This window comes from Pelodiscus sinensis, chromosome 5 (genome assembly GCF_049634645.1).
Source record: "Pelodiscus sinensis isolate JC-2024 chromosome 5, ASM4963464v1, whole genome shotgun sequence".
Classification (NCBI taxonomy): domain Eukaryota; kingdom Metazoa; phylum Chordata; order Testudines; family Trionychidae; genus Pelodiscus; species Pelodiscus sinensis.
Genome location: NC_134715.1, coordinates 108,203,169 through 108,447,744, shown reverse-complemented (window position 1 = coordinate 108,447,744; position 244,576 = coordinate 108,203,169). Strand labels below are relative to the sequence as shown.

Here is a 244,576-nt window from a genome sequence, read left to right as displayed (position 1 = left end):
TAAGCAAAGAAATAACATGGTCATGCCCTTTGCCCCACCTTTCAGCTTCCTTTGGTTGCATGTTATATCCTTTATCTGTTTTAGATTGTATGCTCCTTGAGTTAAGGACAGCATCTTCCTCTGTCTCTGCATTGCACTGGTACAATGGCCTGACAGGGCTTCTGTGCACCACTTGAGTATAAATAATACCCTTGCTGATCCATTTTATTAGTATGGGAGCAGTATACTATGCTGTTACCAGCTTTCCTGAGTCCCACCTCAGAGCTCCTGTTTGGTCCAGTTTGCTGTCAGGCAACCCATCACTCTTTAAGCTCCCTTTGTCAATTTCACAGAAAGGACCAGGCTGCTGGGTGGAAGTGACCTAAGGAAGCTGTGGGAGGCAAGGCTCCATGGTGTCTGTAGGGGAGAAGTTAACTATTTTTAGACAGACACTTATAACATGGAACATGAGATCAGAAGGCAGCATTTACTGCTTGAACTCTTCCTTGTGGCTGACCAGAGGCACTGAGACACTTCAGCAATGGTAGCGAGTGCTGTCCTACTTCCTGCACAGGGGCGCTACTTTAAGTGGATTCCATCATACCTGGAGTTTTCAGTTTGGTTAAATGCCTCTCAGCATCACCCTATCCAAATTGTTCCAGTGTGTCTGATTCCTCCCGCAATGCAAATGCCAGGGGATGTCTGTGACAACTAGAGCTTCTTTAGAGTGTCAGGTCCAAAGTGGTGACCGATTGGCCAAAGAAAACAGGTCAATTAGTGTCCATACTGACTGCAGCAGTAGGTATGAACTAGAGCTGCTCAGAAACCTTTGGAGGGAAGGAAGTCTGTGTCATTGGAAATTGCTGATTCACTGATCCCAAAATGTTTCGCATAAACATCTTTGGTTCAATGCATTTTCATCAAATCACAGGAGGCAGGGTTCTGTTAGGAACCTATGTGGTTTTCTGGGGAGCTACAAAAAGTCTCCAGCTCAGTTAGATTTCTTACCATGGGGCTGGAAACCCCCCAAAAATGCCTTGAGCTGGGGATCTCAGGGTCTTCAGGCTTCAGGCTGTGGAAGTTCTAGGTTGGGTTCCAGAGTTTGTGTCTCTAAGGAAAACCATGGTGCAGATTGCACCAGGCTGGGGAACCGAGGGATTTCTGACTCCTGGGCTATCTGTCTGCTTGACTTCTGAAGCCTGGCCTTCCAGCTACCCCTAGAATGAGCGAGACAGGTGGCCTGGGAATCTAGAAAGCCAGTCCTGGTCTACATTAGGGCTTTATATCAAAATAACCCCCCTTAGGTCAAATTAATAGGCTGAGCATCTATCCTACCAAGCCCATTATTTCGTAATAATGGGCTGCTTATTTAGAAATCTGTACTTCTGCTTTTCTCGAGGAATAACCCTATTTTTTAAAAATAGTTATTTTGAAATGGCAGTAGCACGGACACTCCAGTGCTGCTATTTTGAAATAACTACTCCCCAGAGTAACTTGAACTAATTACTCCCCCATGGTTCCTGGGGCTCTAAGTCGAGGTAGCATATCCACATTAATGGAGCCTGCCTCACACTAATTTCAAGGCTTCCTAGTAATGAAGACACACTATTTTATTTTGTTAAATCGGGAGTTATTGAGTCAATTTAAGTAATTTCAAAATAGTTTCCTAGTGTAGACATGCCCCCAAAGGCCTTCAGCCTGGGGCAGTCCACATGGTGCAGCTCCCCAAGATCACAGACATTGACAGCCACTTGATGAAACTCATATGAAACTTCTTCATTTTAATGGAGATAAGAGAGAACAAAATCTGCAAATGGATAAGGGGCAATTAAGTAATTAGATCCAAACTAGTGCTAGGAGAAGTGGTGCAGCTTCTGGAAACACAGTCAGGGAGAGACAATTTGTATCTGGGGAAAACAAGATGAAATCTGAACAGGGCCGAATGCCTGCAGCAGAAAAAAGGCAACCAACCCACTATCAATAAGAAAGAAGACTGTAATGTCTAAAGAGAGAAAGCTTGAAAATAGCCCTCTGGGGTTTCTTAGATGGACAGAGGAACACTTAGGATTATGAACTGACATTGCTGAGAGGAAAACCTACTTTCTCTAAAGGACACTAGTTACAATTTCAAGCTTGTTTGTATTCTGTGTAGTACTGAATATATTTTCCATTCCCTTCCTTTTCTCGCTTTCTCAGTTCCTGAGCTCTATCTTCTAGACCTCTGCTGACCTAAAAGTTTTATATATGTTTTCTTACACCCTAGTTCCTCAACTAATCTTATTTATTGATGTATCATTTTTCAAAATAGGCTCCGTAAGTTTTTATAGCTCTGCACAGCAATCTTATATTATATATTAGGTACCTGGTGCAAGAGTTGTTAACTTTGGATGCTGTTGTCTGTTTGGCAAGTTGGATCCACTGCAATATTTTCTCTTCCGTTTTCCTGTAATATCCAACATGATTAAAGACTGTAGCTATCCATCCAAATTTTCAGTGCATGGCACAGACAGACAGTATAGAGGTAGCCTTTGTAGCACAGCACTTTCAGTACTGTTCCTATTTTTTTGTATGCTAGAAAAATCTGATTTATCATCTTCAGTGAAGGAAGAAAACTGATGGTAGTAAAATCATAAAAGGATTTATAGGATGTTTTGCACTATTAATAAAGCAAAGTCATTTTGACAAATGGCATAAGACATGCATTGTTCTATGCATTTTATAATCTATGAAGCCATATGGGCTGAAAAGAAAGACAGTTGTAGGGATTTCCGCAGGATAAGTGGCATTGACTTTGAAAATTGCAATATATTACATACCATTTATATACTGATTAAATTAATGAAATCATAACACATCCAGTTCTGAATTAATCTTCATAGATTTAGTTCTATATCAGCAAAAAGTCTGTAGGAATTTCTAGTGAAGCAAAAAAGACTTCACTGATATACAGATATATGAAATTGCAATGCAACTTTAACCATAATGTTCACAACACTGAACATTATGATATATATTGTTGTGATCTATATGCCCTGGAATCATCTCTGTGAATTACAAGAAAATTATTATCTAGAGAACATTATTGCACTTGCCAGTACAGAAATATGACCTTTCATAGATGAAAATTGAAAACAGTGAAAATTAAAATGTAAATGCATTTACCGAGATTGAAGAAAAATTGAGTTTCTGAACTCTTTACTGCTTTTTGCTTTCTCTTCTTCAAACCTCAATTTTGATATTATTTAAATTTCAAAGGCGCAACCCATCATAGTCTGAAATTTCCATTTAAACTTTTATGACTAACAGATTATCTATTTTTGCTGAAGTTCCAAGGGTTTGTTTTTAAACCATAAAATATGGTTAACAAAAAGTTTTCTCCATCAAACAAATTCTTCGTGTTTTCTAAAGATCAGTTCCCAGAAGTTCACATTAGGTAAGACATAGATTATTCTCATCTTTGTAGTGAAGAAACAGAAAAGAGGACAGAAACATAGATAAAGAAGACCCTTATTTTGCAGAGAATTCAGCAGTTCATAAAATAAAAAAAATAGTTTTATTTTAAAGTATTTTTTTTCACAACACCTTTACATAGCACCTACAGCAATAGGAAATAACTGCAGCCTCTAAAGGAGGCTGGAAAATAAATAATTAGCAATAGTATCATAGGGGAAACAGACTGCCATTTTTTAGATGATCAGAGAAACTTTCTATTGGTGTTTTTATAATAAGTTTATACTTTCTTGGACCCTTGAATGCACTTGATACATTTTAATCAATCTTCAAAACACTGAAGTGACATAGATGATGTGTTATTTCCATTTACCTTTTACAGTAAACTTCTGATAATACGGCACCTTTAGGACCCAGGGGGTGCCAGATTATCAGATATGCCGGACTATAGGAAGGGGGGGCTATGGGGGGTCTGGGATGGAGTGGGGAGGATGTGCCCCTCGGCGCTAGGGGACCAACCTGGCAGCGCCCCAGCTGCTCTGCCCCAGACTTCCCCAAGTCAGCCGCTGCTGAAACTGACCAGGGGCTGACTCTGGGAAGCCCGGGGCAGAGCAGCTGGCAGCTGAATTGTGGAAGCCGGGGGCAGAGCAGCTCCAATTGTCGGCTGCTCGGAGCACTTCCGGGTTCCAGATGGTGCCGGACCATCAGGAGTGCCGGACCATTGGATGCCGGACCACTGGAGTTTTACTGTAGTTGGTTTTCATGCTATGAAAGAGTCATATGAGAGAGAAGATGCTCCTTGAGTAGGGCATTGCTCTGAGTCAGGTGACAATATTTCAGTTTCCATTAGTTACTTCCCAATGTGACCTAGGTTAAATAATTCACAGAGTCCAAAAGCATCCACTGATGGTGAATGCCTCTTTTATATGTATGTGGCCAGTTTCAGACAATTTTTTGGCTTTAACCTCCTGCTCCTGGTTTTTTTTTTTTTTTTTTTTTTTAGTTTCAGCTCCAATAATAGGGGGATAATTATGCTTATCCTACATCCTGATGTAAGGATACATCACTGATATTGCTCAAAGACTTTTAGGCTATGTCTACACAGCAGCTTTATTTCGGGATAACTGACATTATTCCGAATGAATAAAAAGTGCATCTACACTGGAAGCCATTATTTTGAAATAATGGTGAGCTGAAGGACTGCTGACCCTGACTCTTGTAGCCCTCATTTTATGAGGAGTAAGGGAAGCCAAAGGAAGTGTTCTTCCTTCAGCTTCCTGCTGTGTAGACAGCGCCGAAAGCCGAGTTAATCTATTTTGACTTAAGCTATGCAATTGACGTAGCTCAGGGTGCTAGCTTGATTCGACTTTTGCCCTGCAGTATAGACATGCCCTTAGAGTCTAAAATGGGAGTGCATAAGTGAGGTACAAAATGTAAGGAATGCAGTGGTCAATGTTAAAAACAATTCTTGACCAATAGTTACTGCACTATAGTATCTCAGATGTGGAGATGGTTGAAAAATTTCCATCTTGAGAGGGGATTTTGACAGAAAATGAATTTTTAACTAAAGATGTCAAACTTTGAAAAAAAAGAAGAAAACCTAATTACTGAAAAATGAAAATTGTGTTTTTTAATGAAAACTCAGACAACTTCAATGAAAACATTTCATTTTAATTTTTTTGCAGATATTTCCCTGTGTGTCAATTATAAGTAACTTCAGTATCTCATATACTGCAGTGTAGGCAGCTGCTGACAGTGAAATATTTGTTTTTTAGCTGAGACCATTGCATTAATGCAAATGTGTGCTGTCCAGGGTGTTGGAACTGGGGGAAAGTCCGAGAGGGCCATGACAATCACTATACTGGCCATAAGGGGAGGGGAGAAGTAAGGGGTGGTGAGTGAACAGAGGATAGGGTCGGGGGGAAGGGGTGGGGAGGAGGCAGGACAAAGGATGGGACCACAGTTTGAGCATTGGTGTCCCCCCACATTTAGGAAGCTTCTGTCACTCTTGATCCTGACAAAATGCTTCGAATCATGATATAAGCTATTAAATGTCCAGTACATCTCTCATTCTCTAGAAATATTAACAGACATGTATTTATAAAATACATTTAGATCTTTCCTCTGACCTATGTATTTCTTACTCTGATTTCATCGTTTTCTATGCCACTTTGTTATATTGAATTTATGCTTAGTGTGCCTTTACCATACATTTGTGGAGAAATCACTGACAGGATTTTGAGAAATAAAATCTTGCAATACAAAGCCACTCAAATGTCATAATTCATAACTTGTCTCAGCTTCCTCTCAAAGATCTTTCTCACAAAAGTAACAAACTAAAATAACCATTGATCATAAATGATGGACTTGGAATCAACAAGAGTTGCTTACAAAGTACCTCATTTATTGCCTTGCTATAATTGAGTCAATTGATAATCGTGGCAGAGGAACAAATCATGCAGGTTTTAATGGGTTTGGTTTTCTTTCCAGTAGTACATCACCTCATTCAATGCCACAATCCATGACAAATGAAGAACAGAGGGTTTGGACCACAAACCTGCCAAAGATTAAATTGTGCATCTTCGTTTGACACAAATTACCCGCACCATATGTATTTCAGCTACAATCTCACTCCCCTTGTAAGGTGACTGGAGGATACCCAGAAAAATCAGATTAGGAAATAAAACATAGAACTGGACAAAACTCTTCAGGCAGTGAGTATTTCTTACAAAAAAGGAACAATACGAAAAGCAGTTTGCTGCCCCTTTAGGAGCTATATAAAATGAACTCCTCCAAATTGGGAAGCATTCAACAGGAGAACAGGAGCTAGGCTTACATCTGCCTATTCTGGAGTGGTAGGGCTACCGCTATTTCAGGGCTTTCAGCCAAGAAGCATCCTTCACTTTCCTTTGAGCAGGGGTCTCACACTCCCAGTCCATGGGCCATCCTCGGACAGAGCAATTGCACAATCTGGCCCAGGAGTCCCATCGGGCTGGGGGGGGCCCTGTCCATTACTGTTCCCCAAGCTCTTCACCATCCCACCATTGCTCCGCTTCTTCCCCCCATAGCACCTTGTCTCCAAGGACCCAGCTTCAGGGATTACTGGGGTGGAGGCTTGGTGAGGGATAGCAGCAGCAGTCGTCACTCCCTACAATTTTAACAGCCCTTTAACAGGTTGATGTAAGGGACTGGGCAGCGTGTACACGCACATTACAAATTGAACCTAATGTCAAATATGTCGACCTAAGTTCCCAGTGTAGACCAGCCCTTAGTAATGTCCAGACCCTATAGCACAGGTTGGCTGGCTGTGATGGGATGAGGTGAAAAATGGTGGTGGCCAGAGCAATAGCTGCAGTAGGTCTCTCATTTCTGATGAAGGAACTGCAAAAGGAACAGCCAAGTCTCTCTGTGAACAACTTGGGTCCATTAAAGTAAAACCCAGGATTGAGGGGAACCTGCTGACTGCAACTGCCATTGCTTTTCTCTCTCTTCACATGCCCTGTAATAACAACTGATGCTTGGCTGCATGAACATCCTCACCAATTATTGCTGAAAAATTCATGTCTCAATCGTTTAATGCTTTTGTGCAGGGCTTTCACTCAGGCTGTTCTCTGTTTCCTGGAATTGGGTCTTATGTGCATTTGGTGTGGGGCGATTCCCAATACTATTTAAAAAAAACACCCAAAACCTGTATTTTTCCATGAGGCTAAAAATGAATCAGAAATTCAACACACCATTGTTTATTACATTACATGCATCTCCAGAGTAGTACTGACAGCAACCTACACACTACCTCTGTTCTATGGGTTAATTCAAAGCCAGCCTCAGCCTGATGATGAAAGCCAACTGTTCATAAACTATCAAAGATTTGTTGTTTGAATGTCCTGCCTTGACTTTTGATACACGATGTTACCCATTGCTTGTAGGCGTCACAAGACCTTTGAAGCTGCAATTGCTAATCTCACTACCACAAGCACAACATCCATTGTGCCTTTCTAACAAATTTGTTTAAAGGGCCATTCACTTGTTGGCTGCCCCTAAATCTTTATTAAATGGCAGCCAACGGGAGCCTATGGTCTGAATATTATAAACAGGAGCCTCTCGCTAAGATAATAGATAAAATAAAACCAATTTTTGCTGCTGTATCTTTGGATGAATTGGGCACAATCTTATTGTTAGGATTTTTCTAGCTATGAAGTATTAAAATAAAAATATCTATCAGACTCAGCTCATTACATAAACTTCAATCTTTCTTAGGACAATGCTGCCTGAAATTGCTATATCATTCAGTTTTAAAATGATTTGCATATCGAATGCAAAAGAATGATTAACTAGGACCACCCCAGAGACATATGGTAAAGACAGCAACAGAAATGATGGATGTAATGGATGATTGCTTGCTGAACCAGAGTGAAAGACTTTGCTAGGAATAATTCATGTCTAGGTATAGTCTTAACTAAAAGACCTACTAAAAACAACATCTTGACAGGTTTAATATCTTATTTGATACATGTAATCTGTGACTGCTAAAGCAGGTGGTTATCTCAAAACTTGACTTAGAGTAGAGACTTCATTTCATAAAAGATCTCAGGAGATGCTTGAGCCTAATATAAAATCAGACATTCACAAAGCAGGGAGATCATGTTCTAAGTCACAGTCAGGCTGGGGGAGGTGGGGAGGTGGGACTCTATGGCGTGATATTGATCTCATGGTGATTTGGGGGAGGAATTTTAATTATGATTCCTGTATTAGCCAGCTTGGATTTTTATGAGTTGTTGTTGGCCTCCATGTTGGGAGACCTTCTTTGTCACTGTTGGTGCCCTTTTGGCAAAAAGAGCAGGAAGAGGGAAAGATCACTTGACCCTACTCTGTGTAGTAACAACTAGGTAATATAACAATATTCACCTGTCCCTGAGGGCTATCTGGAGTCCTAGGAGCAGTAGTTCAGTTGTGACCCCTTCTAGTAGCTGGGGAGCAGCCCTGTCAGAGTTATTGGCATACTAAGCTGCCAGATGCAGTAGCCAGTTTGTGTTTTTACCATTGTGAAGGTCATTGATCTCTAAGAAAAGAGTGTGTCTGGTATGAACAATCATTGTTGGAGCAACCCAGTAACCCACACTACGGCTGTGTCCAGACTCAGGGTTTTTTTCAAAAAAAGTAGCCTTTTTTCGAAAAAACTTCACCTGCGTCTAGACTACAGCTGCGTTCTTTCGAAATTAAATCGAAAGAACGCGGCTTTTCTTTCGACGGCGGTAAACCTCATTGCACGAGGAAAAACGCCTTTTTCGACGGAGATCCGTCAAAAATAGGTGAGTGTGGACGCGGGGAGGCCATTTTTTCGAAAATATGGCCTCCAGGAAGAAGCTCTGGTGGACAATCTGGGGCATGCCTTGCATGTCTCTGGTTCCTGTCTGCAGCCATTTCTTAAAGGGACAGGCACCCTCACAGCCACTTGTGGCAGCAAAGCAGCCAGAGCATACGGCTAGTGAAGTGCAGCATGTCCCAGCCCCAAGACCCTCCTGGCCCTTCTAGAGAGCCTTCTGGGGACCCAACCAGGGTCTCCAAACGCTGGGCACCACCATGGTCTGGGCCAGAGCTCAAGACCCTTCTCGAGCTCTGGGGAGAGGAGGAGGCCTTACAAGCCCTAAAAAGACGGCGGCGAAATGCGGTCATTTATGGCCGCATGGCAGAGGCCCTTGCCCAGAAAGGACACTACCCCCACACCCAGGACCAGGTGCGCTCCAAAGTTAAGGAGCTGCGCCAAGGGTATGTGAAGGCCAGGGAGGATAGCTCCCGTTCTGGGGCAACCCTCCACTCCTGCCCTTATTATACTGAGCTGGACCAGATCCTGGGTGGTGGTGAAGCACGCACACCACGGCATCTCGTGCAGTCAGGCTTGGCGGACCCTGTGGTGGACGCGCCAGAGCAGGACCCAGAGCAGTCTGGAGACGGGGACATGGTGCCAGAGGAGGACAGTGAGGAGACGGTGACCCTCACCCTGGAGCCAGACACACAGACACCAGAGGCCTCCCAGGTGTCATCTGACGCCGGAGATGAAGCAGCAGGTGAGTGCAGGAGGTTGTGTAACACCCGGGGGAGGGGGAGGTAGGTGGGTGCACAGTGGGTGATGCACAAGGGAAACCTGTAATGCTCAGGCTGATGCCCAGGTAACACACGGTGTTACCTTCAGAATGTCTGATTCCCCTGTCTCAAGGAGAGGGCATGCCCTTTTGGACAGCTGTTGCACACATGACTGATTGTGACAGAAATGTAGCTGTGTTACTCTGATCTGAGGAAGTGGGTCTGGCCCAAGAAAGCTCATCCCCTAATACACCATCCTGTTAGTATTTTAAGTGCTACATAGTCCAGTTTTTTAGGACTGGTTGTGTCTTCCTCTTTTCCTCCACAGCCGGACCAGCCGTGCAAGAGGGCTGCAGCACCCCAGCCCGACCTCCATCTCGGGGACATGGGAGCCGCAGACACAGGCGTGTGTATGCAGACATCCTGAGGCAGCATGTGGAGGCCGTGCAGGAGCTCAACACCATCCTGCGAGAGAGGGCGGAGGCAGAGGATTGGTGGCATGACCGGCTGATGGAGGAGCTGGTCCAGCAGCGCACGTCCCTGAGTGCCACTCTCAGGGAGGTCTGCGGCTTGCCTGCTCCTGTGACTAGTCCTGCTCCTCCAGCACCCCATGACCCTGCCCCACCAAACCCCCCTTCCACAGCAGCATCCCTTTCCCCCCTTAGACCTCCCTCTCCCCCAGCCCCCCCCTAGTTCCCCAGCCCCTCTCTCCCCCTGGCCCTCCTCTCCCCCAGGCCTCCCAGTTCCAAGAGCACCTACCCGCTGTTATCCAGCCAACCGACAGGTGCACCACCTGATCCTGTGGCCATGGTGGACCCCGAACACGAGGCCCAAGCAGGAGACTGAGATCAGGCAAGCACCGTGCAACCTGATCCCCTTCCACCCTCCAGGTTTCAAGTCCCCTTCCCCCCTCCAGGTTTCAAGCACCCCCATCACCCCAGTTAAATGACAAGGAAAGTGTTCAACAAAATGTTTATTGTACATAGTTTGGCATGAAAGTATATTTTCTACATCAAAAATGAACAAAAGCTTTTTTATGTTTGCAACAGTTATACTATTTTCCAGTGAGTGATAGTTAATAAAATAAAACAGAACTTATTATTTTGAGACAAACCCTGGTGTTTATTATTTCTCCAAACAGAGTCAGGAGATGGGTTGTGGAGGGAAGCTTCTATTGGGCCAGGGCCCAGTCCCCAGGCAGAAGCCCCTCAGTAGAGTCAGTGGCCTCCAATTGAGAATTGCTCCCATAGGGCCTCCCGTATGCAAACAGCAGACCGGTGAGCCTGGCGGATGGCAGCTGTCCGGGGCTGGGCAAAGTGCCTCTCCTGACCATCAGCACCTGTACCCCACCCTCGTAGGAAGGCCTCCCCTTTCCTCTCTACCAGGTTATGGAGAACGCAACACGCAGCCACCACCTCAGGGATGTTGCTCTCCCCCATGTCTAGGCATGTGAGCAAGCACTGGAATCTGCCTTTTAAATGTCCGAACGCACATTCCACCTGGTTGCGAGCCCGGTTAAGGTGAGCATTAAACTGGTCCTTGCTCTCATCCAGGTGGCTGGTGTAGGGCTTCAACAGCCACGGTATCAGGGGGTAGGCGGCATCAGCCACTATGCACACCGGCATGTACACATCCCCAACCGCAAAGTTGTGATGCGGGAAAAATGTTCCTGCCTGAAGCCTCCGGTAGAGGTACGAGTTCCTGAAGATGCGGGCATCACGTGCCCGCCCTGACCACCCAACACAAATGTCAGAAAACTGGCCACGATGGTTGACCAGGGCCTGGAGGACCATAGAAAAGTAGCCCTTTCTGTTAATGAATTGGGCTGCTCGATGGGATGGTGCACGGATTGGAATGTGTGTCCCATCGAGCGCTCCTCCACAATTCGGGAAGCCAAGGGCAGCAAAGCCGGTCATGACGCTGTCCAGATCTGGTAGACAGACGAGCCTGTTGAGCAGCTCCCAATTGATGGCCCTCACCACCTGTAGAACGAGACAGACAACAAAATGTTAGAAGGGGTGACTTATCTCTTAGGAGGAGAACCCACCACCCACATTCCCTCTCAAACACCCCGGGAATCCCCTCCTCAGAACTCCCCCCCCCCCAGCAGTTCAGGGTGAGTGAAGGAGCTCCCTCCCACTCACACTCCACTTTGCCCTTCCTGACAGTCTCCCTTCCCCCTACCCCAAACTGTGACTGTCCCCAGACATTGACTTACCTCCATCAGGATGTATCCAACAGTAGACCTGCCCACTCCAAATTGGTGTCCCATGGAGCGGTAGCTGTCGGGGGTTTCCAGCTTCCAGAGGGCAATGGCGACTCTCTTTTCCACGGGGATAGTGGGCCGCAGGTGTGTGTCTTGCCGTTGCAGAGCAGGGGTGAGCCAGGTACACAGCTCCTGGAAAGTGGTCTTTCGCATCCGGAAGTTGCGTAGCCACTCTTGGTCATCCCAGATCTCCATCACGAGCTGGTCCCACCAGTCAGAGCTGGTGTCAAGCCTCCAAAAATGACTGTCCACAAAGAAGTTTGGAGGCAAGGGCAGTGGGGCTGCATGACGGACGATCCCTTCGTACCTCTGGTCTGGGTCCAGATGGGGAAGTAGCCTCATGACTGTGTCATGCAGATGCAGCAACACTTGCAGTATGATGGCGTGGGGCCATCGCCTGCCCAGGGTCAGCTCTGGCTCCATGCCAAAAAAAAAAAAAATGGGTCTAAAACAGAAAAACCTCCACACAAAAAACCTGCTGGGGTGTCCCAGGAAGCTGAGCACTCCAAACCAGCACTGCAATGCCTTCCTTACCTCCTACAGGGACAGCAAAGGCAGCTGCAGAAGCAGAGCAACGGGTGTTCAGGGGCGTCCCTTTAACCACACGTCTCTGCAAAGGGCAGGCAGCAGCACCCGGAAGGAAATGCTGCCCCCATGCCCTGGCAGAAGCGGTTCCGGGTGGCTTTTAATTTCGAAAGAGAGTCCAGCAGTCAGGACGCTCTTTTTCGAAAAAGCGGATCGATTTTCTGATCCGCGTATTGTAGTCTAGACACGCTTTGTCGAAAGAGGCTTTTTCGAAAGTATCTTTCGAAAAAACCTCTTTCGAAAGAGGCTTGCAGTCTAGACATAGCCTAAATATGGCTGGTAGATTTGGGTCAGTTAGAGCAAATATTTGGAACCCCCCCATGGCCAGGTCTAAACTAGACCTGGAAGGTTGACTTAAGGTATGCAATATATAGTATGACTTGTATTATACATAGCTGGAGTTGCGTACCTTAAGCCGAGCTTGGTGGCTTCTCCACAGCAGGAAGCCAATGGGAGCTAACATTCCTGTCTGCTTCCCTAACTCCTCGTGACTATGAGGAGTACAGACATCGACTGGAGCTGCCCTCAGCATTTTATTTACAGGTCTTAACTAGGCTTGCTAAATTGAATGCCAGAAGTTTGATCTCTGGAGCAGTGAGTGAAGACATGTCCTGAGTCTTCAGAGCATAACCACACTTACCTGTTACTCTCTTGACCATCTGCATTCTCCACTCACAACATCGTGTCAAGAATAGAAGAACTGAAGAAAGAAGAAAGAAAATCATCTGCCTGATCCTGAATTCTGGGTCCCATATACAGCAGTCCTGTTCCTCATCTTGCATCTTTCCCCCGGTTCCTGTAGCATTCTCTCACCTTGTCTCGTGTCATTGAGATTACAGTAGAGTGATTCTTTTTCTGCTGTGTTGCCCTAGTGTTGCAAATATTTGGACTTCAGGCTTTATGCCAGTTTTGTTGTTGACAGATGGATCACTTTAAATTATACTTGTTAGCTGGGGTCGGTTAAGTTATCTGCATTGATTAAATAAACTTACCTGTTACACATTAATAGCCTGTCATGTCATCTGTTATTAACTAAACCCTGCTGATTACATACAGATGGGTAGAGAACCTGAGCCTGGGCCTTTCTGGTACACTCACCCTTTTCTGTCTTGGCCTGAATAATTTGGGTCTTAGCCCAACAGTGGTGTAAATCAGGAGTGACTCCACTGAGGTAAATGGAAATCCACTGGCCTAAAACTGATGTAAGAGAGATTGGAATGAGGGGAAAAGGCATTAAGGTGACCTGGCAGATAAAGCCCTGGGCTAAGATTTGGAATACCTGGGCTCTAATCCTGGATTGGCCACTGCCCTGCTGAGTGACCTCAGGTAAGTCATTTTTGTTTCAGTGTCCCCATATGTAAACTGGAGATGATGGTATTTACCTCCTTTGTGAAGGCTTTGACCGCTACTGATGAAGCATGCTACATAAGAGCTGGGTGTTATTAAGGTGAGTTTCATATAAATAAGAGCTTTACAGTTTCAAAATGTTGAGAACTTGATGTTGCCAGAAGATATAACAGGAGTTTTATTTCTCAACATATAACATGTATGACACACACTAGACTCATTGGCATTTTCACTATGTCTGACCGATGCATTTTTACATTGGTTCCAGTGAGGGGAAAACTTATAATAGTTCAAAAGCAAAAACTTAAGTCGGTGGGTTTATAAAATGTAAAGAAGAAAAGGTCAAAAGTTTAACTCTGCATAATTTGCTGCCAGTAATTTCCTCTTATCTGAGGAACGGCAAAGTTAAATGACATTTTACAATTCATTTGATTGGTTGGGGTTGGTCCTGCTTTTTAGCAGGGGTCTGGACTTGATGACCCCCCTGAGGTCTCTTCCAACCCTATGATTCTACTATTCTATGATTAGAAGTCTTGAATTAAATAGTAATGGCCTTTATGTCTTTGTACAAATAAACAGATTGATAATGACTAACATAAGTGAGCACTGTGGCTTATAGACAGGGAACTGGAATGGGAGTCAAGAGACTAGGGTTCAATTTTTTGGCTTTGTCAATGCCTTTGGGCAAGTCACTTCACATTGCTGTGTTCCTCTTTCTTTTTCTACTTTTCTTCTGTGTTGTCAGCTTAGATCGTAGGAGACCTCTGCCACCTCAAAGAGTTTACAATATGTTTGCACTGTGCCTAGAACAATAGGGCTCCAAACACAATTGGAGCCTGTGGTCATTAGATTAAGCCAAATACTACCACTAAGAATGAAAATAATAAAAGGGGACAAAGGGTTGAGTTTTTGTTCCTAACAGAAGATCTCCTCACTTAGGACCCCTTACCATGAGTATTGAGGGAGAAAGGAGATCTGCCCAAAAAGCTATAAAGGAAAAATAACTTCTCTTTTGATATAAGAGATTATCTCCCTAATTTTATTCCTTAAAATTTCTCTCTTCCTGTGACAATTAAGATAAACACAGAAGTTCTGATTCTTCCACTAGTGTAAATGAGAAGTTACTCCACTGAAGTCAATGGAGCGATACCTGTGTACATTCTGCGTAAAAGTAAGGACAATCAGCTCATGCTTTCTGAAGTGAAACAGACTTTGACAGCTGAGAAAAGGTGCCTAATACTTGCAGCTTTAATAACTTCTTGGCTAAGATGGAGTCTGCTCTGCTGGCAGCTCTGGTCAAGAAAAGGTACATGCAGGAATGCTGCAAAGAAAGGCACCTGTTCCATTCCTCCTTGGAGTGAAGACGCATACACACCAGAAGAGTACAATGAATACAGGAAAGGGAAACTTTTATTTACCAAGGGATGAGAGGAGAAAAATAGGAAGTATAGGCAGAGAGGTAAAACAGGGTTACATTCAGCATGAACAATGCATCTGGACTCAGAGCTCAGGAGTTATGGGCAAAGTTCCAGTCCAGTGGTGAGTCTTGGGTACTCCCGGTCATGTTCAGTGCCAATGAATTTTCCCCAACAAATCCCTGTGACTTCTACAGCTGCTCTTTGCAAACCTACACAGAGCAACAACCTCTCTGCTTAGCTAGCTCTGAGTAACCTCAGAAGGCCAGTCTGTGCACAGAGTGCTCCACAATATAGGAAGATTAAACGGATCAACAAGTGTGTACGTGAGCTGAACCTAGACTAGAAATAAAATGAAAAACGTGAGCTAGCCCAGCAATATCTAAGGAATGAAAAAAAGCACTTTCCCACTGATCTCACAGTGAAAGCCATGTGAGTTTACAGTTACAATTAAAAGGAAAAGTAAGTTGAAGGAAGTAAAATGTAAGAAATACAACTTGAACAAATGGAATGAGCTGTAAAATTAATGCCTTACTGTACTGTAACTTAAGGCAGACAGACCTCTGGGACTATCCTGTATTCAGTCTTCCCAAATTAGAAAGATGTGAAAATAATGCTTTGATTTTTCAGCAGTCCCACAGGATGGGTTAGAGAGCTGAAGTACATCAATAAATATTGAATTAGATTTACAGCTTCTGCACTATTATCTAATTATAGCATGCTTACAAATATATGGTAATTTATCAATAAAGAGAAACATATTGAACATGGTAGTCATAGGTCTCACAATAGAGGTATTTTTTTATTATGCATCTTGATATTCATCCTGGCTACTTTAATTTAAAATGAAGGTAATCTGGAATTCAGTAAGAGCCAGTTTGGATTAGTCCCCATCCAGAGTGTATGTGATTAGAGTAAAAAAATAATATATATGGTTAAAAAATCTTTAAAGAGTTTACATCATATTGGAAATTGCCTCTGCATGGTTTATTCTATCTAATCTAATTTACAATTCAATCCCCTCTGTCTTGCCTTTAAAGAATATTATTAAAGCTGCACAGTGAAGAAATAAAAAGTTACAAAAAGTTAGAATTAAGACTGGGAACCCTTTGTGTATATGCATTATTCTACAGTTTAGAACAGGGCTGGGCAAGATGTGGCATGGGGGGCAAGATTTGGCCCACCTAACACATTGATCTGTTCCATGGACTGCATCTGGCTGCTTTCTATTTATATCCTGCTGCCTGTGCCACTGAATTTTCAGGCAGTGACTCAGGCAGCAGGATGCTATTTAGATGACTCATGGCTCCCACACCTGGTCTAGAATCATATGACCACATATGTAGAGGGAAAATAGTGATCACATAATACAATATCAATATTTTTCCAAGTGAGAAAAATAAAGTTATTCTGGTATTAATTCTGGCATTTTAAAATAGAGTGCATTGCTTTACAATCTTATTGTAAGCAGAATCTGAAGAAAAGTGGAAAAAGACCCTTAGTGTGTCTGTGTAAATACAGTTTGGTCCTGTTATGTTTAGGTTTGCTAAATATTCAGCTGATGGAGTGGTGTTTTATTGATTGTAATCACAAATTGTGCTAATACTAAATGCAGGCATTGTGAAATATGATGAGCATTGCTTGCAATTTTAGAGGGAATACAGAAAAGACATACTGGCTGTGTCTAGCCTGGCAAGTTTTTCCGAAAAATCAGCTACTTTTCTGGAAAAACTTGCTAGCTGTCTACACTGGTCACTTGAATTTCCGGAAAAGCACTGACGATCTCATGTAAGATTGTCAGTGCTTTTCCGGAAATACTATGCTGCTCTCGTTGTGCAAAAGGGCCAGTGTAGACAGCACAGTACTGTTTTCCGCAAAAAAAGCCCTGATCATGAAAATGGCGATCGGGGCTTTTTTGCGGAAAAGCACGTCTAGATTGGCCACAGATGCTTTTCCGCAAAAAGTGCTTGTGCGGAAAAGCATCCTGCCAATCTAGACGTGCTTTTCCGAAAATGCTTTTAACGGAAAACTTTTCAGTTAAAAGCATTTTCGGAAAATCATGCCAGTGTAGACGTAGCCACTGTGTTTAACACAGTCAGTGTAAAGAACCTCAGGTGGACAAAGGCTTCATAACCAGAGCTCTCTCAGGTTAAGTGGGGAGGGCAGGAGTGTGAATCAGCAGGTTACATGCCCTCCAAGTGTGAGATGTGAGACTGGTTCAACCTGTTTCTTCCCCATGCTCTGGTTTCAATGATAAACCTAAAATAGGCTCTGTTGTGGGTTTGGCTCCCCATCAGGCTTATAGCCCATTCATCATTGGAGTCATCCGCCCGTGCACCTTCACCTATCCATGTTGCCCTTCTATTAGTTTCCCCCCACAATCGTGATTCGTGGCTCTGCAGAGAGCCCTCGGGCTATGAGTTCCGCTCGGCATACGCAACACTGAGGAGGGAAGGAGGGGGACTCAGGCCCGCCCCCCCTCTGGGTCCCAACCAGGACTCTAAAGGCAGCGACGCACCGGCATTGCCTGGTTGGTAGGAATTCCCCCGTAACTCACCAACCCTCAGGGTTTATATGGAGCCACTGTCTCCTGCCCCCATCCTGGGTCACTTCCTCCTCCTCACTTGCATCGTTCCGTGCTTCTAGTTTGTCAGGGCGTCCTCTGGGCCGCTGGCCGCCATCCCGGCTCCTTTGCCACCTCCCGGCTCTGTTTGGGCATGGCCCCTCTTCCGTGGGGCACGTCCCTCTGCCCCTTCACCGCTCTGGTGTCCGCCCCCTTCCACAGCTCTGGCTGGCGCCATTTGACTGGCCCGTCATTCCACGCCCCTAGTTTGTCAGGGCTTCCTCTGGGCCGCCGGCTGCCATCCCGGCTCCGTTCGGGTGTGGCCCCTCTTCCGCGGAGCGTGTCCCTCTGCCCCTTCACTGCTCCGGTGTTTGCCCCCTTCCACAGCTCTGGCCGGGCACCATTTGAATGGCCCGCCTATCACGGTCCTCCCTGTTCCTCGGGGCGCAGGCTGAGAATGTCACCAGGGGATATTCCCTCACTGGCTCTGTCTTGGTTCTGGGTTACCCCCATACAGGCTAGGCAGGAGCGCTGGGGGGGGGGGGGGGCGCACGCGCGCCCGTGTCCCTGGACCTCCATACTTTCTGCTGCCCCAGCCAGCCAGGGAGTGAGGGCAGCCGTGAGCTCCACGCCGCCAGAGGCCACCACCCCATCACAGGCTACATAAGGAGTCTTTTTTATTATTTTAAATTTACACCAGTGTATGCTGAAATTTCTTGTGGCTGGACGATGTCTTGGGCCAAGATCTAAAATCACTGGGTTTTTGCAGTTGGCTGGTGGGAGCAGCAGTGAGCAAGCAAGTGGCCAGCTGAGTGGCTGGCAGGAGCAGTAGAGAGGCAGCGGTGTGATAAGCCACTAGCAGAGCAGCGGTGGCAAGCAGTGAGCAGGCAGATGGCGAGTGACCAGATGAGTGAGTAAGATGCTTCTTTACCTCCCCCTCCCACTCAGGATGAGAAGTGAACTCAGTGCACGCACCTCTGAACACTAGCTACAAGTGTGGCGCACAGAAAGGTTGAGCATGTGAAGGGGACGTTTAGATTGCTGGACTTAAGAACTTGAGAGTGAAAAGACATTGCCCTACCTACTTGGGCTGGGACTTTTACTCGGGGTTTTGTTTATGAACCCTGTTTGTGGTGTTTTCCCAAATTAATGCCAATTTACTTTCCTTTTTATTACAAGTTTCTTTTCTACACCCCGATTCTGTGCTTGCAAGTGGGGAAGCATTGCCTCTCGGAGGTGTTCAGGGGTGGTGTGTGAATTTCCCAGGCTATTGGGACAGGGCTTGAGCCAGTTCTGTGTTGGATGGAAGGAGAGGGGACCCCTAGATATTGAACCTGGCTATGGCTCCTCCTGACAGAAGGGTTACATTAATATTCTTTTAAAGTTTGTTCTGTGAAGGTAAAAGTATTTGTTTCTCATGATTCTAATGGTAAAGAACACTATTATTAAGTCTGTGTGTTGGGGAGTGAATTAGCCAGGGATTCAGGAACATCAGCACTGACAACACTTCTCCTCAGTGTGCACCCTGACCAGCCAGAAAAAACTTCAACTTTACCTTTGATCCCATTGCCGCGGTGTGCTATGCCTCCAGCACTATTTTTTCACTTCCTGGTGGTGACTTCTGAGCTTGTGATTAGTGCAAATGATACATCCTCCACAAACAAAGCCCAAAGGTGGTGGCGTAGAAGGTAAATGAAGTGGTGTAGGAGATTAATTTATTTGGGATGCAGAATTTACAGTTGTAATGAGGATTTGTCTGCTGATTGTCATGCCACCCATCAATCATTTTTGGCTCTTAAAGCAATGAATAAAGTGGGAGAAAATAGACTAAAATTAACAGACTAACAGCTTGGTCATTGCCTATTTTCCTTCAATTAATTTTAGAGCATAGAAAGAAAGAAAGTTGAAAATGAATGCAAATATTTTATACTTTGGGTGACAAATATATAGGAACTAACCCACAAAATGTAAAGCTTCAGCTTCTCATTTATTGTATTGTTACATGGTTTCCAGATACAGCTTGGATGAGTAAAAGAATCAATCAACGTTTCAACTGAAGAAATGGTTTCTTTAAATGGGATGCCCTAAAACACAATTTTATCTTTATCTCCCTCTCTTTTGGACTCCTTGTTTGCCTTCACTGCCCAAAATCTTGGGATCACTCTTGGATGAATTTGTGGAACTACATGTGAATGAACAAGCTCGGAGGTTTTATGTGTCTTGGAATCTGATTAGAAGACTGTTGGGGAGTCCTGACTGGTTCACAGCTTCCACAGGTGTTGACTCAGTGGATGCTCTAGAACTGAAGCACCCGCGAGGAAAAATTAGCAGGTGCTCAGCACCTGCCAGCAGCCAAACTCCACTTTTTCCCCCCAGAGCCTCTCACCTGCCGACGACCCTGTTAACCAACTCCTCCCCCTCCCAATATCTCCCTCTCTGCTTTGTGGAATTCAGGATGTTCTGGGCAGGAAGGAGGGGAGCAGGGATGGGGCACACACAGAGGAGGAGCCAGGGCATAGGCAAGTGCTTGGGGGAAGGGATGGAATAGGGGCAGGGATGGAACAGGGGCAGCAAGAGGAAGGGCGGGGATTTGCGGGAAGGGCTGGAGTGGATAAACAGAGGGTTGAACATTCCCTGCCTAGAGGGGAAGTCAGCTTCTATATAAATTTAGCAAGTGTATACAGGCAGTCCCCGGGTTACGTACAAGATAGGGACTGTAGGTTTGTTCTTAAGTTGAATCTGTATGTAAGTCGGATCCGCGTAACTCGGGGACTGCCTGTATAGGAAATTGTCCCTGTGACTAGCTTCTCCCTGTTTTGGTCTGCTTTCCCCATGATACCTACTCCTACTGCTGATCTCCTGGTAACCTAACACTGCATGACTCGTGATACTGACCTTGGTCTGCCCTCTGGCTTGCATCCATATCTGACCTCCTGATATTGGACCAGGCCTGACTTCCAACCCCTGCTCAGACTAGTAGGTCAGACAACCCACGTCGCAGTGATGACAGCTTACTATCCCAGCTTACTAGGAAGCCTAACATTGGGCCTCCCCCTGTCTGGAGAGCTAATCTAGTGGTTCTCAAACATTTGTACTGGTGACCCCTTTCATATCGCAAGCCTCTAAGTGTGACCTCCCTTTTAAATTGAAAACATTTTTTATATATTTACCACCATTATAAATACTGGAGGCAAAGTGGGGTTTGGGGTAGAGGTTGACAGCTTGCAGGCCTCCCCATCTAGTAACCCTGTGACCCTCCTGGGGATCCCAACTCCCAGTTTGAGGGCCCCTGAGCTAATCAGTTACAGGAAAGAAGAGAGGAAAAAAGGGAGTTTTGCAACAATCCTATCCAGGTACATCGACCTTTTACCACTGACTCCCACCAAGCCAACGGGTGGATGTGGGCAGTCAATGGCTCACCCCCTGAAAAAAGGAGGGATGATACCAGCACCACTTCTATTGCAGTGAGTCAGAACACTCCATTTCTGCCTGCACCATACACACTCCAAAGAATCAGGGAAAAGAGCTCTTCTGCCCTTCTGTCTTGAATAGAGCAGACCTGGAGCCCCACCTAAGTGCTTCCCCCTTGCAGGTGCTGGTTCAGTGACACGTATCTGGGACACCTCTACAAAATCTCTCCTTATTGGTCCTCATCAACTCAGGTGCAGCTGACTCCTATGTCAATGCAAAGGCAGCATGAATCCTCCAGAATCCTCTGCCATCCAAAGCCAATCCTAACCTTGACAGAACCCCTTTGTTTTCTGGTCAAGTAACAAAGAAAATAGCTCCCCTGGAGACTGTGATTGAGGGGTACAGAGAAAGTTACAATTCAGTGTGATCCATTTGACACACTTTCCCCAGATTTTCAGTATATCCTGGCTGTATGGTCCATGGTTCACTCATTTGGTGACAAGCACAGAAATTCTCTTTCCCATTAAAATTTTGTAAATGGAATTGTTGGAGACTAGGGATCCCAGCATCTAAACCTCGAGAGGCTCATAGGTGAGTAGCTATCCAGTCAGAACTTTCCATTTGATGCTACATAAGATCACCCCTCAAAATATCAAGGCGATGCCAGTGTTTTTGAAAAGAAGAGCATGAAAACTCTGCCCCTGCACCTGGACTATGTCTGCCTAACAGAGTTGCAGCCAGGAACAAAAATACCCTTCAGATGAATTTATGCCACGTCAGGAACCAAGGTGACAGTGCTCCGAGAGTGCCCCTGGGAGAACCTGTCCTAAGGGTTTATCTGCATGTCAACCTCACCAGCTGGTGCACCAGTACTTTTGGTCAAGAAGAAAGATGGTAATCTCTGACTGTGCACGTGATTGTCATGCACTGAATCAGTACTAAATCAGATAACTATCAGGCATTTTCACCTGTTAAGGCTGATTCAAAAACTACACTAATCTCTGAAGAGCCATCCTTTGTTTTATGTACCACTTTTGAAACCGTACACAGAAAACCTTTCCCTCACAGGATTTAGCCAACTTCTCCACCATCACAGGTACTGGACTATGAGGAATATGTGGTTCACAAAATCCTGGACATTAAACATAAATATGACAAGTTCTGGTACCAGGTTCCCTGGGATGGTAATGGTTCTGTGGATCACATCTAGGAAACTACAGAACATTTCCCTGCCTCCACGCTAGTATAAATGTTCCATAGGAAACACCCTGAAAAGCCTCATCCCATGTCATCTTGAAGGTGCTTGTAGCAGTGCTACGGCCCACTCAGAATCAGGTGGGACTAATGCAAGCCAAGGGGAGCCTGCCCTGTTGACTGTGGCAGTGTGACCCATGGAGAAGTGTTCCTTTGGGTAGACTGGTCCCAGGCTATTTAGGATTTTATTGGTCATAACCAACTCTGTAAACTCTGCTTGCAGATCAATGAGAACCGTGGTTAACCTTTACCATGGGACTCATCATTGCAGATGTTCACTGTACAAGCAGAGGAAGAGAGAGCACCTTAACAGTGCATTCCAGTTACCACCTGCCAATCACAGCCCCTACCAATCATAGCCAATCACAGCACAAACTCCATCAAGGGGAGGAGGAGGGCAAAGGGGAAGTGGGGGGAAAGCCTCACTCTCAAACACAGGGGAAAATAAATAAACAAACAAAAAACAAAAAAGAACACACACCAACCCTGACTCACAAACACAAGCTCAGCACACAGCAAGAAAGCCCCAAACACAACACACACTTCCCTCAAGAGTCCTGTATCTGCTTCTCCTCTATCTGGAGAACTCCCTCTCTAAAGCCTCACCCAAACAGGAAAACAAACAAACAAAAAATACCACACCACCACACACCAACAAACACAAGCTCAGCACACAGTAAGAAAGCCCCAATAACAACACACACTTCCCTCAAGAGTCCTGTATCTGCTTCTCCTTTACCTGGAGAACTCCCTCTCTAAACTCCCTGTTAGCACTCACCTGTTAGTGCTGGGAAGCTATGTATCCTAAGAGAGAATGTACTTGCTCAGAATTATGCAGTCTTTTTCAAAATCCAACTCTACTAGCTTATTTGTCTCTCTCTGGTGTCCTGCTGAAGTGAATTCCACAGGAAGACTGCAAACTGTGAAGTTTCATTGTTTTTCTTCTGGGAAGCTTAGCTACCATTAATTTGGCCCTTATTATTAAATGACTGTTCCTGAATAATGGGACAACATAAAAAGGAGTAAGTGATTAGTTTTCACTACACCAATCACAAGTCTCATAGACTAAAGGCCCTACCAGTGATTTTCCTTTCAGGCCATGAATACACTGCAGAGAAGATTGAAGCTGCCACAGTCGATCTTCTGGGGTTCAAATTAGCAGGTCTAGTGAAGACACACTAATTCAAACTGAGAGAGTATTCCCATTGATGCTGGTAGCACTGCTCCTACAAGGAATAAGGGAAGTCGAAGGGAGAATGTAGTCCTGTTGACCTCCCACCGTGTGGACAGCACTAAAATTCGATTTGAGATACTTTGATTCAAGCTATGCAATTAATGTAGCTGAATTCAAACTTATCCCTGGTGAAGACCTAGCCTCAGATAGCAAATCTCCCATCAGATGCAGATACTGAAGGATTGAAGAGCTTTATCTTGTAGTGCTCTAAAAAGCAAGTGACATGTTATTTGGCTTTTAGAATTTTTTTTCTTTAGTGACATGGAATCATTAATGCATGACCTGATCGCAATTAGAATTTTTAAAAAGTTATCATATTTGTATCCTTTCATCCTTCCATATTGCATAAGCCAAAACTCTTCTGCTGAAAAAGTAGCTATGCACACAAAAGCTTCAATGCTAAACACAAGAATTTTTTGATCAATCCTAACATAATATACAGTTGACATAACTTAATGTTGTGAATGCATGGAGACATCTGGGTGGTATTTGCAGCATCCATATTAGATTAAAAGGGAGGAGACTGTGTAAAGTGACTATTGAGAATAATATGATGTAGAGTTGCTCATAAAATCAGACTTGTGCAATAGTTATGCATTACTGTAACTCTGCTGCTTGAGTAAGCAATGAAAAGCAGTTTATAGGATTTTTAAAAATAGGCTTTTGCTCATCTCTGACATGTAAAAGTGTAAAACAAAAACTATTGTGTTATCCCAAATCTTTCACAAGGGTAGAGCAATTTTAGAACAATTACTTATTGCTATAGTGGGGCAAAATTCAAGAGGACACAATATTTTAATACCTGATTATCTCTCCTAACTTGCTATTTATCTCAGTGGGAGGAATGAAGTAATAATTAGAGAATTAAGCCTTGCTCACTCAGTCATGAAGTGCACAAATTCACTTGCTGGTTCATAGTTATTTTCCAGCTGGAGGAGTTTAATTAATTTTCCTTTCTGCTGTGCCCACACCTTACCAACAAAAGCTACTTCAGTTTGGTCCCATTGATCTCAGCCATTTAACCCCTGTCTCCCTCCATATCATTTTGCAAGCAAGCAGCTTCCCCTACAGCCAATGCCAATGCTGCTCACATATAGCTAGCTAGTGGATTTGAATTAGTAAATGCTTGGTCAATTCTTGAGACTGCCACCCGCAGAGTACATTCACTCAACCTGGCAAAAGAGTGAGACACAGAGAGTGAACCCCAGTTCAAGTCCCCAGTGCTGTTGTCTGAGGCTGCTCTGAGTTTAACCACATGTAAATCTTCTTCATGCCCTTTTACTGCCATAATCTCTCATTGTCAGATCCATAGATCATGGTCATTGCACTTTAAAAAATCCAACAGCCTTTTCCCAACAGCTGAAGCAGTAATATATCATTATGGCTGTGTGATACTAATGTACATTAAAAATGTGCTTTCTCTTTTTCTCTCTGAGTCCAGATGTTTTCCACAGTCCCTATAGGCAAAGTACTGTTTGTGGGGAAAAAAAAGTCCCGGACAGTTTTCACAAGGCATTGTTAGCTTATGAATGGTTCCTTAAATATCTGCAAGACTGCAAAGATTAAATGTTTTATAGGAAACCCAGTGAAAATAGAATGTCAGCATCACCTTTCATCCAAATGAAAAGTCAAATGACATTTCCAGAAATATCGATTAGAACATTTTTGAGTGTCACAATAAAATGAAGATTTCAGTATCTACAATGCATTGCACAGGCTGTAGCAGGAGCTAGCAAGTACAGATAAGACTTTACTTCAGCTAGTTCAAAGTTGGTGATTGGAAAATCTTACCCGTTGTGCTTGAGGTTCATACTCAGTGGCTATGTCTAGAATGGCCAGTTTTTCCGGAAAATCAGCTGCTTTTCCGGAAAAACTTGCCAGCTGTTTACACTGGCCGCTTGAATTTCTGCAAAAGCACTAACTTCCTACTGTAAGAAATCAGTGCTTCTTGCGGAAATACTATTCTGCTCCCGTTCAGGCAAAAGTCCCTTTTGCGCAAAGCTTTTGTGCAAAAGGGCCAGTGTAGACAGTTCAGATTTGTTTTCCGCAAAAAAGCCCTGATTGCGAAAATGGCTATCGGGGCTTTTTTGTGAAAAAGCGCGTCTAGATTGGCACGGACGCTTTTCTGCAAAAAGTGTTTTTGCGGAAAAGCGTCCGTGCCAATCTGGACGCTCTGTTCCAAAAATGCTTTTAACGGAAAACTTTTCCGTTAAAAGCATTTCCGCAAAATCATGGCACTCTAGGCACAGCCAGTGAGTTCAGACAACTTCATGTCAGACCTTCTCTCTCCTTTTCCTTTCCCACTAGCCCCACTGGTGGGAGAACCCAGGCATCTGATTGCGAGTTTGTTGCCCTTTCTTGGTTTGAGATACTTCTCCTCTGGATCTGCCATGTATAGTAGATTACATTAACTTGGAAAGTAGAATGGTGGGGCACAGGACTTCCTCTAAAACTCCTCAATCCCACTTTATGGACTGTCCAGAAATGGTGCTCCAATAAGTGTATGAAAGCCACAATTCTCAAAAATACTTTCTCCTGGCCTTACCTCCCCTATGTAACATATCATTTCAGGCCTCAGAAAGCTGGACCTTTTCCTGCTAACACAGGGAAATTGTGATAATGTTACCGGAGTAGACTTCTGAACACTATCTACCAGAATCCTTGTTGTGACATGGAGTTATGTATTGAAAGAAATGGTAATGGCTCTTTATCATAACTTACTTTCTACAGTGTATTTCCTGCAAATAATGTCCCTTCCAAATGCTTTACAGGATTAAACAGAATTACTACATTTCAAAAATGGCTGAGGAAGGAAAAAATAAAGAGACATAGTTAATGGAGAAAATATGGGTAGGATGATGCCACTGATGCCAACCTAGATACAGTACATTGATTTTTGTCATCTGAGAATCTGGCCTTCCATGTTTTAACCTGAGATTTAAAAATGCTGAAACTGAGAAATGCAGCAATGACGTGTGTCAAATGGCAGAAATTGCAGGGCAGAAGCCTCTTACACCAAAATGGATCAGATTTTTCAAAACAGAGAGTTGGGAGAAAAGTGCTAGAAAAGCAAAACCAAACAGAAATAGTCAAACAGAGAAGGAAAGAGAGAGCCTGGAGGAAGTCCATAAAGTAAGATTATTTTTGAACAACTGTTAGTGAGCCTCTTGTCAATGAATATAAATTTATCTTCTGCTGAAGTAAAATATATATTGCAACTTTAAAGTAATAAATTGAAACAAGTACAATCAACAATACAAAGAAATATTGTGCACATTTCTGACTTGTTATAGGTCAATATGACCTCATTACTAATTAATAAAATGGTCTTAATTAAAGTCCTGATTTTCTGAGTCTCTACATAAATCAGTAGACAATCTTCTGGCCATTCTGCATTTTTCAGCTTTAAGATTATCTCCTCATTCAGCTCCCAGGCTCTCATTTGATCTTTCGCTGTCCTCTATGACCTTACTCTTCAGACTCAAATCATATTGACGCCTCTGATCACAGTCTGTGAAGGGAAGGGGGAGAAAAGGTTTATCCTTATTCTGTGCTTGTATAGATTCATGTCTTTTATTATCACAGAAAGAAATTAGGTTTGTAAAAATGTGTATTGCATTGATCTCCTCCTGGAATTCAGGGTTACATTTGGCCGGATTTGATATCACTTACATCAATGTAAATCAGCAATAGCTGCATGACAGCCATTGGAGATTCAGTAGTATTAAATTTTTGTCAGTAAGATGAGAATACAACCCATTGCCTTTCTAGCAGCAGGAACATTTCCCCATAGCTCAGTCGATATGTTGTTATGGACACGATCTGTAACACAAAAATAACCTTTCACATTCTTTTATGTATATCCAACAAAATTCAGGCTAGCAAACTATTAAGCCGTTTACGTAAATTTCAGGCAGACTCACTGTGTTCTTCCCAAAAGAAAGGATTTGGGATATGTGTAAAAAGGAACTGTGGAACTGGATATATGCCATTTTGTTATTTAATTTGTTAGCTTCAGTAACTAGGTTGATTTTATTAGAAGCATAAATTATCTATTTCTGACATGGAGGGTAGCTTTAAAAAATTCCAGATGAAAATAGTTTGATTTTCTGGAGTGTATGTTAGTGACCCAAGACCTTAGGAAAAATAGAATATAAACATTCCTACAGGGGAGTTGGCCATCTCAGGTGACTGACAATGAAAACAGACCATTCAGGTTCCCTGACAACATCTATAACAGAGCAGCCTCCTAAATTTTGTAGGTGTTTGAAATATGTACTGAACATGGCTCCACAGCTGAATTTTGCAGTAGGAATCTATAGGCTGGTTGATTCCTGTAGGGTTTGCTTTGTTAGGGTGCATCTGCATAGCATCCTAAACTTGAAATAAGATACTCAATTTGCGCTATTCAAATTGCATCTCTTATTTCAAATCTATTTCCAAATAGCTTATTTTGAAATGTTTGCACATCTACACAGCAGCAAATTTTGAAATAATGTGCTATTGCAAGCCATCCCTGATCCCTCGTGCAATGAGGTTTACTGGGATGGCAAAATAGCTCACCCATTATTTCAAAAAATATTTTGAAATAACAGGTGTCTTGTGTAGACGTGAGGTAGCTACATCTGTGTAGATGTACCCTTAGAATAACATAAAACAGAGCCTTCAGGGACTTCCTATGGATTTGCATGCATGCTGAGAGCCTACAAGGTACACCAACCCTGAAATATAAGTAATAATTAACATCTGTACCTTAAAGGTGCCCACATAGAATAAGGCAGTAGGGAGTGGGTAGGATAGAAGAAAAGGAATAATATCAACAGGATAACATGGTGCTCAATGAAGCAAGTGCACAGGAGGAGGGTGGTTTTGTTGTTGCTGTCTTAAATAAATCCAAAATCGTAGTTTCTATCTTAAATAATGTCTTAGTTCAACAGTTTCTTGTGGCAATTCCGTTGGGTTTTATGAAGGCTAGTGACCTTGCAGACCAACTCAGGAACAGTGTTTCATGAGTAAACAGGGTAGCCGGATGCCTCTGGTGGAGGGGGACAGAATGGGACACCCAGAGGGGCAGGGAGGGAGCATGAGGGAGTACCCCATTCAGCAATAACAATTTTGTAGGGGCATAAAGAGGTTGTGCATTTTTGAGTGATACCACAAGTCACCTATGTGTATAAAGTGTGGTGTGGAGAAAAGGCAGAAAGTTGTGCGACAAACTGAAAAATGGGGCACTGATGCTGGCATTCTTTTATAGGGGCTAAGTGGGGACAGGATATATTTTTAATCCTCTGTAACGGCTTTGAGTGGTTCCTCCCTGCCAGTGTCTGAGGGCAGCTACACTACCTGGATGATCAGCACGGGCTTAGCACAGTAAATCCACTAAGAGTCTAGGTCCCTAGCCCGTTAGGACAGAGTAATTGGCTGTCCTTAGCCCAGATCCCTGCCTGAGGCAGACAGACACCACAGTCAGGTTCAAGGCCTCCAGGCAGGGCAAAGCAATAGCAGTTGGTAGCCAAACCTCAGTGTGTTTGCCTGGTGGCTTCTTCTCAGAATATTCCTCCAGAGGCAGGAGATGGTATAGTTCAGTCCCTGGCATAAGAGCCAGTTGCAAGGCAGGTGTCCTACTTCTTCACTGGCTCTTTCTCAGCTGAGCTGGACCCCCATTTCTTATACTTCCTGTTCTGCTCCTCTGCTTCTGGTGCAAGGGGAAGACCCAGCGATGCCCTGCCCACCAGGGAGGGGACTGGGTCATGTCCATCAGAGGGAGGCCAATCTGTCTCACCACAGCCACTTGAGAAAACAGACTACTACTGTATATGCACCAAAGACACGGAGTCTCTAGAGAGCATCTGTACAGCATTATCTAAACCAGTGGACACCAAGTGATCGAAATTGACTGGTAGATCCAGGGGACTCTGCCAGCTGATTGCAATCTCCAGTAGTGAAGGGGGCTTGCCCCAGTTCAATGCCACTCCTGGAAGTGGCCAGCATGGCTCCACGGTTGTGAGGTCTTGGTGCACTTCTTCTATATGCAAGCACCAACCCTGCAACTCCTGTTGTCAGGGAATGGGAAACTGTGGTCAATGCAAGCAATGGGAGTGGTAACAGCATAGAGCACAGAGAGCGCATGGAGCCACATTTCCCCTCCTCCCCCGCTCCAGCCCTAGCGGGGCCACAGCTGCACACTGGCCTCATCCAAGAGTAGTGTGGCGCCTGGATAGGCCAAAAGCCTGCCTTAACCTCATGGTGCCCTGGACTCCAAATTCTGTGGGGCCAACCAGTAGTCCCACATTCCAGACTCTGTGGGGATGGGCAGCAGTTCTGGACCCAGAAGGGTTGGATAGTGGAGCTGGGAAGCAGCTTTGGAGTGTACAGGGATAGGGTGGCAGGGCCTGGCAGCTGCTCTGGCCAGTTTCAGAGACTTTGGGCTCTTCAGCGTTGTGTGGCAGGGCTTGGCATCTGCCTTGGACCCCAGAAACTGCAGGGCCAGGTGGTAGGGTGGGGCAGCAGTTCTGGATCCCAAATTCTGTTGGGCTGGGAGGCAGCTCCAGATCATGTGGAGCTTTGCGGAAGCCCTGGACCCCACAAAGCTGGTGGTGGGGCTGAGTGGTAGCAAGGGTACCATTTCGGGTGCATAGGGTGGCAGCAGCCGTGTGCTCGGGGATGCGGCTAGCTTTTCAGGTTGAATCTCTCTAGTCTGGCACCCTTGGGACCTGAGAGGTGACAAACCAGAGAAACTTGGTTCCTGGAAACTTGGCTACAGCCATGGTAAGTGGACATCTGGATGCTAAGGGAGTGAGGGGAAAGTGCTTCACCAGCCAGGTGTGAGAGGAATGCATGGAATGCAAGTACTTTCCTCTCGCTCCTTTAGCATCTGGAGAATGGGATGAAAAGCAAGCCACATCCTGGAATGTATGGCTGCTGCTCCCCCTATAAGCCCTTGAATGGTAGCCCTGGAACTCAGACTCTATGGACCTGGGTGGCACAACATCCATGCTCCAGCATGATTTTAGTAAGGTAGATGTCCACTTACCATGGGTGTAGCCAAGTTTCCAACAATCGGATAAAGTTTGTTTACAGCCATCAGTCCTGCCATTCAGTGTTCTATGCTGTTAGCTTTAATTTACCCCTAAATGCCTCCTAAGAGTCCAATAAGCAGAAGTTTTGGTAATAATGCTGCTAGACAATATTAATTTCCCATGGTTTGGCAAATTCTCTGGTTTGGCACCACTCAGGTCCCAAGAGTGCCAGATTAGACAGGATCATCATGAAGTGCCCAAAGACATCAATTATTAATTATAATAAAAAGCTTAATACAACTTTAAAGTCGCACAGAAAAAAGTCAATATGTGCAAAAGTTAAAGATAACAGCTACAATCCTTTGGTTGCTTTGAATCATAAAATCATAGAATACTAGGACTGGAAGGGACCTCGAGAGGTCATCGAGTCCAGTCCCCTGCCCTTGCATATGAAGATTTTTTTATTACAATTTTTGTTAAATTATTTATGCCATTAAATAATTATAAAGATTTTAAAAACTTATTCACAGTTTGTCCTCCTTAACGAATCCCAATTTATTATAGGAGAAATGTGTCTCATTTTAAAATATGCTCCTGGTTATATTCACCTTCTTTTTCCTCTCCCCATGTAACCTCACCTTCTTCTATAAATAATGCTACATGCTGCTTCCCCATGAATTCTTTACTTGATGTTTACAAGCAAATTAAATCAAACACCACCATGCTTTTTATGTGAACAGGTGACATAAAGCTTCTTTCTCCTATTATATCTATTCACAATAATCCTACGTAGTCATTTGCTATGTTTTTCCATGGCCAAAGAGCAACAATGTGCTTTCAGTCAGAGCTATCTTAATTCTCCATTAAGAAAAGAACAAAACAAAGAACACAAGTCAGATCTCCATGGAAGAGCACATAGCGTGCCTGAACTCTGTAACGTGCTGCCTCTCAGCACAAAACAGTAGATGCCTCTGTAGCAAAGAGGCTCCATCAATCTCTCCATTTAAAGACCCAGAACCCAGAAAAATGGAAAAATTGGCTAGAATTTGAGACAATGATATTTCCATAAAACATTTATATCAGCTAATAGATTTATAGGGCAAGGATCTTACTGGCTATTAAATTTGATGGGATTCATAATAATTTTATAGAATGCTGTTGAATTGATTCCTATTAAATTCTGTAAGTCTGTTCCTGAGCATAGACAAAAAAGGTAAACCATACCAGTCACACACTTCTCAGCATTGTTCCCTTAATTCTGCAGAATAAAACTATGATTTGAAAAATATTCATAAAGGGCCTGGTTCTGTAAAATATTTAAAAGTTATTTAGGCTCCTAAAGAAGCAGGTGGGTACCCAGAGAAAACACTGATTTCAGTGGGAAGTAGGTGCTTTTAAAAGTTCCTTGAGGTGTCTATCTGCATCTGAAGCAGGGGCAGGCAAAATATGGCCAATGGGCTGAATCTAGCTCACTAAACTGCAGAATCTGGCCCCACCCCAGGGCACTTTGCATGCTACCTCTACCCCCAGAAGAATCTCACAGCTTCCACTGGCTGGAAACTGGCCAATGGGAACTGCTAGGGCTGTGTTTGTGGTGCAGGCATCATGGTGTGTACAGATGCATGTGGCCTCCAAAGCGGGTCACTTTGAGTGGCTTGTAAGGGTACAGCAGGCAGGAAGCCTGCCTAAGGATTCTGCTGGGCTGCTGGCAGGCAGCTGTCTAGGTAAGTGCTGCCTAGCCAGAGACTGTACCTGACATCCCACCCCCTCCCACACCTAACTCCTTGCTACAGGTAAAAAAACAAATCCCTGCTTCTGCACCCATACCTCTCCTAGACCCTGGACCCCAATCCCCTGCTCCATCTCAGAACCCAAACCCCTGCAGCCCTGTCCCAGATCACAACCCTCTTTCAGCCCCTGCACCTGCTCCCAGGTCCTGCATCCCCTCCTGTATCCCAATCCTCTACCCCAACTCACAATCCAGACTCCTGCACCCCTACCCCAGGTCACAATCCCCTTCCAGACCCTGCATCCCCCGTGTACCTGTTTCCTACCCCAATCTCTCTTCTACATCCATCCTCCATCCCAGACCCCACACCTCTTCAATTAATATCATAGAAAAGCGTGGCCCTTGACCACTTACCAAATTCCTGGTATGACCCCCATAAAAATTATTATTGCCCACCTCTGATCTAGAGGCATCTAAATAGCTTTATAATCTGGACCTTCGTGCTTCCGTTAATTCCCATTGAATTTATAGGAGCCATGAGAGCTCCATAGCCCATAAGAAGCATTAAGTACATTGTTGAATCATATCCATTAATAGCTCCGACAATGTGTTGAAACAGATATAGTGTAAATGCACATATTGAAGGATAAAATAATACACTAGTGAAATACATACAGGGCCTGATATCTCATTTACACCAGTGTACCCTTTGTGCTACTCTAATGTTGATGTATAGGGACCTTAAAGAGGATATAAATGTTTTTTATTCCCATTTTATAGCATTTATACCCTACGAGAATGGTGTAAAGTTGACTCAGAGTAAATGAAAATAAGGTCCATTGTATTCTGCTTTGCTCAACAATAAGGACTATAATCTGTGTTCTGTGACAATAAATTCATCAGTTCCTGAATACTGCATACCCTCCCACTCTCTGTTTAATATGAGGAATGTCTCAGAACATTACAAAACTAGTGCACTGACACAATGCATAAGAAGGGTATGTTAAAGTATTGCCATTATCATAGAATGTGGGAGAAATGGACACAAATGTGAAAGGCTCAGCTGCACACACACACTTATCTTCCACCTGTAGCTGCTGGGAGACATGAAATCAGGTAATGACAAGAAACAGCTGTTGTTGAGCTTGTAATATAGCCCGTGAAGAGTCATTGGTTACAAAGACAGATCATCAGAACAAAAGCAGGAATATATATGGAGCATTTAAAGGGAAAAGACATTTCCTCCTCCCCTTCCCCAAGTTAGGGTGGGTTTTCTAGTTACTAAACGTAGGAAAATCAAGATAAACTGTGACAATGTCATCTGTAACTGAAGCTCACAAGTGGAAAATTACTAACATTAAATAAAAAATGTACAGACAAAGGCTTGTATATTGCTACTGACTACATTAAAAATATGCAATGCACACAGAAACCAAACTTCCAATCTTGTCATGCTTAATAAAATATTGAACTAAGGATAAGTGAAACTACCTGGCATATCTAAAAGATACTCTCAATGCCCTTTCAGTGTTTTATTTTAAGACCAAGTACAAAAGGTTTTCACCTTAGCGTAATTAACTTTTTATTATTAAGATTCAGAAAAATTGAATTGTGTAGGACACAGGTCATCATAATGAGAATTTAATGGATATGTATTACTATGCAAGTTAAGCTTTGAATCTGTGCTAAATGCATTACATTACCATTGACCTATGCAAATTTCTATCCCTGTGACTCTTATTCTTCACTGCTGCCGCATTAAGACCCCCTCATTCTCCTCATCTCCTTAAACAATGATTTCCTCATTTTCATATTAATTGCATCAGTTAACTGAGATAATGCTCCCACTGAAATGAGCAATAGGATGAATCATTGAAATGGTGCAGTTATTCTTTTTGCTTAACCAATTTCACAGGACCCACACAAAGAACTGCCTTAATTTGACTTTATATAATTGCTTATCATTAGGCCCAGCAGCCCCATGAAGTACCTTTATTTATTTAAGCCTCATCTCTGATTGATGGAAAATTAGTCACTTGCATATCTGAGGAACACAGATTGTTCTGCTACCAGGCAACTTGGTTGCAGAATACCCTGGAGAACTTCAAAACAAGCAAATGCTAATGCATTCTGAATATAAAATATAAGGAAACAAAGTGCAACAGCTAATGACACCCAGGAGTTCTTGTAGTGCAAGCATGATGTCACAAAATTGCCTTACCTGATCCCTGCTAAATTTCCTGCATTAAAGGGAAAAAAAAGGCAGATCTTGTTCTTGTAGAATATTTAGCTATCGCTATATACGACATGTTCTGAACACCGATGATGGCTGTCCATTACACAGCTTGAGCACTGAAGGTTATAACATTCCTCCTTTTAAACTAACTAAGTAATCTACAGGGTTTGGAATTCAGTTAATCCACTTCTTCTTTTTAATATTCTTATAGTATTTATTCAGGACAGCTCAAAGGAAATGTTCGTCGTCGTCTTCTTTGTAAGGAAAAAGAGGGAAGGGGAATTAACATTTCTAAGGCAAATTATGCTGTTATCATTATTATGCTGTTATCCAGAAAGGATCTGGAAAAGATGCCACCTCTAGCATAAAAGAGCTATAGCACATTATCCTATCATGGGATTTGGGCTGAAGGATTGCCTCTAGGTCTCCTCTAAGCACAATGTGTACTTTGTCTCCGTGGATAAGAGTACCTGTCACTGAACTAGATATCAACCGTCATTAAATCCATATAGTCATAATGTTGTTTCTCCCAGACATCAATACCATGATTCATTTTCCCCCTTATATTTGCTCCTCTTATAATTCCACCCTCCCACACATCATCTTTCTCCCTGTCATCCTCCTAAGTTTACCTTTTAGATGCCACTGGCCTATTGCATCTGTTTAACAACAGAGAATTTGAATGGTGTGCATCATAGTGCTACCTTGGCACATGAATCAAAAAAAAAAAAAATCCTGAAAAACTGCCTTCAGCAATACAGAATTATTATTGATTGTTTGTTTAACATGCAGCACTTGCATAATGAAACACCAACTGAAGACACTATTTGCCCAAAAGGGCTTGCAACCTAGGGCCCCGTTCCTGCAATGAAAGGTGAGATTTTTGATGGTGCTGAATGTTGACTTAATTCTATTCCCATTGAAAACTCTCTTTAACATCAATGGGAGGAAAGACAGCCTAAGACTGAGCACTTTTGAAAACCATAGTTAAGACACATGCAAATGAATCTTTGCCTCTGGGCAGGGAGCTGTTGACATCACAAGCATCCCACACCGGTTCTTAAACTGCCACTAAAAACCCACAACTGGTCCAGTCCAGCTTATTTGGGCTCTTGGGACTTGGGCTAAGAGGCTCTTTAATTATGGTCAGGCCTGTCAATGGGGGTGGGATGAGGCAAAGGCAGCCATTGCCTCCAGGCCTGGCATAGCTGTGATAGTGACCGAAGCCCCAGGTCCTTTAAATTGCCACAGGAGCACCGGGTAGGAATGCTAGGCCTCATTCTCTGAGCAGCGTAAAGGGCTGGGGAAAGGGGGATGTGCTCCAGGCAGTGAAGAGGGCCTGCTGCCCTCAGCTCCACCCCTTTTGCACTCAGATCCGCCCCTTTCAGGAGCACAGAGCCACCCCACCATGTTGCCTAGGGGCCCACGGAGGCTGTCAGCTCTGCTGATTTTAGTGTAGATGTTTGGGCTCAGGCTGGAGATTAGTTTTTAGGACCTAGCAAAATGGAGAGTCCATAAGCTCAGGCTGCAGCCTGAGACCAAACAAACATCTACACTGCTATTAAACAGCCCCTGAGCCCAAGCCCTGTGAGCTTCAATAAGCCAGTATGGACCAGCAGCAGGTGTTTTACTTCAGTGTACACATACCCTCAGGCTATGTCTACACTGGCCACAGTTTCTGGAAAAGGGATGCAAATCAGGTAAGTCAGGATAGGGAAATCCGCGGGGGATTTAAATATCCCCCGGGGATTTAAATAAACATGTCCGCCACTTTTTTTCCGGCTTGGGGAAAAGCCGGAAAAAAAGCGTCTAGACTGGCGCGATCCTCCGGAATAAAGCCCTTTTCCGGAGGATCTCTTATTCCTACCTTATTCCGGAGGAATAAGAGATCCTCCGGAAAAGGGCTTTATTCCGGAGGATCGCGCCAGTCTAGACGCTTTTTTTCCGGCTTTTCCCCAAGCCGGAAAAAAAGCGGCGGACATGTTTATTTAAATCCGCGGGGGATATTTAAATCCCCCGCGGATTTCCCTATCCTGACTTACCTGATTTGCATCCCTTTTCCGGAAACTGTGGCCAGTGTAGACGTAGCCTCAGAGTCCGCCTGTGATTAGCTCATGACTGGATTGAGGCCTAATTTTGCAAATTAACAACGAGAATGACAAAGCCTAACTTAAGTAGGCTCAGTATTCTGTTATATGCTGAAGTTCCTCAGCCACTTATCATATTAGGTCTAAAATAGTCAAAAAATTATACATTTGTAACAACACTTCCCCCTACAAACCTTTAACAGAAGCAATAATGACAGTGTTAAATCAAACTTCACTATGGTATAATGAAATCTGACTAACATACTGTAGGTATGATGCTATGTAATTTTATCAATTATTAGACTAACTGAAAATAATAGCATAGGCTACTTTTGACACTCTTTAACAAAACATCCTTAGCTGGGAAATAAAGACTGTGGTACGGTTGCCAGGAACTAGAAATATGACTTAATTTTAGAAATAATTACCAATTCCAACCTTAAAACTAGAACTGAGTGAAATTCAGAATTTCTATCCCATGGGAAATTCTGGTATTTCAACATTTGTTTTCTTTCCCAAAAGAATGAAATTTCAATTTTTTTAATAGACTAGAAATTCTGGAAATAAGTTGATTTGGATGTCTGAAGTTTCCTGATGGAAAATCTAAAAATTTTGGCCACTTTTCCCTGTGGAAAATGTTGATGTTGAAGAAACTAAATTTGCAGATGGAAAATTCCTGCCTGGCTTTATCCAAAACTATAGTTTGTGCGAAAAATTATGCAGTGTGTTTGTTGTCCCCTACTTCTCTTAGCAACCAGGGATGATCTGAGAACCATATTTTGATGACAGGTCTGTATTGAGTATGCTGAGTAAAGAAAGTTCCTTGTTAATGAAGAGCAGCTGAATAAGTAGACAACCAGTAAATTGGAAACAGACTCTGGCCTGCATCTTGGCGCCTGACTTGCAGCCAAAAAGACCAATATCCCTGAGGATAACATGAGTACTCACTGGAGCTGTAGAAGAGCTGGGAGCTGGAACAGACTGGATCAAAGAGAATGTAACTTGAGAGCCAGGCCAGGAGTTATGAGCCAAAGTGATGAAGAGGACTAGCAGAACTGGGTTATTATTCTACAAGACCAGCAAGTTTGCAGATGACACTAAGCTAGGGGGAGAGGTAGATATGCTGAAGGGCAGGGATAGGGCCTAGAGTGGCCTTGACAGATTGGAGGATCGGGCCAAAAGAAATGGGGAGATAAGGTTCTGCACTTGGGATGGAAGAATCCCAAGCATTGTTACAGGCTGGCTAAGTAGCAGTTCGGCAGAAAAGGACCTGGGGATTTCAGAGGATGAGAAGCTGAATATGAGTCAATAGTGTGCCCTTGAGGCCAAGAAGGCAAATGGCATATTAGGGTGCATTAGGAGGAGCATTTCCAGCAGATCTAGAGAAGTTATTATTCCCCTTTATTTGGCATTGGTGAGGCCACATCTAGATTATTGCATCCAGTTCTGGGCCCCCCACTACAGAAAGGATGTGGACTCATTGGCGAGAGTTCAGCGGAGGGCAACCAAAATGATTAGGGGGCTGAAGCACATGACCTATGAGGAGAGGCTGAAGGATTTGGGCTTATTTAGTCTGCAGAAGAGAAGAACAAGGGGTGATTTGATAGCAGCCTTCAACTTCCTGAAGGGAGGTTCCAAAGGGGATGGAGAGAGGCTGTTCTCAGTAGTGCTGGATGGCAGAACAAGGAGCAATGGTCTCAAGTTATAGTGGGGGAGCTCTAGTTGGATATTAGGAAAAACTATTTCACCAGGAGGGTGCTGGAGTACTGGAATGGGTTCCCTAGGGTGGTGGTGGAATCTTCATCCCTAGAGGTTTTTACGTCTTGGCTTGGCAAAGCCCTGGCTGGGATGATTTAGTTGGGGTTGGTCCTGCTTTCAGCAGGAGGCTGGACTCGATGACCTCCTGAGGTCTCTTCCAGCCCTAGGATTCTATGATTCTATGACTCTGTGATTCTAGGAGTTGCTGGGGCAAGATTCAGATATGTAAAGATAAGTAGTCTTGTGAAAGTGTATCATGATGATGCCATTGCTAGAGCATCATCTTAGAAGTTACAGAGGGAGAGGCAAAAGAAGGCTGAAGCTAAGACTGTGAGATAAATGCTGGGGATAAAGGTAATTGTGGTATGGCCCAGAACCAGGGAGAGCAAGTGTAATGAGGCCTGCAGGGCCCCAAGAGAGCCGGTGACTTGTATTCAGAGTCTAAGAAAAGCCATTTTTTCCAAAACGCTTAAAAGAGCAGGAACTAGCAAAGATGTGCCCTATATGTTGGCAGCCAGCTAAGGGAGGGGATTATGCAGTAGGGGCTGGGAAAGAGTCCAGGGTGAAGAGCTGAATTGATAGTTGCACTACTTTGTGCACCTTTTCCTCCCAGTCATTTCTAGTAAAAAAAAATTCTTCACTAGTGTAATATATCAGGTTTCTGGGGCATTGCTGAGAGGTCAATTGCTTAGAAACAGGACTACTTGCAGTCCAAGACTTGGGGTCCTCCTCCATCCATAAGGCACACCAAAACAGTCACAAATAGCACTTCTGTTTGTCACACTGGCTAACAAGAAATCATACAAGCACTCCAGCATCTCCTATGCCACAACCAGTATACACTTGCACAGGTGAGACATTATGAAAATCAATATTCTCACCAAATCCATTCAAGTTCGCCTGATGCCAAAGGTCCAGCCTCATTCTCAGGTCAATTTACACCTCAGATCTTACCCTAAAGATCATGTTGCCAATCCTTTAGGCTATATCTACACTATGGAGCTATTTTGGGATACTGGAAATATCCCAAAAGAGCTATTCCACATCTTTTGAGTGTACCCGTCATTTCAAAATATAACTGGCTCACTATTCCAACGTTCCTGTAAACCTTGTTTTATGAGGGTCAAGGGACATTTTATAATAGTGTTTATTTTGAAATTACCTCAAAATAAGCTTTGCAATTCGCGTAATGCAAATTGTGCAGCTTATTTCGAGCTAAAGGTGCAGTTAGACACACCCTTAGAGTCTAAAATCTAAAGGTTTATTAATAAAAGATAGAAAGAAAAGGTTGAGAGTAAAATTGTTAAAGGAAACAAATTACATACATCAATTACAAAGTTCTTGCTGCAGACTTGTAGCAGAGATGGAAAAGTCTGCTGTCTCTGGAATACATCCTCTGTTAGGATGGGTCATCAGTCCTTCAGGATTAAATTTATAGCAACAACGCTCTGTAAGTGATGAGCTGGAGTGTAGACAAAGATGGAGGAGCCCTTAAGGCCGCCAAAGGGTTCTTTATACCCTTGCCGATGAGGATGGAATTCCATTGTTTTCCATGTGTGAAACTATCTTCCAAAATTTAGTTTGTCACTTGAGCAAGTCACTGAGTCCTTTTTTAGGCAAGCAGTCAATTCACTTGACTAACCAACCTTTAATAATAGGTGGACAAAGCCTGTTGATATCTCCCAGAAGCAAATATTTGGAATACCACGACATAGCCAATAATTATAACTTCAAACACAGAAAGCATACATGCATATGAACAGTACAAACAGAATCAGCAAAGCATAAGCTTTCAATAGACACCTCACCTGGCCCACTTTGTACAATATTTGGGGGCAAACACACAATAGTGGGTGTAACAATGTTCTGCATGCTCACATCAAATATCCAGGAATTTCATAATTAGGTCTGAGTGTATGTGTGGATGATGCATGGGAGCCCACTATCTTTCAGGACCTATATTGATTGAGTTTTATTTGCAGAGCCTATTAGAAGATAGTGAGATGTTTATTTAAATTTTGGGGTTGTCCAGCTCGGGACAAGGTGGGTCTGAGTTTCAGAGTTGTCGAGTGCCTTCAGCTTCTTCTATCTTCAACTAGCTTTTAAGTTTAAGATGCACTGTTCTGTTTGCAAAGAAGTCTGATTTATCATCACATTCATCGCTATCCGGACTGGGGAATTCATCTCGATATTTAGTAGTCCATTACATGTAAAATAGGCAATGAAATACAGAATAAATATTTTTGTAGGAAAAACATTTCAGATACTCCCCTTTTAGTACAATATACAACAGTAACAATATTTTATTAAACTGTTTGTAGTGATGTCTGATGGACATATTTTCCCCATCAAATATGAGCATGCATCAATACACTGTGAATTGAAGTCAGAATCCTCTCAAATAACGGAGACACGATTTGAACTAAAAATACAAATGCTCACCTTCAATACATCAGAAATGTTGCCTATATTAAAGCAATCAAGATTCTCATTACTCTCTCTCTTTCTTTCTCTCTTCCAGGATCCTTAAAGAAAAGCACTTTCAGTTCAAGGACATCTTCATCTTCAGCTCTTGTTTACTTTTCTTATCACTAGTCTATTGCTCTCCTGAGGAACATTAAACATTTCAGTGGCATAACTTGCACATGAAATATACAGTTGGTTCACTACAGAGGCCTTCATTTTAGGGCTTATATTAGTGAGTCTCCTGTGAGTTGCTTATTATGCAATTTTGGTCCTTAGAACTTAGGGGAAAGTTATCATCCAGCAAATTGCCTCAGTCAGATATGCAGTACCAGTTATCTTCCTGCCTATCTCAGCAATGGACTCTATAGTAAGAAAGGACATTGTTCATTCAGTTTCAGTTTATCCTGCTCAATTATTTCTTATTCCACCAAGAAAGAATTAGTTTTTACTTAAGTGATCTTAGAAAATAGTAGTGGCATAGTGAACAAAAACATTTTTTGCAGGGAGAAAAGAAGAGTATATTGGCTCTTTTTTAGAAGTTTCTTCACTTTCATTCTGCCATTCCTCAGGTCACAAGTTTAAAATCCTCTACTTTCACTTTTTTAATCCACAGAATAAAATATTTGTAACCTTTCCATGAAAATAATTTGAAAACTGCCTCATTCCATATCAGAATTGAGAGCAATTCCCTTCAATAATCTCCATCTTCATCAGTAACTCACTTGCTTCTTGCATTTCCCCATCTTCCTTAGGTCCTTCTTTCTCCCATGTTTTTCTGTCTTCTCAAAGTTCCCACCAGAGAGACTGTGTGTGTGTGTGTTTGTGTTTGTGCGTGCACGCGTATGTGTGAGGTACAGGCAACCTAGATCCAGTTCCATTAAAACCATGGAAGATGGTGACCATCTTTAAAAGGAACAGTGTTACTTCCAGCAGCAAAGGCTAAAGGGAAAGTTTGCCCATCTTAACTGAAGGCAGATTGTACCTCCAGCCTCTTAAGAAGTAATAGGAGAAAGTAGGTATCTTGAATAAAAGCAAACTATGTAGCTCAGTGGTTCAGGAGCCAAATTAGCCATCAACACCAACGTAAAGAGCCACAGTTGTGTGATTTTACTGTTGCATTTACTATAGTATTATTAATATTTAATATTTTATATATATAACATTCTCATTGCAAATAAGGTAATAACCAAGTGCGAGTTGATAACTTAAATGGTTAACAACATTGTAAAAGCATCCCAATTGGTTAATAATTAGATCACACAGTGTTTCACATGCAGGAAAAAGCCACAAGAGACTCATTAAAGAGCCACTTGCAGCTCAAGAGCCTTAGTCTGAGTATCACTAATGTAGATAGTTTCAAGCATCAGGAGAGCATGAAAAGTTGTTGTTCAACAACCTTAAATCATAATACTAGCAATAGTGTGAGACTCGTGACAATCTTGTGAGACTTGTCATGGTGTGGCAAGAGTGGACATAAAAGGGAATGTTGTTGAGTTGGGCAAAACACTCAAGCATGTTATGATTGTTTCAAAGGTAGGTCACAAAAGCAAATGGCCCAGGCTGCTCATCAGCATGTGAAACCTGAGTTCTAGGCCAACTGCATTTCCCTTATGGCTAGTAAAATAGGGGGAGATACCTCCTCCTCATCAAAATAACGTCTAAGTGTCCTTCTAAAATAATTGTATCCACAACATCAACTGTACTGTACAGGCTTTAGCAAACTACTGAAGAGGAGGGAGGGATAGCTCAGTGGTCTGACCATTGGCCTGTTAAACCCAGGGTTGTGAAGTCAATCCTTGCAGAGGTCATTTAGGAATTTGGGGCAAAAATTTGTCAGAGATGGTACTTGGCCCTTCTGTGAAGGCAGGGGACTGGACTCAATGACCTTTCAAGCTTCCTTCCAGTTCTAGGAGATAGGCAATCTCCATTTATTATTAAAATACAAATGTTAATGGAGGAAAGTTACACAAGCACATACCTTACTGCTATACCAGGCACTGAAAGTGTTAATCACTGCAATGTTTCTTTCTTCACAAAATGTAGAGCTTTTGTCACAAAATGCCCATGGGCTGTATCTCATAAGTGTGACATTTGAAAGATTAAATCAGAATCAAACAGGACCTGGTGGTATTTAAAGTAGCTGATAGGATCAGTTGCTTTTATGATGAACATTATTTCAATTTTATTCATTTGTACTGGAGCCAAATACCATACATTTAAGTCCATTTAAATGTAATTTGGATTGGATCAGTTTCACCCAAATGCCCTATAGGGCAGATTGCTGCTGTAATATAATCAGCATATAGTGTAATAAAAAAATCAACCCTACCCAGCCTAACAGCATTTTGCATAGAACAGGAACCCACACTGTGTATGGTGTACAGAAGAACAGAAGACATGGCATGGCAAAGGGCAAATCATCTGCCTAGTGCTTGCCCTGATTAGCCAGATCAGACACTGATGGGGGTAGTTGTGGTTGGCAGAAAGAAATCAAAGAACTTACTTCAGACCAATGTCTTACATAGATTTTGTTGCTTGTTCTACATCTACTTACAGGAATCAATGGGCAGTTGAGGGAGAAATGAGAATGGACAGATCTCCCCAGTGGCAGATTTTCTGGCTCTGGTCTTTTTGGACCACATTCTACTGTGATCCTGTAGGATTTAATATGACAATTTGTATCATTGGTGCTAGCACGGTTATATAGTCACAACAAAGAGTGTATAAAGTATGTCATGTAAGGTGTGACTGGAAATGATATATTTTGCTAAGTATGATATTCTGTTTATATGCACATGTCATCTTTGTATCTGCAGTTACAAATGTTGGCCAGAGACTTCTATCTTGTATATGTGCGGCAGTTCTGGGTAATGCTCACCAGATAATATTTACAGACAATTTTATGTTGATGGCACATTCAGCACATTTCACTCTCACAGTGGGCCATAGAAGAAATTCATTCCACCCAAATATCTCTGCCTGATGATGCTTCAGACTACAAGGGGCCAATAGTGAGTCATCAAAGCATGTAAGGACATGTAATATGCTCATGTGACCCTACTTACCATTTTGGGTCAGTAATTTTCCAAGCATCTGGGCTATGAGTTTTGTCTGAGACAGTGAATTTTCAGGTCTGTGGCAGAGGATATAAAAAATGTCTGATTTATCTCCATTTTGCCTCTTTCCTTTCTGATTCTTTGAATTGTGGAGTTACAGTTTCCAAGGAGCATTTTGGAAGTTACCAGAGAGACTTTAGAAGCCTGTAATTTATTTCATTGCTGCTATGATCCTGATCTATGAACACTGAAAAATCACTTATATGTATCTGATTTATTAATCATTAATAACTATCTTCTTTATTTATCAAGAATACATTAATAAGCCTTTAGCTTTCGTTAGTAAAGGATTGGCATTAGCATGCTTATTGGGTAAGATCTAAGACATATGTTGACCTGGCTTCCCCCCACGTTGCACAGGGGCTCAGCAAGTTTGTCAGCCTATCTGCATATCACACCAGGATGTCCACCCACTCTTTCTGGAATCCTGTCCTCCTTTCCACAACAGCATGGCATTAGTTGCATGCTTTCTCATTAGCAAAGACAGTGCTTAGTGATGTGTGAGGCAAATAGCCACACTTCTCCAGGATCCAAAGTGCTCTGATCTCTCACCTGCATATGCTCCAGCCTATTTTTTTTTAAATGAAGATTTTTAATCATTTAAAAAAATTAGGATGATCACTTTTGAAAAATGTGGGCTGAACAGTTTAAAAACAGCTCATATTTAAAAATTCTGCATATATTTTTACTGCTCATTATTATTTCTCCTCTGTCATAAATGTGCATGGTGTTAGTAAGATGTAGTTTAAAATAGGTTTAGTGTTTTTAAATTACTGTAATGTGATTAATTTAAAGTGAAAAATAAATCCCTGGAGGAGCTAGGAGCTAAGTATTCTGAAAGCATCACTTAGAGCTAAAACTGGCCCCATTCTTCTCTGTTTTACTGGAAATCATGACACTTCTGTGTTACATTTCATGTGGTTGGGGATAACTCTAGAGACAGACTAGAACAGCTGTGACTCAGGTTTGATTTAGACCCAATGGTATAGCCAACACCATTCCTGAGTTGGGGTTGGGTTCATGGCCCATAGCATACAAGTTTCCTCTTATTCTTCCACTAGCAGCTAAAACAACCAACCATTCTTCTCCAGTTAATTATTTGCCTACTTCTAGGAACAGGAGAGAAATTTCTAAAAAGGCAACCTCATGTGAAAACCTCAGGGCTTCAACTATACAAATCTATATGCTGTACCACAGGACCATTAACATTGCAAGAAATCCTATAGGAGAACACAGGGTAAAACTATCTCTATCTATGTACTGAGTCTGCATGACCATCCAGTGACCCAGAAGAGGAAGTCCTCCATAAGAACCCTTGGTGGGCGGTGCCTGAGACACCCAGCCTCTCCCACAGGAAGCAGAAGGGCGGGGTTGGGACTATAAGAACAGAACTGGAGAGCTCAGTTGGAGCTTAGCAGGAGGACAGGCCAGATACTCTCCCTGGTCTCCCCAAAGGGTGAGCTGATGGCCAGCCCCCCCCCCCCCCCCAGGGATGACTGGATAGGACCCCCAGGACTGCTGCCTGACCCTGGGGACAGACCAAGGCCTTGCCAAATCTCCCCAAGCATTGAGGCACAGCCGAGCAGACTGGAGTGCGCACCCAGCTTGGGGCCCATGATGGCATCTCCAGGACCCCATCAGGACCTAGACCCTGAGCCCATGGGCATCCTGCCAGTGCTGGAGGACCCCGAGATGCTGATGTCCTGCCAGATAGGACCCTAGAGGAATTAGGATATGGCCCAGGGAAAGCTGACATCCCATCAACTGATGAGATGGAGGTCAGGTGGGCAGCGTGTTGCGGCTGAGACTCCTGCTGACCCACTAACCCGGTCAGTGGATTGTGGCTGGGATCCCCGCTGACCAAGTGGCCGCCTGCACAGCCACTACTAGGGCCCTGGGCCAGGATGCAGTGGAGTGGGTGGGCCTGAGTCCCCCACCGCCATCCCCTCACTTGGGGTGGCAGGTTCCCCCTGTAGGGGAAACCCCCCTGCACTTGTTAGTTCTCTGCCGAGCTAGGAGAACCGACCCTTGACTCAGCCTGCAACCAGGCCTGAGCGACTACGCTATTATAAACTTTGTGTATATTTGCTGCCCCACCCTGACCAAGGGCCATGGCTGATCAGACTATTATAGGCTTTGTGTATATTTGTTGCCCTGCCCTGACCCAGGGCTGTGGACCAGTCAGAGTGCTACAGACTTTGTGTATATTTGCGGCCCGCCCTGACCGTGGGCCATGGCCACCCAAACTGTCACAGCCTTTAGGGGTGGTTGCCAGTGCAGTGAGTCAGCAAGGCCACCCACTGACCCAGACTGGTACACTATAGTGTCGTGCTATTATCCAAATCCCAATGCTGCTATTCTTACCAAGCATCCTTCCCATTTGACAAAATTTGTATGGGGGGGGGGGAAGCAGTTAATCATCATTACGAAAGTACATGACCACACAATTAGCATACTCCCTGCATTCCTTAAACATAGAAACACAGAAATTGCTATACAAGGTCCACCTTCTCCAGCATCCTGTTTTTACTGCTAGCCATAATAGATGCTGTAGAGCAGGGGCAAGCAATAATTTTAAATAGGGGGGCACACTAAGAATTTGGAAAGTGGTCAAAGGCTGCATTCTTCTAAGATATTAATGGAGGAAGTGCAGGGTGTGGGATGGAGGCTGGATGCAGAAGGGAGATCAGGGAAGGGAAGTGGGATGAAGGAGGGTATGTGGGAAGGGTATGGGTGCAGGAAAAGATTCTGACCTGGAGGGGCATAAGAGGGGTGCCGGTCTGTGAGGGAGTTATGACTAGGGACCGGGGTGCAGAAGTGTGGGCACAGAGAATTTGGGTTGTGATTTTGGGCAGGAGTGCAGGTGGGGATGCAGAGAGTTTAGATCGTGACCTAGGGCAGGGAGTTGGGGGGAGGGAAGGGATAGGGTGCCAGGTACAGGCTCTGACTGGGAGATGCTTACCATAATAGGTGGCTCTTGGCCAGCAGCCTAGTGGGACCCATGGGCAGGCTCCCTGCCTGCTGTGGCCCCACATACTATTCAAAGCAGCTGTCTGCTGAGTCCATGCATGTCTCTGTGTCACATGACCCTTTGTAAGGGCAGGGGCTTTGTGCACTGTCTGAGCCGCAAGCTGGGGGTGGGAACAGTGCATGGAGCCCCTCCCCCATGAGGGACACATGGCACAGAGATGCACATGGCCCCAGCATCTAGTTGCTTTGATTGGCATGTAGGGCCATGGCATGCAGGGAGCATGCCTTAGGGTCCTGCTGGGCCACAGGACATTGGTGGCCCAGAGTATCACGGCAGGTCAGATACAAAGATTTGGTGTCTGGATCCAGCCCACAGGCCATATTTTGCTCATCCCTGCTGTGGAGGGCCTTGTAGGACCATGAAATAGCCAGGCCACAGAAGCCCTGCACTTCCATACTGCACGTTCTTCCATTCATTTCAATATTTCCTTTCTGCTCACCACGAAGTGAATAGCACTTCTCTTGCTGACAACAGCATCAATATATTGGAAATAAACATTTCCCCCCAGGACACTTCAGGCTTTGTGTTCAGACTCATTCCTGGAAAAATTAGGATGCTGTAAGATTGGCTGGATGCAGAGTTTACATTAAATTTTCTCTCATCATGTTTACAGAAAGTAATGAATTACATGTGCTCGCATAGACTTACCTGCAAACGGTGTGTCCGAAGCTTCTGTGGCTCATTTGGAAGCCTCTCTGCTCAGGCTTTGACAAATAGTTTTGGGAGAGTCCTCTCTTTTTAGTGTGTTAATCCATGCCCCAATTCAGATAAAATACACATACTGAGAGGTGTCTCTTTCTGCCCTGTAATTGTCTATCATCATCACAGTCACTTACACAAAATAATTGTATGTGTCTCCACAGTCCTAGCTGTGAAGGGTAAAGTCAGATGCTGGTATAGCTCCTTTAATTGCTTCAGTGCCAGAGCCCTGGAGAGAGGCTTGGGGAACTCTATTCCCCTGGTTTGGTAAGCTGTGTCCCTTCTAAATTCTACTAACTGCCTTTATTCGGAACACAAGAAAAAGGAACAGCCATAATAGCAAAGGATAAAGAATTTTGTCTTCCAAGAAGACATGTTTAAGCCTGAGGCAGACCAAAGAGGCCACTCCTAACATCAGTAACAGCAGAACTTCATCTTTACAACACAGATCTGCTACTAGTCACCAGCCACAGCAATCTGCTTTATGGCAATATTGGTCTGTTACAAGCAAGTTGTCAGAGACTCGTGGGCTATCAAATCTGTTCAGAGGATGTGAAACATGTAATTCAATTATGAGCCATTGCTGTTCAAATCAGGATGCTCGCCCAGTGAGGAGAAATTTGTCTGGTGATCACCCATTTTTGAGTTATTCTTAGATAAAGAACTCTACCCAGCACTTTTCAGGGTTTGGAGGAGAAAGCAGAGTACAGTTGGGATATGCTACAGGAGGATAGAAAAGAGAAGAAGCAGCAGTGGAATGCTGCTAACATTTTCCATCGTGAGTGTTCAAACACCAAATGGTGGGGGAAAAAAAATAGAACAGCTCTGTGTGGGTGGAGTAGAGTGTTCCTTATCCCTGAGCAATGCATCTGGGCATGTGGTTACGTTGTTGAGGAGACAAATCCACAGTACCAGCACAATCTCAGCTGTCCCTAGGAGGCCCTGAGTCTTAGTTCCCAGCTGAGCCTAGCCTAGAGCACTGAGGGCTCTAAATACCATAATGCACAGAACCAGACCCTGTTACAAGAAAATTCTCTTCATTTTTCCAAGTTGACTCTTGGACTGATATTTCTGCCATTGGCTTCAGGGGATTGCCGACTTTGTTGTTTTTTAAGTTTATCCTGTACAGACTAACAATCTGGTAGTACTTTATAGTCTAACAAAACATGCAGATGGTATCATGAGCTTCTGTGGGCACACCCACTTCTTCAGATGAGCAGTTTTTTAAAAAGCTCATGATACCATCTACATGTTTGTTAGTCTATAAAGTGCTACCAGACCATTTGTTGTTTTTAAAGTTTATTTCTGCAATTGTTTCTCATCTCCCAGAGTTCCTCAGTCTAGTATCTCTCGCCTCAGAAAAGTGTCTGCATTGCTTTTGTCAGTGATTTTATCACTATTTACTTCCTTTCCTAGGTCATTAAGGTGGATATTAATCAAAACCAGCTCTAACACAGATCACATGACATTTCACCACAACTCAGTATTTTGCTGTTTATCTTAACCATTGGTTTACATTCCTTCAGCCAGATTTCAATCAGCGTGACCTGTCACATCCACAAGGATCTAAATTAGCTTTAAGCTTAATTACAGCTTTGCCACAAACCCCCAGTTCTGGTGTGGTGCTGCCCTGGAATAATCCAGGGAACAGGCTATGGCCTCTCCTATCCCCCATACTGCAAGGCATGAGGGAGAATCTACTCTGGAAACCGGTACACCTGACTCAAGATTAGGGTTACCAGGCATCCAGTTTTTGACCAGAACACCTGCTCAAAAAGGGATCCTTGTAGCTCCAGGAAATACTGCCAACCGGGCCATTAGCAGCACAGTGGGGATCTGGGGTTAAGGCAGGTTCCTTATCTGCTCTGGTTCTGCATCGAATAGCTCCTGGAAGCAGCCACCACATCCTTGTGTCCTCTAGGCTCATGGAGTCTCTGCATGTTGCCCCTGCCCTGAGACCCGGCTCTGAAGCTCCCATTGGCCAGGAACTGTGATCAATGGGAGCTGTGGGAGCAATGTCTGCAGGTGTGAGGGCAGCATGTAGACATAGAGTCCATAAGGACTTGGCAGCCACTTCCTTAAAGCTGCAGAAAGAACCACTAGGATCCTGTACTCCATCCCAGCCTGGAGTCCCCTTCTGTACTCAAACTCCACCCCCTGGAACTCTTACCCTTCTCAGACCCCAATCTTCTGCCCCATCCTTGTTCCCCCTCCCACTCCAAACTCCTCATTCCTGGCCTCACCCCAAAACACCCCCCGGCTGAACCTCACACCAGATCTCACCCCAACTCCTCTGCCCCAGCCCAGAGCCCCCTCCTCCACTCCAAACTACTCATCCCTAGTCACCCCAGAACCCAAACCCAAACCCAAAGCCAGAGCCCTCATCACAGTGGTGTAGCCAGGACCCAGACAAGTTTCTCGTCCTAACTTCAGATAGGTAGGCAATGGCAAGGAGTGGGGGTAGGAGGAATTGGGGCCACCTTCCATCACCCTCTCTAGCCAGCCTTGTGAGGAGCATTAGACACTTAATAAGCACTCTGTTCAGGGACCCATGAGGCAACCAGCTCCAGAAGAAACATCACTCTTTGAGCATCCCACTTACTTCCTGTTCCTGCTGGTTGTGTATCTTTCCCTTATTGAGCTGATTACCTCATTAACCTAACCATTGCCTCCAAGTGTCAACAGTCTGCCCTGTAACAGATTAATTGCTTGCAGTTAAGCCTATAATCTTCTATTACACAAGTACATAGGTATGGCACTCTGGTCATTTAATTATCACTGTTACCAATCATTCACCACTCTGGCTAACCTACAGGAAAGTGGTTTGACAAATAAGAAAAAGGCTCTTTTCTTTTGGATCATTCATTGTTGCATATAAGACATTTCTAATTGGTTTGTTTTGTTTTCTTTACATGACTTGTATATTTATTAGGTTTTATGCCAGAACTCTGAGTTAATTTCTGAACAGGGTTTCCATAAAGCAATCACCATGTTCACTAAGCAGGAGATTTAGATAAAAATGGAGTAGCACAGTGGGTCAGATACACCTTTTGAGCGATGGGATTTTGCTTTTCATAAATATTATACACAAAGAACATTCCTTTTGCCCCTTGAAGTGTAGGGTCTGTTAGAGCATTTCTGTATGAATCTTAGCTATCGTTCATGTTACCAAGTTTTTAGAACATGTTTGTGTAGTTAGTTAGTAAACCTTATCTATAAATCCCATCAATGAAATATCATAGAATTAATCAACCGTGAAACTATTTAGAGGGGACATTTTCCTTGTTCTAGGTCAGCATTTTCTGACTTTCGGTAAACATTCTCTCACATGATGCTTGTTAATAGGCTTCCTCATGCAGAAAATTCTTGGCAGCCACTAGAAAAGTTCTCCAAAAGACTGATTACTTTCCTTTGCCTGAGGCCAGCTGCTGATCATAGCCCTTATGTAGCATGACAAACACAGTTAATATCAGAACACACAGCCAGAACTGAAACATTCAGTCATGCACCAGTTAAAGCCTGGTCTGTGAACACACCATGGGGTATATTAGTATGCTGGGACCTGTTGATACTAGTTTCCAGGATTACAAAAAATGAGGGAGAAGTGAGAGGGTAGAGGATGAATTCAACTGGAGCTCAACCAAGTTTAAATGTCCATTAGTAATTAAATAGTTATTGGGCTGATTTCCCAGACCGTGTCACATTTTCTCTTATGATCTGATTTAGGAACACAAACCTCACATTCAGACCTTGATGCATTGCACCATCTTCTTTCTTGAAGGCTGCTTTAAAAGAAATAAATAAATACATGCCTGGCAGGAATTGTTGACCAGGAGCAAATTAACTAATAGTAATGATAATGATCTTTCATTTATATCAGGTGAAAGTCTATGCTGTCATATGAGTGCAATTCATAATGTGTAAAAAGCAAAAAATGGCTGAGAAAAACAGGGAGATAACACACCACAAATGCCAGTGATGACTGAACCTGGTGATATTCTAAATAAAAAGAGCTTCCAATCATTCTTGTAGCTGTTTCCATTGCTTCCCACTAACTCAACAGACATGCTAGATCTCTCAGTGACCCACAGATGAAGGGTGTGTCTAGACTACAGAGTTTTGTCGACAAAAGTGGACTTTTGTCGAGAAAACTATACCTGCGTCTACACTACCGCTGAGTTCTGTCGACATAACGTCGACAGAACTCAGCAGTTTTGTCGACGCTGGTAAACCTCATTTTACGAGGCATAACGCCTTCTGTCAACAGAGTTCTGTCGACAGAAGGCGTTATTGAATGTAAACTGTCCTTGCGTCTACACTGCCATGTCGACAAAGCAGCTTGCTTTGTCGACAGAACTGAATGTAGTGTAGATGCTCTTTGTTGACAGAAGCTTTGTTGACAGTATCTGTCGACAAAACTTCTGTCGACAAAACTCTGTAGTCTAGACGTACCTGAAGTGACAATTCTGAAATCTTACTACATAGATAGCGTGAAAACATTTAACAGGTTTTACTAACTGAAGTATGACAAGAGAGAGATGTGGCCACCTTTGCGGTGAGGTACAACAACTGTTTAACAGTACACAGCAACACAAGAGTTTATGTCCAAAAGAATGAATATTCTAGCCACCCATCCTGAGGGATTTAGGGAGGCCCAATAGAATTTGAGTGAGATAGTAATAAAAATGTCACTCTATTCTTTTGAAAAATGCTATAGGTTCTTAAATGACCACAAGTGTTCAAGATATCCATTCTGTGTCTCACCAGTAGGGTTTTCCTGGTAATCTTCCATAGGGGCCAACTCTGGGACTCAGCAGCCATCTTGCCTTCCACTCTCCCCCTCAGCAGCCCAGCCCGCCTGCAGCCCTGGTTCTCAACTTCTCCCCATCCCTCTCAGTTCCTCTTGCCTGCCACAATCAGCTGTTTTGTGGCATGCAGCAGATGCTGGGAGGAAGGGAGAGTATCAGGGAAGGGGTGTGCTTGGGGGAAGGGGCAGAACAGTTCAGGAAGAGGTGGGGTGGGAGTTGGGGGTTTGGAGTGGGCTTGGGGTGGGAGCAGGGCCTGGGATAGAGCAGGGGCAGGAAGATGCAGGGGTGGGACATTGGGGAGAAGGGAGCGGATAGGCTGGCTGAGGCCTTGGGTGGAGCAGTGGCATGAGCAACTCTGGAGCCCAGTGGAAGATGGCACATACACATCCAAGTATTAACCTGCCCAACACCTTGCTTAGCTTATGATGTCTGACAAAGTCACAGTTAATGATGGTACAGCCGCAATAAAAAAGTTATGTTGGGTACTTTATCACAATAAAAAATACAGTTTCCCACTTCCTTTCAAGTGACTGCTCCAATGAGCATTACCTCTTCTGTTTTCCAATCTGTCCTCATTTGTATTTAGCTCAGATATCCTGCTTCCTTCCCCAGACTTGAAAAAGAACTCTGTGTAGGCTGAAAATGTCTACCTTCCACCAACAGAAGTTGGTCCAATAAAAGATATTACCTCATTTACCCTGCTTATATTCTGGGACCAAGAAGGCTACAACAACACTGCAAATAAAATAGTATCAGATTTCCTCAGGAAACAGAATGGAACACGCTCTATATGATGGGCTGTAGATAGCACAAGGATAAAAATTAGCTAAGCCTATGTCTATACCACAAAGTTTTGCCAAGACAAAATATGTTGGCATTCAGCTACCACACTTGGAGTATCACTTGTGAGCATGCATATGTAGCTTCATGCATCAGCTTTGCACATACTCCCCAGGACTGGCCATGAGGGACTTGTCTCTGCCCACCATCTCTGGCAGAAGCATGGCGATTGCTCATCATTATCATAATCAACAACCACGGGCTCAATGCCTGTTGATGTCGAATGCCTCCCTCACTATTTCCTTCCATCTTTCTCTGTCCAGTGCGGAGAGTGGCTTAGTTTCTGTAGTCTAGCTCCACACCAATCTACTATATCATCTACCTGCCTCTCCTCATCCATTATGCCGAATACCAAGATGTTGACTTTTCGCTTATCATTCATTCTGCAGATATGCGCGAATAGCTGTAGCTTCCGCTGAACAGTATACCCTTCTGCAGTAGGTTCTTTTTCGGCTGTATCTTCCTATATAATTCCTTGTTATACCTTCTGTATCCATCCTATTCTCGGGATCTTTCTATAACAACTCCTCTCAAATGCCAATAGCCTTCTCTTTGAATCTTTCCTTATCACCTATGTCTCACATCCATACAACATGGTGCAGAATACACGTTTTCAAGATGCTTAGCATCGTTCCTAAGCTAATCGCTTTGCTTTTCCAGATCTTATCCGTTGCCTTCAAACTCACTCTTGCTTTTGCTATTCTAGTCGCTATCTCCTTCTTACAGTCTTGATGATACGTCATGTTACTCCCCAAATATGTGAACTTTTCTACGTTCTGTAGCTTAATCCCATCTACAATGATCTTCCTTCCTATTTCCTGTGCACTATTGTCACAAGTATTGCAAGCATAGCATAGCACTGCTTCTGGGCCCAAGACACAAACATTGACTGGTGGGATCACATTATAATGCAGGTTTGAGATAAAAAGCTGTGGCTGGAGAACTTTTGAATGTGCAAAGTCACACTCTTGACTCTGTGTGCAAAGTTTGCCCAGCCATCAAACATAAGGACATTAAAATGAGCACTGCACTCATATTGAGAGTTTCCACTCATGGTGGAAACTTGCAACAGCAGATTGCTATCAGTCAGTGGGAAGTCATATTGAAACTGGAAAGTCCACTGTCATGCGAGTGTGCAGGCCCATTAATAATCTTCTGCTATGCAGGACTGGGATGCTCAGCAATGTGTAGAACATAATGGGTTGACTTACAGCAATAGGGTTCCTGAATTATGGCAGAGCAATAAATGACATGTATATTTCTATTTTAACTCCAGACCACCTTGCCACAGAGGACGGCAAACAAAAGAACTACTTTTCCATATTCATGCAAACATTTGTAGTCATGGGGGATGCTTCACTAATATCAGTGCAATATGGGCAAGAAAAATGCATGACACTCAGGTATTTAAGAAGCCAGGGCTGTTCAGAAAACCACAAGCAGGGAGTTTCTTTCCTGACTGGTAGGTTACCATCGATAATGATGATGATGAAATACAAATAGTGATCCTGCAGGATCCAGCCTACTCCTTACTCCCAGGTTCATGAAGCTATACACCAGCTACCTTGATGGCACCAAGGAAGATTCAACTACAGGCTCAGCAGGTGCAGAATGACAACTGAATATATTTTTTGTAGATTTAAAGGCTCTTGGAATTTTTTATTAACCAGATTGGATCTCAGTGCAAAAAATATTCCAATGACTATAGCTGTCTGTTGTGTCCTGCCCAATATTTGTGAGGCAAACAGGGAAAACTTGCTTCAGGAATGGAGGAGGGGTGTGACTGCTGAATTTGAACAGCTGTACATGAGGGTGATCAGCTATACACAAAGGCTTAATGCATGAGCCAGCTAAGGAAGGTTTTGAAAAGCATTTTAGTGAGCATCACCAATGTGCTGTGTCCAATCAGGGGTGACACTTAGAAACTGTGTGGTGCTTGCTGTACATCTGTGCAATCCTGCTGATGCATCTATTAATGTTGGTGTGGTTGCTGTATATTTATGACAATTGCACTGGTTGGCACTTATCCTATGAGTTGTTAAAGTACAAGACCACAGCCTTCCCCCTCAACAGGCATTACACATCATGTGATAGAAATTAATAAATATTAATTACTTTCAATACAAGTTATTTTTATTGCCTTATGGATGTGTCTTAAAACAAATAGTTGGAAGTAAACATATTTTAACTTAATTTTTTTTAGCAACCTTAATAAATAAATGTGACGATGTAACACAGATGTCCATTGCAGCTACATATACAGCAATCTTGGCTCTCATAGATCAGTGTATGCTTTGGTTGTCCGTGTCTTTCCCTGGTGTGAAGTAGAGGTGTGCGAGCCCTGAGGCCACATGGAATGCTAGAGTCAGAAGGAGAGTAGGAAGAGATTTATAATGGAGGTCACCATGGACTTAAAAAAGGAGGCAAGCCCATGACTGTTGAATTTAGAGGCGGACAAATGTCTTCAGCATCTGTATTTGAGAAGGCCCATGGCCTGGTGCATCTCTCCCTCCTTTTCTTGTACCTTTCTCTTGTACACTCTTTCTTTCTCCATGCTGTCTGTATAAGTGTAGACACATGCACAACTAGGTTGATGCAAGGCAGATTACATTGAACTTTGTAGTATAAACCAGGCCTAAGATTTTAAATCTTCCTTCTACTTCTATACTGAAGGCTTAAGAGGCACTTAAGTGATACATACACCTTGTGCTTCTTTGATTCACAGGAGTTAATTTCATCCTCTGCTTTGTAAACATGTTGAACAGCTTCTAGGTAGGAACAGTTTGAAGTAAGTTGCAAGTGGCTAACAGGTGGAAAAACTTTTTCAGCTTCACTGTCCTCTCCACTTCCTCGCACTTTTCTTCACCCTACTTTCCAGGTGATGCTGTGTTTTATCTTTGTCCTTCCTCCATCAATGTTTCCCTTGCATTAGCCAATTAGAAAGGGTATAAGGCTTTTTGTATGTGTTCCAGTGTGAGGAGATCCCAGCAGGAGCTGATAGATGGCTAAACCATCCTTGAAATGGATTAACTGGCCCCTCAGAATGTGTAAAGAGCCAAATTCTCCCTTTTAATCATTTCCATATCTGTACTTTTGATGCGCATACTATGTCTTTTTTACTACAAAACTAAGGGTTGACCTTCACAATATACAGATGAATTCTGCTTGCTTTGCACAGTGGACCTTAAAATTGTGATTGATGTGCAGCAGTGATTAAGTTCAGCTAGCCGAAATGCTTTAAATGCAATCTTTAGGAAAATAAGGGGAATTGGGTGAAAATGGAAAATATATTCAGAACATTTACATTATTGGATGCAATGTTTGAATTTCCACCGAGCTATGTTTGAACATATGGGCAATGGAAGATCCCCTTTGAAATATATGAAATCAGTCAGGTAGATATGTATGTTGTTTCAGAAAAAGAAAGAAATTAGACTTGTCTATATATTTATTAGAAATAAGATACAAACTTTTGGCAGTGGAAATAATTTCTGGCTGTATATTGGTTCTTGTATTGTACTCATCACTATTAATACCTGAGTGCATTAAGAAACACAACTAACATCTGTCTTGTGTAGTCCATGCTTTTTTTCTCATTTTTTTCCCTGGGGAGAAATAGTGTATGCACTGTAGTGTTTTATTTTACCATTGGAACAGCTTACCTATGACATGGTGGATTCTCCATCACTTGAAGTCTTTAAATCAAATATTTCTAAAAGACATATTCTAGAGATCATGTGTTTGAAGAAGAAATTATTGTGTGACATTCTATGACCTCATATGTACTGTGTTTTTCAGGCTAGATTCTCAGAATAGTTGTTTCAGGCCATAAAATGTATGACTATTTAACAGGCCTCAAAAGTCGTGATGGCTGAAACAAATGTAAAATGTTTGTTATACATCTGAAATGCCTTTGCACTAAAGCTGAAATGACTAGGGTTGCCAGGTGTCCGGCAGTTGACCCAGACAGTCCGGTATTTTCTCCTCCTGTCTGGTAAAAAAATTCAGAAAATACCAGACACCTAAAATGTCCTGTATTTTCTGATTTTTTCCTGGCGAGGAGGCAAAAATACCAGACACCTGGCAACCCTAGCCCCCAGGCCCAGCCCCTGGCCTTCCCACCCCGGGCCCCGACACCCCCAGTTCCCCGCCCCCGGAACCTATGCTTTCCTGGTTCCGTAGGGAAGCTAAGTTCTGACTTGAACAAGAACACACAATGGCCACTGGCAAAAAGCCTAAAGACCAAGGGAAAGCAATGCCTTTCCTGGGTGTTAGTACACAACCCCTCCCCTATTCCTATCCTTATTCTAACTCTGCACTCACTCTAAAAGGGGCCATGCTATTTCAATTCTGTTTTATTATTTATTTATTTATTTGCTTAATAAATCTTGAGGTTCTTTTTTTGGTCAACAACTTTGGTCCCCCCCCCCTTTTTTTTCCCTCAACAGACTTTTTCCCCGGTGTTTTGTGTGTGGGGGGACGGAGGGGGGGAGGGTGTTTGGTATTTTTGGTTCAACCATCTGGCAGCCCTAGAAGTGACTTATCACTGGGCATATTTTTCAACTAACAATACCTCCTCTTGGTAGCATGCCATATCTGGAGCTATAAGAACTGTGGGGACTGTGTTGTGGGATTACTACATGTTGAAGGTCTGAAACATTCTCTGCTGTAGCATTCCAAAGTCTTGCCAAATGGAAGCAATGGCAAATGGAGCCACACTGGAGACTGAAGTCAAGAATGATTGTGTGCCAAAGTGGAAATTTTAAGTGAGGCCTGTCCACACGGATATCTTGTTTATTTTGTAGTGGTTTTATTTTCTTGTTGGTGATCTGATCCAATTAAGATCATTGTCATTAACAAAAGCATGTTTTTACAAAGCATGGATTTTGGAAAACATCACATTTTAAATGTTATAAGATTAGGCATCTTAGAAAGTCTGGTGCCTAGATAGCAGGAAGAAGGGTGCCTTACAAATATTATAGATAATTTAGATGGGACATACTTATGATAGCCAAAGGGTTGAGCTTGCATAATATAGCTCAAGAGAGCAAAGAGCTGTTTGGAAACCATAGATCATATAGTTTTCTTGTGCAATTATTATTTAATATTTTTATTGCTTTCTGAGTTATATTCACCCATATGGTAAAGGTCAATTCAAGGCTTACTCCTCACTACAGCCATCAAATTTGGGTGTTACTAAGGCAGAGCCCTGCTCTTGGCTTTCTGCACACAGGTGGATTTCATCTTAACAAATATGATTCCTGGTCAAAACAGTCATAAAAACGGCAGAATATAAACTGGATTGAGAATCTGAAATTGCAAACATTTACATTGCACATGTGATTCTAACACTTCTGACCTAGATCCTAACCCCCAAATGTAGGTGCCTACATCCCATTTTTTTAAGTTGACTCTGATCCACAACCCCCCCACACACACACACCTGCTGCCTACCCTGTAAGAATCTGAAGCCCCTAAATTTTTGCAGAGAAAGTTCTCTCAGTACCTATATTCCTGCCAGTGAGCATGAGTAATGCTGCTTCGCTGTAGGCGTCCAGATGCCTATCTGCTCCCCAAGCTGCAGTGTGATTCACAAACAGGAAGAGAGATTTTCTTCCACCTAACTCATACGTGGGGCCCAATGCAGTTGACATGTGCAGAGGCTAATTTAACACAAAACAGGAGGTGGGAGGAGGAGAAAGGCCTTCTTTATTACTTTTGTCCCAGAGGTTTGAGTCCTCTCTGAGAAGTGGTAAGGATAAGGGGTTTCAACAGGGTTCTGCCATCTTTCAGATGAGTGCCCTAACCACTGGATCACAGAATAACTCTGATTCTTTCTCTGGCTCAAATCCTATTTCATTAAAGTGGCACAACTTCAGTAGAAGAGATTGAGGAACAATCACCTAGGATTGCCAACTTTCCAATTGCACAAAACCAAACACCTCTCCCCCCCCCCTTTCCTGAGGGACTGCCCATGTCCTGCCCCTTCTCTGAGGCCCTATCCCTTCCCTTTCTCACCTTCACTCTCACTGGGTTGGAGCAGAGGATTGGGGTATGGGGGAAGTGAGGGTTCTGTCAGAGTGCAGCTGGGGATAAGGCTCAACTCTGGGGTGGATGAATGGGGTGTGTGGGAGGATGTGAGATGCAGGCTCAGGTTGTGTGGGAGGGAACTCTGGGCTGGGGCAGTGGGTTGGGGTGTGGGAGGGATTCAGGATCCTATAGTGTTTATTGCGGTCCTAGGAAGCTGCCACAAGGTCTCTGGCTCCGAGGCACAGGGATGGTCTATGTGCTGCCTTTGTGCCCGCAGGTACTACCTCTGCAGTTCCCATTGATCATGGTTCCCAGCTAATCGAAGCACAGAGCTGGCACTTGGGGCGGACAATGCATGGAGCCCTCTCATGTCTAGGGGCCACAGGACCTGGAAGACACTTCCAGGAGACATGCAGACCTGCCTTATCCCCAGACTTCCACAATGCCACTGACCAGACTTTTAACAGTCCAGTCGGTGGTGCCAACTGGAGCCGCCAAGAACTGTTTCAACTGGGCAATCCTAACATCAGCATATCCCATAAACCAGCAATTAGGGCACTCACGTGAAATATGGCAAATCTCCTGTTCAATTCCCTTCTGCTCATCAGGCAGAGGGCAGTTTTGAACTGGTGGTCTCCCAGTTCCTCCTCATAATGCCTAAATCCCTTTGTGGATCCTTTCTATTCCTCCAGTCAGATCCATGCTATCTGACCTATGTATCTAGTCTAAATGGCTTATTTCTCACCTATGGAACACACACAACTAGCTACATACAGATGACCTATAGAGCAAGAATTATTTACATAATAATTTCAAGGATTAAATACATTGCAAAAGTTGAAATCTGTTTGTAAAGTTCTAGTCATCAAACCCTTTTAAGGGGAAAATAAAAAGTATATCCCTGTTTTCATGCACTTAATAAACAATCAATATAGTTCTTGTTTCATTGTCATTTGTTCTAGTTTTATATCTCAATGAAAGATTTTAGCCTTTGTGCCTCTGTTGAATTCTTAATATTGGATGTGATATGTTAACAAGAGAGGCATGTATTTTAAAATGTATCTTGCCTATCTCCCAAGAATGCTTGAAAACATGTAAGAATAGCCATACTGGGTCAGACCAAAGATCAATCTAGTCCTGCATGCTGTTCCTCAGACTGAGAAACATATCATAGGAATTATTAGAATGGAATTACATTGAAAGATGAGGGTCACTTTGAATGGTCATGAAAAATATTGCACATCTAAGCAATACATAATAATCTCCTCATTTCTACTTCTTCTAACATAGAAACGTTGTTTAAACCATTGCCTTCTCTGTTCCTTTAAATCCCAATAGCAACTCCTTATTATTTTCACTCTACATCTGTTTTGTTGTCAATTTTCAAGTACAGCTGTCATATATTATACTAAGATAATAATGATTATACAGAAAAGCAGAAAATAATTACCCACTTAAAAAGAAAATAGACATAGAACATTAACTCAGGTTGTTTGAAGTACATAGGCATATTATTCTATTTCCTGATGTTTACTTTTAGAGATCCTTTTTCTGTTGCATGCTATTTCTTTCATTTCATACATAAAATAACGAAAACTGCAAAGGCATTGTTTTTCTTGTCATTTCAGCTAATGGAGACCTCCACGGCTATCACAAAACACAGATAAGTGAGTTATCAAGACTACACAACTCTTGGAATTTGATCCATCTTTTACCCGAAAATGTGTTGCTTCAGGTAAAGTAGTCAAATCATAATAGCTATTATGCAACCTCCTATTGTAATCAATGGAGAGAGAAAAACACATTGAAGTCAGCTAACTATGAACAGGGATCTCACTTTTCTAATGCTCTCTGCACAGCTCCTCATCTCTTCCCCGTAGAGGGAGGAAGTTTCAGACTCTCTGACCTCACCACCTTTCTCTTGGGAGCTGTAGAAAAGGATTAGGAGGCCTGAAGTTGTAAAAATCCAGGTCATGTAACTAGGGATTTTCTTTCTCCCAATTCTGAGACACATGATACATGATATAAAAGTGTTCTGTTTTAGCTTACTACACTAATGTTAGATCCCCACTCAAAACAGACAGAGGTGTGAAACTGAGTCATTGAACACTGTGCATTTGACTAATGTGTCTTGATTATAGAAAGAACTGACACAGATAACATGTTGACAAGTCACAGTATTTAATAACAGACAGACAATGTGGGTGACGTAATATTTTTTATGGGATCAACTTCTGTTGGTGAGAGACAAAAGCTTACACAGAGCTCTCCTTCCACTCTGTGTAAGAAAATAGCATGTCTCTCTGCAACAGAGGTTGGTTCAATAAAAGATATTACGTCACCCACCTTGAGTCTGTAATATCCTGGGACCAACACAGCTACAAACATGCTGTATTCAATAATGACATGCAGAATAAAGCATTCATCATTTCCCCCTTTTTAAGGCTCTTGGGATTTTGGAAAGAAGGATGATATCCATGATGATGCTGAAGTAATTTCTAGTGCATTAGTATTTAAAAAATAATACTAAACAACACCTATTAGGGACATATATTTTTAAATCAGAACGTTGTGATAATTTTATATTCAAGAGCAGTGTTCTCCTGTAGCCACTCAGGAGAGATTCAAATGCTGCCCAGCTGATTAGCAGGGCACCCACAGCTAGGTTTTGTTTCTACTGGTGGTGCACATTCACACATGCCTCAGTGCACATCACATTTATTCTGCACATAGATGGAAAAGATTAGAGGGAACATTGCTCAAGAGTCCTAAAAAATTGGCCGAAGAAATTGTTGGCCAGCCAATGTTAATTTTTCATATATATCATGAAATATAAAGGAAATTCCAGAAGATTGGAAGAGTTCTAATATTGTATCAATATTAAAAAGGGCAAGCATGATCATCTGCAAAATTATAGGCTATAAACCTGACATTAGCCATGGAAAAATATGGAAATAGCCTGGGAAGAGTTATGGAAATGCTGATATGGGATTCAATAATTAAAGAATCAAAGGATGGAAAATAATCTTATCAAACAACACTGATACAATTTTTTTTAAATGAGATTTCAAGTTTTCTTGATAAAGGTAACTTTGCAGATGTAATAGGCTTCTGTAAGGCATTTGTCTTAGAGCATGACATTCTCATGTAAAAGTTAGTACTATATAATATAAAGAATGCACATTTTAACAATTAGCTAACTGATCTCAAAAAAGAGTAGTGGATGGGAAATCATCATGGGATGAGGGTGCTTCTGGTGGGGTTCCACAGGGATCCGTACTATGTCTGCTGCCGTTCAACATTTTTCTCAATGATCTAGAAGTAAATATAAAATCAATGCTGATTGCATTTGGGAATGACAACAGTTGATAGAATGGTAAATAATAATGAGGACATTGCAGGCATACAGAGAGATCTGGATCTGTGAATGACATCCAGCAACTGCCTGACCATTCATTGTTGTAGTATTTGAGACTGGTCTTCCTCAGCCACATGAGTGTCTATCAGCCACAGAAGAAATTTAACTCTGTACATGGCTAAACTACAAAGAACGCAAGCCAGGCATTATGACCCTAAAACTAACCCTCTATTAGGCTATGTCTACACTGCTGTGCTACTTTGGGATACTGGAGGTATCCCAAAATAGCTATTCTACGTATTTTGAGCATACCCGTTGTTTTGAAATATAATGGGCTCCTTATTCCGATGTTCCTGTAAACAAGGAGTAAGGGACATTTCAGAATAGCGATTTGTTTTTAAATAAGATCTGTGTAGACAGTGCCAAATTTCAAAATAAGCTATTTCAAAATTAACTACACAATTTGTAGAGCTCAAATTGCAGATCTTATTTTGAGCTAACAGTGTGATGCAGACACCCTTAGAACAGGAGATATCCACCTGCTCCTGCACCAATCAGGTGAGAGTTCAGCTATCAGGCGAATTCTTAAAATGATGAAGAAATTATACACCAAGTTGCTGCATTTAGAGCAAAATTCTATCCACTTTTTCTAGCCACATTCTTAGTGGACATGAGAAACAGAGCCCAGTCTGCCTACTAATACTTTCTGAAGGCCCAGCTAATGGCCGTTGTATACCCCAACTGAATGATTAGTTAGCATAAACAAAGTATCTGCACCCCCTCCGCCCCGAAAAAAAGAAGGGTACTCCCAAGGAGTTAGGACATAGTTAAGGAAGGTACTCCCAAGGAGACAAGAAGCTTCTGAGAAGCAGAACTCCTAGGAAAGTGATTGGTGAGCTTACCAAAGTAGGGAGCCTACAGGATGTACACCTGTACACCTGGAGACAGGAAGCTCTCCAGAGAACTCACCTCAGCAGGGAGCTTAGGAGGTGCTCCAAGAAATTTGTGAAGGGTAGGCTGCAGAAAGCAGGCATCCGGGAGGGTCTGGCCTCAGCAAAGGGAACTCCCCATTTGGTAACAGGTAATCCAACCTGCTGGAACTACATACTGCCCTGGGAAGGAGCTGGAGTTAGCAGTTCTCTATGGGTTCCTGAATCCAGAGAAGGATTCTACCTAGGTAGTGGCAAGAAATTTGGGAAGAGACCTGAGCTGAAGCAGTCCTGTGTTAACCAAAATGCACTTAGTGCACTTACATCAGGTCCCCATCTCAGGGGAGTGCCCCCAATGAATAGGGGCAGTAAAAATATATCAGAGCAGTGATACATCCCTGGGCAATGAGTCACAACACTACTCACTCAAGTTTGGCTTGACTGCAATTCCATCATATGGGGTGAGAAAAAAGGTTATTCAGGGATCTGAGTGTGGGCTAGGAGGGGCATTCTGAGCTCTGTGTGGACTGGGGTATGTATAGAATAAGGGAACTTTGCTGTTGAGTTTATAAAATGCTGGAGCGGAGGACAATTTCTAAAGTTCCCAAGGCCTCAGAATTCTTTAATCCAGGTCCAGTGGGGCCGACAGCCACCATGGGCCCTGGGGCAAGGTGTGTGTGTGGAGGGGGGAGGGGGAGAGCTGGCTCCGCATCCCAGAAGGAGCGGGGCCTCAGGCAGAAGGGTTAGGGCCAGGGCAGCCAGCCCACTGCACTACCAGGACCACAGCGCCAACCCCCTACTAGCCCTCAGAGCCCCACAGAATACATGGCACCGCAGAATGCACAGCGCCATGCTCTGGCAGTGAACTGAAGGGGCCCAGAACTCTGGCTGCTGTTGCTGCTGCTGTGGCAGTGGTTCAGCCAGCGCCCCAGGATCCCTAGAATTGCCAGGCCCTAGGGGATTTGCCCCTTTGTCTCCCCATCAGCGGCCTGTCCAGGGGGAAAGCTCCTTAATACCTGAAGGTTGGCCTTCTTGGACTTGTTTATAGCATGGGTATGGGGAACTGAAACAGGGCTGACTCTATGGGGACACTCATAGAATCATAGAATAATAGGACTGGAAGGGACCTCAAGAGGTCATCGAGTCCAGCCCCCCGCCCTCAAGGCAGGACCAAGCTCCGTCTACACCATCCCTGACAGATGTCTATCCAACCTGTTCTTAAATATCTCCAGAGAGGGAGATTCCACCACCTCCCTTGGCAATTTATTCCAATATTTGACCACCCTGACAGTTACGAATTTTTTCCTCATGTCCAATCTAAACCTCCCCTGCTGCACTTTAAGCCCATTACTCCTTGTCCTGTCCTCAGAAACCAAGAGGAACAAATTTTCTCCTTCCTCCTTGTGACACCCTTTTAGATATTTGAAAACCGCTATCATGTCCCCCCTTTATCTTCTTTTTTCCAAACTAAACAAGCCCAGTTCATGAAGCTTGGCTTCATAGGTCATGTTCTCTAAACCTTTAATCATTCTTGTCGCTCTTCTCTGTACCCTTTCCAATTTCTCCTCATCTTTCTTGAAATGTGGCGCCCAGAACTGGACACAGTACTCCAGCTGAGGCCTAACTAGTGCAGAGTAGAGCGACAGAATGACTTCACGAGTTTTGCTTACAACACACCTGTTGATACAACCTAGAATCATATTTGCTTTTTTTGCAACAGCATCACACTGTTGACTCATATTCAACTTGTGGTCCACTATGACCCCTAGATCTCTTTCCGCCATGCTCCTTCCTAGACAGTCACTTCCCATCTTGTATGTATGGAACTGATTGTTCCTTCCTAAGTGGAGCACTTTGCATTTCTCTTTATTAAACCTCATCCTGTTTACCTCTGACCATTTCTCTAACTTGCTAAAGGTCATTTTGAATTATGTCTCTATCCTCCAAAGAAGTCGCAACCCCACCCAGTTTGGTATCATCTGCAAACTTAATAAGTGTACTCTCTATCCCAATATCTACATCATTGATGAAGATATTGAACAGTACGGGTCCCAAAACAGACCCTTGAGGAACTCCACTTGTTATCCCTTTCCAGCAGGATTTAGAACAGTTAACAACAACTCTCTGACTACGGTTATCCAGCCAATTATGCACCCACCTTATCGTGGCCCTATCTAAGTTATATTTGCCTAGTTTATCAATAAGAATATCATGCGAGACCGTATCAAATGCCTTACTAAAGTCTAGGTATATGACATCCACCGCTTCTCCCTTATCCACAAGGCTCGTTATCTTATCAAAGAAAGCTATCAGATTAGTTTGGTATGACTTGTTCTTCACAAACTCAAGATGGCCTGCACTGTGACAGGAAATGCGGCATAATACAGTACTTGAAGTCACTCCCACAGCCTTTTGTACATACAGTTCTGCCATATCTCACAAACATAGCTGGAGGACACCTGAAACATATGGTCCTGATTGTATGTGGGGGCTATTGCATTAATTTAGATGGAATATATATGTACAAAAGCATTAATGTAGCCCAGTCACTGTCCCACATTAAACAGTGTTAAACAACAGATTCAGAAACCTCAGCCTGCTCAGTACCATCACAAACACATAATTACAAATCCTTTTAAGCTTTTTATTAAAGATATGGGGAAAGATGGGAAAGCATTTGATGTGCAAAGTGTTGAGTAATCATTTTAACAATATCCCTTGTTCCCTTTGTCTTTAGTCATAGAGTCTTTAGATGGAAAATTCACCTTGTTTTACAGTCACTTAGATGGTAACAAAGATGGCAATAACTGTCCTTTCCGTGTTAAAGAAAATAAATAAACTGAAAATAGGTTGCAGCTGTTGCTGCTGCTGTTGTTAAAGTCCAAAACCATTTCCTAGAAGACAAAACAAGACAAACACACACACACAAAAGAAGAGACTAGAACAGCAAAGGTAGAAGAAAATTCAGCTTCTGTCTCTGTCATTGCAAGCTCACTGCTGGAAAAACAGAGGCACAGCGCACAGGCTGATCGGTCAGTTCAGGACCTGGCAAATTTGTTCCAGAATCATGCTGTCTAGGGCATTGCTGTCTAGGGCAGTGTTGCAAACTATGCAGTCTTGGCCAGCTAAGCCAGACTCTTAGGAGACAGAAGGAAAAAGGAGCAATGGGGGGATTGGCCGGGGAGAGAGGGAGCAACAAGGTAGGGAGGAATAAGATACATTTGGAGGTAAAGAGTTGGGAATAAAGTCTCACATCCCAGGTGGTGTTTGGCATTCAGTCAGAGGTGGTGATGTCATGTGTGTCCCTCTCTCTGGCTCAGTCTGGTTAAGATGTCCCACAGGTCCAGGATGACAAAGGCCCAGGGTCCCAAGAAATAGTGGGGTGGCAGCTACAATGGCGAAGTTCACTTTCGTAGTCAATTTATGTCCCAAAATCTCTTTTGTTAAGGATCCCAAAATGGAACGCTGGGTGGAATAACCCATTCCCTCATTATTTTGTTTACCAATTAGGCCTAAAATCCAACACATCAGTTTTGGTTAACCAGTCCCACATTTCTGGTTTACCTACCATGACCTTGTTAAGGGGTTCACCCCTGTCCGGGGTTAGCCCCCCCTTTTTGGGGGGTTGACCCCCTTTTTCTATCGTTGCAACCCCCACTGGTTGTCTCAGTGTCTGTTAGTTCTCGGCCCACTTGTAGGTTGCTCAATAAGTCCTTGTGACTGCCAGGAGGGAAGGGGGACCTGGAGCCTCCCTCTCTCCAGTACCAGCCCAGGACCCTAAGAGCAGGCGTAACTGATGCCCTGATTGGTGGGGGGGGGGGGGGGGGGCCCGATGCCGCAACTCACCAACACTCGGGTCATCCTTGACCCCGTCCTGGGCTCCTTCCTTCCCTCGCACCGTCCCCTGTCCTGGCCGCTCTGGTCAGCTTTCTCCCCCAGTCACCTGGCACCTCTCTGGCCTCAGCGTCTTGGGGTCCCGTGGCTTCTCCGTTGCCCGGTCCAGGTGGGTCTGCCTCACGGGTTCTGTCCACCGACCCGACTCCTACCATCCTCCTCCTTTGAGGGCAGGCGCCCTCTTTTTTAAAGCTGGCACCCTCTTCCTGGGACGCCAGCGCATGTGCTTCTTGGCCCTCCTCCCCCCCGGCGTGTCGGCCTAGGGAATCCTCATGTCTGCTCAGGCGGCGGCAGCTGAACAGGCTTGGCAGAGCCGCTTGCACGCTGCAGTGCTGGGGCTCTGCGCCGTTCGGGTGTGGGGCACAGGGCTTAACCCTTCAGCCCCCGCTGCCCCGTCACAGACCTTAACACAGTTCCTGGAGTTATATCAGTGTCCCTTTTCATTTGGATTAATCGCTTTTGTATCTCTTTCCAACAACATTTATTGTTATAGATTGTGACACCTTATAAAATGTCATTCATTTTTCACATTTGTACTTACATTAGGATAAATTTGCAGACCTAACGAGCACAAGAAGGCATAGCATGAAAACAGGGCCGACTCTAGGTTTTGTGCCACCCCAAGCAAAATTTATTTTGCCTCCCCCCTTTTTTGTCTGGGGAGGGTCCACCCGCAAATGCAGCTTGCGTGGTTTGCTGGGGGTGCACATGCAAATGGAGCTTGTGTGTCTCCCTGGGGGGGGTGGGGTGCTCACTTCAGGGGGAGCCCAGGGTATTTTCATCTCCTTTAGAGTGCCAGGGAATCCCCACATGAGGACAATGGGAAAGCAGGTTCATCCACAGCAAGCCAGTTACCGCACTCACGAAGGCGAAGAAAAGGCCACTGGGCTCAGCTTCACCAGCTGCGGCCGCCCCATGCCGTCCGCCCAGCAGGGGCCACGTCTTGGGATTGCCCATGCAGAGCTCCCAGCGCCCTGGGGCCAGGCACAGGCTCTGAGAAGCTGGGCGCGGGGCTCCTAGCTCAGGGCGGTGTCCACAGGGCTCCCCACTCGGGGGATGGGGCCCCACCGCAGCTGAGCCCCAGCACCTGCCGAGCCCCTGAATTCCACTCCAGTGAGCTGGCTGTCGGGAGCAGCCACCATGGCCACGGCCTGCCCCGCCAGGCTGAGCATCACCAAGCGCGGCCGCCCTGCACCGGGGCCAGGTGACCAGCCCTCCCAGCGCCCCACCCCGCCCTGTCCTGCCCTCCCAGTGCTCCGGAGCCAGGCCCCCAACCCTCCCAGCTTCCTGCCCCGCCCTGTCCTCCCCTCCCAGCGCCCCGGGGCCAGGAGCAGGCTCCGAGCAGCTGGGCGCAGGGCTCCCAGCTTGGGGCAGGCTCCGGGAGGCTCCTCGCCACCCTGCTCCTCCTGTGGGCCTGAATGCCGTCCCTGGCAATGCGATGACCCAAGCACCTGCTTGTTTTGCTGGTGCTTAGAGCCGGCCCTGCATGAAAAGGGGATAATAAAGGGTATGCAGCCAATTAAAAGAACATTTCTTTGGAGTTATAATTGTTCATTTTGTTTACATATACACACACCTAGAGTATTATGATAAGTTGGCAAGGACACTGGATTCAGCAGCAGGATTAGTGAAGAGATACATAAACACGCATATTTACACAAAGACATGTATCATTGTGACTGAAAGACATTTCTTTATAAACACTGATCACTTTTATTTTCACCGTTCAGCCAGTAAAGTGCAGCAGGAACTGTCTACACTTTTTAAAAGCAAAGCAAAATATGAATCCTTTACATAATATAAGGTCAATGACGTACTCACTCCTTTCTTGAAAGGTTATCATTTTTTCTCTTATTAATCAACAAGCTGTAATATGGCCACACTTTAAACCAAACAAATATTACTCTGCAAGTAAAAGTAACAGCAATAAGCTTGATTGTTTAAACTTTAATGGATTAAATGTAGGGAGCAAGTTTTGTTAGTCTGAGGACAGAGGCTGTTGACTTTAGAATGTGTGTGAAGCTAAGGGTGCCATGATGTTAACAATTCTGATCTTTAGGGAAGATGAGATCAGATGGAAAGATATGAACTAGCACCAGCAATTCTTCAAAACCTTAGAAAAGTCTATGTGGGGGAGGAAGAGGTTTTTGCAATAGCAGTAAGTGAACCTCAATAATTCAGATTCAGTTTAACCAGCAAAAAGAGCCTTAATTTACATCCTTTAGTTAGCTGTTGCTAAGCACATACTAAAAACTTAAGGATTCAAGATAACATTACATCAGTGTGAGAAAACTGGTTTGTGTACAGTCATTCAGCAACTAGGAAATGTTTACCGAATAAAGATATTCTGTCAAGTTTATTACTCTTCAGTCATACTGAAGGCAAAAATAACATGCTTTCTTCATTTCAGCATGAACCTAGTTTGACCTTCCTCCTCCAAATCAGCTACTTGCTTGGTCAGTATCTGTTGAAACCCCACATGCATGGTCTCCCTTGTAAGTGCTGAGTAAGCATCACAATTTAGATGAAACATTGTGCCCTGGGGCTACTGCAAACTGCATGGATTATCTAGTCCAGCTGAAAGTGCACTTTCAAAAGCATAGCTATAGCTGCCAACAGCAAAGACATTTCTGTTCTCTCAACCGTATTTCCTCTGGCTTATGTATTAACATGGTTACTTACCAAACTGCTGCTCTTAGCAAGGAAAATACCTTTGTTTGTTAATGTCTCTCTGAAATAGTGACTAGGGTCAGAAAAAAACCTTATTAATAAATAAATATACATTGACAGGGAAAAACTGTCAAATGAATTGCCAAATATTATTTGATTCATACATAATTATTATTGATGGTATACATTTATGTTGCAATAGTGCCTAGAATGAAATGAAAACCAAATGAAAACCTCTTTGTACATTTTACAACCATTGTAAATAACACTGTATGTCTCCAAAAGCGCACAGTCTAAAAGACAAAATAGAAATGGACAACACTTATGGTAGTTCATGCCAAACTAACCTATTTCCTTCTTTGAGAAGATAATGATTACAGTAAGTAATGAGAAGACAACAGATTTCAGTAAGGCTTTTGATGCATTCCAAATGGAATATATTAGCTAAACTGGAGAAGATGGGGTTTAATGTGAAAACTGAAAGATGGATAAGGAACTGGTTAAAGGGGAGATTACAGTGAGTCATACTCAAAGGTGAACTGCCAGGCTGAAGCCGAGTTCCTCAGGGATCATTCTTGGGATGAATCTTAATTAACATTTTTATTACTAGCCTTAGCAAAAAAGTGGGAGCATGCTAATAACATTTGCAGATGATACAAAGTTGGGAGGTACTGCCAAAACAAAGAAGGGTCAGAATACCATACAAGAAGGCTTGGATGACCTGGAGTAATAGTAATGGGATGAAATTTAATAGTGTAAAGTGCAAGGTCATGCATTTAGGGACTAACAGAAATAATCCTTAATATAAGTTGTGGACATATCATTGGAAGTGACAGAGGAGGAGAAAGATTTGGGTGTATTGGATAATCACAACATGACTATGGCCACCAATGTGATATCACTGTGAGAAAAGGCAAAACAGTCCTAAGGTGGTTTTTGTTTGTTTGTTTGTTTTTGCTTTCTTCTGTAGCACAGATCACTTTCAGGTTTAAACTAATGTAAAAACGTTGGATTCTCTGTGACCGGAGGTCTTTAAATCAAGATCTCTTCAGTAACTCAGCCAGAGATTAGGTGACTGTTACAGGAATGTGGGGGTAAGGTTCCATGGCTTGCAGTGTGTTGTGGTCAGACAAGATGATTATAGTTCTTTGTGAGCTTACAGTCTATGAGACACAAATAAATGGGTTGGAATGGGGGTGGGAAAATGGGATCACAAAAATAATAGAGTATGTACAATTCATAACCCATCAAGACCAATAATTGTAACAACACAATCAGATACATCAAATAACGATAATAAAAAACCTTGTAATAAGTTAATGAAAAAGAGCATAAAATTAATCCAATAAATGATTCTCAGGGACATATCCCTTGAGACTCAGGAGATGTACTTACTCTTCATAAAAAAGTAACTTCTGACCCTGTGACTGGCAGCTAGTATCACTGATCTGACTTTGTGAAGGCGCAAGGGACCTGGTGAGTTATAGAGCAATCTAGGATCCATGAGCAAACAATACTATTAACTTTTAACCAGTTTCATACTACCTACTGTTGACATCATTAGCAGCTCACCTTATTCATGTAATTTATCATGATCAGAGCTGTGTTTAGATAAGTGATGGGCAACCTACGCTAGTGAGTTTGCCGCATGAGTGTCCCTGCCTCATCTCAGTGGGCCACAAGATTGTCATAACCAAGATGGTCTCCTGGGATAGGTTAGTTTTGCTAACTGCGTTTGCATACCTAGAATTGTCTGGGTGTGCCGATGGAACCATAGCACCACTTTGACTGGATACAGAGGGAGTGCACAGCTTTCACAGTCAAAGTTGTGTGCAATCAGTACGTTCCTCACTTCGCATACCCTTGCTTTAAGTGTGCGTCACTTTTGTCATACTGGTAGGAAAAAAACCCTACCAGTGCTGATGGAAACCAGCATAATCTGGCAACCCTGGATGAGGGTAGGTCCACCAATGGGGAGGGTGCAAAAGGGGCAATTGTCCCAGGGTCTGGGAGAGTCAAAGGGGCCCAGAGCTCCTGGCTACTGCCACTGCTACTGTGGCAATTGTAGCAGCCAGTGCTGTAAGCCCCTTTGAATTGCTGCTGGAGCACCATTCCGCGTGGCTCTGAGGGTGGGTGGAGGCACTGCAGTCTGGGCAATGCTAAGGGCTGACTGCCCTCAGCCCTGCCCCTTTTGCCCAAGGTCCCTTTCCTCCTGGAGGCATGGAGCCCCCCACACCTTGTTTTAGGGCCCACGGTGGCTGTTGGCCCCACTGCTCATGGGCAACAGTAAACAAAATGTCTCACAGGCCACATATAGAACCCCAATGGGCTGCATGTGGGCCTTGCACTGCAGCTTACCCAGCACTCGTTTAGATGATAAAGAAGTAAGAAAACCTGACCCCTATCTACTGCTGTATACCCATGGTAGAGCTGCACCTCCAGTTTCCAAGTGCTCCCTTTGTGCCACTTACCCTGGAGTGAGGAAATCCCCAGCTGGCAAAGAGCTGGAAGAGCTGGCTCTTAGGCTACTTTGATGCTCATGCAGGGACAGAGAGGAAATATATTCAGAGTATAATGTGCTTTGACTATCCCAGCTCAGGGATGGCCCTTTTGCCAGCTAATGTAGGTTAGAGCAGCCCCTCTTTCCCTCTAATCTGAACCTTGGGATCAGGGTTGAGTAGAGAATTAGAGAGTTGTAATCAGATCCCTCACAGCCCACTTCTCTGCTGCATCCAGTTTATTGCTGGATGCAATAAAGATTTTAGCACTCCATTTGTACCCAGAGATACTTCTGCATGGAAAGTGAGATATGCATGCAACATACATATTGTGTATGTATATTTATGCAAGAAGTACCAAAAGGAGAGCACTATGAACAATGTGTGCACCAATGCTACAAACTATGGGTCCTATTCTGCAGTCCTATCTCACCTCAAGATGCACTTTTCCATCTGTGTAGTTAGTGGGATTACTTCTTTACTCAAAAAGACAAGATGAAAGCAACAGACTCAAGTACGTCTAGACTACACGCTTCTTTTGAAAGAGATCGTCTAGACAGCCACAGCTTTTTTCGAAAAAGCGATCCGCTTTTTCGAAAGAGAGCACCCAAGCAATCTGCATGCTCTCTTTTGAAAAAGCCCTGTTTGCAGTCAAGAATGCCTTTTTTTAAAAGATCTCTTTCGAAAAAGGCTTTCTTCCTGGTAAAATGAGGTTTACTGCTGTCAAAAAAAACTCCATCGTGTTCTTTCAATTTAATTTTGAAAGAATGTGGTGGCAGTCTAGACACAGGTGAAGTTTTTTCGAAAAAAGGCCACTTTTTTTTAAAGGAACCTGTAGTCTAGACGTAGCCTTTCTATATTAGGGTCACTCCTGAAAGGGAGAAGGGTAGTTTTTCTGCAAATGTAACACCAGAGGAGAGGAAATTAAAAAAAAGTCTCCAACTGAAAATCCAGAAGATATTTCAGGTAGGCAGATTTTAATTTCCCACACTTTAACACTGCTACTCTTGTGAAAAATGGCCCTTGATCTTTAATGATGATGAGTTGTTATTGGTTGTGTATAACACAACTTGAAAAGTTAACAATGCAAGACAATTTTAGCATCAAAACACATTCTTTTTATGCTTTTTTCCAAAAGTTGTTTCTTTTCATATTTCTTGGATTTGGGATTGGGATATCGTAATTCTTTTGGCACCATATTTCTTTTCCCCCAAATTGGCACTAATGGCAACTACTACAGAGACTGAATTCAATCCTCAAAAATCTCTATTGCCACCAGTACTCACACTACCCACGAGGTTTCATTGGGTATTATGAAAGTTCAGTAACCATCAGATGGGTTATCAAATTGGCCAGTATTTAATAATTCTTTGTCACTAACATTTCCAATGTTATCCCATGATGTTATCTCACTATATTTTTTTAATCTCTGCTTGATACATTAGCAGCCTTGTGCTAACTGTTTGTACATCTGAATTCCCTTAGCACTGTGAAAACAGGCTGTCAGGATAATGTACCCACATAAGCTTGATACAAAGAAATCCCTTAAACACTTTAGTGTCTTTTAATGCTTTAAATTCAGATATTCAAAGTATATTCTCAATTTCTTTTTTAAAAAAAGTCTTAATGGTATCTTAAATGACCCTTAATTTAATGGCTGACAAAATGGCAAGATGGCAGATTTTATTACAGATTTAAAATACTGCGCTTGATTTGTGCTAAGACATCAAATCCATAATTCCCCATGAGCATTATGAGTTCATTGCCTTCTTTCTGTAGTTTATAAACTATAACGTTATTTTAGCTTGAAAATATGACATGGAGAATTGCCTATAACACTTCGGATACTATTTATGCACTTATGAGATGAAATACAGATAATATGGGTACTGAATACCTTTAGCTCTCTCTGCCCATTTTTTAAAGCAACAAACAAGCTTTGCAGAATTTACATTTTCTCTGTTACTACAATGTCTTATTAAGGGAACAGACAAAATTCAGGTGTAGTTAAATATCAAGTTCCACACAGCTATTAAAAATGAGGTTTATAAGTTACTAAAAAAGGTAGTATACAACATATAAGATGCTAGCACAGTCCATCTGTGATGGCCAGCACTCAGTGACTAAAGGGTTAAACTCAGGTAGCTCAGGGTGTTGGCAGGGGGTGAGAAGAACCAATGGGATACAGTATTGAAATCTTAATTGTATATAGGTACCTTGCTTGCTCTCTTTGGCTATGTCTAGACTGCAGGCTTCGTTCGGAAGAAGTTTTTCCGGAAGTTATCTTCTGAAAAAATGTAGAACATAAGAACGGCCATACTGGGTCAGACCAAAGGTCCATCTAGCCCAGTAGCCTGTCTGCCAACAGTGGCCAACACGATGTGCCCCAGAGGGGGTGGACCAAAGACAATGATCAAGCGATTTGTCTCCTGCCATCCTTCTCCAGCCTCTGACAAACAGAGGCCAGGGACACCATTTCTATCTCCTGGCTAATAGCCTTTCATGGACCTAACCTCCATGAAATTATCTCGCTTCTCTTTAAACTCTGTTATAGTCCTAGCCTTCACAGCCTCCTCTGGCAAGGAGTTCCACAGGTTGACTACATGCTGTGTGAAGAAGAATTTTCTTTTATTAGTTTTAAACCTGCTACCCATTAATTTCATTTGGTGTCCTCTAGTTCTATTTAGCGAACTAATAAATAACTTTTCTTTATCAGCCCTCTCCACACCACTCATGATTTTATAGACCTCTATCATATCTCCCCTCAGTCTCCTCTTTTCTAAACTGAAAAGTCCCAGTCGTTTTAACCTCTCTTCATATGGGACCCGTTCCAAACCCCTAATCATTTTAGTTGCCCTTTTCTGAACCCTTTCCAAGTCCAAAGTATCTTTTTCGGGGTAAGGAGACCACATCTGCACAGAGTATTCAAGATATGGGCATACCATAGTTTTATACAGGGGCAGTAAGATATTCTGGGTCTTATTTTCTATCCCTTTCTTAATAATTCCTAGCATCCTATTTGCCTTTTTGACTGCCACTGCACACTGTGTGGAAGTTTTCAGGGAACTATCCACGATAACTCCAAGATCTCTTTCCTGATTTGTCATAGCCAAATTAGCCCCCATCATACTGTACATATAGTTGGGGTTATTTTTCCCAATGTGCATTACTTTACTCTTATGCACATTAAATTTCATTTGCCATTTTGTTGCTCAATCACTCAGTTTGGTGAGATCTTTTTGGAGTCCCTCACAGTCTGCTTCTGTCTTCTTCCGAAAGAGAGCATTCACACTGCAAAAGTGCATCGAAAAAGTTGTCTGCTTTTTCGGCAGATAGCGTCCACACTGAATGGATGTTATCTCGCATGCAAGATGTGATTACTATGGACGGAGTGGCCACCAGGGCACCTGTGCTTTTTCCTCTTCTTGAGAAAGAAGTCCCTCTTCCCTGTCCACACATGCTTCTTTCGGAAAAAGACTTTTTCTTTGTAGCAAGAGGTCTACCAATGTCAGATAAAACCCTCTGTTGTTTTGATTTTTTTTCAAAAGAACGCAATTGGAGTGTGGACGTAATTGAAGTTTTTTTGGAAAAAACTTAGTGTGTGAATTAAGCCAGGATTTGGGAGACAAAATGATTTAAACCCTAGGCAGGGCATACCATGCCTCCAAGGAATTCAGGGCATGGTAGTGGACTGAAAAATGAAGAGATTGTGAGTAAATAAGGGAAAATGTGTATTTAGTAGCAATTAGGGTATTTTTCTTTGTTTTGGTTTTTTGGTTAAACTTCTCTGAGTGAACCCATGTCTTCCCTCCCACATTCACCATTTAAGCTACAGCCCAAAGAGCTATGGTTCTTTGTGGTTTTGGTCTGTTCTTTTCTTAGTTGCTCTGTAACACCTAGCAACCAAATTTGCTTTATCAAGTATATCTTTTTGTTTTGTTAATAAAATCACCTTTTGTTAAGGTGATGATTTGATTCTTGTCCCTTGAAAGAAACAGGAGGTTTGTGTTTGTGTCTGCCTAGACTGAGAGGTCATCTATCAGGTACTGCAGTTTGTTTTCTTTTTTTTCCAAACTCTCATGTGGTAAAAGAGCTTGGGGTATGCTTCTGGAAGAAGTCCAACTGCTTTCTTCCTAGGTTCAAGGAGAAAGGGATTTCTTTTGTTTCACTTGGTGATGGCAGTTACCTTCCAAGGCCAGATTTCACACTACCCTGTCCTGCTGGGCCAGCTCCCTGGTTTCTCCTAGTCAAGGCACAGAGCTAACCAGCAGCAGTACAGACACCTAGAGAAGTACAGACAGCTAAACTCTTCAGGTCTAAGGAAAATGTAGTTTTGGGCCCCGCTTCCTGGGATACCACTCCCCAAATGGGATCAGAACCTCCAAAGGAATTATTTAGGTAATCCCCCTTTAACAATGAAAGGAGGATGTGCATACTGTTTGCTCCTCCAGGTAACAATGATTGACACTGGGCTTGATAGTAAATAAAAGTGATTTTATTAAGTAAAGCAGTAGGATTTAAGAGTTCATAGGTGAAAACAGGTGGAGCAAAGTTGATCAAAAATTTAAAATAACAGAAAATGCTTAGCTAATTCTAACACTAAAACCTTAGTAAAAACTTATTACAAAATCACCCTAAAACTTCTTGCTCCAGCTAAGCCTCCAAACCAGGGAAGTTCCCTCTCCTTGGGGTCTTTCATTCATTCACTTGCATGTGGCACACCAGCTACAGACAAAGATACCACTTTTCCATGGACAATTTATAGATACCACTTTTCCATGGACAATTACTTGGTCTGCCCCTTCCAGTTGGAGTGGACATGTGACTTTCTAAGACCAACCACCGCTAAGACTTAGAGGACAAAGGAAGTTGTTTACAGTTGGTCATCTAGACATTGAGGGTAACACCCTTTATTGCTTTCATTTGCACATTTAAAACCATAAAGCATTTCATACTCCATATATCTAACGTTACACACAAGAACAATACATACACCAAATAAGATATACAGACCTAGTGGATTAAGACATTAGAATTGACAGGTTATGTAAGGTAATTTTCCCGAGCATCTTTGAGTTATGCATATTTGTGTCCATAAGTCCATTTCATAAAGTATGGGAGGGGGGTCCATCACACAGAGATTTCAGTTATAGCTTGTGGGAGCCCCTAAATATTTCTACTTCGAATAAAAAGGGAAAGCCAGACGTATCTAATTTAGACTACTATAGTACTTCTATATAACAGTTGTAAGCAATATGTCCCTCAAATTGCAATCAAACACTAATCAAGTAGTCTAATACAGCAGTGTTCATATATGAATTTATATGCAACTTACATCAGGTTGAAAGAGATTTTTCCCCCCCGTTCTCAGGTTAGGCTCTGAGAGTAAAATTAACAAATGTGATTCAATTTTCTCCCTAAGGCATGAAGCTGGAGGAAAAAAAAGCAAGGAAAGGAGGAAGTAGCTTCTGCATTTTTCTCCAATCAGCCATGCATATTGCTGTTGAAGGCGAGAGAGGAAGGTAATATGAGAATGAGGCATAAAGCCAGATGAAAAATTGTGTAAGACATCTTTGTATAACTGCCAGCTACTGTGTTATAATAGAGAACACCATGGTTTCTATTTAGCAGTGTTGATTGAATAGTAAAAATATAAAATAAAAAATGGGCTAGGATATTGTCTGCAATCATCACTGCACAACTGCTATTGTTTATGCTTGGTCTACTTAATGGGGAAGCTAATTACCATGTGTTTGTTTTTTATTATGTTTGCAATATTGCAGGGAAAAGTGTTATTTTTTCCCTCCATGGGTTTATAGAAAACAAACAATACAAACAAAAATATGGTGGGGAAAACCAGCCTTATTTCATGCTCATTTGGGCCCCTGTTTTTATTTTTCAATGTGGAATTGGAAGGTGAGTTTAGAATATCTGGTGAGCTAACTAACCTGTCCCAAAGTGCAGTCACACTGGGTTGCTGCTGCCCTGAATGTGGCAGGATGTGGAAGAAAGTTGGTCTACAGTTACTGTATTTGCATTGTGTAATGAGGGGTTATTTTATCTCGCACTTCACATTTAGACTTAGGAAAAGAGACAAAATAATGACATTGCTTCAGAAGGTGGCAGATTGGGAACTTCTTAATAGAAAGCCAGAGATTCCCCATAGAACCAACAGAATGTGCCCACTATGCCCCAACAATGTGCCTTATGTTTCTGAAGGTACCATACAGTCTCTAGATATGGGTGGTTAGTTTAGTCTCCATGGCCATTCAGTAGTTGGTGGCTCTGTTGAGACTTTTACAAAGTTAGCACTAGGAACCTCATTGAAACCACCAGCTCATTTTTACAGAGACTAGTGAATGATCATCATACAATACTGATTCTTGCTTATTATTAAATGGAGCTCAACTGAAACAAAAAATTTACACGAGAAAGATTCCACGTCACAATCAACAATCTGCCTGGCCTTCCAGATGCCTCCTACTTTATACTTCTGAAGCTTTTATAGACTCAGTGTGCCCTTCAGCTCTCACATGGTACATGTTTAACAAGAATTCATTTTTGCACAGCCTTTTTATTGTTCTAAATACATTTCCCATAAGAAAAAAAAACTAATGGCCTGCACCTTTAGTTATTACAAACTAGAACATTATCCTGCTCCCTGGAATAATATTCAATTAGAGAAAGCAGAAAGTTTATTTTTGAAACAAAACAGAGTTTTCATTCAAGCTAGTTTATCCCTTGCCTAACGCAGCTGCATATGAAAAGTGCCTCATAACCTTTAACTATAGCATAACTACCAAAATGCTGCTATATGACAAATATCACTGCAGCCATGTCAACTCACAATAAGCTATCATGTACCACGTGGGCAGTTATGTATATGTTAGAGATCAACGGCACATGTGACAAACAGTGCTTATTTGCCAAAACCTCAAGGATTTAGTTTTTGAATACTGATTTAAAAAGTCCTCAGAACGTTTATGAGAAATAAAGCATATGACCAAAACAAAAGCATGTGACTGAAATGTAGACATTCAGAATAACTTATAATCTCTTTGACTAAGCCAGTTACAACCACTAACAGGAATTTTTCTCCTCTAACTTTTTCTCCTCCTGAATTTTTCTCTAAATTTTTCTCCTCCTGAATCCCTTCCAAACTGCCTTTCCATCCCTCCACTGCATTGAAAGTAGACTCGTCCAATTTTCTAATGACTTCTTTATGCACCGTTACCACTTTAGCTGATGGGTCACACACCTTTCCACACTTGACCTTTTATCCAGCCTCTCATTTTGGACCATTTCTCTGTCCTACCAGCCTTCATGACTCACCAATAATTCAGACTAAGTATGACCAAAATCTTGCTCTTTCTTTTGATGTCCTCTGCATTTCTTCTCTTACTCATTATTGTGGATGGCCACACCATTTCCTCCATCATTCCTCTTGGTATCACTTTTGACTCCTCCAGAATTATACCAACTCTATCCAGAATTATACCAAGTCATGCCACTTCTTCCTCCATAACTTATCAAAAGTCCATTCTTCCTTTCTGTCCCATGGCTAAAGCACTGTCTTTGTGATAACGGTCTTTCATCTTGATTACTCCAAGCTCCTCCCCTGAGGAGCACTAGGTTCCAACTGTCTTCAGTCAGCAACAGCTATAATTACGCATCTCCATTCAAAAGCAGGACACGTTATTTCCACTGGTAGAAAAGAAAGAACAGTTTCCATAGTTTTAGCTTAATGTATTTATTTAATTTTAATATAACAGTAGTCTCAGAAGACAGTTTAAGTAATACAAAGTGGGAGACTATGTAATTACAAAGCAACATTTGAAAGACTGAGAGACTTGGCTGGAAGGGACCAAGAACAAAAATGCCAAAAGCAGAGCAAAGGTAGCCACAGATGGGGAAAAGCAAAAAGGTTGTAGCTCGGCTTTTGATTGGATATTATAATTATTATTATAATGCAATACGATAATAATAATAATAAAATAATAATAATAATAATACTATAATATCATCAATAATAGTACTACTAATAAAATGGCAATAATTATCTATTATATATCTTTAAGAGTGTTTGTGGATTTGTTTGTGCAAAATAAAGTCATACTTGGAGATTACCTACTAACACCAAATTTTGCATAAACAATCCTGCTACCTACATTAGCTGAATGCACTGCTTTTTACACCAGAATAGGCTGGGTAAAAGGTTTAAACAATTATTTTTGGTTTTCATCAGAAAAAAGTCATGACTATTATGGGTAGAGTTCATAAAAAATATTTGCTAACAAAATTAAAATCCAGTCACCTATTCAACTGTCACTTTAGTGCAAAGAAGAATTATAGTGTTATAAATCACAAAATAATTCAAATTAGTTACTGAAAGTGTAATGGAAGCTTTATGAATTTCTGATTCAAATGTACTATATATGGTAATCATTCAATAAATGAATAATGTTTACAAATTTAAAACTATCCCTTTACTTCTCTTTTGCAAGCACATTACAAAAAATATATTACATATAGTTAATTTCTTGAACTTTCCTATAAGTATAATCTATGCAAAATGACTTTGCCTGGTCAATGATGGGCCTCACCTGCTAGCACTACTACTACTAAAACACTACTAATATAATAATATGCTCTCCTGTGTCTAAACTCTGACAGCTTAACAAAATTTAACTAAAATATAATAAAAAGGAACATAGCCCCATAAATCTGCAAGCCAGTGAAGAGAAACCACTAAAAATTCACCTTTCAGCGGTCTATAAATAAAACAAAAACCTACCAGATGAATCCACATGGTGATAAAATAGCCTGATTCTGCTCTTGCTCCCCTGCATAATTACTCCTGATTTACACCAGTATGAGTGAGAAGATAATCAGGCCTCAAAATATCTTGAGCTTCAATTGGCTATTACAGTTCATGCAGGAACTTTCAGAATGATCAGTGGAAAACTTTCTGCTTCCCAACCTCTCAGAAGTATACTGGAGGATGCTCAGCAGGTCTAGCTCCCCACATATCTGCTATCCCAAAGGGAAATAAGGCAGCCTCGTTTGTAGGACCCATCAGTTACTGTTTGTATGGTGCTTTGAAAAGGTGCATGGTATTATTAAATAATAATATACACACAATAACAACATACATATATACATTAGAGAAACATTATGATTGAAAAGTCAAATACACAAAAGTTAGGAAATGTCAGAATTAACGTTGCACATGTAGCCTGAAGTCAGCCTGCTTATGCATATGAATTACGATGCAGTCTGTAATTACATGATCAAGTACAATTATTTTTCAGTGAATGGGCAGTCATTCAAATTTCTTTTCATTTGCACAAATGGAATGTGTGGCTCCAGGTCTTATTTAGCACACAACATTTAAACCCACACACGAAATAGAAAATGATTAATTTCCTTATGGGCATCTCAATGGTGCTGTCATCATGAGTGCTTCCCAAACATTAATGAATTTATCTTCGCAATGCCCCTATAGAATAAGTAGTTTTATTTTTCATATTTGACAGCTGGGAGACTGAGACAGAGAGAGATAAAGGACAAAACTGTCAGATGGACACTACTTGTCAATACCTAATTTAATGCCTAATTTTTCAGAGTACCCAGAAATTTTTAGCTACTTGCTAAAAACAGTATTTTTTCCACAGCACTCATTCCTAATGGGAAGTATTGAGCAACCTCAATAACAGGTGTGATCCTGTTCCATCTATAGTAACACTGATAGCACAGGTTGGACCTCCCTGGTCCGGCACCCTTGGGGTGTGTGTGCGCCAGCCTCCCCTCTGGACTCGTATCCACAGCTTCAGCACCACATGAACAACAATAGACCTGCCACCCCACCAGAGCTCGTGGCCACCCTACTACCCCTGGTGAACCATGGATGTTGTTGGACCAAAGAGTCCCAGACCATAGAGGTTCAACCTATACAATAGAGATACATAATATGGGAGCAATCTAATACAGGCTGTACATCTCTAATCTGGCATCTCTGGTTTGGCATCATCCATGGTCCAACATGATTATAGTTAGCTAGATGTCCACTTATCATGAGTGTGGCCAAGTTTCTTGTGGTCCCACAAAGTTATTTACAGCTACCAGTCCTGGCTCTCAGTGTCCTGTGCTGAGCTCTAATTTACCTCTGAATGTTTTCTAATAGCCCAGCAAGCAGTGAAAGTGTTGGTAATACTTCTAGACAACATTGACCTCCCTTGGTCTGGCAAATTCTCTGGTTCGGCTCCAGTCAGGTCCTGAGGATGCCAGAATAGGAGAGATTCAACCTGTAGTAAGAGTGAAACATTGAAGTTCACTTGCTGGGAAACAGTCAGTCGGTATAGGATGCAAAACATAGGCATCACCAGTTTTAAGGATGATCTGCCATAACTGTCTGTGTGTTCTGGTTTGTATGGAACCTAACAGAGTGGAATCCTGATCCAGGACTCAGGCTCCTAAACAATACAACTAATAATAATAATTAATCAGTACTGAGCAATCATGTAACCTTATTACTTGTTTTCAAGGGCCTCTCCACTTTAAGCAATGGACTCAGTTAATAAAAATAAAATATTCTGGACTTCTGTAGTGACTGTGGAAGATGTTGTCCCAGAGCATGCCCCCTTGTGGCATCATCTGGTCCAGCATGCAGTCTGCCTTTAGCTTCCTAATGGCTCATGCATAATGCAGAATACTTAAAGTAAGATTTTTCCCCTCCTTATGGGGGCTTATTTGTAATGCCATTTCAGAACACTGACTCATTGCCTCTTGTCCCTAACATAGGGACAGTCAATTATTTTTTGTCAAGATCCAGATTTCTTGGTCAAGGTATAGTCAAGATCAAGACTCAAGAGAAAATAATAATAAAAAAACCACAACAATGATGATGATACTAAATAAATAAAAAGATTTCAGGGACCATTCAAATTGTCTGGCAGTCTGAATTTGGCCCACAGTCTGTCTATTGACTATGCCTGTCCTACCCCTTCCTCTCCTTGATTCAGGTGTCCCACAGTTCTCATTCTTGGAGTGTGTGGCAAACAGACATTTGTTTCCACAAGCAGCCTATCAGACCTCTAGCTCTCTCTAGGCTGCTACTGTCTTACCACCCTGGCCTAAATTAGCCTCCTGATCTCCCTGTCATGTGACTGATAACTCTTCCCATGTAGGGAGGAAAGCTTAGTGCAACCAGGACCCAATACCTCTTGAAGGGGCCAGTCACCTTGTGACTGCCATCTGAACATCTCAAAACACTTTGGAAACATTAAGCATCATGACCTCTGTGGTTGGGAGGTATTAGAATTGCCATTTTACAGGTGGGAATACTGACAGTAACCACTCCCATATAAGTAAATTACCTGCTTCTGTGAAATGCTTAACACCCCTGGTGAGGGATCCATTTCCTGTCAGGATTAGGGCCTAATCTCACAACACAAACAGAAAATGCACTCAAAAGAGCACCCCCTGGGACCGAATAGCAACTGTCACATGCCAACCTCGAATTGTCAGACTGGAAATAAAGCATATATTTTTAACAAAAAAGGGTAATTATCCAATGGAAGAGTTTTTCTGGGGAGGCTCTATCACTGGCTATCTTAAACTCCAGATTGGATGTTTTTTCTAAGAGATGCTCTATGAATTATTTTGAGGAAATTCTAAGGTCTGAGTAATACAGACGGTCACACTAGATAATCACAATGGTCCCATCCGGCTTGGGAATCTATGAATTAAGGCTAGTTAGAGAAATATTAAGACTCCAGAATCCCTAAAAGCAATGTCAAAATTAATGCAGCATGGATTTTAACAAGCGGGTTCACAAAGTCTAGTCCTCCCACATTTGAAGCAAATAGGAAAATGTTACGATATTTACAGAAAGGATTTTAAAAAGTAGGCACAGCTAGTGCACTCCCTTTTGTTAGGATCAGGTCCCTCGTGTTTACAAATTACTGTGTATTTCAAGGCTTATTTAATTTTTAATACAACAATCTGTTATGTAATGAGATCAAATTTTAGCAAAACTTATTATTGTGTCTTGCAGGATGACTAATTTGTCTTTAAAGGTTCTAGAAAGCAATTGAATGTGGTTTTTATATAGAGCTATGTTACGGGGCTGGTACACTCTGTCCCAAAGGGGACATTATGGTTCTACAGCTGCATTCATTTGATTGCCCTAGTCTCAGGGCAGAGTCAATATGACTGCTCTTCCTCAAAGGACAGCATGGTCATTCCAGAGTTGACAGCACTATCCTTAAGCAGCAGGACAGTATGGTCTAGTGACCAGAGTCCATATGACTGCCCTCCCATGCAGGGTTGTGTTTCCTAATGGTCAGAGTCTATATAGATGCTCTCTTTCACAGGGCTGTGTGTCTTAGTGGCAGAGTCAGTATGACTGTCCTTCTTTACACAGCTGCGTAGCCTGATGGCCAGGGCATCTGGGGAGGTGGGCTGCTGCTTCCTGGCAGGCAGTAGCCAGGCTAGGGGAACCCAGACCCTCGCTACTTCACTGGGTCCCAACCCAGGGCATTGCTGTTGACAGGGTTGCCCATCACCTGCTCAGAGGAGATTCTGTTGAAACACACTGAACCAAGTACTGGTTCACTGCTAAGTCCCCTTGGATAACTTCCCACCTGTTCTTCTGAAATTAGTTGTCTTGTGGGTCCCATGGTATCGCCTCCCTTTGTGGTGTCAGGAAGTTAGTTGCCACAGTCTGGCTGGCCTCCGCGTCCTGGATTGTCAGCACTTCTTATGCGGGAGTCTGCAGCACATGTCTGTTTCCTTTGACAATCAATCTCAATTGAGCTGTGTTGCTTATCTGGGTTCCAGCTGGAGCACTCCCAGTAGTGTGGAGAGAAAAATTGCTGCCTGTAAGGGTCCTCTGTTGCCTCCATCGGCTTCAGGGAGATGAGATGGGACAGATCCAGATCTCTAGATGTCAGCGTGAGGATAAGCTATTTCAGTGCCCAAGAGACACAAGCAGAAAGTCACTAGACCCTGTATTCCAAGGCACTGAAATCTTGATGGAACAGTACTTCTGTTTCTGCTCTGACCTAAGATAGTATAGGACATATAGGGAAGAGGAGGGGAGGATGGAGGGACTTAAAGTACACAGGAAGTGGGAGTTTGTTTACATTTATTAGAAATAGGTGTCCTCAGGAAAAAAAGCAAAATATAAGTTTAACACAGGCAGACGTAAACAGAAAAGCTCCCCAGCTTAGAATTCACAGGGGGCATGAATGTGTGGATTGGGAAAGCAAAATGGCCAACAAACAGTGTTTAACCCGCTAGGTCAGCTGCAGTCCATGCATGAAGCTTTTCCAGGAGCATGAGTAAACCTCCATCCAATAAAAAAGACAAAAAACAGGGGAATGTTGTAAGGAGAGAGCCTGGAACATTGGACCTAGTGAAATACTTAAGGCCTGAACCAGAGGCTGTGAACCAAAATCAAGTCATGTATTAAAGCTCGATACTATTCTTCAGACATTCCTCTGGCAAGATAAGGAACCCGACAGCCAAATACGCTCAGAAGGAAGTCCCCTCCTTGACTAAAAGAATGCAATGCCCTGCCAAGAGGCTTGGCTCAGAAAGCAGCTTTAAAGATCCTCAGGCTCTGATAAAGAAAACTCCCTCAATAAGGAGGGAAAAGAGACCCAATTATAGATAAAGTGGTCATTTGAAATCTCTTATGACCCATACTACATTTGATTCCCCTCTCTCTGAGATCTTGCTAATGCAGCAAGACGTGTTTTTAATCAGATTCCAAAATAAATACAATTTATGCCAAGGCTAGTACCTCAGAGAGGATTAGTTCTGCTTCTGCCACTTTTGTAAATATTAAATTGTATTCAATTGCCATACTTCCAAGAACCTCAGGTCTCACGGATACATTTTAAAGCAATACATTAAAGTAGTGCACACTAGTGGTCCCATTAGTGAAAGTGTTGAAGCCTGTACATTTATAAGCACTCCATTCAAATCTTGCTACCATTGTGCTGTATGGAAGACATTAATGTGTTGTTTTAATTTGAGAGTTAGGCACTAAAAAGCTCTCATCAGGAATAATTTTCAGCCTTCCAAGATAGAGGAAATAAAATAAAGCACTAAAAATAAATAATTCAAGGCAGATTTTATTCATTATGCTATGTTTTCTATGGACAACTATTTGTGTAATTTCTCTTACACTGCCAGTCTGATCTGCATCTCACAGTACTTATTGCTTTAGACAAACTGTTTGATTTATGCATTTACATTTTATTATTAAGGCAAGTTTAAATCTGTCTAGGCCTCTGTTCACATTTTCAACACCTTAAAATTAAAAAAAGGAAAAAAGGACCATAGACAAGCCTCAGCAATTTCACAAGTCCCTTTTCAGACTGGGATGTATGTATTCTTTCTGGTTAACCCTATTCATACTATATCTATATCTATATCTATATCTATATCTATATCTATATCTATATCTATATCTATAACCTTAGAAGAAATGGCCTGTTAAATACCTAAGGGTATGTCTACACAACAACATTAATTTAAAATAATGTTGAAATACTATCAAGCTGGAGGACTTCTTACTCTGACTCCTGTAACCCTCATTGTATGAGGAGTAAGGGAAGTCAGAGGAAGAGTGCTTGATTTTGAAGTAAGTGCTGTGTAGACATTCCCAATTTCGAAAAAAGTTACACAATTGACGTAACCTCAGTTTGCTTAATTTATTTTGAGTTAAGCCTGTTTTTGTTTTATGTTGCTGTGTACCCTAAATGCCTTGGAATTGCAGATTTTTGTTGCAGCAAGGTCAACTCTGGCCTTTAGTTACCATGTGTTTACTGTGTGTCCTGTTTAGAGTAGGAAAACTATTTGTTTTAAAACATGGTTAGCTACCATGATTTTAATTAATATATACTAATATTTACATAGTAATAATTCATTAGTTAGCAATGTGTCAATTAACATAACCCAGAGCTTATTCTAGCAGAATATTAGCCATCCCCTCTACCTTAAATGTATGTAGCTAGCTGCTCATCCAGTTTACCCTCAGTCACATTTCCTCTATTTATATGTTCTTCATTGCTGGCTTGTCCCCTTGATGTTGGCTGCAAGGCTATTTTGTGAGTACTGTGGCATTTGAAATTATGTAAGTGGAGGATAAGGGTAATCATTCATGTACTAGACAGCAGACGAAAGCTGAGCATCTGAAAGGATCAAGAAATAGCATTACTGCATCATGCACTCGGGGCCAGATCAGATGATCAGGAAAAAATACGCCATAGTATCATAGGACTTTCAAATAAAGGTGAACATTTGTTAAATCAAAACCCAGATTCATTCGCCTTTCACATTTTTTCATTACTTTTCTGCTTGTGAATTGCTATAAATCTCTGAGTGGCAGGATTCTTTACGTGAGTAAATATTCACCATTGTAAGAGTTGTCCAGATAAAGAGTTCACAGCAAAGGATTATGCATTCAAAGGCTGCGTGCCACCAGGCCCACCGACAAGGGGGAGCAAATAGGGCAAGGGCACAGGGGCCCTGAGTCTCGGCTGCCGTCACTGCTAATTCAGTAGTGGCTGAGGTTGGGGCCCCTGACCCCTTTGAACTGCCGCAAAGTGCTGCTCCGTGTAGCTTTGAGGGGGGGAGGGATGGGGAGGGGCAACACAGGCATCACAAAGGGCTGATTTCCCTAAGCCATGCCCCTTGCACCCTCAGCCCCACCCCGTCTGAGGGTATGGAGACAGGCCCCACTCTCACCTTGCCGCAGGCCTGTAGTAACTGTCAGCTTCGCTGCATGCCACTTACATGTAAACCTGCAGTGGCACCAAAGTGGAGGTGTCCAGGCCATTCCAGTAGCTACTGGCTATATCATAATATACAAGATTAAGATTGCAAGGCAATGTCAGGCCTAAGAAGGAGAAGAGGGAATGGATGAGGGAGAATGAACTCAGTAATGCCAATTCCAGCAGATCATGAGATTGACCTCTAAATCATGCAATTTTAAAAAAGTATTTACATGTGGTTTTTGGGCTGCTCTTTAATTTTGGAGGGGGAACTGTGCCACAGAATGCATCCCTGGTGACAAGGACACTCACTGCTCAAGGGTGTCCTTTGCTCTTGCTTCCCCTCCTCTGAGTACAACTGTGAGCTTCATCAATGGGTTAGAATGCAGAGATGGCTCCTTCACATGAGCAGCACAGAGGAGAGCAGGGTGCCTCTTAGCCAGCCACTACATAAATCTGGAAGGGAGAGTATTGTGGGTAAAGGATATTTGCCTATTGGATATTCACAGCAGCAGGCAGGGAAATGAGTTAATGGACTCCTGCTAAAGTTACTTACTGCAGGGGAGTATTTTGATCACTCTTTAGTTCATTACTCCATTGCTGTGTTTTCTCAGGTTCATGCTGCATTCCCTTTCCTCCTAGTAAAGTTTTCCTCACAGTCTCAATGCCTGTGAATGGGGCAGTATTTCTTTAATTATCTGGGTGGGAGCTCGAGCTAAGAGGGCACCCCAAGCTATTCTGAACTCAGCCCTTGGTGCCACCTATAACAGCTGGCAGAAGGGTTACATTTGCTGCCATTCAGTACAGGGGAGACAATATCAATGGGAGTTGTGGCTGCTCAACATCCCTCAAATGCTGTTGTAAGTATTAATGTAAGCCAAAATATAGGGTACTGCAGCTGGGTCTCTAAATTAAGTGGCCAGATTTTTCCCACACAGCTCCAAGTGACAAACCTATATAGAAGCTTACCAATGAAATCCAATTTTGCACCTCACCTGAGCTGACATACCTAAGCTTCTTGTTACCCAACTTTAGCGTGTGCCCGAGTGATGGCTTTGACTTTGTTTTCTTTATACCGTACATTTGCACTTTAGAGATGTCTGCCTGTCTGTTATGGCAGCTACCATTTTGTGAAGCAGTATCAATGCAGCATGATACAGGAGACACATATTGTGCTCTTTCAGGAAGAACATACTTTTGTTTTTTCTTGTTTAGTTGTTTTCTTCATAAGCAGATAAGAATAGTCATACTAGCTCAGAACATTAGTCCATATAGCCCAGGAGCCTGTTTTCCAACAGAGGCCCATGCCAGATGCTTCAGAGGGAATGAACAGAACAGGGCAATTAACATCCAGTCTCACTTTTTGGCATTTGGAGGTTTAGGGACACCCAGAGCATGTCCATCCCCAACCATCCTGGATAACAGCTATTGATGGACTTATTCTCCATGAATTAATCTAGCTCTTTTTGAACCCAGTTACATTTCTGGCTTTCACACCATTCCCTGGAAACAAGTTTCACAGATTGACTGTGCATTGTGTGCAGAAGCACTTCCTTATGTTTGTGTTAAACTTGCTATCTATTAATTGTGTCAGATAACCCTGGTCCTCGTATTATGTGGTGAGGTAAATAACATACCCTCATTCACTTTCTACACACCATTTAGGATTTTATAGACTTCTATCATGTTGCTCTTTAGTCATCTTTAAATTTAACTGTCCCAGTCTTTTTAATCTTCCCTGATATGGAAGTTATTCCATACCCCTAATAATTTTTGATGCCCTTCTTTGTACTTTTTCCAATTCTAATATATATTTTTGAGATGGGGTGACCAGAACTGCACACAGTCTTCAAGGTGTAAACATTCCAGAGATTTATATAGTAAGCTTATACTTTCTGTTTTATTACCTAGCACTTTCCTAATGGTTCCTAACATTCTGTTAGCTATTTGACTGCTGTTAAACATTGAGTAGATGTGAGCTGTCCACAATAATTCTAAGATTTCTTCCTTGAGGAATAATAGCTACATTAGACCTCAACATTTTGTATGTATAGCTGAGATTGTTTTATAACATGCATTACTTTGCACTTATCAATACTGAATTTCATCTTCCATTTTGTTGCCCAGTAACCTAGTTGTGAGATCCTTTTGTAATGCTTTTCAGTTTGCTTTGGACTTAATGATCTTGATTAATTTTGTATCATCTGCAAACTTTACCTCCTCACTGTTTACCTCTTTTTCCAGATCATTTGTCAGTATATGTTTCTGGTAATTCCATTATTTATTGTTGTTTCAACCAATTTGTTTTGCACTGAAGTTAGGCTTACTAGCCTATAATTGCCAGGATCATCTCTGGAGTTGTATTGTCATTACGTTAGCTATCCTCCGGTCTTCTGGCATAGAAACTGATTTAAATTATAGGTTATGTAACACTGTTAGTACTGCTGCAATTCATGAGTTCCTTTGGAATTTTTGAGTGAATATAATTGCAGTTAAACCTCACGACACACCTTTGATGTAAGTTAAAGTTGTGCCCATTTACTGATGGGTAAACAGAAGCAAAAGGTAGTAAAATAGCTTGCGTAAGGTTGCAAAATGGATAAGTGACAGAGATGGGAATAGAATCCAGGTTCTAGATGCTTTTGGTAGGAAACCTACCCTCTTCCGTAGGCTTCTGAGCCCATGTTCCAACCTGAGCCACAACTCTGAAGTGCTGTCCACACATGCATGTTTAGAGTGCTAGTGCAAGTCTCTCTTGCCCAGGTCTGTGGACCAGGGCTGGGGGGCTTGCTTCTGTGGGCTCTGCAGACATCCCTTTTGGCACCTATTTGTCCACTGCCTTGCTATATGTGAAGTCATTTTTACCAGGGCTATGTCTAGACTGCAAGCCTCTTTTGAAAGAGGCTTTTTCGAAAAAGCCTCTTTCGAAAAAAGCGTCTAGACTGCAAGCGGAACTTTCGAAAAAGCAAGCCGCTTTTTCGAAAGAGAGCACCCAGGCAGTCTGGATGCTCTCTTTCGAAAAATCCCTGTTTGCATTCAAGAACGCCTTTTTTCGAAAGAGCACTTTCGAAAAAAGGCGTTCTTCCTCGTGAAATTAGGTTTACCACCATCGAAAGAAAAGCCGCGTTCTTTCGATTTAATTTCGAAAGAACGCGGCTGCAGTCTAGACGCAGGTGAAGTTTTTTTGAAAAAAGGCTTTTTTCGAAAAAGCTCCTGAGTCTGGACACAGCCCAGTATAAAATTGGTGTAAAAATTCCGAATGATAATTTTATACTAGTTTCATCACTTTGCAGAGATGTAAATGATTCTACCAGGTGTAAATGGAAATTCAGACCTGTCGCTTCCTTATTGGCTACTTAATTTCAGTCTATTAGGGCATTTGAACAACTTGGTACAACTAAAGCTGAGCATAAGTCATAAATCAGATAGAATATAATGGTCAATTTTAACATTCTAAAAGTTTAGAAAATCTTTCTCTATATATGAAAGCGAAGGAAATAACTCTTTGGATGCAATTGTTATGTTTATTACTAACTTTATGTTATTTTTATGGCATCACTGGGATATTGAAGACCTGATGCAAACCCCACTGGAGTGAGGGGAAAGACCCCCTCTGACTTCAGTGGAGGTTTTTAAATCACGCCCTAAGTCACTTGGGAAAAGTGGATGTTGCCTACTTAGCAAAGCATTCATGACATACCTCAATGTCTGTTAATATTCATTAGAAAAATAGAAATGTGCTTAAATGATGCAGAGGTTACACAGGCATGTTGACACCATGAAATTCTCATTTACAACTAGCTTTTCATTCAAATAATATTTCTATTAAGAGTAATGCCTATTGCCTGAGGAGTTAATGTGGAAAGACATCACACAGTGTTGATTAACAGAGCCACAGTGAGGTCCTATTTACCAACAGATGTCTTAATTAGAGAATGGACCAAATTCATCCTTGGTGTAACACTGATTTGTCTTGTTGATTGCTGGCTTTTCCTGGTGCCTTGTGTATATTTGAAGAACTCTAGTAACACCCTGCTCCTTCTCTTGTTTGGTGGGACATTCTACATTAGGAGTATGGATAAGATGATGAGCAACTAAAAGGACTGGAACTATTCAGCTTACAAAAGAGAGATGACTAAAGGGAGGAGATGATAGACATCTATAAAATCATGACTTGTTTGGAGAAAATGAGTAAGGAAGTGTTATTTGCCTCTTTGCATAGCTCAAGAATCAGGGGTCACCAACAAAAATTAATAGGCAGTGGGTTTAAAAAGAAGCAAAGGGAAGTACTTCCTCACACAATGCATAGATAACTTGTGGAACTCATAGCTAGGGGATGATATGAAGGCCAGAATTATAACTGGGTTAATAAAAGAATTAGGTAATTCATGAAGGACAGGTCCATCAATAGCTATGAACCAAGGTGGCTTCCTTGATCACAGGATGCTGTTCCAGGAAGGACTGCTAAGCAGAGATTGGGTTCACCTTTCAAGGAAGGAGTAGAGAGTATTTGGATACAGACTGGCTAAACTAATGAGGAGGGCTTTAAACTAGGCTTGAAGGAGGGGCAGGTGACCAAAGCCCACAGGCAAGTGCAAAACATGGAAACCTGGGAGATGGGACAGAAATGGGAGGGAGCATAAGCTATAACAGCAGAGATAAAGGAAGGACAAGGCACAACTGGGGTGCAAAATCAAATCAGTTATCTGCATATGAATGCAAGAAGTATGGAGAAAAACTTGAAGTGCTAGTAAATAAACACAACTATGACATAGTTGGTATCACAAAGACTTGGCAAGATAATATATATGATTGGAATATTGGTAAAGAAGGGTATAGCTTGCTCAGAAAGGATAGGTAGTGTAAGAAGGCAGGTGCTGTATATATTAATGTATACACATGGACTGAAGTTGAGATGGACATAGAAGACAGACTTGTTGAGAGTCTCTGGGTTAGGTTAAAAAGGTTAAAAAACAAGGGTGATGTCATGCTAGGAGCTCTACTAAAGATCACCTAACCAGGCAGAAGAGGGAGATTAGATTTTTTTAAAACAACTAACAAAATTATCCTAAGCACAGGACTTAGTGGTGATGGGGAATTTCAAATACACAGGCATCCGTTGGGAAAACAACACAGCAGGGCACAGATTGTCCAAAAAATTATTTGAATGCACTGGAGACTATTTTTTATTTCAGAAGGTAGAGAAAGCTATGAGGGAGCAAGCTGTTCTAGATTTGAGAACAGCTAGTTGAGAATTTGAAAATGGAAGGCAGCTTGGGTGAAGGTCATGAAATGATAGAGTCTGTGATTCTAAGGAATAGTAGAAGGGAGAACAGCAAAATAAACACAGTGGATTTCAGGAAGGCAGACTTCAGTAAACTCAGGGAACTGGTAGATAAGGTCCAATGGGAAGCAAGACGTCTACACAGCTTTCTCTTCTGCAAAAGCCTATGCAAAAGAAGAATGGATTAGCATATTTTCATTCTTAATTTTCATAATTAATTGGGAGCCGTTTTTGAGCAAGAGGTTTTTGCACAAAAAGGTACCATCTACATAGCACCTTTTTGTGCAAAAACCCTCTCTTGTGCAAGAGTTGTTCTTCCTGGAAAAATGGTTTACAGGATTCTTTTTCGAATGAAGCCTGTAAACCTCATTTTTTCAGGAATAAGGGTTCTATTGAAAAAGGGTTTTTTTTTTCTGAAAGAACTGTCTAGACTGCTTTTTTTTCCTGAAAAAACCTTTCTCGAAAAAGCAATCAGATGTGATTATGCAAATGAAGTGTGAGATTTATAAATCTGTGCTTCATTTGCATTTTTTATTTCCTTCATTTACATTCCTCTTTCAAAAGAGGAATGTGGTCTAGACTCAGCCTAAAAGGGGATGTGATAGCAGTTTTCAAGTATGTAAAAAAGAGTGTTACAAGGAGGAGGGAAAAAAATTGTTTCCCTTAACATCTGATGACAGGAGTCATTAAAGCCATCAATGGGCTTAAATTGTAACGAGAGAGGCTTAGGTTGGACATGAGGAAAATTTCCTGTCAGGGTGGTTAAACACTGGAATAAATTACCTAGGGAGGTTGTGGAATCTCCATCACTGAAGATATTTAAGAACAAGTTAGATAAACATCTATCAGGACTGATCTACATGGTGGTTGGTCTTGCCATGAGGGCAGTGAACTGGACTTGATGACCTCTTGTGTTCCTTTCCAGTTCTACTATTCTATGATCAGGAATACATGCTCTGGGTTTTCTAAGACTCTGCCAGAACTTGGGAGTTGATGACAGGGGATAGGTCATACAATAATTGTGCTGTTCTGTTCATTTCTTTTGAAGCATCTGTCATTAGCCACTGTTAGAAGTCAGGATATGGGGTTAGATGGATATTGGTCTGACCCAGAATGGCCATTCTTATGAGATCCCCCGATGAATGGTATTACATGAGTGCAAAGAACCCTAAAAACAAATGTTGAACATTGACAATAATGATACTCACAAAGGTGACATGAGTCAGTGTTTTGGTCCATATCATTAGCTGGGGTAAGTCAGTGCAGTTCTGCTGAAATTCTGACAATTTTTTTCCTTTGGATAGCATTCCGGATTTTCAAAAATATAATATGAAACTGACATAAGGTAATGAATAACTACTTCTTATTAAATTTGAAAGGCACCTTTGAATATTACTGGTATAATTTATCACAATCATCTATATGAACTTCTGTTTAAATAATTTTATAATGTTACTTTATCTCATTGGGTTTTAAGCTAATATTGGTTTACTTTGTATTGAGAGCTATCATTACCTACATAAAAAGAAATGAACCTCTAACCCATGTTCCCCCCACTATCTCAACACCACAACTATACCTATGAATGATTTGCCCCACTTGAACCTAGTGTCAGAATTCTTTATACTGATTCAGCCAGTCCCTTTCTCCAAATTAAAGCTGTAACAAATTATGAATCATAATAGGAACTCCTTACTCACACTGAGTAGTACTTTATTCCACAAATAGTCCATTGACATCAACAGGTGTGGACTATAATGGGGGTAAACTGTGGCTATCATAACAGTGCTGTTGCTGGTATCCTAGTGCAGGTGTATATTCATGCAAACATGCATGGACAAATATGCAGTGGGTGAAATCCTGGCCTTACTACAAACAGAAATTTTGCCACTGAGTTCTACAAGGCCTGGTGTTCATCTGTTGGCACTAGGCCTACATGCTAATGCCATGGATACCAGCAGAAACACTCCCACTTAGATGCAGAGTGGAAATAGGATTACAAGGCAGTACCACAGGGTATGTCTACACTACCCCTCTAGTTCGAACTGGGGGGGGGGGGGGTAATGTAGTCATACGGAGTTGCAAATGAAGCCCAGGATTTGAATTTCCCGGGCTTCATTTGCATAAAGCCAGCCGGCGCCATTTTTAAATGCTGGCTAGGTCGGACCCCGTGCCGCGCAGCTACACGCGGCACGCACTAGCTAGTTCGGATTAGGCTTCCTAATCCAAACTAGCTGTACACCTCGTTCCACAAGACGTACAGCTAGTTCGGATAGGAAGCCTAATCCAAATTAGCTAGTCTGTGCCGCGTGTAGGCACGTGGCACAGGGTCCGACCTAGCCGGCATTTAAAAATGGCGCCGGCCGGCTTTATGCAAATGAAGCCCAGGAAATTCAAATCCCGGGCTTCATTTGCAACTCCGTATGACTACATTACCCACCCTAGTTCGAACTGGGGGGTAGTGTAGACATGCCCACAGTTAGCACAGGTGTCACATTTCTGTTGTGGTTACTAAACACTTTCTAACAATAAAACACTCAAGTTTATACTTTGCTCTAATTTTGCTTTTCATATCCCAGTAAAAGCATAAAGGTGGGGACAAAAGAGTGGAGGCTTGTAATTAAGTTTAATTGTAGGGATGCTCTGCTTGGTAGGACTATAGGAATTAAGCACTGACACCCACATAGAGAGTTCAATCCTAGGTAGTGCTGATCCCCCTCACTTTTCCAAAAAACTTAATGAGAGTTAAGGGTGCTTAGTGCCTTGCAGGAATGGTCCTTTAGACGCTCCATTGGAGCAGGGCTGAGAGAAGATGTTTGCGTAGCTCATTACAAAGTTAAACCTGTTATCTTGACTTTCAGTGTTCTGCCCAATAAAAAAGGAGGCTTATACAGAGACAGTCGTGAGAAAATAATTAGCCGAGTCATGCTGTGTGCCCTCATCAAAATGAAGGAACAAAACACAAATCTAGAAGAATGAAAGTTTTCATAAGTTTTATCCTTAAGTTTAATAAAAAGACAGGCTAAGCAGCAAGCTGAGAGGTTTGCATCAGATTGAAAAGCACTCATTACTAAGCTTTACACTGAGATGACAAAAAGAAAAGGGAGAAAAAACCAAACCCTACACAACCTGATTTCACAGTAAAGTCTAGTAGCTAATTATTTGCTAAGTTTCCTGCTGATGTTCCCTGTCTGAGTCAGACTTGATGAAGACTACTGTCAGCGGGAGAACAGAAAAGATGGGCCCAATTAGTTCAGAACAAACCCATTCTGTTCATCACTCATGCTTGCTACTTGTCTGGTACCAGCTCACAGCTTCCCATTGACCTTCCTCTTTCATTGTCATTTGAAGTGCAGATGCTCATCTTCTTTTAAAATCTTTAGCAGTAAAAGCTCAATAAATCACAACTTGCCATCAAGGCACCAGTCTTTTACACCCTCAAGAGGTGCACAAGAGGGTTTGTTGGGGTACACTCATTGCTGGGATACCCCTTGGGGCTGCATATGGGGATTAGCTCTCCATGGGCTAATGCCACAGCACCTCCTGCTCTCTTGGAGTCACACTGCTTCCTCTTTGTGTCATGGTCTTTTTCACAGCTTTGTCTTCCAGCCAGGTCTCAATAGAGATTTTTTTCCTTCTGGGGTAACAAAGTCTCACCAGATCAGCTGTCTAAGGCTGTGTCCAGATTCAGGGGTTTTTTCGAAAAAAGTAGCCTTTTTTCGAAAAAACCTCACCTGCGTCTAGACTGCAGCCACGTTCTTTCGAAATTAAATCGAAAGAACGTTGCTTTTCTTTCGATGGCGGTAAACCTCAATTTACGAGGAAGAACGCCTTCTTTCGAAAGTTCCTCTTTCGAAAGAAGGCGTTCTTGAATGTAAATAGGGCTTCTTCGAAAGAAAGCATCCAGACTCACTGGATGCTTTCTTTCGAAAAAGCAAGCCGCTTTTTCGAAAGTTCAACGTGCAGTCTAGACGCTCTCTTTCGAAAGAGGCTTGCAGTCTAGACATAGCCTAAGTGCCATTTCAGGCAGTATTCGAATTCAAACTCAAGTTTGCCCTAGGTGCAGCCTGCTAGGTTAATTAGCCTCTTAATCAGTCACTTTAACCCTTTTAGGGGTGATATGGAGTAAACACCCTATCACAGAGTCGTTGTGACATACAACTGTCAACATGTGGAAAAGCTCTGCAAACAGACTTCAGAAAAAAATAAGGAACCATTTCCTGTACCTTACATACTCCAGAAGGGACCACATCACAGAAGAAATCACCACATGCTCCCACATACTGGAAGGGGAAAAAAATCAGGAAAGTTAGCTAGAAATCATGCAAGAAATCCAAAACAACTGTCAGAAAACCACAACAGCCATCCAATATAAACTAAAAATGAAGCCAACTACAACTTACTCCACAACTCATAGAACACCACCTCCAGAAGAAACCGTGACACCAGTACCCATCAATGGTCATTACATGGCACCTGATCATCAATTTATCAGACTCTTCGTAACTAGTCCTGAATTGCTCATACTCTACGGGAGTGTCTAGACTACATGGCTCCGTTGACAGAGCCATGTAGTCTAGACACACCCTACAGGACTTAACTTCTGCCCCACCACAGAGCCTGACACCATGATAACAGGTGGTGAACTAGAAAAAACTCTTCTGCTGACTCCACCTCAAAAAATTCTTTCAAAACAATGCGGTAACTTGAAAGGTATCAAAAGAAAAAGGAATCATCTGATTAGAGAACACAGAGAGGAGAAAACCACACCTGTGTCATTATACCAATTGCTTCAGAAAAAAAAGGTACTGAAATTTCTAACAAGCTTAACCTCCAACACAATCTCTCCACCTATATAGTCTCTGAAATCTAACCACCAAATAGTTATTAAACCAGGATAAAAAGGGGCCAGCATCAACCAAGAACTCACAAGGATGATCCACAGCCAACGGGAGCTGCAATCTCCTGTGCCTACAGAGGTTCAGGTAAATATAGCAGCGGTAGCCCACCAGAGTCTAACCCTGGTGACTCGGATCTCACCTGTGTGCCATTTTTGCCCACCCCTGCTATATACCAACATCCCTCAAAACGATTGCATAGCTGTATCCTAATATTTAGAAGACGACATACATCACTAAGATGTTCACCCCAAACACATCACCCAACTCATCCATTTCATCCTCACTGTGGCAAGGTCTACTTGCTTCTGCCCCTTTCAGTCCACAAACAATTCTGAAACCTTCTTCCTGTAAACCACTTGGTGCAGTGTATTTACAATATTGGTTTCCATCATATTTACACATTATGTGCCTTCATCTATAGTCCTAGTGAGCCATCAGCTCCCAAGGCCAGTAGGAAGAACAAACTCTCTTCTCCTTTGTTTTCTCCACCCCTTCATTCTATGACTTTTTGTATCCTCTGCTTAATGGTTTAATTAGCCTCCTGGCTCTCCTCCACCTATCAGTTAAGCACAGTTCTGCTTAATTAGGTCTGTTCTGCAGTAATTAACTGGAGTTGCAGTGATCAGAGTGCTAGCTTGGTTGCTATTGCCTAGCATTCTGTTACGCACCTTTAACAATTTTACATTCAACAACACTTTGTCCAAGCCATGGTGTGGTGGGGTGTCTGCCCCACACTGGCCAGAAGGGGTTAAAGCAGACTGGAAGGAGCCTGCCAGAGTCCTGGCCAAAAAAGGAGAGTTTTTTTTAGTAGCCAATCAACGTGTGGCTTGCTGGGGCAGCCCTAAATATACAGAGCTGCCCAGCAGAGAGAAACAGTTAAAACCTGACCAGGGAAGACGCAGGACCTGGTTCCTGGAGAAGCACTTTCAGGAGAGCATTGCTGGGCAGGCTCAGGGGGGCTAGAGAGGTAGGTTTCCGACTGATACCTGCCAGGCTGCTGGTCTTGCCACTAAGGCTAGGTGGGTTCAAAGGGTCCTGGGGGAAGTGTCTCAGGGAACAAGAGGCAGTGAAGGGGAGAATGAGAGGGCAGGACAAGGCTACTGCCAGAGAGTCCCTGTGGGTGGGACCCAGAGTAGTGGGTGAGTCTAGGTCACCCCTTCCCACCCTTGCACTTCATCTTGCCACCAAGGCGTGACCTATGCAAACAGTGGCTTGCTCCTGAGACAGAGGGGCTAGGCTTGGAGGCCACCGTGAGCCACAGTGGCAGTAGAGACTAAAGACTACTGATATAACCCTCAGAAGGGCAATGTCCTGAAGAGGATGCCGTGGTGGGGATCCGGAACAGCAGGGTGGAGTGAGAATGAGGGAGACACCAGAGAGAAGGAAGCACCCTGTGGACTAAAGAACCAATTCCCTGGAGCAACCAGCAGGAGGCGTCATGGGAACAACCTTGTATACTAGGATCTTCCTCCCCCCCATATGTCAACTTCTTCATGGGCTTCTTTGAGGAAGATTTTTCTGGATAAATAAGCCATAAAACTAAGACATACTTAAGATACATTAATTATATTTTCAGCTTCTGACAGATTATTTAACTCCTCTCCCTTAAACTCTACCACAGCTTCAACAATCCCCAACCATCCATCAAACTTCCTCTGGAATACTCCCACATAAGCATCAGTCTCCTGGACATCACAGTCAGGTTCAACACTAGAACACTACAGACAACTATAAACAAGAAACCATGGATCACCTTCATCACACCTATTCACATGGCTACAATAACCTCCCAAAACATATCAATAAACCTGTACTATATAGCCAGGAATTGAGATACCACAGAATATTCTCTGAAGAGAAAGTCCAGGATATATACTTTAACATATTCAAAAACACCTTTACCAAACAAGAACATGCTACCAGATAAATAGATCACATCATGGAATGGGCTACCCAAATACTCTGAGATAACCTGTGTAATGCAGAAACAAAACTGACCACACACCCCTAATTATTATTTGCTTCCCCACCATGGCTGAAGGGGTGTTAATGAGCTACTTATTCAGCTCAAATGGTCCCCTGAAATTTGCTAACTACCTTATGCTAAACTATTTGTTCCACCTTGTATTCAGCTGCAACACACTGTGTATATTTTTCAGACCTGAAGAAGAGCTCTGTGTGGCTCAAAACCTTGTCTCTCCCACCAACAGAAGTTGGTCCAGTAAAATATGCACTTTAGTTAATGATTTTTGTATGCCCATCACCATGGCATCTGGGTGCATACCCCACACAAAATGCAGTAACACTTTCTGTAATCCAAAGGCAGAATTATCTTTCTAGGTAGGTATAGAATCCTCTGTACTATCATATTTAAGTAACTGCCCAATTATTTGGACTTATTCTTACAATCTTCCAGCCCTCCAGTGAAAGACTGAAGTGTTATCCCCATTAGGTGAGGGACGAAATGGAGAAATAGCTGTGTCTCTTTATAAGGGTGTGGGGTGTTTCATTAGCAGTAAGTCACACAGTCAGAAGGCAGAGACTGGAAGAAGTGATCTTTACTGAACACACAGACACCAACATTACATGCTGCGTGTAGCAGCATGGCCCTGGTACTCTTGAGTTCCTGGACCTAAGTGATTTGCCCAGCATTACATGGGTCTGTTGCTGAACTGAGAACTGAACCTAAAAATCTCAAGTCTTCTCATGCCTTTTATGCCAGTCAAGCTTCCTTTGTGCTACAATGCACAACCAGAGTGTTTAACACAGGAATGCGCTGCTGTCAAAAGGTGATCTACTCAAAGGATATGTCTGCACTGCAATAAACACCCATGGCTGGCCCATGTCTGCTAATTTGGTCTCATGGGACTCAGGCTGCAGGGCTATAAAGTTGCAGCATATAGATCTTAGGGCTCAGCCTGGGACCCAGGCTCTGAGACCCAAGCCTCCAGTTGTTGAATAGCACTAATACCATGCTAAATAAAAGTACAGTTTAATTATTTGGCTAGTTTGACAGCCTCTCTTTTTTACAATATCTGATATTGGATGAGTAAGGACAGACAAACATTTGCAGCAAGGCAGGTCATAGCTCTCTGAACCAGTTCAGATTGCCTGTTTCCCCCATCTTCTGCCAGTGATGAGAAGCTGGTTGTTTCAGAGTCAGGGAAAGACAGAAGAGGCTTAAGGGAACATGGGGAGAAAGTTTGGCATCTGACTCAATAGGGACATGAAGCTGATATTTTTTGTTTGATTTTTTTTAACCTTTGTGCTCCAGGTAAACTGACTGGCTGGTGTGTGCCTTTGAATTTGCACAGACCCCATGTGGATATCCTTATGCTATCCTAGTACTTTGTGTCCTTGGGCTCAAACAAAATAAGCAAAAGAAACTTATGTCATCCTGATAGTGTTTGTCTGCTAAGAGCGATGAATTAATGACAGAGTTTATTAAACTTTTTTTCCCCTCTAGTTTTCTATTAGGGGGGGCTAACTCTACAGAAACAGATTATTCTGATCACAAGATTTTATGATGCATTAGATTTAATATGCTCATTTCAAATGAGGTTAGATAAATCGTATTTACAAAAAATTCTCTTGCAATAAGTTACAATTTCAAAATTAATTGACTTTTCATTTTTTAAACAATTTACTAATACCTTCCTCTCTGCGGTGTGAAACTGGAAATGCTGTCAGTTCGCCTTTTGTTTCCACTTAGTTTAACTTTCAGGTTCTCATGCACTAATCAATGCTGTATTATTTAGATTGCAAACATTAATGCAAGGGAAAACTCCTAGATTTAAAAAAAATTCTTTCCATTGGAATTCTTTATAAAATTATGCAAATATATTTGTCTTAAGCTTTGTAAATGCTTGTTTTTAGAAAATCTAAAATTGGCCAGAATTTGATCTAACTGTGTCTCTAAGTCTTTGAACATTAGATGATCAAAGTGCTATAAAAGAGCAAAGTATTGTTTTTATTATGATATCTGACACAATCATAACATCAAGGAGTAGAATTAATCAGCAAAAATTCCAAAATAAAATATTTACTTGCCTTTCCAGATAGGAGTCCATCATTGCTGATCAATGACAAAGATAAGTGTATCCAAGTAAGGAAAAGCTTCCTACAAACATCCCTGTTAAGCAATTAATGCCAGTCTGGAGGTGTCAGTGTTTGCCATCTCTCCGTTGTCACTGGCTGTAGGTAATGGTGATATTATTCACGTAAAACCCAACATTTTATGAGAACTGGCCAAATTTCTGAAGTTCTAGCTTCAGTCTCCTTCTCTGTCATTTTCTGTCTCTGAAGTATTAGTTTAGCACAAGGAAGTACTTTTGAATGTAGAAAAATATGCAACATTTCCCATCCTATCAATCCACTGAAATTAGGAGTGGGTTAACCAGCTCAGAAAAAACCTGGAAAGTCACACATCAAAGAACTCCCTCTCCTTTGCACATTTCTTTAACTGAATTGGAATTTAACCTTTTTGCACCAGTTCAGAACATCTCTCATTATTTTTCATTTGTAGGCCAAATCCAAAGCTGGTGTAAATTAGCTTAGTTCCACTTCCATACCTCCTGGCAGTGCCAGATTTATGCACATACTAAGTAAACTACAGTTTAGGGCCTCAGACTATGAAGGACCTATAAATAGAAAAAATGCTAGTTTTTAGTTGCATCCTCACCTATGTACCAGTAGATATGCAAATAAAAAATATTATTTCTATTTTTTTTGGTTCTTTGTTAGAATAATACATTTTTTGGTAATGTTATGGAGTCTTTTAAACTCGATATACCATGTCATAACCTGGCCCTGCCTTCTCCACACCTCTAGGTTTGCCAGTCTCTTCATTGCCTCTTCCCATGGAGTAAGTATCCTTTTCTAAGAACTCCTGTAGTTTGTTGCCATCTTCCTGGCTTTTTAGGCCCTGCATATTCCTGCCCACCTAAACCTGCTTACTATTAATTCCATGCTCCCTGGTTCTCCCTCCAGGTTCAGTCTCTGGAGTTAATAGGCCTGCTTGGCCACCTTAACCCCCTCCAGTCCTGGGGGGGCACAGAAGGACACCCCATCATAGAGTCCTTGTTAAATCTTCGTGGAATTTGTAAATTTCCCTTCCGTCATGCTAAATTTCAAGTTTAACTTCAAAATAAAGATTTTACACTTGGTCATACAAGTGCTTGGTAAGAAAATTATTTTCTCTTACTAAACAATAATTTCAGTTTATATCTTTGCTGTCTATAGTAGTTTTTGTTTCAAGATATGAAATACCTAGGTTTCCATTATTTTTTCCTACTGTTTTTCCCCTGGGAGTTGACCACAAGTTTAGATTCTAAGATCAGGAGAGTTGCAGGGCTCTTGGGTACAGCAGATGAGAAAATGTCACAGCACAAGAGCAAAGCAAGTTGGACTTTTTTGCCAATTGCTATACCCAGTTACATATTGAACCATGGCATTTGTAACACGTAGCAACTACAAAGCTATTACTGTATCTAAAAAGAGGGATAAATGGGTTCTTCACATAAAAATGACTTTTCTGCGCTAGGGATTTGACAGCGTGGATGAAGGAAGTGGCAGTCTGCTGAAAAAAATCATTTTGTAAAAATGAAATTCTGATCTCATATGTTTTGTCTATGTGACTGCTGTACATCTATATCTGATCTCAAATGTTTGCACATGCAAAGAAAGCTAAGTTAGAAAAAAAAACAATCTTCAGGCATACATAGATGTAGGGCCACAATTTGTACCTTTCTGGGAATATGTTCACGTACGCTAGGAAGAAAATTCTCCTATTGATGCACTGGGATTCTGTGAACTTAAGTTTTGTCTGAGAAGAATTTAATGCTGTCTAAGGAATCCTTAATCTGCATTTTTATGGTTAATTAACAGAGCTCATATGACTAGTGTGCCTGCCACGGAACAGTGTCTTTCTTCACTTTCTATTTCTCTCTTGCTGTGCCTTAACAGAAATTTATTTCGCAGTCTTCAAAATGTGGAGTTCATTTTCTCCGTTACTGAGAGATCCCTTTCCACACTCATAATTTAACTTCTTCAAGTCTGATTTTCATTTTCACTAACGTTCCTTCACACCACTCTTTCAGATTCTTTTACTCTTCCAGGATGGTAAAAAGGTGTCGTGGCAGAAATACAAATCAGACACAGAACAGTTGAATTATGGAGATACCATTAAAAATGCAAAAGGCAAGGTTTTATTCTTTGGTTTGGATACTTCAAATTTACAGCACTCATTCTGTATTACCAACCTCTTACATTCCAAAATATGAACTAGACCATCCCCATGAAACAATGAGAGCACTTTTAAAATCAAGATTTTTATCATCAGTTTTGGCCTTGGGGATTTCTGATCCCATGGGTCATCCTTTCAGTCTCTGCTTTGAAACTTTCAGAGCTAGAAATTACTTAAAAAAAAAAAAAAAAAAGGAAACCTTAGATTCTCATGTAATAAAATGGCTGCTGGAAGTGGTTCTTTAACTCCTCCCCCAAATATCAGTCTGAGGATACAATAATGAAGGTTGGCAACACGTGATACAGGCTTTATGTGAAAATGACAGCCTTTTGGCTGCAACACTAATGGCTGCCTAATAGAAAAGCATAAGGAATACATACTGGGAAGGGATGGTTTAAAGGTTTTATCAAGGTGAGTTTGAGATGAGCAAGTTACTCATATGTGGTGAACCCATATACCACTAGGCTCAAAATGGATGCCAACAAAACCTCTCTGCCTCAAACACATCACCTGGCTTTTGATGTAATTTTGGAACCGTTAAAATAATTTTACACTTAATTTGACTTCAAATCTTCAGGCTGCAAAATGCTTTAGTACTCCTGTGCTTTGCAAAGAAAGCTAGAGACAGGTTCTTAGGTTAACTGTATTCCAGCACTATGATCCACAGGGGGAGGAGGCAGGTAATGTCTCCCAGCACTAAATGCTCAACCTCCCCAGCTCAGTAAATGGCACTGCTCAGAACAAGTCTCATGAAGCTCAATGTCATTGCCAGTACAATCGGATTTTCAAAGTGTTCTCAGGCTTTCTGTTCCCAAAGAAAAATAAATGACAACAATTATAAATAATGAGAGCAGTTCTTGCCTGTGATGGCAGAGTAATGAAATGGCAATGTGTGACAGCAGCAATCTTCCTCCACTTCTAAATAAAGATTCCTTATCGGCAGCGGGGTCAGCACAGCAGAGTCATTACACAGCTTTCTCTCCCCATTCAGCTTCCACTGCTTTCTTCCACTTGTGGTTTAAAAAAGAAATGTTGTTCCTTGAGCAGCCTCCTCATTCAGACTTAGTCTGTGCCGGATAGACTCACGTCACAGTAAGGGACAGAGGAGCTCATGCTAGTCTGGGGCAGCACCAGGAGCCATCCCAAAGAGGCAGAAAAGCTCCTCTGCAGGAACTCTGACACATGCAGAGGTTGGCTGACTGATGCAATGCTGCATGGCGCTTATACAAGCCAGAACGTCAACCCTCATGGTTTCTGAAGTGCAGACGCTGCTTCATTCATAGGAGCAGGCCCACTGGCAGCAATTCTAGGCTCTGGGACAAAGTAGTCTATGAGCCCCCCCATGCATTCACAAACTGCACCCGCGAGGACATGGTCCACCTGACATTTGGGTGGCGCTGTGTCTTTGCTGGCTGGTGCCCAGTGAACTGACGGCACAGCCAGAGTTTCCCCGTGCCTGCCCCCAGGAAGCCATTTTGGGAGGGTAATGGGGGCAGCAGCCGTGCGCTCTGGGACACAACTTGCTTTTCATCCCATTCCCCGGACACTAAAGAGTATGTCTAGACTACATGCATCTGGCGACAGAGGCATGTAGTTTAGGCTACCCGGCATAGGAAAATGAAGTGGCGATTTAAATAATTGCCGCTTCATTTAAATTTAAATGGCTGCCACGCTGAGCCGACCAGCTGTTTGTTGGCTCAGCACTGTAGTCTGGACGCTCCGCGGTCGACATCAAAGGTATTTGTCGACCTCCCAGGTATGCCTCCTGGGATGAGGTTTACTTGGGAGGTCGAGAAATGCCTTTGATATCGACCGTGGAGTGTCCAGATTACTGCGCTGAGCCGACAAATAGCTGATTAGCTCAACGCAGGAGCCATTTAAATTTAAATGAAGCGGCGATTATTTAAATCACCGCTTCATTTTCCTATGCCGGGTAGCCTAATCTACATGCCGCTGTCGCCAGAGGCATGTAGTCTAGACATACCCTAAGGGAGTGAGGGGAAAGTGCTTGCATTCTGTACATGCCTCTCACACCTGGCTGGTGACGGGAGCTCAGGTGTAGAGCCAGCCAGGTGTGAGAGACATGCATGGATTGCAAGCACTTTCCCCTCACTCCCTCAGCGTCTGAGGAACAGGATGAATAGGCAGCTGCATCCCGGAGTGCGCGACTGAAATGGAGTCGTGGCCTGCCCAGCTGCCTTTGCTACTGTCAGTACCACCTCATGTGTGCCTAGGAGCCCTCTGCAGGCAATTTAAAAGTGTGTGGGGCTCCTAGCTGCCAGCTCTTCTACCATGATAGTGTAGGTGACTGGGAGCCACTGAGCCCTTTTAAATCATCCCTGGGGCATAGCTTCCTTTTTCCCCTGTCAGTGGGCCTGCCATGGAGGGTGCATAGTGGCCTAATATGGGAAATGAGGAGACAAGCCCATGACTCCACTCTGTGCTCTGGATGGCCATGCAAGTTGATGCAGGAGGAAACTGAACCCCACAGAGGTGGGTAGCAGTAATTATGCAAACTCTTCATGTCTGGGAGTTCCAGGCAGGTAATCTCCTTCCTCACCATGATTTCTCTGAGACCATGACCTCCCTGTCCTCTGCACCCACAACATGGCTAGGTAGAATATAGCCCTTAGATTATCTTATTCCACCCTGCAATTGAAGTGAAGGTTTATATCGGAAAGGAGCCAATGAAATAGTAATTAGTGTTCTGATGACTACATCTGCAATTTCAAGATTTAATTTTCTTTGTTGGGGCCTGCATAGTCAGCCTTTAAGTTGCAGTTCAGCTATTTTCTTTGTGAGTTAAATGCTTTCTTTAAAGAGAAGAACAGTCTAAATGTATAGGATCTTTATCATCGGATCTGGATAAAGTTCTACCCAGAAGGTTTGAAATGTTAGCAAAAAGTTGAGCCTAGCACCAACAACAAGATGAAACTGTGGTGTGGTTAATAAAAGGGAAGAAAATCTTTGGCCGTGTCTACACTGGCACAATCTTGCGCCAAAGCGGCCGCTCTTGCGCAAAAACTTGCTGCCTGTCTACACTGGCATTGTGTTCTTGCGCAAGTAAACTGACGTTCGACTGTATAAAATCAGAGCTTCTTGCGCAAGAACTATGATGCTCCCGCTCAGGAATAAGCCTGAATTTCTTGTGCAAGAATGCCCTCTGGTTAAAATGGCCATCAGAGCTTTCTTGCGCAAAAGCACATGCCTGTGTAGATGTTCTCTTCTGGAAGAGTTTTTGCCCAAGAACTCTTCCGCAAAAAAGTTCTTGCGCAAGAAGCTGCCAGTGTAGATGTAGTCTTTGAAATCAATATGTAGATGAACAACACACATAGGCATTTCATGCATGTACCAAACTGCAGATATTACTTGATCTGTGCTTTATATCGATCTAATAGCCACCTTAAAAAAGAAGCTGTTACCGTTAGAGAACATTAGACTATCATTAAGAACAGCAGGGTTATCCTACCTAACTAATGTATGCTATTATTGATCCTAGTTATACACATGAAAGGACATTTATCATGGTGTGTTAAATTCAATGTCTATAGCAGAAAGTTTGCTGTATGACTTATAGGTGTTTAACATTATGTTTGAGAAATGCAAGCAATCTGTAAATAGCAGAAATGTAGTGATAATAGTATGTTCTATGCAAAAATACTCCCCTCAAAATCATAGAAGATTAGTGTAGAAAGAAACCTCAGGAGGTCATTGTGACGGACCGGGCCGTATCTGGGCACAGCTGAGTGCGTCCGCTCAGGGCGAATTGCTCAAATCCGGGGCTCCTTACAGTCCCCCTGACTGGCGACCTCTCCAAACAGGCCACAAACCAGTCCCACAGAGCGCTTCAGCAGCCTGCCTGAAGCCTCCCGAGCAAAACCCCTGCGACACCCCAGCAATATCCGTGCCCCAGATGGCCCCGGGCCTATACACAGGTGAGGGGTCCTAGCACCCAATCCCACCTACCCCGAACAAGTTCTGTCCGGTTCCAAGAAACCAGCCACAGATCCCTGGTCAATTTACCCTCTGGACCTTACCCACAAATCACGCTGGGCCAATCCTTTAGAATCTATATCTAAAGGTTTATTATTACAAGAAAGAAAAGCCTGAGAGTAAGGTTATTAAAGTACAGTACGTTACATGCACCGAATCTCCCAGTCCTCGATGCAGGCTCTAGCAGAGATGTTGCAGCTGCTGGTTTAAAAGTTCTTATTGCACATCCTGCGATCAGGATGGGTTCACAGGTCTTCCGGGCTCTTCAATCCCTGCAGTGCTGCCTCTGGGATGAAGTGCTGAGCTGAGAACAAAATGGCATCGACCACATGGCCTCTTTATATTCCTTCCTGGCCTCTTCTAGTCTGCAGCAAGTCACCTGGTCAGAGGCCAATCTCTGTGTTTCCTGCTGGCTGCCCTCAGGTGACAAATCCCATTCTTTGGGTGTGTCCATAGCCTATTGAGAGTCATTGTCCCACAGGGCTTTGCTACTCAGCCTGTCCATAGCCATGCTTAACCACATTCACAGAAATATTCAGCTTCCACACAGATTACAGATTCCTACCTACACACACAGACATTATACACTCACATAAATAGCGTACATAAGATCAACAAACAGTAATCTCCCATTCAATACCCCACATGGCTCCCCCCACACCAATTTCTGGGGCCAACACCCCCACCTAGGGGTGCAGCAGCGATCTGGCTGCTTCCCTCCAATTCAGCAACGTGACAGTCATCTAGTCCAATCCCCTGCTTGAAGAAAGACAAACCCCAGTTAATTCATCCCAGGCAGAACTTTGTCAAGTCAGGGCTTAAAAACCTCTAAAAATGGAGATTCTGCCATCTCCCTAGGTAACTCATTCTGGTACTTCATTACTCTTAGGATGCATCTAGACACCAATGTTATTTCAGATTACTTCCGGTATCCTGAAATAGTATTTTCTGCATCTTGACAGCACACCCATTATTTCAAAATAGCTTTTGAAATAATGAGTGCACTATTCTGATGTCTCTGCAAATCTCGTTCCACGAGGATTAAAGGAGATTTTGGAATCGCTCTCTGTTTTGAAATTAACTTGAAATAAGATACGCAATGTGCGTAGCTCAAATTGTATAGCTTATTTCAAGCTAAGGGTGCAGTGCAGATGCACCCCTAGTGAAATAGGTTTCCCTAATATCCAACCAACCCCTCTCCCACTGCAACTAGAGACTATTCCTTCATGTTCTGTCATCTACCACCACTGAGAATAGTCTGGCTCCATTCTCTTTGGAACCCTGCTTCAGGTAGTGAAAAGCTGCTATCTAATCACACCCCCCCCCCCCCCCCCGACACAGGGTGTGTCTAGACTACCGAGTTTTGTCGACAAAAGTGGACTTTTGTCGACAAAACTATACCAGCGTCTACACTACCGCTGAGTTCTGTTGACATAATGTCGACAGAACTCAGCAGTTTTGTCGACGCTGGTATACCTCATTTTACGAGGCATAACACCTTCTGTCGACAGAGTTCTGTCGACAGAAGGTGTTATTGCCTGTAGGGTTGCGTCCAGACTACGGGGTTCTGTCGACAAAGCAGCTTGCTTTGTCGACAGAACTCAATGTGTCTGGACGCTCTTTGTCGACGGAAGTTTTGTCGACAGTATCTGTCGACAAAACTTCCATCGACAAAACGCGGTAGTCTAGACGTACCCACACACACATTCTTCTCTTCTGCAGACTAAATAAACTCAGCCTCTCCTTGTAAGTCATGTGCTCTAACCCCCTTTTCATTTTTTCTTTGCCCTCTGTTGGGCACTCTCCAAATTGTCCATATCCTTTCTGTAGTTGGGACCCAAAACTGGATGCAGAACTCCAGATTGGCCTCATCAGTACAGAATAGAAGGAAATAATCACTTTCCTCAATCTGCTGGCAATGCTTCTATTAATGCAGCCCAACACCTGTCTTTTTCAGATGGTCAAGCTGCACTGGTATGCTTGCCATGCTTAACTCATACGGTTGCCTCCTCATAGCTGCTTGGACATGGTGGCAGGCCACTCTGGTGCCTGATCTTGGCCGATCAGCTGAACACCATGTGGGTAGTCAGCCGAAGATTCTTTGGCTGGTGAGGGAAATGTCCTTCCCCTTCCTTGTGTCAAGTGGCCAACAGCAGATCCCTTGAGGAGATGGTGGATGAGCTGCGACCCGAACAGCCAATGGCGTCGGGTGGATGAACTGCTGAGACCAGTGCTTTGAGACACGGTCCCCCCATCTACTTGGACCTCCTTGCCATTGGTTCTAGGCTGTGTCTTGGTCAAGCATCGTGTAGTTGCTGATGTGCAACAGCATCTCCACATAAAACACTATCACGCATAGGTGCTTCCTTGGCTAACCACTTCTCTTTCAGCCAATACCCGCCATACCATTATCTGAACCAATCATCACGGTGGACAACCAAGTGCTGGAGAATGTCAATAGCTTTCCTTATCTTGGAAGCTATCTGTCCAGCAATGCTGACATCGACGATGAAATCCACCTTTGAATCTCCACTGCCAGTGCAACTTATAGATGTTTACAGAGGCAATTCTTCGATTACCATGACATCAAGAGGCAGACCAAGGTTGATGTCTACAATGCCATAGTCATCTCAAAATTGCTGCATAAAACTGAAGCCTGGACTCCCTATAAATGACATATAAAAGATTTGGAGAAATTCCACCAAAGGTACCTGAGGAGAATATTGGACATCACGTGACAGGATAGATGGACCAATGTTAGTGTCCTTGCAGAGTCTGATTCTTGCAGCATCGAGGCAATAGTCACGCACAAGCAGTTATGATGGTCTGGTCACATGGTCAGGAAGCCTGACACACGCTTGCCTAAACAGATTTTCTATGCTCAGCTGAGGACCAGGACAAGGTCTCGTGGTGGGCAGAGGAAGTGCTACAGAGATGTTCTTAAGAACATCTTGATAAAGTGTGGCATTGACACTGACACCTGGGAGAGGCAGGTGAAGGATCGGGTAACTTGGAGGACAGTGACCAACACTTTGGGTATGTCTAGACTACAGGCTAACGTCGACATCAGTTTTGTCAACAGAATCTGTCGACAAAACTTATGTCGACATAGAGCGTCCAGACTACATCGCTTTGTCGACAAAGCGATCAGCTTTGTCGACATAAGAGCATCCAGACTGCAGGACGCTCTGTTGACAGAAGGAGGCACCCGGAAGCCATAAAGCCCTGGCACTGCTGCATGCTCTCTGCAGAGACACATGCTTAAAGGGATACTCCTGGATAGCCATTGCTCTGCTCCTGCTTCTAGCTTGCCAACCTTTACAGGGAAAGCAAAGCTGCTGCAGTTTTCCTGGCTCTGGTTGCCGTGCTTTGTCGGACACCACAGCTGTGTATTATCTGGTTTGTCTGTTTGTTTGTGTGTGTGTTTGTTTGTGTGTTTGTTTGCTTGTTTACTTGGGTTTAGACTTTTTGGGTTTTTTTGTTTGTTTGTATTTTTGTTCTTGTGTGCGTTTGTTTGTTTTGGTCTTTTGTTTGTGTGTTATTTTGGCTTCTTTGGGCATGGAGCCTGAGCTGCCCCTGGGCAGGCGATGGCCCCACACCATGCTGCTGGAAGCTATGCTTCATGCTCAGGAGAGCATGCTGACCTTTGCAGAAGAGCTGGATCCTGAGGCCAGCGTTGAGCCCCTCGCTCAGGATCCAGCTGCAGCCCTGCTGCCCTTGCCCCCCAACTTTTTCCTGGAGAGGAGGGTTTGGAGGCTGGACACCAGTTCGGACTGGTGGGACCGGCTAGTGCTACAGCAGTTGGACGACGATCAGTGGCTCAGAAACTTCCGGATGCGAAGGCCACCTTCCGGGAGCTCTGTACCTGGCTCGCCCCTGCCCTGCAACACCAGGACACCCACTTGCGGCCTGCCATCCCCCTGGAGAAGCGCGTTGCCATTGCGCTCTGGAAGCTGGCCACCCCCGACAGCTACCGCTCTGTGGGACATCAGTTTGGTGTGGGGAAATCTACCGTTGGGGCCGTCTTGATGGAGGTAAGTCACTCTCGGGGGACAGTCCAGGGGGCAGTCAGGACCAGGCACAGGGAATTGGGGATAGGGTGGCACAGGCAGAAGCCCTCTCAGCCTCCCCCTGCCATGGTGCAGGGCCAGGGAAGGGATTGTCTGGAGGACAAAGGGGGGAGCACTTCTCATCAGGTGAGCCAATCCCTCTAAAGTCCTGTGCTGTGTGTTTCTATTTCTCCCATTCTGCAGGTGGTGACGGCCATCAATGCGGAGCTGCTCCACAGGACCATTCGCCTCGGAGACCTGCAGAACATCCTGGCTGGATTTGCGGGGCTGGGGTTCCCAAACTGCGGTGGAGCACTGGACAGGACCCACATCCCTATCCATGCCCCACCCCATCGAGCGGCACAGTACATCAATAGGAAGGGCTACTTCTCTATGGTGCTGCAGGCTCTGGTCGACCACAGAGGACAGTTCACGGATGTTTGTGTCGGGTGGTCAGGCCGTGCACACGATGCCCGTGTGTTCAGGAACTCCTACTTGTACCGCAGGCTTCAGACTGGGGCATTCTTCCCAGAGAGGAACCTGGCTGTCGGGGATGTACAGATGCCTACTCATGAAGCCCTACACCGGCCACCTAGACGCGAGCAGGGAACTGTTCAACTCCCACCTGAATAGGGCTCGCTTCCAGGTGGAGTGCGCCTTCGGCCGTTTGAAGGGCAGGTTTAGGTGCCTGCTGACGTGGCTGGACATGGGGGAACACAACATCCCTGATGTGGTTGCAGCATGCTGTGTGCTGCACAACCTCGTAGAGAGGAAAGGGGAGGCCTTCCTCCCTGCGTGGAGGACACAGATGGAGATGGAGGGGAGGCAGTTTGGGCAGCCCCGGACAGCTGCCACCCGGCAAGCCCACCAGCTGGGCCTGTGCATTCCGGAAGCCCTGAGGGAGCAATTCTCACAGGGAAGCCCCTGATTGTCCCCAGGGCCTTCCACATGTGGGATTGCCCCATACCCCTGGTGCCTTCCTCCCTGCAACCCCTCCCTGCCCCACATTCACCCATTCTACTCAGTCCCCACTCACTGAGAATGGAGACAGGTGATGTTGAAAAATACAGTACACTTTATGTAACTGTTTTTTTTGTAACAATTGAAAATAAATAACTCTTGGATTCAGAGACAAAATAAAAATGTTTGCTGTAGAAAATAAAGTGCTTAAAAAATGCTTCCCTCAGTTTGTGTCACTGGTGGGAAGGGGGAATGTGAACGTGGAAGGGAGGAGAGAGGCTCAGGGCTGAGGGGGCTGCCTGGAGGCCGAGATCCTGCTGTTTTGGCTCTGGTGGCCTTGTCGCGCTTGGCTGCGCGTGTGGGATGCCACAGAAGGGGGCTGGGGCTGGGGCTAGGGCTGGGGCTGGGGCTGAGGAGGGGGCAGGGGCAGAGGAGGGGGCAGGCTGAGGAGGAGGGGCAGGAGCAGAGGAGGGGGCAGGCTGAGGAGGAGGGGCAGGAACAGAGGAGGGGGCAGGCTGAGGAGGAGGGGCAGGAGCAGGCAAAGGACCGGGGAAGGCCATGGCCCCCTGGATGGCAGCGCAGATGTCCCTGCGCTGCTGCCTAAATTCTAGCAGCAACTGCTGGCGCCACTCGGCATCTGCCTCCAGCCTCCTTTCCATGGAGTCCTTCATCTCGTGAAGGACTCCAACGTGCTGGTGCACCAGCTCTAGATAGGTGCGCCAGTGCCTACGGGTGCCCTGCAGCCGTCTGGGTGGTCGGGCAGGTGGGGCGCCCCCCTCCTGGTCAGCTGGTCCGGCTGTGGAGGACAAGAGGGAAAAGTCGTCAGTCAAGCATGCTCACCCTTTCCCTGAGAGTGCATGCCCTTCTTCTTCTCATCAGGCAGTGCCTGTGCTAGGCTCAGAGGCTGCTCATGTGTGTCTCAGTAAGGCATGGTGTGTCCTGGCCCAGGCGGTGTGCAGGCCACCGTCATACCCCCCCGCCCCCACGCATCCCCCATGGGTGAGCAACACGGATGAGTGTCGGGCCACGGTCGGGGTTCCCACTGAGTGCTGAGAGGCCTGCAGCTGTGAGGCTGTCCCAGCGTCTCCAGTCCATGCCTGCATGTGGCATCCCTGCCTGCAGGAACAAGCAGTGCCTAGCAGCCGTGTGGATGTAGGGGGGTAGCACGGTCCTCCCTGAGGGCAGCCATGGGTGTGCTCTCTCCCTCCCCCCGGCCCTTGCTCAGCATGACATGTTAGAGCACTGCACCGTCCCCTTTGCTCCCGCCTGCCCTGCCCTGCCCTGCCCTGTGTGTGTTGGACCCTCACAGCACTCACCTGATGTTCCCTCCCTGGAGTCCGAGGTGGTCTGAGAGGCCTCCTGTGTCTCGAGGCCTGGCTCCTGGGTGCTGTCCTCCTTGTCTTCCTCCTCCTGGAGCTCCTGGTCCTCCAGCAGGTGTTCCGGCTGCTGTACAACCGGGGTCTCGAGCCCAGACTCCACCAGTCTCTCAGGAGGCAGAGGATCCCCTGCCCCCAGGATCCTGTCCAGGTCCTTGTAGTACTCACAGGAGTACGGCTTTTCCCCAGAGCGGGAGCTCTGCTCACGGGCCCGGACATACCCCTGCCTCAGCTCCTTAACTTTCGCTCTAACCTGCTCCAGTGTGTGGGGATGGTGGCCTTGTTTGGCCAGGTCTTCTGCCATTCTGGCAAAGATGTCAGCATTCCACCTCTTGGTGGAGTACATGGCCTGGAGGGACTCCTCCTCAGCCCAGAGGCCCAGGAGGGCTTTTATCTCTGGCCCTGACCAGGAGGGTGCCCGGCGCTTTGAGCCCTGGGGATCCCGGGGGGATGATTCCCTGGAAGGGCCGGAGGGGTTTGGGGGGGCTGGTCCCTCTGACATAGCTCACCCACAATTGAGCAGTACAGTTCTGATCTGATCTGGAGCTCGCTTGCTGCCAGAGTGCTGCTCCTGGGTGCCTGTGCCTTTTAAAGATGGCTACGGGCAGAAACAAAAGCGTTGCAAGCTGTGGCAGGAGTGTCCACCAGGGGTTCTCCCTGGAGGCCTTTTATGTCGACATAACTTTTCCCCTGCGTCCACACTGCTGTTTTGTCGACAGAACTATGTCGACAAAGGAGTTATTCCTCGTAGAATGAGGTTTACATACGTCGACAAAACTGCTGAGTTCTGTCGACGTTATGTCGACAGAACTCAGCGGTAGTGTGGACGCAGGTTTAGTTTTGTCAACAAAAGTCCACTTTTGTTGAGAAAACCCTGTAGTCTAGACACACCCTTTGAGATGATGCAATGTCTCCATGAAGAAGATCAGAAAGCCCGACATAGGAAGCGTGACTGGACCTGTATTGGCACCACTGGTGTCGGCGCCGCTGAAGATAGAGACCTCACATGCAGCCACTGCCAGGGAGTGCTCCTTGCCAGAATTGGCCTAATTTCTCATCTACATACTCATGAGTTAAAGGAGTCCAAGGGAAATCTTACTCACTTCAAGAGATCCCAGAGAAAAATGCAGCCCAATATGATCTTAGGCTTCTTGACAACAGTCTGTGAAGGATACTTCCCCATAATCTTGGGACCTACTGGACTGAACAATGATTTCTGAAAGTGCTGAAGAGCAACACTCCCTACCTAAGTTATTCAACGCAGTACTAAGCATGCTAAAGCAGCTGGTGATGATGGCTTGGTCAGGAACTCCAGAAATAGCCATTGGAATTTCAGGTACCTAAAATAAAAGGGTAACTCAAAGCATATAATTATGATGCAAAAAACATAACGGGTTTTCTGTTCAAAATCGTACTGGGGTATGATGCTGGACAGTCAAGTAGGCATAGAGCAAGTTTACATCACAGGCTAAGTCAACCTATGTCATGCAACTCCAGCTACATGAATAACATAGCTGGAGTTGACTTCCTGTGGTATCTACACCACACTGTGTTGATGAGAGGAACTTCTCATTCTGGTGGAGTACCAGAACTGACAGGAGCAAGTTTGGCAGTCAGGTTAGTGGGCCTTCTTTAGACCTGCTAAATTAAAAGCCAGTGGATCAATCCACCTGCTAGTGGAGACAGACCACTAGATTCACAAAGGAACATAGGCATTGTTATGCTGAGCACCATTTAAACATGTACACTATCACATCTCTATTAGGAAGCAGTACAATAAGGAGTAACCACTTTGTTATTGGGCTAAAAAATGCAAGCATGAAATTGACCTTGTAGCCTAGGGATTAGAGCACTAATCTATGCTGTGGGAACACCAGGTTCCCCTCCTCCAATGGCTAATCATTTATCCAAATTGTAGCAATTCCATCAGGAAAGATTGAGGGAGACCTTCATTACAGTATTACACTGCCACCACATCTAACTTGTAGGCACCTGAAAAAATCTCAGGAACACCACCGTGATCTACAAAGCCTGAGTTAGGTGCTCAGGCTTCTATACATTTCATGAGGAGAGATAGGTGCTCAAGAAGGAGATTCACAAAATCCAGTACACTGGTAGGGAATAACATAAGCTAGTAAATGGGAGATGCCATGTAGAGGGTTATGAACTAAGCCTTGCCCCTTCCAGGGAGTTTTGCATCTATCTCTGCTTGGGAGCCTTAACTGTGAGCCTTCTCCTGGAGTCAGATGCATGAGGGATTTCTTGCAAGAAGCTAAGAAAGCCCGACTTGTAGCATTCTGCCCCATGGTTAGGGTACTTATCCAGGTTGTGGGAGATCCCAGTTCAATACCCCCTCTGCCTAAAATGGAAAAGATACATGACAAGGGATGTACTACCTCTTAGCCGAGTACCTGAACCCTGGGCAATATAATACCGTGATGTAGGTCTCCCTCAATCTTTCCTGCTAGAACTGTTCCAATTTGGTGCTATGCTGCTGCCTCTGATACAAGTAACTAATACTTCTGATACAGAGAAAGCAGCATGGGGAGGGAAGGGGGAAGCAGGAGGCTCCCTGGAGCTTGTGCTCGTGGGGAGCGTGCTTAAAAGACAGTTCCCCACGAGCACTGGCTCCCACCTGCTCTCCCCTGTTTTTATGCTGCATTCATGTATAATCATGTATATCTTTTGCAAAGAAAAGATGACTCAGATTGTCCTCTATAAAAGTAATATACTTGACTGAGATGGATACTGCCATATACACTAACAGCTGTGTTACGGCACAGTACAATGTTATGTTTCTGGCTATAATGCTGACACACCAGGTGTCAGTTATCCTTAGGCCCCCTAAGTCCCACTGAAAATGGACAAATACACAACTGGAAGCCATTTTGACTCACTGTGTGTTAGTTCTGTTCAACTAGATATTAGACTTATAAAAATATGCTTTAAGCTATATGGAATGTTTGTGCATTGTTCATCTCATTTATAATATCTGTACCTCATGTTGCAAGATAATATTGAAATGTGTGTTCTGTAACTGAAAAAATGTTAATTTTAGAACAAACAATTTGCATTATAAGTATCTGCTGGAAACATCAACAGAATCCTTCACAACACCCCTTCCTGTCTTTACACCCTTCTCTTTGCCCCCACTATATGCGTGTACACACACACTCACACACACACACACACACACACACACACACACACCCTAAGGAACAGGATAAAGCCATAGGTGTGCTCAAAATTGTGTCTTACTATTTTAGTTTCCCCATAATTTTTGCTGAGTTCTCTAAATTCTAAATATTTATTTCAACTTTCTAAATACAACAAACGTAATATCATTAGAAGTGCTAGTACTGTATTGCCCATCCTTCACATTTTGTGGTACACCATTAACAATATGAACAGAAAATATATTAGACTACTTATTTAGCAAGAAAGACAGGAAAAGAAAATGAGATAAAACATATTCTGTAGGAATCGTTATTTTAGCATTTCCTGACTTTTTTATTTTAAATGTGCAACCTCAGTATTGATTCAGAGATGGTTTGGTTTGGTTTTTGCATTTAATATAAAATAGAGATATATTTCTGAACTGTGTTTTCTTCATGATTCTGAAAGTGTTAAAGAGAAACACATTTACAAAATGAGGCAGAATGACCTTGTAGAGAACAGTTTGCCACGTGCCAACATTTCTTTTTTTCCTTTGCACACAGCTTCTAATGGAAAAGTACTGCCTACCCTCTGTAAATTATTAATTTCTTCATGTTATCAGATACTGTTGATGAAAAGACAAGTGGCCACAGCACTGAATATCTGGGTAAAATGAATGCCCACTAATACACTTTATACCTTTTATATGTTTTCATCTACATTCTGTTAAGCTCAGCCTTGCACTGGGCAATAGACAATTACACACTTTTAGCAGCTCACAAGTAATAAGCCATTTCTGTTGCATTATAGGAGCTGACTTAGACAAATGAATTAATCTTAGTTACAACCTTCAGCTGATCTAAGATGTCTATCAAACTTTAAACTACTATATAGTCAGGTTTGTATGAACCTAAAAACAAGACAAGGCTGAGATCCTTTTCATGAGCTAGAACATTTTATATTATAGAAGTCACAGTTTGGATACATTGGCAACAAAGACTATTGACACCTTCTTAGCCAAATGGTAATAATCATTATCAATTTAAAAAATCCAATATAAAGAGACAAGATGGGTGGGGTAATACCTTTTATTGTACTAGTGTCTGTTGGTGAGAGAAACAAGCTTTCAAGCTACACAGAACTCTCTCATTGTCTTGAAGAGGAGCTCTGTTTAGCTTGAAAGCTTGTATCTCTCATCAAGAGAAATTGATCAAATAAATGATATTACAATGTGCATTCTGTCTCTCTAATGTCCTGGGATCAGTCTAGTCCAACAAAGGAAAATAACACACCAAACACTTTATAAAACTAGCAAAATTAAGACTTCTAGTAATAATGGCACAAGCACCCAAGAAGCTCTAACTTTTAGTATATTTACCATGTACAAGTATGAGGTATTTATAGAGAAAAAGAACACATAAGGGATCCACCAAATAGCCCACATTGTTCAATATTGCTACATCATAGACTGCTATATTTAACTTCCCCACCATAAACAGTAGGACACAAGGTACAGTAGGCAAGTCAATAAGGGAGAGCAGATGTCCAAAAAAATCTAATCTACTGAAAATTACCTTTAGGCTCATTCATATAGGCCAGAAAAATGTGTTCCAAATGGCAGCCAAATACATTAGAACTAGTAGCAGAATGACCTAACCATCCACAATTCTTTCAACATCAGTTTAGAGGGTTATGAATAATGTTGGTTATATCTAGAGCAGTGATTCTCAAACTTTTTGGCCTATAGCCCAACCCACTCACCACAAACTTTTCAACAGACCATCAGCCAACCACCCATGATGACAAAATGGATGCAAGAGGGGTAGAGGGAAAGGTCTGAGTGGAAGATAGGATGTAGGAGCAAGTTGGGGATAGGAGTCTGGTTGGGAGGTTGGATGCAGATGGCTGGGGGCGTGGGGTCGAGGTGGGAGGGAGGATGTAGAAGCAGAGTGGGGGTACAGGATCTCAGTGGGATGGGGGTGTGTGAGAAGGAGGGGCACTTCCTGCCATGCCTAGCTCCAGCCCCTGCTTCTCCCATTAGCTGGGATTGCAGCCAATGGGAGCAGCAAGGAAAGCCTTCAGGCTTCAGTTCCCTGCAATCCCATTCCTCCAGCCACTGGCAGCAGCAGCAGCAGTGCATGGAACTACTTCCTCCCCTTGCAAGCCAGATCCAGTTTTCAAGGCTTGGGCTTCCCCTCACCCTGCAGCAGGAAGTTGGCACTGGTATTCTAATCCTACAGGGAGGCATGACTGGAGCGATTGTGGGGTGGTAGGTGAGGGGCTGAGCCTTGAGCCTTTGGTCCACCTACAAGATGGCCATGGACCACTAGTGGTCCACGGACCACACTTTGAGAGCCACTGGTCTAGAGCTACTGAAAATGTAGATTCAAATCCCAACAGGATCAGTTCAGCACTGAGGCCTTATGAAGAAATAAAATAACAGGGCATATGTGTGTTTGTGTGCGTGTGAAGATAAACTGCAGAGCTAAAATGCAACTTAAGCATCTATTGGATTTCTCTATTTGCACTTTTAAAAATTTATTATCCTTGTTAGGAAAGCCTGTGACACTTCTTGTGAGAAACCGAAAGCCATTACATTGTGTCCCATTATTTGATGTAGATGATAAAATGGATTACATGGGACTTCTGGTCATGTAGTATGAGATGACTGCAAATGTAGTCAACCACCAAGAGGCCTCAGTCAGTACTGATGTAAGCAAATGAGATATTGCTGTCTTCACTGGAATTACACATGCTTTTGCCAGTGATGAATTAGGTCAACACGTTTTGTATTGTACTCTGAGTTAGTAAAAACTACAACAACTAAAACCCAACAAACCACGTACATGTATGTTGAGCCAAATGACTTTTAAAAGAGGATGGAATTCAAAAATTGTTCTTACACTGATGTTTGCTATTAACAAGCAACAGATTTGAAGTCTGAGGCTGTCTCTCTTACTCACTTGAATAATGCTTGAATCTGAAGTAAGTTGTATGGACTTCAGTCAGACTAGTCATGAGCAAATATTTGGAGAATTGGACCCACTATACCCATGATACTATTGTAAGATTTAAGAAAATGAATACTTTCTGTGCAATAATTGTGGTGAAAATCCCCTAGCTATACTATTCAGATATGGAAGCAATAGATCTGGTTCATGTTCATGTTACTCATTTGTCCATATTATTGAACCAGCATAGGATCTGGCACAATTTGCTGGAACTCTTTGCTCAAGAGATACTAAGTTTTAGAATGGCAGTGCATTGTTCTTCCTATATCTGACTCCAGCTAATGCTATTAATCTTACTGGGCATAAGCACTAAATTTAACTTCAGATAAATAATAATTATAATATGTACCACTATAATAATTGTCACTTTTACGGTCATGAGTGATCTACATTTAGCATCACCCTTGCTGGCAGAGAGAGGTCAAAAAATAAATGGACACACAGATATACAGGGCACTATAAGAAGTTAGCACTCCTGCTGTGCCTATTTTGAGTATAAATAGAGGCGTAGAGTCTCCAGAGCTATTAATCTGGTATCTTCAATGTGAACTAAAACACTTTGGGGTGGAAACTTGTTAGGGGAGAATCTGAGGAGGTCCTTTTGCTGGCTCACATTTTGTAAAACACAACTCTCCAAGCAATCCAGTAAGTGTTGATTCAGTGTCAGCTCCCCTGAAAGAGTCTTCCTGTGTCTGATACACTTTAATCACATGCACTGAAAGCTGCAATGTTTGTTCATTTGTTCATGTTTGTCCTGAATTACAATAACGCATTTGTGTGAGCATGCCTTGAGCAAGGAGAAGACAAGCAAGTGAGCATGTCAGCGGCAAGAGTGGGTAACGGGCAGAGAGGATGTTGCCTTTGCATAGACTCATTAGAATGTTGTAGCTACCTTCTCTATTGCTTGTCTGCACTGATCATGGGAGAAATTAGTGACGGGATGATTAAGACAAATGCTGCTACTGGTATCTGGCACCATTCTTTCCCCCTTGCTTTGAACAAATGCAAAATAAATTAGATAGCAAAGGAAACCCTACTGTATTGTATTGTTGCTGTCACAAGAACTTACTGTTAAGCTGTTTACAAACTCCAGAATAAGTAACGTATTTGTCAGGAAAGAATAAGTGCTGCCAACACTGATTGTTTCACATTTCAAGGGCAAATTGGAAACTGTACGTTCACAGCGAGGGAACATAGCTCATTGGAAGGATGTTCCCATAAACACTTTGGGGAAATACGACAACCTGGCTACTGGCACAATGCATCACAAACTACTACCTGTGTGGCACACGTAGGAGGGTGAAGAGCTTCAGGTGTACAAAAGAAAAGAAAGAAAGAGAATGAAAAAGACCAAGCAGGAGCAAGAGGGGAAACAAATCAGAAGAGAAAATAAAAACACTCAAAGCACCCCCAGGACTTTCCCTTTGTAAAAAAAGGGAGTTATGACAGCAGTGCTCTCTTCTAATTGGGGAGTGAACCAGGGAAAGTTTTGAGGTCCCAAAAAGTTCAGATTACTTCTCTTGAGTGAACACTGAGGAGTTTTTTAACCCCTCTTCCCATCTACCCACCACAAGAGCAATGATATTGTTCCAGGTGAAACCTAGTTCTTGCCTTGCACCAGAGTGACAGGACTTTATTATACACAGGGATTCTAAGGATAGGATTATAGCTGGCAGAGGGGAAAGGAGAACGGCAAGGGAAGAAAGATTCCCTCTGCACTACTGTCTTAAGGAAAGAAGTCACTAGTGGGGACAAGAGAACAGCCCTGCAGGCAGGTAGGAATTAGGTCTGCTATGTTAAGCTTCTACATTCATGTACTGCTTTCCATGTTACTTCCTCCATTCAGAATCCTTCAGACATTCATTGTGCATATATTCAGAGATAGTCGAAGATTTCTGTGTGTGAATAAAGCATTGTGCAAGCATTCCAGACAGAGACAATAGTGGGACAGAGGCATAAGAGCAGTGAAAGGGAAGGACAAGAATCAGGTGTAAGAGGAGTGAGAATCAGCATTTGTCTCTTTGGAAAGGAAAACTTCTTTTTGGGTATGTTTACACTACATAGTTTTGTCAGAAAAACAGCTGTTTTTCTGACAAAACTTGAGGAACGTCCACACTGCAATTGCATTCTTCCACAAAAAAACTGAAAGAACAGAGGTTTTTTTCTGACATTGGTAATCCTCATTCTACGAGGAAGAAGCCTTTTTGCAAAAGAGCTCTTTTGCAAAAAGGTGTGCGTGGATGGGGAAGAGGGAGTTCTTTCGGAAGAAGAGGAAAGAGGAAAAAGCACAAATGCCCTGGTGGCCATTCCATCCATAGCAATCACAGCTTACATGTGAGAGAGCATCCATTCAGTCTGGACACTCTCTTTCAAAAAAGCAGATTGCTTTTTCGATGCATTTTGGCAGTGTGGATGTTCTCTTTCAGAAGACGTTTTTTCGGAAGATCTCTTCTAAAAAGCTCCTTCCAAAAGAAGCCTATAGTCTAGATGTAGCCTTTGTGAGTGAAGTGAGAAAAACAGTTGGCATAGCATGGTTGAAAACTTTCTGTTAAAACCTTGTCCAGTGGACAAAGGTTTTGACAAAATATAATTTTCATCAAAAGTCTGTTTCCTCAAAAATTTGGTTTTATATATGAAGATCTGGTTTCAATTTTTGGGGGGTATGGAGTAGTTTTCGGCTGAAATTTCAGTCTTCAAGCAAAAATGAAGGATTTCAGTTTTTCAATAAGGCTATGTCTAGACTGCAAGCCTCTTTCGAAAAAGAGCGTCTAGACTGCAAGCAGTACTTTCGAAAAAGCAAGCCGCTTTTTTGAAAGAAAGCAGCGAGTGAGTCTGGATGTTCTCTTTCTAAAAAGCCCTGTTGGCATTCAAGAACACCTTTTTTCAAAAGAGCACTTTCGAAAAAAGGCGTTCTTCCTCGTGAAATGAGGTTTACAGCCGTCGAAAGAAAAGCCGCGTTCTTTCGATTTAATTTCAAAAGAACGCGGCTGCAGTCTAGACGCAGGTGAAGTTTTTTTTTAAAAAAAGGCTACTATTTTCGAAAAAAAAACCTGAGTCTGGACACAGCCTAAGATAACAATCTTTTCAATGAAAACTCTTCAAATCCCATCATTTTATAATTTTCAACCAGCTTTACTGGGTGGCTGATCAAAACTAAGCAATACATGTCAAATTTTTGCAAGCAACCACTTACAACCAATCTACAAACCAAGAAATACTAGCTGAATATACTTGGCTCATCATTTTGAAGGACAAATAAAAATGAGAAAAACACTTAGCTGTTCATGGATAATTCATGAACAGAACAACAAAATTTGGCAGATAAATTATTCTTTTTGGATTCTACGCTGAGCTCTGTTGCAAACACTTCCATTTTCCAGAGCATGACATACAGACTCTCCTTTTTGCATCTACCTTCACTCAAATTTGCAAAGAAACAGGGTTTTCTCCTTTCTTATGGAAAGGTTGTTTGATAGTTTCCTCAGACCAACATGCCTTGCCTATACAAGTAGTCTTTGTTAGATAATTATTTTAGAGGGCTTGATTTTAAAATGGCAAATAATATAAATAAGGTAAACATTGGGGGTTTGTAGCCCTTGCACACGATGAGTGCTCATATGCATTAACTCTTATGAGACTCTTTGGACTATTAATTCCCAAGTATTCTAATGAAAACCTTCTCCCATTTAAATCACTGGCAAAGCTTTCTTTGACTTCATTGAGAAGATCTTAATCTTCCTAGGACAAAGTCCTGTAGCTCACTCCCTACTAAGATTCAAATCAATAAGAGTTCCCTGCCTACGAGCCTGATAGTGCTGGATCCATGTAAGAATTTGCAGTCAGGGAAGGGCATAAAGAACTTCATTCCCTTGTGAAGGTTGCATTATAGTCAGACAGAATTTCAGCACCTAAACTTTGGGCAACACAGGGTTACTGCATCTCTCGCATGCCAAAGGAGGAGAATCAATTGATATGGCCCACATCAACAGAGCATTTGAATACCTGGCAATAAGTTATTAATTTTTTTGCTCATATCATCCCTCTGAGGTAATGAAGTATAATATTCCCAGTTTACAGATGGGCACAGAAAATTAAGGACCAGTATTTAAAAGTGTTGTAGGCATCATGGCACTCAGCAAAAATCTCATTTTCAAAAGGGCGCTTTAGAATCTACATCCCACTGGCCAATGACAACAGGATCAAAACCCAATGCTCTTCTTCCAAGAATTTGACACATTTACATAAGAAGTCATGATAAAAGTCCACTTGGGTCTCTGACCCTGCCCTTCTTCTGCCACTTGGGACTCCTGTTAACAGTGAATACGAGCACTTCTTTTGGTGATGAGAATCTACTATGCACCCCCCAGAAAACATGCATTAGTCCCACCAGTACTGAAGAAGTTACTGCTCACTATTAAAGACCTAAAACACTACAGCCAATTGCTTACCTTCTCTTTTTCAAGTAGGTAAATAGAGAAGTCCATTCAGTGTCAGCTTTCATCTTCCAGTATTTTGGTTCCCACTTAGACTGGCTTCAAGCTGGGGCATGCTACAGCATGATACAGCACATACAGATACAGCACATATTGCTCTGGAGGATACCCTCTTCTCTTTAGGAAAGGAGGAGGGAAGGATACTATACTCATCCTGCTGGACCTTTCTGTGACATCTTATATAATTGTTGATCACCAGATAGTATTGGCTTGTTTCCAAGAGGCTGCAGGGATCAACAGAAACACCCTGAAATGTTCTCTGATGAAGTACCAACAACTGTCACGGACAACACTGAAGGGAATAATTTGAACTACTGATATACACTGCTGGGTTCAAAATGTGTAACTTCCCAGGAAAGAGACAAGGGCATCATTGTGCCTAATTTGATGAAAAGCTGTACTCAGTCTGCAGGGGCAGTCAAAAGAGCAAATAAAATATTAAGATGCATAAAGTATGGAAGATAATCTAAAACTCATAATAAGATAATGCCAGTATATAAAACATCATATAAACATACTCTTTTTGAATAATGTACTGAGCTCAAGATGTGGTAGAAATTGAAGGGGACCAAAGACAGGCAAAAGAAATGACTATGGATATAAAAAGATTTCCCCATAAGAGGAGATTGAAAAGAATGAGACTGTTTAATTTACAGAGAGAAGGATCATGAGGAGATATCTTTTATTGACCAACTTCTGTTGATTGAAGGGACAAGCTTTCTAGTTTCACAGAACTCTTCCTCAGGTATGGAGAAGATAACCAGGATGAGGTAAATACAAGGCTGAATAAATCGTGAAGTATAACAATTTCTTGCATGTTGTAGGGAACTCTTTAAATGAGTTGGGCTAATAAGGACTAGCAGACAGTAAGGAATATTGCAAATTGTTATAATGATCCATAAAATCAGTGTTTCTGTTAAGTCCATGTTTCTTAGGGTGCGTCTACACTGCATACAGTGAACCCTCGTTTATCGCGGTAGATAGGTTCCAAACCCGACCGCGATAGCTGAAAATCCGCGAAGTAGGGACACCATATTTTTTAAAACCCTCCCTTTACGTAGTACTGTTAACAAACCACCCTTTAATGTACAGAACACTTAATGCATGTACTACAGTACCCTAAACTAAAACATATTAAACACTTGTTCGGGCTTGTATCCACCTTCAGTGATAATATTCTTAAATGTCTCATTCGCGTAAGTTTCAGCAGCGGTAGTGTCAGCGGAAGCAGCCTCGCCATGCAGGGAAACGCTTTTCAGGCCGAAGCGTTTCTGAAACTCCGCGAACCATCCTTTGCTGGCGGAAAAACGTTGTTTCTGAGGCTGGGAAAAAAGTCCGCGAAGTCGTGAATCCGCGATGGTCGAACCGCGAAGTAGCGAGGGCTCACTGTAACGCCAAATTTGAAATAGCTAACTTGAAATAAGCGCTGTATAGATGCTTATTTCAAAATTGGGGGCCTCCAGCCCTTCCCAGGGTGCCCTGGTGGCCACTCTGGGCACAACCAGGAAAACTCCTCTCCCTCCCCTCCGTCCCTAGAGCCCTTAAAGGGGTAGAGTCTGGCCACAGTGCCTGTGCCAGCTCCAGGTCTGCCAGCCCAGAGCCAGCAGTCACTGCCCCTGACTCAGTGGCCCAATATGAGCCAGCAAGCCACCAGCAGCCAGCCCTCCACTGCTTCCCAGGACCAGTCCCCCAGCTCCCAAGATCCTGCCAGGGGCCGCAAAGAGCGGGCGCCTTCCTGGTCTAGTGCGGAGATCATGGACCTGATTGAGATTTGTGGGGAGGCCTCCAATGTTCATGATCTCCACACTAGATGCAGGAACGTGGCCATCTACAGCCAGATGGCTGCCAGCCTGGCCACCAAGGGCCACATCTGCACCCAGGAGCAAGTGCGGATGAAAATCAAGCAGCTGCGGCAGGCCTATGCCAGGGCCACAGGGGGCAGCTCCCAACCTGGGGCTGACCTAGACACTTGCCCGTATTTCAATGCCTTGGACCGCATCCTGGGGGGCGGGATGAGCCATGCCCCCCAGGTGATGGTCAACCCTGCAGCAGAGGGCCCTGACCAGGGCTTCGGGAAGGAGGAGGAGGAGAAGGAGGAGACCCAGGAGCCACAGCAGACCAGGAGAAGGGTGCTGAGCAGCCAGGGCCCCTGAACCACCCAAGCGGGCCTGTCGCCGGTGTCATCCGAGGCCAGGGAGGCAACAACAGGTGAGTGCTGTCACTGTTCTCTTATGTGTGGGGAGGGAGGGGAATGGAAACCAGGGACTGCACATGTGGGTCTTGCTGTCCATGGATCACACAGCAATCCGTGCATGTGCGAGTATGTGCCGCACCACCCTGGGCATGTGGCCCCAGCTGACTGCCACACAGGGGCCTTAACCTGTTAGCTGCATGCATGTGTGAAGAGACATGACGTTCTCCTGACTTTGAGGTGGGACACAGCAGGATGCCTTCCCTTCACAAGGCCACTCTACACAGAGGAAGGGGACATCCTTCCCTCCCCCCCACACTATATATAGCACAGGGGCATGGGTGTGGTCTTGAGGTAGCTCCCATTCCCTGGGACATTCCGAACATGGCCTCAGTGCAAGCGCATCGGCTTTGATGGTGCAGGGCACTGTCATCCTCACCTTGCAGAGGCAGGCTGCGCTTCACCCACTGTGTCCCCAAGGAGAACTGACCACTTCTCTTGTTTCTCCACAGCCACACCAGCTGCACGTGCACAGTGCACCACCCTGCCCAGGATATGCACCCGCACCGGAGGGCTCCGCAGGACCACCCACGGAGTGGAGAGGTACCAGCAGCAGCACGTGGGGGCACTGCAAGCCCTGCACTGCACCCTCCAGCACTGGGTGCAAGAAGACCTGCAGCTCCGGCGGGAGCAGCTTGCCCAGGGCCGTGCCATCTGCCAGCATGCCTGCTGCCTCCCCAGCTACCACTCCTCCTCTCACTCCTTCTCCCCCTCCCGCTTTTTCCTCCACACCCTCCCCAATCCCCCGGGTCCCTGCACCTGTGGTGCTGGAGACAGTTGGCCTGTCGAGATTTCCAACCCTGAGCCCTGAACCTCCCTCCCTCCCACCCCCGTTTGCATTTGTACAAAGAGAGTTTGTATTTATGAAAATACGTGTATTTTATTTTACACCAGGAAGGGGGTTAGGGAAGGGTAAGTGGAAGGACGAAAGGGAGGAATGAGGCACAAGCTCCCAGTGGGGCACACCAGGAAGACCAGCCTGAGGTGGCTCCTCAGGGTGGCAGCTCTCCCACAGGGCCTCCTGGATACTGACAGCCCCCCGATGGACTTCTGGATGGCAGCCTGCAGCAGGTGCAGCCAGGCTTGCAGCAACATGTCCAAGCGAAGCACCAGAGTGCCCAGGGGCAGCTCCAGCTCCATGTTGCAGAGTGTTGTGATGTCCCAAGTGAGGGCAATCAGAGCACGCTGAGACAAAAATGCTTTGCTGTCCCTCAGCGAGGTAGTCAAGCAAGCAGGGAAACCTGAGAACTGGCTGTCTGGGGGTGGGGGCGGGGGGCGGGGGGCGGGGGGCCTTTAAGCACAGACTTCAGTTAGCCTCAGGCAGCATCCCCGAACAGTAAGTCCTGACCTGGTGCCCTGCCGGAACTGGTTCCGGCCAGCCTTAAATGCGATTCAGTGTCCACTCAATGTGGACGCGCTATTTCAAAATAACAAAATGCTATTTCGAAATGCATTTTGTGTGTAGACACATTATTTCAAAATAATCTATTTTGAATTAACTATTTCAAAATTAGATATTTCAAAATAATGCTATAGTGTAGGCATACCCTAAGAAAGTTTAGGTTGTTTATCAAGAAGATGAAAATATCATCAATGTACTTTAGAGATATCATTGTTTTGTTGTGCAGTTTTCCAAAAATTCTTTATCAAGGTGGCCCAAGGAAGGAATTGGCATATTGGGAATCCATCTTAGTACCCCTGGCTATTGCCATGGTGTGACGGAATGGGCCGTGTCTTGGCACAGCTGAGGGTGTCCGCTCAGGGTGAATTGCTCAAATCCGGGGCTCCTTACAGCCCCCAGACTGGTGACCTCTCCAAACAGGCCACAAACCAGTCCCACAGAGCGCTTCAGCAGCCTGCCTGAAGCATCATGAGCAAAACCCCTCCGACACCCCAGCAATATCCGTGCCCCAGATGGCCCCGGGCCTATACACAGGTGGGGGGGTCCTAGCACCCAATCCCACTTACCCCGAACAAGTTCTGTCCGGTTCCAAGAAACCAGCCACAGAACCCTGGTCAATTTGCCCTCTGGATCTTACCCACAAATCACGCTGGGCCAATCCTTTAGAATCTATATCTAAAGGTTTATTATCACAAGAAGGAAAAGCATGAGAGCAAGGTTGTTAAAGAATAGTATGTTACATGCACCGAATCTCCCAGTCCTCAATGCAGGCTCTAGCAGAGATGTTACAGCCGCTGGTTTAAAAGTTCTTGTTGCACATCCTAGCATCAGGATGGGTTTACAGGTCTTCCGGGCTCTTCGATCCCTGCAATGCTGCCTCTGGGATGAAGTGCTGAGCTGAGAACAAAATGGCATCGACCACATGGCCTCTTTATACCTCCTTCCTGGCCTCTTCTTGTATTCAGCCAGTCACCTGGCCCTCAGCCTCTCTCTGCTGGCAGCTCTTAGGTCTCCACCCTCATGCTTTAAGTGTGTCCTTGGCCCATCGAGTGCCATTGTCCCACAGGGCCTCGCTAATCAGTCTGTCCATAGCAATGCTCAACCACATACAGAGAAATATTCAGCTTTCACACAGATTACAGATTCCTACCTGCACACAGACATTATACACTCACATAAATAGCGTACACAGGATCAGCAAACAATAAGCTCCCATTCAATACCCAACATGGCCCCCTTTTATACCATTGTTGGGGCCAGCACCCCCACCTATAGGTGCATCAGTGATCTGGCTGCTCCCCTCAAGATCCAGTAACGTGACACATGGGTTAGACAAAGTGTTTGCTGTTAAATGTGAAGTTTGTGGTGGTGTGAATGAAATGGATGAGTTTGGCATTATGTTTAGGATGGATTTCTTAGACTTATTCATTATATTGTAGTTATCTGAGGCAAACAGTGATGCTGTAATAGTGAAGGATGTTGGTATATAGGGAGATGGCATCCATCAGGTCAAGGATGGTATTCTAAGGGAGGTTGTTGATATTGTAGAGTTTTGGTAGAAGATAGTAGTGTCTTGAAGGAATTTGGCCCTTTATGTGGTGAATGGTTTGAGAATGGTTTTTGTGATTGCGGATATTCCTATGATGATAAGTGTCATGCCAGATAGGACGATTCTTCCTGGGTTCCCTTGTTTGTGTATCTGGGATTGATTCATGGAGGATGAAGTTGTAGAGATTTTTTGGAATTATTTGGGGAAAGATTGTGTTCAGTAAAGTCCAGGGATCTAAAGACATACTTTTTCTGCTTCCCCAACACATAAATTAAAGAAGATACTATGTAATTCCTATTTCTTTGTGGAGTTTGTCTGCAATTCAAAATCCTTCTAACTACTGCTTCCCTTTTGCCCATTGTGAAGGTTTGTCAAAGCTGAATTTTCTGGGGTACTGAATTGTGGCTTGTTGATGAAATCCTGCAATCTTTATTGCTGTTCCTTCTGTCTGCAACCATCATGGCTTTGTCCCTCCTGTTTCTCTCCTCCTCTGACTCTAATTTACTTCAGACACCATGTTATGTTACTGTACCAGATAGGGACTGGCTACAGAACTTCTTTGTTAGTCAGATAGATACCAGATGTGTTCACCATAAGATCATTTAACGCTCTGCTAGGTGTGGTTGGGGTTAGGTTAAATAAGGTATTTTACACACAGTGTTGCCTAGTAACAGAACAATATATCACAATTTAGTATCCCCTTGCAGGCTGTGGAGTGTCAGGCCAGTACCAGGCCACACTTGCCAAAGGACTAGAGATAGGGCTGATGGAGCACACCCTAGGACTCTGGGACTATGCTATCCTTGACACCTAATCATGAGTATGATTTAGTGGATGAGGAAAGTTCTGTGGTATGAAGACATTTACCTGTTGAACATTTCTACCAGCATGTATGGAACTGAGTTAATGAACTCCTGCCACAATAACCAGAAATGGTGGAGGAGTGTTACTTATCATTCATTTAAATATACACTGTGTTTTTCCAAGTTGATGCAGCATTCCCTTTCCTCCACTAAAGTCGTTTTCATTCTCAGTGCTTGTTCTTCAGGAAGTATTGTCTAGAAAGGGTGCCAAGGGAAGGTATTCAGTGAGACCAGAAATTCTGGCTGAGGTGGTGGTAGTTATCAAGTTTTAAAAGGACCCTTAAACTCAGTTAAAAGGACTTGGGTCCTTTAAATTAGATCCACATCACAGAGAAGGCTATTTTCCATAAGTGATGTGACTTAGCAAAATAAGCAACCCTGTTTAGATATTCAATCCAATTTAAAGTGCTCTTAACTGGTATGAAAACTTGTTATATACCTGACTTACTTAGGCACAATAGTAGACTTTGGAACAACAGAAAATCCATATATAAAACATCCACTGCATACACAGCTATCCTCATGATTTGTTTTCTTTCCCTTTTAATTAGGTTTGCTTCAGGCTCCAGCCATTAACTCTGTTTTAAAACAAACTGTCCAAGGCTTTTCTTTGATAATGGTTTAATTTTAGTTTGTCCTCCACCCACCAAACACAATTAACTTCTATGCCTGGTATCTCTCATCAGACTTTCCTGCGTCTCCTCTATTGGCATGCCTCCAAAGCAGGTTCATTTAACACCCACAAAGTTCTAACAATAGAAATCCTATCTTTACTGATCCAGCTTTTCTCTGCACATCAGCTCCTATGGAGATTTCCAGCTTCCTGTTCCACTTACATCAAAGCTATGAGGTGCTGTGGGCAGCAGTGCTTCTACAAAACTGCTTAATCCTAACAAAGAATGTATCCGGGACATGCCCACCCTAACAGGAGTGAGAGTACTGCTGCTACATTGAAAGAGGGTATAAATATGCTGCCAAGGCTGCTGCTGTTAAGGTAATGACACTAGCTTTGGCTTAGATTTAGTAACCTTTCCTTTTCCTTTTTTTTCCCCAGGAAACAGAAGTGCCAGTTATTCTGAGTACCGATCTAGAATCTCCAGAGTCAGTCACAACCCTATTATATGCCCTCGCCTGCCATTATCTGCATCTAAAACTCCAAAGGATGTCAGCATATAGAGGGAAGATAAGCGTTGCTGTTCTTCCATATACACCACTAAAGGCATCACAAAAAGCTATTTTTTATGCTGCAAATAAATACATAAATAAATAATTATTCTTTATATGCCTATAGTGTCTTCCATCTGTGGGTTTCAAAGCCCCATCCAACAGCCTGACATTGTATAGAATACATAAGCGATACAATACCACTCTGATGTGGGTAGGTAAATGTTACTATTTCTATTCTTACAGATTGGGGAAAACGAGGCCTAATTCTTCAGTGGGAGTTAATATCAGAACCAGGATTTCATTTTCAGTATAAATCAATGGCGGTTGTGGGGACTCTACACATTGGAAAGTTAGGCTGCTTTCATGTGGATATTTAACTTTCGGCACCCAGGTTTGAAAAATGTGACTTATTTCCTGCAGAAATACTACTTTTGGCATGATTCCATTTTCTGCTTAACATCATGGTGAAGCTGACACTATGTGGCCTAACTCTCTGTTAGCAAAGCCAGTGCAAATGTTCGGAATACGAGATAATAGATAACTTTGTATTGAGTGAAATTCTCCCTGTGCAACATGCCAGTTCAAGGCCCATGTGTTGCTGAAGTCATACTTCAGCTATATTTTATGAATATAAGCATTCCATAGATAATTTATCTACAGATATTCAGACTTCACCGATATTCACCAGGGTCAGATTTCTTTCCACTAATTTTGAGGCCACAGTTAATGGTAGAGACTCTGGCATAGAACTTGTCGATCCCAAGAGGTGCTGAACCTCTGCAGTTGACAATGACTTCAGTAAATGCCATAGGTGCTCTGCATCATTCAGTAATAACTCTAATTTATTGCAAAAATCAATACGACAATCTGGGCCAGGCTTTTAATGTATTTACAGGTTTAAAGATACAGCTAGGTACCTAGTGGGAGGTACCATTAAGCACTATGGAAAATCCTACTGTATCCTTGCTGTGTCTTTCATTTACCTTTAAGATTCTGATCCACCAGGACTTTATATGTAGAAGAAATTTTAAATGTTTTCTCTTCCAAGAATTCCATCATCTACAAATTGTAGAGACATTATATTCCCTGATTTACCAAAATGTCATATTTAATATGAAGCAAAAACAGTATATTCCACCTGCTACATGTGGTCAACCTGTCTTGTGTGTTTGTGGTTTAGTAAACCAGACAGCTCACTAGGATTCTGATAATGTGGCTTCTTTTCCTGGCTCTGTCATTGACATGCTGCGTGACCTTAGGCAAGTCAGTTCACTAATGTGTTCTTTCCCCCCACTCCTATTCTCTTTAGTTTGTAATGCTCCTGGAGAGGAACTGTCTCTTGTATGTATTTGTACAGTGCCTAGCACAATGGGATAGCACAATATAACAACTACCACCAGTAATCATAATGTCACAAATAAACCTGATGAAACACCGGATTGCATATTCCTAGGGGAGGAATCTGTCAGTTCTATCCCTACGTGGGCAGTTATTAATTACCAACATTTTGACTATGAAAAGAAAACTTGGGTGTTGTTGTTTAAATCATCCTTCTCAAATATCATCTGGCTATATAAAAACAACCTGCTTTATGGGACATTATGGGACAATATTGGCATGAAAACTGAAAGGAAAGAGAGTTTTCTGGAACAGGGGGATATGTTGCTAACCAATTATGTAATAGTGATTTCCTGCTGAGGCTCTACTCTGGTACAATGTAAGACCTATATGATCCCTAAGTGCATCAACAGAGACATCTCAAGTAGGCCTCTATTTGGTACTGGTGTGACTGCTGCTGAAGTACTATGTTCAGTTCTGAGGTCCACAGTCTAAAAAGGATGCTGAAAGCTTGAAGAGGGTTGAGAGAAAAGACACTGAGAATGATTAAAGGATTAGAAAACCTGCTTTATAGTGAGCTCAGTCTATTTAGCATAAACAGAACGTTAAGGGGTGACAATTACAGTATGTATGTATGTACATGGAAACCAAATATTTAATAATGGGCTCTTCGGTCTAGCAGAGAAAAGTATAACATGATCCAATGACTAGAAGATGGAATCAATTAATTTATGAACTCTGTCCAAGAAAAAAAAACCAAAGGATTCAAGAATAGCAACATTTACAGAACAGATACATAATAACAAAAACCATCACCCTCATTTATAATGAGATTATCAGTTCAGCTGTCACCCTTTGATTGACCTGATTTCATAGTAATAAATGGTCCAGTACTTAGGACATTCGACACAACTTAGGAGATTTGAATATCACTCTGGGCAGATCCGTTCACCCCAGATTTTTAAAGGTATTAGGCATTGTGCCACACTGCCTGAGGGTACGTCTACACTACAACGTTAATTCAAACTAACTTAGTTAATTAGTTAATTCGAACTAAGCTAATTCGAACTAACGGATCTAGACTAAAAAACTAGTTCGAATTAGCGTTTTGCTAATTCGAACTTGCATGTCCACACAGAGTGGACCCTGAACCAGGCTTAAGGATGGCCGGAAGCAGTGCCAGCAGGGCATCAGAGGAGGACTTAGAGCGTGGAGATGCTGTCTCAGGCTAGCCGAGGGCTGTGCTTAAAGGGTCCCGACCCCCACCCCGGACAGACAGTTCTCAGGGGTGCCCCGCTTGCAAACCAGTCCTGGCTTGGAGTGCCCGGACTACGCACACTGGGCACATCACAGCACTCAGCCATCAGACCAGCTGCACTTGCCACAGGCTGCCATCTGGGGAGAGGGGGCAATTGGGGGGCTGCAGGAGAGGTTCCACCCCCCAGAAGCCCGCAGAGCCAGCCCAGTCCTCCCCATCGGGGGCTCGTACCCCATTCCTCCCTCACCTCCTTCCACTTACCCTTCCCTAGCTCCCCTTCTTGATGTACAAAATAAAGGACAATTGTGTTCAAAAATAGAATCTGTCTTTATTGAACAAAACTGGGGGAGACTGGGAAAAGGAGGTGGGAGAGGGGAAGAGAGAGGGTGGGAGAGGGGAAGGCAACTAAAATGATCAGGGGTTGGGAACAGGTCCCGTATGAAGAGAGGCTAAAGAGACTGGGACTTCTCAGCTTAGAAAAGAGGAGACAGAGGGGGGATATGATAGAAGTCTCTAAAAGCAGGAGTTGGGTGGAGAGAGTGCATACAGAAAAGTTCTTCATTAGTTCTCATAAAGAAGGACTAGAGGACACCAAAGGAAAGGAATGGGTAGCAGGATTCAAACTAATAACAGAAAGTTGATCTTCACAAAGCAAAGAGTCAACCTGTGGAACTCCTTGCTGCAGGAGGCTGTGAAGGCTAGAACTAGAACAGAGTTTAAAGAGAAGTGAGATCAAGTCATGGAGGTTGAGTCCATGGAGTGGTATTAGCCAGGGGGTAAGAGTGGTGTCCCTGCCCAAGGTTTGTGGAAGGCTGGAGAGGGATGGCACGAGACAAATGGCTTGGTCACTGTCTTCGGTCCATCCCCTCCAGGGTCCCTAGGGTTGGCCGCTGTCGGCAGACAGGCTACTGGGCTAGATGGACCTTTGGTCTGACCCAGGACAGCCATTGTAAGCTCAGGGCTCAGGGTCGGGGGTCTCACTGGACCCCCTTGATTTTCATGCACACCTGCTCCTGGGTGGCCAGGCTGGCAGCTCTCCTGCCCTAGACGGCCACCTTCCTGTGCCTAGTGCGGAGGTCGTGGACGAGGTCCACGATGTCCGCACTAGCCCAGGCGGGTGCCCGTCTCTTGCGGTCCTGGGCAAGCTCCCGGGAGCCGCCAGCCTGGTCTCAGGAAGAGGGGGAGGTCTGGGGGGCATCGGGTGGGTGGCTCGATCCGTGCCAGGTGCAGGGTCTGCTGGCTGGGTGCTGGCAGGCGTGCACCTGGCACGGGCACCGTAGCCAGCCCGTGCCCCTTTAAGGGGTCCGGGGCCGGGAGGGGGCATAGAGTTTCCCTGGTGTTGGCCAGAGTGGCCACCAGGGAAACCTGGGGAGGGCTAGCCTCCCACTAGTTCGAATTAAGGGGCTACACACCCCTTAATTCGAACTAGTAAGTTCGAACTAGGCTTAATCCTCGTGGAATGAGGATTACCTAGTTCGAACTAAGCGCTCCGTTAGTTCGAATTAAATTCGAACTAACGGAGCGCTAGTGTAGCGCCTATCAAAGTTAGTTCGAACTAACGTCCGTTAGTTCGAACTAACTTTGTAGTGTAGACATACCCTGAGTGCCTTAGGTGCATACATCTCATTTTCAACATGGCCTTAGGCATTTAACAGCCTAAATCCCATTGATTTACACTGACATTTAAATCTGGCACTGGGGCCAGATTTTAGGCATTAGTTCCTATAGATTTCAATGGGTTTTTTATAGGCAACGTGGCAAGGGAGTTTAAGTAGGACTTTGAAGGGAGTACAGTTAGTTTTCTGGTTGTTCAGAGTGAGCTCCTTCTGGGGCAGCATGTAAGAAAGTGCAAAGGTGCTTGTTTGAAAATGTAATCAGAGGCTGGGAGATGGAGGCTGGCATCACTGGAACGTGCAAGGCAACTTTTTAGTAGTGAATGAAATATAATAGGTAGGGTGGGGATAGGTCAAGAAGAGCTTTGAAAGTGAAAACAGGCAGCTTGTGTTTGACCTAATAAGCCCAGGGAGCCAGTGGAGGAAGGCAGAGAGGGTTGAAACAGTCTAATAGAATGTCTAGGAAACTATTTCAAAATAACTAACATCGATTTAATGACTCCCAAAATAACAAAATCGAAATAGCATGTCCACACTATAGGGAAGATTTGAAATTAGTCTGAGGCAGGCTCTGTTATCATGGACATATTACCTCAACTTAAAGCCCCAGGAAGCACTGGGGAGTAATTAGTTCGGGTATCTCTGGGGAGTAGTTATTTTGAAATACCAGCACCAGAGCATCCCCACTTATGCTGTTTTGAAATAACAATTTTGAAATTAGCATTATTATCCCTAGAAAAGCAGGAGTACAGAGTTTGAAATAACCAGCCTGTTATTTCAAAATAATGAGCTTTGTAGTGTGGACTCTCTGCATGTTATTTCAAAATAAGGGGCATTATTTCAAAATAACTTCTTAGTGTAGATCAGGGCTAAGTGACAAATGGGAGAATGATCTTGTTAGCAGCATTTGGAATGGATGAGAGTGGGGAAGACTGCATTTGTCAAGGCTAGAGAAAAAGATATTGCATTAACTTCACACAGCAATAAGAGCCTAGACTAGAGGAAGGCCATAATTTAAAAGTGGTAAGAGGAAAGACTCAACAGGATTTATGTATGCCTGGAAGCAGGGACCTAGAGGAAGGTCTGATAAGATATGATGATGGTGTTGTCTACAGTGTTCAAGAAAGAAGATGTAGGGGAAAGTTGGGGGGGGACGATTCAGAACTCTGCTGTAGCCATATTGATCTTGAACTAGTAGTAAGACATCCACAAGGAGATGTCAGAGAAACAGACCAAAATTTTGGTTTGAATAGCAAAAAACAGGTCTGGAGTAAAGAGTTACATCTGTGAGTCATCAATGGAACAAAAGGGAAGAGAGGGCAGGGAGGAGAGGGTCATGAGCAAACAAGAAATCATCAAAGTTGATAGACTGGAAGTCACAGAATGTCTTAGTGACCGGGAATGTGTGTGTGTGTGGGGGGGGGGGGGGGGGGAGGAGATGATGAGTGATGTGAAAAAGGGCAAGTAATACTCAGATAGGGGGAAGTCATCAACAAAGATGAGAAAGCAGTGTCTGGTGAAGGCTAAGTCAAGTGAATAGCCCTTTTGGCTCAGTGGTAGAGTTAAACCAGAATTGCAGATCAAATGAAGATGTGAGGTGAGGAAATGTGCAGTTCAGGGTAGATGGATCATCAACACACAAGCCAAAGTCACCCAGGATGAGTGTGAGATATTGAGTACAAAATTTAAAAAAAGGGAAAATGGAATCTTTGGGACCCTCCCCCCCCCACACAAATTTTTACAGAATTTTTTTCATGGAGAATTTTGCAATTTTCTGTTTTCATTCTGATTTGTAAGTTAATTCTCAAAGTCTTTTGTGAAATCGAGCTTCCATCCTTTGCACACAATACATACAAGTCAGACACAGATTGCTATCAATGTAAACCCATTCTTCTCTCTATTTAAAATCCCTAAACAGTTGCTCAAATTAATATTGAAGCTTATTGATCCATTCAGCATAGTAACAGCTATCACATTCATTTCTTAAGCATTCAGTGGAAAGACAGTTCCTCCCGAGCTCCCCAGGAAAAAGTGTCAGGTTTGTGTGGGAGACTATTACCTTGCAAACACAGTTTGACACTACTTGATCACTGTCTTGATGTTGGAGAGTCAAGTCACTTACAGATTTGAGTCATTTAGATGTGATATAACGGACCACTCACTTTCCAGAGGCACTTACAACGTGAGTGCAAAGTAATATATCATTTGTTCTCAATTAAAAATAGCATGATCCCACCGAGAGGTTAACAGACCTTCCCTCTTCAGAGCCATCAAATCTTAGAGTGGAGTATTCTAATTAGATTCCATTTCCTTAAGGGGAGCCTTAAATCAGAGTTGATTTAAACCACATGGTCTATTGAAATTCATTGTAGTGATGACAACATCATTGAGATTTGCCATAAATCTTTACCACAGAGATTTGGCTTGGGTATGATAGAGAGATACCAAATAATTTTCTTTCATGATATCAAAGATGGGGATAATACATGATACCAAAGTATACTTTGCTCTGTTTCAGAAAAGCCATGTGTGGGAGGCCACTGAGTTTAAACAGATACACATCCAGGGATTCCATGCATTCAAGCAGGGCTTTGAAAGGACCTGGAATATGAAGCAAGCTGTAAGCACTTTGCCTATTTAAGATCCCATTATTTCACAAGAAAAATAAACATTTGAGCTGTTACTGTGCAATCTGCATTTATCATTTTACTACCTCCTTTACTGCAATATCATCACATGAATCTTTTACTCTTCATTTGGTAATCAGTCACCTGAATCTAAACATTTGCAAACTTTTAAATTGATTTAAGGCATCCTTTATTTTTTTTTCAACAAATGCACATTGTTTCACAATTCAGGAAGATGAACGGTATTGGGGTTTTCTGCTGTCAAAGAAGCAATTTCATTACTGATCTGTGTGGAAATTGCAGTGCAATCACTGGCTTTTTTGAACAGTTTGTGTTGGCCAGATGAAGAAAAGGAATCCATGAGCGACAAAAGCAATTTTCTGTTTGTAGTGTTCAGCTTGACACTTCCTGAACTGGCTGTGTTTCAGAGGATGAGGTCACTTCACATTCTATTATCTGGACACAACTGTGTCTTTACACAACAAGCAATTAATAGAGCCCTTGTTTTTCACAGCATGGTAGTTTTCACCCACACCTCTTGGAACACTCAATTTTCATCTAACTTCTCATTCGGAAAAATCCTACAACATCTCCAGAAAAATAAATTTTCATAACAAATCAGTTTCAACTCTCAAGGATCCAGACAGAGGCTAGGGTCGCCATTCCTACCCATCCTGGATAATAGCAATTATGGAGCTAACCTTAATTAATGTATTTAGCTTTTTTTTAAATCCTGTTAAAGTCCTAGTCTTCATAACATCCTCTGGCAAGGAGTTCCACAGGTTGACTGTGTGATGCATGAAGAAAAACTTCCTTTTGAGAAGGGGAGCATACCTCTGTTTCTTTCTCTATGGGTACATCTAGATTACAGGCTTTTGTCGACAGATGCTTTGTCAACAGATACTGTCGACAAAGTTTCTGTCAGCAAAGAGTGTCTAGTCTACATACAGTTCTGTCGACAAAGCAAGCCGCTTTGTCGACATGAGAGTGTAGACGCAAAGCACAGTGTAGATGCAATAACACCTTCAGTCAACAGAATTCTGTCGACAAAAGGTGTTATTCCTCGTAGAATGAGGTTTACTGCCATCAGCAAAACTGCCGAGTTCTGTCGATGTTATGTTGACAGAACTTGGTAGTAGTGTAGACGCAGGTATAGTTTTGTCGACAAAAGTCCACTTTCTTTGACAAAACCCTGTAGTCTAGACATACCCTATGAGAGAAGCCTGGATACAATGGGGCTTTAAGTCCACCCTGCCAGATGTGCAAGCCTTCCTGAGGACAGGTCCAGAGAGAGACTCACTAAGTAACCATTTGCTTGACATCAGGCCTGGAAGTGAAGAGCAGGGTCCTTCCAAAAACTTGCTGGAGGACCCTTTTGAGTTCCTTGTTTTTCCTTATTCAGGGACTTTCTGGAAAGCATGGAACCTGAAAGGGTCTTTAGCAGGAGGATCAAGTCTCCATAACATCAGACTCTAGGAGACATGCTGGCTCTCTGGTGGAGAACTTAAGGTAGAATAAGTGTCACACTGGACTGCAAAGGGTGCTATGAAGGCCAATCTTATCACAAGGAGTTTTCATTTGAAATCTCTTCACTGATGTTAAAACAACCATGCAAAGAGCCATGAGAATCAGAAACTATGGGCAAACAATCTATATACAAGGGGAAAATAACCGCTGGTTTGCAATCATATATTACCTGCACAGTGCTTCCATGGGGATCTCATAGCACTCATCTGAACATCTCTGTGCTCTTTAGATAGAAAATAAATTCTTCCCATAGCATATGACATTTTTCATTTTTCTCTGTAATCTTATAAATAAGATGTTTATAGGAAGCAATTTCTGTCATGTCAACCGATCAGTCTTTGGAAGTGGGACACCAGAGCTTTCCCAGTTTACAAAGATCAATCTCTTTGTACCACCAGAGGCAACCACAATTCATTTTTTAAAATACTGCATAGTCATAGGTACTGAAGACAAATGATGTAGCAAATATAGCTCTTACTGCCTGGTAGCTTATGATACTAGACTCTTTCCCAAACATTTGATCAAAAATATCTTAATATTAAGATATTGCCACAAAATGAGGAGAATTATCTCCCTGATGACCAGTCAGCCAGTAAACATCATTATGCAGTACACACATATTAACAAGTGGCCAGTAAATCATCTGTAATATTTTAAATTGTAATTTGATTTTTAACTCAGTAGTATAGCCAATATACGTGATAAGTGAATCTTTTTAAAACATGCATTTAATTCACATCCTTGCCTCTGTCAGATTTAAATGTAACACAAATGATAAATATATCAGTTGTTCTAGCTAAAAAGTAAGGCTAATATCTAGCCAAATATCTTGAAAATATGTGAAATCTCCATTTTTTATGGTTTATAATTATTATAAAGGGGCATAAAATACATAGACATATGTTCAGCAGGAATATTTTAATTTAAATATATATTTGTCTTACTGCTGTTTTAACAGGCTGATTCCAGGTAGGGCCACCTCAGCTATAGGTTTCTGTTTACAACATCTATTTATATTTATTCTTCATGTTCATGTTTCTTACTGTGCTGCCAACTATATTAAGACATTTGCATTGAAAGAAATGCTTGTTTCATCATAATCCACCTTGTCCCATTTGCTATTGCCAAGTTCACAATGAAGTCACAATGCTCTATTTGTGATAGCATAGGGTATGTCTACACTGCCACCCTAGTTCGAACTAAGGTGGCAGTGTAGACATACCCATAAAAAGAACTCCATATTCTCTTTTCAAATCAAGACTATCTTTCCTACAGGATCAGAAAAAGAGGTCGTTGGCAGGGCAACGGACTAGAATTGAAATTCTTATTTCCTATCTCTATTATTTGAACTTCTTTCCCTGACACTTACCTCACCCTTCTCCACTCCATTCTCCTCACCCTTCTCCACTTCAAAACACAGCTGCCAAGGTTATCTTCTTAGCCTGTCGCTTGGCCTTCTCTTACCCCATGAATCCCTCCAGGCTCCTCTCTAATACATCAAGTGTAAACTTCTTGTCTTCACCTTCAGTGCGCTTCATAACTTTGCTCCCTTCTATAATTATCAACACTTGTCTCTTATTGCATCACTCCACTAACAATGCAATCCTTGTATAACCATTTGCAATCTTCTTCAAATAACACCTGAAGCCTCTCTTCTACACTTCCTTTTATGCATAGAAATTGGCAACTTTCCCTGCACACACATTTTCAAATCCCTCCTCAGCAAGCCACCTCTTTGAGATATCAGACAAACAACAGTAGCTAGGAGAAGGGTTAGTTGAGGTCAACTTATCTTATCTACTATATATTTGAGAGAGTTTATGCATCTGTCTGTCAGTCTATGAGTCCATTCGTCCATCTGTGAGTCTATTTTCTCAAGAACTCTTTGTAAACAGTAAGAGCTTGGACCACCAATTTTAGTATGCAGCTTCCTCATTACTTCAAGATAAGGGTTTGGTTGTGCCAGGACAATGGGATGTGCCTGGAATGTGATTGTTTCTCATAAAATGTAAAGGGAGGGATCTGGCAGGAGGGACAGTTATACTGCAGAATAACCACAGGGGTCAGCGCTGCTCTAGGAGGAGATCAGGAAGCAGACTCAGATCCACAAAATCACAATCTGCCTTGCAAGTTCTCTGTTTTCCACAGTGGAAGAAACATAGCCTATTACAATTTGACACCCATTCAAATTGGGGCCTTTGCAATGGAAGTAGTCGCTTCTCTCTCTGACCTCTATCTTCCCTGGGAAAAGCTGAGCAGTCGGGCAGCCTTTGGGTAAAATCAAGCCATATTATAGAATGCTGAAGCCCTGAGCACTATGGAATTGGGGAAGGCACCTTCCTTAAATCACTCCAGCTCCACATATACTCCACCCCACACAGAGATTCCAGAATGCCCTTTTCACCTCATATATACACCAACAACTGTCCATAAGCCCCTCTCCCCCACTTATTCTGATAGGCTCTGCACTTATACTAAGCAGGATGTATGTCAGGATAACTCCAACACCTCAGTCCCACTGGCCGCAGCCGTCAACATCCTGCACTTCCCTCAACATCCAACACTTGTCCCCAAAAGCCTCCATATCCCTCACTACTTCCAACACCTCCTACTCACCCCAACATCTCCCATTCCCCTCACTGTCCCAATATCCCTCCCAACTCCCCCTTACTGATCCCAATATCTCCACTCACTCTCACACCCACTCTGCACAGCCACCATCACTCCCCACTCACTCCATCACCCATGAATAATCCACCTCCATCCACAGCCCTAGGACCTTAATGGCCACTCACCAATGCTGCATCCCACTCCCATCCCAGGCTGAGGTGGCTCCCTCAGGCCCCAGATGTCAGGTGCCACTGGCTTCCATCACCAACCACACACTCACACTCACCCATGCTGCTCAGATTGGGCCATGATGAAGTAGCAGAAGCCAGGACAAATCTGAGAGCTTAGCACTGCAACTTGGTACTCAGGATCATAGCACACTGTTTTGTTTGTTTGTTTCCCAGTGGTTGAAGTCCCCTACTCCCAAGATGTGCACATTGGTCAATCTGGGCATGATTCAAATACAGATAAAGCATAACTATGTATCTGTTGACTTGTCTAGCTAAATATTTACATGGTCACTTTTTTTGAGTTACTATGGTATGGATACCTATGCTATCATTTAATCTAATCTCTGTATAGCTATAAAAATATTTTAAGAACTCTAGGGAAAAATCAGCCATGTTAATTAATTACATTTTTTCTCATGTTTGCTTGGATGTGAAAGTCCCTTTCTAGGGGCCCAATCTAGCTGCCTGTGAGTTCAAAAGGAGTAGGACCAGGCTCTTAGTTACTGTGCTCAAGATGGAGTTCCATTATTTAGAAAGTACATTACAATTGTCTCATGTAATTCAAGAGTTCTCTTATCCACTGCTGACTACCTGCATCTCTACTGCAAAAAATAAAAACAAAACAAAAAACAACTGACCCAGCCAACAATCCCTTCTCTCTCCAAAAAAACCCCTCCCTTCTAGGGCTGATCACATCGCAATCAAACAATGTTATGTGAATAGGTCTGCATGAACATTCTGTGCATGCAGTGTATTGAAATAGTGGTCCCTGAGGACTTTTACATTGTATACTGTTCCTCTCTGTACTGACAGCTGATAGAAGTTATAGCCTAAAGAAGCTGCAGAAACTGAAAAACTAATGTACTAGCAAGGGAATCAAGTAAAAAGCAAGAGTAAAGAAAAACAACATGAAAGAAAGAGATAATTGGGAAGGAGGGAATACACTCCAAAGGAAAAATATATACCTGGAATTTAAAAAGGCCAATAAAAAAAGAACTAAGTTGTGTAGTCAGCCAAATAAGCACAGATTAAATGGTTGGAATTAAAATAAAGGCAAGAAACTAAAAGAAAAGAAAGGAGAAAAGAGTATTAAAGGTATAAACAGACCACATTTTGGGGAAAACACTTAAGAATATGTTCAGAAAAAGAAATAACTAGGTACAAGAATTGATGAGAGGATGGATTGCACCTTCATCAAGTTTGTGGATGACACTAAGCTAGAGGGAATGTAGATACGTTGGAGGGCAGGTGTAGGGTCCAGAGTGACCTAGAGAGATTAGAGGATTGGGCCAAAAGAAATCTGACTAGGTTCAACAAGGACAAGTGTAGAATCCTACACTTGGGATGGAAGAATCCCAAGCATTGTTACAGGCTGAGGACAGAATGGCTAAGTAGCAGCTTGGCAGAAAAAGACCTGGGGATTACAGTTGATGAGAAGCTGGATATGAGTCAACAGTGTGCCCTTGTAGCCAAGAAGGCGAATGGCATATTAGGTTGCATTTAGGGGGAACATTTCCAGCAGATCTAGAGAAGTGATTAATCCCCTTTATTTGGCACTGGTAAAGCCACATCTGGAGTATTGCATCCAGTTTTGGGCCCCCCACTATAGAAAGGATGTGGATGCATTGGATAGGGTCCATCTGAGAGCAACCAAAACTATTAGGGGGCTGGAGCACATGACCTATGATGAGAGGCTAAGGATTTGGTCTTATTTAGTCTGCAGAAGAGAAGAACAAGGGGGGATTTGAGAGCAGTCTTCAACTTCCTGAAGGGAGGTTCCAAAAAGGATGGAGAGAAGCTGTTCTTAGTAGTCACAGATGGCAGAACAAGGAGCAATGGTCTCAAGTTACAGTGCGGGAGGTCTACTAGGTTGGATATTAGGGAAAACTGTTTCACTAGGAGGGTGGTGAAATACTGGAAATAGGTTCCCTAGAGAGGTGGTGGAATCTCCATCCCTAGAGGTTTTTAAGTCTTGGCTTGACAAAGCCCTGGCTCAGTTGATTTAGTTGGGATTGGTTCTGCTTCCAGCTCTATGATTCTATGATACTATGATAAAGAAATAGCTTGGTACAAGAATTGGGAAGATATATTCAACAGTAAAGAAAACAAAAATTGAAATTTGATTCAGTGAATATATTTACAGATTTTGAGGCATGAATGGACCATTAGCTCATCTTGCCAGACCTGTACAAGATAGACCATGGAATACCAGCTGGTTACCCTTGTTACCTGTGTCTGTATTGAGCCAAATAATTTGTGTTTGATTCCTTGAGTTTGACTTTTAAAGAAAAAGGCACAATCATATTGAACCAGTTTCTTCTGTTCTCAGCTAATTCTCAATTTCAACTCAATGAGTGTAATTTGTGCAGAGACAAGGGCAATATTTGGCCCAGGGATGAGAAAATGGCATATATAAAAGGCTGTGTCTAGACTGCAGGGTTTTTTCAAAAAAAGTAGCCTTTTTACGAAAAAACTTCACCTGCGTCTAGACTACAGCCACATTCTTTCAAAATTAAATCCAAAGAACGCGGCTTTTCTTTTGACGATGGTACTCCTCATTTCATGAGGAAGAACGCCTTTTTTCGAAAGTGCTCTTTTGAAAAAAGGCGTTCTTGAATGCAAACTGGGCTTTTTCGAAAGAGAGCATCCAGACTGCCTGGGTGCTCTCTTTGGAAAAAGTGGCTCACTTTTTCGAAAGAAGAGATTGCAGTCTAGATGCTCTTTTTGGAAAGTATCTTTCGAAAAAGCCTCTTTTGAAAGAGGCTTGCAGTCTAGACGTAGCCAAAGAGGAAAAATCCAGAATACATTAAAGAAGCATGATAACACTTTAAAGAACACATAATTTTTGTTATAGTTTATTTAAACTAAAATTGTATTAAAAATTATAAGGCTGGGGATTGCAAAAGCACTCAGATTGGCAAACTGTGCTCCCATTGAAGTCCATGTGAGTTTTTATAATAAACTTCAATAGGAGAAGCCTTAGGCCAACATTATTTTTGAAAAAAAAAATCCACCCATAATGTAAAGTGGATAGGTTACTCGGGAAAAGATTTCTTATCAAAAGATGCTTCAAAAATATAAATTATGGAAGTGAAACTAGGGGGAGATTTATTTTCTAATTTGTTCATAGAATTTGGCCCTGTTTTCTGTTTTCAAAAAGGTCTCAAATTCCATTCATTTGTTCATTGTTTGCAAGTATTTCATGACATTTGAATATTAATATATTTAAATATTAAGGTATTTCAGCCTATGAGATGCTCTCCAAAGGTATGCTATTATCCTATTGTACTGTATTGAATGGTTGAAATTCAAACTGTTTTTATTGGACACATAGGCCACATGATATCATTTTTGTTCCTGATTAGATGATGCAAATATTTGAACCTACAACTTGATTCATCAGGGTGAAAAATCATTTAAAAGTTCAAACAATTGACTATGATCAATTCCTTTGTGGTATACACAAGCACTAACTACAACTGTCCCAAAATAAAAGCAAAATATGTAATATTTTTATGTGCCTATATCACATAATAATCTTGTACCACCTCAGGGTCAATTTTTTTTTTAAAAAAAAATATAACATTCAAGTAAACCTATACTCAAGGTCTCAATTTCCTCTCTCTTCTCCATTTCCTTTCGTTTACTTGCTTCAAGCTTCAGTATATCAATAAACTAAACCTCCCACTTGAAAGCTTATTCCCAGGAAAAACTGCAATGTAATATTCAAAGGAAGTTGCAACAGTTCATCATCAAAGTTTGAGGCTTTTATTGAAAAGAGACATTGTGATTTGCTGTGAATTAGCAATCTATTCTCTCTCATAGATACAGTTTTAAAAACATTTTTATACCCTTGAAAGGTGGGTTTTGTGAGCTGTCATTTTAAAACATTCCATCTCCCATTTTGATGCTATGCAGAAGCTGCAGCAAAGGCATATTTTATAGTGATAAGCATACTGAGTTAATGCACTAACCTGTTGTATTTGGAGCGGGGAGTTTTTTAAACATGTCATTATAATTCATCTGAGAAGGAGTTTGGTGGTTCCATCCTAATGGATGCTCATTTGCCACAAAAGCAACACACAGTTTTGCTTGGGCTGGTTTACACAGAATCACTGGACTATTTCAGATCAATATTACAATCAAATAGGCCATCTGATTTTCATTGTTTAGTGACTATTTGGGCATTCAATCTTAAAATGTGCTTTACATGAGTATCTGTGCTAGCAAAGCTCAAACACTTGAGTGCCATTGATTGCTCTGTTATGGGCATCACTTTAGCCTCTCCATGACTCCAAACTAAGAAAGCCTACGTACTTGAAGGCTTTGCTAAATCAAGGTCATTGTCTCAGAACCAACCAGTAAAATTAGCAAAATACTCTACTCGGTAGAGTCTCTCATCAGTTTTGAAGTCCTTTGAGGGACTCAGGGACAAATTCCAAGTATTTATGAAACATGCACAAATAAATCAAGGGAAAAAAGAAAACTTCAAAGCACTCTTCGGAAGGAAATAATGCCATATACAGCACTCAGCCTTGATACAGGGTAAATGTGGTTTTCAGAACTATGAACAGTTGAATTTCTTAATTTGTGGGTGAGCCTTAGTTATTTTAATATTTGTTTTTAATTATATTTTTAAAAACAGGCATGTTAAGGTGCTTACTGCAAATGTCAACTCTATATAGAATGCACTTTCAAACTGTAGTCTACAGGTTGCTGTGTCTTTTACAACTATTTAAGATAGGGATGTCTCAAGTGCAGCCCTTGACACAAACATAACCATAGGGAAGATTAAAGAACCCTGATGTCTGCTGTTCTTGTGCCCCTATGCCAACTGGGGATAGCCCATCTACAGTACGCTTGGCTTTCCTCCCAACACCGCCTAATTCTTTTGTCTTGCCCCACAACTCCTGAAATGCATCCTGTAACATGGTGAGGAAGGAGCTGCAACAGCTACCTACACTGACTCTTCACTAACATAAATGCTTATGCCTACAGGGGATTGGTGGTGGCTTCTGCACTTTTTGTGTTGCTTGGGATATGAATTCCACTCTCCCCCCCCCCCCCCCACACACACACACATTCTGGGAGTTTTAGCTTGTTTTCATTTCCTTTAAAGTAAAATATGTGACAGAGCTTTAAGACAAAGCTGTATGCTCTTTGTGCTAATTCTATCAAAGATCCTGAAAGCTCTAGCAAAAATATTGTGCGTATATCTGGTTAGCTGCCATTGGCAATATTTTATTTTTGCTAATGGCTACACGTCTCTGAAATTGTTTTGTGTTGCTAGACTCCCCATATAGATATGGTGTTTGCAGCATCCTCATTTCCCATTTTATTACCAATATAACAGTTCCATTGCGAAGATTAACTGAATCTTATGGCCTCTTAATATAAGCAGCCTCACAGGAGAACAGAAATAAATTGATACAGTTTATCCTAGAACTAAAAATGTTTTAGATGTTTCTTTAGTAAATAGCAGCACAAATAATGCATAAAAATTATTGTGTGGTGTCAAAAGAGCACCATAAAGGCCAAAATGAAACAAAATATATTCTTTCATTCTTTCATTTTCTTTCTTATATTTACACATTATTTCATATGCAGTTTGTACAAAAAGTGCCTGCTGCATACATCATTATTATAATATTTATGCTATTTATTTGGGTCAATTGTTCTTGGCTTTGTCCAAAACAAAGAAAAAGACAAACCCCACCCCTAAGAAATTGGTCTAAAGGAATGACAGAGAAGGCAGGACATACTGGGATATGTCAAGAAAGGACCAGTTTAATTATTTATCGTTCTCTCCCTAATTATGGCTATTACAGAAAAGGTGAGCTGTGAGAAGGATGGGCCTGCCCTGCAAAGTTCAACTCACAATACAAGCTTCTTTGAAGTTTGAGGTATTTGAACCTGTGGATTTGGATTGAATCGTTACTTAAAAGGGACCAGGTGCAAAATTGATAGATCTTAATACACATCTCCCCTGAGATTGGCAGTGTTTGGACCTGTGGTTTTGGTATGTGCTTATGATGTATGTAGCTTAAAGTTTTTGTTTTCTGCACAACTAAAAGAACTTCCTGTCTCAGAAAAGGAGCCATGTTGGTCTCAGAGTTGCTGTAGCTTGTGCAACATAAATTTTGGTCCCTTTGTGTGTATTATACGATCACATACTATTTTGCCACAAAGTCTCTGCCTCATTCACAGGATGGACAATGCTTACTGTCATTCAATACTTTGTTTTCTTTTCAATGTTCAATGTATGGCCCACACCTTATTTACTGCATGCTATTCAACCCCCCGCTCTGAGTCAGAACTCTTAATATCTGCATGGGCTTTTCTATGGTGCGCCTTGCTACAGTAATGGAGTGCTACATTCATTTCTTTTCATAACACTCCTGTGAAGTAAAGGGATGGTATTATCCTCATTTTGCAGGTGGGGAACAGAGGTACAGAGTTTAATGTCAAAAGTATAAAGTAATTTTGGTATCCATCTTGAGAGACCTAGAAAATAAATGTTCAGCATTTATTTACTTACACAACAAATTATATGTTCTTAGAATCATAGAATACTAGAACTGGAAGGGACATTCACAGATCATCAAATCTAGTCCCTGACCTCAACACAGACCAAGCACCATCTAGATCATCCCTGATAGATGTCTATCCAACCTGCTCTAAATATCTCCAGTAATAGAGATTCCACAGCCTCCCTAGGAAATTTATTCCAGTATTAAACCACCTTGACAAGAAGCTTTTCCTAATGTCCATCCTAAACCTCTCTTGCTGCAATTTAAGCCCACTGATTCTTGTCCTATCCTCAAAGGCCAAAGGCAATTTTTCTCCCTCCTCCTTTTAATACCCTTTTAGGTACTTGAAAACCACTATCATGTCCCCTTCTCAGTCTTCTCTTTTCAATACTAAACAAGCCCAATTCTTTCAGTCTTTCCTCATGTTTGAAGCACAGCTCCCAAGACTTCAGCAGCAGCTGTGAGAGCAAATCAGACTCTAGGGTCTCATGCTGGATACTCAGAAAATGAGAAATGCACAATTAGTGGCCAACTTTGAAAAGTTTGCTTTAAGTGACTTGCCCAGCATGACAGAGAAAATCTGTAACAGAGGCTGGGAGATAATCCATCCCATCAAAGCAGCATTTAACTGCCTGAACCACAAGACCCTCCTTTCTCTTTCTGAAGTTCCAACCTAATCTATAACAGATCATCCAGCTTCTTCAACAAATGAGGAATGAGGTCCTACAGTCTCCTTATTGCACAGCAAGTCACAATCACGCTCCTGACCCACTTACAGTTTCCTTCTCCTTGAGTCCTTACTTAGGCCCCTGCTCCAGTTTCCTCTTCTCCTAGACTCCTTGTCCCAAACTGCATCTACCTTGGTCTGGCTCTTGTGCCCCCTGCATTTGAAAGAACACTTTCCTTCTCCACTGCCTGTACCCAGCAGAAGAGTCACAGAACACAGGAGAGACAGGTTCTCTGTTTTCCATTCTCGATCCTGATCCCTGCTTGGCCTGCGGCAGTCCAGATCTGCAAGTGCAGGGAAAATCAGGCTGAGCCTCACATTAGAGCATGCCCAATGAGGAGGGAATCTTCAGGGAATCTGCCTGCCAAAATCTAAGAAGTCTTTACTGAGAGTGTGCTAACTTCAATTTGTTAAAGATTTATAAGTTGGCAAAAATGGGGTGGATTTTCACAGACATTAACAGACACATCCATGCTAAATTTCAAGTGCCTGTTCTAGACTAGAGGGATGTTAGAGCTTTTTTAAAAAACAAACAAACAAACACAAACAAAAACGAAAAGATCAACAGCATTTTTTAACATGAACAAAACTATATATCTTTCATAGCCTGGTTTACAGAAACAGCTGAATGATTGTGGTTGAAATTTTTCCAAAAATTCAGCCTTAGGCAAACATTTGGCATGGAAAGTTTCAGCCCAAATGGTTACATTTTGGCAGTTACAAGCAATTGAAAAACAGGTGCTTAAGGGATGAGTCAGGCAACTTTAATCATGGGCAGTGCTGTCTGACAGAGCACTCTGGTGATAAATGCTTTTCCTGAAGTTTATTGGAACTCTCTAAATTTGGAGGGGGGCAGAACTGGACTGGATACCTTGTAGAAAAATGCTTTCTTGAGAGGTTTCAGAAACTTCTTGCTGATAGCTCACAGGTGCAAAGAAAGACTGACTAAACATTTTCTAACCCAAAAGCTTGGGTTGAGTTTAGGACAAAGGTTTAAGTAGTGTGTATCTTTTGCTATGAAGAACAAAACCAATCTAGAAACCTGTACCCTTGAATTTGTATTATCCTGCTTCCACTACACAGTCTGTTCTCTACAATAGTAGGATGGGCTTGGTATTAAGGCACTATCCTGTTACTCTGTAGATCTGGAATCATTTCCCACTATTCTATGTGATAGATTTGCTGTCTCCATGATTCATTTTCCCAACCATAAAATGCTAAAGATGGTATCATGTTATTGGATTCTAAATATCACTGTTGCACATGTGTGTGTGTGTGGGGGGGGGGGGGGGGGATTTGCCCCAAAAGTTGGTACAAAGGGGGCCATGTGAGGTGTCACATGAAAGCTTATGTTCTACTGATTCTGTAGATGCTATTCATGTACTTGTATAATATCTGCATGTGGAGTTATAAATATGTACTCTGGGTTGATGCTGGAAAATTCTCTGTCTGAGGCAGAGCAATGTGCCAGGAATGTTCATTCAATGTCTGTGATAATTAGTGTTGCTCCATGGACAGTAGATCTCTAAGTGCCGGAGACACACCTGAAGGAATGTGTCTGGCTACCTGCAAACCAGCCAGGGCATAATGGCTGCAAGCATGTGAAACATGGATAGATCCCTGAACCATGTGACCTACTCCGGCCAGGAAGAGGTCAGGTGAGGTATATAAGTGCCATGTGGCAGATTCCACAAGTTCAGCTCCTGATCCCAGATGCAGTACTGCAGGGAACAACGAACCGGAAAGAACCATGGACCCATCCTGACATAGGATGTACACCAGAGACTTTTAAGATAGCAGTTTATAACATCTCTGTTAAGAGCCTGCATTGAGAACGTGGTGATTCGATGCATGTAATGTATTTTCTTTCACAACCTTACTCTCATGCTTTTCTTTCTTTTAGTAATAAACTTTTAGATTCTAAAGGATTGGCTCAGTGTGATCTTGTGGGTAAGATCCAGAGAGTAAATTGACTGGGACCTGTGGCTGGTTTATTGGGACTGGAAGAACCCGTTCGGGGTAGGTGAGAGTGGATTCTAAAACCCCTCACCTGTGTGTTAGGCCCAGGGCTGACTGGAGCACAGGAAGTGCTGTGGTGTCAGAGGGGTTTTGCTCATCAGGCTTCAGGCTAGCCTGACAGGCAGCTGGAGTGCTCGGTGTAACTGGTTTGTGGCCTATTTAGGAAAGTCCCTAGTCTGGGGCTGTAAGGAGCCCCAAGTTTGAGTAATTCGCCTTGAGTGGATGCCCTCAGCTGTGCCCAGACCCGGCCCAGTCTGTCACAGATGGTATTTCCTTTTTTTCATACTCTTTGTAGCAAGGATTGCCTCTCACTTCCTATTTGCATAGTGCCCAGAACAGTTGACATTTTTCATAGCACTTGATCTCAGTTGACGGCTCTTGAGTGCTACTATAACACAAACTAATATTCAAAGTGATGGTGATCTCTTCCAGTCTTAGAGGTCTCCAAAGATGTTAGGATTCGATTATTTTAAAAAGGGGATAAAGATTGTGTATTTACATACTCACCAACCATGGGAATAAGCGTATCATAGGCTGGGGGAGAATATGCTACCCCACACAGCCATGCTCTTCTCCCAGAACCACTCCTCTCCTGCTTCCTACTCTCTGCAGCTCCAGACCCTTTGTGTGGTAACCACCCTTTCTACCCTCTGAGTGCTCCAGGGTGGGGGAGGATGATAAAGCAGATTTTACAAATGGGCTGCTCTGCAGTACTTGGCTTCCTTGACTTAACATTGTTAGGAATACTGTTATTAGTAAATAAACCCAAAGCTTTTTTGCCACAAAAATATTGCCCACAATTTTTTTTTTGGAAAAAAATTCCTACCACACCACTTTTACTATGTATCAAAAAACCAAAATGTATACCAAGCTGGTATTACACGAGTATATTTCTCAAAGCTTGGTGTAAACGTAGTGAAATGATTTAGGCAATCACTCTCTTTTATATAATAATGGATCCCACGTAAAATACTGGATGTATCATTAGTACTCTACCAATATTTCTTTAGGATTCTGTCCTCATTTTCCCACTGGAATGAATAACTTTTAAGCCATTCTTTATGTGAGCTAAGTAAATTAATTTGAGATTTCCACTCTGAATTTTAGTATATCCAGCAATGAATGTTTTTTGGTTTACATCTTTCTCCTAAGGGATGCCATCAATTCGTGCACAATAAAAGCTGTAATCTATAGACTGCTGATAGTAGAGTCACTGGCAGTACCATGCAAGTTTATTAACATACAAGTGTTTTTAGGTGAAGAAATGTTAAGTGGACTTAATTGGCTGTTCTTTGCCTTTTCTTGTAGCCAATTATAACTTTTGTCGTTTGCTCTTCCACAAATTGGATCCCATTCCTCCTCTCATTTACATTAGTTTAACTCTAGTTTAACTTCATTGACTTCAGTGGAATTATTTCCGATTTGTACATGAGCTCAGACTCAGACCCATTTTGCTTTTTTTTTTTGAAGAAGAAGAAGTTGCTCAAATGGGGTCAGAACAAAGGCTCCCTGAGGTCAGTAGGAAAGACTCTCAATGATGCCAATGCACTTTGGATCAGGTACATGGGGACCCTTGCAACCTTTCCCCAATAGAAAGCCTTGACAGAGACTTTGGTATCGCTTGCTGGGTTGAAAAGCTACACAGATCTGATGATGGGGTAGTTAGACATTGCAGTTGATGCCTCAAAGTATTACTATAACACAAACTGTTATTCAAAATGATGGTGATCTCACAGTCTTGGAGGCTTTCAAAAATATCAGGAATATATTATTTTAAAAAGGGGATAAAGACTGTGTATTTGCATACCCACCGACCATGGGAATAAGTGTATCATAGGCTGGGAGAGATTATGCCACCCCAAACAGCCATGCTCTGCTCCCAGAATCCCTCCTCTCCTGTTTGCTCCTCTGTGCACCTCCAGTCCCTTTGTGTAGTGGCCCCTGTTCAGGTCACCGCTGCTACCCTCCTAGTGTTCCAGGGCTGGGGAGGCTGATGAAACAGATTTTACAAATGAAAAAACAAACATTATGAAACATTATCTACTGGGCAAGTAGAATCAGCAGCTGCAAACAAGGCCGGTTCTAGGTGCAGCAAGGAGAGCAATTGCCTTGAGTGCCAACCTCCACGATGCACCACTCACATGTGACTCTGCTTTCCCCAACTCTAATTGCCTGGCTTATTATTAATTTTTATTTTTATAACTTTGGCTCACCTGCTCAGGGAGAAGGTGAGGAGATAGTGACATGCAAAGCAGTGACACAAAATAGTATTATTTTTATGTATGCTTTGTATAGCAATAGCTCACAAAGGCTATGATCTATATCAAAACCTCACAGTGGTAGGTGCTATACAGATGCACAGTACTGATGTCTCTATCTAAGCAGTCACCAAATCTTAGGATTCAGTGGCCCTGTAAGTGCCATTGCAGTTTTATTGTATCCATCTTTATTCTGCTCAGGCTCCAATTCAGCAAAGTATTTAAGCATGTGATGAACTTCAAATGTAGTTGTTTTCAATGGGAGCTTGTGTTTCTGAGCATTCCTGAAAATCTGGTCCAAAGTGTTTAAACCAGATTTTGTTTTTAATTTTATAACTTCAAGGGATGATGCCAAGTATTTAGCTGCAAAGTGTGGCCTCTCTTGAAACTGTTGTAATATGGGGAGAAATGTCTCCATGATTTTAAATATTGATATTTAAAAATGAACTATTCTATAGAAAAATAATTTTAAGGATTACTAAATTTAATTCATGACTCAAGTATTTTTTCTTCTGCGCCTATAGAGGTTGCTATTCTTCCAGCAGAGGGCGCACAAGTTAATTTAACACTGCTTCAGAGATAGTTGAATCATATTTACTGAATAATTTACTGTATCATTCTTATGATATCTTTCAGATAAATTATTCAGCAAATATATTTTTCCATTATCCACCACGTTAGTGCTGGTAGAATAATTCACAAATGTATTAGTCACAAAAATGTATTCATTGAGTCATGATTATTTCAAATAAAATATTTGACAGGTACTTCTTCTATTCACTTCCCTCTGTTTTTACTCTCAGAATAGTGTGAAACACCTTTCATTTCATTTAAGGCAAATAAAACTATCAACAACATGTGGTCATGCTGACTTCTGTGTGCCATAACAATGAGTGTGTGTTCTAAAGCTTGCTGAACGTAATTGATACATTGTCATTTCCTTTCAGTAGGCACTAGATGAGGACCAAGGTGAAAATGGAAGGGCCAAATGGAAAATGTCAAAACTATGATTGTCACCATAGCCAACAGCTGTCACTACACTATTATCTGAGACACCGCATAGAATCCATATTCTAATCAAAAGAGAACTGCTGTATGTCAGACATCACAATGTGATAACTATTTGTAAATGCTGACCTCTAACAGTGCCAATGATAGCAAAGAAAAATGTTATATTCAGTGTAAGGGGTTAGTACTAATGAAACTTAGGGCTCAGATTTTTTAGACACTTTAGAGATTTGACACCTCATTTGATGGGAATTAGATATCCAAATCCCTTAGGCAGTTTTGAAAAATCTCATCTTAAAAATAGGTCCACTCCTATAAATCAATGGGAGTTTTTCCACTGGAGACCAACCCTCAATTTTGACCATATGCCATGATTCTTATTTCGAAGCAAGCTCTTCAAAAGTTGTTGCAAATGAACTCTTAGCCCAATTCTACTTCGTTTGAGATCTAATCTTGTAGGCTATCAAGGGTATCACATTTAATATCACAGGGTTGGTCCTCCTTTGGGTAGGGGGCTGGACTTGGTGACCTCTTGAGGTCTCTTCTAACTATATGATTCTATATAATTTCACTTTGTTTGGTTATTGTATTTTGTGGTATGGGCACCAGCAGTTTTTGATAGGCACCTATTGTTTTATTAAAACCAAATAAATGCATCAATAAATCTGAGTAAATAGTAAATCTTATGCAATGAGAAAGGAAAAGACTCCTGTTCCAGAACAACAACAGAAAGGAACAAGTACTTGTTTTAGCTCTTGTTTTTCAGTATAATTTAAATAAGCATATTAAACTTTCCTTAATTTGGCTAATAAAATATTAAGTATATTTTCTGGGGTGCTTGGGGTTGACTTAGCCCTGCTTTATGGAAGTCAATAAGGGTGCGTCTACACTGCACTGTTATTTCGAGATAAATAGCGTTCTTTCAAAATCACAATGCGAGCATCTACACAGCCATTTTGTTATTTTGAAATAATGGACGGCTTATTCTAAAATCTGTAAACCTCATTCTACAAGGAATAACACCTATTCCAAAATAGCTCTCTCAAAATAAGGTGTGTGTAGATGCTTCACTTTTGTTATTTCGAAATAGTCCCTCTTCAGGGCCATTCTAAGTTATTCCTGCCAGTGTCTCCTGGGGCTCTAAATCAAGATAGCATATCTACATTAGGGTAGCCTGCCTCAAACTAATTTTGAGGCTTTCCTGGAGAGTGGACATGCCATTTCCAAATAAGATATTCTGGAATATCTTATTTCAAAACAGTGCGCAGTGTAGACATACCCTAAGAATGTTAACTTTGACTTAAATGGAAGCAGAATTATTCCAGTGCACATGCTTTTTTAAAATCCCAACTTTAGTCATCACCTATATATAAAAATCTTTTATAAATCTTATTCAGGACTAGACTTTGCTCTGTCACCCATTTTAACCTATGAGTATACAACAAGCTAGAGATGTAATTTTCCAGCTAGGAAAGGTATATTTGTGTTAGCTGTCATCAAGCTAGTAAGAGTCTAAATAGCAGTGTAGCTATGATATCATGGGCAGCAACAGTGGAGCCATGGTTGAGCTGTGTTAAATACAAATCCACAGGAACCCAGTGGTTATGTTGGGAAATGTCTCAGCCATGTTTCTATTACCAATACCCAAGGCAACACAATTACACACTTTTGTACTCACTCTAATTTGATCAGCACTAGTGTGCACATGTGTATAAAAGCGGGTAAGTCATACACCGAGCTCTGGGTATGTCTATACTACCCCGCTAGTTCGAACTACCAGGGTAATGTAGGCATACCGCACTTGCAAATGAAGCCCAGGATTTGAATTTCCCGGGCTTCATTTGCATAAGCGGGGAGCCGCCATTTTTAAAACCCCGCTGGTTCGAACCCCGTGCAGCGCAGCTACACGGGGCACGAACTAGGTAGTTCGAACTAGGCTTCCTAGTTCGAACTACCGTTACTCCTCATTTCACGAGGAGTAACGGTAGTTCGAACTAGGAAGCCTAGTTCGAACTACCTAGTTCGTGCCCCGCGTAGCCGCGCTGCACGGGGTTCGAACCAGCGGGGTTTTAAAAATGGCGGCTCCCCACTTATGCAAATGAAGCCCGGGAAATTCAAATCCCGGGCTTCATTTGGAAGTGCGGTATGCCTACATTACCCTCCTAGTTCGAACTAGGAGGGTAGTGTAGACATACCCTCAGTGCATAGTCTTAAAATCAAGACACAGTCTTAAAATCAAGTGCAATATTTTTAGTGAAGTCATGCCTGATTTTCCATACATATTGGTTCCATATGCAGTATACTGATTCCAGATCTCACCAGTACCATGCTTGTCTCTCCTTTGAATATAATTAAGACTCACTTATGGTCTACATCACACAGTTCCATTGATTCCAAGGGTCAAACTTTGACCTGATTCATATTTGTCTTGATCCTGCAGCCTTTACTCAAGATAACTACCACATTAGCATAAGAGCTGCTGGATCAGGCTCACAGTGTATGAATTCAAAATAACTTTTTTAAACTGGGTGCACAATTAGTGCTGACATGCTTGGTAAGTTCCAGTGATGATGAGTACCTTGCAGCAAGATTATAGTAGGACTGATTAACTACCGGGTTGTATTTCAGGCTTTTGAATAATGCCTCACTTCCGCGGAGTTGCAAAGAAAGATAATTGTATTATAAATGAAACAACGATCTCTGAGTCTGCTTTTTAATAAAGCCTCTAGCAAGCAGGTTTCATAGGCTATGCTATCACTTGTGGGTTTATTCTAAGGCAGTGGTCCCCAACGTGGTTCCCGTGGGCGCCATGACGCCCGCCAGGGCATTTGTGTGCGCCCGCAGACAACCTGGGCCAGCCCCGCCCCCGGTGCGTGGCGCACTGGAGGCGCCGGCCCCAGGCGCACGACACGCACCGGCGCCTGGTGCGCGGCGCTCGGGCGGCCCCAGCCCTGGGGCACATGCGGGCGCGCGGCGCCGGTGCCGGCCCCAGGCGCGTGGCTCGGGCGGCGGCTCCGGCCCCAGGCCAATGGCACAAGGCGCTCGGGTGGCCCCAGCCCTGGGGCACATGCCGGCGCCGGGTGCAAGGGCATCCCCTCCCCTGGTGTGCCCCAGGATGCGCAGCCCCACCCCCCAGGCACCCAGCGTGTGAGTGGCCCCGTTCCCAGGCGCCCAGGAGCCTCTAAAGGTTGGGGACCACTGTTCTAAGGCATTGGAATAAGGAAAACAGGGTGTACGTGGTCCTGGGCCTTTTGTTTTATACTAGTGCTTTCAGTTAGAAGTTGTCATATGACTACATATTAAAAAGATTTCATACTTACAGTAAAAAGCATATTAGAAAAAGATCGGCTCATCCATATAAAGAAATAGGGCCAAATTAAACCAGTGTCAATCCACAGTGGCTCCTATGAAGTGACAACAGAATTAGGCCTGTGGTTTTTCAAAGACTTATTAAATACATTAGAACAGGGAGTCATTGAAAAAGTCAAGTTAATTGACCTGACAAAGCTAACTCTCATCTGCCCAACCCCATCCCACAAACAGAAGCTTTGAACTGGACTCAGTGATGTTAGTTCTAATTACATATTGTTTAACGTGGCTTTTAAACCTCTTACCTTTTCCTAACGCCTCTTTTCTATCACATCTACAAACTCTTTTTAAGCTTTCCTAAATCAAGCCCATTGAATCATTGAGTTTAATTGAGTTAGACTCAGATTTTAAGGTATTTAGGTATTGCTGCACGCAGCATTGAAATGCTTAACCGTCATTTTCAAAACTTATTTAGGCACTTAAGAAGCCAAAATCCCACAACAGCTGTGTAACCCTCAGTAAAAAAAGCAGAAGAATTAGTCATCAGAAATCTGTGGCTCTTGGTTTCTAAAGCTATGTCTACACTGCACCTCTATTGTGCAAAAGCCAATGCAAATGAAACTCATATTAGCATATTGCCATGCTTCATTTGCATAATCAATTAGGAGCCATTTTTGCACAAGAGGCTTTTGCGCAAAAAGGAGCTGTGTTGATGGCTCCTTTTTTGCGCAAAAACTCTCTCTTGTGCAAGAGCCGTTCTTCCTGAAAAAATGAGGAATGTTATCAGTGAATCCAGATCTCAGCATATAACAAAGAATAAACACAGTTTCAGTCTTGCTCTCACTGAAGTCAATGGTAAGGCTCCTATTGGCTTCAGTATTGTGAGATCACGCCTCAAGTTTGCAGCAGGATTAAGGGCCTAGTCTTGCATGCAGTGAAGTCAGTCAGAGTTTTGTCCTTGAGTTCAGTAAAAGCAAAGTCAGAATCAAATATTGCACACTTCAGATTACAGCTCTATCTCTGCAGCCGTGTCACATGGGGTTATCTGACAACTTCACATTTTCTTTTGGAAAAGGGCACGGCGTTAGATATATTTAAACTAGATGTTTGCAATATATCCTGCTAAGACTAGATCGGATAAACAGACACAAGTTATACACAAAGTGTTTTGGAGTCTGAGGCCAATATTCTCCTCCTCTCCTCCAACCTCTATTAGCCATTGCTGTGATTTTCAGAGGTGAAAGAGGCAACTAATTAATTTTACTCTGTGAATTTAAGAAGCAAGAGAGGCTGTCCCCATGCCCAGCACTGCACTGCAGACTTCATTAACTTTTCATCCCTGGAAGTCACAGGTCAGTCCCATATTGAAGAGTTGCTCCCACACACTGGGTAATGCCCTTGCTACTAAACTGCAGTTAATAAATGACACACTGTAATATGTGTAAGTGAATGCATATCCTGGGAGGAGAAAGTATGGAACTCTGAAACCATGAATATATTCAGATTGTACAACTCCTGTCTGCAGCATCATCTGTACATTTTGAGAATAGAAAACTAGACAGATTATTTTCCCCTTCCCTCCAGAGCTATAGACTGCTTTACAAATTTACGGTAAGGAGACTTTTTCCTCTGTAAACTGTTCAGATAAAAGTGAACTGCATTTAAATGGCAACAGTAAGTTTAATTCCTCTGTTTCAAGTGACATACCATGTTGCCCAGTTGCTAACCACAAGGAAGTTACTACCTACTGGAGTGCTGCGCGTACTGTGTTGCTACCATTGAAGCATCATGAAGTGTATGTAGGCAAATATGTCTGGCAAACACCATTCGCATTTTTCCCCTTTTGTGAGCTGTTAAATTGTTTTCTGACAGAACAGATAAGAAAACGCATACTGGTGCAAAATGGAATTATTTGCTGCAATCCTCCTTTATTTCAAAAGACCTTTTCTAGAATAAAAAGAGACAACTTTCCTCCATCTTTTCTTCATTTATTGCTAACATTAGCCATTCTCATCAAAGACCTGAAGGATAAAAGTGGGAGAAACCCATTGTTCTTCATAGAAATGCTGAGTGATTCCCAGAGACCAGATAATATTTAGGCATCTTCGTGTAAACTATTTTGTTTTATTAGAGCAGTTATAACAGTGTGCAGACTTACTGTGTAAACTGCTTCATCTATAGAGCAAAATACAAATAGGTTATTCAAGTGGAGACACTTTCCTGGCAAATCTCAATTTGTGAGGCTAAATTACTATATTTCCCACCATGCAGGAAAACACCAAATACTTAAGTATTGAACACTCAAGTTCAATAATCGTAGAATAACAACTATTTATATGATGTGCAACTACTTAGCTTACACTAGAGAAATTCCCAAATCACTATTTCAAACAGTTCTACATTTTAATGGAATTCACATGCCAATTGCACATCCAGATCTGATTTTTCCTACCTGCTATTCCTATATTTTGAATGTGCTGAATCAAGGCTCTAGATTCAAAATGCAGCTCCAAACTATGGCCAGATCAAAATTCTGATATGCAAAATTTAGAATTCTATCTAAATAGTAATAGTTATATCCTTTTGAAAGTCTGGTGAATAAGATAGATGAATATTTTAAGATAAAAAGGTTTGTGGGTGACTATAAAAATTGAAAACAAGTTTAAATTACTATAGTAATAATGACCAAGTTTAAATGTCAATCAGACATCAAAAATAAACTGTACATTTAGCCATTTCTATACAATGAAACCTCCAAAACAATTTATCAGCCAGTGATGACAAAAACAACCCCAAAGAATATATACAACTCTCTACATGGAACAGATGTTTTACTACTTATATGCTACAGTTCTGAAATTTTTAGAATAACTGAGCCACTGAAGGTGCTATGTGAGACCTCTCTGTTTATTACTCTTGGTGGACATACAAATCAAATAATGATATATTTGTCATTTTATTTTATAGAAAGTTTGATACCATCTAGTCCAGATTAACTGTGTTGTTCTTTCAGAAGAGACATGAAACGGAGGTTCTAACCAATTCTATTAATTGATAACCTTTGAGATCTGTGTGTGTATGTGCAAGATAAGAGGGTATTACTATGCAGAATGAATTTCTACTCAGTTATATTTTGCCTATCTCCGTGGCCCTCTGCAACTTCTTTGGAGTATGGTTAATTCCTCTCCTGATTTCTTGTTGTACATTTTAAAATTGCTTTCACCAATATGAGCCAGGCCTGCAGACAGCTGGGAACAGAAAATTTAGCTGCAGTGACCACGTGCCAAGGCTGATCCCCAATCTAGCACTCCAAGTGCAGACAGTGGGGGCCCACAAAATGCTTAAAACCCTCGCTTCTTAGGCTCTGTTTACAACCCCTCCAGAGTCACAGATACACTGGCTCTGAGAAATGAAAAAAAAGCTGCCACCATCACACGAAACAACCACCTTTCTTCTTGAACCCAGAAAGAAAGCACTAGACTTCCTTCCCCAGGTGTACCGCAAGCTCCTCTGCCACGAGAGGGAAGAAAAAAGGGAAGAAGGACAATCCAGGAAACTACAGACCAGTCAGTCTTATCGCAGTCCCTGGAAAAATCATGGAGGGGATCCTTGAGGAATCCATTTTGAAGCACTTAGAAGAGGGAAAAGTGATCAGGAATAGTCAACATGGATTCACCAAGGGCAAGTCATGCCTGATCAACCAGATTAGCTTCTGTCATGAGGTAACTGTCTCTATGGACATGGGGAAGTCAATGGATGTGATATATTTTGACTTTAGCAAAGCTTTTGACACGGTCTCCCACAATATTTTAGCCAACAAGTTAAGGACGTATGGATTGGATAAATGGACTGTAAGGTGGATAGAAAGCTAGCTAGATTGTCGGGCCCAATGGGTAATGATCAATGGCTCTATGTCTGGTTGGCTTCAAGTGCAGTACCCAAAAGTTTGGTTCTAGGGCCAGTTTTGTTCAAAATCTTTATTAATGACCTGGATGAGGGGATGGATTGCACCCTCAGCAAGTCTGCAGATGACAATAAGCTAGGGGGAGAGGTAGATACATTGCAGGGTAGAGATAGGGTCCAGAGTGACCTAGACAAATTGGAGGATTGGTCCAAAAGAAATCTGATGAGGTTCAACAAGGACATGTGCAGAGTTCTGCACTTGGGACGGAAGAATCCCAAGCATTGTTACGGGCTGGGGACTGAATGGCTAAGTAGCAGTTCATCAGAAAAGGACCTAGAGATTACAGTGGATGAGAAGCTGAATATGAGTCAATAGTTTGCCCTTAAAGCCAAGAAGGCTAATGGCATATTAGGGTACATTAGAAGGAGCATTTCCAGAAGATCTAGAGAAGTTATTTTTCCTGTTCTCAGTAGTGACGGATGGCAGAACAAGGAGCAATGGTCTCAAGTTACAGTGGGGGAGGTTGGATATTAGGAAAAACTATTTCACTAGGAGGGTGGTGAAGCACTGGAATGGATAACCTAGGGAGATGGTGGGATCTCTATCCCTAGAGGTTTTTAAGTCTCAGCTTGACAAAGCCCTGGCTGGGATGATTTAGTTGGGGTTAGTCCTGCTTTGGGCAGGGGGCTGGACTCGATGACCTCCGGAAGTCTCTTCCAGTCCTAGGATCCTATGATTCTATAAGAGAGCTTGAAAATATATAGAGGAAAACTAGCTGCAGTCTCTGGTAGCTGACTTTTTAGTCTGAGGCATGCAGACACAGACAGACAGACAGACCTTCCAGGACACAGGAATCAAATAATAGAATACTAGAACGGGAAGGGACCTTGAGCGGTCATCGAGTCCAGTCAGGATTTTTATTACAGAACAAAGATGTACTTCATAAAAATACTTCATTGCTAGATGTTATAGAGCAACTAAAGAAAACCAATTAAAACATAGAGGGCTCATCTAGACTACTCTGAAGTTTTGAAGAATTTGTATATCCTCTTCCGATCTCACTTTTGAAAGCTCTGCTTTCGAAAGTGAAAGTAGTTAGGATGAAGTTTTTTAAGCAGCCCCCCCTTTTTCGAAAAGCCGCTCTTCCTCAAAAAATGAGCTTTAAGCAGCTTTTCAAAAAAGGGAGAGGGTTGCTGAAAAAATGCATCCCCCCTACTTTCACTTTCAATACCTCAGCGTAGTCTAGAAGAGCCCAGAGAAAGTCTCTGGAAACAATGCTTAGATGTAAATGGGGAGGGGTTGCATAGAGTTACACAGAGCAGTTCAAACCGAACCACAAAATAAAGAAAAATACCCTGATTGCAACAAGATTCCTTTTTTTCCCCTTTACTTACTCATGATCTTCTCTGTGTTCAATCTACTCCCATGCCCTGAGTTCCTTGGCAGCATGATAGTCCTGCCTGGGTTTAAATCATTTTGTGTGTCTCAACTCCTGGTTTAACTCTCCCACACAAAGAGTATGTCTACACTACCCTCCTAGTTCGAACTAGGAGGGTAATGTAGGAATACCGCACTTGCAAATGAAGCCCGGGATTTGAATTTCCCGGGCTTCATTTGCATAAGTGGGGAGCCACCATTTTTAAAACCCCGCTGGTTCGAACCCCGTGCAGCGCGGCTACACGAGGCTCGAACTAGGTAGTTCGGACTAGGCTTCCTATTCCGAACTACCGGTACACCTCGTGGAACTAGGAAGCCTAGTCCAAACTACCTAGTTCGAGCCCCGTGTAGCCGCACTGCACGGGGTTCGAACCAGCGGGGTTTTAAAAATGGCGGTTCCCCGCTTATGCAAATGAAGCCCGGGAAATTCAAATCCCGGGCTTCATTTGCAAGTGCGGTATGCCTACATTACCCTGCTAGTTTGAACTAGTGGGGTAGTGTAGACATACCCCAAGAAAATAGGCAAGGTATCTATAGCTGATTCAAATTTCAACCCTCTCTCTTGATTGGTTCTCTTGGCCCCTTGGCCAACACCCTTGCTAGCTACCCGAGTTAACCCCTTAGTCACCAAGTGCTGGCCAGAACTCCTCCTATCAATTACACCAGGCATCCATTATCACGGGTTTACCAAGGTTTCTGGAGCCAGATGCCACAGCCTGACATAGGATATCCTGATACAACATAAGACTCCGAGGCAGCCAAAGTTTAAAGACCAACAGAGGTCTTGAGCGCAAATGTTATTCTAGGGTGCACATAGTTCAGAGGGAGCAAATTTCGTGTCTAAAAAATGCAGACGGGCCCTTTTGAGAGCCTACCAAACTACATTTTATTTTACGAGATACACAAGATTGATTTATTAAATGTTCTAGAAAATTTAGCCAGCATTACTCGAGTCTCTAATTCAATTAAATTTGTTTTGAAAATAAAATGAACATGTACCTGCTTCATTTAAATTATTGTTCTGGGGTGGGACTGAGGCCAAGGGGTTCAGTATGCAACCCTAGCCCTGTCACTGCAGCAACTTGGACCCAGTTGAGATGCATGTGTCCATGGCTGCTGCAGCTCCATCTTGGAGAGCTGGGGGAAGAGTGAATGTTCACTAGCTGGGGGATAGACAGACACACAAACTCTGAAACATATAGTAGAGCACTGTCCCTTTTCCCACCTTTGCCCCCTGCTGCCCCAATGGGGTTATAGCTGTACTGGTCCCCATCTCTGGCCCCTTGCTTCCCCCCCTGTGGTCTTTATACAGTATATCTGTCCTTGCTTTCCATCCCATATCTCCTGTTGTGCTGTGTGGTCATTATATAGCAGAGCCCTCACTTTCTGTTTAATGAGAAACAATCCCATTTCAGGCACATCCCATTTTCCTGGCCCAGCCAAATCCTAACTTGCTTTAAGCTTCATGCCAAATTTGGTGGTTCTCCCTCTTACTATTTAGGAGGAGGACATCTCCGAACAAACAGAAAGACAGACAGATACAGGCAGCCAGCCAATCAGACAGTCAAATTCTCTCAAACATAAAGTAGATTACATCAACATAATTATCTTTGACTTCTGTTTGACATTTGACTTGGTTGCACGCACATTTTAATTAAAATATCTAGAATGATACAAGTTTCCCATGGCACATGTTAAACAGATTAAAAACTGACTGCTCTCAATGTGATTGTAAAGTGGTAACCATCATCAAGAGAGTATGCTTCTAGTGTGGTCCTTCAAAGATTGGTTCTTGGCCCTATGTGATTTTACTTTGTTATCAATGCCTTGAAAGTGAATATAAAAATCACTACAGATAATGACTACAGATGACCCCAAAATTGGGAAGTGGTAAATAATGACGGATAGGTCATTGGTCTAGAGCTGTCTGGATCGTGTGATAAACAGTGTGCAATCAAACAGCATGTATGTTTCAATATTGTTAAATGTAAATGTAGATATCTAAGGAAATAGTGTATAAGCCATCCTTACAAGATGGAGGACTTCCTGGGAAGCAGTGAGCCTGAAGATTTCTGGGTAATCAGGTGAACATGAGCTCCCAGTGTGACACTGTGGCCAAAAATACTACAATGTGATCCTAGGATGTATCAACAGGAGATTCTTGAGTAGGAGTGGAGAGATTATTCTACCTATGTATTTGCTGCTAGAATACTGTGTTCAGTTTTGGTGTCCACAGTTCAAGAAGGATGTTGTTAAATTAGAGAAAGTTTAAACAAGAAGTATAACAATCGGGGCTGTCCATAGAGTGGCCGGGGGCCTGAGGCAATGCTCCCCCAACCAAATGTCCTATGTCCCATCTCTGATCTGTCCCCATTCTACCCTTTCCCCCAAGCCCTGCTCCTGCTCTGTCACTTTCCACCTCCATTGCACCCCTTTTCCCAAGCCCCCTTTCCACATGACACCAAGGCCTGATGAAATGCATTCTAGAATGCTCAGTGGGCAGACCGAGGATGTATCTAAGCCATTAGCCATCATCTCTGAGAAGTTATGGAAAATGGAAAAATTCCAGAAGACTGGAAAAGGGCATATATAACAGGTATGTTGTGAGCAAGACACGAGAAGTCATTCTTCCACTCTACTCTGCACTTGTTAGGCCTCAGTTGGAGTATTGTGTCCAGTTCTGGGCACCACATTTAAGAAAGATGTAGATAAATTGGAGAAAGTCCAGAAAAGAGCAACAAGAATGATTAAAGGTCTAGAGAACATGACCTATGAAGGAAGACTGAAAGAACTGGGCTTGTTTAGTTTGGAAAAGAGAAGATTGAGAGGGGACATGATAGCAATTTTCAGGTATCTAAAAGGGTGTCACAAGGAGGAGAAAACTTGTACTTCCTGACCTCTGAAGATAGAGCAAGAAGCAATGGGCTTAACCTGCAGCAAGGGAGGTTTAGGTTGGACATTAGGAAAACATTCCAAACTGTCAGGTTAAACACTGGAATAAATTGCCTAGGGTGGTTGTAGAATCTCCATCTCTGGAGATATTTAAGAGTAGGTTAGATAAATGTCTATCAGGGATGGTCTAGACAGTACTGGGTCCTGCCATGAGGGCAGGGGACTGGGCTCGATGACCTCTTGAGGTTCCTTCCAGTCCTAGGATTCTATGATTCTATAAAGGCCCATCTACAAAAAGGGAAATAAGAACAACCCAGGAAACTACAGACCAGTCATCTTAACTTCTGTGCCAGGAAATATAAAGAAGCAAATAATTAAGGAAAATATCTGAAAATATTTGGAAGATTATAAGATGATGAATAACAGCATGGATTTTTAAAGAACAAATCACATCAAATCAATCTGATAGCTTTCTTTCATAGGATAACAAGCCTATATACCTAGATTTTAGTGAAGCATTTGATACAGCCTTGTATGACTTTCTTATTAATAAGCTAGGGAAATACAGCACACATGGAGCTACTATACAGTGGATGCATACCTGGTCAGATAACCATTGTCAGAGAGTAGTTATTAAGAGTTCACAGTCATGTTGGAAGGGCATAACAAATGGGGCTCTGCAGGTATCTGTTTTGGGGCCAATTCTGTCCATTATCTTCATCAACAATTTAGACAATGGCAGAGAGAGTATGTTTATAAAACAATAAATAGTCTAGTAGCACCTTAAAGACTAACAAAACATGTAGATGGTATCATGAGCTTTTTTGGGCAAAACCCACTTCTTCAGATAAAGGGAGTATAATAAGTCCAGATCCAAGAATAAATAAGGGAAGGGGGGAGGGCAGTGGGAGGAAGAAAAAGAGAGACAGTGAGAAGATAATTCAAATAGTTACAAGAAGCTGTTAAGAACCATTAGCACCTCCATTGTTTGGTTGGTTGATTAAGTCATTAAAAGGTGGAAGATAGTGTGTGAGCCATTCTATATCCCAGTTCAGACTATTTGCATAAGAATTAAACTTGTGAATGAAGGTAAAATGCAGATGATGCCATGCTGGGGAGTGGAGATGCAAATGCTTTGAAGGGTAGGGTCATAATTCAAAATGCTTGAACAAATTGGAGAAAGGGTCTGAGGTAAATAGGGTGAAGTTAAATAAGGACAAATGCAAAGCACTCTACGTGGGAAGGAGCAATCAGTTTCACACATACAAAACGTGAAGTGATTTTCTAAGAAGGGGTACTGCAGAAAAGAATCTAGGGACCTTAGAGAACCACAAGGTAAATATGAGTCAACAGTGTGACACACTTTCAAAAACACAAACATAATTCTGAAATGCTTTAACAGAAGTTTTGTAAGCAAGAGATGAGAAGTAATTCTTCTTCTTTACTCTGTGCTGATTAGGCCTCATTTGGAGTATTGCGACCAGTTCTGGGAACAACATTTCAGGAAAGATGTGGAGAAATTGGAGAAGGCACAGAGAAGAGCAACAAAAATTATTGTCTAGAAAATATGACTCATAAGGGAAGACTGAAAGAACTAGGTTTGTTTAATTTGGAAAAGAGAAGACTGAGAGGGGACATGATAGCAGTTCTCAAATACTTGAAAGGGTGTTAAAAGGAGAAGGGAGACATCCTTCTTCTTATCCTCTGCTGATAGGGCAAGAAGCGATGGGCTTAAAGTGTAGCAAGGGAGTTTTCGGTTGGACATCAGGAAAAAAATTCCTAACTGTCAGGTTGGTTAAGAACTGGAATAAATTGCCGAGAGAGGTTGAAGCAAATTCTTGCCAGAAACCATGCATCACACCTCAAACATAGTCACTCAGGAACCTACTCCTGCAATAATCTCCACTGACAACTCTTCCCACACATCTATACAAGTGACACCATCCCAGGACCTAACCACAGAAGCCATCACATCAGAGGCTCATGTAATGGTGCATCCGCTAATGCAGGAGTGGGCAATAATATTTGATAGGGGGCCACTCCAAGAATCTGGAAAGTGGTCAAGGGCTGCAGTCTTCCGTGATATTAATGTAAGAGGGACAGGGTCTGGGATGGGAGATTGGGTGCAGAAGGGAGCTTGAGATAAGGGAGGGAATTTGGTGAAGGAGGCAGTTGTGACCTCGGGCACTGGACTGCAGTGCAGGGATTTGGGTTGTGAGCTAGGGAAAGAGGGGGCTGTGATCTGGGGCAAAGGATTGGGGTGCTGGATCTGGGAGGGGATATGGATACAGGAGGGAGTGGAGGATTTGGGTATGTGGAGTAGGGAGCAGGTGTTGGGGGCAAAGGATTGGGGAAAGGAGGGACTGGGATGCCAGAGGCAGGCTATGGCCAGGAGAATTACCAGCCAGCAGCCATTCCTGAATCAGCCTCCCTGCCTGCCTTGCCCCAGCACAGGCTGTAGTCATGTGCTCTGGAGCCCCTTGTGCATCATGGATGCCTGTTATTGAATCAGACAGCTTCCATTGGCTGGTTTCTGGCCAAAAACTGTCCAATGGGATTGTGCTGGGGCAGGAGCATCTCCTAAATCTTTACCCCCTCCTCTCCAGACTCAGTTTGTAAATAAAAATCACCCAGCAGTTGCATTTCTGAGTGGTATGCGGCTGGGGCAAGGCAAGCGGGGAGCCTGCTTGGGGCTCCCTGCAGCGTCCACAGGCTGGATCTGGTGAGCCACAGGTTGTAATTTGCCCAAGCCTGCTCTAACGTGTAATATGCCATCAAGTGCCAGCACTGCCATGTCTATTGGCCAAACTGGACAGTCTCTACAACAAAGGATTAATGGACACAAGTCAGATATTTGCAATGGTAACACAGAGAAACCTTCAGAGGGGTAGCCGAATTAGTCTATAACAGGAAAAACTTAAAAAACAACAAATAATCTGGTGACGCTTTAAAGACTAACAAAATATGTAGATGGCAAACCTGTTAGGCAGCATTTTAACCTGCCTGGATACCCATGAATGGATTTAAAAGTAGCCATTCTATTGCAAAATAATTTCAGGAACCAACAAGAGAGAGAAACTTGGAACTAGCCTTCATATACAAATTTGATACCTTCACACAGGGACTGATCAAAGACATTAGCTGGGCCTTTATATTTAACACCCCAATGACATCAAAAGCTAAGTATCGAACACTTACAGCCTACTCTATTAGCCTCATTTAGCACGGACACTATAAATGACAGGGCTGTTTTCCCCTTTCTCTTCCCTGTCTTTTTCTTCTTAAAATTTAGTATTTCTGTGCCTCTCATGCCTCTTGCTCCACTCGTCTGAAGAACTGAATTGAGCCCACAAAAGCTCATGACACTGCATAAATTTTTTGTTAGTCTCTAAGGTGCTACTGGACCACTTGTTTTTTGAAATATTTTTAGGGAGCTGTGGAATCTCCATCACTGAAGATATTTAACAGCAGCTTAGATAAACATCTATCAGGAGGATAGCCCTGCTGTGAGGACAGGAGATTGTACTTGATTACCTTCTGAGGTCCATTCCAGTTCTTGTCTTCTGTGATTCTATGTTGTATTAATTTGTGTGATGTCTCTCCTTACTCCAGCTTAATAGTATGGTGTATCCAAGGAGAACAGGAATAGGCTAGCACTTCCACATCCACCCTCTTTTCTTTTTTTATTGTCAAGTTTGAATTATTGTTTCAAGAAACACAATTGTTAGTTTTCTAACTTGCCTCTGGATTCTTTTACTCCATTGGTCTAACCATATAATTTTCTTTCCTACCCCTATTAGTGTTGTTATTACAGGACCTAACAATTAATAAACCTTTACACCATGCTTTGCATCTCCAAAACATTAACTATACATTAATTCACTGCTTTCATAAAGCCTCAGGCTCCTCTGATACTAATAGAATGGCTGAGTCATACCTTCATATTTATAAACCATGACTTACATCCTAGTACATTTTGGAATAAACAAATCAGTTTTAAAGCCATTTTTTAAAACAAAATGTTCCGTCTTCAAAGCACAAATTTATGGTGTTCTAGAGATCTCTCAAAATGAAAGTTGCTACAACATCTGACAGGATATCTTTTTTTAAAAAAATCACAAGGTTGGACTATTACATAACATCCCAGAAAAGTTGTCATATGTTTAATTTGCCAAAAATGTGTCTCACTCCAAGTATAGCTTCTGAATAGACCTTTTCAGCCCTTACCTTATAAAACAGAATGTAAAAGCCAACCTTTTTTTGCATATTATGCTACATTCCAACTTTCTATAAATGGATTTCCTTTCAGCCTTTCGTTGCAACCTTCATTTAATAAAGAAACTGACACAGCATAAAGCTGTGCGTTAGAGATGGTGCATATCCTTTAACAAATGGCTTTAAAACTGATTTATTTTTATCCTGAAATGTATGAGAACACTAGCGATGGTTTATAAATATGAAGGTATGACTCAGACAGTCTTTTAGCATCACAAGGAATCTGAGCTTTTATGGAGAAATTGAAATTGACTTGTCTAATGCCTTTCCAATTCAGGACCAGATCCTGATCTCAGATACGTAATGTGTAGTTTCATAAATTGAAAAATCCACTACTGGGTATTTGTGTGCAATTACAATAGAGGAATTTTCAAGCTCTATACACATGATACCCTTGAGATTGAAATCTGGCCATTCAATGCAGGTGCTATTATTAAAACAACAAAAATAGGCAATTACTTTATTGGTCTTAAAGTCTACTGCAGACTCCCAGGCCCACTAATATACAAAATATACTCCCCCTCACTGAAAGTAAGGGAATATTTTCTCTAGAGAAATTCAGAAGGGAGTAAGGTCTGCAAAGGCAACTGTCTTGCATACCAAGGTTGATGGGAAAACTTAGCTGTGGAATTGATGAGATGGTAAAAATAGAGGGATGTGAAGATGTTGAGGAAACTCTTGGGGCTAAGGGTCAGGACAGCATAGGGAAGAGGTAGGGGAAACTGAAGTTTCTTTCATTGTCAACCCCTCAAGTTACAATAATCAGAATCTTTACACAGCACATAATCAGCGGGACATGGAAACAAAGTGACAACCTTCTCAAACTGGAGCGATAGGGAACAAACCATAGAAGCTGAATATTATTATTCAAATAGGTCGGAATAACATTATTACTCTTAGCACCTTTAGTGTTATGAGCTAGCAGGTGAGGAAGACTGCCTAACTAGTCTTTGTTTGGTTGTTCATGTCTAAGGTATGTCTATACTGCAGCACAGGTAGATGGGCTTCTTATAACTCAGGGGCTACGTCTAGATTGCATCCCTTTTTTGTAAAAGGGATGCAAATTAGACATATCGTAATTGCTAATGAAGTGGGGATTTAAATCTCCCCCACTTCATTAGCATAAAAATGGCTGCTGCTTTTTTCGGCACGGAGCTTTGCTGGAAAAAAGTGCCAGTCTAGATGTGGATCTTTTGGAAAATAAAACCTTTTCCGAAAGATCCCTTATCCCTCTTATAATAAGGGATAAGGGATCTTTCGGAAAAGGCTTTATTTTCCAAAAGATCCACGTCTAGACTGGCGCCTTTTTCGGGCAAAGCTCCGTGCCGAAAAAAAGCGGCATCCATTTTTATGCTAATGAAGCGGGGGAGATTTAAATCCCCGCTTCATTAGCAATTGCGATACATCTAATTTACATCCCTTTTACGAAAAAGGGATGCAATCTAGACGTAGCCAGGCTGAGTCAGCTCTCTAAAGTAGCAACATGGACTTTGTAACATGAGCAGTGGTTTGGGTGAAGCACCTCAGCTCACACCCGAGGGGTTGGGCTGAGTTAGACTCAGGTGCCTAGTTAGAGCCACCAACCCTGCCACAACATCCACATTGCTATTATTTAGTCTGCTTGCTTGTGCACTCCTTGGCCAGGTCTACATTAGACTTGGAAGGTCGGCTTAAGGTATGCAACTCCAGCTACATTTTATTTGATGTGCTTGGGTAATCTCATTATAGTTTTCATAGGCTTTTGTATGCCCTTCCACATTGAGGGAAGAGTGGTCTGGATAATAAATTAGCACTGACTAGGGGCTTAGAAAATGTCCTGGTGCCTTTCTCTGTGTGATTTGCTAGTGGCTCTGAAAGTGTCCATGTAATGTAACTCAGTATGGGGCTTCTGTGCTGAATGATCAAGTTCCTGGAGAGGTTTTTTGCTTGTCACTAGCAAAGCATTGTGAGAGATAGCACAGGCTAGAGCATTTAGGGACACATCAGTATCCCACTTTCAGGTGGTACCCTGGGGATCGCATCACAAGCCATCAATATTTCTTCAAGCATGTAAGACCTCCTTCGGTGACATTGATGTTTCTTGCTATAGAATATCCCTACTAGTGCTGGTATAACCATCTTAGATTATGGGAACCCACTGTAGTGTCTAGAAAACTGTTTCAGAAGGACATGTGTGCTTGGAAATTGTATTGAACAAATATATTATGCTAACATATGCTAAAACTTAAAACTGCCTGTGCTGCAAAGAAAATTATCTGCAGCCTCTTCTATCGTTTAGAGAGGATCAAAAAGGATGAGATTTTAGTCTAATAAAATGTTGTGCTTGCAGCTGGACTAAGGGAGAATATCAAGATACATTAGGTAAAGCTGACATTAAAAGTGCAATATAACAGATGGATGCAAAAGTGAATTTTTATCAAGATGGTCCATTAGTGTTCTGCAGCCAAGCAGAGAAAAACAATGACCTGGAACAAATCAAAAAGAATGGTGCTTGACTTACACTTCCTCCTTGTAAAGTGTGACCCATATTCATAGTCTTTAATTAGAAATGAATTTTGCTTATGGCTGATGGGATAATTTCTCTCTACTTTTCTAAATCACTCATCTCCCAAGTTACATTCCAAATGAGCAGAGAAAAAATGGACCAGTCCTTGCACCAGTGACATAGCAGGTTTTCTTTGAAGTGGAGAAATCAATCAATGAGTCACTTAGTACTGCCCAGTTGCATAATCTATGATTAACCTCAAACAACCTTGGGTAACTTTTTACATCAATATTCAAAGCAAGCCAAGTGCAAACCACATTTTTAACTTCAGATCTTGCACTTTCAGACTGGAAGGTTTTGATCTGCCCCATAAGTAACCTCTGGGGGAACTAAGAGAACTCAAAACAATGGCCTTGTTGCAAAGTTTGAATGCTCTGGCTTTTAGAAGTTTATGTCCATATATTTGTTTGTGAAAGAGCTATGTAGCTGTTTGTCTTTAGGCATTTTGATGCTCTGTTGCTACTTCTACAAAGCTATTGTACAGACAAGGGGCAATATAGTGGTCTGAGTTAGGGATGTAAGCGACTAGTTGACTACCCAATAGGCTTATTGGGTAGTCAAGTGGTGACTCGACTAGTTGCTTCCCTCTCCCCGCACCCTGCTGCCTCAATCAGAGATAGGCAGCAAGGAGAGGGCAGGAGCCGGTGCTGGGGGGAGTCATCTTAAAAGCCAGAGTTCCCCCCAGCACCGTCTCCCCTCAGTCCTTTCACCACCAGGGGTATTTGCCATTTGAACAGGGTTTAAATTTAGTGGCTTTAAGTCATCTCTAACACATACACTGATTTTTTAAAAATTATGCATTAATTTTAGAATTGTTTACTGAAGCTGGCTGGATAATACATGCAAATAACTTATTTGATCATTTTCCTCTAAGTTGTTCAATACATTAGTCAAATATTTCTAATGAACCAGCTGTGTAGGTGGCTGAATATTATTAATCAAATATTCAAAACTGCACTGTCCTTCAGCAACTAATTTACTCATAAATAACACTTTCATTTTATTAGCCAGCTCCACTTCATGCCACAAAAGCAGAAAAGCCACAAGTTATAATGGCACTTATATGGCCAGCACGACTATTGCATAAAGGGGCATATGACAGAGATCTTTAAAATGATGACAGGTGTGGAAATAAGGAAGCAAATAAGGAAGTGTTATTTACCCTCTCTTAACACAAGAATTAGGGGTTGCCAAATGAAATGAACAGGCTTAAAACAAACAAAAGGAACTACATTTTCCTACAACACACACTCAACCCCTAGAACACCTTGCCAGAGGATGCTGTGAAGGCCAAGATTATGATAGGGTTCAAGAACTAGATGAGTTCATGGAGGATAGATCCATCAATAGCTATTAGCCAGGATGGGTAGGGATGGTTCCTAGCTTCTGTTAGTCCAAAGCTTGGACTGGACAATGGATCACTTGATGATTACCTGTTTTGTTCATTCTCTCTGGGCACCTGGCATTGGCCACCGTCAGAAGACAGGATACTGGGCTAGATAGCTGGACCTTTGGTCTGACCCAGTATGGCCATTCTTAGCCTAAGTTCTTATCCAATCACCTAACAATGTTCTATGTTTTCAGGTAGGGAAATATTACTATCCCTCACCCTATTTTACACATAGGAAACTTGCTCTAGGTCATAAAGGAAGCTTGTATCACAGCAGAGTATTTAACCAGGTTTCCTAATTGCCAAGATAGCTCCCTAACAAGTGGCTCATCCTTTCTTTCAAAAAGCAGTGGAAAGTGTGCTTGACAAAGACTGAAGTGGTAAACACTGCAAAGGAGAAACTAAGTGATTTAAAAGCTCCCTCAAGGAAAGTTTTGCCATACCAACCATTGCAGTAGGGTTGTTTTTGAGTGAATCAAAAGGTAATGTGTTCAGGCAAAGCCTCTGAAAAGCCAAAGAAGTAACCGAGAGAATCCACTCATTTATACTTCCAAAATCAGTGGGAATTTTGAAACCATGCCTTAGAAAATGTTTGTATTGTTTGTTAATGTGTATTGCTCATTCATACTGCATCTTCCTTCCCTCAGCTATATGTGCATGGGCATTGAAAATGTTAGTTCTTGAACCCAGCTTCGGGGAGGGGGGGGGAGTGCAGAGAATTTTAATCCATTATTAGCTTATTCATATCCATTTGTCTTGAACCTCTTCCAGAGGATATTTTATTGTGGACAGTATGGGGTGTCAGGTGATGATGGTCAAAGTGGTGCAGTAACACAAGGAATGGGAAGACAACTCACATAGAGAAGGTCAGTGGAGATGCCCTAGCTTGTTCCTTTGTATGATTCCATCTCGTTTCGAGTGCAGATTCCATAGCACATTTCCAACCCAATTTGTTTATGATTGGGGAGACACTGAACTGAGAAACTGCCAAAAGAGAGATGCATGAAAACAGGGGGCCGTGGAATAAGAAGCAAAGAGATATCAGAAATTCATTTTCCATGAAAATAGTGAAGTCTGTGGAAATAGCTTTCTGTTTGCTCTATTCATGGGTGGTTTTGTAGTATTTTTAAGTAGTCAGGTAAGTTGTGTCATGCCTAGTCAGCTGTACCACAAACAACAACTAACAGAGCACATTCAGCATGCCTGATTCACCTGTCTTTTACACCATTATAAATCAGAAGCAACTTTCTCTTAGCCAATGGAATAACAGTGCTGTCACTGATATGACAAGACAATCAGCTAGAGGAAGACTTAATAGCACCTGCACATTACTTAGTTAAGAATGATAAATTCAATATCACACATATTTCTTCAAAGACTTTGCATGGATTCTTCAACTTGCCTATCAACTAACAAACTAGCCCTGGCTTTCTGTCTAATTGCTCTATCCTGTGGTCATTACGATAAGATTAACTCTGGGCCAATACAACAACCCACTTACTACTATTAAGGGATGATGACAGATGAAATCCAGGTGGCAAAGGCCTAAAGAGAAAAGAAGAGCATTGTGGTATCCAGGACATTTTGTAGTAATACAAGTTAAAGAAATATTGACACTAGCTGGCTGACTTTTATGATTTCTAGTGCTGATTCTATGCAGTATTTAACAGTGTAGTGTGAATGCAGTTCCCTTGAAATTTAAATTCATGATGTTATTTATTGCTAGAGATGTACCAGTTGTGTCAGAAAGCCAAACACTAGTGAATAAAGTGACTGAAAAAAAGCTTTTGAACTTGCTATTTGTTCAATAGGGATAAAATTAAAACCTAAAAGTTGCCAAAATTTATGGTTTGGGGGATACCTGTTGAAAATGGTGGGTTTTTTTATGAATCCAGAACAAAGATAGGCCATTTAAGGGGCCAGTTTTGTTTTTGTTTTCCTTTCCTATTTTTCTTCATTTTAATTAATCTGTCTCTGGAGTCATGCTATTGGCGAGTTTTCAAAGAAACAGAACTTCTATGCCAGGATTCTTCCCTTCCCCCAGATCTTTCAGCTTTATTTGTTGCAAGTATTTATCTTATCAGAGAAAAAGACTTGAAATGGGACTGATGGGGTATATATCAAATAAAAGCCTAAATACAGACACATTATTAGCATTCTGAATACTGTGTTAAGACTGGGATTTTCAGCTTGGAAAAGAGAAGACTACAGGGGATATGATAGAGATCTATAAAATCATGACTGGCATGTAGAAAGTAAATAAGGAAAAGTTGTTTACTTGTTCCCATAACACAAGAACTAAGGGTCACCAAATGAAATTAATAGGAAGCAGGTTTAATACAAACAAAAGGGAGTATTTCTTCACACTTTGCACAGTCAATCTGTAGAACTCCTTGTTGATTATGTGGTAAAGGCCAGGACTCTCACAAGGTTCAAAAAAGAGCTAGATATATTCATGGAGAATAGGTCCATTAATGGCTGTTAGCAATCTCTAGCCTCTGTTTTTCAGAAGCTGGGAATGGCACCTGGAGATTCATTGTCTCCTTGCTAATTAGCATAGCCACTGGCTGAACATTCTTTGACCATTGCTCTGTCTCAGAGTATTTTCCAGCATCAACACAGAGTACATATTTATAACTCAATATACAAATATTATACAATAGCATCTATAGAATCAGTAGAACACAAGCTTTCATGTGACACCTCACATGGCCCCCTTTGTACCGACTTTTGGGGCAAACACCTCCCCCCCATTGGTGCAATAGTGATCTTTAGAATCCAATAAAGTGACAGACACTATAGTCAAATTCCCTAGAATTCTGCTATATGTTTTGTGTTTTATATGTAACGGTTTTCTTAATTGGATGGGAGCTGCATGATGGCAGCATATGGACTGGGCAATATTAGAGAGACGAATACAAACAGAGAGACACTAGGCTAGTTTCACCCTTGATTAAAACCTTGAAGTAGATTTTAAAGAAAAAATGCACTTGATTTCTTGACAATTCCTCACAAACATTAGAAAGATATCACTGCTATAAAGAAAAAAAATATATTTATTTTTACCAATAATTAAAAATGCAAATTTAGGCCCCAATCTTGCAAACACTCATCTGTGAGTATTGTATGCAAATGTATAGCAAAGTCGTTAAACTCAGTGAGTGCTTGCAGGACTGGAGCTTTCTTTTGATATCACTGTCACAACATTCCAGAATTAAAATAAATGAGATAGGGTCAGATGTCTGTTCTGTTATTAAACTTTCATTATGCAGTTCTTAAAACTATCCTTTTATCAACTATTCTTTTTTGAAAATATGCATAAGCTTTCCTGGCACAATAGTGCTGCATCAGAACTTCTTGGAAGGGGGTTAGACTAAATGACCTTTCATGTCCCTAATAACCTATGATTCTATAATTATATTAGGATAAATCTACTCTTTTACTCCATAGCATCTCCATTGAATTTAACTGGAGCCTTGTGCACATATGATAATCTAATATGGCTCTTGTTAGGTATTTCCTGGTTTATAACACTTTAAGATCCAATGATGATCAAACTGCATTACACAGGTGAGTATACATCTACATTATTTTACGGGTGGGGAACTGAGGTAAAGAAAGGTAAAGTAACTTGTCCAAAGTCACACAGTGCATCAATGGCAGAGACAAAACTAAAACGCAGGTTTCTAGATTTCCATTCCATTCTCAGATGCACAAAAGTGAACCATGATCACAAGCCTCATAATTTCTGAGAATCTGGGGCAAAAGAATAGCAGGTGGACTAAGAAATTAGAAATGGAGCTTTAGGGCTTTGATTCCATCTCAGAAAAAAAATTTAGGCTGGTTAATGTCAAAGTCTAAAAAACAGAACTATCTTCAGACAAGAACACTTCATATTTTATTCTTAATTCCCTATACTGTATAATATTTCTTAATGTTTCTGGCTATAGAGTATCACCAACATAGTATGTTGTGGAGTACCATTACTGTAACAAGCATAAATGAGCTAAATTTTTGTTTTTGTTGTCAGCTACTGTTTAAAGTGAATACATTGATGTAAATTCTGTGAGAATTAAATACTGAGCACATTAAAGTCTAAAGGAATTTTGACCCTGACTTTAATGAAATCTGAATTTGGCCCTTACGTACCAATTCAGAAAAGCTCTTAAACACATATTTGGGACCATTCTTCTTCAACAATACATGTAAGCAAGTGCCTAAGCTCTAATAAAGGTATGAATGCTTTCCTGAATGCTTAATTTAAACTATAATGATTAGATCTACAATTTGAAACTAAAATCTTTCCAGATTGTAGAGTTTACAAGAACAACCCAGTAATTCACTATTTGCTGCAGCACATAAGCAATAACTGAAACATACAACCGGCATTCCCTTAAGTACTTTTTATCTGAGTAGACATGACAGAATGTTGGAAATGATCAAATTTCTTGTATATTTTGCATTTTTACTATAAATTTTTACTTTAATTGCCAGTAAGACTTACATGTAAAATATAATTTTAATATTAGAAACAATTGTAGGAAACAGAAATATTCTTAAATTAACTGGTTGAATCTGCAATGTCAAACTACTTTTTTGAAGTTAGCTGCTATTTTAATGAATTTTTGATGAAATCCATAATTTTTACCAACCTAGTCAATATTTAAAAAAAAAAAAAAAAAAAAAAAAAAGGTTCAACAAATAGAGTTGTGGAAAAATTCCAGCATACAGGTCATTCAGAAATAGTCACTTCAGCATTTGATATTTAGAATTCAGTATCTGAGCTGCATGACTGATTTTTTAAGTTACATGAAATTTTTCCTGTTCCCTGATTCACTGGTCCCATCATTATACACTACAACTGTTTTTGCAATAAACAAGTAGTTTTCTCTTTAATTTACTTCTGTTCTTTGATTAAAAATACTAAGCTACAAGACTGAAATTCATTTCCCAAACCATTTATGTGAGAAATTTTGCTCATCCTATTATCTAGGAAAAGTGAACAAGAAAGACGTGAAAATAGCTGATTCAAAATGCAATTCAAAATTTACAAACATTCTTGCAAACATATTTTTTCACTATTCACCCACCTTTAACTTTTGATTTTAGTAAAGCATAATAATGCCTTAGGTTAGTAAAGAGAGTTCCAGTCAGTAACAATAAGACATTCCTACTAGACTGAAATAATTCCTTTCCTTTTCCTCTCTCGGCTGCGAGTCCTTGATAATCAAATGTGTTCATTTTAGACTGGTCAGGAATGTTTTTCAAGTGGGTAAAAGTAATGCTGAGTGAGAAGAGAGGAATAATTTGAATTTCTTATAAAATATCCTATTAACAGTAGTTGATTCTCATTATCCCAGTTTTAAATTATTTCAATGAAAGTACATGATTTACAAAACACTATAGACCACATAATTGAGAAAGAAGAATTGATCCTTAAGACAGAGCAAGACAATTTTAGGTCAAATCTAATTCAGATGAATGTTGTGCATCTATCAGTCTTCGTAGACTTGTTCCATTTCATAAGGCATGTTCCTCTTTAAGTTGTCTTCAGCATAATCAAATGGGAGGCTCAGCCACTTGCCAAATCAGACCCTCTATTCAGTAACAAAATAAAGAATGCAAGGAAGCTATTAGTAACTAGAGGTGGGTGAACATTCCATGTTAAAAACAGCAGAAAGCTCTCGTCATTCTTCCCTGACACTATAGAGCTCACTGAAAATGAACCAGATTCAAAAGTTATAGTTTGTCAGTGAAATAAAGAGAAAGCTGTTAGAGAAAAGAAACTGCCCACCCCCCAGTAAAAAAGTTTGGCCAGGCCGCTCTTGTTCTGCAGTACTCCTTGAGAGAAACCGGCCGCACCCTTCCTGCATACCATTGCCTTTAGAAAAAGGAAAGGGGTGTAAAGGGGAAAATAGCCTCAGACTCTCCCACCCGTCACCTTGGTGTGAGAACTGCGGGGCTTACCTGGTCGCATGAAACCTGCACAGTTTTGGCCCAACCCCTGGGACACAGACCCCCCACTTGGTGACCATTGGGCCATATATGGTAATATGCAAGCACGGGAAAGCAATGTGCAGATTTGGGGATAAATACCCATGGCACAGTTTGCTCTAGGAGGTCTTCGTAACACACGTACCACCGTGCGTGTGCCTTCTCGTATACTTCAAAGCGCTGCCGGCCTGATCAACCGACCAGCCACTTCCCCCGACTCTCGGGCGTAACCAAGGCCTTCGCAACCGAACCGATATCTGTGAAATATTCCGTGTGCTGTGTAAGTTGGTATGTATGATTTGATTTTTTCCTGTTGTATAAGCTTAGTGTTGTAGTTGTTTTTGGGTAGTACATAAGAGTTTGTAGTTATCACTGTTATTTTATTACTGTAGCTGGATATTTTAAGATTAGAGACTATTCCCCTTGCCATTCCCATCCCTATATCTCTGACACGTTTTACTAGAAACCATAGAATAAATATAATAAATACTGTAAATTCATTATTAACACGGTCTATTAAAAATCTTAGAATAAATACTATAAATTCACCACTGTCATAAATAAATATTTTTTATTTGATAAAACTGTCCACCTGGCTCTGTCCTTCCCCCCTTGGGTATTCATTATCGGACCTGTGATTCTCACGACAAAAGCAACAAAATCACAAAAACTGTATGTTCTTGTGGTAACTTCCAATTGCAGTCTGCCAGCGGGAAGAACATCAAAAGTAACCAAAGAATGAAAGAGAGAGTGGAGGAGAGATGGTAAGGAATGTTGAGAAGGTAAGAACATTGGACGAGGCAGAGAAGAGAAATGATCCTAGAGACAACAGATAAGCGAAACAGAAAAGCACTAGAGAATTCCCCAACCACACACAGTGGCATGCAAGGCTTTATTTTTCTTCTTTAGGATATGAATATATCAAATGACTGAGAGTTACTTGTATCCTAAAGGGGGAGGTCTCTCCCCTCCCCACCCTGTCCCTGGCTATAAAAACAAATGCTATTAGTGTAATTGGATGGAATAGGAAACTAAGAAAAAAGCAGTCTAAAGAAATGAAGGCCTAGAAATGGAGGAAACTGCAAAAGCAAAACAGAACAGAAAAATGGGAAGCAGAGACATAAGGTTTGTCCCTGCTTCATTCCCTTCATGCATAACTGTGTGCACGCTCTAAAATCTGATTTCCATGATTAATTCTGCATGCTGGGGATTCTACTGTGGCTATTGATTTTTACATGGAAGGTACTCACATATTATGGTGTCGGGTGGCAGCATAAACCATAAATTGGATTAGCCAGCGTGAACCATCACAGAAAAGCAAGCCTTAAATGGATGTGAGTGTAGCCAAAGTGAATTCATTTAAAAATGTAAATGAATACTTAGTATTCATCCAATTCCTACAATAAAATAATTAGCCTGTATACATCCAAATCCATGCAGCATCTATTAAATGGATTAAAACCTATAACATGATACATGAATAACATGTAGTAAAATAGCTATGAAACGATCTAGAAAGCAAACTATTCCAGATTGATCCCAGATTTATCTCCACTGATTTCAGTGGAATTACACCTGGCCCAAGGGGTCTTTTACAAGCACCTTAAATGATTCACTGTACCAAGGCTATTCTTTTCTCATTATACTTAATTTCTTTCCTGCTGCTGGGTACTGAAGTGAACAACATTGTAGGGTGAACAAAGAAATTACTATTTCTGGGCATCATATGGAGTTCCTCAATCCCAATGCCCACTCTTCAGCTATCAGTCGGCATGCTTCAGTCTTCCAGTTTTCTCCTGGTAACCTTGGCATTTCTTTCCTCATTAAGTGTTTTGCAGTCTCTTCTGTACCTGATTGTCACAATCTTCCTGTGGTCAGATTCCAACACAATCACAGTTTTTGACTATGGTGCTGCTACCCTTATACGAATAGCTTTGGTTCTGAGGGCACCCTGCTGGGACATGGTGTCACACCCCAATGGCCCTCTCCCTCAAGGAGTTCACCTGGGGAGGCAGGTCAGTATTGAATTTTGCTAATGCTATTGCAAATATTGCAGGGCATTTTGGGGAAGGGTCAAAGGTGTGAGTGTGGAGTGAATGAAGGATTCCTTTGCAGGTCATGACAGGCTAAGGGGGGGGAGGGACGAAGAGAATGGGTAACCCCATACTTCTGCTAGGTTCGAAGATAAGACGTTGGCTCTAGCCAGCTCAAGGCCACAGTGCACGTCTGACTCTCGGCTGCTGGCCAAGAAAATGGAGGGGCCTGGAATCCACTGGCCAGCCATAAGAAAGACATTCAATTGAATAAATCTGCAGAGCCAGTCCATAACAAGCAAAACAAGTGAAGGCCAGCACAGAGTGAAACTAAGGGAACAACAGAGTCTAGCAGGTGTGTTTTGGGAAAGTCAAGGAGACCACAGAAAGCTGGTTTGGACTGTCATGAAGAGCACCAGGACTAGAGGTCGAGGAATGGAACACCCCCAAAGGAGCCCAGGACTTAAAACCCTCCTGAGAGCTAGAGCAATTTGGAGAGATCACAGTGGACCCTGGACGACCTGTTCAAACAGGACCAAACTCCCGTCTACCCTTCCTCCTCTTCTTTCATTACACCCAGGCCTGGCCAGCCTCGGGTAGTGAGTGTGAGTATGAAAGTGGGTTAGGGCGTGGGATGCTAATGCTTTCTTCCTTCCTCTGAGTGACATGGAAAGCACCCATCACTCTCCGCTGTTATTTTATTATCTTATCAATAAAGCTTTAAAATGTAGACACTTGGTGTGTTCCATCATCTCCTCCCCTAACGATCCTGTGGCTTCAGCCCGATCATCTGATGCCTCAGGCAGATTGGTAACAGAAATCTGTCACAATGGGAGACCCCAGGTGCAAATCATTGCTTTGGAACTGGGACTTGAACCAAGTTCTTTCCCATTCCATCGGAGTGCCCTAATGGCTGACTATAGGATAGCTAGGGTGAGGGTAGGAGGGGGAGAAAAGGAAAGAAGAGGTCTCCCTCAATCTCTCCTCCTTTAGAAGCTGTTCCACTTTGTACAACTATTCAGTGGAGCAGGAACTAAAACCCAGCAGTCATCCCTCCTAGAATGGTGGTTAGGGCATTCATCTGGTAGGGGAGAGCTCTGGGTCAATTCCCTGCTCCAGAGTATAGATTTAGAGCTGTATCTTCTACATCCCATACAAGTGCCCTAGTCATTCGGATATTTGGAATAAGGAGCAGGGAGGTATGAGCTCTGGTTTTGTGAGCTGTGCCTAAATCACCTGGTAACTGTAGTCCCACAAATCAAAACATTTCATTTTGACATTTCCAAAAAAATTGTTTGTCTTGGCCAAAACAATTCTCCACAATTACATGAATTAATGAAATGTTACAGTATATCCAGATTTGCATTTTTCAGGAAAATGTTGTGTCTATATCTATATCATGGGCTAGCTAACAGCTGTGGGCGGGAGGGTGGGGGGATTCTCTGTCCACATTGATTACTAAAACTCTAGGACAGCTTTATTAGTGCTGTTAGCAATAACAGTCTTCAAACATATTTACAGTCTTACCATGCATTTGGCCCCAGCGTAGACACAGTCTCACTGTGCTAAGCTTTGGCTCTTGAATGCTTTTTCAAATATAAAGAGGAAATCACTGATAGCAAGCCAAACAGCAAGCAAGAGAGAATCAAATATAGCTGCTTGAGTGCTGATAATCAAGTATTTCACGACAATAACACAAATATTAAGGAGACGTCTGTTAAATGTCAGTATTTCCCAAGACTTAGCAATATATTCTGGAGCTCAAAAAGGCAAATTCAGCGTTTTACCAGCCTGAAACAGCTTGCACTACATAACAACTGTAAATGGTTTATTTTTACATCCCTATCAATAGAACTGACTGAACAGCTTGCTGACAATTTTGCATCAGTGGATTTACAGCTGCAGCTATTAATACTAAATTCCAGCTATCATGTGTGATTGCAAAAAAGCCTTATCCATGTAAAAATACAAAATTTAGGCTGTTACATAGTAATTTACTCCCATGATATATACATTATCCATTCAGTAAGAAACCTTAGACGTTTTTAGGCAGGAAACATTTCTAAGCAGCTACTTATTAATTTATTATAGGGAGAGCTGAAAGCAATCTCTATACTTAGGTTGCTTAACACATTCCAGTATTAAAGGATTCTTGTGACCTTTTCTATGAGAAGCTCTCACACTTCCATTGTTTGTAGCAAGTCCTTGATATTTGTCAGGGGGAAATCCCTCAGGCTACAGAAGTGAATTTTTGTTCATTTTGTGCTGATATTTAACTATTTAAAAATCCCCATTTTGTTTCTCTCCCTTCCATTCCATAGTAAAGTTGTGGTGGCATCTCATGAAGTGAGTTGCAACTCACAAAAGCTTGGGTCATAATAAAATTGTTAGTTTTTAAGGTGCCACTGAACTCCTTGTTTTTTCTGAAACAGACTAATACGGTCAGGGTCGGCATAAGGCATGTGCATTCAGTTGCCTCGCATATGGCCCTATGCTTAATGCTTTTCTCTGCCTGCCTGGGCACCCAGTGGGGAATCCCAGCCCACAGGAGAATAGGAGGAGGCTGCCACATGTGCTGATGGTGAGAGGGCCATGGGAAATTTGAGACCCCACACTGCTGACCTGGGAACTTTTTGTGCCTCTGGGGGTATAGCTGCTGCAGCCCTGTGAAGGCAGGGCCAGAGCACTGTACCTGGTGTGCAGCTGCCAGAATGCCCCATTCAAAATAAGCCCCACAAATAATCGCACTGTCTTTGAAACCTGAATAATTCTGAGCGGAAGAGGAACTTCAAATACTTGCAGCATAATGCATGAGCTGTGGAAATGGGTCTGTCCCATGAAAAAGAAGGAAGAATACGCACTAAAATTCACTTGTCAAATGTATTGATTATTTTAGCCAGAAAAAGCAGCCAGTTGCTTAAATGGCCATTTTTGGTTGTCATTTACATGTCGATCATCTTTAATGGGCCAGCCCAAAAACCACATGCTGCAAAAGAGTTTCTACAACTGTGCAACTATTTTACTGAAGAAAGTCAATAGGGGTGCACAGCTGTTACCAAAGAAGGTGCTCTTGAGTAGGGTTTCTCTTGTGTTATCTGCATCCCCTTTCACTTTAGGTAGTAGATAAGACACTAAATAAGGAGCCAGGGGAACTGATTTTTTATTCCTGGTTCTGCCAGACTTGCTGTGTAACTCATGTAACTTAAATTACTGCTTCACAGTGCATTCTCAGTGTGGAAAGCTTTGGCTATGTCTACACTGGCGTGATCTTGTGCAAAAACTCTTTAGCACAAGAGTTCTTGCATTAAAGTAGTTGTGCAAGAGAGCGTCTACACCAGTGGTCCCCAACCTTTTCAGGTTGCCGGGCGCCAGGGGGCGTGGCCGTTAGCCCGCCGGGCGGTCCCCCCCATAGCCCCCGCATGCCCGGGGCCGGCGCCCCCCTCCCCCCCGCAAGCGCCGCGCGCCGGGGCCGGGGCCGGCGCTTCCCCTCCCCCCCGCAAGCGCCACGCGCCCGGGGCCGGCGCTCCCCCCCCCCCCACAAGCGCCGCGCGCCTGGGGCCGGGGCCAGCGCTCCCCCTCCCCCCCGCAAGCGCCACGCGCCCGGGGCTGGGGCCGGTGCCGGGGCCGGCGCTTCCCCCCCCACAAGCGCCGCGCACCTGGGGCCGGGGCCGGCACTCCCCCTCCCCCCCGCAAGCGCCGCGCGCCATGTGCCCGGGGCCAGGCCAGCCCCGAGCACCTGGCGGGCGCATGCAAGTGCCCCAGCGGGCGCCATGGCGCCCGCGGGCACCGTGTTGGGGACCACGGGTCTACACTGACATGTGCTTTTGTGCAAGAGCATCCATGCCAGTGTAGATGCTCTTTTGCGCAAGAAAGCTCCGATGGCCATTTTAACCATAGGGCTTTCTTGAGCAAGAAATTCATGTTGCCTGTCTACACTAGCCTCTTGTGCAAGAACAGTTGCGCAAAAGGGCTTATTCCTGAGCGGGAGCATCATAGTTCTTGCACAAGAAGTCCTGATTTCATACAGTAGAACGTCAGTTTACCTGCGCAAGAACATGTGGCCAGTGTAGACAGGCAGCAAGTTTTTGCGCAAGAGTGGCCGCTTTGGCGCAAGATCGCACCAGTGTAAACACAGCCTTTGGTTTTACACAAACTCTATTCTAGTAATAAGAACATCTTAAACAGGGTAAGACTTGTTGGTAATCCATAACTTGAGATGCTACAGCAAAACCTAAGCCTTTCTAAAATGTGGTTGCAAATAATTAATTGCTGCTTGTTTGCTGGTTATAAATTACCCAATAGTTAAAATTGATTACCACATATTTATTAAACACAAGCTTCTAGAAATAGCTGATTTAAGTAAATGTTCATCATTATTGCCACCATTTATCAGAGTAAATTATTTAGCGTTTTGCTTTTATTTCTCTTTTCTCAGCAACTTTAGTTCCTTGTTTTTCCTGAAGTACTAAGTTACCTGAGACCAAGAATGATAACTTTGTATTTGTTCCTCCTTTGTGTCAGTCTCATATTCTCATTAGCTTTGTATTACCTATGCCATGACAACAGGCCTCTAATTTATCTGCTTTTCTCTTTTCCTGTAATGAATTAACTATGATGATGGGAACCATAGTAACTGAAGCAAAATCTTCATTAAGGAAGAATTTTCACTATATGGTGTACGAACAGCAGTGGTTTTGTTGCAGTCCTGGATTCAATGCACCAACATAAAAATATGTCCTGTATCCTCAACATACAGTTTCACCAGCATGCCAGATCACAGCTCACACTGGAGATCCACACTGGGAATGGGAGGACTGGCATGGATGAAATGAGGTCCCACCTATACTCTCACTTACAAACTTTGAATCAAACCCAAACCAAACCCTCTAAAGGATAACTCTTCCTCCCTGTTATTTTTCTTCTTTATATTTTACTTTTCTAAGTACCTCCATCTTCTGACTGGTACCAGAAACAGAAGTATCAAAATATCCCCACAGAGACTTGATGTATTTTCATCACAGGGAAGCTAAAAATATCAGAAACCCCATGAGAAAAAAAATCAAGTCTTGTGAGGTTTCCAGCCCCATATTTGACAGAATAGGTAAAAGGATCCTTCAAAATGTTTAAAGCTAATCTGGATGGAATGTAAAACCACTGCACCCATCTGATATGTGTACGTACACACACACACACACACACACCTGCCTCAATTCCAGCTTAAGTCTGTGGTCATTCTGCCATTGACTCAAAGGGAATAGGACTGGTTTTCAACAGTCCAATACCACACTGCTAAAATCAATGAAGTTTTGCCCCATTTGGAAACAAATTCAGGCCCCAGATGTGCAATTCCCTGGAATATGAAAGGGACTTTTGAAACTTAGAAGGACACTTTTAATTACATGTTATCTAATGAAGGTAATCTAATGCATCTGTAGTGGTTCCAAGCAGACTTCGAGTTACCTTAGCAAAGTAGGTGGGAGTTTCTCAGACACAGATAAACCCGATGTTTGAATGTTGTTTACTTGCAAGATTTTTTTAACACTAAAATATTAATAACATTTATATAACTTATTACATATAATTTAATTATATAACTTATAATAAACCTCACTGAGTGTTTTCAGACTAAGTTCTTTAGCTCTTTACAAATGTAATCTCTGCACTTTGAGTTAATTTGCAGCAGATTCTATCCCATAACTTTAATGTTATGCTAAATAAATAGAGACAAGGAGTAGTAAATATCTGGTTCAAGTGCAGATAAACATGTAGTTGGGGTAGGGTACAAGAATCCCTCTTTTATATTGCATAGGGACTAGCCAAAACTGCGGAGGTGCGCACTATTCCCAAAAGTATATGAAGAATGTAGGTACATGGTCCTACTCCCCTATACCCACCCTAGTACTGACTACAGATTGAACTTCTCTAGTCCAGAACTCTCTGGTCTAGAAACATCTATGGTCCAGCATGATTTTATTTAGCTGGATGTTCACTTACCATGGTTGTGGCCAGGTTTCCCACTGTCTCAAAGGTTGTACACAGCCATCAGTCTTGGTTCTCAGTATTCTGTGCTGTTATTTGGCTCTAATTTACCCTCAAATGTCTTCAAACATCCCAGTAAGCAGTAGAAATGTTGGTGATGCTGCGAGACAATAGTGACCTAGCAATACTGACAATTTGGAAAATTCTCTGGTTCAGCACCAGACAGGTCCCAAGGATGCCAGACTAGAGAGGTTCAACCTGTAGTACAGAGACATGGTGGGAAGCCTTGTACATCCTTGAGCCTTATTTTCTCCCATTGGGGCAAGTCACTTCCACAATATACTTAGCTCCTAGGGCAAACTGTTTATTCCCAGCTTAGTTTGGACTCTTTCTAGTAGCCTTCACTTACATGACTTGTTCAACTGAAACAGACATAGGACCAGAAATTGTCCTTGTACAGAGTGAGAGGGAGGCATACAAATGAGGCCTAGTAGAGCCCAAGGTAGTAGCTTTGCCATTTAAGGTAAGGAAGAATATGCATTATCAATCATTAGTAAATGTTCTAACTGAAGCCTGTGAGCAAAGATCTCAGTAACAAGTACCTCTTGCTTAAAAGAGAGAATAAAATCACCACCACTAAAGTACTTAGCTCTAACCATAAGCCTCTGATAGGCAATAGAAAATTAATACCTTCCCACAAACTAATAATGATTGACATCTACTCTGCCCACACAAAATGGCACTCATACCTTGTTATTTTATCATAGAAATATGTATAAAGATGTGAAACAGCAGTGACCCTTTGTAAAAATGTTGGTAGAAAAATCTTTCCATTTCCTCTCTCGTAATGCGTAATCACAGAATCATAGGGGGGGAAAACAAACACAAATTGTCATTAAAACAAAGCACCAATAAATCTGTACATAAACCTCAGGACCTACCCATTCCCCTTCTTAAAAAGACTCTATGGAAGCTATCACAGAAAGAGGGATGTTATCATCAGTGTCCTGACCAGTTTTCATTTGAATATTACATTCATAATGACTATAACTCATTCTTTGCTTCTGGAGGGTTAGTCTGCTTTCATTTCCTGTCCCCAACGGTTTATGTAACTTCATAGATTTTTAAGGATGGAAGGGACCACTGTGATCATCTTGCACAACACAGGACATCCATGAATTAATTGCTCAACTAGAGCATCTCTCTTTTAGACAAACATCCAAGCTTGATATAAAAATTGCCAGTTATGGAAACTCTACCATGATGTTTGATATGCTGTTCCAATGGTTAATCACCCATTCTGTTAATACTCAAGTTTCTAATTTCTAGTATAAATGTACCTAGCTTCAAATTCCAGCAACTGGATCTTTTGTTATATTGTTATTAGTAAACTGAAGTACCTTCTATTATCAATTTCTGTTCTCTATATATTTGCTTATATAGACTATGATCAAATTATCCCCAAAGCTTCTTCATGATAGATTCAAGGAGCACAATTTAGCTTCAAGTATAAAGCTTTTTTAAAAGTCATTTAATCATTCTCATCACTCTTCTCTGAACCCTCTATAACGTATCAACATCTCTTTTGAATTATAGACAAACTGAACACAGTATGCCAGCTGAGTTAAAAACAGCATCCGATACAGAGGTAATATAATCTTCCTACTCCTACCAACAGTTGAAGGATCACATTAGCCCTCTTGGTCACAGCATTACATTCAGAGCTCATGTTCAGTTGATTATGCTACATGACTTCTAAGTCCTCTTCATAGTCATTTTTTCCTAGAATGGAATCCCTCATTCTGTAATTATGATCTGCATTTTGTGTTCCGAGATGTATGTCCTTACATTTGACCATACTGAAATATGTATTGTCTGTTTGCATCCAATTCACCACAGAATTCAGATGTCTAGTATCAACAGCTTGGCTTCTTCATTTGTTATCACTTTCAAAATTTGTGTGTCAATTACAAATTATGCGAGTAATGATTACATGTTTTCTTCCAGGTCATTGATTAAAAAAAACAACCATTAAACATAGGGCCAAGAATTGTGGGATGTTACTAGAAACACATCTGCTCAGTAATGTTTCTCTCTTTACATTAACAATTTGAGCCCTTATTTATCAAGATTTAAATTTATTTTATATGTTCAATGCTGGTTTTATATTATTTTAATTTCTTAAAGTATTGGGTGGTGACACGTCAAATTCCTTGCAGAAGCCTCAGTCAACAATACTACTTTTCTCAACCAAATTTGTAATCTCATACAAAAAAAGACATCAAATTAGTTTGACAGTATCTATTTTATTATGAACCCCCATGCTATATTAATTATACCATCCTCCGTTAATTTGTTATTAACAGAATCCTATATCAGCTGTTCTGTTATTTTTCCCAGGATTGAGGGCAGGCTGACAGGCCTACATTTACTCTAGTCATCCTATTTACCCTCCTTAAATACTGGTACAACATTAACTTTCTACCAGTTCTCTGGAACCTCCGCAATGCTCCCAAAATTATTCTTAAAAAAAATTAACATTAACGTACAAAGACAAAAACAATCAGTCTTAATAAGTCCAGTCCTCAGTTAGGACTTTTAATACTCAGATAAAAGTTATTCAGATTTGCTGATGTACAGATGACTAATTTTAGTAGGTGCTGCTTAGCATCCTCCTGAGTTACTGTTGCAATGGAAAGCATTTCATTCTCATTGGATATGAGTACATCATCTGGCTTGTTTCCAAATACATAGCAAATATTTATTAAACACTTTTCCTCTTTTCTTCTCTATTGACAATTCTACAATTTCCATCTATTAATAGACCTATATCTTTATTAAGGTTCTTTTTCTTCCTTGTTCTAGTTAAAAAATGAAACAAAATAAAACATCTTCCTAATGTTCTTAACTCTTCTGGCTATAGATTTCTTCCTGTGTAATTTTGTGTCTTTTTTTTAAAACAATTTCTAGCTACTTATTTAGTATCACTGGGATCAACTTTTCCCTTTTTTTAATTTGTCATTTTTTTTATTTTGTACTACTGCTTTTATTCTAAGACAGACTATTGTTTTTAATCAGTGCTACCTTCTTTCTCAATTGTGGTTTTGGGGGCATCGAATTAAATGTTCTTAAACAGTTCCCAGTTATCACACACATTTTTGTATATCTCCCTGATGATCTGTACCATAAATTCAGCCTTGTGAAAATGGTCATTTGAAAGCACTTGGGGTGAGACTCATATCTAAGTCTTATGCTGAGATGCCTTTAGGCTCCACTATGATCCTTGGAATCCCTACTGAATGCTGCAGGTGTCTCAACTTACTTGGCACTCAAGTTTCTTCTGAATCTATGTGTGTGCCTCTGAGCATGCGCACTGCAGCTTCATGTTAGGTGTTCAGATGCCTACCTCCCACCTAAGCTTCAGAGCCATTCTTAAACTAGGGATGATAGACATTTGGTTGTTTGTCACATATGAGGACTAATATGGTAGACAGCCTCTAAGGACACCTACCACATTTGGGCCCTCTTGTGAGATCACACAAAACAGCTGTTGGGAGGGGGAGGCAGGATAATTCCTATCAATGTTCATGCCCTAGGAGAGGAGTGGCCACTCTGCATGGAGGGCAGTGAGGGCAAAAGTTGTAGATGTGGACCGGATGAACTGGATGCCATTTTACTGCAGTGATGTCTGGTCTGGGAGGGCACATCTACACAGAAGGGCTAAAGCTAAAATAAGCTACACAACTTGAGCCATGTCAATTGTGTAGGTTAAGTGGAAATAGCTTATTTCGGCTTTTGGCACTGTTTACACAGCAGGAAGTCTGAGACAGAGCCCTCTTCCTCTGATTTCCCTTACTCCACATAAAATGAGGGTTACAGGAGTTGGAGTAAAAGTCCTTCAGCTTGACATTATTTAAACATTGTGTCAAAATAACTGATTGTAGTGTAGATGTGAACTATGTTATTTCGGAATAACATGTTATTCCGAAATAAAACTGCTATGTAGACATACCCAGAGAGTTGGAAACCCAGGAGCAGGTGGACTAACTTCTAGTCTTCACTTCATGAGTTGGGGAGGGAGAGAAGAATGCCGAGGCAGCAAAGGAAATTGGCTGTGTGGGTGCCTAAGAAACCAGCACAGTGCTTATCTGCCACCCTTACCTCAAACAAACATACTTCATGCAGTAGCCAGAGAGACTTGTTACACATAGGTATTTCCCCCCACCCCTGACCTATCCCTTCCCAGAGACCCCAGCAGGCATACATAACAGGTATTCAAGCTACAACTCACCCATCCATCCCAGCCAGGGGGATGCAGTGCTGCAAGAAATAGTGGTGTCCTATATGGCTGTGTGTTCTAAGGTCAGCCTTGAGGGAAGGGAAGACGTTCTCCTTTATAACCTTCAACTTAGTGAGTTGGCCGATTCCTGTTCAAATCCCATCTCATCAGGTACAGAGGGGCTTTGAGCCAGTAATCTCCCCACTCTCAGTGAGTGTCCTACCCACTAGGCTAAAGGATCTAAGATCTAGTCTATACTACATGGGAAGGTCACAGAAAGATACACAACTCCAGCTATGTAAATTATACAGCTGGAACTGATACATCTTACATCACCTTTCCATGCTGTCCACACAGCAGGAGGTTGACGGGAGCAAATGTTTCTATTGTGAGAAGCAGGAGTACCAGCACTGACAGGGGCACTGTGGCGGGCTACTCCCACCTTGCCTCCCGCAGCACCTCTTAAGGCTAGTCCGACTGGCCTGAGTCCAAAACACAGTTTAAGTCTGGCCCTTTTAAGGCAAGGCCAAGGCCCTCTGGCTCGAGTACAAAACACAGTTCAGGGTTGTAGCAGAGACGCACCCCAGGTAGGAGGACCCGAGCCCACCCTACTCCACCGGGTCCAGGCCCAGGGCCCTGTGAGTGACCGGATGGTGTGTCACTCCCTTGGCAGGGCAATTTGGCCAAAACGCACCGAGGTTCTCGGAGCAGGAGAGGCAGTTCCCACTTCTGCCCTGGGCCACTTCTTACCTGGTTCACTGGGGTTCCTTCCTACGTACTCGTCGAGCTTGCTGTGCCCTCTGAGCCAGCATCTCCTTGGTGGGCAGCCTCTGGGATGCACCAACTCAGCTCTGTGTCCCCACTGGCCTCTTCTGGAGACTCTGGTGACATCTGTGTGGGAGCTCCCTTCTCTGGTCCTTCTTCTCCAGCTGCCACCCCTGACTGAGTCCTTCCCCAGGCTTTTATAGTGGAGCTACAGCCTGGACATGCTTGGTAGGGCTGTGCGGGAAAGGCCTCTGCAGCCAGGTAACCCTGGCTGGGCCCTGCAGTCTCAGTGCAGGGCTGCCTCGCCCCATCACAGGCACCTTTTGAGTTTGACGTAGTAGTTCTATACTGCACCGGATAAATCAAATACCAATAGAGCAACTGCAGCAGTGTCACACTTCAATGTAGTTTAGATGTGCCCTAAGGGAGCATATTCTAAGGTTCATGTCTCTCCTCGTTCATTGCATAAGGAACCTAAGTGTCTGTCTCAGGCATTGTGAATCACAGTGTAGTGCCTGTAATTTTCTAGGCATCTAGGGTTTGTGGTTCTAAGTCCAAGAGTATATATTACTATGTGAGACTTCTGTCTGCAAATAACAAATGTAATCAAGTCATGCTAACTCATGCCAAAGCAACCACTGATTTAGTTCTGTCAGGTTTAGATTGTTGGAGATAGCCCAACCTGCAAAACTATCAGGTTCTAATAAGCATCCATTCTCAGGTTTATCTTGTACTGCTCTCCCAGGGTATGTCTACACTACAAAGTTAGTTCGAACTAACGGACGTTAGTTCGAACTAACTTTAATAGATGCTACACTAGCGCTCCGCTAGTTCGAATTTGAATCGAACTAGCGGAGCGCTTAGTTCGAACTAGGAAAACCTCATTTTACGAGGACTAACGCCTAGTTCGAACTAGCTAGTTCGAACTAAGGGCTGTGTAGCCCTTTAGTTCGAACTAGTGAGAGGCTAGCCCTCCCCAGGTTTCCCTGGTGGCCACTCTGGCCAACACCAGGGAAACTCTATGCCCCCCTCCCGGCCCCGGACCCCTTAAAGGGGCACGGGCTGGCTACGGTGCCCGTGCCAGGTGCAAGCCTGCCAGCACCCAGCTAGCAGACCCTGCACCTGGCACGGCACAGAGCCACCCACCCGATGCCCCCCAGCCCACCCCCTCTTGCCGGGACCAGGCTGGCGGCTCCCGGGAGTTTGCCCTGGACCGCAAGAGGCGGGCACCTTCCTGGGCTAGTGCGGACATCGTGGACCTCGTCCACGATCTCCGCACTAGGCACAGGAAAGTGGCCGTCTAGGGCAGGAGAGCTGCCAGCCTGGCCACCCAGGACCAGGTGTGCATGAAAATCAGGGGGGTCCACTGAGACCCCCGACACTGAGCCCTGAGCTTACAATGGCCGTCCTGGGTCAGACCAAAGGTCCATCTAGCCCAGTAGCCTGTCTGCCAACAGCGGCCAACCCTAGGGACCCTGGAGGGGATGGACCGAAGACAATGACCAAGCCATTTGTCTCGTGCCATCCCTCTCCAGCCTTCCACAAACTTTGGGCAGGGACACCACTCCTACCCTCTGGCTAATAGCACTCCATGGACCCAACCTCCATCACTTTATCTCACTTCCCTTTAAACTCTGTTCTAGTTGTAGCCTTCACAGCCTCCTGCAGCAAGGAGTTCCACAGGTTAACTATTTGCTTTGGCAAGAAGAACAACTTTCTCTTACTAGTTTGAAGCCTGCTACCCATTCCTTTCCTTTGGTGTCCTCTAGTCCTTCTTTATGGGAACTCAGGAAGAACTTTTCTGAATGCACCCTCTCCACCCAACCCCTGCTTTTAGAGACCTCTATCCTGTCCCCCCTCCGTCTCCTCTTTTCTAAGTTGAACAGTCCCAGTCTCTGTAGCCTTTCTTCATCTGGGACCTGTTCCCAACCCCTGATCATGTTAGTTGCCCTCCCCTCTCCCAGCCTTTCTCTTCCCCTCTCCCACCTCCTTTTCCCAGTCTCCCCCAGTTTTTTTTCAATAAAGACAGAGTCAATGTTGGAAGAAACGTTATCTTTATTTTGTACATCAATAAGAAGGGGGGCTAAGGAAGGGTAAGTGGAAGGAGGTGAGGGAGGAATGGGGCACGAGCCCCCGATGGGGAGGACTGGGCTGGCTCTGCGGGCTTCTGGGGCTGGAAGCTCTCCTGCAGCCCCCCAATTACTCCCTCTCCCCAGATGGCAGCCTGCGGCAAGTGCAGCCGGGCTGATGGCCGAGTGGTGTGATGTGCCCAGTGTGGGCACTCAGGGCACTCCAAGCCAGAACTTCTTTGCAAGCGGGGCACCCCTTAGAACTGTGTGTCCGGGGTGGGGGTCGGGACCCTTTAAGTGCAGCCCTCGGCTAGCCTGAGACAGCATCTCCACACTCTAAGTCCTCCTCTGATGCCCTGCCGGCACTGCTTCCGGCCAGCCTTAAGCCCTGTTCAGAGTCCACTCAATGTGGACTTGCTAGTTCGAACTAGCAAAACGCTAATTCGAACTAGTTTTTAGTTCTAGATGCGTTAGTTCGAACTAGCTTAGTTCGAATTAACTAATTCGAACTAAGTTAGTTCGAACTAGCGCTGTAGTGTAGACGTACCCCCATTCCACTCAGGCAGCTGGATTTTCAGGGAAATCTTCTGCAGTTTCCACTCTGAGGACCTAGCATCCATTGGAAACTTTTTTCCCCCCTGTGTGGAATTCCTTTTGGTCCTCTTGTGTCTGGTGGTCACACTCTGCCTTTCCTTGTCCACCTGCAGCTGTATAGAATGCTACTTTATCCTCTAGCCTACCAACTGACAAGTCTCCTTGCTGGCCAAAGCCTTTCTTTCTTTACCCTGGGATAGTGATGCTTCCCAGTTGTCCATGGACACATTTTTTCTGGTGCACCACGCTGTCAGTTCTTCCAAATCACAAATATTTTCTTCTAGCACAATCATCAACTTGCCCTTGATACTGAGAAAGTCCCTTCAGTCTGGGGACAGAAAATAAAACATGACACATCCATTGTAGATCACAAACTCTGTTCTATCATAGCATTGGTAGTCTGTCGTGTCCGGCAATGTTGTCTTGAGCTTGCACAGGCTCATCGGTTGTGGACTCGCATGTGGCTGAGGAGTCCAAGCCTTGAACAGCATGGGCGTTCACAGTGGGGGCAAAGGAATTGTCCTGGCTCTGTCAGTGTGGCTGTTACTGTTGCTTTTCTCTTCTCACGAGCATCAATCAGGCGTATGCGTCACTGCTTTTCGAAGCTGTCATACATGTGTCGTATGAGATCATGCCAGCCTGTTAGGTCTTCTGCATGCAGCTCTAGCTGCTTTGGCTTTAATCCAGCATGAGCAATGTTGGCCTTTAGACAGTCTTTATATCTCTTGCGAGGCCTACCTTGATTCCTTTTGCCCTGGGAGAGTTCACCATAGAGGAGTTGCGTAGGAATTCTGGATTACTCCTTTTGAATTACATGTCCTGTCCAACGAAGCTGGGCTTTCAGAATCATGGCTTTGATGCTTGTGGTTCTTTCTCTGTCAAGGACTTCCAAGTTCATGACTCTGTCCTGCCATCGAATGTGCAGTAATGACCTCAGGCTGCATGTGTGGAAGTGTTCCAGTAGTTTCACATGTTTTCTGTACAAGGTCCAGGCTTCACATCCATACAGGTGGCTGGTCAAGACTACAACCCTTTATACTTTCAGTTTAGTGGACTGTTGAATATTGTGCTGATTCAATCCATGTGCTCTCAGATGTCCTAATGCCTGATTGGCTTTGCAGATCTTGGCACTGATTTCTTTGTCAAGGGGACCATCATTGGCTATCACACTGCCGAGGTACTTAAACTCATCCACTGTTTTTAACTCTGTTCCTTCAATAGACATTGAAGCGGGGAGAGCAGCAGATCCTGGAGCAGGCTGAAACAATACCTTGGTCTTTCCTAGGCAGATGGTCAAACCAAAGAGGTGAGTGGTTTCAGCAAATTTGTTGACAATAAGCTGGAGATCAGATTCCTCGTGTGCCATAAGTGCACATTCATCGGCAAAAAGGACTTCAACAATGAGCCTCTCAAGTGTCTTGGTTCTAGCATTCAAATGACAAAGGTAGAAAAGAGATCCATCAAGCCTGTACTTTATTTAGACTCTACGGTCCAGGTCCCTGGCTGCATGGCTGAGGATGCACGTAAAAAAAGAGGTTGAATAGCACTGGGGCCAGCATGCACCCTTGCTTCATGCCACTGGATATCTCAAATGGATTTGAAAACTCGCCATTCAAAAAAAATGAAGCCAGTCATGTCATCATGGAACATGTGTATGAGGTTGACAAATCTTCTTGGACAGCCAAATTTTAACAGGATAATCCACAGGGCTTCTCTGTTGACAGTGTCAAATGCCTTGGTCAGGTCTATAAAGACAGTGTATAGATCCAAGTTCTGCTCTATGCCCTTTTCTTGGACCTGTCGAACAGCAAAGATCATGTAAATGATATGGCAGCCTGGATGGAAACCACACTGTGCCTCTGGTAGGTTCTCCTCTGAGATGCTGGTGATCAGATAGTTAAGGATGACTTGAGACAAGATCTTCCCAGCAGTAGAGAGAAGGAAGATGCCTCAGTAATTTCCACAGTCAGCTTTATTGCCTTGTTCTTAAAGAGCGAGACGATTGTGGCATCCCTAAAGTCTTTGGGCATGTCTTCTTCCCAGATGCTGGTCAAAATGCTGTGAAAGTTTTCAAATAACAGTGGTCCTGATGCCTGGAAAATTCCAGCAGGAATACTGTCCATCCCAGGGGCTTTTCCAGAGCTAGTCTGGATGATTTCCTTTTTGACCTCATCCATTGTAGGGGGCAGGTCAAGACTGTCTATCGTGGGTTTCTGAGGGATCTGATCTAGGGCCGCAGAGTCGACAATGGAGGGCCTATTGAGAAGGTTGCTGAAGTGCTCTCTCCACCTATCATTGATGCTGCTCTTCTCCCTTAGAAGGGTCATGCCATCTGCAGATAGGAGTGGTACAGTCCTTGGCTTTGAAAGTTCATTTACAGCTTTGATAGCACTGAAGAACATCTTGGAGTTCTTGGTATCAGCATAATGTTGGACTTCATCAGCTTTTCTCTCCCACCGCTTATCTTGCATTTTTCACAGTGCAGTCTGCGCCTGACTCTGAAGGTGCTTGAAATGGTCATGTTTGGAGATTGAGGACTGGTTGTTTTGGCCATACCAAAAATACATTCTGTTTTTCCTCTAAGATCTTCATGGTGGTCTTGTCATTTTCGTCAAACCAGTCTTTGTGAACTCTCTTTTTTAGTGCTAGAGTCAACTTAGCTGATTCTGTCACCAGGGTTTTGAACTGGTCCCATTTTTGTGTTGGGACTCCACTCAAGGGTCCATGGGACATCAGCACATCGTCAAGGCAGGCTGCAAATTGCTCATGATGACCAATATGCTGAGCAGCAGCTATGAAGCAAAAGAGTATCTACGAGGACCTTGATCATCTTGCAAAAGCAACTCCTCCTAGTGACAAGCTTCTCCTGTTGGGTGATTTCAACGCCAGAGTTGGCAAGGACTGTAGGATCTGGAAAGGGATGCTGGGGCATCACAGCATTGGTAACATGAATGCCAATGGCCTCCTTTTGCTGAGCTTGTGTGCAGAAAATGACCTGATCATTACCAACACTCTCTTAAGGCAGGCCGATAAATACAAGACCGCATGGATGCACCCAAGATCAAAACAGTGGCACCTGATTGACTAGGTCATCATTTGCAGGAGGGTCATGTGTGCTGTTAAGATCACTAGGGCCATGCAGGGAGCTGAGTGCTGGACTAATCATAGACTCATTGTATCTGTCCTTATGCTACACATCACACCACTGTACCGCAAGAAACCCAAAGCTGTCAGACCTTCCTTCAATATCAGGAAGCTGCAGCGTATATGGGTCTATCATAGTAGTGAACATAAAACTACACCTAGAATGAAAGTCTCCCTCTCTAAACGTTCTTCATAATTTCCCTGTTTGCTACACCTGTTCAATTGCTCAGGAAAGTTTGTCTGATAACCAACTTCTCTAATAAGCCTTGCTGCTTAGCTTCATTCCCTTACTAATGAGAAGGATTAACAGATCTGTATCACCTGGGCTGTTCAAGGCCCAAAAACCCAGCTATATGACTGTCGTGGAGTGCCCCCACCCCGCACTGCTCGGCCCTGGGGTTGGGCAGTACACTCCCAAGCCCGGAAGCCTAGTTCAGCCCAAACGTGGGCCCTGAGGCTTAGTTCAAGGTCAAAGCAGGCTCTGAGGCCTAGTCCAGTCCAAACGTGGGCCCTGAGGCCTAGTCCAAGGTCAAAGCAGGCCCTGAGGCCTAGTCCATGCTCTGGATGGATGGGGTAGGTGGGGTACATGCCCTCCCTCTCCACCGAACCCCAACCCAGGGCCTTATTAGTGGTGGGTGGTTCCCACCACAAGCTTGGTGGGGAGTTCTCCCCGAAATGCACCAAGCCCACCAGTGTGTTCCCTGCCCCTTGCCCTGGGTTGCTTCCTACCCCAGCCCTGTGGCCGACTGGGACCCCACCTGCAGATGCTGGGTTGGCGGCGGCTGTGACATTCGCAGGTCTGGCATCTGGGGCAGCAGTGACGGGATTGTCCACCGCAGCAGGGCGGGCAGCCTTCCGGGGTCAGTGTCGCGGGCGTGCTCAGCCCGGGGACAGTAGTGGCAACGGCGGCTCTTGCTTCAGTGGCAGGTCTGGCTGTGGCTCTGGAGGTTGGGCAGGAGCTCCTCCCTCCCTGGAGGCCAGCCCTAACTGAGCTGTTTCCCTGGCCTTTATATCTGGCTTGCAGTTGGAGCATGCCCAGCACTGCTGCGGGGGCGGGGCTAGCACAGCCCAGCAGGCCAGCTGGCTCCCCCGTTGGCCTGTGCGGGGCTGGATCGCCCCGTCACAATGACCCTCACAGAGAACAAACTTCAGTGGCATTTGATTTTGCAGATGATTGCATTTCAGTAACAAGTAAAGCAATTCCTCTGTATGTAGAAGACCACATTTTCTAAAGATGTATATACATATTTGCATGTGCACATAAGTATTATTTTTGCATCTTTTTGCCACTGGTGTTTTGTACCTGTGAACAAAATTATATAAAACTGCAGTATTTTGCAGACATCAATGACTGTGCTCATCTTTGTAGGTCTGGCACCTATTGTATAGCAGTTTACTAACTTCCTAGATTGAAAGATGTGTATAATTGTTATAAAAAGCACCTCCCTTTCAAAAATACCTTCCTGAACAAACAAGTCACATATTATGAAAAGAGTAAAAAATGACAGCATTATTCATAGGAGAAATGTAACTTTTCATGGCAGTTCACTTGCAATCATCTTCTCTAGATTGCTAATTATATACCTCAAACTGTATTTATTAGTACAAAGATTGAGTCGTTTGCTCTTTTGTATGGTTTGTCAGAAAAAGCCTGTATTAAATATCTATGGCCTTATTCACACTTGAGAAATTTGGCATGGCAATCAATGTGTTGTCTATTTAGCATAATTATAACACCACCCACCCCCGCACAGACATGCTCTAAATGGTACAAAAGCATTATAATAACCTGGTGGATTACTCTTGCTTCACGCAATACTTCCCACCATGCCAGTCCCCACTATTGTGATACTAGCGTGGGTGGATATTGCTGGCGTAATAGCTCAAATGGTGAAAATAATCCTCTCGTGACCATTGCTGAATGCCCCTGCCAGTGATTTTGAACTACCTTCCTGCACTACACCGCCCTGAGGTAAAGTTTCCTGCAGATAGGTATCTTACAGAAGGTACACACTATGCAGCCCAGGTGCACTCTCTTTTCCGTAATGAACAATATCTTGTATTTCCATGCAGAACATTTTTACTAGTGGGCTGCTGAAAGCAAGCCTCCTTTCTCCTGTCCATTTCTAGCAATCAGGGAGCCCAGCTCAGAGCTAGCAGCCAGTACCTCAGAGTTAGCAGTCAGGGTGCAGGCTCGGTAGCAGAGTCCCAGACATAGGGTTTGCAGCTGGGACCCACATAAAACATTGGGGTGCTGCAGCATTCCCTGCACCCATCGTTCTTATGCCTGTGCTTCTGTGGCTCAACTGATTCCAGAACCTGCATGTGTCCACGCTAACTTTGTTGGCATCATCGTTGCATGAAATAGTGTTTCAAGGCCCAGTGGCCAAGTTTGTTTCTTCAATTCCGAATACCGATGTGGTACTATATCTAGTTTCATTTCAGTTTTTTACAGAAATAGTGTAACTCTAGTTGTGTTAAGTGCAATGATGGGGTAAAACTAGAACATAAAATCTGAATCTGATAAGCTTTGGTTTAACCACAATTTGTTGGGCTAAATGCAGAAATTGTGAAGACTAGATCGTCTAACTTCAGGCCCACTTCAAGGTCAGCTGCTTGCAGACTGATGAGATTTCTACTCTTTTAATCTCAAATATCATTCCAACGTCCCATTGGGGTAGGGTTCCATGTAATTTAAGCCCAACCCTGAGCCCTGATTCAGCATTGACCCTGAATCTAAGTGAGGATTGGATCTGAAAACCATTCTCTTAGCTAAATACAGGCTTCTTACAATGCTTTTTCAGAATAGCCTTTTTTTGGTAACAGCATATGTACTGATGTTTCCTAACACATCTATTTTTATATCTGAAGTGCTCTTACCATCCACAAATGCCAAACAAACCGTGTGCAAATATGAAAATGTTGTAAGCTTTTATCACTAAGGAAGCAAAGGATAGGAAACTGGTCACAGGCTACAGATTCTTTCATTTCTAGAGCAAGTATTTGAAACGTGATAGTAAGCAGCATCTGAAAATAATTGTCATCTGCCATGTATCTCTGGTGGCCCATATGAAAGAAATTTGTGGTCTCAATCCAGTTTTTAGTGAACAAGTATTCATATTACTATTTACCCTAAACTAAACCCTTGTTAAATAGCCTCTCTGCTAAACTAAGTACAAAATGGGGCATACAGAATAAACTACTGTCTCTCAGCTGGTTGTCTCTTCTGGCTAGGATTGAAGCATGGCACAAAGGGCGTGTCTGAAACCTCATACTGTTCACGCCCATCCTGCACCAGCACAGAACGTTCTCCAGATCTGACAGACTGACTTCTTACATCAGGGTGGGGAACCTTTTTTGGGTTGGGAACTGCTGATCCACAGAAAAATCAGTTGGGGGCTGCACATGAGTGAGAAGTAAAGCAAGAAGCCCCTGTCCGAGAAGAAGAAAGACACTCCCCACATTCCCCTTGCATATCAAGCCTCGGGGACCCATGCTAGTAGATTTCGTATGCTCCAGCTCCACGGGTGAGTGGCAGGGGGGCTGGAGCGCCAATGCGGCTCCCCAATGCTAAGCTTCAGGGGCTAGATCCAGGCAAGCCAGGGACTGCATATGGCCCCCGGGCCTGAGGTTCCTCACCTCTGGCTTAGATTAATATTTCTAGCTTTCGAATAACAAACGCTACTCACTATAATTGCCAACATATGCATAGTAGTGGAAACAGGGGGCCCCTTTCTCATCAACTAATTGCCAGCTCTAAAGGAAAGGGATAAGCCATCTTGTAGAAAATGCACACTACTATGGAAAGAAGTTTAGCTCTATCTGCTGTTTTAAAGTGTAATAACTTTTACTCGGTGCAGTTTCTAGAAAAGGCCTCATGGCCCAAAGTTAATTGCTAACTTTGTCTTCTGCTACCAGTGTCCCTTTAATAATGTTGTTGCATTCACAGCCCACACACTGACGCAAATCTCCTCTTCTTTTGATCTTTGACCTATTTAAGTCTGGGCCTGAATAGCTTTCTAATGCTGAATGAGCCATTAGGTCTTTCAGGTCAATGTGTAAACCATCTAGGCACACTTGACTGCTAATCATTTTTCTGTATATGAATCCCCACACATCTATAATAGAATATAACCTAACCACTTCCTGAAAGCATCTGGCAAGAAAGCAAGGTACAGGCACATCAGCTCCTTTTTTAAACCAAATAACTCACTGTTTACATCCCAAAGCTGATTTGTCCATTTTTAAGACAAAGGCCATTTTTTTTAAAACTTAGCTGCCTAGAGTTGAGCACCTTAATCTGTAAGGCTGTGTCCAGACTCAGGGGGTTTTTCGGGAAAAGTAGCCTTTTTCCGAAAAAACTTCACCTGCGTCTAGACTGCAGCCGCGTTCTTTCGAAATTAAATCGAAAGAACGCGGCTTTTCTTTCGACGGCGGTAAACCTCATTTCACGAGGAAGAACGCCTTCTTTCGAAAGTGCTTCTTTCGAAAGAAGGCGTTCTTGAATGTAAATAGGGCTTCTTCGAAAGAGAGCATCCAGACTCACTGGGTGCTTTCTTTCGAAAAAGCGGCTTGCTCTTTCGAAAGTTCCACGTGCCGTCTAGACGCTCTCTTTCGAAAGAGGCTCTTTCGAAAGAATCTTTCGAAAGAGGCTCTTTCGAAAGAGGCTTGCAGTCTAGACATAGCCTAAGTAGCCACTCAGTTGAATGGCCTCATATGCGGAGGTGCTCAGTATCTGTAGCTTCTGTGCTGTGGGTCATCAGCACTGCTGAATTTTAGGTGTCTTATTCAGATGCTTAACTTTGAACTTGCTTAACTAGAATTTAGGCATAATACTAACATTTTCAACACTACATGGGAAACTATACACTATCCTGTAAACCTCCAGGAGGCATAAGGGATCTGTCGAAAAAGGCTTTCTTTCTCGACAGATCCTCCTCTAGACTGCCACTTTTTGCCAACAAAGTGCTGAGTCGGCAAAATGCGGCAGCCATTTTTATGCAAATTAGGCACGGGATATTTAATTCCCTGCCTCATTTGCAATGTCGACCTGCCTAATCTGCATCCCTCTGCTGACAGAGGGATGCAGTCTAGACATACCCCTAGATAGACAGAATATAGGACAATTTTATAGATTTGTATGATGATACCTCTTCTGGGCATTGTGGGCATGAGCCAAGGTGTTAGACACCTTACTGGAATTTTTCAGTTATGTAGAGGAAGCCTGCAGGAGACTACTGAAAATCAATGGAGTTACAGCTGTATGAAACTGGAATAATGCTGATGTGGATCTGACCATTGTGTTTACTGTGTGTATAGTTTAAATGTATGTGGCAATATATTGTCTTGCTGAAAATGCATTATCTCATAAGAAAAAAGGGTAAATGCCAGGTTTCAATGCCTTCATTTCAAGGGGCAGCTGGTATGTGTCTGCGCTTTTTTTTTCCTGTCCTGTTGCCAGAATGCAGCATAATGATGCTCCTACAGTAAAAACAGAATTTAAATGACTAAGCTGCAGGGAGAGAAATACATTTGTCTCAATCCAAGTGATTATCAAACATAAAACATGTACATGAAATTCAAATATGGGCAGAAAAGCAAACAAATTTGTATGCTCAGGTTTGATTTTGGTTTCTATTTATTTGCTCATATAAATTCCATTCCCAGGCTTCTATACGAATAGAAATTTACCTTGAATTTATTAAATTCGAATCAATCAGTAATTAGAGCTAGAAGTGCACTAATGAGATATCTGTGGCTGCTGCACTCCTTACAATTTGACTACTACATTACAGAGCTTGTTCTACATAAACAACTACCTGGTCTCTTTGGTGGGATTTGTCTTTCCTTTTAAATTCATAATTCATTCTGCCTGTTGTAGAAACAAGCCAAAATAATACAATGCAGTCTCCCTTGCTTTCCTAGGGTAAACACATTAGCCCACTGGCTTCACGGTGACTACTGACAAAAGGCAGCCTTTTCCATAGAGTCCCTCCACATGAAGGAACCATCTTTCCAAGGGAAGCTTCAGACAATGGTATCAGAGACTAGGAGGTGCTGAGGCACATGCAAATAATTTCCACTTTTCCCTGCCTGAATTTGGACCAATTTGCGAAATTCTTAATCAACTGTAATAATCTCAGCTTTTGAGATTTTCAATTTTTGTCTCAAAATATTTACCCTCTGTAGCTATTAGTCTATATAGAAAGAGAAAGTCATGGGCTGTGTCTAGACTGGCAAGGTTTTCTGCAAAATCATATGCTTTTGCAGAAAAACTTGCCAGCTGTCTACACTGGCCGCTTGAATTTCCGCAAAAGCACTGATGATCTCATGTAAGATCATCAGTGCTTTTCTGGAAATACTATGATGCTCCCGTTCAGGCAAAAGTCTTTTTCTAAAAGACTTTGTGCAAAAGGGCCAGTGTAGACAGCACAGTACTGTTTTCTGCAAAAAAGCCCCGATGGCGAAAATGGCGATTGGGGCTTTTTTGCGGAAAACCGCGTCTAGATTGGCCACGGACGCTTTTCCGCAAAAAGTGCTTTTGCGGAAAAGAATCCTGCCAATCTAGACGTGCTTTTCCGAAAATGCTTTTAACCGAAAAGTTTTCCATTAAAAGCATTTTCGGAAAATCATGCCAGTGTAGACATAGCCATGGTGTCTTCATGTTGGGCATGCCACATCATTAATGCTGCTTATGCAAGCATTATGGCAGAAGACTTGTACTAACAAAACCTGTGCAACAGCTGATATTACATGGAGATCACAAGTTCAGACATGGCATGAGTCCCTGTGGGAAATTTTGGTAATGATGACTTCTTTCAGTTTTAATTTTATACATTGAGTTGTTCAGAATTGTACACCCACAAAACAGAAATCATAGTGGGGAACAGAGTTAAAAAGCATGGTGAAATCTAGGCTCCTATGAAGATAACGGCAAAACCCACACTAATTTCAGCAAAGCCAGGATTTCATCCTAGAGATCTGGTTCCTTCCATAAGTGTGAAAAAGGAGATACTCAAACCATGTGAAGGGAAAAGCACATGAGAATTGTGCACGTTTCCCCCACTCTCCTAATGACCATAGGATTAATTTAAGTAACCTCAAGTAACAGTGACAGTTGACATGAGGATAGGAGATGTCTCTGATGGGGCCAATGGGGAAGATGGCAGTTAAATGACTAACTCTCATTGGCTATGTCTACGCTGGCGGCTTCTTGCTCAAGAACCCGCAGAGTGTCCATGCTGCCCGCATGCTCTTGTGCAAGAAGATTTACAGTATGGCGTCGGAAAAGAGGGCTTCTTGCACAAGAGCTACACTCTTTTCTAACAGGTCTAAGACCTCTTGCACAGGAGCTCTTGCTCAAGAAAGCAATGTGGACGCACAACAGGGATTTCTTGCAAGCCCTATGGCTAAAATGGCCATCAGAGCTTTCTTGCACAAGAGAGTATCCACACTACCATGGATGCTCTTGCGCAAAAGCACATGGCAGTGTGAACGTGTTCTTGCACAAGAGTTCTTGCGCAAGAACCCACCAGTGTAGACATAGCCATTGAGTCCACAACTTCTAGTGGTCACTAAGCATCTAACTGCCATTTATACATTTGAAACCCCCCCCCCCCAACCAAGCCTCTTCTCCAATGACAAATGTTACCACAGAAAAATAGCATGTACTTTCCCCAGTGTTCCCAAGGACCTTTCCTGAGCTTATATTTTAGTGCTGTGGGAGTCATGACTCTTACTCCATAACAGTTACCAGTGTGCACTTTCCTAGGGAATGCTCAAAAGGCAATGGAAGGCATTGACATTTTGATAAGAACAGTGATAGCACAAACTCTCTAAAGGCTACGTCTACACTGGCCCCTTTTCCGGAAGGGGCATGTAAATTTCACCAGTCGTCGTAGGGAAATCCGCGGGGGATTTAAATATCCCCCGCGGCATTTAAATAAAAATGTCCGCCGCTTTTTTCCGGCTTTTAAAAAAGCCGGAAAAGAGCGTCTACACTGGCCCCGATCCTCCGGAAAAAGCGCCCTTTTCCGGAGGCTCTTATTCCTACTTCGAAATTTACATGCCCCTTCCGGAAAAGGGACCAGTGTAGACGTAGCCTAAGGGTATGTCTACACTACTCCGCTAGTTTGAACTAGTGGGGTAATGTAGGCATACCGCACTTGCAAATGAAGCCTGGGATTTGAATTTCCTGGGCTTCATTTGCATAAGCGGGGCTCCACCATTTTTAAATCCCCGCTCGTTCGAACCCTGTGCCATGCGGCTACACGCGGCACGAACTACCGTTACTCCCCGTGGAATAAGGAGTAACAGTAGTTCGAGCTAGGAAGCCTAGTTCGAACTACCTAGTTCATGCCGCGTGTAGCCGCGCGGCACAGGGTTCGAACGAGCGGGGATTTAAAAATGGCGGAGCCCCGCTTATGCAAATGAAGCCCGGGAAATTCAAATCCCGGGCTTCATTTGCAAGTGCAGTATGCCTACATTACCCCACTAGTTCGAACTAGGAGGGTAATGTAGACATACCCTAAGGCAGCTTGTTGCAACAGACCACTGGTGTTTTACTGCATGTTAGACCTACCCTGGATTCTAAGAATGATCCCAATCTGGGCTCTAGGATTGAGTAGATATGTTCTGAATTAAGATGCATTGGTTTTCTTTCAAGTGCTAATCTCTTTACCACTCCAACCTTCTATATTATATTGTTCCCTCAGACTATCCAGCTGAGATTGTCACTCAAAGTTACCAGGCCCCTCACCAATCCCCAACAATTCTAAACTAAGGGTATGTCTAGACTGCAGAGTTTTTTTGGGAAACCAGCCATTTTTCCAAAAAAACTTCACTTACGTCCATACTGCTATTGCATTCTTTCGACAAAAAGTCAAAACAGAAGGTTTTTTTTTCCGAAAGCAGTAAACCTCTTTCTATGAGGAAGAAGCCTTTTTCTGAAAGAGCTCTTCACCATGGGGTGCAGTTGTAAGAGTATTGCTCCCGCATCCAGGCAGAGAGACTCACTGATGACCTCGGAGTCGAGGTGGGGCAAGACTGTCAAGATGGTCTGCACAAACTGCTGCAGAACCTGCAGCATAACAGTGTGGGACTATTTCAAGCCCAGGGGCAGCTCTGGCTCCATGGCAAGAAGTATGCTATGGCGCTCAAAAAATGGGCAACCAGTGCATGCACTGCAAAAGCTTTGCTATTCTTTGGAGTGGCAGACAAGCCCACAGCAGAACCTGAGAAATGTCTGTCCAGAGGGGTCACTTTAAGCATGCGTCTCAGATAGCCTTAGGAAACAGCACCTGGAAGCAACTGCTGACCTAATGCCCTGCCTGAAGTGGTTTTCGATATGCTTTTGCTGTGTAGAAACTCTCTTTTGAAAGAAGATTTTTCAGAAGATCTCTTATGGAAAAGCTTCTTTCGAAAGAAGCCTGCAGTCTAGACGTAGCCTAAATCTGCTACATATCTTTGAAAATATTAGGCTAAATATATTTCATCCAATGATAAGAAAATATGAAGGTTGCATGATTAGGCTCTGAAAAGTTAAGAGAAGTGGAAGAAAAGGCTACAAGGAGCAAACACAACTGTAAAAAAGGATTGGCATTTGTTTTTTTCTGTCATGGTCATTGGCTTTCTAGAGAGTTGTTTTTATCCCTCACTGTGTTATTTCTGAGTTAGATTATGAGCGTCTAATTGTAGAGACCAGCCATTTTTGTTTGTGCCTTAGAATGCTGTTTGAATAAATAACAGCAGCAGTAATGTGATATTTAGCAATGCTAAAACAGGTAGTGGTGAGTTGCTTAATACAGAGTGAACTGGAAGGAGTGGTTTACAAACCCAATTCAGTTAAAAGAAACTAATCAAATTATTATATATGTAACCCTTCTGCTGGGTAGGCCTGGCAGCAACCAGGGCTTGGTTCAGTATCTAGGGGTCCATCTCATACAGAACCAGCTCGAGCCCCCACCCAGTAGTCTGGGAAGTTCACACACCTCTGGGCGCCTCTGAGAGGCAATGCTTCCCCACTCGCAAGCACAGAGTCTGAGTGTAGAAAATAAACTTTTAATGAAAGAGAGAGAGAAGTCACATGGCATTATCTTGGGAAAGTACCACAAACAGAGTTCATAGTCCCCTTCCCCACAAGTAACTGTCCCAGCTCAAAAGGATTGAGCAATGTCTTTTGCCTCTCAGGCTCACCAGTCCAACAAGGTAGGGTTCCGTTCACTTACCCAAACTTTCTCCGTACCCCACGTCAAATGCCCCACTTACAGCTCTGTCTAGTCAGTACAGACCCTGACACATCATCCTGATGACTCTACTCCTTGGCTACGTCTAGACTGGCATGATTTTCCGCAAATGCTTTTAAAGGAAAAGTTTTCCGTTAAAAGCATTTGCGGAAAAGAGCATCTAGATTGGCATGGATGCTTTTCCGCAAAAGCACTTTTTGTGGAAAAGCATCCATGCCAATCTAGATGCGCTTTTGCGCAAAAAAGCCCTGATCACCATTTTCGCGATCAGGGCTTTTTTGCGCAAAACAAATCTGAGCTGTCTACACTGGCCCTTTTTTGCAAAAGCTTTGCGCAAAAGGACTTTTGCCCGAATGGGAGCAGCATAGTATTTCCGCAAGAACACTGACGATCTTAAACTGCATCAAGGGAGTTGGCTGGACATGAGGAAAAACTTCCTAACTGTCAGGGTGGTTAAACACTGGAATAAATTGCTTAGGAAGGTTGTGGAATCTCCAGCACTGGAGATAGAAGTCTATCTAACCTGCTCTTATATATCAGGGATGGTATAGACCATGCTTGGTCCCACTGTGAGGGTAGGGGACTGGACTTCATGACCTCTTGAGGTCCCTTCCAGTTCTAGTATTCTATGATTCTGTGATTGAAAACATTGCCCTTTCAATCTAATTTACAATAAAAGGTAGAGTAACCACATATCCTGATATTTGGAGCTTTATCTTTGAGGCACCTATTACTCACCACCTCCCTATCCCAATTTTTCACATTTGCTATATGGTTACCCCCATGACAGGAAACTTCAAAATGTCAACATTTTCTGTAGAACCAAATATATGAGTTTCAGTCAGACATGAGTATTCAAGATGTTTTGAATAGTCTTTTAGCCTAGACACAACTAAGTGACTGAGTGATACATAAGGAAGGTAGGAATAATTGCTAACCACAGCCAACCCCACAAAAAGCATGTGTAAGACTTAGCTTGATCAGAGCGTCACCCTTCAAAGTATTTCTTTTTAATCCAGTCACATGTTACATGGAATTTCATTTTAATTAGAGACCAAATCCCACTCATCTTCTTCAGGCAACAGATTCTACTGACTTTAACTAGTCATCTGAGTAAGGGCTGCAGAAACAGGAACATAATCTAAGCCTGAATGCAATACTATTATAGTCCAAAGAAGTTAACAAGATTTTCTCTTGCAAAAGCTAATCATTGCAATATAGCAGGCTTTAATGACGTTTTAACTATAAATCTCTGTTTGGAAAAACAAACCTATAAAACTTCACTAACCCCCTCTCACAAGATGTACAAAGGCAGCAACTTCCAAGATATAGCTGGAGACAATAAAATGTTAAAAACACATTAAGAATGTATGAAACCACCTTTGAGATGAGTGACATCTTTTATAGTAAAAGGCTAAATCAAACCAAACCCTTTGCTGACATTTTGATTGCATTTATGTTGGTTGGTATAATGAAAAATTAACTTTACACATAAAAAATTGATTGTAGCTTTTTTATTGCCTAGGAAAGAAAGTTTAGTGCAGTCAAGTGAACTGTGCTTCGTCACAGGTTGTCACTTTATGTACTTTATTATTGTAATTTATGGGAATGTTTGTAAGCAAAGGAATGTTATTTATTCTACAGAAATCCCATTTGCTCGCTCATTACTCTCATCACAGCTCTATGTATTCAACTTCATAATATCATATATTAATGGGGTTATTTAAACTATAACTGGTATAAGTTAACAGGCAAATGCCTTGCAGTTTTCCCAGGTATACTTGCAGTTCTGAAATAACATACAGGAGACACTTTTAGTATGGAGGGAGTTACCAGCTTTAGTCCAATAATGCATGGGGAAGTAGATCATTATTTAATAAATACACAGGAATTGACATTCATGTCTCTGGGTGCAGGCTCATTAAAATGATTGCTTACTACTTTTTGTGTGTCAGATAAAATATATTTAGCATCATTTCATGAAAACTGCTATGGCAAACACTTGGCCTGAGTCCTTACAAAATTTAGATACATTCCTGAGCGCTGACAGCCTCCACGGGCCCCTGGGCAAGGTAGAGTGGGCAGATCCCTGCTCCCAGAAGAGATGGGGCCTTGGACAGAAGGAGCGGGGCTGAGGCTGAGGCAACCAGCTCTCCATACTACCCGCAGCACATTGTTGCGCCTCCCCCGCACTGGCCCTCAGCACCATTTGTAGTGCAGCGCTGCCTCAGCACTCAGAGCTGCCTGGAACATGCAGCACAGTGCTCCAGCAGCGATTGAAAGGGCTTGGGGCTTTAGCCACTACCAGTAGTGGTGGCAGTGGCTGGGAGCCCCAGGCCCTTTTGAATCTCCAGACCCTGGGGGAACTAACTGCTCCTTTTGCCCCCTCAACCCCCATTGGCAGGCTTGCATACATTTGTAATCCCATTCAAGTTCTCCCTTGCTATTTCCAGCACTGGCAGAAATGAGACAAAAGCTAAACTCCATTTATCTAACTTCCACAACTCTGATTAGTTTGAATATTGATGACTATGTATTGCCTTTAGTATGCTGGTAATAAATATGCTGATGTATTTTTACTGCACGCCATTCTGTCTCAAGGCTCTCTTGGAACCAAGATGTAAGACCACAGTAGGAAAATTTAAATTTTAAATATGCACCTTTCCTGGGCAACATGCATGCACATCAAATGATATTTCATTCTCATTCAAAATTGAGCTATGTAGAATACGCTTGTAAAGTTGTAAGAGTTTAAGCAAAATGTGAATACTGAGTGTTAATTTGTCTATTGTTTGAAGGAGATAATTCATATTTCCCATGATAGTATGAGTTCACGTTGTTGTGTCAGCCTTTAACTTGGCATTTTTAAGGGGAGATTTTTTACCAGTTTGTGTCATGTCCTAAGCATTATTTGAAATGCACGGCTTTGGTATTTAATATAATATAAACAGTGGGTGTGTGAGAGACAGCTTGGTGTAATTATGCCATTTTCAAAGTCATACTTTCTCATCATTTAAAAGGAGACGTCCATTTTCATCAGTTTTTCAGAGTATTGCCTGGTGCTCCTGAGAATGACAACTGGTGATGAGGAACCCTTCTGATAGAATTCAGGGATGTAAGTTTCAAACACAAGTTTACATGACAGATGATGTCTATTATTTTGCAGATGAATGTGTATGCTTTAATGCATACGCCTATAAATGAAAAGTCAAACATCAGACCTGCTCAGGTTTAAGTAAAGAGATAAATGAGAGGGGGTATGGAGTGCGACTTGAAGGTCAATTGCTCTGAAGTTCTAAGCAAGCTTTCCTCATCAGCTTAATACAGTGTTGCTTCTCTTTTCTCCTTCATTAAAACAGATAAAGAACAAGATCTTCTGTTCCAGAGTCACCCTGAAAAGTTCAGATCCAAAACCTTTGAAATTCTATTATTTGAAAAGCAGAAATGCTCTATGAAATGCTGCCAAGCATCGACTTGGAAACATTATGTCACTGAGTGACAGAATAACTATGGTAGCATTTCATTTAAACTGTTGTTTCGCTCTATAAGCAAGTCATTTTAACAGCCAGGGCCCAGATGGGTAATAGAACAACTGTAATCTAAACATTTTCTCACCTTCAGAGGTGGGAGAAATCACTTTCACTTTTCATGTCTGGACACTGAGCAGGGTTTAAATTACACAAACCAGAGACATTCATGATTGGGAAGGGTGAGTATGATGAGGGTGAAAAATCATCAATCAGGATAGGCCTTAATGACAACTGAGAAACTAAAGTACCACCTCTTAGTCTTGCTTTATAGATAGGACAGCTAGTATGATTCATAGATAAATTGCATGGCAGCTTGTCAGAGATTCAGCACAGAAACACTAGCACAACTTAACTATCATCCAGCATATAATAGGTGATATGTCACTATGTTTAGATATTCCGCTCATTTTTTTCTGGGGGCGTTAAATACTGGTTTATGGTTTTTATGTGAGCAACCATGTCTTTCTTTTAGAGCTCTCTTTCAGGAACTATGTTTGAAACATGGTATTCTTAGTCCCCTATCTTTCTGTTTTAGACCTATTCAAAGGCATGCTGAAGTCAATGGAAAGGCTCCCATTGACGGCAGTGGAATCTTAAAGCAAATCCTTTCAGCACAGAATCCCAGAGCAAGAGCACAATTAAAGGAGTTGCTCAAATAAATTGCTAAACAACAACTTCAAAGAGGAAAATCTGGAATACAGTTACTTAAATTATAAACTCCTGGAAGCAGGAACTGACTTTGGTGTGTGTGTTTGTCCAGCACTAGCTCAACATGACCCCCACTCAGACCAGAACTCCATGTGCTATGATGATAGAAATAATAAACATGTAATGAATGAAGAACAAAGAAAGAGGATGACTCTATGAAATCATCTTCAGCTTCAAGTTCAACTCATTGCTACTACAAATTTGCATCCTCCAAATAAGTCTTACTGTGAGACACTTACCTTTTCTTTCCTTCATAACTTGTCTGTTTCTTCATACCTCATAGTGGTTACCTAACTGATCTGGACACTAGCATTAGAGATATTAATCTTACTGAGTACACTCTAGAAGCACCCATGTACAAGTTCTTGCTGATTTTGTTCTGAACAGGTTTGCTATAGCTCCCTAGAACAATTGCTTGAGCCAAAGTCAAGCTGTAGGTTGCCCAACTTTTCACATTTTCACTTAACTTGTTTTCAGTGAAATTATGGTTGAACTCCCATTTACTTCAATGAGAAGAATGGATACTGACCTATTATGGAGATGCCTAACTAGGCTCCTAGAAACACAACTTTGGGGATCAACATTTGATTTGTTTCTCCACAATATTTTGATTGTGTTTATTTTTTGTTATTGCGCACCTTCCATGGGAGATGAGCACCAGGTGCAGCACTTGTATTGTTGGTTTTGGTAGAAAATGCCAAGAATCAGGTAGTTCAATTAAAGTCTTTCATTCTGTTAACTTGTATACTCTAAATCATGATAGGCAGTAATAACTAATATTCCTACTGCAGGGCTTTAAACTAGGTTTGAAAGGAGGATGTGACCAGATCAGAAAAGTCCAACAAAAATTATTAAAGGTCTAGAAAATATAACCTATGAGGGTATGTCTAGACTGCCACCCTAGTTTGAACTAAGGTGGCTAATATAGGCATTTGAACTTGCAAATGAAGCCCGGGATTTAAATATCCTGGGCTTTATTTGCATGTTCCTAGGCACCCCCATTTTTAAATCCCCCTTAGTTCGAACAAACTGCCCACGGCTACACGTGGCAGTTTAAAGTTAATCTGAACTAAGTCCTTAGTTTGGATTAACTGTTACTCCTCGTGGAATGAGGATTTAGTTCGGATTAACTTTAAACTGCCACGTGTAGCCATGGGCAGTTTGTTCAAACTAAGGGGGATTTAAAAATGGCGGCTGGATGGGAACATGCAAATAAAGCCCAGGATATTTAAATCCTGGGCTTCATTTGCAACTTGATTTGCCTAGCTAGCTCGAATTAATGAGCTAGTGAAGACATACCCTGAGGGAAGATTGAAAGACTTGGGTGTATTTAGTCTCGAAAAGTGAAGACTGAGAGGGGATAGAATAATGGTTTTCAAATACCTAAAAGGTTGTTATATGGGGGAAGGAGAAAATTATTCTCTTTGGCCTCTGATGACAGGACAAGAAGCAATGGGCTTAAATTGCAGCAAGGGAAGTTTTGGTTGGACATTAGGAAGAACTTCCTGACATGTCAAAGTGGTTAAGCATTGGAATAAATTGTCTAGGGAGGTTGGGGATTCTCCATTATTGGAGATTTGTGAGAACAAATTAGATGAATGCCTGTCAGGAATGCTACATAGTCCTGTATTTTGTGTCAGGAATGGTCTAGTTGGTGCTTGGTACTGCCATGTGTGCAGGGGACTTGATGACCTCTCCAGGTTCCTTCCAGTTCTATGAAGAAACAGAATATTGAGCTAGATGAACCATTGGTCTGATCCAGCATGGCCATTCTTATGTTTTTATTATGGTCCTTTAAAATTCCCAGTTCACTATACATGTGTCAACTACTCAGTTACTGTCACACTTAATAAGATTGCAAAGTTATTGTGTGAGTTATATACTGTTTATAAAATGGAGGATTGCATCTGCGGAAAATAAAGTTCACAGATGTTTTCTAAATCTGAAATAGGGCATTCTGAACTGTTGAATTTTTAATCAAGTCTACTGTGGTTGATGTAGCTGTCATTTTACATTTACTTTCTCTTTGCTAGTCCTCTTGTTTCAGTATCTATCATAGAGTTATGGGCTTTCCATTGCTAATTGATTTTTTTCAGCTCAGCTTTAAGGCAGAATGACATACTATCCAGTATTTTTATCAAAAGGCAGTCTTATTGCTTTTAACAAAAGGAAGCACTTTATATATTAGGATCTCAAATTCTTTTCAGCATTCTTCAGTTACTTCAGACTGTCATATTTTTCAGGGTACACTTGCCAAGCCAGCTGGTAGAGGAGTAGCATGAAGGAAGTGGCTGGAGCATTTCTGTTCCTGTGGAACGAAGGAAGAAGCCTGAAGCACTCTGGCATGGATTCTTTTTTCAGCCACTTTTTGCTTTGCTGATTCAGCAGAGGAAAAAAGTGCAGAGCAGTAGATACAAAAAGCTATATATTCTGTCAAGCTATTTATATAGCTCCCACACAGTGTAGTTGCTGGCATTTGAATTCACTTGCTAGCTGCTTTTTAATAGGATCAGTGGCATTTTCCCCTTCTTCTACAGATCTGAGTCAATAATAAAGAAGAAATATTTTCAGAGAGAGACTCACCAGAGAATTCTCACTAGCAATATGCAGAGAATGAGGGTATATTCAGACTAGGGTAAGATAGAGCCCAGTTGGGTAGAGAGCTCACATAACAAGTATAACCACTCCAGTCCAGCTTTCCACATTCCTATTAGGCAAGCTTTTCAGGATGATCTGTCCCAAATATATAAATGTTGGAAAATTTTTCCCAGAGCACATCCATGCAGGCAAGTCATAGGACTATATTCTTCTCTTTGTTACAACTGTGCAACTTCATTGACTCCAATCAGTTTCTAAAGGGTCTTGGGATCCATATGGATAAAAATAACTATGAAGCAAATTGTGATGCTGTTACTCATCCATCCATTACTCATTTATGTGCTTAAGTTTCACTGGATTATTTGTAGAGTAAGTGCTTGTCCTAGCAAATAAAGAATGCATAGTCTATATGTATAAAAACTGAAGATGAGCCTAAACCAAAATCCTGAATATCAGTACCCCTCAGTTTAGATCTGGAAGTGGCAACTCAGGCATATTGCTAGCATAAATGTCAGCCATTATCAGTGTCTAATCAAAGTAAATTTACTGCAGTTGGTTTAGGTGTGACTTGCCATTGTATCCAGTTTCTTTGCAAAACATGCTTGATTTCCCGTTCACTTGCTGTGGTCATTTCTTTAGACCTTTCCTTCCCCAGTAGGTTGGTGTATTAAAGACATATTCCTAGGTGGAGACTAGATCTATTTATCATGTTGTTATACATAATAAATAGTGTATGTATTATTTTCATGTTGCTTAATGGTGTGATAGACACCTTCCAGAATATCTCCAACAGAACATCACTCCAATTATGCCTAGAACGGTCACCAATTATTATCTGCATCAAGGGATTCATAGACCACTAATAGTAGAATACCAACTGCCCAAATAAGTAATTGATAATGAAAACTTTGATGGCCTGTTTTTTAATTCTCACTACTGATAAAGAAAGACTCAGTGACATGAGCTAACAACAGAGTGTTATTCATCCTGTTGTCTTTTGTTACAGCCTAAAATTATATGAATAAAAATTTATTTACAAAAGTTATAAAACATTGATTATTATCTAGCTAAGAAATCAGCTCAGAAAGTAGTGTGAGTGCTTGGTGCCCAAAATGCTCTAAAATTGTATGTACTGCTCAGCCAATACTGCATAATTTCCAAAATAGCTCCCGGGCTGTGTATGCATTCTGTTTAGTACTCTGACATGCCACCTGAAATAAGTCATAATTAATAATTCATTAGTGAACACAGGAGCAATATGGTTACATGCAAATACAGCTCAATCCTGCTTAGTTCTGAGTACTTGCAACTTCTATTGGTATAATTGGGAGTAGTAGGCACTTAGCAGATCATAGGAGATGATATATACTTAATGGCTGTGTCTACACTGGCACCCTTTTCTGTAAAAGGGATGCTAATGAGACACTTCAGATTTAAATATCCCCCGCGGCATTTGCATGAACATGGCTGCCGCTTTTTTCCAGCTCGGGGTTTTGCTGGAGAAATGTGCCAGTCTAGACGGGATCTTGTGGAAAATAAGCCCTTTTCCGGAAGATCCCTTATTCCTACTTTCAAGTGTTATGCTTTCAAGTAGGATGCACATGTACTTTGGGAAGATGTGTAGAACATCTATAAATAGACACACACTCAGACAGACCCTGGATGAAAATGCATCAATATTAGCATTTGATATGCTTTCCTAGGGAAAACTAGCTGCAATTAAGTTAGCGGTACAAGACTGAAGGGAAAGAATGTTTCATAGAAATGCTTTATTGCTTAAAAAGATTACATACACACACACACACACACGTTTTGGTTCTCTCTCCATTAGAAAATTATGTTATTTTAGGTGAAGAATTTGGTTACAGTGAAAACTCTTAGCCAAGTCATTTCAAATGCCTTGTTGATCACTCAAATAGTTTGTTTCCCTAGTAATTTTTAAGTATTTCCCAGACAATGACATACCTCCTAGCGCCACATTGTGTTCCAGGAAACACATTGTGTTCTTTCTGTCTGAGTATCAAAGAACCTGACTCTAAACTCAGATTGGAACACTATCTATCTTGTGAAATTATCTACAACACTTTTTCATCTCTGTTTTATTAGTTATTAACCCAGAGGGAAATCCAGAGTACAGACAGTTTAGAGAAGCAGAGTTTGGAAAACAAAATTGAGTAGAGCTTAATGAAACTGAGGTTAAGTTTATAGGAATTTTTTACAACCTCTCGATTCCAGTCCACATGACCAGTGTCCCATAAATTTCACCACATGTTTATGATCTCATTACTTTTTCTGTGTTTACTTTTTCAGTATGATTTTTTAAAGTGAGGTTCATAGATTTCAAGGCCAGAAGGAACCACTGTGATCATCTCATCTGACCTCCTTTATTAAAAGACCATAGAACTTCCCTGTAAAAGTTCCTACAGAATCTCTTTTTAAAAGCATATTCAATCTTGATTTAAAAATTGCCAGAATCCAGCATGGCCCTTGATAAATTCTTCCAATGATTAATTACCTTCACTGTTAAATATGTATACTTTGTTTCCAATATGAATTTATCTGTCTTCAACTTCCATCCATGGGACTGCATTATACTTTTTTCCTACTAGATAGATGAGCCTATTAGCAAATTTGTTCCCCAAAGATTTTATAGACTAATCAAGTCACTCCTTAACCTTTCTGATAAGCAAAATAGATGGAGCTTTGAATATATTATTATGAAGCATGTTTTCCAATCCTTTAATCATTCTCATGGCTCTTCTCTGAACCCTCTCCAGTTCAATAATATCTGTCTTGATAGGAGGGCACCCAAACTGGATATTGTATTCCAGCAGTGGTCACACCAGTGTCAAACACAGAAGTAAAATAACATTTCTACTTCTACTAAAGATACCCCTGTTTAAGCAAACAAGGATTGCATTACCCACAGCATCACACTAAGAGCAGCATGTTTAGCTGATAATGCAGCATGACCCCCAAATCTTTTTCAAAGTCACTGCTTCCCAGGGTAGAGTCCCCTAGACTGTGTATTTCAGGTCATTAGTAAAAATGTTAATGAATGTAGTGTCAACAGCTAATTCCCCTTTACAATTATATCATAAGGCCTATCCATTATCCAGTTTTAATAAATGTAATGTGCAATGTTAATTTTATATCATTCCTGTTTTAAAATCAAAATGTTTTGTGGTACCAAGTAAAATGCCTTAAAGAAGTCTGTTACAGCAACACTATTGCCTTTATCAACCCAAATTGTAATCTCATCAAAAAAGGTATCAAGTGAGTTTGACAAAATCTATTTTCCATAATCCCATGTTGATTGGCATTAATTATATTATCCTCCTTTAAATGTTTCCTAAGCTAGTCTTGTACCAATCCCTCCATTATATTGCCCAAGATTGATGTCAGACTGACAGGCCTTTTATTATCAGGATCAACCCATTTAAGGTTTTTTTTAACTACAGGCAAAACATTAGCTTTCTTCCAGTCTTCTGGAACTTCCCTCGTGTTCAACAATTAATTAGAAATCAACATTAATGGTCCTGTGAGCACCTGCCAGGTCTTTCTAAAAGCTAATGGATCCCAGTTATCCAGACCTGATGATTTAAAAATATATCACTTTAGAATCCACTGTTTAGCCCTCTCCTGAGATACTAATGAAAGGGAAAAAGTTGTCTATGATGTGACTATGTCATCTGTTTTCCCCCAAACACAGAATAGAAATATTCATTCAACATGTCCATGTTTTCTGCATTATTACAGATAATCCCATAATTTCCAGATAGTAATGGAACAATACCATTGTTAGGAAGATTTTTGTTCCTAATATACTTAAATTCCTTTTTATTGTTCTTAACTCTGTTGGCGATAGAATTACTATTGTGTCCCTTTGATTTCCTTATTTTTCTACAGTTCCTAGCTTCATTATTCATTATTATCAATATTCATTATTATCAACTTCACATTTTTTCCATTTGTTATATATTATATATCGTTTTCTTCATTTTCCCTTTAATCCAGACAATAAAAAAAACCAACAATATGGCCTTCTTCCCTAATTATGGCTTTTTGGCTTTCTATTAAAAGTGTTCTTAAACAAGAAATAGGCTTAAACTGTTGCAAGGGAGGTTTAGATTGGACATTAGGAAAAATTTCCTGTTAGGGTGGTTAAACACTGGAATAAGTTGCTGACGGAGGTTGTGGAATCTCCATCTCTGAAGAGATTTAAGAGCAGGTTAGATAGACATCTATCAGGAATGGTCTAGACGGTGCTTGGTCCTGCCAAGAGGGGAGAGAACTGGACTTGATGACCTCTCGAGGTCTCTTCCAGTTCTAGTGTTCTGTGAAACAGTTCCCCTTAACACTCATATTTTTCTGATTAAATTTTTCCTTAAGCTGATTTAATTTAGAAGACTGATGGCATTCAGTTTTGTGAAATTGGCCTTTTAAATCATCAAGTTATTTATATATTACTGGTTTGGGTTTGGACTTTATTTTGTTTGCACATTATAAATCTGATCACTTATACCTATGCCATAATTTATTTTTATTTCTGTGATAAATTCCCCTCTCTCTCAGAGAAGTTGAGGTCCAATGCAGAATTCTCCCATGTTGAACTAAAAAGTTCTCATTTTTAATATTTAAAAATTTCAAGGATGTTTTAGAATGGGCAGCATGAGACTTTCAGCATGTCATGAATATTATGGTCACAAGTTTTTCCCTACACATTATAAATAGGTGTGTAATTAGACAGTTATCCTGTTCACTAGTGAGATTTGATAGTCTGAAGCAAACTCCAATTAGTACCACATTTTGTATTTCATCTGTTAGGTTATTGATCCCAAAGCAATTCAAGATCTTTTTCTTGCAAGCTCTCAATGATTCAGAATCATGTAATGCAATTTTTGGCAGTGCCATCCGCATTCCAAATTTACCCACTTGATCCTTCCTAACCAGATTATAACCATTGGTTTTAACATTCTAGAAATCATCTCTCCTGACTTCAGAAATAGTAAGTAGATCATATTTATGCTCATAAATGAGCAACTGCCGGTCTTGTTGATTATTACCTGCACCCCAGCATTGCTGTATACACAATACAAGAATTTCTTCTCTTCGTGTCCTTTGGTAAATTTTGTTCTCAGCATTTTGACTTTGTCCTAATTGAGTTCTTGTATCTTCACTCTTTTACTTCAGGCCCCATTTGCTATTTGCTTAATGCCCTCCTCACTATTTTTTCCCTTCTGCTGAGGTGGAGGACATCAAAACTATACAGTTCCCTCTACTTCTAAAAGGAAGAACAATGTTTCACAAAACCAATACCTTCCATCCTATATTGCTAACCTAGACAGTGGTTCACTTCCAGATTCTTCTATCTTCTGTCTATCTTTGCTCTTGGGACATGAAGGATCTTGACAATTTCTGGGATGTTTTTCTTCAGCACACTTTCCAAGCATGAGTGGCATGGATAAGAGGTTAGGGGAGGTTAAGTCTCCCCAAACAGCATGTGGCACACCTCCCTTTGGAGGCATGTGAGCCCACCACCTTTGGAGTACTGCCACCAAAAGGGCAGCCAAGTCATGGTCCCATCCGTGCTTCACCCTGACATGCCACTTCCACTCATCCTCTTCTTTTATGACCCACCCAGGCAGTTGTTCTTCCCCTGCAGGATCCTGGCCTTGCTCCATCTCTTCACATTCCCACTCTGACTCTTCCCATGAGGCCCCTACTGCCTGCCATTCACTCCTCTCTGCCCTCTGTCATGAGGTCTCTACTGCTTACCATGATGGGGGAAGTAGGGGACAGAGAGGGGCAAGTAGACTGCAGTGGGAGTCCTCAGGAGAGGGGGCTAAGCAGGAGTGGGCGTAGGGTGGAGCAGGAGATGGGGCCATGGTCTGGTACCGGTATTATTAAATGTATTTTTTCCTCTTTGCAATAATATCTGCAGGCTTTTTATAACTTTTTGTTTCATTTGCCATTAATCTGAAACCAATACAAACACCAAATCCTTAATGGATGTAAACTTTACAACAACCCCAATGCCAAAGTTCCTAGTTTGAAAACACAAATCTGCCCCCTTACTACCCTGGCCACAAAAAAAAAAAAAAAAAAAATCCTCCACTCCCTATCAAGTACTCTTAGGGAGGTACCCTTCCTAGCCTTCTCTTAAGCAATCTTGTTAATTAGCACATCCCAGCCTATCCATCTTGCTTCTGAGTTCTCTATAGAAATAACTGCCAGATTGCTTAACTTTCCTGTCCCTTTGATGTCTTAGGTAGGTCATCATGAAAGGAGTCTGAGCAAACTAAAATTAAATCAGCAGCCACAGTTACAGGAAGATAGCAAAAATAAAAAAGTCAGTGTTGTTTGTGTTAGGGAAACCTGTATCTAAAGACCCTTTGTGAATGTACCTAGAGAGTTTAACGGGAGTCTTTGTTGCCAAGTCATCCTTAAAAATTTGCTTATGAGAACTGGTGAAAAAAATTCAGTCTCATTCTCAAAACCAAGGTTAAATGCTCAGGGTAATTGCTTGCCACCCAGCATGACTCTTTACCTCTGCACTATTGAAACTTTCCAGTTTCTCACCCATCAAAAAAACCAACCTTTTCTCTGCCTGTCTATATTTATGCCGCAAATTGTGTTAACATTGTGTCTAAAATTACTAAAAACCTCATATGCAAAAACTATTTTGGGGATCTGATGACTTTGTGTCCTTTGCAAGTTCCACTGGCATTATGTTCCTTCTTTGAGAGCATTTCTGTTTGAACTCCATGCATATCCCTGAAGTTTCAAACTGTGAAGCAGCAGCTTCCTTGTATTCACTGAACACAGAAGACTATAGTTCTGATAATCAAAATGTTAATTTCTTTAAAAAAAAGATATACTATCTCAGCCAAAACAGCAAACACTCTGCAATGTTCATCTCCAAGTTAACGGCTTTGGAGTTCAGTTCTGATGCAAGATTAAATGAGATTGAGGCTTCACACAAAGTCAAAAACACTCTCAGTCTGATCTCACAGGAGATGGATTGCCTCTACTCTGGTTGACTATCTTGCCATGCTTTGACATTTCTCTATAATGTTAATATGCTTTTGCAATACATTCCAATGATTAGTAGAAGCAGAAAATGGGGTATAGAATCTTCAAACACAGAACACCTCTTCAATTCCGAAGACGATTGGAGTGCCATCCAGCAAACAGTTTAGCTTTCCTAACTTTGTCAAAAATAGTCTGCCATATTTTTCTTTCAGTCCTACCAATGAATTAATCTGAATAGTTACATTACCTTTGCAGCAACAACATTTCTATGGACATGTCTACACAGCAGGGCTAAACTTAAAATAATTATTCAATTTGAGCTATGCTAATTGTGTAGCTTAAGTTGAAATAGTTTATTTTGAATTTGGGCATGTCTACAAAACACTTATTTTGAAACAGAGCACTCTTCCTCCAACTTCCTTCACTCCTTGTAAAATAAGGGTTACAGGAGTTGGAGTAAGAAGTCTTCCTGCTGGATATTATTCTAACATTATGTCAAAATAACTGCTTGTGTGTAGACACACACTTTGTTATTTTGAAATAATGTCAGTTATTCCAAAATAACAGTGCTGTGTAGACATACCTGATATGATCTTGCACTTTGCAAGCAATTCAAGTAAACCCAAAAGTTACCATTATGAAAATTAATTGCACATCTGAACTTCAAAGCTAAACACATATCACCTAAATATAGCAAACATATCCAAGAAAATAAAGCACAATATTATGCCTCGTGTCTTTCTGCAGCTGACAGAAGGTATGAAAACGTTTGTCAATTGTGTGACACTTTTCTAACTGGAAAAATTTAAACAATGAATAGTCTAGCAGCACCTTAAAGACTAACAAAACATGAAGTTGGTATCATGAGCTTTTGGGGTATAACCTGATACCATGATACAATCTACATGTTTTGTTAGTCTTTAAGGTGCTGCTAGACTATACATTGTTTTTTAAGTTTTTCCAGTAACAGACTAACTCGGTTACCCCTCTGAATCTTTTCTAACTGTTCCGCAATTTCCATCCAACAAGTAAATCTGCCTACATGTTCTTTCGAATATTCACATTAACATACTTGCATGCTAAAATCGAAAAAAATCATGAACTCAGTTTTACAGTTAGCAGCAAAAGATGAGGAACTTGGCTCAAAAAAAGCAAAGTGAAAGAGAAAGGAAGCAAGAGTCAAATTGTACATCAATCAAGATCACTAGCATAACTCCCCATTGCGAGCTAACAAAAACAGTTTTCTTTGCATTTACTAGACAAAAATAATGGTCTAAATTAACAGTGGGACAGCTTTCTACCAAAACCAGCCAACAGAATCCATCACTTGTAGCCAAGTACCCAGATCAGTCTTGTCAACATCAAAATTCTGCCCCCAATAGAATGTCAGTAATAAAATTGTTTTCAATATTAATGTCCATTACAATCCCACCAGCAGCCAATGGCCAAGATTTTTCCTAAAATCAGATACTCTAGGGTCCAATATGTCAACACTAATCTCTGCGCCAAGAATCTCTACGTGACCCAATGAGGCTGGCAAACCCAAGTCAACATCTTCATAGCTAAGGAAGGCTGAGAAGTGTGAATAACTGAGTCAGTCTGCAGATTGCGTATGAGGAATATGGTCAGGCTTCATCTCTCAAGAAACTACATGGACCACTTGCACTCTTTTGATCTTTTGCAAAGGCCTGATGCAGCTTCACTTTTGAGCACCACTCTTGTAAGTACTACTAGCTGAAACCATGGCCAAACTTAAAAATTCACCCACCAGGCTCCTCATAAATGAATGTAGCAACAGGTATCTGGTGAGATATCTGTTCTTGGGGCAAGGGGAAATGCAGCCTAGAAGCTGGGGAGGGGCTGGGAGAAGCCACAGGGGCATAGGCCCACCCATACTGGCAGCTCAGACCCTTGTAGGCTCTGAGCTGGGCCAGTAGGGAGGGATGAGATATAGTGGGAATGATGAAGATGGGAGAGCAGATGCAGCCACCAAAGCACAGGCCCTACGGACTCAAAGATACCCTCCCTTCTCCCCACCATCACTGCACCGCTAGCCACAGAAATATTGCACATCTCACTGAATCCCACTATATCCCCACAGAGAACACCCAAAATCTAGAGCCCCCCGCCCCCAATGCAGTGAATCTCCCTGCACCCTCAGAAAAAAAAACCCTCAACTGTTCTGGTATCAATGACATCTACAAAGCACTAAATGATGCCAATACACACCATTTGGGGCACTAAATGAAGGACAGTGGTAGAAATGTAGCCGTGTTAGTCTGGTGCAGCTGAAACACAGTCCTGTTTTTTGTTTTAAATGAAGGACAGTGCCCCACAACAGTAAAAACAAACTAGTTAATCTCTCTTTCTTACACACACACACACACACACACACAGGGCTAGCCATTTGAATCTATTCACAAAGCCTGCACCATTTGAGGAGCTCACCTAAAGTTACTGCAACTCTCAAAGTGAAATTCATTTGAAAGCCTGAAACCACCAACTGCTACCTTATGTCACTTGACAAGCATGAAAAAGAACAAGTTTTGCTTCACTCCAACAGGGAATTATAAACAGCCCCATGTACGCTCAAGACATTATGAGCCTTACTGAACCTCTCAAATCTGATCGTTTTGTGTGGGTTGAGGTTTTGTAACGGAAGTTTTGCATAAGTCTCCTGCCAAGTAGATAATTGTCTAAGATGTGATTAGCTTCACCGATTTACATCCACTTTCTTTTGTGGACACTTCTGATTGTAGGTGACACACAGTGTGATTCACACTACGTGGCTAAGATCAGAAGAGCCCAAGACTATGAAAAAGTTCTCAAATGAAACAGCTTAATCACATCCCTATTCTGTAGGTCTATTTTTGGCAATAACATCAGTCTCATGTACAATGATACTCTCTATTCCTTAAATTGCCAATTGTATTGCTGATTTTCTTTTTACAATAATATCCCCAGCAATTTCAGATTCAAGTTCTGTCTGGAGTTTTTTTGTTCTCAATCCCATTGAGAGGGAGCACAGGCAGATATTTGATAGATTTTTAATTTTGGTGACCAAGTCCCCAATCCTACAGCAATTTACTCATGTGCCTAGCATGAACACATTATCAATAAACTACAGCCTATATTGGAACAGGATACCATACTCAAAGAGGCTCTGGGAGACAGACCCATAGTCTCCTATAGACAACCACCTAACCTCAAGATGATTCTTACCAACCACCACAGGACATACCACACTAATACCAATCCTGGTACCTTCCCTTGCAACAAACCCCGTTGCCAGCTTTGTCCACATATTCATTCTGCTGATACCATTATTGGACCTAACCAAGTGAGTTATAAGATCAAGAACACATATTCCTGCGCATCCAGAAATATAATTTATGCTATCATGTGCCGAAAGTGTCCGTCTGCTATGTACATTGGACAAACATCTCAGACACTTCGCCAAAGGATTAATGCCCACAAAACAGATATCAGACAAGATCACAAAGAGAAAACAGTTTCTTGCCACTTTAACCAGAAAGGACAGTCTCTAAATGACTTAGCCACCTGCATTCTGCTACAAAGACCTTTTACATCTGCACTTGAAAGGGAATCCTCTGAACTGTCATTCATGTTAAAATTCGACACTTGCCAACAAGGACTTAACAAGTCTTTGAACTTTCTCACCCATTACCAAGACAGTTTCCCCAATTATCACCTGTAATACCATTAACTCACAAACATCCCACTCTCCCTACCTTTAATATCAGCAATTCACAGACACTTACCTTCCTTCCTCCCCCTTCCCACCCCCCCGCATCCCCCTTCTGTTCTGCAATGTGATTTGTCCTTTTCATATTTGTTCATTTTTTTTAATTGTATCCTTTGGTATATATGGTTGTGACTGCTTTCTTCCACTATTTGATCTGAGGAAGTGGGTCTGGCCCACGAAAGCTCATCATCTAATAAACCATCTTGTTAGTCTTTAAAGTGCTACATTGTCCTGCATTTTGCTTCAACTACCCCAGACTAACACGGCTACATTTCTATCACTATCCTAGCATGAAGCATGCGCATAATCCAGTTGACTCCAGAGGATTAAAACTAAGAATGTGTGTAACTCTTTCAGGATCAGGATCTAAATGGTATTTATTTTTATATGTTTCAGGAATAGGGCTGTTGATAATTTGGTGCTGAACATTTAGTTCAACACTGCAATTTAGATCAGAAGACAGCATGTCTTGTGCTTACGTCACTGAGATACAACGTGGGAGAGCTGGGTTCAATTTCTGGCTCTGCCATGAACTCCCGGAGGGACCTTGAGCAACTTCTATAAAATATGTCTACACAGATCATGGCTGTGAGCCTCCCAGGTTGGCTTTGCACCGCCATGCCAAAATTAGGCATGTAGACAGCACACTGAAGTTGCAACTTGGACTAGATCTTGGATTCTGAAGCCTACAGCTATTTCTGGCATGATAGCACAATACTGAATTTGTCAACCCAGGCTGGAAAGCTCTCTGCTGCAGACTATGTAGGTGTGCCCTTACTCCTGATCCTGCACAGGATTCCAACCAGGGAGACTATAGCACTCATGCAGAGCTCTGTTGTGCATACAAAAAGTCACACACAACCTATCCGTTGCAGGATGCACTCCTTAACTTTTCTGTGGCTCAACTGTAAAATGGGGATAATAATTCCTCCCTCACCTTTCCCCTACTCATTCTGTATTTATATTGTAAACTCTTTGCGGCAGGGACTATCATACAATGTATAGCCCTTTTCTCAGCTCTGTCCTGGCTTCTAGATGATACCATCATGTAACTGAGTAGTTACAATGATGATGATGAATCTGTTTGATTATTCCTTTATACTTCCCCCTATAGCGTGATCAAAGCGACAGGGTGTACAGCTCTGAACTCAGCATAGTCCATGACACAAGACTAATTACCTCATTTATATTCTGGAGATCTAAAGTAGGGTGGATCATAATTTCCTCAGCTCTCACCACATACGTCTTATGTTCCACACAACTCAGAACCTGAAGTGTGCAGTTTATTACAATATTAAGATAAATTGTTTTAGGTATGTGGTACATAATTCATAAGGAAATATGCAAAAGCAAATAGATTTGTCCAATTTCCATTTTCATTGGGATTGAAGGAAATTGTTCATTGTCTCCAACTATAAAGGTACATTTTCCATTTTCTAGATATAATGCTTGGAAACTAAGTGCTGTGAGAATAGTTTTGGGGAAAAAAACATATTTTAAGGCTTGGTCTACATTTCAAAACTCGTAATTGTGTAGTTATATCAGCCAGGGGAGTGAAAATCACAACCCTGGCCCACATAGTCAGGCCAATATAATCCCAAGGGTAAACACACCAGTTATACTGCCATAGCTAACATCATTCAGGCTGTGTCCAGACTCAGGGGTTTTTTCGAAAAAAGTAGCCTTTTTTCGAAAAAACCTCACCTGCGTCTAGACTGCAGCTGCGTTCTTTCGAAATTAAATCGAAAGAACGCAGCTTTTCTTTCGATGGCGGTAAACCTCATTTCACGAGGAAGAACGCCTTCTTTCGAAAGTTCCTCTTTCGAAAGAAGGCGTTCTTCAATGTAAATAGGGCTTCTTCGAAAGAGAGCATCCAGACTCACTGGATGCTTTCTTTCAAAAAAGCAAGCCGCTTTTTCGAAAGTTCAACGTGCAGTCTAGACGCTCTCTTTCGAAAGAGGCTCTTTTGAAAGTATCTTTCGAAAGAGCCTCTTTCGAAAGAGGCTTGCAGTCTAGACATAGCCTCAGTGAAGAGGTGTTTCCTACAATGGCAGAAAGACTTCTTTCTTGGTGCATGCTGCCTTAGCCCTATGGAACTATATCTGCCTAGGCTCCTTAGTGTGGACATAGATTTAATCAATACTCAAAAGAAATTGAGACAATGATAACATCATGGTCTCAACCTGCATAGTGCTGAGATTTCTGAAGAGATCAAACTCCTTTTGCTCTTAAAGGGAGTTAAAATATGGCCCTCAGTGCATTCTACAAGGTGTTATGTATCCTGAAATCCAGTTGAAGTTATAGGAATCTGTTTTTACCATTGACTTCAATGTGATCAGAGTTAGGCCAACACTGGGAACTTTTATGTAATTTATTATGTGCATTATGTTAGCACATAACTGAGTGGCCCCAAACATGGACTAAGATCCTGCAGTGCTGGTTCTATAGAAACAGAATAAAAAGGTGGGTCTCTGCCCCAAAGAGATTACACTTTAAAAGATTTTTAAAACCCCCTTGCAAATAGCCAGCATTCCACGCAGATAAACAATGATTAGCAAAATTGCAGAACGGAAGCTGGAAAAGTAAAATGAAATCTCATCTGAGAGTTTCAGGCCTTTTGATGGAGGAATAGCTGCTTATGTCCCAAATAGAGTCAGACAGAAATATGCTTTCCAGAAGCAGGGGGAACAGGATTCTTCCAGACTGAGGTATGACAACCTGATATACCTCCAAACAGATTACAATCACCACTTAGAAATTATTCATTCCTGGATAGATGGAGGTTGGGTGGGGGGGGAAGACAAGTGTCAGGAGTGAACCTGAAGTACAGATATCACAAACAGACAGTATTCATTCCAGTGCACTCAAATCCAGTTGTGTGTCACCAGGAACAAATTCACAAGAAGATTGTGTAGAAGTCTGAGTTAACATTCATTGGATTGAAAAGTCTCCAGGGTAGCCATGTTAGTCTGTAACTTTAAAAAACAGTGAGTGGTCCTGTGGTACCTGAGAGACTAACAAAATTTATATATAGTATGATGAGCTTTCATGTGCAAAACCCACTTCTTCAGATGAGACGAGCTGAAGAAGTGGGTTTTCCCACAAAGCCTCATGACACTATATATATATGATTTCAGTGTTTCCCAAAGTGGTCCGTGGACCCACTCTTAAAAAGCTGCTGCTGAGTTGCTCTGGTTTATTTACTTACCAGCTCCGCGGCCATGGAGCCTCATGGCTTCCATTGGCTGTGGTTCTCTGCGAGGCTCTGTTTCTGTGGAACCAGGAAGTAAACATACTGGAGCTGCCTGGTAACAGCTCTCTAAGAGTGGGTCCATGGACTACTCTGAGAAACACGGATATATTTGTTAGTCTATAAGGTGCCACAGGACTACTTGTTTTAATTCATTGGGTTGGTTCATCCAAGCTTGATCTTCCTTTCAATTGCTGTCTCATTCCAGATTCCAACAAACCCCCAAGGGTATGTCTACACTACCACCCTAGTTCGAACTAGGATGGTTAATGTAGTCATACAAACTTGCAAATGAAGCCCGGGATTTGAATTTCCCGGGCTTCATTTGCATGTTGCCGGGCGCCGCCATTTTTAAATGTCCGCTAGTGCAGACTCCGTGCCCACGGCTACACATGGCACGAACTAGGTAGGCTTCCTATTCCGAACTATCTAGTTCGTGCCACGTGTAGCCGCGGGCACTGAGTCCGCACTAGCGGACATTTAAAAATGGCGGCGCCCAGCATCATGCAAATGAAGCCCGGGAAATTCAAATCCCGGGCTTCATTTGCAAGTTCGTATGACTACATTAACCACCCTAGTTCGAACTAGGGTGGTAGTGTAGACATACCCCAAAAGTCACTGTGAAAGTCAAACACGACTACCTAGTTTTACCTGCTTCCAGCATAAGAATTTTACAGTGAGTTTCATACTGGGACTATATAATAGATGCCCCCTGACATCTCAGCTAGGGAAACAAATTAAAAATCTGCCTCCGTAGAAGGTATTTAACATACTAAAATCTGCATCCAAAAGGCAAGTCTGTTTAAGTGTTGCCTGGGAGGAAGAACAGCCTTGGAATGGTAGCAAAGTGGTAAAAATTCATAAAACATTTCATAACGGTTTTGGGACAAAGATTTGTGCATTCACTGGAGATGATCCTTAGTGTTTTCCCTAATTTGGAGTGGATGAAACAGAAAATGTGAAAAAAATATTATTCTGAGTTTAGATTCTCATCTTGTGCATTGTGTATGTCTGAACTCTACTGCCCACCTCTAATTCAGATGTGAACCCTGGAAGAGTAGAGACTGTGGTCTCACTCTGTTTATACAGCACCAAACACACTGCCATCTCAAATAAAAAGAATAATGCTCAGTCAGAGTTGCACACTCAGCGTATATCTAGACTGTATCCCTCGATTGGCAGAGGGATGCAGATTAGGCAGGTTGACTTTGCAAATAAGGCAGGGATTTAAATTTCCTGCACCTAATTTGCATAAAAATGGCTGCCACATTTTGCCGACTCAGCACTTCATTGGCAAAAAGTGGCAGTCTAGAGGGGGATCTGTCGAGAAAGAAAGCCTTTTTCGACAGATCCTTAATGTCTCCTGCAAGGAGGTTTCTAGGATCTGATGAAAAAGGCTTTCTTTCTTGACAGAGCCCCCTCTAGACTGCCGTTTTTTGCCAACAAAGTGCTGAGTCGGCAAAACATGGCTGCCATTTTATGCAAATTAGGCGTGGGATATTTAAACCCCTGTCACATTTGCAATGTTGACCTGCCTAATCTGCATCCCTCTGCCAACAGAGGGATGGAGTCCAGATATACCCTTAGGCTGTGTCTAGACTGGCAAGTTTTTCCACAAAATCATCTGATTTTGCAGAAAAACTTGCCAGCTGTCTACAATGGCCATCTGAATTTCCGCAAGAATACTGACGATCTCATGTAAGATCGTCAGTGTTCTTGCGGAAATACTGTGCTGCTCCAGTTCAGGCAAAAGCCCTCTTGCGCAAATCATTTGCGCAAGAGGGCCAGTATAAACAGCACAGTACTGTTTTCTGCAAAAAAGCCCTGATCGCAAAAATGGCGATTGGGGCTTTTTTTGCAGAAAACCGCATCTAGATTGGCCACAGATGCTTTTCTGCAAAAAGTACTTTTGCGGAAAAGCATCCTGCCAATCTAGACGTGCTTTTCCGAAAATGCTTTTAACGGAAAACTTTTCCATTAAAAGCATTTTCAGAAAATCATGTCAGTGTAGACCTAGCCTTAGAGTACCTCTCCACAGCAGTGTTATTTTGGAATAACAGACACTATTCCAAAATAACATAGTCCATGTCTACATTACAAGTAACTATTTTGACAATGTCAAAAAAATGTTGAGCTGGAGAACCTCTTGCTTTTACTCTTGTGACCCTCATTTTATGAGGGCTAAGGGAGGTTGGAGGAAGAGTGCTCTTCCTTGGACTTCCTGCTGTATAGACAGCACCAAAAGCTGAAATAAGCTATTTCGACTTACGCTACACAATTGATGTAGCTAAAGTTGCATAGCTTATTTCAGCTTTAGCCTTGCTGTGTAGAGGTGCTCATAGAGAGCCAATCAATGTAAACATAGGGTTGCTTTAAATAGGAGACTAGCGGAAGCCAGATGGGCATGAAATCACTGAGAAATGTTTCATAAACTTTTCCTGCAATCAAATATAATTGAAATAACACTAGATTGTGGACTTTAGCAGGTGGGCAGCACATGCAGCTGCTTCTGCCAGTTGATTTCCAAAGAATACATAAATAAAACATTTTGCAGAAGATGACATCTGGGGAAAAAGGTTAACCCAGATGGAATGCTCAGTTTGAATCTTCATTCTTCCAACAGCTTTCTGGAGCTTGCATTTTTAACAATACAGGCAGAATTTTTTTTTTAAAGCAATCTTGTCATTTGCAGGGAGCTACAATATAGATGTGCAGTTTTACCTTTGTTATAAAAGTCTTCAATTCTGATTTGTAGTTCTGATTTAATTGAGAAATTGGATGAGCTAAGGGAACCTCTGGTAGGTCACTACAGAGAAGTCCAGATTGGATCTCGCAGTGGTTTCACATGACTTTGACCAGAAAGTTGGCTATTTGGAATAAATTTTGCTTTAATCTTTTATTTGTGTTTGAAATCAACACTCCAAGCAATCATAGGGAAAGGGTGCGTGGACCAAACCAAGGGTTAAAAATGTTTCTATAAAGCCGATATATAGACTCTGGTAAGTTTAATGTATCTATACTAAATACTATAATTCTGTTGTACAAGTAACCAATTGCCCATTCTTTTCAGGGTTGCCTTATTCTTATAGACAAATGCAATGTAAAGACTTACACAGCCAGCCTGTTCCATTACTACTTAGATCTGAAATGGTGTTTTAAACACTTCAGTCTACAAAAGCAGGACTTGCCCCATGACACAGCAAGAGCAATCAGCACAGAGATTCTATTAGACAACAGCAAAATTAGATGTAAAATACTCCATTTCATACCTCTGAGTTCTTGGACTACCCATGTGTACACATTGTCCACTGAGTACTTTATAAATCAACCAAACTTTCCAAAGTACAGCAGGGAAACAATTGACAAAAGCACTATGTAGAGGAATGATCCCTATGGTGCTGAGACTTAACAGGAAATAACTGAATATGAGAGACTTGTAAAACCACTCGTCTCCATTTTGTGATGTAGAAATCAGCTGGCATTGCTTCTTTCTTAATGATAAAAGAACCCCCCTGGAAAATGCAGAGAGTCCCTGAAAGCACAGAGCAGGAAGAGACAATGTTGAGCTAAGCTGTCAAAGAGATGATTGAAGTGGCCTTTTGAAAATGTTTTACTTTAGTGAGATTAAGCTTGTATATTGAAGTTAACATTTGGTTCTATGATTATTTGTTAGTCACCATAAAAATAGATAGTCCTTAGCCTGACTTGCTTATGTACTATAGAAGAGATTCTAACCCAACAAGTACCAGTCGTAGGGTTGACAACTCTCCTGACCAGACATTAGTGTTAATGGCATCTGGTCTATGAGAGCTCACAATTCTAAGCAGTAACAATGAGGAGAGAAAAAAGAGAAATATGTGGCAAGGGATCAGGCTGAACAAGGAACACAGCAATGATTGTGTGATTGCTTTGGGATCAGCCAAACCTTATCGTCTGATCTTCTAACTCTCTCCTATGGTTATTTCAGGAGGCGGCAAACTAAAAGAATCCATTCAGGTTATGGAAGGGTTTTGTTTTGTGTGTCATTTTATGTAGTCACTGTGGGGGTCGAGTGTCATCAAGCTACAGCCTGGTGAGCCAAGGTGACTTTATCCCTGAACATTAACACACACACACACACACACACACACACACACACACGGGAAGGAAGGAAGAGGAGCTAGGAGACTGAAATAAATATTAAAAAGGATGTGTCAATATTTAGTTTGTCATTACCTTCACTCAAAATCTTTAATCCTATTTCCCCATAAACTCTCTTACCTTTCATGCAAACGTAAAGGTTTCTAGGGAAGCAGATCCCTGTTGGTGCCCCATTCTCCCCAAGCTCAATATTTCCCCCCCAAGAAGATTGTCTCTTCTCCTGCCCCTTTCTGGGGTTGTTTTTTTTCCTAGGCACTCTTTCAAATCTTCCTCTCCTCTATCTTCTTGAATGCTGCCTCTCTCCCTTGAACTGAGCTTGAGCTAGTTTATATAGTCCCAAACTCCTCCACTCCTAGCAGCCTCTTTGATGATTGATTAATTGGAGTCAGATGCTTGAGGATTTTTTCTCCACCTTTATGTGACAGTTCACTCTATCATAATGTGCTCATGGGAGGCAAAACTGGGAGGAGAAAGGAAAGATGACATCAGAAGATGGTGGGTGTTAGAATAGAGGACACAGTAGAGTTTCACATATCACTTAATATCTAGTTCTCATGGAGAACTTTTCCTCCATAGCTCTCAAAGTATTTTATAAATAAGACTTGTATAATTTCCTTCATTGCAGAGTCAGGAAATATGAGGCACAGGGAAGGGAAATGACTTATCTAGGTAACCCAGAAAACAACTGGGAGAACCAAAAATTGAACACAGATCTCTTGAATCTCAAGCTTGTGCTCTATCCAGTAAACTATACAGCCTTCCTCTGGATCTTCTGGTGTCACAATTCAAACACATAGGTACCTGGTGTTTACAACACCACATCTGACTTTTTTCATGTCTCTTTGTAAAGTATTAGAAATGCCTGTGTCCATGAATACCTGTTGTTCTCTTTAGAAGTTATATGCTGAATTACCATGGCAACCAACTGTGGCATGTAGAAAATAGGTGTAGCATAGCTGTATGCATGAATTTTTAGGCCCCTTAAATTTTGCTTTTTGCATAAGTTCTAAACAATCCAAAGCCATGAAAAATGAATTGGTAAAAGATTTTTTACTAATTTAATCCAATTGTAATTATTGTATGCATGATACATCAATGATAGAAACCAGGTAACCTTTGGATGTACTAGGTAATCTATTCTTCTACCATTTGGATTAAATGGAAATCTTCTTTAGCTGCAGTTAGGAGTAAGGGTTTTAGCTTCCAAGGGCTTAGAGCTGGAGGATTTAATTGCACTCTAGTTCATTACAGTCAGCTGAGGAAAGTCTTTAATTACATGTAGTGTAAAGAGATCATTTTAAAAATTCTTTAAGGCAGGAAACATTTTCCAGTGGTGGTATAACTAGTATAAAACTATGTATTGTTATTCCAAACATGTGCAGTGTCAACTGAAGCATCTGCCTGGTCTTATTGCTGTAACATTTCCTCTCCCTTTTCCCTCCAGTCTAGATTATTCCTCATTTTACACTGCAACCGCTTCAGGATAGGAACTATGTTTTTCTCTATCTGGACCATGAACCTTTATGATGCTGTATAAATAATATCATTAGCTTAAGTCACTGCTATATTATAATGGAACTCTTATTTGCCTGATTCATTAAAAAATGCAACCAACATCCGTGCTGCAGATGTAGTCACAGGGTTGCACATGCATTTAAAATTGAGGTTCTGAAGCACTGGCTGGTTTTCTGTACCACAAAAGATATTCATACTTTTTTATTGGCTTTTGCCTTATGTTACATCTTTGTCAGCTGAAAATGAATTCACATTTGTTGTTCTAATATCAGTAAGAATTGTAATTACAGAGAATTACAGATATTTTGATTACATGAAGAGTTGATTTAAAAGACCTAAAGCTGACATTAACAATTTGCATTTTATATTGACCACATACGTACAATGATCACCTTCTTCATGTAGCAGGGCAGGTGTGATGTGACATGGAGAGGGGAAGAAATCACATACGTGTGAAATTTTGATTATTTCAAAAATATTTGAATAAGCTTCTGTTAACAAGTCAAAGCAGTAAGTAGGAGGAAGAATCCCTATAATGAGGCTGGGTATGAAGGAAGATTGTTTGAGCAAATGTATCTCATCAATATAATGATCACTTCTAATCAAAGACCAAGTAGCTATTGTTCCATATTCCAGAAAAGACACACGCATATTGTACGACTTATACTATATGGCACAATAATTCTCCCTTGAGCACACTGCACTTATTCAATGGCTATTTTAATGATTTGGCTAATGAATTCAACCTTAGAGTGCATGATCTTGTAATTACATGGCTCAGGATCCACATCAGCCAATCAAAGGGTTCCTTCACTCCAATTTTGTATTGTTTCAGGCTGCAGCTAGCAGAGCACTTCAACACTTGCTTAATATTAGCACATGATTAGCCAGTGAGACTAGTTACATGTTTAAATGCTTTATTCTTGCCACCCCTTTCCCAGCTAGCTTCCCTTTGTGGGCACTGATTGCTGTTCTTGTAGTAACCGAGGGTGAATCTATACTGCAGGGGGGGTTTTCAGAAAAATGTCTGTTTTTCCAAAAATCTTAATTTATGTCCACACTGCTATTGTGTTATTTCAAACGAAAATTGAAAGAATGCAGGGGTTTTTCTGACATTGGTAAACCTCATTCTACAAGGAAGAACACTTTTTCCAAAAGAGCTCTTTCAGAAAAAGGCGTTTGTGGATACGAAAGAGGGAGTTCTTTCAAAAGAAGAACCCTCCAGGAAAAAAGCACAGGTGTCCTGGTGGACACTCCGTCCACACTAATCACAGCTCTATAGTTCCTGTCTTCTGCCAGCTCCCACCCATTCCCACGGGCAGGTGCAGGTCTGTGTGCGGGCCCCAGGGAGGGCGAAGCTGCTCCAGGCCCCTCTCCTGCACATGGGATCCCACTGTGGCTGGACACAGAGTGAGTGGCAATGTGACTGAATGCATGGGGCCTGGCGTGCCTCTCAGACTTGGCCCTGGTGCCCCGATCATGTTGGAAAGGTTGCAGGATCAGCGATATGTGTTATGCCTAAATGTGTGCACAGCTGCAGGTTCCACTGTTTACCATGTTCAGAACTGAAATAGTGACCCCTGTCAGAAATACTCTTTTACTGACTAGACAAGATCAAACATCAGCACTTAAGTCAAATAACCTAAGAGGACAGATATTAATTGAATCTAAATTCTGGAGTAGAAATATAGAAAATCTTAAGAATTTCTAGTCAGTGTTGTTTTTTCTTTAAAACATGTAAAATAATAAACTCTGTTTTTTTAAAGTCTTTGTTTTCTACAAGACTACACTTTATGCAGTAAAGATCTAAAATAATACATATCCACATAGCAGTCATTTAGCTGTTAACAAAAAGAGATAATGGCATTTTGGAATGTTGTAGAAGCCAGATGACTTGACTGCTCTGAAAAATGAAATCTGGGGATAATGAGTCACAGTAGAGGTGATCCTTTAAAAAGAAACCTTAGCAAACTCTCGGATTTTAAAATAACTTTACTGAGATCAAGTGGAGCTGTCTTCGGCTATGATGAAGAAGCTAACAGCAAGTATCGCACTGTGCAGATAATTCCAGTAGCCTAGCAGCACTCGTTTGCAGAGTGCTCAGACTGGAAAGACAAAGTAAAGGAAATACAGGCCTATGCCAACTCCAACAATAGTCATGAGTTCTTCAATGCAGTTAGGGCAATTTATGGACTGTCAAAATAGGGTGTCACTCCCCTACCATTAGCAGATGGAGCCTTGCAATTGTTAACAACAGCATTTTCAATGTGATCACCAGTCTACCTGTCCGTGTCAATGTGGATGAAGAACTTTCCATCTGTGAGATCCAAGCAGACACAAAAATGATAAACGATAAAAAGGCCAGAGGCACTGATGGAATCCCAGATGAAATATTCAAATGGGGAGGTCCATCCATAATGTTGTGTCTATACTCCCTCATTCTGATAATCTGGAGAGAAGAAACTATACCCACTGAGCTCAGACAGGTGACAGGATGTACTGTGGAAACTACCGAGGGATCTCTCTTGCTTTCAACCGCAGGTAAAATTTTCATCCAAGTACTTCTGAACTATCTCCTTCCACTGGCAGAAAAAGTCCTTCTGGAGTCACAATGTAGCTTCCAACCAGGGCAAAGAATGACTGATATAACCTTTTCTTCCCACCTAAAACAAGAGAAGTGTTGGGAGCAATGTCAGCCTCTGTATATGGCATTATTCAATTTGACTAAAGCATTGGACTCTGTCAACCATGAGGTCCTCTGGAAGATCCTGCAACACTTCAGCTATCTACCAAAATTTGTCAATATTATATGTCTCTTACACTACAACATGCAGGCCATGATACTCAACAATGGTGACACAACTGAAATGATGTAAGGTCTGGAGTCAAACAAGGGTGTGTGATAGCACCTACATTATTTAATATCTCCAGGTTATTGGAGATGACCTACAAGGCATAGTCGAAATAACCTACTAGATGCATGGTAACATCTTGAATCTGGGATGCTTCAGAGCCAAGACAAGACCACATAATATCAGTGGTAGAACTTCAGCATGCTGACAATACCGAGGTCCGTCCCATCTCAGAAAATGGTCTCCAAGCAATTGTCGATATTTTTGCTGTGGCCTATCTCAGGTTGGGACTGACTCTCAATACACAAAAGACCAACATTCTCTTTCAGCCAACACCGACCACACCGTTACCTTAACCAATCATCACGGTGGACCACCAAGTGCTGGAGAACATTAACAGCTTCCCCTATAACAGAAGCTATCTGTCCAGCAATGCTGACATTGATGATGAAATCCACCACTGCATCTCCAGTGCCAGTGCAGCTTATGGACATTTACAGAGGAGAGTATTTGATAACTGTGACATCAAGACACAAAGATCTACATCTACAATGCCACAGTCATTCTGACATTGCTATATGGAGCTGAAGCCTGGACTCCCTATAGATGTCATGTTAAAGATTTGGAGAAATTCCACCAAAGGTACAAGAGAAGACTATTGGGCATCATATGGCAGGACAGATAGGCCAATGTTAGTCCTCACAGAGGCTGATTCCTGCAGCATTGAGTCGATAATTGTCCACAGGGAGCTACAATGGTCTGGCCATGTCAGGATGCCTGATACATGCTTGCCTAAACAGATTTTCTACACTCAGCTAAGGACTGGGGCAAGGTCTTGTAAGGGCAGAGGAAGTGCTAAAAAGACCTCCTGAAGAACACCTTGGTAAAGTGCAACAGTGACACTGACATCTGGGACGGGTAGGTGGAGGATTGGGGAACCTGGAGGACCACCATTAAGAATGGTGTCCCACACTTTGAGATCAAGCATTGTCTCCATGAAGATCAGATAGCCTGATGTAAAAAGCATGCCTGGGCCTGCATTGGTACCATTAGTGTCACTGCTGATGGAGATAGAGACCTCACAAGCAGCCACTGCCAGAGAGTGTTCCTTGCTAGAAGTGGCTTAATTTCTCATCTTTGCATTCATTGGTTATAGGTGTCCAAGGGGAAATCTTACTCAATTTGAGGGATCCCAGAGAAACTGAGAGAGGCTTAGACAGATGTTAATATGAGTGACACCATGTGACTATATATTACACAATCACCGCATAAATAGTATCTACCTTCATAGAGTACACAACACATATGATTAAATTATTATCATAGTGATATGATCACGTTTGTTTCCAGACATTGGTCTGTTTATAAGACACCAATCTCCACAGTTCATGGGTCCTCTGAACACTAGTCTGGAAAGCCTGACTGCTACTTTTCTCTTTACAGGCAGTCCCTGGGTTACGTACAAGATAGGGACTGTAGGTTTGTTCTTAAGTTGAATCTGTATGTAAGTCGGAACTGGCGTCCAGATTCAGCTGCTGCTGAAACTGATCAGCGGCTGATTCCAGGAAGCCCGGGGCAGGAGCTTCCTGTAGTCAGCCACTGGTCAGTTTCAGCAGCGGCTGACTTGGGGACGCCTGGGGCAGAGCAGCTGGGGTGCTGCTGGGTTGGTCCAGTAGTGCCGCTGCTCCTCGGCGCTACTGGACCAACCCAGCAGCACCCAAGCTGCTCTGCCCCAGGCGTCCTGATTCAGCCACTGCTGAATCTGACCAGCAGTGGCTGAATCAGGATGCCTGGGGCAGAACAGCTGGGGTGCTGCCCGGTTGGTCCAGTAGCGCCCAGAGCGGCGCTACGGGACCAACTGGCAGCGCCCCAGCTGCTGTACCACAGGTGTCTGGAGCAAAGCCACGGAGCACAGGGGCAGCGGGACAGCCCAGACGCGCCGTGGCTGTCCGCTGCCCGCGTGCTCCGCGGCTTGGCTCTGCTTTGCCCCCCCCTCCTCTCCCCGTCCCCCTGGTCTGCAAATGGGGGGGGGCAAAGCAGAGCCAAGCAGAGCCAAGCCGCGGAGCGCGCGATCAGCTGACAGCCCAGACGCGTCTGGGCTGTCAGCTGATCGCGCGCTCCGCGGCTTGGCTCTGCTTGGCTCTGCTTTGCCCCCCCCCATTTGCAGACCAGGGGGACGGGGAGGGGGGGGGGCAAAGCAGAGCCAAGCCGCGGAGCGCGCGATCAGCTGACAGCCCAGACGCGTCTGGGCTGTCAGTTGGCCGGGCGCTCCGTGGCTTGGCTCTGCTTTGCCCCCCCCCCCCCATTCCCCTGGTCTGCAGACCAGGGGGACAAGGAGGGGAGGGGGGGGCAAAGCAGAACTAAGCAGAGCCAAGCAGAGCCAAGCCGCGGAGTGCGCGATCAGCTGACAGCCGAGACGCGTCTGGGCTGTCAGCTGGCCGGGCACTCCGCGGCTTGGCTCTGCTTTGCCCCCCCCCCGCTGGTCTGCAGACCAGGGGGACGGGGTGGGGGGGCAAAGCAGAGCCAAGCTTCGGAGCGCGTGGGCAGCGGACAGCCCTGTCCGCTGCCCACGTGTTCCGCCGCTTTGCTTCCTCTCCCTGGTCTGCTGGAGACCAGGGAGAGGAACCCCGTTCGTAACTGCGTAACTCGGGGACTGCCTGTACATTCTTAACCAGGCCTCAGGATGACCAACTTTCTGAACTTAGGAAGACCAAACGTGTCTTCTTATGTAGCCCATCAAAAATCTTTATGACTTAGCAGCCAAAGGGATTGCTAGAGAACAACACATGTCCTTTTGCCAGACTAAAGTGGTCCCGCTTCTGAATGTCCCAAGTGCAAAGGACAAAGATCACATTACAAACTCTGTTACCTTGGTGATAACATGTTGTACTACTAATAAATCATCTCTCTGGCATAGCTTCTCATACTAAGGTGATCTTTGAATCTTCTGTTTAAAAGCAAGAACACCAGATTTTTTCCTGAGCTTCACACTATTTTGTGTGTGCCTACTTTGTGACATAAGAAACATTGAGCTCAACCTGATCTAAAGTTCTAAAATCAACCAGTTCTTGCTGTTGTTGAAGAAATACTGTTTTTCACTTTTTGGGGCTCCTCATCATTGCTTCTTTCCAAGTTTTGTTTGTGATTCACACGCATCTCAAAAATAAAAAAAGGTCATAATAATAAAACAACACTTTCCCATCTGCCTAAAAGAATGCACACAGAAGTTAAATGCCAGCGAGAAACCTGCTCACTTTAGTGGCTCACAAAAAAATCTCGCCAACAGAAATGACAAGGCTAGAGGAAAAGTACATACCTGTCATGCAATATATATTTTTGACTATAAA

At 42.4% G+C, this 244,576-nt stretch overlaps 3 long non-coding RNA genes across 7 annotated transcripts; 1 reads left to right on the top strand and 2 right to left on the bottom strand.

The window, feature by feature from the left end:
* Nucleotides 1-11,186: 11,186 nt before the first annotated feature.
* LOC142829673 (uncharacterized) lies at nt 11,187-13,298 on the bottom strand. 2 transcript variants are annotated; one of them, XR_012904369.1, is made up of 4 exons: nt 13,175-13,298; nt 13,002-13,061; nt 11,729-12,193; nt 11,187-11,492 (listed from the first exon to the last, which is right to left on the bottom strand). It is a non-coding gene; the product is annotated as an uncharacterized LOC142829673 (long non-coding RNA). The 2 variants fall into 2 exon arrangements; XR_012904370.1 differs by having other exon boundaries at nt 11,729-12,189.
* Nucleotides 12,536-133,350, top strand: LOC112546628 (uncharacterized). Of its 4 annotated transcripts, XR_012904365.1 has the most exons (6): nt 12,536-13,687; nt 61,033-61,139; nt 78,176-78,275; nt 103,554-103,587; nt 103,713-103,903; nt 133,125-133,350. It is a non-coding gene; the product is annotated as an uncharacterized LOC112546628 (long non-coding RNA). The 4 variants fall into 4 exon arrangements; XR_012904366.1 differs by lacking the exon at nt 78,176-78,275; XR_012904368.1 differs by lacking the exons at nt 103,554-103,587; nt 103,713-103,903.
* A 47,544-nt stretch (nt 133,351-180,894) lies between these two features.
* LOC142829479 (uncharacterized) lies at nt 180,895-237,117 on the bottom strand. The gene is made up of 3 exons (XR_012903904.1): nt 236,983-237,117; nt 182,874-182,985; nt 180,895-182,331 (listed from the first exon to the last, which is right to left on the bottom strand). It is a non-coding gene; the product is annotated as an uncharacterized LOC142829479 (long non-coding RNA).
* Nucleotides 237,118-244,576: the final 7,459 nt, after the last annotated feature.